The sequence below is a fragment of the Perca flavescens genome, chromosome 5 (genome assembly GCF_004354835.1).
Source record: "Perca flavescens isolate YP-PL-M2 chromosome 5, PFLA_1.0, whole genome shotgun sequence".
Taxonomy (NCBI): Eukaryota; Metazoa; Chordata; class Actinopteri; order Perciformes; family Percidae; genus Perca; species Perca flavescens.
The window spans coordinates 24,388,187-24,628,668 of NC_041335.1; the positions used below are offsets into that span (position 1 = coordinate 24,388,187).

Consider the following 240,482-nt stretch of genomic DNA (forward strand, 5'->3'; position numbering starts at 1 on the left):
ACAAGTGTAATTGTACTGACATATGATTGTATATTACATTATTAGATTGTTCATTCTGTTGCATGAATGTGTACGCAACCGAATGCTACACTTAATGGAAATATCCATTCAAATTTGTTAGATTTTATGCATATACTTCAATTGATGTAATCCGAATGTGACTGTGAAAGTGAGAGTTTCCGCTGAAGTGAAGTCTTGATCAAACTCCAAGTTTTTCTTTCTGCTCTCTGTCTGGAAAACTGTGGCTAATGGAAGGAAGAAGCCAAGTATAACAGTTAGGCTTGCATACATTTTGGGCAATGGATACTTACAAATAAGAGGACGTAGTTTATTTTAGCTATGGCTATGACAAGAGTGTGGCTGGCATATTTTGCATCAGGGGATGAAATTAGTGGTAGTTCTTTGTCATCTCTGCCAAGTTGACTGCATTTTGTTTATGCTGTTCATCATACATTATATTATAACAATTTAATGTTCAAAATAGTGTGACTGATTGAGTGAAAATTCATGGAAAGGAGACCTTTACCCATGATAACATCAGGTAACTGTGCATGATATTCTTGTGACCTATGGTTACTCTGACAAACAGCCATTTGAACGTAGATCGATGTGGATGTGAGAATAGTTAAACTGGAATCTGGCAAAATGAGGAACCACTATTTGGTCAAACTAAAGCCACACGCAGTATGTAACAAGAATGTATTGTTGGTATGCTTATGAGGTTACAAGTCTATGGGAGTAGTTCTTTAGTCGACTTTCTAAACTTCGTGATTATAAATGTCCGCTACGGCTTTCAGCTCTTTTGCAAGTGTATCGCTGAAAAAAAAATCCTTGTCTAGCAAGTTGAGGAAGTGGATGTGAAATTTATGTCGGTGATAATTGAGGTCTAAAAGGACTTCAGACTGTAAAACCCATTCTCTGTGGATAATCCTCCAAAACACTCAGCAATGCAAAGTTTTAATACCTTCTGGTTTAGCAAGAGCAGCAAGATCAGAGTGTGAACTTATGAATTTGTATTGTTAAATATATATATATTCTGTATCTTTTAGGATATAAGAAGTGAAATTTGTGACACAGCACGTATGAAATAAGGACATTATGCATGAGTAAACAGACTAAGTGTGTTCTCCAGCATGTTTTTATTTTAGTGGAAAAAACAGCAGGAATCAGCCAAACTTTAAAGTGCAGTAAGTGACAGTAATAATGCTACACTGTCATAACAACTGTTGAAATAAATAAAAACAAAAATTCTATTACATACATAATAAAAAAAAAAAAAAACATCTTCCAGCTTGAGTTTACCAAGTGTAATGTATCTCAGGATACAGAATTCAATGACACCAACAGTGGTTAGTGCTTTTTTTTTATAAAGTAAACAATACAACTTGAGATTCATCCAGTATTGCCTTAAGTAGTTAACACAGTGTTGTCTCATAAAAAGATCTGTCATGTCACAGTGGTCGTAAATGTGAAGGAATGACTTCCAGTATGAAAATAAGACAGTCCTTCAGGCACATAAGTCAAACAAAATAAAACACACACACACACACACACACACACACACACACACACACACACACACACACACACACACACACACACACACACACACACACACACACACACACACACACCTTGAAAATAACATGTCAGGGAAATTACCTCATAGCTGCTCCAACTTGCTGGCTCAGAATCACAATTGTTCATAACAAGTTTATATTGCTAAATGCGGTTTGTCAGTTTCTCCTAAAAAGTAGGAGTTCAGATCCACTGGCCATGTGATGCCAGCAGCACAATTAGCTTTTCTCTGAATGTACAAAGCATATACTTCTGAAATATACTAGTTTCAATAGTACAAACAGTACATTTGTACATACAAGTGCTGATAACGGCTGATAAAGTCAACGCCTGCAAGAGGCAGGAGAATGAATTGAAAAGAATGCGACCTGTGGTCTTCATCCATGGCAGAGCACGTCAGTCTCAAACTGCAGCAGCTGTCCCATGAAGGCCAGGTTGGGGGAGATGACCTGACGCCGCTGCTTCACAAAGTCAAAGGCCTCATCCAGCTTGACGCGCTGCGTGTGCATGAGGTAAGCCAGACATATGGTGGCAGAGCGGGAGATACCCGCCTGGCAATGCACCAGCACCCGACCACCACTCTGCTTCACCGAGTCTGTAGACGGGAAGAGGAAGGGAGATCAGCATATTGCGCTTCATTTCACATCCGTTTTTTTTTTTTTTTTTTTTTTTTACATCATGGAGAATGTTTCACAAGCAGAAATACAAAAAAGGCTTTAAACTGACTGAAGAAACACACAACCTAGAAATAAAAATACAGTCACGATTCACCTTTACTGAAGTTATAAATCCACCTGTCTCCTACTGAACTAAACTTTACAAGGTAAAAAAAGGGGTCAAAACGGGCAAAAGAAAATAATAAGATGCTAATAAATTTCTCTTCTGCATCTCGTGTAGCGTAATCCAGTTGTTTTGTAATCAGACGATTACACTGTTGGTCCGTAAATCTAAGCTACAGAATGGATTATAGTGTACAAGCTGCTTAGAGAAATGTTTTGGATATTTCATGTTTCATCAAGAGTGTAAAAAAATGACTCACTCAACTAAGAGGAGACTAATTCACTGTGTGTGTGGTGGGTCTACTGACTTTGTTACATAACAGTGAGCAAATGATGACTGAAGTTCCATCTTAAGGTTACACTTTACACAGGTTGGGAGCTGTGGATGTTTAGGGGAGAAACTCACCGATGAAGGCGATGGCTGTGGAGAAGCAGGCTCTGATGTCAGCAGCTAGGCTGTCCTCCACAGTGAGCCGCAGGTACTGAAACTCCCCCTCATAGAAGTTAGGGCACGTGGAGGAAACGTTGAGCACAGCTGTGATGCCCGCAGCTGCGAGGGTCTCTTTGCGGGAGGAGTGGATGGCACTGCCCAAAAACAGGAAGGGCAGCAGCTCCACTGGACCACCCTGCAATTTACAAATTCAAGACAGAGTCCATGTTTAAAATCAAGAATAATAACTAAGCAGTTTGGTCTTTTTATGCTATCAAATTTTAGATTGTTTTTTTCATTCGAACTCTTTAACGTTAAGTTGTTAAGGGTTTATCTTACCTGATCATAGGCTGGTGTCCTCCGACCTGTCACTGTTGGCTCTGGTTCCACTGCAGAGAGGGGACTGCTGGCTGAGCTGTAACAGAACTCTGGATAGGCCTCTGAAAATCCCTCAAATCCACCTAAATGGAGGTCACACAGTATTAGCTAAAGTCATCTTTATATTTTTTTATATATATATATATATATATATATATATATATATATATATATATATATATATATATATATACCTATGATTTAAATTGCAAGTTCATCAGTTTGTTTACCCTTTAGGTTTGAGTATGGAGATTAAACAAGTTACACTCTTACATAAAAAAAATACTTATATTAGCTCAGCTTACATATGATCAGTGCATAGGTATTAGTAAACACATAAGTAGCTCATGTTTTTAGTTTTTGAAGTCAGAAAACTTCAAAAACTCAAATTCAACAGCCTGAAAGGCCACATTTTGGTGCATCAACGTAGAGTGAAAAAGCCTAATTACCTTGCAGAAAGCAGATCTGCGTCTGAACTTCGTTTTGCAGGGCGGTGAGCAGCATCTGGGCCACGCTCTCTGCCTTCAGCTCGGCCACGGAGCGGCTGCTCTCATCCACCACCACCACCGGGGAGAACTCCCCGCGGCGCAGCCGGGCCAGGAGCGACTTGTCCGGGATGAGCCACTCCAGAGCCACCACCGAGCTCTTGGATCTACGACGCAGCATTGAGTTCCAGTTGACGTTTCGGGACTCGCAAATGTGCGTAAAAGAAAAATCGAGGAAAGGTCTGCAGTCGAGCACCACACAGCCAGCAGAGGTGTACTGTTCCCGGGGGGTCCTGAGTATGTGAACCAGCTCATTGCCACTTATTTCCAAAGGCTCACTGCTTGAAGTCATGGCTGAAAAAAAGTCTATTTAAAACAAATTAAAACTAATAAATAATAAGCAAGGCTTATTTTTTTTTTTTAACAACTAAAATAGGCTCTCAAAGAATAAAAAGATAAATCCGGGTTAAGTGTTTTTCTGTGCGAATTTTAAGATAATGAAGAACGTTTGGAGATGATTTTAAAATCTACTGTAAATATATCTAGAGAGCACGTGCTGAATTCTCCGTCAGGTCCGTTAAAATCATCTTTACTGTAGCTTGAGTTTCACTTGTTCATTGATAACAGCTGTGAGAGGGGCGGGGTCACCGCGGCCCCTCCTTTGTTTTCCACAGAAGAAACAACGTCACAAGCGGAACGACCATATATGGACTGACCGTCACTCCTCATATGGACACTGACGTCAAGTCTGATTTTCCTACCGCGCACTTGGTCTTCTGGGGTTATCCCGTTGTTTTTGTGTTGAATGAGGACGTTAAAACCCAACCTAGATTAAACCTGAGCTTCTCTACGCCACTGCATTAAAGCTTCTGTTTTCATGCAGAACACACACTAAAGTAGTAAAGTAGTAGTAAAGTAAAGTAACACATTTCTCTCAATGATTTCCCTTTGGTTGTTGCTTTTTACCTTGAGGAAAAGTGAAATGTTGCACTGATTAAATACCAGAACAAGTTTGAATTGCTTTGTTGCTACTCTGCTGGGAAATCTACAGCACATGTATCTTTCTTCTCTATGACAGTATAGTCTATTACACAGTACAACAAATAAAATCCCTGCCTCACAATAAAACAGCTGCACGGTGCACTGAATATAATTTTTTCATTAATAATGTTAAATAGTAAAGATGACACATTACAAGGTTCTTTGTAAGAAAACGATGAATGGGAGACAGTTGGTAGGGTGTATTCCTGTTAAAAAGGTTAGACTCAGGAAGCCACGTTGGCTTTTTCTTGGTGACCTTAAAGTTCCTTTAAAGTTAGAACCTTTATTTAACATGAGTGACTTCTCTTTTTTGTAGTTCATCTTCCTGATGAAACTGATTTGTGTTTTGAGTGTTAAACTTGCTTTGAAACTTTGATTGTTGCTTATTTAGTTGTGAATATTTAGTGAAACACCTTAGAGTTGAAGTTTTAAAGGCTTAAAGTACATCTCAAGAGCAGTCTTTTTGTGCTGTTACTTGAGTAGTTTTAAATACAAGTTGTCTCAATTCTAAATGAGTAATATTTAAGTCCAGTAATTCTAAATGAGTAATATTTAAGTCCAGTAATTCTAAATGAGTAGGATATTGTAGATTTCTTTCCACCACTGGATAACTTTGTCCTGTAATCTACAGAAAAACGTCATTTATGTACAATGTGTAGTGTGGGACCGTTTATATCAAAGTTGATCTCTGATCATCTGATATCTTTGTCCTAATTTCCTCACAACCCACGTTCAAATTACTCTGCCTTCCCACGTACTTCTCCCACTCAAACCTCTGACACCACTTTCTTCATGTTCCCACTTCCCTTCTTTCCCTCACCGCTGCCTGCTGGCCCCTCAGCAGCACTCCCACTTTGTCATGCTCTCTCCCTGCTGAGGCTGCAAATTCACTCCACACACACACATACGCACAGACACACACTTTGGTGCACAGTACATCATGGCTGTCAGCAGAGCCGCTGAGCATGCATTTACTGTAGCCTCAATCTGCACTTTGGGCTTGAACACACACGTATAAACCCACAGTGAAGTGATGAGGTCTGTTGAGTTGGACGAGTGTGACGTGTCTCTGTGTGAGGGAGTCTTAAAGAATGGTTTCTTTTTTTAACATTCGCCCCCATCTCAACAGCCCGACAGGAAAAAGCACCGTACATACATCCTGTCACCATCCGTGCAGGCCTCAACATCCACACACACACACACACACACACACACCCTCATACTGTATCATCACAACCCAAGCTACATTCGTCATAGCTCATAACCCAAACTGACTAAACCTGATGTTTATCAGAAATTTCCCTAAAAAACCTGAGCGCTTATTGATTTCAGAGGTGATTTATTTACTGTTCCTGGACGTGAAGACTCATACGTGAATCGATCACTCGCTTTTACTTTCATTTGGTTCAGATGTTTCATCATCTTTCCTATGTTAGCACATCAGAGCGTCATGGTTGGCAAGGAATCAGCCAATAATACATCTGGCCTGACGCAATTGGTTCAAATTAGTTGTTGTTGATGATGACTTCCTGCTGTCCTGGAAGTTTGACTTTTACATTGAAAGCAAGCTACTTGCTGACAATAGCACAATATGAAAGATGAAAAAAGGCAAGCGTGAGCAGGAATATGACATGTGACAGAAAGAGGTGACTATCTTTTGAATCAACTTGTGTCATCAAAATCTATAGAGAGCATACTGTAGGTAGACGGAAACAGAATTAAAGTCTGGTGATCGTGTTTCAAGAAAACGGTGACATTATAAGTAATGCAAAAAATGTGCCCTTATTCAGTCTCTCTGAATGAATATATAGATACATACATAAACATTTAATGAAACCCTGATGAAAATATCTGCTGCTATCTTTTACCCCTTCACGTCTCCCCCCTCCTCCCACAGGGGGATTATCCAGGATTAATTGGATGACTGGGGCTTTTAATCTCTGGAAAAAAAAACACTTTAATCCGGGAGATTTAACTCATCCCTTATTCCTCTCATAAACTCCCACCATCACTCCATTCAGGGGGGACGTGACCCTGCTGGGGTGAGATCATTCATGTGTTCTGACAAGCTGGTGCTTAATGTTATGGAAAGTTGACGGTTTCTGGGGGATTTTTTTGTGTGTGTGTGTGTGTGTGTGTGTGTGTGTGTGTGTGTGTGTGTGTAAGTGTGGGTGTTTCACGCTCTAGTTTTCTTACACCACAAACATTCTTTTTTCTGAGTGAGATCGTAGTGTTTGATTCACCATGATTCACATTGACAAGCCTAGTTCATCGTTTAGGACAAACAATATATTTATCAAAAACATTTAGACACCCTTTGTGCCTCATCTGCATGTAGCTAACAGCTTTTCTAACTTCTGTGTTATTTCTAGACATGACTTAGCACTTTGTGTTGGGGAATTTATTCAGACACTGAGAGAAATATCCAACATGAAGCGAGTAAAACCTCCCTGGCATTTACTGTATGTGTGTATGTACTGTATACAGTATTTGCATCACACTGTGTTATGTGTGTTTTTTCCCTCCTTCCTCCTGCTCGGCTCCTCAGCGGCTCTCCTCTGACTCATCATCATTCTACAAAGATCATAAACACAGTAATGCAAATGTTCCTGTCCCAACTTAACACAAACAAATAACAGAAAAACTTGTCCATCTATTCTGAATTTTGTGCTTAAGTAACTGACATCACTTCCTGGAAAAGGTGACCTATACTTTCAGAGCAAACAGCTTCATGGTGTAATCGGTTCAATTGTAAACAATAAACTTATTTATGAATCTATTGTAGCTTCATATGATATGACATCTACCTAAGCTTCATATGTCATTATTCACTCCTCAAACTATATGACTACATGACCACTTCCTTAACCTCGCATCTTTTAGTTTGTCATGCTCTCTGACTGTTCTGTGTCACCTCTTTCACATCCACCCCTTCCTGCTAACCTCCACTCCTCTCTTTCTCTCCTCCACCCACTTATATTACTTTCTCTTACCCCAGGACAACTAGGAGGCCTACGCTCGCTGCCAGACTCAAAACAGTAACCATGACGATGGCTGGCACCAGCAGGCCCGCAGTAGGTTGAAAAGGTGAGTAGTTGTCTCCGTGGGGGAGTGAGGGCAGAGTGATCATGGGTCGGTGTGTTTGGTCAGGTAAATGGGAGACTGTGAAGGAGTATGAAAAAAAACAGAGAGATGAGCTTTTAGAGTTGTAGAACAATATTTGTGTATAGGAAAATATAGAGGCAGGACATTACACCTTTCAGTTTAGAAGTAGTTTTTATGCATCCTCTGATTGGGATTATTTTGTAAGGCAATTTCATTTGCGGTATTCTGTATAGCACATTTCAATAGAGTTAAACCTAATATGCTTTGAATTAAAATCCATACAGCAATAAGGAACATGTATAGAAGAAAAGACTACATAAAATACAAGAAAGCTCACACAGCAATACAAGGAGAAAAACCACCAACACACAAATCTATTGACACACCCTGCCCTCCACCCCACAAATACACACATAGGCAGTAACTAATTATAAACCTTTAGTTTACCTTTTGAACATGTAGTAAGTTAAATTTCTTTGAAATTAACAGTTGTGCTTCTAATTTTGCTTGATATCTCATGGATATCCTTTAACATGGGCTGGAAGACTAACATTTAAAGGTCCAATGTGTAGGAATTTCTCCCATCTAGCGTTGAGATCATATATCCCAATCAATTCTCTCGCACCACGCAGTTCAAAGTACCTATTACAGCTACGGTAGCCTTCACGCTTCAAAAAGCCGGTCTCTTGCTCTTTTCAATATCCTTTTTCTTATTCTGGGCGAAGAAGAAGACTCCTGTTCCTGAAATTTGGATTTTGAATACGTGTGGTCCTCCATGTTTCCTTCTTCAAACTTGCCGGGGCTGGGAAGCTACGATACCCATTAGCAGCATTAGCAGCACCTGTGAGTTTATCATGTGAGAGCGAAAACGCAAAAGGCGGAGCAGTATGTCCTGTATGTCCCTTACCGGCTAACGTATTTCAAGATGGCGCATGAATATACCCCAGTTCACGTGAATGCAAATGTACAATTTCAAGCCAAAAGGAATATTTGGAATTGATGGTGGATGTAAATATTCATGAAAAAGGACAAGTTTGTGAACAGGCAACACAGATTTTGATAATGAACAACTAAACACGTTACACACTGGACCTTTAAGGAGCACTCGTACACCAAGACAGACATTTGACTAATCTTACAGTTTTATAGCACACACTGTTTTACAGATCTTAAAGTGTTTTATTTATTGCCGGTTATTTAGAGTTGACAACTGTTTATTGGAGTATTTGTTCTGTTATGTGGCAACTATTAAAAAGTGCTAAATTAACTTGGATGTGTCTCCTTTTGCCCTTTCAGCATTAAATTGTCTGATCATCTTTCTGTGATGTCATGTCTAAAAGCTGTACTCTACCAGCGAGTAGGAAAGTGACTTGGTAGAAGACGGTTCCACTTTGATCCAGCAGAGAGCAGCGATATGTTCCTTGTTCATCCACATGCAGCTGATTTAAGACAACAGATGAGTCATCTGTCACTACCAAGGCTTTGAAGTCACGCTCGATCAGCTACACACACACACACACACACACACACACACACACACACACACACACACACACACATTAGGAAGTGACAGTTGTAAGTTAGTGGGTATGAGACAGTAAAGTTGTCTATTCATGATGATACTGTACAGCTAAATAAGGAACAGAATATAATACAAAGGAATCAGGAAGTATGAAAAGTGGTTTTAAAGTGCTAAGCTACACATTTGAGAAAGAGCTAGTAATGACAAAGAGACCTTTTCAGTTCCTGGCACGCCGGGGGCCCAGGAGTAGTGGTACTCTGGTCTTTCCAACAGAAGACGATGCCATGGAAGAAAACAGTTCAACACTGCCTGGCCTCCCTCCTCAGCCAGCACTGGGTACTCTGGAGAAAGGGTGAAAGGAGAGAAAAAGAGAGATGCTTCATTCATTTGTCAGGATAACTTGAATAATCTTTTTTGTTAGCCATGAACATGGACTGGCAGCAGCAGTGCCTTGCTTAGGGAAACATTTACACACGTGTGACAGCATGTGTCCGTGTACACTTAAATGGTGCACTCTCAGTACAGAGACTAGCCTTCACCCACTCACCAACATCATGCGCACACATACACACTAACAAATAGATAAAAAATATACCACCGCAGTCCAGCTGGCCAGAAGGAGAGGGACAGATGTATATCTTGTAGCGACAAGAGATGCAATCTATTACTCTTTGTTTCAAAAGACCTGAAAACCATAACACACACACACACACACACACACACACACACACACACACACACACACACACGTGTCCTGTAAACATGTACTGAACATATAGTAAGTACACTTTGTGCTCCTACAAGGATTTACACATTTACATTTACACAGTTATAGAGGGAAGGATCAGACAGACTTACCACACTTGTTGGGGCACAATCCTGAGGTAGAGACAAACAAATGATCTGTAACAAATGCATCTTGTACAAGACACTGACATATACAAAGTGCCCTGCCTCAAACTGTGCAGAACACCCACTTTTATTCATGCCAATTACCATCACGAATAAATGTGTCCAAGTGTTTTTCTAGGATTTTCCTCCCCTTCTCCAGGATCTGAATGGCTTCAAATGTAACAGATCCTTTAAAAAAAAGAGGCAGGCTTTATCTTAATATATGGTAGACTTTGATCTGATTACAGTGTCATATCGAAATGTATTCAGTGGTATACGAGGGAACACATTTGTTTCTTACCAGTGTGCTTAGTTTTCAAGAAGCGGTCAAATTCACTCTGGTACTCAGTTCTGGCTCTGTACAGAGTGGTGGGATCTGAGCAATAGGAAAGAGACAGTAATATTTAACTGATTTTACAGTTTAGGCATCTCACTTATACTTTAGTTCAGAACAAATAAGGGCCATAGCAGTAAAAGCTTTAATTGCCAAATCATAAAAAAAAACTATAGTTGCCTGACACTATTAAAAAAAAGAAAAGTAAAAGAAGAAACAAGATATGAAATATAAGTTGTATTAGGTCAATTATCAGCATACTCCACACTCATGCCATGTTGTTTCATGCTAAACCAGGTTTTGATCTCACCAATGACTCCCTTTCGCTCCCAGCTGGTCTCTCTGTAGGTCACATATGCATGATCACAAATCTTTTTCATTTCAATCTGGTTGTTCACAGTGGGAGCAGACAGGACAAAGTCCTCGAGTAGGAGCCTTATCCTGCGGTCACACTGCAGACAGGCCTTGGCTGCAGGGACACAGCAGAGCAGGGACACCAGCACCAGCAGCATTTGCCCTATGTATCCTGTGATTTTTCACTTAGTGCAGTTTCTGAAACAGAGTTGCCAATTATTACTGCTGCTACAAACATCACTATTACTGCTACTACAACCAAAGATTAACCATCTCTACTGCAACCCTGCTGCAATCACCAGAGATGGTTTAGTTACGGAGAATCTTTGTTATCACCACTCATACAGCTGCTCTTACAGCAGCAGGTACTTTTAATGTTTCTACTGCTACAGTACCACAAGTAATAGTCTAACTCCCATCACTTCTGTTTTGACTTTTAGCATCAGGTCCTAATTCCCATTGCCAAATAACCTATCAAAATTGCTGTTGGGTCCATGCTAGCCTTTTTTGTTTTGTTTTTCTGGGGCGAGTTTACAGTACAGTATGTATAGTAAAGCGTTTTCTGTCAATTTGGTTGTGGTAATTTCATTTAACACAAATATATTAAGGAATATGCACACGTTTAGGGGCTGAAACTAATTTACTTTTATTATTGATTAGTCTGCATTTTATTCATCAGATCAATCAATTATTTAAGGAAAGGTATTTGATCCAAGATGGACCCACATATGGCTGCCTCACTGTTTTGGTGTGCATTGTTTTATATTGTACATATTTTTCTATAGTATTTGTTTTCTATTCTATATTTATGCTTTATTTTTATTTTCTCTCACTATGTTTATTGTTATGCATTAAAACACCACAGCAAATTCCTTGTATGTAAAAACCTGCTTGACAATAAACCTGATTCTGATTTCACTTTCCCAAAGCTCAAGGTGACATTTCCCTATAACTGGTTCTGTGCGACTACAGTCAAAACCCACAAATATTCAGTTTAATAACACATTAGACAACAGAAGACTGAAAGTTGTAAATGTTTGGCATTTTTGCTAAAAGTGAATTAAACAATGACTTCATTAATTAAAAATGGTAGATTACAGTTCAGTATATCAACTAATGGATTAAAAGATTGATTGCTTTAGCTCTAACCATGTTAACCTAATATAAACAAGAACAAGCTAACTACACTTTGACTCATGACCACTCTACAAGTCCAAAATATGAGGTCATGATATTGTACTGTAGAGAAGCAAAGTTCCCAACAACACTGCAGTTAAAATTAACTAACTAAAATAAAAAATAAAAACTTGACACTCAGTGAAACAGTTGGAAATCCCGCTTCGGCTGTCTAACGTTACTACTCTTACTTCTGCTACTGATTTACAAATACTTTTTTCTACTGTTGCTAATGTGCTAATAATATGAACAACAACAAAATAGAATGTCTGCATGGCCAAAAAAGATAAGGATACAAAGGAGCTCCTGCTTTACAATGCTCTTCTGTTGTTTTATTCAGCAGCCCCCATTCATTTATAACGTCTTGCTGCCACCCAGTGGTAGAAGGAAGCATGTCACAGTCATAACATTTGCTCTGGATGATCTCACCAGTGTAGCTGGTTTGTTCCATAGACAGAAAGACAGGACAGTTGTGCAATCTCGGTCCTGATCCAGGTGATGATTTGGTACCATAGACCAGTGGTTCTCAAGCTTTTTTCAATAATATACCCCCTTTGAACAGTTTTTTTTAAGCCATGTAGGCCAGCGCGAATAATTTTTGGTAGAAAAAAAAATGTCAAGTAAAAAAGGAACAATACAGCGATGTCAACGACAGATTTACTAAACAACAGCCTTGTACCTGGAAAACATTTAAATTCTAATGAAAAAAGGCGACAAAAACTTTTAAAAAAGCGACAAAACCTTGGAAAAAGACAATAGAAAGAAGGCATAAATAGGTCGAAAATAGTAATAAAAGTAAAAGTACAAATAAAAAGGCAACACTAGGGCGACAAAAGTGACAAAAAAAATCAAATAAGCGACAAACTTCGAAAAAAGTGACAAAGACTTTGAAAAAAGCAGAAAAAAACTTTGAAAAAAGAGACAAAAACTTTGAAGAAAAAAAAGGCAGTAGGACAAAGTAAAGAAGAAAGGCAAGAATAGGTCAAAACAAGAGACAAAACCTTCAAAAAAAGTTGACAAACTTTAAAAACAGTGACAAAACCTTTGAAAAAAGCGACAAACTTGGAGAAAAAAAAGAGAGTAGAAGTAACTACAGCCTTGTAACTGAAAAACATTTTACAAAAAATGTCACGTACCCCCTGCAGTCCTCCAAAGTACCCCTAGGGGTACCTACCTACACGTACCCATTTGAGAAACACTGCCGATTGTAAAAATAAGGTTGGCACCACACATTAGTCAGATTCCACTGTTATTAGCTAGCTAGCTAACTAACCAACCTAGCGTTAGTCGCTAGGCCTACAACCGAAATAGAATGGTCTGTTCACCCTCGAAAGTAGTCAAAGACAATAAAAAATGCAGCTAGGTTCAAGTTAATAAAGGTTAATTAAAAACGATAAAAGATGAAATAACGTTACCACGAAGTGTTTGATATTTGAATTGTTTCCATGGGCAACGGTAGCACGTAATAACAGTAAAAAGCTGCAGGCAATACTTATAAATATTTTTTATACTTATAAAAAATAATGTTGATAATAGTTACATTTATCTATCTTATCTTTGCCCTGTGGATTCGAAAATGTAATTTTCTGACGGGAAACAAACTTGAAAGCTCTTGTAGCTTTGGGAGTCTCTTTTTGGAAAGACACCTTATTCTCACACTACATTTCCCACAAGCCCATGAGTGACAGATAAATGGACGAATCGCTCGTTCCAGGGCAACGGCTCTGGGCGGGACCATGGAACTTCAAACCGCTCTGCGGCTGCGCAGTGGGTTACTGCGCTCACAGCTGTACACATTGACCCCGAAGAGTCAGATGCGGAGGTAAGATAACTCTGTTTTTATGATCACAGAGCTATAAATGATAGTTTTTATGTATTTTCTAACTTATTTGTGTGTTATTGACATGGCAAACATAGCTTTTAACTGTAAACATGACCGTTTTCAAGCCCAATTCGTGACAACCGGTTACAGTGTCACTGTAATTCATGTCCCGATGCAGCGTCAATAGCTTGTGGGTTATCGACCAGCCACTGTCACATAGGGCATGTTTGGTCAGTTATTTAACCTTGACACCTTTATGAAAATTAGGCTACATAAAATATGTATCTGTTGGCGCTGTGCGTGACCATTATCTAGCAAAGCTTAAGCTAATGTGAACACAAAACAATTACCTTATGAGCTCGCTGCCCGGTAAGAAAACATTCATAACCCACAGAGTAAAGTCTCCTGTGTTGTACTGACCAAAATGGTTATTTGCTGCTGTAACGTTGTATCAAATCAGTAACCGTTAAGCATTTTGCATTGCATACATTTGGTCTCCATAACCAGCTCACAATTACAATGATTTCAGGTCACAATGAGGAGGTTAATGTACTAAACAACCTGTAACATTTCACCATCTCCTCCATAAAAGAATACTTTAAGCATGATAAAATAGTGTGTTCATTTTTTTTTTGTTTCCTTAAAAAGCAGTGAGTGCTAATATTCAACTCACGACACAATGTGTCATGGAATTGCTTGTGCCATCAAGGCAGTGTGATTTGGTGCAGTTTTGTCTGTAATTGTACACACAGAGAAGGTAAAATATATTTTTCTAACAGGCTTGAGTACACTGTCTTAAAGAAGAAGTCAAGTAGGCAGCAGTCTGTCTGTGAAGGGTTGCTTAAACAACAGGAACACAGTTTTTTACAGAGTATGCATTTGCAAGGTTTCCTTTCCTCCCTGCTGCATTGCCACAAACATTTCAGCACAACAAAATAAGAGGGTTGTTCTGGAGGATAAAGATCCCTATTGGAAGGTTAAATATGGTTCTGTTGTGGATGATTGGCCTGTACTCTTAAAAACTGTAGGCTTGCTGCAGTGCAGTTATTTGAGGGCTGCTGGTCTTAAATAATATTTACTCATGTCCAAGGTGCTCTTACCTGAGGGATAAATGTAATTGAACCATGCTGACATGGTGTCTGTCTTTTCTCTGATCATAGCCTGTTTTTATGGTGTCATTTTGGTTCTGTTACTATTAGTGCCTACGTGGCTACAAAGCCACCTACCTACCATTTACCAGATTAAAGCTTCTGCGCTCTCTCTCTGCTGGACACTGCTGCTGCTGCTGCTGCTGATCTATGCTGCAGGAGACAGAAAGTGCACACAGTACAGTAACATATAGCTTTATTTACACATTTGGTACACTAGTGTGGTTGTGGTACACATATAGCAGCACTATAAGACATTTATTTGGACATGCTTGTGTTCTAAAATATTAACTCTTCTTTTTTTCTTTTTTTTTTTATAAAAGAATCATTGTACAATACATTGTTTTAGAGAATATTAGGAAACAGAGACCATGCATTGTGGACGTCTCCAAAGCTATTTATAACTATAACTCCTGGAGAATGTCAGTGGTAATAATTAGAACAGGATTGTCAAGCAACACCCTCTGTGACGGGGGTTACATTAGACCACAACACTGTCCCATTCCGTTTAGTTGGAATTTAACTAGTATGCCTGGCAATATATTATTATTTTACATACATAGTTTGTCTGTGTATTCTCCCATTCTTACTGGACATTAAGGTTGATCAGTGTATGACATGATTAACATCTGAAGCGGCTTATTTCTTTTACTTGATATGTTTTACACGTCGGGCCATGATTCAACTGAATACTGATCTCTGTTTGCCTATGTCTATCTTGCAGGTTTGGACAAATCAGCCCTCATTCAGAAATGGAGACTTTGCTAAAAATTGGCAGGTAGACATCAGGCTTTCCTTTATCTTCACTACTACCAGTGTGCAGAAGATATCTTCCATTTTCACAGACACTGACAGCAAGTTAACTACAGCTGTTCACTCCTGCCACTCCCCTTCCAAACCTGCTTCCCTACACACCTCCCTGCCTTAAGTCTTCAGTATGTATCATATTGTCCCGGTGGCTCCTGGGGAGCAGCAGACAGCCGGGGGAACTGGTGGTTCCCCACTGAAGAAGAAACTGGCTCGTGAAGGTCGGCCCCTGGTAATGGCAGGCATGTTAGGCTGTGTGTTGGTGCTGGCTGCAGTTGTTGCCTGGTGCTACTACTCCGCGTCTCTCCGTAAAGCCCGGTTGCTGAAGGCTGAGCTACTGGACCTGAACAAGGACGGATTTATTATTCATAACCAGACAGGGGCTGTCATCTTCAGTATGTCCTTTAGGTGGGTTCATTGTCGGGATTAACTCCATTATACTGTGGATTAATCTGTTTATTATTGTCTTGATTAATCTTGAAAAACAAATTACAAATACTCATCAGAATTCTTTCAGAGACCAAGGTGACATTTTTCAAATTGCTAAATTTGCCTAACCAACAGTTCACAACCCAAAGATATTGAATTTGCAATAAAATAAAACCAATAAAAGCATTAAATGCAAAGATTTCGTAAACTGGTACCAGAGACTCTGCTTGGAAATTATCTAAATAATTGCAGATTAATTCTTTTGTCAATCAAATGACCATTTCATCTTTACTATTAAGTATGGGAGATGTGGAGACATTTCAGAGCAATCAAAATACAGAGTGACCAAAAAAAAAACGTGAACTCTCCTAATAAACACTTGTGCTTGTGAAACTAACAGCCAGTAAATCTTTGTTGTTGTTACATACATTATATGCTTTTTTGTTTGCCCTCAACACAGTTGTTCTTCTTTGTGTGCTGAGCCGTACTAAAAAGCTGCCTGTCTGCAAATGTGTGTGTGGATAATGGAAAGCCACACAAGGCAGACACATGATTACACCCTTAGGGAAAACTGATTTAGTAGGACATGCTTTATCAGCAGAGCTCACATCGATAGAAATAGCTTAGTACAATCCCTGCACTTGGAGTAAAATAGAGTAATAGTATGGAGCAAACAATAACTTTCTGTATTATGTACATTTCTTCTCTGTTGTAGTAATTTTATAGTCTAGTACTTATTATATAGGCTTATAATACTTAGTGCTGTGCTTAACAAGGTAATTTATATATTCTTCCCCTCTGCTGATGCTCCCTCCCAGGTCGGGCACTCTGGATCTGGACTCCTGCTCAAAGGAGGGAAATGTTCTGAGCTGCACTCAGTCAGATAGTGGCAAACTCAACTTCTTCATCCAGACGGTTCAAACTAAAGACACCGTGATGTGTTACCGTGTTCGCTGGGAGGAGCTGCAAAATAAGCGCTCAGTGGAGCACGCCATGGCCTATAACGACTCTCATTGGTATGGAGGGGCAGAGACGGCAACACAGCACTGGCCTATCAGGATGCAGGGCGAGAAGGAACCGCAGCCTTTCATCACCAGTGATGTCTACTTGAACCGGAATGCTTTTGGGGGAATCTTAGAACGATATTGGCTGTCTTCAAATGCGACCGCCATCAAGATTAATGACTCAGTACCTTTTCATTTGGGCTGGTCAGAGAAGGACAGGACACTGAGGTTCCAGGCCCGATACCAGGACTCTCCCTTCAGACCCCCAGAGGGTCAGCAGGCCTTACCTGAACTCAGCTATAGAGTGTGTGTGGGTTCGGATGTTACCTCTATTCACAAATACATGGTAAGTAAAGACATACTGTGGATTTTGTTTTGATGGTAAGAGCACAATCACTAATCTTATTTCCTATATGACTTTTATTATTCACATAAGTGCAGGCTAGTTAAGTGTCTTGAAGTTAAAACTTAGTTTGCGTTAAAACTAGCCTCAGTATGATAAAATGACTAAAGTCAAAGTCTGAAGCATTGCTTGTTGGGATGTTTTGGGTCAGGTAAGAATTATTTACATTTGAATACGCACCAAATAATTGCACAAGAACACTTAAAGATGTGTTCTCTTCCAGGCAAATTGTGAGTGAAGATGACAGGAAATGCCAGAGCAAAGTTGTAGTATTGGCTGGATGTTCATCTAAATCATAATGTTTTCTTAACTGCTGTAAAGACAGGAATTTTATCAATAACAGTCATTTATCTACCAAAACCACCAATAAGTCTCTGGTTCTAGTTTCTCCATTGTGAAGATTAGCTTTCTTCTGTTTTATATAACTATACAGTCCCTCCAGAAAAACGCGATTATGCGATCGCATAATTCAATGCATAATCAGCCAAAGTCCACGTATTTATGCGGGGGGGGCGCATTTTTTCAAATACACCGCACTTTCGCCACATAAATTGCCGATTTCCACGCAAAATATGCGGGGCTTGCATGATTTCATAATCCCCGCATTTTGGTTGCAAAAAAGTCCCATATATCTTAGCAGAAAGTTGAAAAATGTTTCGTTTACTTCACATAAGAGCAGCCATTTTCCCCTGTTTCCATGGGAACGTTATGAAGTGACGTGAACATCATCGAAAAGCAGGGTGTTGGGGGAATCACTTTTTTTTCTCTTTTTCATCAAACCGCAATTTTTGCAATTTCATTGCATAAAATTGCATAAATATCATATAGCATATTCCATTTCATTTTTTTAAGAAAACATGCCGCATAATCAAGGATTTTTGCCCGCAACAATCACAAAAAAAACCCAGCATTTTTCTGGAATGACTGACTATAATGTGATGTAATGTTTGTTTTGAACTGTTGGACGATAACAAGACGTTTGAAGGTATAACCGTGGACTCTGGGGAACTGGGATCTACATTGTCGTACATTTTATAGACTTAGATGATTACTTCATTAATCAAAACAAACAATAGATTAAATCAACAAAAAAAATGGTTAGTTGCTAAAGTAAGACTAGTTTTGATTCCACACCTCTGCTGACGAAAGTAGTATTTGAAGGAGTTGTATGACATTTTGGGAAATATGCTTGATTATTTTCTTGCCAAGACTTACATGAGAAGATCGATATCCCTCTCATATTTCTGCATTAAATGGCCGACTAGCTTAGCTTAGCTTAGCTTAGCTTAGCATTAAGACTGGAAGCAGTGACTACCTCCAGAGCCAGGCTAGCTGTTCCCCTCCATTTCCAGTCATAATGCTAAGCTAAGCTAACTGGCTGCTTAATATTTAATAGACATAAATGAGAGTGGTGTATATCTTCTCATCTAACTCTTGGCTTGAAAGCAAATACGTGGAACAAACTTTGTCACTGCATTCTTGGATGAAAAAAACAAAAACTGTTGCTGTGAATAGCCCAGTAAAAGTCTCTGCTCTGTATGCCTGTGGTGTCTCCAGGTGCGTCGGTATTTTCCAAAGCCTATCAAGGTCCCATCTCCTGAAGTGTTTAAGCAGCCATTGTGGTCCACATGGGCTCTCCACAAGACGGCTGTAACTCAGGAGAAGCTGCTGCGCTACGCCTCTGACATCACTAAGCATGGCTTCACATGCTCCCATCTGGAGCTGGACGACCGCTACACTGCTGACTATGGAGAGTTTGACTTTGACCCGCAAAAGTTCCCCAATGCTAGCGGTATGTTTGACAAACTCCGAGAGGACGGGTTTCAAGTGTCGCTCTGGACACATCCTTTTATCAACTATGACTCCATTAATTTTGGCGTTGCCGTGGAGAAAGGACTGTTTGTTCGGGAGCCGAGCGGTGAGCTGCCTGCTCTGGTTCGCTGGTGGAACGGCATTGGAGGAATCTTGGACTTTACCAACCCAGAAGCCCGTGAGTGGTATTCCTCACATCTGAGTATGATCAAAACCCGCTACGACGTGACGTCCTTCAAGTTTGGTGGAGGAGAGACAAGCTATCTCCCACGCCAGTTTAGCACCCTGGTCCCACTGTCTGACCCCTCCACCTTCACCCGCTACTACACAGAGATGGCCATCCCGTTCAGTGAGCGTGCAGAGCTGAGGGTGGGTTACCAGAGTCAGGACATCTCCTGCTTCTTCAGGATCATCGACAGAGACTCTGTGTGGGGTTATGAGCTCGGCCTCAAGTCCATCATCCCGACCGTTCTGACTATTAGCATTCTGGGCTACCAGTTTGTCTTACCCGATATGATAGGAGGGAATGCATACCCCAACCACACTGCAGGTACAGTATGATACCCATAACATATGACTACAGAGAGTTTTAGAGCGTCCAAAATTGGCCATCTTAAAGCCACATTTCGATCTTTGATATGGTGTTAGTTTACAGTCTTTGTCTTTGTCTGTTTGTATTTTTAGGTGGTTTAAATGGCAAAAATGTTCTGCCGGACAGAGAGCTGTACATCCGATGGTTGGAGCTGTCTGCTTTCATGCCTGCCATGCAGTTCTCTATACCACCGTGGGCCTATGACAATGAGGTGAGCAAAGTGAAATGTTGTATTAGTTGAAAGAGATATGTGTTTATTTCCCCAGGTTGTGTTATTTCCTGTGCTTGAAATTAAAACCACTATGAGTAGAATTTTCTGTGGTAATTGCATTTTTTTGAATCGCAACACTGTAGGGCTGGGCGGTATATAAATATTTTGCCTTATATCGATATATTTTCAAACGAGATATGAGATTAGACAATACCGTTCACATCGATATGTTGCATTACATGACCAATTTTCAATCAAGTTCAAGCCACGGTGATAAACCCGGAAGAACGGTATTATTGGATGCAACTAACTTCAGTCCTTTGAGTAACAGTGTGGGAGATAGCACCTGCTTGACCCAAGCGAGAGATGTGACCCATGGCCATATTATCATAGTTCATAAAAAATGCATCTCTCTCTCTCTTTACCTCATTTAATTAGTGCTTGTAATATACATGTGGCTTTAGCCCACTCAGTAAAAAATACAGATATATATATATATATATATATATATATATCCACTGTGATGCTAAAACTGTATCTTTGTGCGTTCACCTGCAGGTGGTACAGATAGCGCAGAAGTTCACAGAGCTCCATGAAACTCTGGTGGCCCCAAGAGTTCTCGAACTTGCAGGCGAGGTTCTTAAAACAGGAGACCCGATCATAAGACCCCTGTGGTGGATCGCCAACGTTGACGAGGCAGCCTACAAGATCGACTCCCAGTTCCTGATCGGGGATGATCTGATGGTGGCTCCGGTGTTGGAGCCAGGAAAGCAGGAGAGGGACATCTACCTGCCTGCAGGACGATGGAAAAGCTACAAGGGGGAACATTTTGATAAAGGCCCAATGTACCTCACGGACTACCCTGTGGACCTGGACGAGATAGCTTTCTTTACAAGGGTTTATTGAAGACATAAAGAGACATTAACTCGCACATACACATACTGTATGCACATGTACGTTCTTGTGAGCACACATGCCAGGAAATTGCAGGAGATGTTTGTTTTTCAATGGGAAATGTCAACTAGGGGATCTGCTGCCATAGCAGAGTGTGATTTTGGTGAAGGTGAACCTCATGTCTCCTCTGACCTGCTCTTTCTTCGGACATCTACCTGCAGATTATATCCGTCCGCCCAAAGAATTAGAATGAAACTTGTGTTCACTTCTGATTCTCTTGCTCCATCCTTAAGCTGATCCTCATCCTCATGTGCCTTCCACACTCAATGGTGTTTTAAGCCCCCACCCTCGACTTCAAGGCAGCGCTGTGACCGTTGACTTCAAGCCACCTAACCCTAACCCTAACCCTAGTGCCTTCCATGTAGCGCTGCCTGGAAGACGATGTCGGGGGCTTAAAACACCAAAAAAGATCTCTGATTGTATCGTCACTGTAGTCTTCCACCTAATGGACAGTACAATGAAAGTAATGAAAGTACAAATTTTCTTCAAAGCCTACAGCTAGAATGGTTTTTAGGGTGATGAAGCGTAGATGAAATATGGCTTGACAGGGTTTGGCACTGAACCGGCAATAAATCTGCACTCCGAGTTGGACAGATGCACTCTTGCTCAGAGGAATAATAGTAATAATAATGTATACTTTCATCAAGCCTGCAAGAGGAAACATGTCAGGGTGAGGGGGCTGCCTCATAGAATGGCGCCCTGAACAGTTGGGGGGGTTGGTGCCTAGTTCATGGGCACCTCGGCAATGCCCAGAAGGCAAACTTGCACCACTCCAGCTACCAGTCCGCACTCGGTACTTGTCCATGCATTTTGTCACCATAGCAACTGCTGTATTGTGGGAAACGTTCCCAACTACCTATGTTTAAGCAAACATGCATTAATTAGCATTGCACTGACAACATGTGACAATTGTCAGGTACTTTCTCTTTATATTTATGTACTTTTTTTCGTTTGATTTGGAGGATAGTATTTGAGTGTATAAACCGTAAATTCAAGTGCTTGGTTTTAAATGTAGGTTACTTGTCATGATCAACAGACATTTTATACTTTTAAGTCAACATTCCTTGACCTGTTGTGCCATTCTGTCATTTCAGTGCCAAAATCTACTACTTTATGCTTTTTCATCTGTACAAGTTCAGGGTAGATTTAAAAGAAAAACATTTCTTATGTTGTTGTAATTTTGTTGTTCCACAGCAAGAAATACATTAATGAAACTAATGCAACTGGTTTGCCTTGTACTGTAAGACAGGCATTGTTCTCAAAGATGCCATATTACAATGTGCCGTCCATGTCTTCCTTGTGACTTTATTTGCCTTATCAGCTGAACTAAGCTATGCCATCCTTAGCACAAAGAACCAGTAGAGGGATTAAACACTCCTTTCTGCACACAGTGATATGCTTGATGCTTTGCACCTTTTACGTTTTTAAGCGTTGACATTGCAAAGTTCTTGAGGCTCTAACATCTGAATACATGTTTGTCTGCTCTTATACAGTGATTTCTGCCATCAAAGTAAAGCACACCACTGGTTAAGTTATCAAAATGCCTTGCCTGCGTAATAAAAACTAAAAAATATACTAGATAGAGTCAGCACTGTTTTTGAAATGTTTAAGTCATATAGAATAGTTATGGGATTAGCGCATCGTTCAAATTATTGATATGTAAATATGTTGAAAAATGAAACAATTTCTGTAAATTGGAAGTCTTTGTGTTGCTTTTTTTTACATTCCTGATACTACCACCAGATGTGGCCAAAGTCATAAATGATAAAATCGTACACACAGTGGCCCTCATTTATCAAAAGTGCGTACACCAAATTTCCAGCGTACACCCAAAACCACGGTGACTTTGAGATTTATCAATATGGACGTTGGCGTACGGCACGCTCAAATCCTACGCCAGCTCAGGAGGTGGTGTGGGCCTACATGTACGCACGTTTTCAGTTAGTGCGGAAATGCGCAGAAAAACAATTCCTAACACCACAAAACGCATCGACAAACTAAAACAAGACCTCTATGCGCCGGTATGCAACATTGTTTTAGCCTGGGGGGGTTCTGTACAACATCTCGCAGGAAAACACGGTGCCATAAATGTAGCGATGGAGCCAGATGACCCGATGCCCGGAGAGCAGTGTCCAGAACAGCCCCAACTGGGGCTATACGAAGGAGACAGGATATTATTCCTCGCTTTTAAAAGGTAGCCAATAGTGTTATGTTTGGCTATGATATTCAATACAGGAAACATGACGATGCACAACATTTGTATTTATTCTTCAGGTTTTTGTTTCTCTTTCAAGTGAATGATTTATTTCTGCCATTGACGCAGTTATTTCGGCTTGTTTTTCCATCAGTAGGGACGAAAGTAACACACAGGTGGGTCAAAAGTAACAACAATACAAGCTAGATTTTTTTTGTTACTCTTGTTTTCATTAAATATATCTGACTATAACTTTGTTAATATGTAACTGCATAACAAAACATATTTTGTCCTTTATTTTATTTAAAAAAAAATATTAAATTACATTTTCATTTAAAATTTCAGTTTCATCAAATGTTTCAAATATAAGACAGTAAAAACTTGATTTGTTTAGAATATTTTTTTATTGGCAATGTCAATCCATTTTATAAAACATTCAACAGTATGAACAATATGAAAATTTAACTAAATTAGCATAGAATCTCAAAATAATCTATCAGTAGTCATGTTTTTATGTGTAAATTCAAAATGTGCATAAAAACATCTGGATGGAAACAAAAAATTCATAGGTGGAGGTGGAAAAGCTAAGGTATGGCTAACCTAAATGTGATGGATAAAATGTGAGGGTGACCTACCGAAATCAGCTGTTCCTCAATGTTCCTCTAGTGAAACCTAGAAACAAAAACAGCAAAGGGATGCCACCATAACTTTGATGGAAACCTGACTTATGTAAACAAACAAAAAGGAACATTAAAAAGGCATTAGTCTACTCATTGTCACAGTTGTGACAGATATAATGTTCTGCACCCTCAGTGCATGCCTCATGTGACCAGAGCTGGCAAAAGAGACACTGAACCCACACTTCCCCAGGCAAGGATGAGCTGATGTTTCGTCACACACAAGACATTCCTCATCCTTGTCCGAGGAAACTGTGGGTGCAGTGTTTTCGACCGTGAGGAACCTTTTCTTTGGAGCAGGCGGCTTCTTCTTCTGGATCCTCTTCTGTTGCTCCTCCTCCAGAGCTGCCCTCACCGGAGAGTCAGTGAGGATCGCCGTTGACCTGCAACATTCAAAGTGACAACATTTTTTTGTCAACATTTGTATAAATTTACAGGCAGTTATTGCTCATCCTCTGTCCACATGATAGCATAAATAAATTACTCAGGAAAAAGCAAAAACCAAACGCTACTCACCTCCTTTTGCCTCTCCGTTTTGTGTCCTTTTAGAGGGACATTTTTTATGACATAATTAAGATAAAATAAGACTTTACTGATCCTGCACTAGGGATTTTTACATGTTGCAGCAGCTTTGCAGACAGTGGAACAATCAAATGTAATGTCAATACAAATAAAAATTAGAATCAAAATGAAAAATCTATCTAAAGAATATACAAATCTCACATTTTGATAAGCATTTAAACTGATTATAGTAAGAGCAGTGTGTAAGTGAGCTGCATTTTGAATGTTTTTACTGTAACGTTGCTACACTAACCTCCTTAGGAGACAGGCCAAAATATAATCAGCTGCCCTCTTAATATAAGCCTCCAGCTTCCTCTCTTGGTCCACAGAGAAGACTTTGGTGTGTGTGACCTGTACCCTGGTGGTCTAGTCTTCTCCCTGCTGTTCTCTGCCCTCCTCCTGCAGTATCGGAGCAAAGTGACATGGCAAATGCCATGCGACTTTGCAGCTGCCCTAAGACTAATGTGTCTTACAGATATGTCCAGAAACGCCCTCTCATACACATCTGGCTGAATCAGACCTCTGTCTGTCTTTCTGACCCTCACTCTTGGCATAATCTGTTGGTATAATATGACATAAACATGTTTTAATAAACTCTGCAACACAGAGAAAATCACCTCATTAGCAGCGGGACGAAAGTAACACTTGTTACTTTCGTCCCGACTGGAACTCCTGACATTTAAACCCGAATTACTTGTATACTGAAAAACTCTGACAAGGCAAACTTGATCATATGCGTTACAGCACTAAATAACCTGTAGATTGATAATTATTGTGACACATGAAACGAGAAACATATCTTGTAAATAGAAAAAAAGTACCGCTTCAGTAATTTACTTACCGTACTCGAAAACAGCTTTCAGGACATAACAGCGGTAAACAATGATGAAATCGCGTGATATTTTGCGGCTCCGTCACTGGCTGCGTGCTGAAAGTGCTGTCATAGCTTGAAATGCAAATGTAGTCAGGGCTCAGAGAAAATCGCTTTGTTACTTTCGTCCATAGACAGTATATAAGCTTTTGTCCCGTGTTACTTTCGCCCCTGTTCTCCCCATAGACAGTATATAATGGACCAATAGACCCCGTTGCTCTGGACGGAGACCAGTGAAGGCTATTAGAAGCACTTTTCCAGTGATGGCAAGCTTTACTGCGCAGCATCCAACTGAGAGAATGTGACGTGAGCAACGTGTCTGAAAGTTGTAAGTCTTCTGGTAGCTGTGCCAAGAGAAATCTCAATCATTCCCAATCTTACAGATACGGAGACTGTAGGTGTATGTAAGGAGATAACATGGGCACAGGCTAATTATTGATCACTAACATGCTAGTTAACATTAATTAAACCTAAACATCTCATGTAAGTCGAAACTGCCTGCGAGCTTCTCCTGTACTATACGGTAATTCCTCTACTTTGCGACAGTAAGTCACTTGGTTATGACACAATCGTTAGCTTATTTTTACAAAAACGTCTGCTACGGAGCCATAACGTGAGGTACAAGGTAATGAAGCCTTTTATACATTGTCGTGTTTCTTTGGAACTAAACAACGGACAAATATAGTCTTTAAACGCTTCAGATGTAAAGTTATTCGCAGTCAAGTGACGTAAAAAAAAAATGGCGGTCAGCGGAATGCTAACAGGAGGTGATAGCCAGTTAGCAACAAAATGGCGCCATGATGGCTCGAGTTCTGAAGCGAAGCTTACCCCCTTGGTTCTCCCCTAATCTCGTAACCTTTTCACTTGCTATTTCGATCTACTTCTCTATCTGGAACAAACACAGTAGGCTACATACTAGCACATTTTAAACTATAATTAAAGGCGTAAGCTAAAACATTCTGTGCATCATCATGGTATAGGAGTCGTGTATCCTCTGGAACTTGTAATCTTCTCAAAATACACACGCAACTCATGCAATGAGCAACATGATAAACTTCACACTATAACTTGAATAATATGACACATGTAGGTAAAATGACACGTCTATAAAATAGAAATATCTCTACAACATCCATATGTTTAATTACCCTAAACACAACTATGTAATCCTGACAATGAGTTGAAAACATGAACATCACCAAAACTAAAGTCAAAACGTTTTCTCATAACAACAATATGCTCCATGTTACACTGGGTTTTCAGTTAATTCGTCTATATTTAAAGGTATAGTAAGTGATGTTAATCCAATACACTTTTTGTAAAATTCAGCAAATATTTCCTCACGGTCACATAGCTCTCTGTTTTCTGTGCGCTGAAAAAAAAAATCAAGTGTTGATTCTCAGTGCCACATTGCCTTATTCACTCTTCTTTTTTCCACCTCTATAAAGAAAGTATATGGCAGGTCAAACTGTATAAAGAAATAAGCTATTTGTCACACCGGTTATTTGATTGGCCAGTTTAATATCTGACACAGAGCACACCAAATATTTCCTACATTTTATTTGTGTCTGAAGTGGTGAGAAAAGTTCGTTAACGTTTGAATGCTATGCATTTCAGCACTTTGTGGTGATAAGTAGGCCTGTAAAAATTAACCACTGGCATCAAAGCAGGATATGCAAAGTCTAAAGTCTGCTGATCTGCTTCATTAATCCTCAGGATCAACAACTAACCATCATTTATTGATTTGCTTATGATTGTACATTTTATGTTCTGTTTATTAGGGCTTCATAACAAAGCTACTTTTACTGTAAATGGTGATGTGAAGTGCAATAAGTTCAATAGTCGATTATATGGTGTTTTTCATATTGTGTTTTTATTCAACAAACATTGATCTGCAGTCATTCATAGCTTTTACATCTTGAAAATGTGGTTATTCTTCTTGAGTTGTAATAACTAAGAGAAGTATTCTTAAGCTGTAGCTGCTCCAGAGCCTCAGAGAAAGAGTGTGATGATGGCTGAGGAAACCAGCAGGAGGAGGACACTGGAACCAGTGGGTACGGCGCTGTTACACAAGTCGCTCTCACAGCACTTTATGAGGCTGACACATAGTTCACTCTTCATGCAGCTTTTCACAATGACACCTGCAAGACATGATGGACAAAAATAAAAGTTTTAACAAAAATAAAATCCACCAGGCATTTAATACAGCAATAGATCAGCTCAATATTTTTGAAATCATTAATATTAGCTGTGGAAGAACAACTCACCGTTCAATTCAGTGGTGGAACAACGGTCAAAGCCAGTAGGACAAGTTAGCTTGTCTGCGCAGTTCTTGCCTTGACATTGGTAGCAAGTCAATCCACATGCTATATAGAAATAGAGAATAGTGTCACACATTGGTTTTAAGTTACTATCTTAAAACGTGTGTTGTGAAAAACACAATAGTCTGGAAGTGTAGCAAATGAGATTTTAAATAAAATGTCATCTAGGGTCCGTGTACGTTTTGATAGTTGGTTTTTTCGTTTGAACCACAAAACAAAATAACGAGAAACCAGCTGTTTTTCGTTTGTCGTTTCAAACCAAAAACAAAGAAACGGTAAAAAAAAAAGAGCCGTTCTCCGTTTTTGGTTTCTGAATCCAAAAACGAAAAACGACTAAACCAAATTCAAATAACGGTCCGATTTTAAATTATTCATTTTTTTTATTTCTCCATTTGAATATCTACATTAAAAGAAAGACAGGCTGGCCACGTGACCCGGAAGTAATAGTAAATAAAGCCTATACAAATAAAATCCAAGCTTTTAGAACGGTCATAATATGCAGCACTAACGTTATACCAGAGTAACGTTAGAAGAAAAAAAATCAATCAATAAATAGGCTTATATAAACCTGGACGAAAAAAGAAATATGTTAGCAACAGTAGTTTATTACAGTGATTTAATATCCAAAATCCTATACACGTACACATCGCCAGTCACGTTTAATGAGCGCATGCATTGGTTCAATACAGTTGGTAATAGTTAACCTAGAACGTATTGTGTGTGCAGAGTTAGCCTACTGTTAGCACTATATTATATAGGGGAGAGCCGGGACAGTTTAAATACTTTTTAATTAAACGTAATTTACAAAGCGATCATATCGCACTGAAAGGTAATATTTTGTCACTAGCAACCTACACCTGTCCTCTGTCAAATAGGCTACAGTTGGATTTTCAGCTTTGAACAAAACCGTTCAGGAATTATTAGAGCAGAAGTGGGGCGTGCGTATATAAGGTTTCATTCGTCCCTCCCAGAGCCATAGAGATGTCTTTCTCTATCACTCTGGTCCCTCCTAGTCGGGACCAGAGTGAGATGTGCAGTGACCTAACCCAAGTAAAAACCTAGTGAAACGACATTTTTCACAATAGAAACATGATATAAATGGGAAAATGTACTGTTCTAGCTATAAAAATGGCAGAATCATCCACAGTGCATGATATTTCAAAAAACGCTTCATACACGCTTCAAGGTGACGGCAATGAGTTGTTAACAGATATTCACCAAGACGAAGATTCACCAGCAACAATCTATCTAAAATAACACCTTTTGGGAGTACCATTCATGCTGTTTCAATCGTCCCGACTAGGAGGGACGAATGAAACATTACGCACGCCCCACTTCTGCTGCAATAATTCCTGAACGGTTTTGTTCAAAGCTGAAAATCCAACTGTATTTGACAGAGGACAGGTCGTGAGCGTAGAATTATAAGGTTCTATCTCCGTTTAGGGTAGTTCTGAGATATTGAGCATCAACGTTTTTACATCCCAGCTATTTTGTGAGATGGAACCTTTTTATTTTATTAATAACTAACTAAGAAAATGTTTTTTTTACAAAAATAACACCACACAAGCATTAATAAACAGCTAAGGGATCAGATTATGTCAAAAACTCAATTTCGGCCAAAAGTGGAGATAGAACCTTATAATTCTAAGCTCACGAGGTGTAGGTTGCTAGTGACAAAATATTTAGCTTTCAGTGCTTTCGGTCCAGGTTTATATAAGCCTATTTATTGATTGATTTTTTTTTTCTTCTAACGTTACTCTGGTATAACGTTAGTGCTGCATATTATGACCGTTCTAAAAGCTTGGGCTTTATTTACTATTACTTCCGGGTCATTTGGCCAGCCTGTCTTTCTTTTAATGTAGATATTCAAACGGAGAAATAAAAAAAAAGGAATTTCAAAAAAACAAAATCGGACCGTTATTTGAATTTGGTATAGTCGTTTTTCGTTTTTGGATTCAGAAACCAAAAACGGAGAACGGCTCTTTTTTTTCACCGTTTCTTTGTTTTTGGTTTGAAACGAGAAAAAAACAAACAGCTGGTTTCTCGTTAATTTTGTTTTGTGGTTCAAACGAAAAAACAAACTATCAAAACGTACACGGACAAACCATCTAGGCCTATATCTTTCAATTAATTCATGAATTAATAAAAAACGAAAAATATGAGCCCTATCACACTTTCGGACGCCAACACAATAATAACTTAAATTGAGGCCAATACATATGAATCAAGCTGTTCTTACCTGCAGACAGAGTCATAAACAGGATCAGAGCTCCATAAAACTGCATCGTGAACGGAGAGAAAATGAGACTTTTGTCTAACCCTGAGAAAAGAACTAGTGCAAGCTGTCTTCTTTCGGTGTTATCTTCACAACGGCTCCTCCCTAAGTGACCACAAGAAAGTCGATCATGTAAACATCTGACTTCATCAGTCCAACCCATTAGTTTTCCTTCAATTGCATTTCCTCACGAATCCTTCTCCCAAAGTGAGCAGATTATCCGAGAGAGAAAGTAATGTAGACATCTGACTCATCTATATTTTGGCTATTGTAACTGGATGTGAGGTGAATCATCGTTTTCACATAATATATATATATATATATATATATATATATATATATATATATATATATATTAAAATTGGGGAAAAATTCATAACATCAGCAACCAAGATAACTCATGTGACGTTAGTGTTACGCCCCTGAAAAAGGGGAGAAATAATCACAAGAGTGATGCGCAGGTGTTTCCTCACTGAGAACTTTAGTGTAATCCCATTTTACAACAGTACCACATTTTACACAACAGATCTACAGGAAATGGTTTCAATACTATAACTAAATGTATCACAAATGTCAATAAAGTGCTTGAAGCACAATGAAACATTATACAGATAACACCTCAAAATAGATATTAAATGCATACATGTTAATTCACAACTGACACAAAATGGCGTCTACTCTTAGTATGGAGCTATTCTTCTCTGTATCAGAGCGGGGCTCCGCTCGCACGCACGCACGCACATTACATTACATTCTGCAATCTTAGCTCTAACTTACTTAAAATTTCACTAACACACACCTTAAACACTATTGATATGTTAGAAAGTAGGAAGTTATTAAATGAACTCCGTTTTATCAATAACATACCTGAAAAAGGGAGAAATAATCACAAGAGTGATGCGCAGGTGTTTCCTCACTGAGAACTTTAGTGTAATGAGGAAAAGACCGCGATTCCCCCGGAACTTGGGTGGAGACCAAAGCAATCGATCTCAGGCTCATAGATTAAGAGCATTTAGTAGATCACAGATTAACACTTCTACCCTTAAATTATGCACCACAAAATAAAGTAATAGATTTACACATTCTTCTTACAATTTATATGCGTGACAGATTTTAAAACGATTATATGAACTTTATCACTCTCTGTGAACTATGTACTGAGTGCATGATCCTTTTAACATGAGCTATTTTAGAATCCTCACATGCTATAAACTTACTAATATCTTTAGTGTATAACAGGCTATGAGTATTTCCTTTACCCTGTCACACTCTCCCCGACAAAACAAATGTCGTCCCGACATTACCAACCTTGACTTAGTAAATAAGTCTCTTATGCACTGGACCTAGAAAATCCTCTTCTGTAAGATAGTACTTGAGCAGAGGTCAGAGGTCACAGTTCAAATATAACCGACAAGTTATATTCACAGTCCATATGTTGACCAGCTGCATCAACAGTCCATAAGCAGTCTCTTCTCATAATATTGAGCAACAGTCCATCGGTTTCAATGACATGTATGCATAGTCTGCAAATTGTCTCTTGCAACAGTCTGTGAAATCAGTCAGCAGTTCATAGTCAAACATGTCAACTCTGTAATCTCATGTTTACTGAAGTCCATACATGTAAGGTGGCTGAAGGTAATATTGCTGTGGTGATGGCAACCATGGAACCAGTCCTGGTGCAGGGTAAACAGGTAGCAACTGTGGTTGTGGCTGGATACTATAACAGGAAGGGATACCCAGCTGATCATAGGTGATACGTCTTGGAGGGTGTCTCTCTCTTTGTGGCAGCTGGTAGGCTAGTTCCTCAGTTTCAGCAGCAGCAGTCAGTGAAGGAAAGGCATTCGGTGGATGATCATCAGGTAGATTTTCAGCAGGCAAGTTCACCTCCTCAGCAGGCAGGTCTTTAACTGTTGTTGTCTCCTCCAGCTGCTTTTCAACAAGAGGCTGTGCCGGTAGCGTATCAGGAACTGGCACCAAAACTGCCTGTTTTACTGGTGGGGGCCTGTGTTCTGACTCTCTTGCTGGTTCAGCATACCTCTCCTCGGGTACTGTAGGAGATGTGGGTACCGGTGCGGGCTCATGATGAAGGTCGTATTCATCCTCGCTGTCTCCATCAGAATCCAGAGGCTGTGATGCAGGCTGAGGTCTCTTTTTTTTCTTACTCTTGTCATCTTTAGTCATTTCTGGTTGTGTCTCAAAAGGTAAGTGGTCACAGGACATGAGCAGGTTTCTGTGCAGGACCCTGGAACGTCCCCTACCCTTTTCTGGTCTCACTTCATAAATCGGCAGGTTTGAACCCATTTGTCTCACTACTGTGTGAATTGTATCTTCCCAATAGTTACGGAGTTTGCCTGGTCCTCCTCTTGGTGTCAGGTTTTTAATCAGAACTCGCTCGCCAGGCTGTAGCACTGAACTCCTAACTTTAGTGTCATAGTACTTCTTACTTCTTTCAGCAGCTTTTTGAGCGTTTTCATTTGCAATGGTGTATGCTTCTTCCATCCCTTGTTTCCATTTCTCCACGTAGTCTCGTTGGTTACTGGAACCTGCCTCTGTGCACAATCCAAACAGCATATCAACTGGAAGCCTGGGTGATCTCCCAAACAGGAGATAAAATGGTGAATAGCCAGTCACCAAGAACGGGTGCAGTTGTAGGCGTAAACCAGTTTGTTCAGAGACTCCTTCCAATTTGACTTTTGTGTCTCAGTTAGTGTCTTTAGCATTTGCAACAAGGTTCTGTTCATACGTTCCACTTGACCGTTCCCCATTGGGTGATAGGGTGTCGTTCTGGACCCCGCCATGCCACTGAGTTTCTTTAACTGATGGAACAACTGGTTTCGAATTCTCCCCCCTGGTCATGGTGGATGCGGAGAGGGGAACCCAAACTTCAGGGCAAAGTCATTGAAGATGAGATTTGCAGCAGTTTTCCCTGACTTTGATGTGGTGGCGTAGGTTTGAGTGAAACGCGTAAAATGGTCAACAATCACGAGGATGTACTCATATCCCCTTTGCATCTGTCGAGATGGAGGAAATCTATACATACTAGTTCAAATGGTTGTGTTGTCACAATGTTTGTCAGAGGAGCTCTTGTTTCATGGTCTGGCTTTTTCTGCTTGACACAGCTACAAGTTTTTGTCACATAATGCTCAATGTCAGATTGCATATATGGCCAAAAGAAGCGGTCACGTACTAGTGATACAGTGCGTTCAGTACCTTGGTGTCCCATGTTATTGTGCAACTCTTCCATCACTTTACTTTTGTACTGCTCTGGTAGCACTAACTGCTTACGGGCTGTAGTGGTTCTGTACAGAATGCCATCACTGTCTATTGTCAATTTGTCCCATTCTCTGAATAGGCATTTTGTCTTTGGACTGAATTCCTTTTGCTCTTTAACCGGCGGTTTGGAACCAGACAGTTTGAAATCGAACACAGGACTGATGACTGGATCGGTTTCTTGTGCTTCTCTTATCCTATCTTTTGGAATCGAGCTGATTGCTGCAGTGGCTGTCTCACCTTCAGCTGATATTGACATAGATGCAGCTGAAAGTGACCAAGGTGCAAAAGACTCTTTCTGTACCTCAACTGCTTGTATCGTGGCAGCAATGGTGTCTGGTGGAAGCTCCTCAGAACATTCTCTCATCAGTGACTCTACGTCCAGTGGCATCCTCGACAAAGCATCTGCATCACTGTTCTCTCTGCCTGGCCTATACTTTATTGTAAAATGGAAATCAGCCAATTCTGCAACCCACCTGGAAGTGGTTGCGTTCAGTTTAGCAGTAGACAGAATGTAGCTGAGCGGGTTGTTATCACTGTACACAGTGAAGGTCGGAGCATAGTACAAATAATCACGGAACTTATCAGTGATTGCCCATTTTAGAGCTAGAAATTCTAGCTTGCCAGAGTGGTAGTGATAGTTCTTCTCAGCTGCTGTTAAGGTGCGAGAGCCATAAGCAATAACCCTAAGCTTCCCATCCTGCTTTTGATAAAGAACTGCTCCCAAGCCTTGGTGTGACGCATCAGTATGTACAACAAATGGCTGAGTGAAGTCAGGGAAACCTAAGACTGGTGGGTGAAGCAAACAGTCAATCAGCTGTTCAAGTGCCTGTTGATGGTGGTCAGTCCACAGGATTGGCTTATTTGAGGGCACCACATGACTTGCTTTCTTTGTTTTTGTTTTTCGTGGGTGGTCAGGTACTTTCTCTGAATCTGCTTTCAGGAGGTCATAGAGACAGCTGGCCTTCTTAGAGAAGTCTTTGATATACTGTCTGTAGTAAGTGAGTAAACCAAGCATTTTTCTGAGCTGGCCCACAGTCTCTGGCCTGATTACTTTCAATGCTCTTACTGCTTCAAAATCGGCTGGGTCAACTCTGCTGCCCTCTGCAGACACTATTCTGCCTAAGTAACGGACCTGGGATTTAAAGAGATCACACTTGCTTGGCTTGAGTTTGATGCCATACTCTCTGAGACGCTGCAGAACTTTTCGCACATCATCCACATGGCTGTCAAAGGTTTTACTGAAAACTAGTGTGTCGTCCAGGTAAGGAATGCAGATATTATCCCGGAGTCCTTCCAAACATTCCTCCATACAACGCTGAAAAGCTGCAGGAGCATTCATGAGGCCGAATGGCATACGTATCCATTCATAGAGTCCCCACGGGGTCACAAATGCTGTCAGTGGTCTGCTTTCTTCAGAGATGAACCCCTGGTGATACGCTTTTCCCTGATCTAAGAGGGAGAACCAGGAATTACCACCTAAACTGTCCATGATGTCTTGGACCCGAGGGATGGGCTGGCGGTCCGGATGTGTCTTTCTGTTCAGGTCTCTGTAATCTATACACAACCGGAGGGTTCCGTCCTTCTTCCTAACGCACCACGACAGGTGAAGAGTATGAAGAGGTTGACTTACTAACCCAGCTCTGGGCTATGAGGTCATGAAGGTAACCTTTCATCTCCTGATACAGTGGCCTGGGCACTGACATGTATGTGCGGTTGACTGGTTCAGAGTCCTTTAGAGAAATAGTCATTTTCAATCGTTCAATGCAACCAATGTCATTGTCTGATCTAGAAAAGGAGTGGCACTCCTCCCTGAGCATTTGCTTAACTACCTCTCTCTCCTCTTCGGATAGGTGACTTAAATATACTGGTGGATCCCACTGTTCAGTAGCGCTACATGGATTTTTGAACGCTGGTGTGATTCACTGTGGCTGGAGTGACAGCTTTTTCAAAGACTTTGGCAGGTAACACAGTCATAATGGTTTGTACTGTACCGATTATTGTGCGTCCTAGCAGGGCAATGTCGTGGTCGGTGGGGTTAGAGACATCAAGCATGATAACTGGAAAAACACCTTTCCTGACTTTGACTAGTGTGTCAAAGAACTCAATTCCATCTGGCCACTGAGGGTTCAGGTCTGGCTGAAAAAGCATAGTCATGTCCTCTTTGAAAGGCTGGGAAACTACACGGCATTCAATCTGAATACTACTGTGTTTTGGTACAGCAACCTTCTCTTTCATGGTTTTCACCGCGTATTCATCTGTCTGTTCTGCACTTACAGCCTGTATAAAAGCTCTCACCTTGTTTCTTTTAAGGCTTGGGAAAGCTTTTCTCACTGTACTGTACCGTTTAGTCTTTTCAGTCATCGTCAGGATATGCTCGATAACATTGAAACCTATGATGGGATGAGATAGGTGACAGCCTTTCATTACCAGCACTGGGATGATCAGTTCCTTTGTTTGGTCAGTTTCAGAGGCTAGCCGAAAAGTTGTTTCAATCCATCCCAGGTACGGCATTTCAGTCCCATTTGCTGCAGTCAATCTTAGATCATCAGGTGAGTCCAGGATTTCTGAAACATCCCTCAGCCTTGCGTTTGGGAGGGATTCCTCTTTCCATCGTTCATCAATGACCGACACCTGAGAGCCTGTATCCCATAGAGCTTGGAGGTGGCGGCGATTCAGATGACACTCGACAAGGCACTGTCTGCCGACTAGCGAGGTGACCTTATGGGGGTGGCAAACTTGAGCTAGGGATGGTAAAGAGTGGGCATTTCCCTCTGTGCAGGAAAGCTTTTCACTGGTAGAGTCAGTTTTCAGGTGAGTGCATTTTTCCTTATGTCTAGTCCAATGTTGTTTCTGACATGCTTTTGAACAGTACAGTGTCTCCTTACATGATGAGCATTGTTTCAGGTTCTCAAATGAATCTTCTCTGGCACAATTTGCACATTTCTGGGACCTTTTGCTAGCTACGGTTAACACTCGTCCCTCAGCGGTAACCCTTTCCCGTTTAAAGGGGCCTCCCTTGATGGTCTGACTCCCCGGATTTTACATCCAGCTTGAAAATGTTCTCCGCTCCCACATCGGAAGCAGTGTGTGCAGCGTGCATCAGTGCTGGCCTGCTGGCAGACAAAACACCTCCTTGGAGCTTGAGCAGAAGGGGTTGGCATACAAGTTAGGTGCATATTGATGCTGTGGAGGGTCAGGTGCTTGGGGCTGACTGTAGTTGCTGTAATACTGCTGCTGGGAAACAGGTGGCTGGGGGTCCCTATCTGGTCTTCTAACAGGAGATGGGGCATAGGCATAAGGTGTTGACTGAAACATAGGCTGCTGTAATGTCTCCTTAATCTGAGCTATCTCTGCACTGAGACCCTTTAGAGAAGCTACACCTGTCTTGAGTTCAGCTAACTCTGTTAACAGTTCTGCAGGTATCTTAGCTTTGGCTTCCTTCACAGGACATTTTGCAGATGGCGTATCCTCTGACTGGACTACACTTACAGTTGTAGCAGGCTGTGGGGCATTAAACCTCTTTTTGTTTCGTCTTTCTACCTCATTAGCACAAGCTATGTTAAGCTTCTCTAGCAAAACCTCATCTGATGTTTCGCTATCTAGCAGGAGAGGCTGCATGTCTATCCTGATACTGTCACTCTGGAGCCCTGTAAGGACTGTGTGCAAACCCATGCGCTGGACTAGAGCAGGGTCATACTTCAGCCCTGATTCTGACTCCTGGGACGCAAACAGTACTTTCTGCCTCAAGTCTAAGACGCGCATCAGGAAGCTTTGAGGGGTCTCCTTGCTATGCTGTGCTTCTGAAGCTAGCTGTTTGTAAAGCTCTGTTGCGCTCTTTTCTTGGAAGTGGAACGCAGGATGCATCTAAGTGTGGGCAGAGTTAGCTGGGGTTTACCTTCCAAGTAGCTGCGTAGCTGTGATCCTGGAGAAATAGCCCTGATTACTGCGTCTACTATTTCTACCTCAGGATAGCCTCTGTTAAGTCCATTTTCAATCTGATGGGCAAGACTGGAAAAAGACAGTTTATCTTTCTGGCCCGGTTCACCTATCTGACCAGAAATTTTAAACTCTTTGCGCCAGTATGGGCTGGGTTGTGCACTGGTGAGAGCTGCATGCTCCTCTGAAGATGGGCATGGGGTTGGGGCTGTCGCAGAGAATCCCTGACTTTGGCTGCACTGACTGCAGGACTCTGCTCAGTTCCCAGTTCTTGTTGTGGGGTCACAGTTCTTAGTTCCTCTATTATGTGATGTGTTCCGGCTGTTTCAATATCATGGTCAGTTTGCCCTGTTTGGTAATTTATGCCACTGATCATCTCTGTCATTTTGTCTTTAAGTAGCAACAATTCCGACATGCCGCCATCTTCTAACTCTGCAACTTCTTCTCTTTCAAGGAACATCATAATGTGAGTCATCACTGATATGCGGGATTTGTCTTTAACATCTCTTCTCTGTTCGCCTGATATGTCAAGGAAATCACATATCTCTAGTAACTTGTCTTTAGTCAGGGCGTGCAATTCTCCTACTACCTCTTCCTGTAGTTCTTCCAAGGCGGTTGTCATGTTGACAGGACAGGAGGCACTTTTACTGTGCAGGAGTTGACTCTGAATTAGATGGTCTTTACTGTCTCTGATGATCTCTTAACGGCCTCAGCTGACGCGCACTTAACCACCAACTTCCAGCTCTCCTCGAACAGCAACACTCGCCTCACTGCAGCTTGCCTGGGTTGTTATGTGGGGATTTAGCTGGTTCAGAATTCAGCGACCAGGATATGGAAACCGGGCATCTGAACAGCAATCCCAGCGGTGCCTCCAAAAATGTTACGCCCCTGAAAAAGGGGAGAAATAATCACAAGAGTGATGCGCAGGTGTTTCCTCACTGAGAACTTTAGTGTAATCCCATTTTACAACAGTACCACATTTTACACAACAGATCTACAGGAAATGGTTTCAATACTATAACTAAATGTATCACAAATGTCAATAAAGTGCTTGAAGCACAATGAAACATTATACAGATAACACCTCAAAATAGATATTAAATGCATACATGTTAATTCACAACTGACACAAAATGGCGTCTACTCTTAGTATGGAGCTATTCTTCTCTGTATCAGAGCGGGGCTCCGCTCGCACGCACGCACGCACATTACATTACATTCTGCAATCTTAGCTCTAACTTACTTAAAATTTCACTAACACACACCTTAAACACTATTGATATGTTAGAAAGTAGGAAGTTATTAAATGAACTCCGTTTTATCAATAACATACCTGAAAAAGGGGAGAAATAATCACAAGAGTGATGCGCAGGTGTTTCCTCACTGAGAACTTTAGTGTAATGAGGAAAAGACCGCGATTCCCCCGGAACTTGGGTGGAGACCAAAGCAATCGATCTCAGGCTCATAGATTAAGAGCATTTAGTAGATCACAGATTAACACTTCTACCCTTAAATTATGCACCACAAAATAAAGTAATAGATTTACACATTCTTCTTACAATTTATATGCGTGACAGATTTTAAAACGATTATATGAACTTTATCACTCTCTGTGAACTATGTACTGAGTGCATGATCCTTTTAACATGAGCTATTTTAGAATCCTCACATGCTATAAACTTACTAATATCTTTAGTGTATAACAGGCTATGAGTATTTCCTTTACCCTGTCACATTAGCATCTAGCTACATGTAACATTGTACATAAAATTGAAACACTGCAGTAACGTCGTTGCTGTTGTAATCTTGGCTGCCAATGTTGTTCTTTTCTCCCCAATTTCAGATTACTTTCTTGCTGGAACATGTCCAGTTGGTTAAGAAGCCTTTATTGGTAATTTTTCACAGTAGAAAGTGCCAGTACTTCGTTACAGGAAGACTCATGGGATTGTTTTCCAGCATTTATTTGCTGCTGCAGAAGACAATATAACCCATTAATTGCCTTCTGGTCTTTTTCTGAAACTCTGCTCCCTCAGAGATACAAAATGACACCGTGTGGATTTCATTCTTTTTCTTAAAATGTTGCAGTGAATGATTACCATGTCCACATACAGTACAGTATGTTTTGTGGTATGTAAAAAGTGTGATCTTCTAAAATGATAGTTTAAGTTGAAAATGATGCGGAATGATGTTATCCAGTGAATATTGGAGGGGTTTCAAAAGAGGAGATTCATGGTCCCCAGAGGATGAATCTGAATGACTTAAAACAATCCCTTGACTTTTCCCCTAGCGCCACAAACATATTCCCTTCTCTGGTGAAATATATTGACATCTACTCGATACATTGGGATACAATTTGACACAGATATTCATGGTCCCCAGAGGATGAATCCCAATGAATTCCTTGACTTTTGATCAAGCACAATCATCAGGTCAAAATTTAAATTCATAAACTATCTTAAGCACTATTTCATCAGTGGAATGTGATAGGTTGAAAAAGATGAAGAAATTAGATGTTTGTTACAAGATAAAGTTATGAATATACCACAATGCAAGACAATAGAATACAACTTGAAATGTAAATGTCTTGAAACGACAGTTTAAAATAAATGTCAAAGCATACTGGAAGTCCTGTAAAATATGTCTCTTCTATAGCTCAACATTACCCCAAATACGCTTAAATTGCAAATTTAGACAAGTGACATTTACTTGAACTACATCAAACAGCCTTGAATAGTCAGCACTAGATATTCAGATCCATACCCAAAACATACCCAAAACAAGTCAGACTTTAGATTTTACATCTAAATGTAGGATTATCTCCTTACTGAGAAATTGAGTTTTTGCAGTGAGAAGTTCTTTATTCTTCTTCAGTTGTACAAATTGAGTCAGAAAAAAAGTGCAGCATGGAAATAACATACTCCCAGAGCCTCACAGGAAGAGTGTGATGATGGCTGAAGATACCAGCAGGAGGATGCCACAGGGACCAGTTGGTATGACACTGTTACGCAAGTTCCCTTCCCAGCAAGCCATGGCACCTATGCATGCCAAGGAGGTTTGGCAGCCCTTGGTAACCATGTTATAACCTGCAAAAGACGGTAAGAATACTAACTTCTAACCAGTTTAAAGAAACATGTCATGACATGTATAATAGCCACCAGGCATTCAGTACAGCAGCACATTGTATCAGATGCCTGATGAGTGATTTTGATGTGTGCAATAGGAACATGTTATGTGAAGGAACAACTTACCATCTATTCTGAGAGAGAAACAGCGGTTGAAGATGACAGGACAAGATTTGGTGTCAGTGCAGGATTTAGGATCAGTGGCTGTGCATGTCTAACATCTTAATCCACATGCTAGAAAATAAGACATACCAAAGTTCACACTTCACTTATCACTTTTGTTTTTACCTGTTTTCACACAGAGTTTATGTTATGCATGTTTTCAAGAATACACTGACAATTGCCTAGTAGAGAGGACAGAAAAAAATAAAGGGAGGAAGTCACTTATTTTCTTGGTATGTTTTTCACACCATGAGGTGAAGATCACAGGAAGTCAGTGGTTCAGAGCAAGAATTCAGTTTGACACATAACCACCATAGAACCACAATGTTTTACACTTTGCAAGCATTCAACAGTCGTATCAATTCCTCTCATAGCGAAGCATATTTCCCTTAATGTCAATCTATTGTTTTAACTTTTTGACTCCACTTCCCTTTTACATTTTATAATAACCTTTAAACATCAATACATTTCTTTTCTTTAAGTTACAATGTTCACTCAATGCACATAGGCCTAACTCGAAAGCTGTTCTTACCTGTAGACAGTCATAAACAGGATCAGAGCTCCATAAAGCTGCATCGTGAACGGAGAGAAAAACAGATTGTTAATCAGCCAAGTGAGAGGAGAACTGGAGAGAACCTTCTTCTTTTATACCAGCTTCTCCACAGTCTTCTTTCACAACTTGAACATTTGCATTTCCTCACAAAGCCTCCTCCCAAGTGACCTGAATAATGTCACCCCTAAAGTGACCACATTATCCCTGAGACAGCCATGCACCGCTGTCTCGACAAATACAGAATAAAGCACTTTTACTTCCTTGTGGTTCTCAAAAAACATTATTAAATCAGCAAGAAATACATCTAGTCAGGTGCTCCTTCATCAGAACAAATAAAGCTCTGAATAAAAATAATGATCAGAAATAGAGTGGACATTAGGTACTGAAATAGAGAAGTTTAAGCCATATGGAAAACTTTGACACAAAGTGACTGACTTGCTGACCCATTATTACCTCTGGCCAGTCTACCAGATGGTGTCATGAGTTTGGCATGGTGCAAAAAATCAGGTTACAATAAACCGTGAATAAATGGACTATCATCCCCCCAGATAATAGTCTGAAATCTTAATGCTGCTAATTCATTATTAATCATCAATAAAACTGACACATTTTGTAATGTGATACAGAGGCTATACCCTTCTCAATAGTTTGACAAATATCACCAGGGAAACATGTATTTGTTTCGAAACAATCAGGCATGTTAGCCTTGAAATCATCTAATTTCCTCATAATTACAGTAAATTAAAAATAATGTATTGATACTTTGGCACAATATCAGAAAGCCTTGAATATCAACAGAATGAAATTTTAACTCAACAACACCCTGAATTATCAGATGTAAAAGTGCAGGGAACTTAATATAATATTTCAGAAGCGTGTAAGTGACCCCGGAGCACCTCCTGGAATACGATATATTGCAAACCATAACATGGCTAACACAAAAGCTAATGCTAAATCGAAGGCTCTCCAAGAACACGACTATGGCGGTCCTGAAAGGATGGAAACTAACACCAGAGGTACTAAAAACATCTTAGCATCTCCTTCTAAACCACCAGCACCGCTGAAAAAGTCAAAACCAGACGACGTCGTGACTGCTGAAGCCCATGCTGACAACGCCTCTTACTCTGTGATCCTGGCTGCTGTCAGCACTCTTCAAAGCATGATGCAGGACTTCAAAGCGGAGCTAAAGCAGAACACGCTGACCCTAACCAACATCGTGAAAGCTGTGGAGTTTAACTCTGCCGAGATCAAAGATTGTAAAGAACAGTGCCAAAAGTTGCACGTTGAGGTGAAACAACTGAAAGAGGAGAACACAGTTCTGGAAAAAAGAGCTGTAGAGTTGAGCGTTATAAAAGAAGGTGGAACCTGCGGTAAAAAATGGCTTACAGGAAGGAAAAAGCGAAAACACACGACAAATCATCTCTGATATCATCGGAAAGATTGTGCCACACTGGAAGGAAAAGATGGATTTCATCCTGGATTCGGTACACCGACTGGGGCGAGTAACACCAGCCGCCCCCTCGTCAGATCATCATGCAGTTCACAGGACGCCACTTCAGGGACGAACTCTGGCGGATCACCAAACTTCACCCCGTCTGCAAAGATCTCAACATCCGTTTCGCAGGAGACCTCACCAAGGAAGACAGGGAGGCGCGGAGGGCTGTATGGCCGAAAATTGAACAAGCAAGGAAAGCAGGACTAAAGGCAGTGTTCCGGGGCCCTCATGCTTTCATTAATGGACAAAAAGTCAAACCATAACTATCCAGGGCTTTTGAATCCCGAAAACAAGTGAGTTTGAATGAAAACGTATTCTCAGGGTTTAGCTACTATTATCTACTCTTAATAGGAAACCTTTACTGCTGTCTTAAGTAAGTTCGGTAATCCGTTGTTGTTGATTGTTTATTCATATTTTTTGTTTGTTTTGTTCCATGTTCAGTCTAAAGAGTAACATTCCTCTAATTTCTGTTAATGCAAGGGGTTTAAGAGACATGACCAAAAGAAAAAGTATTTTTTTATTTTGTAAAGGGAAGAAGTCAAATATAATTTTTTTGCAGGAAACACATTCCAAGATTGATGATGTTATATTTTGGTCCAAACAATGGGGAGATGAAGCTTACTTTAGCCACGGTACTTCAAGGTCAGCAGGTGTTGCCATCCTCCTAAATAACTTCAAAGGTCATATTGTTTCCCACATGGCAGATGAATTTGGTCACTGGCTGATTCTTATTGTAAACATAGATGGTCTGAAATTCATCTTAGTCAACATTTATGGATATAATATTAGAAGAGAAAATCGAAACCTACTTGAACAAATTAGTTTACATTTAGACAATCTCAAATTAACACACTCAACTGATAACATTATCATTGGTGGCGACCTAAACCTAGTTCATGATGATTTTTTTTGATAAGTACCCTTGCAGATATGCTGCAAGTCACCCGAATACAATATTCACGAGCTTTTGCGATAAACAGAATTTGATTGATACTTGGAGACACTTAAATCCAGAAATATCTAAATACTCCTGGTTTAGCTCAAACCACAATTATAAATCCAGAATCGATCACTGGTTGATTGCAAATCATTTGCTAGCTTATGATATTAGCTCTGATATTTCTGCTGCTCCACTAACAGATCATAGTGTTATTCTACTACAGATCAAACCCAATGGCAACAACATCCACTCACACACATATTGGAAGTTTAACTCCAGCCTGCTCAAAAATAATAACTACTGCCAAAAAATCAAATTATTAATTAAAGAATATGCCAATTCTGAGGAGCTAACAACTGCTACCAAAAAGTGGGAATTCATAAAATATAAAATATGCCAATTTACCATCTCATTCAGTAAAATAATTAAAAAAGATAGTGAAAAACAAGAAGTAGACATTATTAATCAGTTAAATATGTACTGCAATAAACCAAACCCATCTGAAGACGATAGACAAATGATTTTAAACCTACAACCTAAACTAGATGAAATCTACAGTCATAAGGCCCAAGGGGCGTTCATTAGATCCAGAGCTAAGTGGATAGAGGAGGGGGAAAAAAATTCAGCGTATTTCTGTGGTCTTGAAAAAAGAAGACAGGAAAAAAATAGCATCAGTTCTCTGATAGTTGATAATAATGAAGTCACAGATGAAAAATTGATCTCTTCAGAAATCTGGAAATTCTATAGCCAGCTCTACAGCTCCAAATTCTCTAGCGTGAACTGTCAGAATTTTTTTCAGGACATAGCAAAACATATCCCAAAAATAGAGGATGGCCTCAAACAAACATGTGACAGTCAAATAACAATTACAGAACTTGATGCAGTAATTGGTCGTCTTTCTCTTAACAAAGCCCCTGGATCCGATGGTCTCACAGGTGACTTTTACAGACAGTTTTGGATGGATTTAAGAGACCTGCTGCTACAAGTCTTTACCGAAATATTTGAAACATGTGTGCTTCCACCAACAATGAGACATGGAGTTATCATCTCAATTCCAAAACCCGGGAAAGACCCCAGAATTATAGATAACAGAAGACCCATTACACTCAGAAATTCAGACTACAAACTCCTAACTTACATCTTTGCTTCTCGTCTTCAAACAGGGATTTCAAATATTATTGCAGATACACAGTCAGGGTTCTTAAAAGGTAGGTCAATCCACAACAATATAAGATTGGTAATGGACATCATTGAGTACAGAAACCAAATAGAGGATGATGGTTTCCTTCTTTTTTTAGACTTCTATAAAGCATTCGACTCCGTGGAGCATCCGTTTATTCTTCGGGCTCGAACACTTTGGATTTGGAATCAAATTTAGGTAATGGGTTGGTGGATTATATCGAGATATTAGTAGCTGTGTCCTATTACCTAGTGGTACCACCCCAAGCTTCAAGATTAATGTGGGTATTCCTCAAGGTTGCCCCATCTCACCATACCTGTTCATCTTAGCTACAGAAATGCTAGAAATCTATATCAAAAACTGTAATGATATTAAAAAACTTAATGTACTTGGCACAGACATAATAATTAGCCAACTAGCGGATGACACAACAATATTCTTAAAAGATAAATACCAAATATCAACAACTATTGCCAAAATTGAAAAAATTCTCCAAAGCCTCAGGTCTAACATTAAACTTAAAAAGTGTGAATTGCTGGCTGTACACGACACTTCACTGAAAACCATCTGTAATATCCCTATTAAATCAGAAATCAAATACCTGGGGATTTACCTCTCCAAGGACCAAAAACAAAGCCAACTTCTGAATGTAGAAAATAAAATTAAAGAATGCAAATCAAGACTAACTATATGGCTACAGAGGGACCTATCAATACTAGGTCGAATTTACCTAACTAAGATGGAGTGTTTATCAAGATGTACTTATCCAGCCTACTCCAATGCCATTCCAAACAATTTGATTAAATCTATCAACCAAATCAACCTAAACTTCATCTGGAGAAACAGACCACATTATATGAAGAAAAGCAATATGGTTAAAGACATAAAGGATGGAGGACTAAAAGTTATTGACTTTGACTGCCTTAATGGAACCTTAAAAATAAATTGGTTAAAATCTTGGATCAAACACAGCAACTCCTTTTGGTATTGTATTCCAAAGACCTTATTCAAGAAAATCGGAGGATTAGAATTTCTTCTCAGAGCGGACTTTAATGTTAATAAACTACCTATTTCATTGTCAGAGTTTCACAAACAAATACTCTTGTATTGGAAAATGTTATACGTACATAACTTCTCACCCCACACATCTGTACTCTGGAACAATAGATATATTTTGCACCGCAACAAATCTCTATTCTTTGAGGATTGGTATGGGAGAAGCATATGGTCCATGGTCGACTTAATGGATACCAACGGACAATTTTTAAATTATGAACAGTTTTGCATCAAACATAATTTCAAACCCTTAAAATCAGACTTTACTAAATTACATAAAGCACTACCCCAAGGATTTGTCCTTCTAACAAGAAATATTTTGGCATACTATCCGATACAACCACAATTGGCCCCACTATCAATTCAAGGGTTCTCTATTCTGGATAAAAAATGCACTAACCACTTTATTAGAAATTGTTTTATTGATTATCTTTACCCTAAAATGCATAATAAAAATAATATACTACAAAAATTTGATAAAGTTTCAATCACTAAACTAAGAACAATGTATCTAACACTCCCTATTTCTCCTAAAGTGAAAGAAACACATTTCAAAGTAATGAACAACATTTACCCCTGTAAAGAATTACTGAGACTTCGCTTTGGTATAGATGATAATAAATGTACATTCTGTGAAAATGATGTTGAAACTACGGACCATATGTTTTTCTCATGTAATGTGATACAGAAATTTTGGTGTGATATACATACATGGGTTAAGCAACAGATGTCTTCATTCCCAACCTCTTTCTCCTGTGACGATATAACATTTGGATTGATATTGCAAAGCAAGGGTGTTGAGCTCTGTACTAATACAATTGTATGTCTAGCTAAATTCTTTATTCACAAATGTAGAATTATGAAATCCTGTCCCAAATTTGTTGTTTTTTAAATGAATTTAAAATGTACTTGAAATCCTTAAAAACTCTGAAAAGTCCTAAAGCAAAAAACATATATGATACCCTAAAACACTTCCCAGCTGAACAATGACATTTTCTTTTTTTTTTCCTCTTTGTTTGAATGTCTCTTCTCCTTTAATAACCATCCTTACTTTTGTTACTAAGACTACATGTATATTTCCTGTTTGTATTAAGTGCTGCTCCATCTGGCTATATTTTTCTTGTATCCCACTTTGTTATATCAAGTTTTATGCAGCCATGTTTGTTTGTAAATCTTAATATTTCAATAAAAAAAAAAAAAAACTATGGAAAAGCAAGGGGGTAAAAGCTCTTATATACTGTCTATGGGTAAGCTTCGCTTGAGAACGCGAACCTCCGATGGCGCCATTTTGTTGCTACGAAGCTATCACCTCTTGTTAGCATTACACTGACCGCCATTTTTTTTACGTCACTTGACTGCGAATAACTTTACATCTGAAGCGTTTAAAGACTCTATGTGTCCATTGTTTATTTCTAAAGAAACACGACAATGTATAAAGGCTCCATTACCTTGTACCTCACGTTACAGCTCCGTAGCAGACGTTTTTGTAAAAATAAGCTAACGATTGTGTCATAACCAAGTGACTTACTGTCGCACAGTAGAGGAATTACCGTATAGTACAGGAGAAGTTTGCAGGCAGTTTCGACTTACATTAGCTGTTTAGGTTTAATTACTAATGTTAACTAGCATGTTAGTTAGCAATAATTAGCCTGTGCCCATGTTATCTCCTTACATCCACCTACACTCTCCGTATCTGTAAGATTGGGAATGATTGAGATTTCTCTTGGCACAGCTACCAGAAGACTTACAACTTTCAGACACGTTGCCACGTCACATTCTCTCAGTTGGAGGCTGCGCAGTAAAGCTGGCCATCACCGGAAAAGTGCTTCTAATAGCCTTCACTGGTCTCCGTCCAGAGCAACGGGGTCTATTGGTCCATTATATACTGTCTATGTAGCCAACTAACCAACCAGCCTGCTTCTAAATAAATAGGCCTACCTTTTTATTATCTTAACACTTTTTAACAGTCAAACTGAAACACTTGCGGTGAGCTCCAGGTCATGCAGCCGCAGACGGACCGTCATCAGTGGGGATCGGACAGCGGAGCAACGTTACTATTGCCAGAAAGCTTCGCTGCCGACCTCGACCTGCAGTCGGAGCTCCAGCGGGACACGGAGAGCCCCGCACCCGGTAGCTTTTTAATTAAACGTAATTTACAAAGCGATCATATTGCACTGAAAGCTAAATATTTTGTCACTAGCAACCTACACCTCGTGAGCTTAGAATTATAAGGTTCTATCTCCACTTTTGGCCGAAATTGAGTTTTTGACATAATCTGATCCCTTAGCTGTTTATTAATGCTTGTGTGGTGTTATTTTTGTAAAAAAAACATTTTCTAAGTTAGTTATTAATAAAATAAAAAGGTTCCATCTCACAAAATAGCTGGGATGTAAAAACGTTGATGCTCAATATCTCAGAACTACCCTAAACGGAGATAGAACCTTATAATTCTACGCTCACGACCTGTCCTCTGTCAAATACAGTTGGATTTTCAGCTTTGAACAAAACCGTTCAGGAATTATTGCAGCAGAAGTGGGGCGTGCGTAATGTTTCATTCGTCCCTCCTGGTCGGGACGATTGAAACAGCATGAATGGTACTCCCAAAAGGTGTTATTTTAGATAGATTGTTGCTGGTGAATCTTCGTCTTGGTGAATATCTGTTAACAACTCATTGCCGTCACCTTGAAGCGTGTATGAAGCGTTTTTTGAAATATCATGCACTGTGGATGATTCTGCCATTTTTATAGCTAGAACAGTACATTTTCCCATTTATATCATGTTTCTATTGTGAAAAATGTCGTTTCACTAGGTTTTTACTTGGGTTAGGTCACTGCACATCCAAATAAGTGCCCTTAACAGCCCATCAGTCTAGGATAACGGTACTAGGATAACGGGAAAACTCACCGATGTATAGCCCAGCAACAATCTTTCTAAAATAACACCTTTTGGGAGCATGATATATGTAGTAAAATATTGAAGTTGTGGGAAGTTTATATGGCTTAAATTGTATATATCCCGACTAGGAGGGACCAGAGTGATAGAGAAAGACATATCTATGGCTCTGGGAGGGACGAATGAAACCTTATATACGCACGCCCCACTTCTGCTCTAATAATTCCTGAACGGTTTTGTTCAAAGCTGAAAATCCAACTGTAGCCTATTTGACAGAGGACAGGTGTAGGTTGCTAGTGACAAAATATTACCTTTCAGTGCGATATGATCGCTTTGTAAATTACGTTTAATTAAAAAGTATTTAAACTGTCCCGGCTCTCCCCTATATAATATAGTGCTAACAGTAGGCTAACTCTGCACACACAATACGTTCTAGGTTAACTATTACCAACTGTATTGAACCAATGCATGCGCTCATTAAACGTGACTGGCGATGTGTACGTGTATAGGATTTTGGATATTAAATCACTGTAATAAACTACTGTTGCTAACATATTTCTTTCGGTCCAGGTTTATATAAGCCTATTTATTGATTGATTTTTTTTCTTCTAACGTTACTCTGGTATAACGTTAGTGCTGCATATTATGACCGTTCTAAAAGCTTGGATTTTATTTTTATAGGCTTTATTTACTATTACTTCCGGGTCACGTGGCCAGCCTGTCTTTCTTTTAATGTAGATATTCAAACGGAGAAATAAAAAAAAGGAATTTCAAAAAAACAAAATCGGACCGTTATTTGAATTTGGTATAGTCGTTTTTCGTTTTTGGATTCAGAAACCAAAAACGGAGAACGGCTCTTTTTTTTCACCGTTTCTTTGTTTTTGGTTTGAAACGACAAACGAAAAAAAGCTGGTTTCTCGTTATTTTGTTTTGTGGTTCAAACGAAAAAACAAACTATCAAAACGTACACGGACAAACCATCTAGGCCTATATCTTTCAATTAATTCATGAATTAATAAAAAACGAAAAATATGAGCCCTATCACACTTTCGGACGCCAACACAATAATAACTTAAATTGAGGCCAATACATATGAATCAAGCTGTTCTTACCTGCAGACAGAGTCATAAACAGGATCAGAGCTCCATAAAACTGCATCGTGAACGGAGAGAAAATGAGACTTTTGTCCAACCCTGAGAAAAGAACTAGTCCAAGCTGTCTTCTTTCGGTGTTATCTTCACAACGGCTCCTCCCTAAGTGACCACAAGAAAGTCGATCATGTAAACATCTGACTTCATCAGTCCAACCCATTAGTTTTCCTTCAATTGCATTTCCTCACGAATCCTTCTCCCAAAGTGAGCAGATTATCCGAGAGAGAAAGTAATGTAGACATCTGACTCATCTATATTTTGGCTATTGTAACTGGATGTGAGGTGAATCATCGTTTTCACATAATATATATATATATATATATATATATATATATATATATATATATATATATATATATATATATATATATATTAAAATTGGGGAAAAATTCATAACATCAGCAACCAAGATAACTCATGTGACGTTAGCATCTAGCTACATGTAACATTGTACATAAAATTGAAACACTGCAGTAACGTCGTTGCTGTTGTAATCTTGGCTGCCAATGTTGTTCTTTTCTCCCCAATTTCAGATTACTTTCTTGCTGGAACATGTCCAGTTGGTTAAGAAGCCTTTATTGGTAATTTTTCACAGTAGAAAGTGCCAGTACTTCGTTACAGGAAGACTCATGGCATTGTTTTCCAGCATTTATTTGCTGCTGCAGAAGACAATATAACCCATTAATTGCCTTCTGGTCTTTTTCTGAAACTCTGCTCCCTCAGAGATACAAAATGACACCGTGTGGATTTCATTCTTTTTCTTAAAATGTTGCAGTGAATGATTACCATGTCCACATACAGTACAGTATGTTTTGTGGTATGTAAAAAGTGTGATCTTCTAAAATGATAGTTTAAGTTGAAAATGATGCGGAATGATGTTATCCAGTGAATATTGGAGGGGTTTCAAAAGAGGAGATTCATGGTCCCCAGAGGATGAATCTGAATGACTTAAAACAATCCCTTGACTTTTCCCCTAGCGCCACAAACGTATTCCCTTCTCTGGTGAAATATATTGACATCTACTCGATACATTGGGATACAATTTGACACAGATATTCATGGTCCCCAGAGGATGAATCCCAATGAATTCCTTGACTTTTGATCAAGCACAATCATCAGGTCAAAATTTAAATTCATAAACTATCTTAAGCACTATTTCATCAGTGGAATGTGATAGGTTGAAAAAGATGAAGAAATTAGATGTTTGTTACAAGATAAAGTTATGAATATACCACAATGCAAGACAATAGAATACAACTTGAAATGTATATGTCTTGAAACGACAGTTTAAAATAAATGTCAAAGCATACTGGAAGTCCTGTAAAATATGTCTCTTCTATAGCTCAACATTACCCCAAATACGCTTAAATTGCAAATTTAGACAAGTGACATTTACTTGAACTACATCAAACAGCCTTGAATAGTCAGCACTAGATATTCAGATCCATACCCAAAACATACCCAAAACAAGTCAGACTTTAGATTTTACATCTAAATGTAGGATTATCTCCCTTACTGAGAAATTGAGTTTTTGCAGTGAGAAGTTCTTTATTCTTCTTCAGTTGTACAAATTGAGTCAGAAAAAAGTGCAGCATGGAAATAACATACTCCCAGAGCCTCACAGGAAGAGTGTGATGATGGCTGAAGATACCAGCAGGAGGATGCCACAGGGACCAGTTGATATGACACTGTTACGCAAGTTCCCTTCCCAGCAAGCCATGGCACCTATGCATGCCAAGGAGGTTTGGCAGCCCTTGGTAACCATGTTATAACCTGCAAAAGACGGTAAGAATACTAACTTCTAACCAGTTTAAAGAAACATGTCATGACATGTATAATAGCCACCAGGCATTCAGTACAGCAGCACATTGTATCAGATGCCTGATGAGTGATTTTGATGTGTGCAATAGGAACATGTTATGTGAAGGAACAACTTACCATCTATTCTGAGAGAGAAACAGCGGTTGAAGATGACAGGACAAGATTTGGTGTCAGTGCAGGATTTAGGATCAGTGGCTGTGCATGTCTAACATCTTAATCCACATGCTAGAAAATAAGACATACCAAAGTTCACACTTCACTTATCACTTTTGTTTTTTACCTGTTTTCACACAGAGTTTATGTTATGCATGTTTTTCAAGAATACACTGACAATTGCCTAGTAGAGAGGACAGAAAGAAATAAAGGGAGGAAGTCACTTATTTTCTTGGTATGTTTTTCACACCATGAGGTGAAGATCACAGGAAGTCAGTGGTTCAGAGCAAGAATTCAGTTTGACACATAACCACCATAGAACCACAATGTTTTACACTTTGCAAGCATTCAACAGTCGTATCAATTCCTCTCATAGCGAAGCATATTTCCCTTAATGTCAATCTATTGTTTTAACTTTATGACTCCACTTCCCTTTTACATTTTATAATAACCTTTAAACATCAATACATTTCTTTTCTTTAAGTTACAATGTTCACTCAATGCACATAGGCCTAACTCGAAAGCTGTTCTTACCTGTAGACAGTCATAAACAGGATCAGAGCTCCATAAAGCTGCATCGTGAACGGAGAGAAAAACAGATTGTTAATCAGCCAAGTGAGAGGAGAACTGGAGAGAACCTTCTTCTTTTATACCAGCTTCTCCACAGTCTTCTTTCACAACTTGAACATTTGCATTTCCTCACAAAGCCTCCTCCCAAGTGACCTGAATAATGTCACCCCTAAAGTGACCACATTATCCCTGAGACAGCCATGCACCGCTGTCTCGACAAATACAGAATAAAGCACTTTTACTTCCTTGTGGTTCTCAAAAAACATTATTAAATCAGCAAGAAATACATCTAGTCAGGTGCTCCTTCATCAGAACAAATAAAGCTCTGAATAAAAATAATGATCAGAAATAGAGTGGACATTAGAGGCCTGTACTACGAAGCAAGATCAACTTGTCCTGGATTTCTTTCAGTAATCCGGCTTCACCTAACCTAACAACCGCGGTCCAGCATAACCTGTACTACGACGCTGGTTATCAACAAGTTCAGTCAACTCAGGGTTTCCCATAAAAACATAAAAGAGGCTGTGTCTGCGCACCAAGACCAATTGCAAACATCTACCAGAGCCGCATGTTATATATAAGAAGAGCAAATTATAATTCTCCATAAATATGAAGAACACAGACTCGGTTTTACAGGGAAAACGCAATACAGTCGCTGCTTCCTAAAACGGGAAGGAAAGCTGGCAAAAAAATAAAAAAATAGCCGACGCTGTAGATGTTTAAATCACAACGCTTATTAATATCACTTCCTCATCAGTCAGGACCAAGATCTGACCATAATTACACTTGTGCTTTCCATAAACTGTCGTTGCTTTAGCCTATTATTTCAGTTCCAACCCTGGCAGTGGAAGCGATCGTTAGAGCAAATAAAACAAATAAAAACATAATTCAAACCGATGTGCGCATTGGCGACACACGGCTCAAGAAGCCGATAAGTAATTCCCTCCCATTAAAATATATAGGCTATATTTCATAAAAATACATATGTTAACGGGGTTGTTGGTCTCTAAAAAAAATAAATGTAAATGTTTTAACTTTTATGAGCGCACCCCTCTCTCCACCTCTCTCCCCCCCTCTCTCTCTCTGCACCGAGCTCCGCCTGATCTTCTTTAAGAACGGTGACGCCGTTATCAATCGACCTATTGATTGGTCAGTAGGCGGTGCTTTTTCACCGGTTGATCTCTGATCTCCAACTTAACCTGCTCCCGACCAGGTTAGGTGTTCAGCATGAGTTACCACGGTGATTGAACCTGATAACAACTGATCCACCTTCGTAGTACAGAAAATCCTCTGTTGAGCCTTAAGTTAGCTCGTTAACGCCAAATCCTGCTTCGTAGTACAGGCCTCTGGTACTGAAATAGAGAAGTTTAAGCCATATGGAAAACTTTGACACAAAGTGACCGACTTGCTGACCCATTAGTCAACCTCTGGCCAGTCTACCAGATGGTGTCATGAGTTTGGCATGGTGCAAAAAATCAGGTTACAATAAACCGTGAATAAATGGACTATCATCCCCCCAGATAATAGTCTGAAATCTTAATGCTGCTAATTCATTATTAATCATCAATAAAACTGACACATTTTGTAATGTGATACAGAGGCTATACCCTTCTCAATAGTTTGACAAATATCACCAGGGAAACATGTATTTGTTTCGAAACAATCAGGCATGTTAGCCTTGAAATCATCTAATTTCCTCATAATTACAGTAAATTAAAAATAATCTATTGATACTTTGGCACAATATCAGAAATTGAACAAGGGATACTTATAAATAATAATAATAATTATTATTATTATAATAATAATACTAATAATACTACTACTACTAATAATATTATTATTATTATTATTATTATTGCAGATGTGATAATGAGACCGGAAGTAATGTAGAGTTTCAAAATAAAAGCGGAACAAGATAACATTAGACAATTATTATTCTACTACATCTAATATCCATGAAATCCATGCCGTAGACGGTACCATGATGGCATGCAAAGAGTTAGAAGAAAAGTGTTTAAACCCTGCACTCGACTTCGACTAGTTCAGATCGAATTTACATAATATTAGTTAATCTATGACAGTGCATCCATTTCATGAGCTCACGTAATGTTTTCATTCGCAGTAGATCAGCTAGATAAATGCAGTCTAAAAAAGAACAACACCTTTTCTTATCTTTCTAACCACATAAACCAAATGGTTTAATTTTGAAAAACCAGTATCCTTCTCGCGTTAGCTGCGTCATTTACGCGCCTGTGTGATCTCAGCACATGCGCCGCTATGTTTTGAAAAGCCGGGGCAGGCTAAGCTGCTTGCTATGGTTAGCTTCCCGTTTGCACAGATTTCTATACATGTGTTCATGATTCATCCAATATAAGAGCAAATGAAAACATGCCAAAGTCTCTGAAGAAGTCCTGCACCACTCAGACCTCCATTAGCAAGTACTTCGGAGGTCCGAGCAGCAGCAGTCCCTCAAACACTCAGTCTGGGATTAACCAAAACCCTGCTAAGCTTTCGAGAGGCAAGGTGAGGTATGACACACACACACACACACACACACACACACACACACACACACACACACACACACACACACACACACACACACACACACACACACACACACGCTTAGATCAGGTGTAGGCCTACTTAACTTAATGCTAATTACTGAACTTTAACTGATTTTGTACTGCAGAAGAAACTTTCCTCTGATAATGCTTTTGGATTGCCAACAAAACGAGCCAAGCTTTCTGGACAAGACCAGCAGGTGGAGGATTTAGACTGTGATCCTCCATCCTGTCAGAGCACTAAAGGTGAGTGTGTGCACCTCAAAAACAGAAACTCCATATTTCTTCTCAACCCTCCCTCATCCATCTCACTCACAACCTCACACATTCTTCCTGAAATGTCACATTTCTCCAAACAGCATGTGCAGTAATGTTTAAACCCTCCTGTTATTGCGAGTTGTTTAGGAGAGATATGAGACGGAGCTGCATATGATGTATTTTGGTTGTTTAAAACATGAAAATTTGGAATTTTGGCTGATGTGACCATGGACTGTGACACAATGTTAGTCTGTCTCAAACTGTTGAATAAAGGCACCAAATCTTCCTTAGTTCATTCACGTAATAATTGTGTATGAAAAACAGAGTAAAATTATTTATATACCTTATAATCATACTTGATGCAAACTTTATTTCTTCTCACTCCAGAGACAACGCTAAGATCGAGCCGAGGAGCAGCCGGCCTCTGCTCCTCCACCTTGGAGAAGCTGAAAGGCTTCACCTGCTCGGCTGAACCCAGCGATACTGCTAGCAGTAAAATCTGTGATAAAGGAAGCATCGAAGGAAGCCATGAACACCGTCTTCAGCAGACAGTGGAGGAGCATGAGGATGAAGATGATGAGGTCAAAGAAAAGGAGAGTTCAAGGCTGGCCGCTACAAAACAGGTGCCCAGTTTAAATGTTGACTCCATCACATCACTGTCATCAGTTTTCTGGCAGCAGTTTGGCCCAAGAATGAAGATTTAAGCTCTCATGACAATATCAAGCATCTGCCCTGCCGAAGTGTCCATGAGTAAAGCAGCTCCATAGGAACTGACTCTGACCTTTTGAGAGAAGCGCAAGCAAAAAGTGAATTTCCCCATGTAGGGTCAATGTAAGATCTTGTAACAATCATTAATCATGGCAAAAACATATGGACTTTTATGTCAAGTAGCATTCACTGCATTTTTAAGAACCAAATATTATATTAAAGACAACGATAGAGCAAGGCAGATAAATCAGCCAAATATGAAAATGTATTTGAGGTAATTAAGAAACAGTATCTGTGAATCTCTGTTACAAGTGTTTGCAGTATTTGTTGGGATATAAGCCGCTTTCCGACCAAGTAGTTACAGGAACGTAGTTATAGGAAAAGTCCACTTCTAAGCAGTTCTACTAACTACTCTCCCCCAAAACCGTTTTTTCCATTTGCATTCGCACTGGCCAAGTGGCCATAGGGACTATAGGAGGGGTAAGGGAGTGATGAAAGCACGGCAACGGTCTTTATAGCGTTAAAATCAGAAAACAAATACACCAAAAAAAGTATGAACTAAATCTAATGTATACAGCATATTTGTCATAATTTAAACAAGTCTCCTGAAGAGAAACGGGTATCTCTCTCTCCCCGTGTGTGTGTGTGTGTGTGTGTGTGTGTGTGTCCGTGTGTCTGTGTGTGTCTGTGTGTGTGTGTCGGCCGGACAGCAAGGTTGTCAAGCCCGCAGGGCACACTTGTGGAGTTTAACTCCGAACAGAGAGTTAACCACAGGTTCCCATTAATCTTATGATGGACATGTGTTGTGATATTTAAACAAACGAACTGTCAACGGCGAAATAAAAGCCTCTTATTTACAAAAGCGGTCTGAGAAACCTCCGGGTTACAGCGGGGTCTCCGAGCAGGACTGGCCGAGCGACGAGCTAGCGGCCGGGGCAGGCGCCTGCCGACTGTCGCCTCACTTCATGGAGCTTCTTACCTCCGAAAACTTTGACGCAAATTGTAAATTTTGGCATCAAGTTTCGCAAGAATGCCTATATTCGAAATCTAAACTTTTCATTTCTCGCCTAAAACGTCAGACGTGAATTTAGTGATGAATAAGTTAATAATTGTTAAAATTGTCCCGTTGTTGTTCTGTCTGTACCGGAAACCTGACCCTCGTTGACCTAGGTCCCTATGCTGAAAAGGGAACAGCGAAAAGACCCTGCCCTGAAGTAGGAGCTGAAAGAGTTAGAGGAATTTAAAGGTCCCCAAATTGGTCCAGTCGGAACACTAGAAAAAAAAGAGTTCTAGGAATTTTATGTTCTAGGAACTGCAAAAATCCCTCCGGTCAGAAAGCGGCTATAGAGAACAACAAATAAAAGCTGAAGTGATGATCTCGTACAGGGAAGTCAATTGTTTTTCTCACGTATAAATGGGAAATAGAGAACTTCAAGCTTTTATTTGAGAACTGTTGCTACTGAAAAGACAAAGAGTGCTTTTATACTTTTTGTTTTCTGTTGCAGGCGTTCCGCTTGTCTCAATTTGCCAAGTCAGGCGGAGGAGCAGGAAGAGGAAGTGGAAAAAGGAGTGCAGAACGTAGTCCCCCGTTAGACTCAAGTGCACCGTCCGGGCACTCAAAGAGCATATACACTCCCCTGGAACAGCAGGTCATCCAGCTGAAACAGCAGCATAAGGATGCGTTGTTGGCTGTGGAGTGTGGTTACAAGTACAGGTTCTTTGGAGAGGATGCAGAGGTGAGATCTGAAAAAGCATCTGTTAATGATGCAGGAAAGAAATTAACAGTATTAATCTAAAATATATCACTGTATCGGTGTCATAGTGGATAGGAAATAGGGGTGCATGCTATATCGACTCAATATCGTTATCGCAATATCATGTTGCACAATATTATATCGAAAGTGTCGCATAGGTATGCAATATTTTGTTTATTTTGTGGAGCGCTGCGTCCCATCGGCTTAGTTGTGTTTGATTAAGAGCCCGTTTTATAATGATCATGTTTCATTGGCCAGTTACCGTGCCACTTGCACATGTTAGTACACGTCAGCGCACGGGGTCCACTACGTGACAAACACTATGGAGCATGCCACGCGTGTGCATATTTCGACAGTGACAGTGTAAGTGAAGAAATGAATAGAGACAACAAAACGGAACGAATCAGAGAAGTGAAAGAAAAGTTGTGTCCTGTTCTCTTTATTTATTTTATACTGTACCACCAGTAAAACATGTCCTGTTCTGTAGACATGGTCCTTATTTATTTATTCATGTTGGACCAGTCCAATATGACTGTCAGTTGAAATAAACCTTGTGTTGTAAGAAAACTTGTTTAATTTGTTATGAATCTATTTTGATGCGTTTTCCCATAACTTTTGTAATTTTGCATAGGTTTAAAAATATCTAAATGAATATTGATATCGCAATATCACATTTTGTCAATATTGTGCACACCTAATAGGAAACAACAATATTTTATATGTATAGACTTTATTCTTAATTCAAGTTTTATGTGCACTTCTTTCAGACCAAAATCTAATTTGCCTGAACACTCACTGTGACCTCAATTATCCTTAAAGGCAGCACAGATGTCATCTCTTTGTGTGTGTGAACAGGTTGCTGCGAAGGAGCTGAATATCGTCTGTCACCTGGATCATAACTTCATGACGTGCAGCATCCCCACACACCGTCTGTTTGTTCACGTCAGGCGGTTGGTGTCCCACGGACACAAGGTATGAAATAAATCTTGCATATTTTTCGTATTTAAAACTAAAAGTGGTTGAGTCATAATGCTTATCTCAACATTATTGTCTTTAATTTCCAGGTTGGCGTGGTTAAGCAGACAGAGACATCTGCGATCAAGGCCTCAGGGGCCAATAAGAACGCTCTGTTCACTCGTCAGCTGTGTGCTCTGTACACCAAGTCCACTCTGGTGGGAGAAGGTATCCTTATATGCCGTGTGTGGTGTGTGGTGTGTGGTGTGTAGTATGTGGTGTGTGTCTTTAAAACAGCTCTGTAAAGCAGTGTCCTTGACAGATTTTCTGAGATGTGAACCCGGTCTGCAGACTGGGGGATGTGGAGGAGGGGGGCTGTGGTGACGTGGTGTTGGACCCTCCGGACAGCTTCCTGCTGTGTATCAGTGAGAGTTGGGATAAACTGAAGAAGCAGCTCACTGTGGGGCTGGTCGTGAGTCTGATATTATAAACTGGTTATTAATTACCAGTTCTTTTGAATGCCATCTAAGTTCTCTCAGTTGATCCTTGATTTGTCAAGCATTTAGTTCCCCGGATTAGCCAAAAAACATATGTGTCCCATGCTGGAGGTGTTCTCCTCGACCCGACCCTGGATAAGTGGATGACGATGGATGGATATATTCCCATCTGGTTATTTTTTTCATAAAAAAATTCTCAATTGAATACCAGATGATATATAACACTATCACAAAATTATATATGCCGAATTAGAAGATCATATCCATATCACCCAGTCCTGATAAGGAGAATAAAGTGATGCTAGAGTAATTAAATACAAGTTAATGTTGCTGGTTGTTAAGAAGTAAGAAGAGCATCTTAACGTGAAGTAAAACTTTTATAAAAAAAAAACACACACTTTAGTCATTATTATATGAGTAATATGAAGGTATGGACATTTCTCACAGCAGACATTTTGACTTGTCATAGCAGGAAAAGCACAGCTGGAATTGATAACCTTAACGATGGCTCAATTCCATCAAGTGTCCCAGTAAGCTGTTTCAGAGAGTCAGCATGCACAATACCAGGGCCTCTCCTAAGTGGAATGCAGCCATCATTAATTAATTTGAATACACGTGTGATTTTCCTACTATGACATGTCAACATGTCTGCCGTGAAAAAGGTCTATTATTTCATAGAAACAAAATATTGCCCCTGAAAAACAACCCAAACACATTGTTGTCTTCGCTGTGTGCATTTATTTTCAAGCGTGTGTTTGTGTATGCAGGCGGTTCAGCCCAGCACAGGAGACGTGTTACTGGACTGTTTCCCCGATGGTCAGTCTCGCTCTGAGCTGGAGGGTCGTGTCCTACAGATTAACCCTGTGGAGATCCTTGTGCCCTCTGACCTCTCTGAAGAAACCCACAGACTCCTGCAGAGCATCGCCAGTGCCAGGTAATCTGCTGTCGGGACACTAGGGGGCAGTCTGTACCCGTTTACTACATGCCAGGATGTTACTGAAGGGTTGAAGTGTGTTGCTTATCTGTGTAAGTACAAAAGAATGTGTGTTTGTAAATGTTAGATGCCCCCCAGCAGGTAGACCGTTGTTTTGTCTAGAGCTCTCTGGGCTCAGTCTGCATGAGGACATCAGTGTGTGATAATGGCCCTTAGCACCCTGGGTTTCACCGCAGGGTTCATCCAGGGCTTATTTATTTAAAAAGTTCATAGACTGACTTTTGCCCTAAAGAGTTTTTTGTACTTGTTTTAGAATAAGAATAAGGATATTTGTAAGATGATGTATCAAGTTTGTTTCATTGATCAAAATTGTAAAGTAGTTATAAATAAAAATAAAAAGTTAAAGCTATAGTGCGCAACTATTTTAAATTAATGAACGTTCCTTACATTCAAGCCATTGCCAAACGAATTGATACAAAGTTAATTAAGCCTATCAGCTCCACAAAACTCTCTCTGTATTTCTCAGCATGGCTATTTTTACAAAATGGTGTAGTCCCGCGAGTCATGTGTTTTACGTCACCACTGAGAAAGGACGACAGCACCGTTCAGCTTTGGAGATGAAGAGGACATAGAAATTACAAGATATTTACCTCTTCTGAAGAGTCACTCATATTTTTTAATCCTCCGTGTCCTCCTTGGTTTGGGTGAAATGCTACTAGCAACTGCGTGGGGGTGGTGCGCGATTGATCACTGAAGTCTTGCGTCATGTGGATGCGCCCATAGTGTTGTTGAAATTGCTTAGAATTCCTCATGGAGGTGACAGAAACTCGGCACTATAGGTTTAAAGTTATTAAAAGTTAATAAATGTTGTCTGGTGGCCCTGGAGGTTCCAGTAGGTAGTAGTAGTTTGGGTAGTAGTAATAAGTGAACATGGTGCATAATTCTTCTTCTGAGTCTTTGGAGATTAGACTCTATTGCAATATTAAATTATAAGGGGTATAGAGGCTGTGGATTTATAGGACTATCCCCCTGATGGAGTCTAAACTCTGGTGGAGGTGTTGAAGGGGAAAAAGGAAGCCTGAAGATCTGGAAGGATGTGATGTGAAGTGAGGCTTCTGATGGAGGAACCCTGGGTGCTGGGAATGATCAGAACTGGAAGTGAATGGGGTGAAGGAGGGTTGCATCGATTTTGCCTGAAATGACAACTGACAGCAGCAAAGAGTAGAAGAGATTTAAAGTTTGAATGCAACAACGCGATAGCTCATAGAGATTGTGGCAAAATCTGGTTGGTTTAACTGAAAGAGTAAACGCCCGCATTCAGCTGATGACAATGCAGTTGATCAGGTTGGGAGAGAGAGAAATCTGAAGCATAGAAGTCTTCCTGAATGAACTTGTGCTGAGCTTTAAAGTGTTCATATTATGCTTCTTGGCTTTTTCTCCTTCCTTTATCGTGTTAGATATCTTTTTTTGTGCACGTTATAGGTTTACAAAGTGAAAAAGCCCAAAGTCCACCCCAAAGGGACCTACCATCTCCAACAGAAAACACTGTTCACCAACGGCTCCAAACAGCTCTATTGTAGTCCAGCCTTTACTTCCGTGGCGAGCGCTCATCACTTTGTAACATTATAATGCTCGCCTAGCTGCTAGCATGGCACGCCCTCATACTCTGCAACTGACTAGCTAGTAGTGCTTGCCTTAATACTGCGCATGTGCGACTCCCAACAAAGATGGAACAGAAGTGAGATGCCTCACTCTGGAGCTAAAACAGAGAGCTCCACACACTGGGTGAAAAGAGGAGCTGCAGCAATGTGCAGTACAACAAAAATATGGATCTGAAATTGAAACTACATAAATCTATTCTGGTACAACCTCTAAACACAGTTATGAACCATATGAGCACTTTAAAACATTTTACTCGGGGCCAAAGAAATAAAGTCCATCTCTATTTTCCCAACTGCAGCTGCTGGGAAGTCCGGATGCATCCTAGTTTCACAATGTACATAACATTTACAATTTAGTTAGTGGATGCTCTAAACAGAGAGAAGTGGTGGAAAATTATTCAGAGTAATATTATCAACACCTTCATGGAAAATACTGCCATACAAGAAATATGTTTGGATAAAGTAAACATTTTAGGTGTTAAAATGCGAGCAATTAAAGGATAGGTTGAACAGTTTTCATGTCTTAAAAACAATGGTCATTAAAACACTAAAACAGGACTGCTTGCTGTAATAGTTCCCCCTGTTCATACTGACCTTTTTAAGACATATTTTTAATGTGCTTTCACAGTCACAAATCCACAGTCCTTGTTCTGTGCAACAAAAGTTTATCTGAAGGTAATATGAGGCTTTAGCAGTCGTAATTACTCAAATCAAGTGGATATCTTTCCAAGTTGCTGCCTTTTTAATCCAAAATGTAATCATTTTTCCATTTGTCCATGGCAACTCAATAGGGAACCGGTGTCCAGGTAAACACAAGGAGGTAATTTTATGCTAAAAACACTGCAACTTGAGAAGATATCCACTTGACAGCTGAAGCCTCATATTAGGGTATTAGGACTTTTGATTTTGCCCCCAATCAATTACATTGAAAGTGCATGAGGAAGGAATCTTAATGGCCAGTATGAACACTAAGAATTACTTAGCCAGCAAAACGTCTTTTAATGTTCATATGGGGCTGTTGTTTTAATGAAAAAATGTGAACCTATCCTTTATGCACGTTGCTGAGTATTTACAGTCAACGTAACGTCTGCTCAAATGATTATAGACGTTTGGCAGGAGTCAAATCTTTCCAGTGATTAGCTCAGAATACACACACGAGGTACTACAGCTTGTATGTTGGACTAACAAGCTTCAACCAAGTCTCTGATACACAGGCAGACTTTCATTTAATGCACGCAGGATGCTGTGTGAACCAGGAGATCAAAAAGAGCTAAACAGTTTGTCCTTTTGTTCATCGGCTGACTAACACGGTCAGCGACAGTGACTGTTGAACTGATGTATTCCAGAAACCTGTTGCCTCCAATTGTGCTACCATTCGTCTCATCTTTCTCGACAGTCTGCACCCAGCATGTTCACACCAGTGGGGACTGGTTCCTCTGGAGGCTGCCTCTGATTGCATTATGTCATGAAAATGAAACGAGGGAGTGGGAGGGAGTGGAGGGGATTAGATTAGAAGGGGATGGTTGGATAAATGGGAGCGATGTCTGCTACTTTCTGCCTCTTTTTGTCTTTGACTCTTTGATGGTGCACATTTCTCATTATTCACCTTTCTTTTTATTTCAGTGGCTACTTTCTTTACTTATTTATTCCCCCCCCCTCTGTTTGAATGTAATTCTGGAAAATTGGGACCATTTGTATTCATTTCTCTTTTCAGCCGTCCGTGTTGAGTGATGATAGTGGAGCTGGGCCTGTAAAGGCCAGTCCAATTATTTTGTTTAAACAGCACTGCTCTCTAGCGTTGTGCTCATCAGAGACAAGGCTCTTCTCAATTTGCAGCTTGTATTATACAAATACATGGCAGCTTTGTCTGTTCAGCTCAGACAGAAAATTCAAAATTTAATATTCACACAGGCCTGTTACAGATCACTACTTCTGGCGACCTCCCAAGATATTTTTCTAGGTGATTTATTTTATTTATTTCCCTTCTCAATCATGATTCATCAGACTGAAAAGAATGACACTTGGAAGGATGTCAGCATCTGTTAACATTACAGTGATATCACTCCAACACATCAAAAATAGTAAAGCAAGACCCACCCAAGTGAGCATTTAAAACAGAGGATTTTTGTGACTACTGGTAATTCGTCAGCCTCCGTGTCTCTGGGGTGGGCTGACAAGACGGGCCCCCTGGCAACGGGATGTATGTGTGTCCATGGAGCGCCAGGTAATGAGTCCCTGGGAGGTTGGTAGTAGCTAGGTGCAGTATTAGTTGCTTTACTCATCCACAGCCTGGAGTCAGGATCAGAGCAGTGACAGGGATTAGAGCAACTGAAAAGCTCACTGGCTGATGCTTTTCTCACTTATTGAAAGATTAAGTCAATAACTGACACTGTTGAAAGCAACCAAGGCAAACACGTGGCTCTCGACGCAGTGCTGGAACATTGTCTTTCTTCCGTCTCTCTCACACACACACACACACACACACACACACACACACACACACACACACACACACACACACACACACACACACACACACACACTTGATTTAAGCGGTCACTCAGAGCTTTATATCACCCTACAGCAATAGATAATAGTAATAGTAATCGAGCGCCTTAATCTGTTGTGCACATTAACCTCTGCTCTCTCTCTGGCTTAACCTTTTAACAATCAATATGGGTGTGAGTTATATGTCCCACCCCCCCCTTCATCCTGCGCCATCATCATTTGCACAACTCTTTTATGTATTGTGCCCAAATAACTGATATTCCCACCAGACTGTTATTTGTGTTTAGTACTAATTAGCAAATGTTTGCATGCTAACAAGCTCAACTGAAAAAGGGAACATGGTAAACATTATGCCTGCTAAATATCAGCATGTGAGCATCATCATTATAAGCATGTTCGCTTGCTGACATCAGCATTTACCTCAAAACACTGTTGTAAATAAGTTCATAAGTACCATCCCACACTGATCACTTGTTTGCATAAACCTGAACCAGTGTCCAGCTTTGTAGTTTCCTGTGAACCTCAAAACCGACTGAGACTGTCTAAACCCAGGTTCACAATGCTAGGTCCGGTTAGAGTTTTGCAGAAATGCTATTGTTCCTGGATCAATACCAGCAATTGTCGCTGTTCTTGTAAATCTCATAATATGGTTGAATTGATTAATGGCCGTATTTGCACCGCTGGCACAATATGCGGTCTATTGATCACATGTATACAATCTTTTGCTCCCAGTCTGACCAATGACCAAAACAGAAGGGGTGTGTGTGTGTGTGTGTGTGTGTGTGTGTGTGTGTGTGTGTGTGTGTGTGTGTGTGTGTGTGTGTGTGTGTGTGTGTGTGTGTGTGTGTGTGTGTGTGTGTGTGTGTGTGTGTGTGTGTGTGTGTGTGTGTGTGTGTGTGTGTGTGAGACGGAAGAAAGACAATGTTCCAGCACTGCGTCGAGAGCCACGTGTTTGCCTTGGTTGCTCTGGCAACAACAGAGTGGACAAAGCAACTGAGTCCTTGAAAGCCGCAACGCCGAGCGAGTGAATGGAGCAACAGGGAGATGCAGGGAAAGTGTGTGTGTGTGTGTGTGACTGAGCTTTGCATGTGCCTTTGTGTGCATCCATTGAGTCTAGTTGAACAAAAGGACGGCTGGAACATGCGGGGCTGCTGTGTCTAATTTTTCTCACAGACAGGAAAATGATCAGATATCGGATGTTGTGTTCTCTTCATTTGTCTGTCCGTACAAGCACCACTGACATCTTGAACCTGTCATGTTGTTCCCCTCCAGCGTTCAGGCTGATGACCGAGTGAGAATTGAGAAGAGGGAAAGCGTTCAGTTTGAGTTTGCCTCTGCAATGAACACAGCCACCGAGTTCTACTGCCACACCCAGGAGAAAGGTGTGTTTGTTTGTGCCGCTGTGTGCCTCCTTTTCTTTTTAATGTTTTACTCTTTAGTCCCTTCAGTGGCTCATATACTCTTGAGACCAAGACAGCCATTCAGCTGTAACACAGTGGATGTGTCTGAGGAGTGGGCCCGTGACTCATGGCTGTGTTTTATCTGTGAACATGTTTGTGTGTCTCTGTCCTCCAGGCTCTCGCTCTCTGTCGAGTGTAGCTTCCCTGGAGAGCCAAGTGATCTGCTGTCTGGGGCCGCTCATCCAGTACCTCCAAGAATTCAACTTAGAAAGAGTTCTTAGGAGTGAAAGGTACACATGCTGAATACTTAGCAACACAGGCTGCAATCGTCCTGCAATCCTGCATCCTGAATCTGAGCTGAAACGATAAGACAATTAATTGATTGATCGAAAAGTAATCGTCTTTTCGACTTTGCTGCTTTTCTTTATTATACTATATATCTTTGTAAACTGAGTCACTTTGGGTTTTAGACTTTTGGTTGAACAAAACAAGACATTTGAAGTTGTCACCTCTGAAGTTGTGATGAGTATTTTTTATGCAATTGTTTCATAGACTAGACAATAATTTGAAAAAGATAATCGTCATTATTATTATTAATAGATTGTGAAAATAATCACGTTGCAGCCCTAATCTTGGAATAATGTGGGTTTTTACACCTTATACATACACAACAATGCCATTTACAATTTATTTCAGACTTGTGTTGCTTTAAAATGCTTTAGCTCCTTCTCTTCCTAATCGATACATTGATCGTTTGATTGTGCAGCTGTATTTTGATATTATTTTGTGATCCCTGCAGCTCATTCCAGCGTCTGTCCTGTGAGTCTGAGTTTATGATCGTCAGTGCTGCCACCCTCAGGAATCTGGACATCCTCAACAATCAGGTAAAAATCACATCTCAGGGGTGGGGTCTGACGGGATGATAAATGGTTTACACTGCACCATACGGTATAACCTTCTAGTGCATACTAATTGACAAAAAGAAACCTCTGCACAGTCAAGTTCCAGACAACTATTGGATGGATTGCCATGAATTATCACTTTGTCCAATACTTAAGTTTATGACTAAATACCTTCAAAATGCTATTGACATTCCCATCCGCCTCATCATGTTTTGACATTGTCCTTTGATGCATTGTTATTTTAAAAATATTGATATAGCCACTTTAACTTAAGTCTCAAGTCCTCATTTTTGTGAATTAAGTCTCTCAATTCTACTGCTCTGGCTAGAACAAGGCGGAGGGAGACTGCTGACTGCATGCTTGAACATGATGTTTGTTACATTCACCTTAGTAAAAGAGTCCGGGGAGTTTTCCATTTTGGCAAGCTTTCAGCAGATAAGTATAGACAGCCGGCCAGCTAGAAATGTCACGCAGCTTACCAGGTAGATGGACACCTTCCAGTGCAAACACTTTTTATGTCAAGTCGGTCCAGATTATACTACCGGTTTGATAGTGTAATAAGGTTTGGGGTCACTTAGGAATTTCCATTCCACTCCATTATAGACAGAATACCAGCTGATCTGAGTGGGTGGCTGATCTTTAATTTAATATCTACATTGCCCATTATCAGCAACCATTCATCCAATGTTCCAAAGGCACATCCTGTTTACTAATCTGATATCATTTTAAAAGGCTAACTGAGAAAACATTGGTGAACCCTTTTGCAATTATGTAAGCGCATAATGTAATCTGAAAACTGCTGCCCTGGTTAAAAAAAAACAATGCAACTGATCCCAGCTGGTATTCTGTCTATAATGGAGTGGAATGGAAATTTCTAATTGACCCCGAACTTTTGACTGGTAGTGTATGTCTATACAACTTAGTAGAAATCAGTTTCCAGTAATGGTTGCACAGCGGACTGTAACAATCTAATGGGTGAGTTAAACGTCGATCTGATCACAGGAAAATGTTCAGTGACTAGTCACGCTTGCGTGGGCGACGGCTCAAAAGTTCAGCACGACTCTGCTGCTGTGGCATGTGTGTCACACATGGAGTTCAAGCTCAGTTCAAACCTCCTCACCTGCTGCTTGTGGCTCCCATCACCTGTTCACCTCTTATAGTTATTACATCATAATAGTTTTCTTTTTCAACATTCAAATAATGTACGTGTAAGCTGTGTTTTGTGTTTGTGTGTGTGTGTTCTTTCGATGACAGACAGATGGTGGTGTGAAGGGCAGTCTGTTGTGGGTGTTGGACCACACTCGCACTCCGTTTGGGAGGAGACTGATGAGGAAGTGGGTGAGCCAGCCCCTCACTGACCCGCAGTAAGTACAGGATACCCTCTGACCTCTGATGACACAGCTCAACTGTCAGTGCTGAACTGAACTGATTCAACTTCTTTCTCTAGTCCTGTCACTCAGTTTCACAAATGCCACACAATAAATCTGAACGCCACAAGTTTGTCTACTCTGTGAGGCTGTCTGGATCACGGAACCATGGTGAGGGCACTTTCTTGCCCGGCTCTGTAGGAGGGAGGAGACAGAGAGAAACGCAGCGTTTGTTGAAGAAAACCTGCCAGCGATACAGTTCAGGTTTATAGAGTCAGTTACTACGGTAACTGGCCCAGGGTTTAAATTACCGTTCTTTCTAGAAGTGAAAATCCAGAGTTTCCCTCATCTCTGGGTTAACAATCTCAGGATTTTCACTAATCCTGCTTTCTGAAACAGGGCCATGGTTTGTCAGTCCTAGCACAGTTATGCAGGATTTACACAAAGCTTGAGAGAAAGCACTACCTCTGAGGCCTATCTCAAAATAAGCCACACTTCCAGGAACATGCAGCTTTGCATTCTCTTTATTGTCTCAGTGGAACAGAAAGCAGGCGTGTACAATGACTGCTATGTTATTTGATATTAATTATGAATTACCGTGTCAGGACCAGAAATGATACAACAAGTAGAAGAAGGCACTATTATTTTTCTCATGTTTGAAAATATATTTTGACTGAAATTCTCCAGTGTCCCATTTAAATAAGTCGGTGTTCGAGAGGGTGTAAGACAGTTCTCATAATGTTAAGACTTACTTATTTTTCACCCAGCAGAGCAATTCTTCCTCTTTTCAGAAACACTGCAGGTTGAAAACGCACATAAAACGTCGTCTGGAGGCGACCTCACGTCACTTTTGCTACAAACAACCTCTCAGTTATATTATTGTAGTACTGTTCCAGTTCTCTTCTCTGCAGTGTGATTTAATTATCCACATATATGTGCGAGTATGTGTGGCCCTCTCTCTCCCCCACGGTGCAGGGATTAAAGCTGTGGATTGAGCACTGCTCTCAGATTATACAGATAGCTCCTCTACAGAATTTCAACATGATGGATAAAACCCAGATTACATTCAGGCACATTAATTCCAAGACACACAGAGCAGCACATGACACACACACTCACACTCATGCGCGCATACACACACCCACACACACACACCAGTTTATGTTCACAGACTAAATTTGTATTTTTAATGGAATGCATTTTGTGCAATCTAAATCATACTGTAAACTGCTGGAAAAAATGTCACAAACTAAAAGAATTCAACACATAGATAACACTGATATCACTTACTTCATAGATTGATAGGTTGGCTTTAAGTTGTTGAGGCTACTGGCAAACCTCAGCACATCACCGAATTTATGAAGACGCTAATTAGTGGCAATTAAGCAGTTATTTGCTCTAAGTTCAAAACGTACAGTGCCTTTCATTTAAGTCCCATTCAGCTCTCCAAATAAAAAAATATTAGTATTTTGCTGATGACTGGGATTGAACATTTTGATTTGTTTTTCTTTGTCTTATATATCTACTTTCCGAATGTCTTTCTTTCCCCTCTTACTTCCTTTTTTTCCTTTTCTTTCATCAACCCACAGGTCTATCTCAGAGAGGCAGGATGCTGTGCAGGAGATCCTAGAGTCGCACTCTCTCACTTTAAATTCTATCAAATCCCTGCTGTCGCATTTGCCCGACCTGGAGAGAGGCATCTGCAGCATATACCACAAAAAGGTAAAAAGCCCCATCAAAATCCAAATCTCTTTCCCCAAGGATGATGATCTTTTTTTTTCACAACATTGACCTTATTTTTGTAGAACTGAACTGGTAGTCAGTTCTGTCAGTCATGATAACATTTTACTCACAATCTTAGCTGAGATCTTTGGATGTAGTGACACAGTTAAAAACTGCTAGAAAAAATGGTCAAAACTACAAAAATCTGACAAAGGCAGTAAAAAAAAACAGACCTCCTTTTTCTTGCTGTTTTGCATAAAAATGAAAACCAAGACAATTTCCTCTCGCTGTTTCTCTCATCCACTTCCTCTCTCTTTTTTATGGCCTGCTTCTTGATTAACAACAGGGAGCAATCACCTCAGTGGCACTTACCTGATTGTCTGACACAATCTCATTTCCCATCGGTCCCATTTTTTAAATGTCAGAAAGTGTGTGTGTGCGTGTGCGTGCGTGCGTGTGTGTGAAGCACTCTGGTCTGAGCTCATGTTCAACTTTCTGACTCCTTTTATATATTGTTAAAAGAAAACGATCAAATTTCACTGAAGTCACACACAAGACATATATATATATATATAATACACACACACACACACACACACACACACACACACACACACACACACAGGGGCCTTAATTGTCATTTTGCCCATCAGTAGTTAAATGTGCCTGTGTGTAATGGCCTGTGTCTCTATGGCTCCATTGACATAATGGGAGGGAGGGCACGTTTATGCTCTGCAGTCACTGTCTGGGTTCATAAAAGAGCATCACAGGGGCTGCTGACATGGGGGACCATTAAAACTGCAGCATGTGATTAATGCCATAAACCATTGTCAGTGTGACTCACATTAACCTTTCATGGCATGGTACTATACTGTGACATCACTAATGGCAATTTGAAGTCATTCAAGTCAATATACAATCCTCAATATTGGCTCTCTTCTGAGCTATTTCCATGCAGAGCATTGATTAATCATTATCTTGATTTCATCTGAAATTGAGCACCGTTTTTATGTCTAAAGATGCAATTGCATTGATGTTGAGGAAACATAAAACAAAAGAAGCTTAGATTATAGACATCTTGTGTATTGTCAGCAATTACCCAAATATACACTTATTAAAATAGATCAATGGCAGCCTTTGGTCATCACCTAATTTCTCTAATCTTGCTGGTTTACATAATCCCCCAGTAAAACCGAACACACACTCAAACACGTACACAAAGGAACACAGAAAAAGATTATTTGCATTTTGTTCATATTTCTGTTTTATAAATAGGGTTGGGTACCGAAAACTGGTTCCACATGCCCGCTCGCAGTGTGAAGCACATGTCTGCGCTATTCTGCAACATGCACTCTACAATCACTGCTGATTGTGACGGCTTTTTGTATACGCTCCGAAACGGACGTAAAAATATCACACTTTCTATTTAGTCTACCGTTAAAATGTAAAAATGTAAATGTTTTTCTGCAAAAGAACTGCTTTTGAAGCTGTTTGGCATACCAACTCAACAACATTTATTTAGTTGTTAATAGTGTAACTGTTATTTGTTAAATTATTGTAGTTATGTGTTAAGTGACTTAGGTTTACTTATTATATATTTAAGTACTTTAAAACGTTAATATATTGTTAAATTTAAATAATTTTTAATTTAAAAAAAAAACCCTCCATAAAAGAGCCTTTCTTTGATGTCATTTTTCAGTTTTACAAGAATTGTTCTAGGAATCGGAATCGTTTTAAAAGTACCAGTTCGGAATTGTAAAAATCCAAACGGTACCCAACCCTATTTATAAATGACCATTACGTTCTGATCAATTGCAACTTGCCTTACCCCCTAACCACCGATTGCTCAACCATTTACGCTTCATCAATTATGCATTTCTTAATGTGTGTGTGTGTTCGTGTGTTTGTGTGTCCCAGTCTTCCACGCAGGAGTTTTACCTGATTAACAGCAGTCTGTCTCGCCTGGGAAATGAACTGCAGGCCTTGCTCCCAGCTATCCAGTCACAGATCAGCTCTGCGCTGCTCCGAGGCCTCTTGTTTGACACTCCTGATCTGCTGGCTCCAGCCCACAGCCACCTCAAGGTGCTCAATGAGAAGGCAGCCAAGTGAGTATCCAGCAGCATGAGAAATAGGTATAGGTAAACAGGAGGGACTGGGGGACTATTTTGCATGAGCAGCGATGCAAAAAAAAGTACGTAAAAATAAGAGCACAGAGATATCTCCAGAAAAACACAAAATGGCGGCCATTAAGATTAACACTTTTATTCAGTGATTTATTGTTAAAGCAGACTTCTTACTGCTATTGAACAAAGCTTATGGGTTATGATAGTCTACTACTCAGAATGTGACAGTCCTACGATTTTTATCTGAATTGTCATTATTGTTCATTACAAAAGAATGTGGTTAATGAGGCAATATTTTATCATTTAAATTGCTTTGTTGTATACTCACTGTTGTACACTGTCTGGCAGATATGGGGATAAGGACTTTAATTATAGATCAATCTATTGACTTTTTTTTTTCTTAAATTAACTGATTTATTGTTTAGTCTAGAAAATGTCAGAAAATAATAAAAAATGCCCACCGCAATTTCTTATCAAATCCAAACCCCAAATATTTTCTATTTGCAATGATGTAAAACAGACAAAAGCAGCAAATCGTCACATTTTAACACAAGCCAATATTTGGCATTTTTGCTTAAAATGTGACTTGATTATAGGGCTGAGCAATATATTGATATTATGTTGATATCGTGATATGAGACTAGATATCGTCTTCGATTTTGGATATCGTCATATCGTGATATGACATAAGTGTTGTCTTTTCCTGGTTTTAAAGGCTGCATTACAGTAAGTGATGTACTTTTCTGAACTTACCAGACTGTTCTAGCTGTTCTATTATTTGCCTTTTCCCCACTTATGTCCACATTACTGATGATTATTTATCTAAAATCTAAGTGTGAAGATATTTTGTTAAAGCACCAATTGTCAACTCTAGAATATTACCGCAATATTGATATTTTTATTTATTTTTATTTTATTTATACTGTTTATTGATCCCCAGTGGGGAAATTACAATTTACACTCTGCTTTTTGAAATTACTACACACAGGCCTGAAATACACACACACATGCTCAGGACCTATTCATGCACAAATGGAGAGATGTCAGAGTGAGTGGGCTGCCAGTGCTGGACCAGCGCCCTGAGCGGTTGATATTGAGTTATTTGATCAAGAATATCATGATATTTGATTTTCTCCATATCGCCCAGCCCTACTTGATTATCAAAACTTAATTAAGGTTCTTTATTGACTTATTTATTCAGCACCAGTGGAAGGCTTGGAAAATACAGTTAGTTTTTTGGGAAAAATTGTCTTGCTAATTAACTTGCTGTCTGATAATACTGTATTATCATTATCTTATAATCAGAGCTGTATAGTAACAAAGTAGAACTACTTCACTACTCTACTTAAGTACTAAAAGGCTGTATCTGTGCTCTACTGGAGTATTATTTTTTTCTCCTACTTTCGATTTCGATGAGTTTAATACTTTTACTCCGATAGATTTTTTTATGTGCTGCATCTTTACGCGTTACTGTTGAGAATTCCTCCAGCTACAGAGACTGTGTAGGTAACTGTGTGTACGTTAGTTACGTAAATTATTACTTTACGTAAGAAATCCCCCGAGATTGCGTCATGTTTCTTTTCATTACGGTTGCCAGAGACGATGTAAGTTTGTACTCTTTCTATTTAGCTATTGTTGCAGCAGATGAAGCTAGTCCTGAGTTGTTTCAGTCTGCAGTGAGTCCTGAATGTTAACTGTTTGACCCTGTGATGTGAAGCTTCTAGTTTATCTGTATGTTGCTAGCTTGCTAACTTTCCTGTTCATCACACATGTTACTAGCTAGTGTGTGATAACTTTTTGGGGGCTTTAATCGTTACTGTGCTGGAGAGGATGTTTATTTTACTTGCACAGTGTGATAATTGTACATTTTATTCCAGTATTTGTTAATATTTGTTATTTTTAATATAATTAATATTTGTTAATTCCTTTGGCTACAGCCTTGGCTAAACATTTGACATAATATAAACAATATATTAAAACTTTTGACTGCTTTCTTGAATAACTAAATAACACAATACTTGTACTTTTACTTTCAGTACTTGAGTAGTACATTTTAAATTTTTTTAACATTTTAAAACCCTAACTACTTGCAATACTTAAGTACAAAAAATGTTGAATACTTTAGTACTTCTACTTAAGTGTTGTGCTTAAAGAGCACTTCTACTTCTACTCAAGTCACTTTTTTGATAGAGCACTTGTACTTTTACTCAAGTATGGGTCTCTAGTACTTTATACACCTCTGCTTATAATTAAGAAAAGGAGAACTTTACTTTATTTTGCATGTTTTTTACATAGATCCCAGAGCTACCAGAGACCTCATTTGAATATAAACATTTAGTGAGTTAGAGTACCTTCGTTTGTTAAAGATATTTCATACTTAAAATGTATAAGCCTCTTTAACGCTTCTACAATAGATTTCATTCGATTTAATTGCTCTTTCCATTCAGTTTGATTGCGAAACACTGGTGCATAGTAGCCTAGAAATCTGGAAGCACCCTAGCGGCAGCAAATTTAATTTGCAGCCAGGGGGGTCTAGGCACTCTCCGTTGACTTGCGAGCTGGAAAAACCAAAATCTGGTCAGGCCAATCACATTGTGTATAGAGTCGGTGGGCGGGCTTATGGCTGCTGCTGCTGGGAACAGCAGTCTCCTGGAAGAATTGGAATTAAGCTTTGCTTTGAGAAAAGAACAAAGAACGGCACAGAAATCATTCTTAAAAAAGGAAGATGTGTTCGGAGTTTTGCCGACCGGATATGGCAAAATTTTTATCTATCAACTAGCTTCGCTACCTTCTTCGTTGCTCTGCTTGGTTGTAGCGCTATCCTATTGCGTGCAGAGGGAATTTGAAAGAGAACCATTTATCCCGCCCCTCGGATTGAGCTCCGTCAATGGTGAGTTCCCAGACCCAACATCTTGATGTGGGTCTGGCTTGTCAGGCTAGGTGCATAGTGGTAAACCTGAAATAAGTCTTAACAAGTTGACATCAAACAGCTAATGTATGTGAATGTCCATGTTTATGTGAAAATCTTAAAAAACACACTACAGTAGTGCAAAATTAAGCATTAAAATGTAAGATACGATGTTCTGTAGTAGGTGATTCTACATGCCTGCTGTCACTCCACTGAACAGGTAGACTGACTAACAACTTTATGGCTCAGAAACGGTCCTGTATAGTGTGTCTCTCCCCCTGAACAGGATGCATGGATGTGTACTATGATTTGTTACCAGCTTCTGTCACATTTATTACTCTTGTCTGTGTGTTTGTGGAGGTCAGGGAACAAGACTGAGCTATTCTCAGATCTATCCGGCTTCCCGGTGCTGCAGGAAAGGAGGGAGCAGATCCAGACTGTCATCGATGAGATTCAAGACCACCGCAAAGAAATCCGACAGACACTGAAGACCCCAGCACTCGACTACACAACTGTCTCTGGACAGGAGGTGTGTGTGTGTGTGTGTGTGTGTGTGTGTGTGTGTGTGTGTGTGTGTGTGTGTGTGTGTGTGTGTGTGTGTGTGTGTGTGTGTGTGTGTGTGTGTGTGTGTGTGTGTGTGTGTGTGTGTCTGTGTGTGTCTGTGTCTGTGTGTCTGAGAGTGAAAGACAGGTGGGAGGAGATTGATGGCCTGATTCAGGTGGAAGACTGAGGTGGAAGATTGATGGCCTGATTCAGGTGTGTGTGTGTGTGTGTGTGTGTGTGTGTGTGTGTGTGTGTGTGTGTGTGTGTGTGTGTGTGTGTGTGTGTGTGTGTGTGTGTGTGTGTGTGTGTGTGTGTGTGTGTGTGTGTGTGTGTGTGTGTGTGTGTGTGTGTGTCAGTTTTAATCAGGAGTGACACATTGTTTTTGTCCGTCTGCTCCCGTCTTATTTATCAAAGTTTTCCTCCTCCTCTTCCTCCGCTGCCCCCAGTTTCTGATTGAGGTGAAGAACTCGCTGACATCCGCCGTTCCACCTGACTGGGTCAAAATCAGCAGGTGAGCTCACAGTTTTAACACACACACACACACACACACACACACACACACACACACACACGGCCATTGAAAATGCATGTATTTGACTGCAGGTAACCATAGTAACAATTTCTTACTTTCTTTTTTGAGATTATTTTGTTGGCATTTTCACCTTTATGTGACAGGACCGTGTTTAAATGGGGGATGAGTGTTATGACATGGAACAAAGGTCCCAAGGCCAGAATCGAATCGACATTGCTGTTAAATGGCATGCTCTGTAACCTCTCGGCTACCAAGCGCTCCAGGAACAATTTCTTTTAAAGGGGTGATAGAATGCAAAACCGAGTTTACCTTGTCATAGTTGAATAACGACAGTTAGGCGGGTAAAATGGACATACAGAGAACCTCAAAGTCTCATTGACACCTCTTTCCTATGCAAATCTCACAAATTGAAACTGCCTCTGAAAACGGGTGAATCCCAACGAAGCTAAAAGTTGAAGTCAACTTGGTGGCTGTACCTTATTTGGCTCTGGTCTGTACCTTTGTCACGCCCCAAAATTTACATAGAGACCAGCATAGATCTCAGACACTAGTTTAGCTGCATGCTGCCATGAGAATTACAAAGAAGAAAGTTGGAAGTTGGAAGTTTTTCAAGGATATTGAAAATGAACCACAGTCGTAAATGCAGTGTTCCAAGCTGTAGAGGGAATGCTGACACTTTTCACATTTCATCGTGAGCTGCCGGTCGTGGTGCTCCAGGTAAGCAGTAGTTGGTCGTTCAGTTACTCCAACATAGGTGACTGTGCGCTGGGTACAGAGCACCGCGAGCTGCCGTTCGTGGTGCAGTAAATGCTACTGTAAATGACAAAACTTACCAATCTATGGGCGACTGGTTGCTCCTCTACATCAGATTCTTCCTCTGATTCAGGCTCAAACATATACGGTTCAACACCTAATGTCTCCAGCTTCGCTCATTGTAAACCAACCAATCAGTGTGCACCTCATTTAAATATTCATGAGCATACCATAAAAGGGAGAAAACCTCTTGTTTCATTCTAGGGCTATTTCACAGGGTTGCGTTAGGGCGCATAGAACAGCACCTGGGCCATTTTCAGCCCAACCAATGTTACATACCCTATGCTGAGACCTTAAGGAACAGTGTGAAATACCCTATATAACCATTCTATCACCCCTTTAAACTATACTATTAGGTCACTGGGTGATAGAACTAGTTTCATAATAGTTTGAAGCTGCACACATCAATATCTTTTGTAATAACAGTGGATCAACAGACTATGTGTAATGTGAAAGGAGTCACTCACGGACTAAAGTTCCCCTCAGCTCTGTGGAGTGTTCAGCGTCTTTTAATTCATTGTTTGGGTTTTAGGGTTAACAACTATACTCTTTTGGTTCACTCTCACTGTTCTTCTTAACCTCCATGCATGCAGCTGCTTTCAGCCAAAACACTCAGCAGTACCAATCGGGAGTTTGACAAAGCTCCTAGCTGATTAACATCGTGGAGCATTTAGCAGCTAAAGAGCCATATATTTCCCTCAGGAGTTGATGGAGAGCACAACAGAGCTAAATGGAAAGTGAATATTGGACCTTCATTCGTCAGGTGGCCAGAAACCCAATATTGCTCCGTGTCTGCTGGATGTGTAAATAGGCATCTGTTTGCTAATAGGTTTTCAGCAACAACTTTATAAGTTGATAATATATCAGTGTTGTTCAGCTGCGCCCAAGTGTCAAAAAATCAATTAATGCTGACGATGAAAAGACAGAATCCATTTTTTTAGAAACCAACGAGCTGGTTGGATCTGCTGGCTCCCGTTCTGTTTCGATGAGAAGCTGTGAGCTACTTGCAAATCCTTCATGAAGATCACAAAACCACTGGATAATTTTGCATCCTCAGGCAATAATCAAATAGAAAATACAGCAAAAGAATAAGTCTATTGTTGATTTGGTCATAACCCATGGACAAGGCAGCTGTGGTGTCTGACAGTCCCAGCACTCACTGATGTGACATGTCATATGTATTTACTGAACACTTTCGTTCTTTGCTTTGCTCCTCCACCTCACCTCTTATCCCCTCTCCTCTGTAGCACCAAGGCAGTCAGCAGGTATCACTCTCCTTTCCTGGTGGAGCGCTACAAGAAGCTGCTGCAGCTCCGAGAGCAGCTTCTGTTGGACTGCCAGAGGGAGTGGACCAATTTTCTCGAGTATGACTGACACACACACACACACACACACACACACACACACACACACACACACACACACACACACACACACACACACACACACACACACACACACACACACGCGCGCACGCGCATACACACAGTTGATCATAAACTCAATGAAGATCTGCTTAAACATGTCAGTCTCTGGTTCAGAGAGATGCCTGCACAGCTCTCAGCCTGCCAGAATTGTCTGTCTGTTTAGTTCAAGTACGCCGTCAGTGCCGTCTGCTCAGAACACAGTATGTACTTACCTTAATTTACACTTGAAATTCTCTTTCCTCTCTCTCTCTGCAGTCAGTTTGGGGAGCACTATCACACCATAAAAAGGGCTATTAGTCACCTAGCAACCATGGACTGTCTCTTTTCATTGGCTGAGGTGGCTAAACAAGGGGACTATTGCAGGTGATGTCCTCTCATGATGACTGTAAATATTGCTGTCTGTGTGAGTGTGCGCATGCTTGTGTGTGTTTGTATTTGTGTGTGGTATATTGTGTGTGTGTGTGTGTGTGTGTGTGTGTGTGTGTGTGTGTGTGTGTGTGTGTGTGTGTGTGTGTGTGTGTGTGTGTGTGTGTGTGTGTGTGTGTGTGTGTGTGTGTGTGTGTGTGTGTGTGTGTGTGTGTGGGTGTCCTGTGTCGTGTCCTATAGTCTCAGACAGGCTGTGTGTGGGAGTGTGCACCGGGCTCAGCAGCGTGCTCAGCCAAAACGCCAACATCTCTTCCACTCTCTCTCATGCACATGCACACACACAAACACATGCACACATGCACAAAGATGGGAAACTGGGGGAAACAGCTAGCCTGGCTCTGTCCAAAGCTGTAAAAAGTAAAAACAATATGTTGTAGGTTGTAGAGTGGTTCCAGTATGTGCCGGGCTGTTTCTTGGCCGGGAGCAGAAACTTCCTGGAGTCTCAGCTGATTGCCTGGCAGTTTATTTGCCAGGAAGTTACTTCGCCAGTCTTTTCCTATAACTCCACAAGAAATTCAATATGCATATTTCCCAAAATGTTGAACTATTCCTTTAAGAAAGCAGGAATCCACAGCGTGTGTGTGTGTGTGTGTGTGTGTGTGTGTGTGTGTGTGTGTGTGTGTGTGTGTGTGTGTGTGTTTCTATTTAATTCGGTGTGTACTGTATGTGCCTGACTTACTGAGTGTGTTCTCTGGTTTCAGGCCAGAGGTGTGTGTAAGTCAGCGTCAGATTATGATCAGGGATGGCAGACACCCCGCCATCGACGTACTGATGGGAGAGCACAACCAGTATGTGCCCAACCTCACTGAACTACAGGTACACACACACACACACACACACACACACACACACACACACACACACACACACACACACACACACACACACACACACACACACACACACACACACACACACAAAGATGTTTGTTTGCTCACTAACTCATTGAGGCAGTTCTGAAACAAGACACAGACTCACTTGATGCACACTCATACAGACTTGCATGGCACCACACACACTTCCTTGCTCAGTGCTGGAGTGGGTGTAGGTTAATTTTGCAACAGAAGCACAAGCCAATAGGAAGAGCAGCCAAGCTTTCAATCCACCCACCTCCTCAGCTGTGCAGGACAGCATGCAAATGTCTTATTCTGTCTCTCTCTTCGCCTTCTGTCTATGTCACTGTTACTCTCCTCTCCTCCCCTCCTACAGGGTGATGGCAGGAGAACTATGATAATCACTGGTCCTAATATGGGGGGTAAGAGCTCCTACATCCGCCAGGTGGCTCTGATCTGTGTTATGGCTCAGATGGGCTCCTACGTCCCGGCCTCTGAGGCCCGCCTGGGCGTGCTGGATGGCATTTATACCAGGTATCATTTCTTTACATCACACTTTACAGATAGAGTAGGTCTAGACCACACTCTATAATTTACAAAGGCCCAGCAATCACAGTAATTCCCTCAAGAGCAAGCATTAGCAGTGGCTATTGCGACAGTGGCAAGGAAAAACTCCCTTTTAGGAAGAAACCTCGGCAGACCCAGACTCTTGGTAGGCGGTGTCTGACGGGGCCGGTTGGGGGTGTGATGGCGATAATAGTCGCATTAAAGATAGTGGAACAGTGACTTTGAAGGTAGTCGTTGTAGTTCATGTCACAGCAGGACGTTACGGGATGAAACGTGGCGCTGCAGAGCACGAGTGGGTGCAGCAGACGCAGCAGGACGCGGCCGGGCGTAGCATAGCTCTCCGAAGAAGAAACATAAGGACTCCGGGGAGTAAACTCCCCAGAGCTAGGTTAGTAACAAGCAGTTCTGGGACAGGATGCATACAAAAGGAAACAAATGAAAACATTGATGAGAGGCTGTACTGGCCCGCCCCCCTCTACTCACACTATATTATTGATTATATGATCAATAAATCTGATGACTACGAAGAGAAGCAGGTGGGCCGGGTTAGGCGGACGCTGCAACTCCTCACTTAACTATAAGCTTTATCAAAGAGGAGAGTTTTCAGTTTATTCTGAAAACTATGAATCCTCTAACTTGTGCTTTGGCTTAATGAAGCAGTGTGGATTATACAGAAACACATGATGGATAAAAACAATCATTTGATGCAGCTGCACAGAAAAATGAACACCGCTCGCTAGTACAGTAGTCTCTTGATGACACAAACATGAAGATGCTTATTTTCCTGGCAAGCATATTAAAGGTCCTATGACATGCTGCTTTTTGGATGCTCTTATATAGGCCTTAGTGGTCCCCTAATACTGTATCTGAAGTCTCTTTCCCGAAATTCAGCCTTGGTGCAGAATTACAGCCACTAGAGCCAGTCCCACAATGAGCTTTCCTTAGTATGTGCCATTTCTGTGTCTGTAGCTTTAAATGCTATTGAGGAGGAGAGAGGGGGGGGCAAGGTGGGGGTGGGGGTGTGGCCTTGACCAACTGCCACTTTGCTTGTTTGCAAGCCACAATGTCTCTCTCTCTCATGGGTGGGCTAAATTCTCTGGGTGGGTAAAGCAGAGAAAGGGGAGGTAACCTTGCTCCTTATGACCTCATAAGGAGAAGATTCCAGATCGGCCCATCTGAGCTTTTATTTTCTCAAAGGCAGAACAGGATACCCATGGCTCGGTTTACACCTATCACCATTTCTAGCCACTGGGGGACCATAGGCAGACTGGGGGAACGCATATTAATGTTAAAAAACCTCATAAAGTGAAATTTTCATGCCGTGTGACCTTTAAAGATTAGACTCCCATAAACAATGACACATTCACACTTTAAAACAGGTACACAAATTAAATCAATGCATACAACGAATACATACAAATACTTATCTATACCTAGCCCGTAATGTAAAAGTGATGCAACAAGCTACAGTGTTTCTCTCTTTTTAGTGATGGATAGACACACAAACACACTCAAGAGGTGATATCTGAGTGACTTTTTCTAGCTTTGTCTCAGGAAGATGAGGATAGTGACCATGACAACACTGAAGGAGCACAACACACTTTCACCTCTCCAAATTACACTTTATTAGTGCAATTAAACAAAAGAACACAGATAGAGACAACCTTAGGACAAAAAAAATCTCCCCTTGTGTCACCTTCATCGTCTGTAACATGGTCGAGTTATTTCTAGGGCTGACACTCACACTAATCCTATTGTGTTCCTTTTGCACACGGGAGGAGGTTTGTAAGAAAAAAAAAAAGGGATGAACAAGAGTTGTTTGACAAGGCCGGCTCTATTGTTCTGTCATGGTTCTGTGTGATGCAACTCTCTGTATCGTAGGAACCTTCAGACAATAAGACGTTGTTGTAGAAGATCTTTTTGTTCCCCGCTGATGATTATCTCATTATGATGAGTGGAGCAGTAAGCTCTGCATGTAGTTTCCAGGCCAATATACTCTATGGTTTCTGCTATTCTGCCTCTGCTGCACTGTGTGATTAGACCTAATGGCTTGCAGATGTGTGTAATTGTCTTTTTTTGTGGGTTTAAGCATGTTCTTATGTATTAACCCAGTGGGAGGAAGAGAGAGAGAGAGAATTCTATCCTTGAGAGAAACCGTTGGCAGTTTTAGACTTCATATTAGTGTAATGAGGTGATTTTGGCTTAAGTTTAGGGTTATTAGAATGTTGGGTTGGGTGGACAGAAGTCATGGACTGATCATAAAACTTTGAGATTTATAATTGCAGATAGTACAGATCATATATTTTGTCATCCTGTAAACTGAAAACTAAAGAATTAAAATAAACCAAAATAATAAAAAAAGATTTCATTTTGCAAATTATTTGGATTTATGAATACAATTAACAATATAACTGTATTTTGAAGAAATTATTTCACTGTTTACTTTGAATAAAAAGACTGTACATCTGATTTAAAAAAAGTAAATACTACCAAAATCTTTTGAAATACAGTCAGCAACACCGTAGTTAAACTTTTTTTTTTTACTAAATCTGAAGGACATAATCAGACAATGAGAAGCATGTTTTTCTTCACTTTCTATTATCTCAAACAATTTCTAAGTTGTCCTCATCACAAACATGATGTATTTTCTTTGTAAATTAAGATAATTGATGTCTTCTTCCACCAGGAAATTGCATCTTTTATGAGCATGGGGACATCAATTCTGAGTGGAAATCATTTGATCTGCGTTGTTAGGGCGTTTTATGCCTTTTTATATTACTGAGTTGATCGAGATTACAGGAAATGAGGGGACAGAGAGCTGTGGAGTGACATGCAGGACGCATCCCCAGCTGGATTCGAACTGAGGACGTTGCAGTTCTACGTCCCCAGGGAGCCCCAACTGAACCTTAAAAAAATCTAGATATTTCTTTGGGAAAATTGGCAAAAAACAAAGAAAATACTTTGAATTAGAAAGTAATAAGTGTCAGGTTTAGGTCAGGGTCGTAGTGCAGCGTCCGCTCAGAGAATGAGTGTACTTAAGTCAGTGAAGGTCTACAAAAGTAAAGCAATACTGTGTGTGTGTGTGTGGGTGTGTGTGTGTGTGTGTGTGTGTGTGTGTGTGTGTGTGCGCGCCTTTGTTGTTGAGTCGGGTCTCTGAGCACGGTTAGAGGTTAATATTCTCTTTCTCTCTGAAAAAATACAACCAAAAGAGCTAATTAATGTCCACAGAGAAAACGCACCACACAGTATCCGCTGTCCTCCCCTCACCTCCTCTTTTACCTCTGTCATTCCATCTGTTTCTAATTGGACTGCTTGGCCTCTCTCTATCACTGAGATCCTGAGAAGCATCTGTTTTGATAATAAGCGTTCAATCAATTCACACTGCTGTGTCAAGCGTAACAGACGCAGCGGTGGGAATTGCTTGATCTTGTGAGTGTGAGAAGTGTGTTTATGAGCGAGAGGGGAGAGAGACATGGAGTGAGAGCTTGCAAGTGGAATAAGCAGACTCTGCGGGTTGGGGGTAATGAGACGGTGCATAGCTGTCTAATGGGATATTCTGTCTGAACTGATCCAGATGATTGATTATCAATGAGGATAAAGTGAATAATCTGGGGGATTGGTTTAAAGCAGCAAACCACCTCACAGTCCTTGTTTTATTTATTTTCCTGCCCACGCCACTGTGCTACAGCACTTTTTACAAATGTCTGTCTGTCTGTCTGTCTGTCTGTCTGTCTGTCTGTAGCAGAGTAAGCCAGCAGTCTGGTGTGTGTTTCCTGGCAGATGGTGTGTGTGTGTGTGTGTGTGTGTGTGTGTGTGTGTGTGTGTGTGTGTGTGTGTGTGTGTGTGTGTGTGTGTGTGTGTGTGTGTGTGTGTGTGTGTGTGTGTGTGTGTGTGTGTGTGTGTGTGTGTGTGTGTGTGTGTGTGTGTGTGTGTGTGTGTGTGTGTGTTATTGTTGGTATTGAGTCCTGAAGGTTATAGATGGTTATAGAGCACATTCTTCCATCACTTCATGGTTGTTATGGAAACAGCAAAAGGAAGCAGAATGTAAAACCCTGTTTTGAAAAGGACCTTTAATCGACCATGGAGTCCTTGCAGGGATTATAGCGTGTTACTTACTTTAAGTCTTTCACAAGCTCCCCTCAGAAAATGCAGTGACATTTTTTCTTTTCTTTTCCCCAGAAATGTTGTTAATATCCAGGCACACCTCACAAACGATGGTGAGTGATTTGGTGCCAACGTGTCTCTGTGTAACAGTGTAGCCATCACCTTGGTGGGTGTTGTACAGCGATGTGAAACATGTTGAGCATGTGGAAAAATGTTGCATCCTAAATCGACTCATCCGTTCCTCAGGGTTTTATAGTGATGCAGTATCAGAGTGCCTATGCCATTCTTGTAGGCGTCAAGCCGGGCAGGTTAGGTCTTTAGTGTTGTGTAGGACTGTGTGGAGTTAACGCTGCAGAAATAAACTGGAAGGACAAATCTAAATGATTGACAAATGCCTTGTGTTATGTGCTTACTTTGATCTTCCTGCTGTCCTGATCTAAATAAGAAGATGGGTTCTTGTGTAGCTTTATTCTTTATTTGGATTTCCATTTAACAAAGTGGTCATTAGTCCTCTGGTGTCCACATGAAACAATAATAAAAAATAAAAGTTAAGGTTACTAATTTTGCAAATCAAATGAAAGCCTCAGTAAACAAAAACAAAAAAACTGCCAATAAAACAGAAAAAATAATGATCGTAAGTCCAGATTTGAAGGTGGAACAACGTAAAGAGGGATGAGAAGCCTTCATTTTTTGTCTTTAAGCTTTTTACGACATCGGTTTTAATCATAAAGCCAAGACTAAACTCCATTCCTGTCTCCTCAAAGTGAAAATAGATTTTTGCAGATTTTGTCATGTTTGTAATAGCGTTTGGCATTGAGGTAGGGTTTTGGATTTTGTTTTTCTGCCATAAAAAACAAGAAGTTTTGATTGATTAGAGTAGAGTGATTTCATAATGTATTAATACAAGAAAACCACTGGGCATTCTGAGAGCAACAAGGGAACCACGAGTGTCAGAAAAACACTTGAAATGTTAGGTGATGATAAATTACTTTTCAGAATCAGTTTATTTGGCGGGAAAGGAGGGACTCAATGCAAAGCAGCAGGCACCCAGCTGGTGGATTGTGTCTGTGTTTTTCCGTTCATCAGTGAACAGACAGTGTGTCTTCATCTGATTCTGTATGTCCTTCCTGCCACGCAGTATAGATCTAATAATGTCGTAATTTACCCTGAGTCTTGGCATACATGCACACACACTATAAATTGGCTAATGAAATGCAGCAGCATGTCTGCCACACCCCTCTCCTATGTGGCGTATGATGTAACCATGGTAACTTATGTGCTGGAGGCTCCTGTTGGTGGTTCATTGATACTGCTGTACTGTGTTGAAGGACAATCAGGACCGGAAAAGACAGATTTAGAGGTGAGAAAAGCTCACCACCAGATAGTCTCTGCTCTGTCTGTCAGTCTGTATTGGTGCATCAGAGGAGCTCTCAAACTGGCTTTGAGACGTGTGACGAAATAAACATGTTGTTATTGTATCTCTGTAACAAGTAAATATCTATTTCCATGGACTCGACAGGTGGCAACATCAGTAGTGTTCAAGGTAGTCTCGTTCCACTGTTGGAATCCTTTTTATTTTCTGTCACTAGCCTCAGTTTTGACCTCCTCAGGTGACTGTGTAACATCAACCGTAACATCAACCATAATTATACTTACATGTGTTTGCTAATGCATTCATGACATCTATTCTAGGCTAGTGAATGTTATTTAATGGTTTCTGATTACACATTGGGCCTCACGCAAGAACATTTTTGTATTCTTGTGTAGGAAGTTATAGCAGCAGATTATTGTCCATGGTTTTGGAATGAGATGTTCAACAATCTCATTTGGGTGTAGTGTTCAGATGTCCACATACTTTTGGTCACAATAGTGTAGCTACCTCTTCTGTGGCATCCTCTCAGTTCAAAAATAAAACAAACCCGGCCACACATCAAGATTTTGTTTTCAAAGTATGCATTGTCAACATTGCTGAGGTTCATACACATAAAATAACATTTGGAAGTCTGCATCTATTTTCTGTTTGTAAGACCTGATTGCCATCGATTGGAAATAAATACATAGTGATTCAACAATTGATAGTTCAAGTTTGTTTTTAATTTGTTGGGCTGAATATTTTTTTTTTAGAGGAATTTTGGAAATGACTGAATGTTAAATTCAATTAACCTGAGATGGCATCAGAAGGGAAGAGAAGGAGAAACCAGAGTTTCACAAGTCGTTTCAATGTTAATAACGAGTGAACATGGTTCACTTCGTGGAACAGTTCAGACTGTGACACGTATGACACATGACGAGGGGTGAGAATGAGACTCGGGCCATTTTAACTTCTCCACACCATCTCCCACACCCTGCAGCTGCATGTTGACTTCCTTCTTTTTCTTCTGTTCAGTTTAAAAAAAAAAAAAAAACTCCAGGTGTTCTAGTTATTCTCTCTCACTTTATTCACACACCTCCTTTTCCATCTCACATTTTCTTTTCTTGGTACTTCTGTAAGAAGACAAGGAGCAGGTTCACTGATTGAAAAGTTATCCATGTGTCTCTCCGTAGGTGTTTTTTGTTTTTTTCGAACAACATAATTATCCCAGTAGCTTCAACTTTGATATCAAATAATTTAAAGACTGGAAGTGTCCAAACTTGATGCAGATGACATTTTATAATCAAAGCATGAACATGACTTCTAAAAAAAACAAATCAAAATGATTAGATGATTCTGGCCTTCTAGTACTAAAGTATTGTAATACTGATACTGGTATTGTCCTCTGCCCTATGTTAGTAGTAGTTAGTAGTCATGTTGAGATAATTATAGTACAAAGGATAATTTGTCATAGTAATGTTGCCTTGCTATCGGAGCTAAGTAGGTGTCAGTATAGTTCTAGTTCCGTATTTTGTACATGTCGTTGTGATTTAGGGTTGGGTGATGTCCCCTAAATTGGGTGATGTCCCCTAAATTGGATGTTTACAGTAAAACATCGTGATGGACGATGATATCGTCGCGCCGGGGGGGGGTAGCTTTACATAAATATTTTTAAAAGTATTAGGCAATCCGATCTCAGCATAACTTTCTCTCACTCTTTTACTTTTGACCTCTCACCTCATTTTTTCTTTGTCTGATTGGTCATCAGGATGGGGGCTACAGACAACATCTACAAAGGGCGTAGTACGTTCATGGAAGAGCTGACTGAAGCCTCTGAGATCATTTTCCGCGCAACTGAACGTTCATTGGTCATCCTTGATGAACTGGGACGGGGCACGAGCACCCATGATGGGATTGCCATTGCCCATGCCACCCTGGAGTACTTCATCAGAGATGTAAGTGTGTGTTTGTCTGTGTCTGTGTGAATGGACAGATTTGAATATTAAAAGAGAGGAAATAAAAAGAGGTGAGAAATGAGAGGCAAAGCACTGATGGGACATTTTGGTAACCGTGTGACTGCTGACATACCAAATCATGTGAAATGCACCCTGTTGTCAACCCCACACATATTCATCTTGTTGCTAAATCCACCAGCATTGTCTGATATTAAGGCCAGCCCAATTAACCATCAAGCTAATGACCTAAAGAGGTATGTGTATGTGTATATGCAAAAGTTTGATTGTATGTGCTTGTTGTTGCTCTGCATACTGCAGTGATTGTTTGTTTTGAAGAGAGAGATGAGGCTCCAGAGAGGCCACAGAAGCTTGATCTATAATGTTGATATTCTGATAGAGAGCAAGCTGCAATGGAAAAGGAGAGAGAGAGAGAGAGAGAGAGAGAGAGATGGAGTGATCCCTGGGTACCTAGTTGTTCAAGGGATGTGTGTTGTACTGCAGCATGCCTCATTTACTTCTCATGAAACACCCACATAACCAAGGCTGATGACAGCTTGTCCAATGTTCACTTTTGCACTAGGGCTGGCACGGTATGGATTTTTTCTTAACGCGGTTGAAAAGCAAGAAATTCCCGTGGTATACCACAACCCACTTACGAGAGTAGCGTAAGTTAGAGTGAGAATGGCAGGGTGCCTTAAGTGAGTGAAGTCAGTGCCCGTGCAAGGAGAGTGAGCGGTAACAGAGAGTAGCGTATGAGTGGCGCTGTGAGGAAAAGAGAGGAAAAAGATTTAGCAAAGATGATGTAAAGTGAGTTAAAAGTGAACAATAAAACAACAAGGTAGAACTTCTCATGACATGGTAGCTCAAAGTACTTGGAATCTGTGTGTGTGTGTGTGTGTGTGTGTGTGTGTGTGTGTGTGTGTGTGTGTGTGTTCTGTTGGAATTATGTGAACTGGCACAGTCAGGTGCCCTTTGGGTGTTGCACAATGTTTCGTATGTCTGTCATTGCAGAACAGATGAGGGAACGAGGAGGGGGGTGTTTGTGTTAGTAAGGGTGGTGTGGGGGGTTATCAATACGGACATTGGCAAGTCATTCGTTATTCCCTTGTGGAAAACCCACAGTACTTGTTTGTACCAATTTGTGTTGAACAAACATTCAATACTATAAGCGCAGAAGACCCATTACTACAGTTTGACATGGACTGCGTCCTTGAATTTGTGGCATCACACAGCTGTTCCATTTTCTCCGGGGCTGTAGTCTCTCTCATCCCGCCAGTCTTTTAGCAGGGAATAAGGCAGACGAACCGGGGTGCGCTAGCTAACTATCTTAGTTTGTTGACTACCCATACAGCTAATGTTGCATGGCGATTCACATCATCATCATCGTCATACTAAAAATAACTTTATAATTGGGTTAAACATAGTTGTAATCTTCATAACGGTACTGTACGGTTTAGCCACCAAGCATTAGCATGAGTTACTTGTCAACATAGTGAGCTGGATTGATATTGAAATATCATATCAATAAATAAGGTTTCTATTTTACACACACACACACACACACACACACACACACACACACACACACACACACACACACACACACAGACAGACAGACAGACAGACAGACAGACAGACAGACAGACAGACAGACAGACAGACAGACAGACAGACAGACAGACAGACAGACAGACAGAGAGAGACAGACAGACAGACAGACAGACAGACAGACAGACAGACAGACAGACAGACAGACAGACAGACACAAAAACTACAAGAAACAAAACACAATTTAGCTCAGGCTGTAGCTTCTCTGGGGATAATTTGAGGAACTTTGTTTCTAGCTTTCATGGATAACACACCACCAGCTGTTTGACACTCTATGAACTACACAAACCACTGATTCTGGGTGCAGCTCCCACTTCAGTCCACAGTGACCGATACCATTGATGTGTTACATGAGTTTTACCATGAAAGCATACTGCTGCCATCTGGATAATCAGTAAGTTATTTATTTTCTGTTTTCCACTGCCTTAGTCAAAAAGCTCCAAATTGCCCCGAGTTACCCCTGCTCAAATATAGATGAATAAACATTTATCTTTGCAAAACTCCTTCCAGTTTTTATGTTTTGCCAGTTCCACATTAATCTTTGGAGAGAATCCTGGGGTTATGTAACCTTGCTGGAAAACAGAGAATGAAAATGTGTAAGTATCAACTAATGCAGCTGGCAGCTGCTGTTCGCAGAAGGAAGGAGCCCTCTAACTACCTTTTATATGGAAAGGCCTCCTCAGTACAGGCAGACCTGCAGAGTCTTTCATGCTCACTCCTCTTCCTCCTACTCATCCTCCTCTTCCTCTGCCCTGTCCTCCTCTTCCTCCTCCTCACCAGACTCAACTGTTCACGTCAAAAGTCAGACTACTCCTCCTTGACTCGGTTGTTATAGTAACACCCCTTTCCCTGTACCCTAGCACTCACCTGAGAGGTCTTTAAGAATGTAGATGGGTTTCATAACACCACTCAATAAAAGAGACAGCCTTGACGCAGAAAGAGAAAAAGAAATGGAAAAGCAGAGGAGAGTATCACTAAAACGAGGAGTCACATATGATGGAAGTTTCTGGCTTTTTTTTTTTGGGGTGAAATCACGACCAGCACATGGTTGGTTCCTTCAATGTTTGTCCAATTTAATTATTTTCTAGTTGTGATGTGTACCTCATACTGTCCACTTCTTTAGCCATTACTCTTAGACTCACTTGGACTCTCGCTTTTATTCACGCCAACAGCAGGTCCTGCCATTAGATTCACATTAAGCTCATCACTACACATCAGTCTCCACTCAAGTGACTGCACTAACTGTGTAAACCAGGCAGAATCAGGCCCAGCTTTACACTTGGACTCACAGGGGAACTAGAACTCACTAAAACTTACTTTTGGATGCCTAATGAGTACATTTTCAGTAGAATGTATCACTCCATGTGGGCGTAAATGGTCTGATGTGCTCAAGCTTATGCACAAAGCTCCTACGAAGACCCACTGCTCCTCTGCACTGCTCAGTCTCTGCATTGCACTCATATTCAACACATGGGGAAGATGCTTGTCAGTTTTTCTCTTAACTCATTGGGATTGCATACCTTTGTCCTTTTTTCGCTATGCAAATTTGGTTGTAAGAATTTTGTTGGACGCTTCATTGCATGCCATACATTATTTATAGCAGTGGTTCCTAATGTGGGTGGGGACCCCAGAAAGGGATCTCAGGATACATATCGGAAGGGTTGATGCACGAAATACGTTTTCTGTCATTTTCTGTTCATTATCCAATTGTTCATTTATCTGCATTATGTGGCAAAATTATTACAGTGGTCATTCTCTTATACATTTTATTCTGGATGGTTTTTCAGACTGATCTTAAGAAGTGGCGTATGTATGACACGCCAGTTCGTATGCCATTTTGGCGTGTTATCAAGACGCATAATCGCTTTTTAGCATGTTTATCAAAAATGCTGTTTGGCTGCCATTGACTTACATTACCTTGCGATTGCGTGTCATTTTACGCCGTAACGAGTAGTATGAAAGGCCCAAAATCTGCGTGGGGTGGTGGATGGGTCAAACACAGTAATTTTCACCCAGGAGACCGAGGATCGTGTCCAGCATGTACGTTTCCTTTGTGTCCCGGGTGTCACGTTTCCTAATCCCAACCGTTGCTTTCTTCTTTTCCTAAACCCAACCCGTTTGCTGTATACGGTGTAGACATACACACTGATAGCTCCAAATGCAACGTCCCGTTGTGCCGTAGACACACATACGTCCCGTTCTTTGGCGTAGACATAAATGCGTATAGCTCAAGATGCGTACAGATAACACGCCGCTTGGCTTAGAAAAGAGGCGTTTATGTTTACACAAAGTCATGATATCACATTGTTTTTTGACTGCAATTATTGGTAAATTAAACTATTCTAATGTGATATGTGCACAAATCGAAGTCAACTTTAAGGTATTGCGAACTCCAATTTATAGTGATTTGCTTAGGACTAAAACTAATAATTATTTTCATTACCAATTAATCAGTTTATTATTTTTAAGATTGATTGTTTGATTCTTTTGTCTAAAACAGTGTCAAATAGTGAAAAATGGCCATCATAACCTCCCAGTCCAACATGATGTTTTCAAATTGCTTATTCTGTCCAACCAACAGTTAACAACCCAGATATGTAACATTTAAAATCATGAAACCTTAAAAGCAGAAAATCTTCACACTTTGAAAAGCTAAAAGTCACTAATAATTTAAACAAATAATAGATAATCTGAATTAATGAAAATAATTTTTTTGTCAATCAACTAATGGATTAATCAACCAGTGTTTCCTCTAGGATTTCTTTTAGCAGTGGGGGCAGATCTGGTTCCCCGCGCCCCGCTGCAAAATGTTTTACGTATTAAACGGAACTGACACTTTGCTGCAAAACAAACAAATAGATTTATTTACCTCTGTTCACACACAGTGAGGCATATTTTCATTTCGTTTTGATTGAACTGTATTTTTGAGGAACTGTAGGTCTACAAAATGAATTTTCCAAGAAATTCTTCATAGGGAAACCAAAACCCAAAGTAGGCTATAGTATGAAACCATTCATAATGAAACTAATTGCATATTTGCCTCAGTGGCAAAGTTAGCAGCCTTGCTGTGTGCATTTGATTTTTCTTGGGTTTTGGAAAAATAACTCCAAGGCTCGGTTATAGGGGAATTCAGAAAGAGGTGGCCCATTAATGCTGAGTAGCATACATGCTGCTGGTTGGTCCCCTTGTGGCCTGTTCCTTAACACTAGAATGGCCAGGACTGTAATTTGACCGTTTTGAAATTTATATGTGTAATAACTTTGCTAAATAAAAAATTACAATCCTGCTGGTATCTGACTTTTCCTAAAAGAGTCTGTATTCTCATTTCAAATTGTTTTTAGGCTATATACATTACACAAAAGGCAAAGAAAATATAATCACTTTTACCTATTTTGGCCATACACGGGCTCGGATTTTTGCGGTTTTGTTTTTAATCTTTTGCGTGGTTGAAGATGCATCTTGGTTGCTTAGTAATAATCATAGTCTCTGTCAGAGAAAAGTAACTAGCGATCTCGAGTAACAAATGTGGGCCAAAGGCAAAGCCGGAGTCGGTAACGTAGGCTACGGCATGGATGGACTCTGTTCTGAATCAGAAAGCACCGGGCGCTCGCTCTGTGAAAGGTGCGGTACACGTAGATGGCCGGTAGCTGTCTACGTGTTCATATAACTTTATACATGCTACAACTGGCTGGAATCATTGCACACATCCTCTCCAAGGAGTGCATCAGCTGTAAAATGTCCTGGAGGAAGTTCATGCAGCAACTGGCAGAGGAGCTGAGAGCGGAGTTTATGGAGGAAAAAAAGGGCAGCGCCGCACGGTCCGAGCGGCGCTGCGCACCGCAGCAGACACCAAAACGGAGGCAGTGCCAGGTTAGGTTAGGTTAGGTTATAAATGTTCAAATAACATACTTTTAATTGTTATTTGGCTGTGAATTATGTTGAATGAATTTCCCCCAATATGTTTCGGGACATAATCACGGTTTAGCCTACTATGCCATGATATGATATCAAGGGTGTTGTATTGAATCAACAGCCACGTGCAATTTAGCTAGCAGGTGAAGGTGAAACAAATTTTTTTCAAGAACTATAGACTAATACAGGCTTAAATGAACTGACAATATAAGTTATAAAACTTACAGTTCTCAAGGATGCACACATGCCATCTCAACCGGAGGACAGCCTGTCTCTTTTTTCTTTCTCCCTTTTCTCAGTGTCACGCGTGCCCACTCGCGGTGTGAAGCGCGTGTCCGCGCTATTCTTCGACTCTCTAACAATCGCTGCTGATAGACGGCTTTTTTTTTTTTTACATTTTTGATACCGTGGCGGGAGAAATCTAACCGTGGTGGACCGCCACTTGCCAATCAACATAGAGGAAACACTGTCAACTAAATGTTTCAGCCCTTGATTTGTGATTCTGGTATGGATTTTAGTAACACTGTAATTCTTTGTAGTGTTTGAATTGTAATTTCAGTCATCAGTTTACAGTAAATGTGTCAGATTTAAATAAATCACACTACATAGTTGTCCAAATATCTTTTGCTTTTGTTTAGTGTGCTAACACTTTCTCTTTAAAGCTAACTTGAAAATTCACACTTTCTTGTGCTAATTGTTGTGTGGCAGGTTGCTTAAAAAGTTATCTGAATCAGATTAAATCTGTTCCATATCCTTTTGCCCACTTGTTTAATGAAAAAACAGAAGAGCGTTCTGTTCTCACTAATAGGATGAAATCAGTTTCCCACATGAATTTCAGCTTTTTTTTTTGTTTCCACTTGAAGAGCTTTATACACCCACAGTATACACATTTTTTAAGTTAATGGATGCAAAATAAATTTTCCCCATCACCATTTCATCAGAAAAAAAGCACAAATATTGCACCAAGACCAACAGCTTTTTTTTGGGTGGGAGGGGGGGCGACATCAATGGACAAGTGATATTTGTCTCTAAAAAGCCTGTGTATCATTTTTTCCTTTGGTCCACACCAAATGAACCGAACTACAGATGTGAAAGCACTCTAAAGCACAGGTCCATGTCACCATGGTGAACATTCTGTCCATACTATTGCACCCTGGATGTTGCAAAAAAGACAAACACCGTTGTACCAAATATTACCATTGAAACAAAAGAGCCAATGTGGTCTAAAGGAACTGAAACCTGTCACTGATACTGAATTAGTGTTAATTTTGTCACCTATTTTTAATTTAGTATTAGTCTTGTCCAAATGTCCTTAGTCCTATTTAGTCATTCACATATCTTTTGTTAGTCAAGTTTTAGTCGACTAAAAGTCTCGTCATTGTAGTCTAGTTTTAGTCAAAAGAGAACTCACTATATCTTAGTCAAGTTTTAGTCAAAACATTTTAGTCTTTTTTTAAATAACAAATTATTTCTGAGATTATTTCTGATAACCATTTCAGTCAAATAGTTATATAAAAATAAATTATATTAAGTTATATAAATATCAAGCCTCTTCCTTATTTCACCCGTAAATTCCTGTTAAACGACAAAAACAACCACTGAATGGGAAAATTGTATTTTACAATAACATTGAACGCAGCACGAGGCTGGTGAGGCGAGTTTGAATTGAACGCAACATATGTGTTGTTTTTCAGACAACGGCAGGTGCAGACTGTCGTAGGCTAGCTACTACGTCCCCCTGTTGGAATCCTCTCCAGTGAAATACAGACAAACTTTTACAGGTTTAGCTGTCAGCATTTTAACCGTGTTTAATCCAGCTGCTAGCTAACGGTAGGCTGACGTTACCTGCTGCCAAGTGTAGTATTTGTCGGTACACGATCCGTTCTGCACATGCGCAAAATGTTCGCATGCGCTGTTGTACGAGGATTTACGACACTGCACGATCTGTTCCACGCTTCCGGTCGACAGCCAAGCTAACGTTAGTTTTACCCTAACAGCTAATTGGGCTAACCGCTAGCTGAGACAGCATGTAATAACTTTAAAAGACCCTCAAAATAAAACTTGAAAATAAACATTAACATATATAACAGCTGTTACGTCAGTTCTGCTTTACTTGTGCTCATTTAAAATACAATCACTCAATATTTGTCTTTATTGTTATTACTGTAAAGTCTTAATTTAGCTATAGCCTGCTTCTCCCATTAAGTTTGACATAACGTTATTTTAGACTGAATCTAGCTGTCAGCTAGTTAGCCAAATTAGCTGTTAGCTAAACTAACGTTAGCTTCCCGGTGGAGGCTAAATAGGCTAGCGTGGAACAAATCGTGCAGGTCGTATCCTCGGTGAAACATTATTATCTTGCGCATGTGCAGAACGGTAGAGACGATTTTAGTTTTTATTTTATGCAAAACATTTTGGTCTTGTCTTTCTTCGTCAACAATAATGCATGTTAATTTAGTCTTAGTCAGTGTTTTGGGACATTGGCGCAGTCTCGTCATCGTCTCGTCTTAGTCATGGAAAAAAACGTAGTTGACGAACATATTTAGTCTCGTCTCGTCTGACGAAATTAACACTATACTGACTCGAATACAATAGACCAATGTGAGAACAAGATTGACTCGCAGCCAAAGTCAAAGAGGTTAGTGACACACAGGTGCGCATCATTTACACCAGATCTCTTCATCTCATGTATGCACACCTCAGCGAGAGCTTATTTGTGAGGTGAGGACACAAATGGTGTTGATTTGAGTCACCTCAAACCTGCTCCTCGGGATCAGATTACAGAGTGGAAGCATTCTTGCACGCGAACACCCATTCACATCTTTGACAACATATCTCGACAGATGTGCAGTGAAACAAACACCAATTTGGAGCTCAAAACCTGTTGGATATGTATTATATGAGAAGAGGTGGACAAGTTGATGTAATGCAGAGAAAGTGTTACCTGTGGGTATGTGGCCGATCAGCAGTCTGTCAGAGATTTTATTTGAACCTATGTGACAAGTGAGCCGAACGAACACATCTGGACCCTGCCTTCTTAATGTTTGACCACTCCAAGCATTCCTTTATCTGTTTATAAACCTACAGCAAATTAGTTTATATTTATTAGCTTACATTAAGAGTGGATATTTATAGGTGTTCCTCTTTTTCAAGTCCCAGATTCCACTATTTATAATCAGAGACGCCGAGAAATGTTACCTGCACCCTCCTTTTTCTATCTTCAAATTATATATTTTTGTTTGTTTTTTAGTCATCTTGGAAGATTGGGACATTTAAGGTTCAACACACCAATAAACCTGGATAATATTTCAATAGAAATCCACTTGATCTTCAGTAAGTCTTCTAGGGCTGCAACTAGTTTTTATTTTCCTAATGAAATAACTTAAGAGCTGCACTAATCTGCATTTTTAAATTAGCATTGGATCAATAGGATAGGTCAGTTTCACAGGCATTCATTCCAGTTCCCTCATACAAAAATAACTATGATCAGAAATCCTTTTTTTATACATACACCAAAATCTGGAATGACATTCCCCATCATATCAGAACACTACCATCCATCACATATTTCAAAAAGGCATACAAACTGTTCCTTCTCAACAGTACTTGCACACATTGATTGTTCATGTATTGACCAAGTCTTTGGTTTGCACTGACTATATTGTTGTTTTTAGTTGTCTGCATCTGTCTAGCCCATGCTAATGTCCTGTACCAATGTTTTTGTCCTCATGTGCTGTAACTGTATTGTTGTTTTAGCTGTATATATTTGTCTAGCCCATGCAGATGTCCTGTACAAATGTTTCTGTCCTTAAGGAACCTGCTGGAAACCAGTTTTTAAACTGAGTCAGGCCCGTTTTATATTGTAACTTAATGTTACTTTTAACTTTCCTGTATAATAAATGAAATGAAATAATGAAATGTAGCTTATAGAGGAAAGATAATTAACAAATTACTCTGCATTTTCCCACCGGTCTACAGAGCGTTTTTAGTGTCTTTCCGCTCATTGTTTTGTTTTTCTAGCCTGCAACTTTGTTTTGGTTCATTCTCACAGCACTCCTCAGCGTTGTTTCTTGCAGAAGCAAGGTGGTCCGTGCGTGCGTGCGTGCGTGCGTGCGTGCGTGCGTGCGTGCGTGCGTGCGTGCGTGCGTGCGTGCGTGCGTGCGTGCGTGCGTGCGTGCGCGGCCATATGAGTGTGCAGGTCTGTCTGTCTTTGTTTGAGGCATGTGGGAGTCACCATGCACGTCTCTTTCAAAGGGAGGTATTACTAGTGACGTGACCTTTCTAAGTAGATCCTGGAGCCAGCCGAGTCCTGCAGCCGCCGGTCTGCTGCAATGATGTAAGACTCTGGCCTGCTTTACCATGAGAGCTCATACACTGTTATTACTTTCATTAATCATGATTATTATTACTAAAATGTTTGGGATATTTATTCCGGAATTAGTTATTGTGTTTCAACAGTTTGCCACATTGTCAAGACTCAGTGTTTTGTGTTGTGTCCTCCCTACTCCCATTCACACGTGATTGGGCTATTAAAGTAAGCAGGAAATTGTTGCATTTGTTTTAGTGAAGAGCTCTGAGCAGCTGTCCTGAGAATGCTGTGCTGAGAGAAATAATGTTTGTGCATGCATTTGAGAGTGAGTGCCCCACCCGCTTTTTGTGATTTTCACGTATTCACCCTAATGTAGCCTTTGGGTGGCTCCCAGGCCTAAAGACTAGCGGGATGAGGAGAGTGCCTTCACTTTGCTCAATCTCTCTCCAGAGCCTGAAAGGCCAGGTGTGGTGTTTACACTGAAAGGCAGAAAAACCGAGTGATTGATTGCAGACAAAAAACAAGGGAAAAAGTGACACAATACTGTATGTGTTTATACTGGTGGTTATGTTCACATTAGCTCAGTACACTGCAGGGTACAGAGGCAGTGTAATTGCACACTAGGCCAAAGTATAGTAGCTGTAGATACTGTGCTCTTTGTGTTTCAGCTACAACTTTTGCTTACTTGTGGTAACACGGACAGTGTTGCATAATGCAACATTTGTTATACCTACCATTTGGTACCTACCATTCATTACTTTATCTCTCTTCTTTATCGTTTGTCTTTCTGTTCTTTTTTCCACCTACGTCTCCCTTTTGTACAACGAGAAATAGTAAAATTAATAATATGATTAATATTCACTGAGGTCAAAGGACAAAATAAAACATTTAGTAGAATAGAATCAAGATCTCAATGTTAACTGCATATTAATCATATAGTTGTAGTAAATGTAAAGATGCATATTGTACTGTATATAAAGGCTTAAAAAACCCTTTTTATGTTCAAAGGGATGGTAAAGTGAGTTTGGCGCGCTATGGGGAAGAGCTTGCTTTGAAGATTAGTTAGATTTCCTTTTGTTCTCTTGGGAGGGCAGCGTCTGTTGGCTCACCACTGAAATATCTCAACTATCGGAGGGAGTGCCATGAAGTTTTGTATAGACATTCAGGGTCCCCAGGGGAAGTATCCCAATGACTTTGGTGACTTTTCCTCCACTGACACCAGCATGTCAAAGTTTTCACCTGTCCACTAAAATGTCACAATGGTTGCCAAACTTAATATGAATCAAAGTCTACGTCCATGACATCATGATCCTAATTTTAGGCAGCAGAATTTATCTCCTGCCCAGGTAGTTATCTGCCGACCGTTAAGATTCATCTCACATTGGGATCCCGACCCCCAGGTTGGAAACCATTGAATACATGGATTGCCATGAATTTAGTATGGACATTCGTGGTTCCTACTGACTTTGATGATCCCCTGACTTTTAACTTTTATTTTAAGTAAGTAGGGAAGGGGCCATTGCAATATCTTAACATTTACTTCCGTTTTTATATGATTTTTCTGCATTCTTTGCACACTCTAATCAGATCTTGTTTTTCACAGGCACTCTACAAAGCTGTTGAGTAGGTGGGAAGGTGGTAGTTCTGTTGTCAGTAAAACCAAACCTAGCAGGTGGAGGGTCACCACAAGTGACTTACTTTTACCTACGTATAGAGACGTCTTCGACTGTCGGAGACAGCAGTGAGCGACTGCAGTTGGAACATTCCTTCCTGCAGCTGTGCTTCTTTCTACCTCTCGACTGGATATTTTCTCTTCCAATGTAAACATAACGTACGGATTGCATTTACACCTGGCTGAAACTGTTTATGCCATTTTTCTGATCCTTAACATCCAGAGAAGTCTAGGCAACAGGTTCTCTGGCAGCTATTCACCCTTTTAGACCTGGCATAAAATGTAAAAAACAAATTCTCTCTCCTTCCTTTTCTTAGGTGAAAGCCCTCACCCTGTTCGTGACCCATTATCCTCCTCTGTGTGAGTTGGAGCGTGTGTATCCTGAACATGTGTCTAACTACCACATGGCTTTCCTACTCAATGAACCTGACGTCGCCACTGACACTGACGGTATGTGTGTGTGCATTGTTGTGTGCGTATGCAAATGCTTTTAATGTTTTTTGGCGGAGATTCTGGGTTTGACTATTGCCTTGCAGGTACATTTAGAACAATCTTACTTTGGCATTTTCTAAATCATTATCACATGATATTTTAGTGAGATTTTTAACGTGTGTGTATGTGTGTTGTGTGTGTGTGCGTGCGATGACAGATGGAGAGGTTCAGCCAGAGTCCATCACTTTCCTCTACCAGTTAACTGAAGGCGCTGCAGGGCGGAGCTACGGCCTGAATGTGGCCCGATTGGCTGACATTCCAGACAATATAATACACACTGCTGCACGCAAAGCCCGAGAGCTGGAGAGCATGGTCAACGCCAGGAGGTACAGCAGACACATATTCACCCTGACCATTTTTTAAAGGGGGATTCCACTCATTTTACCCCATAAAGATCAGTTTTCTAGTCATGGGGAGTACAACTCAGCCTGTGGAAACATTTGTATAATATATTTTGTATCTCTGGAGACTAAACAAATAATTTCAAAAAAAAAAAAACTGCTAGGGTTACAAACTGGAGTTGTGAAAGTAGTGGGTGTTTACCTGGCAGGGTTAGGGTCTAAGTGGGCATTCAGACTGAAAACAGCTTTGCTTCTTGGTTGGTTTTATTTCAGGTACCGATGAGACCGTGAAATCCAAGTCTAGTTTGAGTAACAGATCTGTAAATTTGAATTCTGTAATTGTTATACTGACACAGGATTTTACAATTCTGGAAAGTTATTATTATCCTTCGTCACATGATTGCAAGGTTAACCGTAGAAAAATATGCTGGGCAACCCTGTGTTTTTCTGCTGGAGCCCCTTGCATTGGTGCCCCTGCTGCTTTGATGGTTTGAAAGCCGCTTAAGACAAAAACACTATCAAATTGAATTGTGGGAAATGTAGGATCCAGTATTTTTGGAACTTGACCCATATTAAGGACTTAATTAAGTTAGGATATTTCAGCTTCTGCTGCTTTGATTTTTTTTTTTTTTTTTTTTTTACTTTGATTTTACTTTTCTCTCACAAGTCCCTCACTTTTGGAAGATTACTACTAAAATGCTAGAGTATCCCTTAAAGGTATTGTAAGTGATGTTAATCCAATACACGTTTTTATAAATATATATGAATGTCAACAGTCTTTGCGCAGAATCACTTACTTCACCTTTTAAACCCTCTAATAATCAAAAAATATCATGTTTGTGTGCTTTTGGAGAGTTTTTTGAATACTGTTAAATACAAATGGAGCTTGACAGCTGAAAAGAGTCAAACGTGTGTCATGAAGAACTAAAACTCAAAGCAGCTCCACGGACACTAAATTGAATGTTTATTTAAACTTAAACACTCAAATGAAAGTGATTAAATTATTGTGCTAACATGTCCAAACCAGAAAATGTACCAAAATTCTTGGAAAATAAGACTGGGTACAGATTACTGGGCCAGCTCAGACAAACCTACACTCAGGTTTATGATGGGTGTTTTCCAGTTTATAATTCCTCAACCGCTGCAAAACTTTGGCCTCTTTGATTCTGAGACATACAAAACCAGTTTTAGTTGAGTTTTTTTTTCAAAAATGTTTTGGTGTCAACTTCATTTTAAATGTTTTTAGAGATTCCTTATGATGTCTTAAATGGATGCAGCCATTACCAGAGATGTAGTGTGGGTTGCCAATATTTACTTTTATTTAGCTGTTTGCAGTGCAGGTTTTTCAGTAGTTCCTTATTTGAAGTTCTGATTTTAAATTAATGTTCCTTATCTGTTCTAATCCAATTTTAATTAATATAATTGTGCTGGAATTGGTTAAATTAAAACCAAATTGAGTCAATTCTGTCAGATCTTTGTCATAGCATATTTTATCCCAAAGTGTCCAAATCTTATTTTCCATGACTAATTTATCTTTTCAAGTATTAAGAGGAATGCACAAGTGCACACTAATATGGAAAGGAGAAAATCTATGTTTTTTTTAATCCTGATGTAGGCAATTTTTTCTATTAGGATGAACCACACACTGCCAGGCCCAGATTGAGTTAGGATACAGAAATACAGAAAATTCTTAGTCCTTTGCTGTCAAAGCATCAGCAAATTGCACTTTCTCCAAATACAGTCTTCTGTCTCTGCAAATGTGTACACGGCATCTCCTCGCTCTGTAAGGAACAGCCTGCTGGGAGTTGAGTGCTGCTTAACCTCTTCCTAAGTAATCCTCCCCATATGAAATATCTGTCAGCACGCGTGCAGGCGCGCACACACACACACACACACACACACACACACACACACACACACACACACACACACACACACACACACACACACACTCTGTCAATGTAATCCTCCCTATATGAAATGTTTGTCCTTTGTTGGAGTGAAGCCATGCTGAGTGCACAATAATCGTACACAGAGGAGTTGAGCTACTGGTCCGAGGTTATGAACAGGGATTTTATTGTACTCTCACACAGCTGTGTGAGAGTACCTTGTATTTAGGCACAAAACATACAGGAATAGGACGATATACAACCGTTTTGTATACAATATTTTGTTTAAAGCAACATTTCCATGTCTTTATCTCCGTCTCTCTAGGAAGAATAAAAAACTTCTCTCAGATCTTTGGAGCATCTCAGACAGATCATCTCTCATGGAGTGGCTGCGGTCAATCTCTTGACATTGCTGCAACAGTTGTCAACACCATCAGAACACACACATGAAGAAGAGAGGATCCAGCTATCAGTAAATGAGCATGTTCAAAGAACAATATACTGTACAAGGAAGTACAGAAGTAAATCTTGTTTCAGAAAGAACTCAGTACTGATGGAGTGAAGTGGTTGTTGCTGCTCTCTTTGCTTGCTTGCTTGCTTGCGTGTGTGTGTGTGTGTGTGTGTGTGTGTGTGTGTGTGTGTGTGTGTGTGTGTGTGTGTGTGTGTGTGTGTGGGCTTTAACCATCTCAGGATCTGGTTATCATCCTCAACTGTTGTAAACCTAATTGTTGTAACATCAATTGATACCAACTGATCAAGATTTGACCTAACCAACTATGTGTAACATTAGTGTTATGACAAACTTGTCATACTTGCTGGTCTTTGACCTTAAAAAAAACTCCACAATTATAACTGACAGTCACGATGGACTGTTAAAAAAAGATCAAAATTGATGCAGTATTTTTTTATTCAATGCATTCTTTTTCCTTTTCAATATGTGACACCTATATTACCCATAATGCATCTTGAATGCTGACAGTTTGGTTTGAGATTTGGGTGTGTTTTGCTATTTGCGGTTAAAATAGCCTTGAGCCTCTAGCCTCAAGCAGAGATGAGGAGCCGGCTACGGATGTCTGTTAAGATAATTTCTTCCTAACTCCACAACTCCAGTTTTTCTGTTTCCATTTTCGAACTTGTAGTCTTCAGCCCCAACTGAGGTTGCCTGAAGTGACATCACATGAGGTAATTTTTAAGACTTTGTGCAGCTCCCTCTGGCATCTCAAAAGGCTTTATACAACTCCCCAAGACCCCTAGACATACTTTACAGTTTAAAGTCTGTGGCGTTTCCCTTTATAAGAACTAGGCTACAACATTTCTGACAGAAAGCCTGAAAGAAACAGATTTTGACCTGAGGAGGATTTAAATTGTTACACAAGGTTTTGTCAAGCTTAAATATTGAGTTTTACTTTATCAATTAATGTATTGATGCAACGCTATTAATAATGCAGAAACAAATCACATTTGCCACTGAGAAAATCTAAATTGCAACACACACACACACACACACACACACACACACACACACACACACACACACAACCAACTCACGCTCCGCCTTTAATTCCGCCAACTCCAAGATCAGCGCGCATCACCAGAGAGAGAGAGAGAGAGAGAGAGAGAGAGAGAGAGAGAGAGAGAGAGAGAGAGAGAGAGAGAGAGAGAGAGAGAGAGAGAGAGAGAGAGAGAGAGAGAGAGAGAGAGAGAGAGAGACACCAGGGGGAGTGTTTGTGTGTGTGTGTGTGTCAGGGAGAGAGACACACGCTAGTGAGAGTGAGTGTGTGTCAGGGAGAGAGAATGAGCGAGAGAGAATGAGATAACCACTGTCAAAGCCGATTACAGTTTATCGCGTCTGTGATTCTGTCACTGTCTGTCCACTTGAGGGTTCTCCCTTTATGAACGACACGCCTTTCGCTTTCCCCTGCTTGTTTGTTGTTTGCCGAAACAGCATGGATTTATTCTAGTGTTTGTGGGAGTCGGACATATTTACTATGAGTTGCTCTGCAGAAGCGCTCCCGTCAGCGCGGCAACTTTTTGGTGCGCCACGGTGCCACTGAGCCGCGCGTCTCTCGGTGGGAAAAGTTCACACGCAACCCCCGGCGAACATGGGCTCGCGGTGAAAGCTTCGGTTGTCTTCTCTCTTCCAACCCGTACGACAAAATGCAGAAGAGCGTCCGCTACAACGAAGGGCACGCGCTGTTTTTGTCAGCGGTCGCGCGTAAAGAAGGGACTAAGCGCGGCTACCTGAGCAAGAAAACGGCGGAGAACAGCCGATGGCACGATAAATTCTTTGCCCTCTACCAGAATATACTGTTCTACTCCGAGAACGAGCAGAGCGCGAGACCTGCCGGGATATACCTGTTGGAAGGATGCACCTGCGAGCGCTCACCGGCTCCCAAAATGTCCACTGCTGGAAAGGAAGCGCTGGAGAAACAGGTGAGAGTTTTAAAAGAACAGAGGGTGTCAATCCACTAAATCCTGCTGTGAATGAAAGTTCCCACATCTTTTCTTATTTTATGCTACCACTTCCCAAAATCTGCTCAAAGCCCACTGACATCATTATGGTGCAGTCACTGATTGTAATATGTAAAGTAATTAACACACTCCAAAGTGATAAATATATGGACGCTAATATGTTGTATCCCGTATAACCCATGGTTTCTACAGATGGTTATATTGATTATTGCTTGTTTGTTTAACTTAAAAAAAAAATCAATAATGAAAACTGCAAGTTAAAATTTCATCACACTCAAACTGATGCCCATGTAAAAAAGAGCAAGTGGCTCATGCAGTATCAGACTGAAGTGGCTGCGGCAGCTCAGCCTCTTCAGTGTCAGGAGGCCCTGCAGTGTCAAGTGCTCCAAGTGCATCATCCCCGAGCGGGTGATTATCCTCCAAACATTTGGATGTGCAAATGGGAGCAGGCTGATAGGAGAGTTAGGTTTCCCACAGCATGTCTTTTTCCAATTAACAAAGAAAAAACTTGTTGATTTTCTCTCTGAGGTCATGAAATTGGCTGGCCGCATCCACAGAAGGTTCTGGATTTGTAACCTGTTGAGTGTGAACCCAGTAGTCTGTCACATTTACATCACCAAAAATGATCCCCAGTATGCCATGTTTTTATGGCTGTAACATTGCATTAAATAGTAATGTCTTGTGCTTCATTCAGTTGCATATACTGTAGCGTGGCATATATAGTATCTTTAGAAATCTTGTGAGCTGAACTACAATTTAAAATAAAGTTTAAGTAGTAAATGCTTGTGCAACTTGGACTTGTAATGATAGAGCCACTACTGAATCCTGCAGTGCTGAAAAAGTTTGACTTTAAAGCAGATAGGGAAATATTTTGGGTAAATCTGTTCCTGGAAGTTGTCTCGGCATTATTGTTGATAGATATTGTTGCTAGGAAACATTGGAATTACCATTTGCACAAGCATTTCATTGAGGAAAAAAAATGAAACACACGTGAATTGGTCACAAGTATATCATCAATCCTATGGTTATTTCAATCAAAGAATCAATTTCAAAGAATCAAGAAAGGATTTGTTACAGCAAAAACAACAAAAACATTTACCTCTACTCCATGAAAGTAATCGCAGAGAAAATTTATAAACTGATCCCAGTTTTCAGTTGACCTCAGGGACTGCATCATGCCCATTACAATGTAGACACACTGGAGAACATTGACAGTTTGAGCAAGAATTAAGGAGACCGTAAGTAAAAGCACAATTAATCATATGAGAGCCACCAATCATCATCACTCAGAAAATACCCATCCTCGCCGTATCCCTCCCACTCATACAGTAGACGTGTGTTTCTTTAAATGTGCAGTATGTGTAAAGGCAATTCATTCCCGATGTATGCAAATGGAGAAAATGCTTAGGGAGAGCCAGGTGATGGTAGAGTGTGGTTTTAGTTAAGCCATACATAAAGTGAGAAGACTATTTCTTTATTTCTGTAATTGAGTTGTTATTAATGATGATGAAAGGAGGATAACTCTCTTTTTGAGGGTAAAATTACATGTGGTTCCAACCGCTTATATCAGTACTGATGTAGGCCATTAAACCTGTCTCTTCTGATGTTTCCGAGCTTGGCAATTATGATGTCTTATTTTATCCTCACTTACACTGACTGTCTCACTCTCTCACCATCTGTCTCACTCTCATAATACAGCTGTGATGTTTAATTAGGGTTATTTTCAATCTGCCCTCAGCTTAAACGACGTGCTGCAATGTAACTTAAACAACATAGCGATGCACACAAGAGGCATAAACCAAATAACGCTGACATTTTATGTAGCTTATGAAACTCTGTGTGTTTTAGATGATCAAGTCTCAATCAAGGAGAATTTCAGAGTTCAGTCTGATCCTGGGTTTTATTCCTTGTGTTTGGTAGGATAAAGTGAAAGAAGCCCTTCTAGCTTTCCATCAGTCGCTCTTGCTCTTCACTGTTTTTCTGTGCAGTAGAGAGTCTGCCAGCAACCTGCAGTATCACACCCCCACAGTGAGCCACAATGTAACCACAAAATACACATCTCTCTCTCTCTCTCTCTCTCTCTCTCTCTCTCTCTCTCTCTCTCTCTCTGTGTGTGCTGTACTCTCAGATAGATGCAAACCCTTCAAATAATTTGGAGAGCATTCACACTGGTCAGAATGGTTTTCACAGCGACTGGACGTGCATTGCCTATGTGAACGTGTGTATGTGTGTGTAAAAGGCCAGTAGATTTAGCTGTGTATAGTTGTCAAACTATCCCTCCCCCCATCATCAAGGATAGGTTATTGATCCCAGAGGGAAGCACAGTTCATCAGAGGCCATGAACCAGGGGAGAGATGACTATACCATACAGTGAAGGCTGTTTCCAGATCGCCACCCATTTGTCAAATTTTTGATGTTCGATTCAAAGGCCTGATGTTGCTTTCTTGAATGACAGTTTGCCATGTAGAAAAGGTAAAAAAAAAGCCAATCGTTCTTCATTAAATCTTCGGTGAATTATGTAGGTCTTAGGGCTGGGCAATATATCGATATTATATATATATATCGATGTATGAGGCTGGATATCGTAATATCCTGATATGACACTAATTGTCAGTCCTATAATATCGTCACAATATCAATATTGACGTATGTGGTCAAAAATATGGGGATATTTGATTTTCTCCATATTGCCCAGCTCTAGTAGGTCTGTAGGTTGGGAACATCATCTAGTTGTGCCAAAGCCAGGATCCAAACAAATATAGAGACAAATCATGGAGGAAATAAATGCTGTTTTAAATTGACCAACAAAGAATACAGTTCTAAAATCCTAAAGCTTTTCATTAAAGGTTTTTTTTTACCGATAGATGGATAGGAAGTTCATATGTCTCAGCAGCAGTACAGAAAGAAAAACAAACTACAAAAAGGTTATTATAGAGTAAATGCAAAAAAAAAAAATGTGTGTATATATATATATATATATTGCACTTTGTCAAAGTTGTAGAGAATATAAATGTTAGTCCAGTTACAGTTAGTGAGTTAGTCCAGAGGGACCTCCGCAGCCTCCCAGTCCACTGATGTAGAGTCTGCGACATAGTGGGGATGTATTAAAAGGTTTGATGGCCACCGGCAGGAATTACCTCCTGTGCCGCTCGGTGAAACCCCTTGTTGGTTTAGTATTTGGCTGAAGATGCTCCTCTTCTCAACTAGCATGTCGTTGAGGGAGTGGGGAGTGAGGAGTGGGAGACGTGGTTCAGAATGCTAACCAACTTGGACAGCATCCTCTTCTCCGTCACCGCCTCCAGAGAGTCCAGCTCAACTCCTCCTCCAATCATTCAGCCTGGCTTCCTAACTAGCTTGTTGAGCTTTGGTCTTACGCTCCGTCCCCAGCACATGGCAGCATAGAATTCTGTATGGCTCTGGCCACTACAAACTGGTAGAACATCCGCAGCATCCTGTTGCAGACGTTGAAACCTCTGAGCTTCCACAGGAAGTTGAGTCGGCTCATAGCCCACAGGTTTAGGAAAAAGTTTTATCAGTTTTTATTATCAGAATTTACCAATTGGTCCCTCTGGTAAGTAAAGGGGTCACATTGTTGTTTTCCCTTGATTTGCTAAATTGAGTTTTAAATACAAAAACTGAAAAGGCTTGGTTCGTGCAGCAGAAATGTAATAGTAAATAGGCATTCCTTGACCCGTTAGGGGAGACTGTGGTTTGGAAAGTAGAGCATGGGTAGGTAGAGGTCAAATTGCAGGGTTTGCGGTTAGTGGTTGCCTACATGTTGAAGTGTCTCGCAAAGCAAACTGCTCCTGCCGCTTCCACAGCCTCTGTGTGAAGTGAAAATACTGTATGAGAAAGATACATGAATAATGTACTGGTAATGAACAGAAAGTATAGCCTGGGTAACAGGTTTGGTATGGTGGCCCTGAGGGGCAAATGAACAAAACACAACATTAACACCAACTTATTTCTGAAAACAAAACTGCTTTTTTTTTTATAAAACTAGAAGAAGTAAAGTAACTGCTATTTTATGTGTGTTCACCTTGCACAGGTGTTCGCGCTACATTTACAGTCACATGGTGCCATCTGCCCTCTTGGCATCTTTTACAACATTTTGTAGCCCTTTTTGTGGTTTTGAAAAAAGAGAAGACATACAAGTGTTTGTTTTTGACAGTGAGTCTCACAGCCTTGTTCAAAAGAAACTGTAAAAACAAAAGATCGGCATGCAATTTTAGTAGCTTCAATGTTTCTGTCCAAAACCTAAATGTAGCCAGGTTGTTGTGTAATACTGCAGCAAAAGGTTTTATTCACTGCCAAACCTATGATTTGTGTATAAAGGCATTACATGTGTAAAATAATTAAAACCAGGCTTACTTATTTATTGAAAAGGAATCCTACAATATGTTGTGTTGTGGCCTTGTTTTCTGAAATGCCATTGTTTCCTAAAATACAGTATTTTCATTTTTTGTTGTTGTTTTCTGAAATGTTGCGTTTTTTCTACTTCGGGTCCACCGTACATAGACACTTCATTGTCAGCGTAAATATTAATTAGGAAATGAGGAATATTTTTCATATTTTTCTGTTCCTCTAAGACATGGATGCCTATTATGTCCAAGTTTCATTCTTGCAGAATTTAAGGCTCAGTATTGTTGTCAAGGATGCTTCGAAAGGGATGAAAATGAGCTGTTAAGGGGGTAGAATCAGTGACCTTTACTCCATCCATGCATAATGCACATGGCTGTAGTAAAATGAAATTGGATTAGAAACAGTACGGGAGAGATATCATAGGTTAATTCAATCCTGTGTGATCTGGCTGCATTGGTTTTAATAAAGTGTGTTTTTCTCCAGTTATAGGCACATAGGGGTTCTTTTCAAAAGTCTCCTTCCTCATTAGACTTGATGCAAGAAAAGGTGGGGTAACACTTTAGAGTTGAAGTGTCAGTGCTGACTTCCTGCTTTATATGTGTATGTGTGTGTGTAATTATTTCTTACAAGAAAGCTTGTCTAGCTCTAAAAGGCCCTCTCAGAGCGTTGTGTTTTCGCTGTTGCCCACACTAGTCGTCTATATCAAGGAACAAATTCTTCCCATATTACTGGAGTTTGATCTGCTTTCCTGTGCAGGCTGCTTTACATTTTCCTCTTAAGTCTTCTACCAAGAGTTTGAGACATTATGGACCTTATTAGTGTCAGAATAGAATTTACAGCTGGCATTAAAGCCTGTGTTTGAAATAATCAACGTATATATGACAACCAGGGTGGATTTTTCTTTCAAGAAAACACTCCTGGTACAACATGTTCTTGTATCTAATACTTAGCATATACTCTCTGTTCTATGAAAACCATCGTCTCCAAATTGTCAGATGTTCATAAACTAAGAAAAACAGCTTCTTTTTTAAAGAAGTAGTAAAACATTTTGGGAAATATGCTTTTTTGCATTCTTTCAGAAAGTTAGATGAGAAGGTCAATGCCACTCTCATGTTTGTGTGTCAACTGTGGAGGTACAGCAAGGAAACGATTAGCTTTGCTTAGCTTGTCGTTGAGGTTGTCCACAGACACGGTATCCATCCTCTCAATTAACCCTCAAGAAAGCGAATAGGTGTATTCCCCATAATATTAAACTAATACTTTAATGCTGTTCAATCAATCAATCAATCAATCAATCAATCAATCAATCAATAATTTCATGTTAACAATCATCATCATATGATTATGTGTAATGTGAAAGGGCTTGCTAGTAACACACAGAGAATTACCATCAGACTCTGCAGTTCCCCGGAGCTTTTTAGTGTTTTATTAGCAAATGGTTTGGTTTTGGTTTTTCAGCTCACGACTTCACTCTTTTGGTACACTCACGCTGCTCTCTTTAGTGTCATTTTTGGGCGCAGCAGGCAGCTCTTTCCAGCAAAAAGCTCTAAAAATGCTTTGTACACCTCCTGCTCTGCTCCAAAGAAGGCTTAATTTGCCTTAAAACAAATTTTCTCAAGCCATAAGGGAGTATTTAATCATTGTTGAAGGTGCTATACAAATAAACAAGGTTAAATGTTAATTTATTGTCATTGCGCAACACAGGGTTGCACGATGAAATGCAGTTTTAGTTGTACTTTTATGCTATAGTGCATAAGAAAATCAAAAAAGGAATACAGTTGTTATGGTGGACTTGAGGAGTCTCACAGCCTGAAGCTGCTCTGTAGTCTGGTGGTCAAACAGCATTGCCTTGCCTTCAGTTTACCTAAAAAGTAAAAATCATCACATTTGGTGATAGGTTTTATTGGACACCTTATCGAATGACCAATACACCCATTAGTCGAAAGATATGGCCATTATATACCTTACAATGACAGGATTCCTACAGCAAATTTGCAGATGGGTTTTCTGTATATAATATGAATATGTTGCACATTGATCAGCCTGTTGGGAAAGCTGAATTTGGTCGAGTTGCTTCAAGTTAGGCAGATGACAGGTGAGAATATTACCTAAACCAACATCCCAGCATTATAAGAGCCAGCAGGTATAAGTTCGTATTTCATCACATCTCCTCCTCAACCGATGCTGGGCTGTTCATGTGGACACCCTGGGTGATAAATGCTCTTGGGGCATTGGGCCTCTGTACTCTTCAGTGGTGTTATTGTTATTGCTGGAGCTGCTCCCATCTATTATACATGCTCCTCCTGACACACACACACACACACACACACACACACACACACACACACACACACACACACACACAAATCTGGTCTCCTCTCTGTTGTATTTCTCTGTAATGGTAATCATCACCCTGCGGGAGTCAGGATCACTGAGCACTCCCTGCTTCACCAGCAGTGCAAAGGTGGAGACGCATTATACATCATCATCCAGTGGAGCCCATTGTGTTAAAACGTCTTGTTAATGATTTTTTTTCCCCTTTCTATGTTGTAATGAGCACATATGGATCTAAGGAATAGGATGAGACAAAAACCTGTTCTACTGTGAAACTTGTCAGATGTTAAACTGCAAACACACACAACAAAAGACCCAACCTGTAGTTGGTTTTCCCTGCAGCACTGGATTCAATTTGATAAACTGTGATATTTCACTTAATTATTGATGCTATGGAGTAACTTTAAATTTACTGTGTCTTCATGCAAATAACAGTTTGTATTGTACTGTTGCAGTATTTTTTGCTCAATAGTGTCTTTTCCAGTACTTGCTTTTATGCACATCAAGTTCAAACAAAGTTAGGCAAACCTTAGTGGTTTGGCATTGATATTCTTGTTACCATTTGCAACCTGCTGTGTTTTAGAAATGTGACAATTTTTTTCTCTGTTGACTGAGAAAAGCAGACATTTGAAACTAGCTTTAGTTGTACAAACTATTACATTGAACATTGAGTCTGCAGATTTTTTATGTTAAAGTTATTATGAGGTTATTATGAGTGCTGACAACAAAACATTGACAACAATTCATTCAAACTACTGTATGTTCACAGTGATAAATTAAGCTGTGGTTTATTTTAGTTGTCGTTGGGAAATAAATCTATAATAATTTTTCAGCAATATTGTAATTCAAGTGGTGTGAAAGAAAACTAAACTTCTGCACCTCCTCACCACCGTTTTCAGGCTTTAGAAAATCTAACCCATGACGGAAGACTTTGGCCGATCACAGGTTATTTCAGAGATAAAGAGCGTTTTTATTGGCTGTTCTGCAAATGCAGATGCGTATGCACATCCCTTCAGTGAAAGTTCTGCTGCTAAAGATACCCAAAGTATTAGGGCCGCAGCTAATTCAAGGCTAAGCTATTTGATAAGACTTTATTAAGATAAGTCATCTATCTATACACATTATATGGAGGAACGAAATTGTGTAAAAATGTTGTCTAGTTTAGTGCCCAGGAAGTGGACATTTGCTGTGAAAACAGTCAGGAGAGCTGGTCTGCTGGGGTATAACAAATACTGGTTCATTTGCTGTGTTTATCCGAGGCTCTAGCCAGGTAGTTTAGACTTCTGCTAATCGTAGCTCACGGCTGTGGCAAGTTCAGTAGCTAGCTAGAGCCTTGAATCACAGTATGTCATCTCAAAGGGCTTTACAAAAAAACAGGACGGTAATTCTCATAGAATTGCTGCAGCTATATAACGGCATCGGGATGAAATGAATGACTAGTACTCCGCCGATGCATATGTCTGTGCTCGTCGGATGGGAACAGCATGTAAAATATGAAAATAATAATAATAATACATTTGATTTAAAGGCGCCTTTCTCGGCACTCAAGGGCACCGTACAGGGATACATAAGACATTAAAAGCAGCAAAAATATAAAGAATACAACAACAATAAAAACAAGCTCCATAAATGTACAGTATAGCATGCAGTCAAAAGTAGAGATGATTTGTAGTTAAGAAGATGACGCTTATGTACATACTGGTATGGTCTTTTAAAAACCAGCAGGGAAAAAAATTTTAATCTAGCAAAGGAACTATCATGGCACAAAAACTACTTCCTAGTTGTTCTATGCCGTTTTAGCCTATACTTAAACTATATATACCATGGATGCTTTATGTGACTGTGCAGTTTTTTTTTTATATTATTTTTCAGCCAGCCTTTCAGTACTTTCAGTGTATACACATTTAGTCCCAGTGGCAATAACACCTTTAACACTTTCAGCATTCATGCCTTTTTTCTACCCACTGAAGTAAACAACATCAAAGCAGTAAAGTGACGTCGCTCTGAAATGCTGAGAGTTAAATTCAAGGAAAAAAAAAAAAAAAACGAGGTCCGTCTGTGGTACTGTGCAACAAAGTTTGGCCTCTCATCAGTGCAGATACCAAAGCAGACAGCAGTGTTGCATCATTAGTTGCTATTCCAGTCCCCTAATCATTAGTGGATCCTAACATTCTGTCATCTCTGCTTTTAAATATTTATAACACATGAGTATTTCTGGATCCCCCAGCCATCTTTTGCCTAATGAATCTATTACCAACAAGTCCAGTTTCATCTTTGACTCTTTAATCTTTAATTTCATTACAGCGCTACCATGAACCTGAGGGTGTGTGTGTGGTAGGTTTTCATTTCCTAATGTTCAGTCTCTGTTGGACAGTGAAAAGTATTCTCACTTCTTACCTTTGTTCTCGCAGCAAGCAGTTTGGAATGACTGTCCCGAAATTACTTTTTAATAATAAAATTTCTCTTCATTGTGCTTGTGTCACTCCTTTGTGTCACGCTGTCAGTTTCACAGATTCATTTTCTATGATAGCTGTTCCACAGATTAGGCAAAAAACGGGAATTGTACTTTTACTCTTTACTGTACGTCGGTGACATACAATAAAGAGTGAAAGAGTCTCTTTGTTTCTTTTGCTTTTCCTCTATTTCTTTATTTGTTTAAATTAAATCTCTTACAGTACAGTGAAGGCCCTGAAGGATGGAGGGTACATTTGAGCTGATTTGAAGGGAGAGCGTGCTGATAGTCCTGAATGGTACTGTAGAGCTGGTAAGCTGCGTGTTCACAGCTCATAGAAAAATTGGACCTCTTGCTGCTTTTACATGTTCCTCTTCGGCTAATGAGGACACAGTACAGTGTTACAGTGTAATTCATTGCACTGCATTGTTAATGTTTTCAACGACATGAGGTCCAGCGTGATCCAAAATCTTCTGTAAAGGATGCAATACATTAAAGTTAAATGATTGCCTGAGGGCAATTGGGTCACTGCTGCAGCAAATAGTGGAAGTATACATTCCAAGAGGAATTCAGTGCATAACATTTACATTATGTAAAGTATTCTGAAATGGGAGATTATATGAAAACTTTTAATATCAGTATATACTGTATAAACAGTGGTGGATTGTAACTAAGTACATTTACTTGAGTACTGCACTTAGAGGTGTTCTGTGGAGTTTTCTTTTAAACAAGCAAAGTTCACATTTAGTGCCTCTCAACAAAACAGTGGGAATCCTTGGGGCCTAACAAACACTTTGCAAATGTTTTATGAGGAAGGAAATGCATTCAAACTCTTTTGAATATTTGAAATTGTGCATTGTTTAAATCCATGTTTGCTAGATTGCGTCTTCCTCTTCACTGCCTTTGTGGGCACACTGCTACGCTCTTTTGCATCCTTGTGCATATGAATGATACAAACAAAACGGGAACCCACTCGCAAAAAAGGAAAATACTCAATAGCAATAGTAGTGCTCCACAGGATTTAAGTACCATTTTGAGATACTTTGACTTTACTGGAATGTTTCCATGTTAAGCTACTTGTATTTCTACGTCTCAGATGGAAATATTATATATATATTTTTTACTTTATTAGGCCTGCATTTATTTTACATGACAAGATACTTTACAGTTTAAAATCAGATTATGAATGTATTCAATTACTATAATCTCTCATTTGCAAATTGTAACATTAAAATGCTGCTTGCATGTTAATCTTTCAGAAATATTAATTGAATATTTTGCTGTCTAAGGTCAATCTATATCTATAATGAGTTCTTTTACTTTAGTTCTTTTTAATAAGTATAGTTTGGCAGATAATACTTCTACATGTATACTCCTACTTTCATTTACATTTATTGCAGCAGAGTGGTATTGCTCCTATGACTTTTCTTTCCACCATTGAGCATCAAATAGAAAATACCACTACAGTCGCTGATCATCACTGTATATGTGATAATTATGACTGGGACATATGTGTGATCAAAGCAACCATGTGAATCAATACCAACATGGTATGAAAATGTTTGTGCGTATTCCCTTTAATAAGGCTATAAAAGGCAGACATATTGTAAACCCTGACATATACTGTGCACTGTAAAAGTCAGTAACCATTAACTCCATCAATATACTGTTATCTTAATATGCAGGTAACATATGCTCAGAATATCCATCTAGATCTCTATATAAGTAAATGTTTTGTTTTCTACTTAATGTTGCTTCCTCCATGTCGAAAATTACAAGATGGATCAATAAAAGCATTAAATGAATAGAGGCAGCGCTAAAAAGCAGAAAATGGAAATGCAAAACATGACAGAAACGTCAGATATTGTGTTGCCATGGAAATGTTATCTTGTTAGGTGGTGACACAATTTAGAAATATGTACTTGGTTAAGAAATATTATGTAACCACTTCGTCTCTCTACCATTCTATGTCGCTCTTTCTCCCTGTCAAAGACTGTTAGAGCATAGATTATTGTTGATGTAATAAATCCAGCCAGCCAGTGAATCGAAATGACAGATACATAAAAAGCAGGGATAGGAGGATAGAGATGGAGATGGAGGAGGGTCTATGAATGTGTGTGTGTGTGTGTGTGTGTGTGTGTGTGTGTGTGTGTGTGTGTGTGTGTGTGTGTGTGTGTGTGTGTGTGTGTGTGTGTGTGTGTGTGTGTGTTCCAATAACCTTGGTGTCCCAAGCCCATCCCAACTGCAGGGGCTGAAGCCCGTCGATTCTCCTGCAGGGTAAACGTCTCTCCTCTGGACTCAGTTTGGTTCACTGAATCCTTACTGAGAGAGACACAAAGAGAGTATGAAGGGGATGGAGGATGAGGAGGAGGAGGAGTGGGTTTTCAACAACAAGAGAAGTGAGAATGCTGGTGGAACGGGACAGAGGAGGTGGAGTGGGATGATGGGTGAAGTGCAAAGAGAGAGAGAGAGAGAGAGAGGTGGTGGAAAGTGGTGGTTGGATGATGAGAAGAGAAGAACATGAGGAGGAGGAGAGAGAAAGTCCATGCAGAGCTCAGTCTTCTCTGTTTTCCCTGACTAAGAATAGCAGCTCTTCTGGTAACCCAGTGCCCCAGGACACGACCATTTGAATAAAAGCCTCTATCACTTCACATAATGCCTGGTGTGTGTGTGTACGTGTGGGGAAGTATTTTGAAGGCAGATACACAGGGAAATTCAGCAGATTAATAAGAGAGACAGACAGGAAACGAGAGCGAGACGGGGAGCGGGCTAATTGATGGGGATGATAATAGGCTAGTGGAGAAAGGGTGCACAGACGATACATCATTTCAGCGGGCAACTAACTCTGTAACCCTCCCCCGTCCAGTCTCACTCTCTGTCTGTGTGCTCTGCCTGCATCATGTAAGGTCTGTGGAACTTTAAATGGGATGAATATGGGCAAGAAAAGAGCGTGAAAAGCAAATGTAGTTGAAAGCCATGTTTCCATATGTGTGTGCCAAATGTCTGCTTAGCTGTGGCTTACATCTCAAAGGTGCAACCAAAACATCTTGTCCTGTAAAGTGAGACTGTTGGCACGACTGAGTAGCGATGTTGTGGATGTGTAAGGTGCCAGGGTCACACATATAAATTGCTTTTCTCTCTTTATCGCTCTCTCTTTAGCACTACTTCCTCATCGTGTTTGGTCACGATGGACAGAAGCCTCTGGAGCTGCGCACAGAGGAGGAGAGTGAGTGCGATGAATGGGTGGAGGCCATCCAGCAGGCAAGGTACACACGTATTATTGCATAAAGAATATTTGTGTGCTTTCCCCACTCTGTTTTGTACAGCAGGGAATATGACATCATACTGCATGACCACAATTTGATGTGATAGAACATTAGAGAGCATTCATACAGCCATACTGGTGGTTTTTCATTTATAGCCTATTAAATATAAATCATGTGTACTTACTGCATACCTAATTGTGCTCCAAAGAAAGTTTTTTTTGTGCCTAGTTTACTACCTTCCACTGATCCATTAGTTTCAGTTTATTTAGTGCGGTATGAAACTTGCAGATATTGGAAGATTTGAAATGCAGTAATCCATCTTATTGTGGCTGCAGCAACTTTTGATAGCTCTGTTGATGTGTTGAAAGAGGCTCAGACATCTCTGGTCTGAGATGAGGAGTTTGGACACAGCTGTCCTGAAAAAGATAATGTGCATTTGATAGTTTCAAAAGAAGCATGTATCGCTTGCATTTTGTAGGTGCCGTACAATATCAGCCTAATTAGTTGTTCCTGTGGTCATCTGTGGTTCCTGCAGATTCACACTGACTGGCATATTTTGAACTTCTTCTGAAATTAGGAAGTGAACTACAATCACTACAATGTAACCACTTCCGTTAAAAAGCCCTACACACCTTTGTCTGTGCACACCAGTGCATGTATAGACAGTGTATGATTGACATTTCCATCTCACTTTTTTTGTTTGTTTGTTAGGTTTAATAAACGTTTAGGCTAATATATTTAAAAATAGCTAAATAACAATTTAAAATTGGTTCTTTAAATAACCAGTTGGGCCCACAAAGAACTTTCTTGAAATTGGTATCTTAGTTCTTTAAGGCACCATTGGTGTGCAGGGCTATCAAAGTGAAGAGGTTTATTTATTTTTTTTGTACTAAGGGCACTTTGACATGTCACAGTAGGAACAGCTGTAAAAATGAAATATGTGTCACCACCTTCTCCAACTGAGCACAGCCCACTTGAAACCAGTGAGAACAGAAATAGCCTGTGAAATAACCAAACTGTTCTGACCTCGGCAGAAAATGTGTTCAATAAGGACCCCATTGCATGCAGTGAGAAATTTGTTGAGAAAATAGGTTGTAGGGCTTTTAAGATTTTAAAGCTTCACACAGGGTGGTCAATTTGAATCATTACCTAGTGTTAATAATCAATACACTTTCAAAAGCATTAAGTGTGTTTGTTATTCCTTCCTTTCTGCCATTAACACACAATGGAGGAAAGAAACAATAATTTGTTTTGTATATGCTGCTATTCAGTCATGTGTATGATATAAGTGCTTCATATAACTGATAATCTCTATATATTTGTGGACTTCTCTTTATTTTCAGTTACTCTGACATCATCATTGAACGAGAGGTGCTGATGCAGAAATACATCCACCTTGTACAGATAGTGGAGACTGAAAAGGTGGCTGCTAATCAGCTGCGCACCCAGCTGGAAGATCAGGACACAGAAATCGAGAGGCTCAAAGCAGAGGTACAGCATGGACACACACAAACACAACACCTACAATTGCTTCTTCTATGTGGGATTTAATTTACGTGCCCAGAGGAAACAATGCGTGTGTAAAGGCCTACTAAACAGAATGCAAGAGCCAGTGCATGTGGGCATTTGATGTAACACAGAAGACGTAAAACAACAAGTACTGAGCACTGGAAGAGAAAGTGTAGTTCTTTTTTATTTATACAATCCTCTCAGGGCACAGTTTGTTTGGCTGTACTGTTGATACATCATCCTCTGTTTTGTTCTGAAACAAGTATTTATTTATTTTTAAACAGTGAAATATGTAATAATCTTGGTTATGACTACCATAACAAGCATTAGGGTCTTCATTTAATGCCAATGAAGGTTCACACTTAAAAAATGCTGGGTCAATTTTAACCCAATTTGGGTCAATCGTGGTACCCAGTACTGGGTCTATCCAGTACCCATGAGCATAAAAACCACTGGGTCACCAATCACACCCAATATTTTCTTATCCAGTTTTAGTGTTATTTATGTATTTTTTATTGGTTTATTCCCCCATATCAATATGTGGTTATTTTGACCCAGTAACATTTTCATATGTAGGCTACATTTCTCTTGGGTAATAAATTAAACCAAAAAGGGTGGCTACTTTTACCCAGTGTAATGTTATTTTTAATCTTTATATCAGTTAAACCCAAAACATTTTGACCCAGGTTTAGTGTTATTTTGTATTTCTGTTGGGTTATTGACCCATATTCAATTCAAAGTTAAAAGCGCCAGGTGGAGTTTTCTTGTGAACAAACACATTTACGTTACGATTCACTGATACTCAAACCCATTGTGTGTATCCTTGGGGTCTAACAAATGCATTTCTTTCCTCGTAAAACATTTGCTGATTTATTAAATGTCTTAAATCGTACATTGCTTATATCAATATTTACCTGCTTGCAGTCTTCTTCTTCCCTGCCTTTTTTGGTGAATTACTTTGGGCATTACCGCTGACCATTGTTGATCAGCGGAATAACATGAAACCGGTGGCAGGAATGTATTGCATTTGCATGTGTGTCCTTCTGTGCATGAACAATACAAACTGGAACCCATTAATAAAAACATTGCTCTAGCACTATGGATGGTCGTTTTCAGTAAACATGTTTCTTCCTCATTTTTTTAAGGCATTGAACTAGGGTATGCATACATAAAGTTGCCATCACTCACTCACTCACTCACTCACTCACTCACCCACTCACTCACTCATTCATTCACTCACTCACTCACTCACTCACTCACTCACTCGGTGATCCAAGGAAATCTAATATATATCTGAATACCCATATCCCTATGGGTAATGGGTTTGCAGCAGTGTGTGTGTGTTTTCACAGCTGTGCTTATGGCAGCAGAGGAGTGGGTGTGAACAGTGCTCATTCACCTCTGAGCGTAGGAGGAGAAGGAGAAAAATTGCATGTATGTATATACAGGGCATGTGGGCATAAACCTGACTCCAGAAGAAGTCATTGGTAGCACTGGTTTATGGATCTGCCAACTCTGAACATGTTTAGTATTTTTGTGAAAGTGGAATGTGTAAAGTAGCTCTAGCTTTAAAGTCATTCATTTATTCACTGACAAAAAGACTGTTTAGTTACTCTACCAATTAATTGGAGCTAATTAGTTGGAAGTGTATCAACTGAACCAAATGACATAGTTCTTTATAGGAAAATAGAAAACTAGGAGGTTATTGGGAAATTATTCAGAAATTATGGATTTTAAATAAAGTAAAGCTATACCATTGCTTTACCAGATTTACCAGATCATTTAGTGTTAGTCTTTGCTGGATCAGATGAGAAGTGATTCTATATGTTAGATGTTCTCTTATGTGCCACATAGATGGCCAGAAGGCACTGCAGAGTTAATCTCAATGTACAGGTGCTTTATTGAAATTTAATTCTGGTCTGAGCAGCAGTCGGCCCCAAGGGAAGCTATTTGCTCATTTGCTCAATCACAGCTCCACTATTATTTCCAATTCTGTTTCAGCTCATCTGTGTCAACAATTGTAGCATAAATATTTTGTTTGTTTTGGCTATTTCTGTCTTCAGGAAGAAATAACACTATGTTTAATGGGTTAGCCTGTTATGCTGATTTTAGCTTTATTCCCCCTTTTAGAGCAACAAGTGTGGCAGATTCATCTCATACACACTGTGATTATATGTCATTGGCAGGGATACAGTGAGCCCCGTTGATAATGAAAATGCTAACGAAAGACATTTTATGAACATCTGCCTGTGTAATTGGACTGCTCATGATAAAAGGATTAGACTTTGAGAGCCAGTGTGCAGTTGGCGATCCATCTCATTAAAACATACTCTTGTTTGTTTGTTTATGTGTGTGTTGCTCCGTGTTTATGAATAATTAAACCAACTAGCCACTGTAACTGTCAACAGTTGGCAGACTGGCTCCTCTCTACTGCCATTGGCATGATAGCTCTAGTGAATAAGAAAATGAAGATGAAAGTGTGTGGCTAGAAATGGCTTTGGTTTCATATTTCATGCTTTTCTCCATCTGTGATTAACTGATGTTGTCAAGAGGCCTGAAGGTAAAAAACAAATAGGTGAAATTATTATAAGACTGCTCAGGGGCGATTCTTGGATCAGACCTTCAGGGGGGCTCAGCCCCTACTGAAAATGTGACACGGATACAGTGCCTTGCAAAAGTGTTAACCCCCCTTGCTAAATCAGTATTTTCACTGGATAACAATGAACATAATTGGCCAAAACTCTGTTTCTGTTAACCCTTTCCTTGACTGGGTTTGCATTGGCGACAGCGACGCAGGATTTTAAAACTGTTTAAAGCCCGTTGAACGTGTAATTGTTTGTCCTCTCTCACTAACCGACAAGTTCACAAACTCTGAGGTTGAAGCACTAAAATTGATTTCAGAATTTAAAAGATAAAATAAAATAAATTAAGTCTCAACCTCTGCTGGGTTCATTTCTTCTTCATGGAAGATTGCGTTGTCACGAAAACCTTTCACCAGCTATGTTTAAAGTTAGTCATCACTGTTATTTAAAGAGAAGTAGAGACATTTAATATTAGGTTTACTATGTAAAATGAGATTTCTTTCCCCCACAGCTTAATAAGTTTGGCATCTGCCTGGCTTATTCTCTTTGTGATGTGTCACATGTAGGTCTTGGCTCAAAACCTGAAAAAACTGAAACTGAAAAAACTTTATTGTTAGGCAGCTGGCTAAATGTCACATGTCTAAAGGCCAATCTGACTGAAGATATTTATTATAGTATTTCATTTAGAACTGTCATGATTAGATAGATTAGGTCTTTAAAATGCCTTGATATTATGGTTTCCATATATTGGTTTGTGCTAGAAATATATTTATGTATATATATTACAATAAAATATATATACTGTGTGTGTATATATATATATATATATATATGTCTCTGCAGAGGATGATACTTTGTTGTCAGTCCCTGCTGTGCCCGACTACAGGTAATCAAGCACATCAAAGCCTTAATTTGCTTACTGTCACCAGCTGATAGCAGCCCTCCCCTTCTCTGCCATTCTCTCTTTCTGAATGAAGGCACCAGATTGTCAAAGATGAGGAAGTCTGATGTCTATCTGGTGCACCAACAGTTCACTAAGCATACACTGCATGACAATCACATATACAATATTCAACCAAATTACTCCTAATTAGTTTAGGAATAAAATATCCTCATGAATTAAATTGTATCACTTCCTACTATACCTCAGAAGACCATTGTTTCTATTTAATGTGATTTTACTGTAATTTAATGTGTCTTTTGTTCAGACATTTAGTCAACCACATTATGCTCAAATTGTTTGTGACTGAATTTTTCTTAAAAGATTATAGCTCTGAACAAAACTAAGGAGCGAATGCGGCCTTACCATGTCAACCATGAAAATGAAGACCCGGATATCAAAAAGATCAAAAAGGTAAATAAATATTTTACTACCTAGATTTCTTGTGTTTTTCTCTTCTGTAACCTGTCTTTTGTGTCTTACCTGGCATTTCTTGCAAGTGTTGCATGCACAGTATGCACGCTCCATGTGTATGACTGCGTCTAAGCTACCTTGTTTGTATTTCCTCAGGTGCAGAGTTTCATGCGGGGCTGGCTCTGTCGGAGGAAGTGGAAGATTATTGTTCAAGACTACATCTGCTCTCCTCACGCTGAGAGCATGAGGAAGAGGAACCAGATCGTCTTTAACATGGTGGAGGCAGAGACAGAGTATGTAAATACTTTATAGCGGCACACACTGTAGAAATTTTGTCACTATAGTCAAGCTTTGCAGTACATGCCATAACAGACATTCCCGTATTTCACTTTGAAATAGTTTCTCAATAGAATTTTCAGAAAATGTACTATATATATATATATATATATATATATATATAGATAGATAGTTAATTTAAAATTACATACACTGAAATAGAAGATTTTGTACATAACTGCCATCCATAATGTACTAATGTATTGGATTAATTCAAACAAACTAAATCACATTCAGATTATCAGAACCTGACAAAACATGGGTTACTAGTATAGCAAATCGTAACTTGATAAGTTCATAAGATATTTTCGAGAAAATGTTGAGAAAAGATTAGAAATGTGTTTGTACAGTTATGGGCAAACAGGGAGAGACATTCATTATGCATTATAGCTTCAGCTAGAACAAATAAAAACATTCAGGAAATGTTATTATCTAACTGTTAGTCAACATTAAGGTATATTACAATATTACAAAATCCAACTATTAAATATGAACAATGTCTTCATTGAATATATTTGCTCCTATACTGTATGCTTTTTGAAGATGAACCTGAATTTCTATGACATTGCCGGGGAGTCTGCTATATCTCACTGTTTAAGACAGTATTAGGTAATACATATAAGTATTTTGACTGTGTGTGTGTGTGTGTGTGTGATGACAGGTACGTCCACCAGCTCTACATCCTGGTCAACTTTTTCCTCAGACCTCTGAGGATGGCTGCCAGCTCTAAGAAACCCCCCATCAGCCACGACGATGTCAGCAGCATCTTCCTCAACAGGTGTGTAGAGATTCCGTCCATCTTTGCTTTTAACTGAATCACTGACATGTTAACTACACTGGGGGCACAAGCAGAGAAAGATTCTGAGGATTAAAAAACAACAAATCCTCTTTTGTCATTTTGTTTTGACACTGTGTCTTCAGTGAGACCATCATGTTCCTTCATGAGATTTTCCATCAAGGCTTGAAGGCAAGAATAGCCAACTGGCCAACTCTGGTGCTGGGTAAGCTGTTTCTTTGCCTCACACAACACACATATACACGCTGTATGCATACACTCTGCAGCCACTCAGTGACATCAATGTCAGGTTTTCAGTGGTCCAGTTTGTCTCATTCAAACGTCAGTCCTGATGTCTTACTGCCCCATACACACACACACATTCATTTCCCTATCTTAGTCTGCAACAAGCACACTCATTGTCTTGACAGACAATGACCACCCGGACCAGAAGGCATGCCACAAATTCACCTCCTAAAACAGAAGCCCTTCGACAGATAAGCATCACCTAGGAGACAGACTGCTGAAAGACATGACAGCAAATGACTTGTGACATATTCAAAAAGAAAAGGGTCAACTGACTAAACACCCTTATCTGACACTCTGCTTCAGGCTCACACTGAATTTAGATATTTGATCAACAATGTGTATTACATCAAATCCATTTATGTAATGTTTTTCTTTGTTTTCTTGCACAGTTTTGATTACTTTATCCTTGTCAGGGCATGGCCATTGAAAAGCCTGATGATCCAGTCATTTGTTTCTGTGCAATTAATCAGGACATATCCTCTACTTCAGCCAGTGCTGTTATAGAATATCCCATAAATGGGTTTATATTCATTCTTTGAATAGAGTTTGTCATGCATCTACACAGTGATGATGCTTTTTAAAACAATTGCTTATTGTCCAAGAAAGTGGAAACAAGGATCAATAAAGAAACTCATAAAATCACCAATCAGTGTTTACTGAATTTGGTTTTAAGGAGTCAGTTTCACTGCTATACATTTGAAATATCTTTTCCCATTTCCCTTTATCCTTACCTTGGCCAAATCCGCTCCACCACCTTCTGTCTTGTAGTTTGCCCTCACCATTTTGGGATTGACTTAAATGAATTCATACTAGCAAATTAAATTGTATTAGCCCTCTGCCCTGACTATAGGTGCGCCCTATACAAGTTGAAGACAGTTGGCCTTTGAAGTTGTTATTGGATGGAAGTAAAAACTGTGAAAATAGTATCGGACAATGAGAAACGAGATACCATAATCAAAGTTAGTATAAAAGTGAAGACTACGATAAAAGCTAGCTGTCAAATTGTTATGCTGTCCCTTATGCCAGGAAGAGTATCTCCAGTGAAATATTATCATTAGGCCACCGCATAGGAAGTACAAGACAGTAATTCATCTAGTAAACATACACAAAGAGTCCACACGAGTAAAAGTAAGAAGAGCAGTTTGTATTAGCAACACGTTAAACTCAGACAGTTTGGTAAGCAAAAAAACAAAATTCTACTAAATCACAAATCACAAATCACAAAACAGCTATAATAAAATCTGTGCTAAAACATAATGCTCCAACAAGGGCATTTGGGGAGTAGCTAAAAGACCATTGTCAATATTTGCCAGTTTTGTGCCAGTTGCTATAGCAACAGAATGTTAAACTAAAACCATCTGCTGGTGGCAAATACTTGGGAACTGCATTCCGTTATTCAACTTACTATATATACTGTATATGTGTGTGTTTTTGTTTCTAGCTGACCTATTTGACATCCTGCTGCCCATGCTGAACATCTATCAGGAATTTGTGCGTAACCATCAGTACAGCCTGCAGGTTTTGGCCAACTGTAAGCAGAACAGAGACTTTGACAAGCTGCTGAAACAGTACGAGTCTAACGCCGCCTGTGAGGGACGGATGCTCGAGACCTTCCTCACGTACCCCATGTTCCAGGTAGATCATGGGCACCAGCACACTCACGTTTTCACAAACATATTGTAACACAAATATAAATGTCTGTGTTTTGATCTCAATTCATTCATGTGTTTAATAATCTTTATTTTCCCTATTGCTGTTCTCTCCTACAAGATTCCTCGCTACATCATTACTTTGCATGAGTTATTGGCACACACGCCTCATGAGCATGTGGAGCGCAAGAGTCTTGAATTCGCCAAGTCCAAATTAGAGAATCTGTCCAGGTATGTGTCTGGACAGTTGCCAGAATTATCAACTTTCCTGATACATTTTGACATTAAACTAACTGGCGTGTTTGTGTATGGCCAGAGTAATGCATGACGAGGTGAGCGACACAGAGAACATCCGGAAGAACCTGGCTATAGAGAGGATGATAGTGGAGGGCTGTGACATCCTACTGGACACCAGCCAGACCTTTGTCAGGCAGGGTAAGTCTTTGTCAGGTCACAGCACTGCTTACCATACAGCAAAGCTCTGAAAGGTTTCCTGACAGTAAGACCCTCCTGCCTGTCAACCTGTGATCTGAGAGCACAGACGCTGAGACATGATATTAGATACTGTAATACCTTCTACTGGGGGAGATTTGTCTCTTTGTTAGCTTGCCCAGTAAAAGAAAATGTGGTTCTAAAAATTGGTTGTAGTTCTCCATGTTAACCTCTCAAATATATTATTCTGAGGGATAGTAACTAACATAATTCAAAGAATAGCATCCTAATGAATTATTCCCAAGCAGGTCAAAACAGATTAAGGTACCTATTTTGTTTAATCCCATTTTTGCAGCTGCAGTTTCCTATGAAGCTGTCAGATTAAACCAATTTCTCTTTACTAAATGGAAAACCTCTGTGATGTCTTATCTTTCAATGCACTTATTGTAAACTACTTTGGGCAAAAGGGTATGTCAAATTAATGTAAAATTGTATATTTAAAGCCACTACAAGTTCATATTCTCTTACTGTGAAGATAAATGAATTGCCTGTGAACACTGGTGTGTGTTAAAGTGTTAGTGTGGAGTCATGGTGCCAGATCCAACAGTCTGCCTTGTCTAACAAAAAAAGTAATTCTTGGTCAGCTTTATCTCAAATGTACTGCATAATTTGTACTGTATTAATCAGCACTTACTTCATGCATCAAGTGATTGGAGAGGCAGTTCAATAAAAGGCACTGGTCCAAGACCTGCACAATCTTGTTGATGTGCTCTTGAGACAGGCACTGAACCCATATCTCTCCCACTGTTCATTTAGAAGTGTGCTAATTGCTACAGTGTGCAAACCCTAATGAGCTGCTGTATCTGATCTCCTGATTTGTCGAGGTCACTTTCGCATGAAGTGCTCACACCAGTTTTGACAGTCCACGTCTTCTCTTGATCCAAGGTTCCTGTCAGGTTGAAGCAGAGATACAGTTTATGCCACTGCATTTTCAATTGAGAAATGTTGCTTTTTTACACAGCCCACAGCTTAGTGTCAGCTTAATGAAACGTAATGTAATCCTGTGCCCGACCTGTTCCTCAGGTTCACTAATCCAGCTGCCGTCAGTGGAGCGAGGGAAGCTAAGTAAGGTCCGTCTGGGCTCTCTCTCTCTGAAGAAGGAAGGGGAACGTCAGTGCTTTCTCTTCACCAAACACTTCCTCGTCTGCACACGCAGTTCTGGAGGAAAATTGCACCTTCTCAAGGTGAGAACACCTTAACCTCAGTAGTTTAAGTAGATTTCAGAGTGGGAATTAACATTTTAATTGATCAAACTTTAACCAAAATAAACTGTTTTTAATTTAATTTAATTTGCTATTAAAATCTTGCAGCAAGGTGGAGTTTTGTCCCTGATTGACTGCACACTCATAGAGGAACCAGATGCCAGTGACGAGGAGTGTAAGTTAACCACATCTATGAAGCACTGCATCTACGTTGGTCGACATACTGGCAGCTTTTATTGGCTCATTTAGACCCTTCACCACTTACAGAGGTTAATTAGGTGTCAAATGATAAGTGTCCAGAAATTACTTTCCTTTAAATATCAGATGCTCACCCCTTTAAATGTCAGGTTTTAATCTTTTGACATTGATGATCATTGTCCATTATTTTCTTCTTCTTCTAAGGATTCATTTTGCAAATAGGGAGATTGATGAAACACCTACACACAAACACACAAGTGCTGAGACAATCGCATGCATGTGCTTCAACACACACCTTTTCACTTAAACCTCAGGGGTGCGCAGAATGGAGATAGCAGGTCCACTTAATTAACCCTCTGTGTGTGTTTTTGTGTGTGTGTGTGTGTGTGTGTGTGTGTGTGTGTGTGTGTGTGTAGGTACAAGCACAAGCATTTCTTTTTTACATTGACGGCAGCCGTAACATTATTGTTAAGAAGATTGCTGTACTGTAAAAAGCTCTTTCTTTTTCCTCTATCACACAGCTAAAGCTAGCGGTCAGGTATTTGGTCAGCTGGACTTTAAGCTCATAGTAGAGCCATCAGACACACCTTCATTCACTGTGGTGTTACTGGCACCATCTCGGCAGGAGAAGGCGGCATGGACCAGTGATATTAGCCAGGTAATACACAAAGTCACACAAACACACTAGCCAGACAAACACAGAATAACAAGAACCTCCAAATAGCAAGAGCATGTCTCCGCTGGGCATTGGGAAGGCTTGGTGATAAGTAAACACCAACACGGGTGCAGTTCCCCAGTGGGGAGTTCAGCTAACTGCCTCAGTACTTCACAAACAGAGTAGCACCATACAAGCATGTCAGACTCAATTAATTCTTATAAAACAAAAATAAAAACATTGACAGTTTCAAATGGCTAGACCTTTGAAATATTTCCACAACAATTTCAGCATTTGTTTTAATTTAATGGGAGGGCACCAATAAAGAAATGAGTACTAGAAATATTATTTCAAAGTAAATCCAGAGTATTTGTGTTGTATGGTGTTACAGACTCCACCGACCATTTTCTTTAAATTCTATAGGTCAAAACAAACCCTCTCATACTGTCATTCTTTCACTTCATTCTCTCATTCCTTATCTTCCTTTTCTCTCTGCCTCCGCAGTGTATAGATAATATCCGCTGTAATGGCTTGATGACAAGTGTATTTGAGGAGAACTCTAAAGTCACTGTGCCTCATATGATCAAGTAAGTATATTTGTGTGTGTGAAGAGGATCACCCATCTCTTCATGCCAGTGTTGCAAAACATATGATGTAGCATACCTGGGTGAAAATGTTACAGTCATGTTGATGTACAGTACTGTATAATTGTTAGGCTGTATGTTATGTATTATGCTTTTTATATTTATTTATCCTCAAAAGTATTCTTTGGTATACTCCTTTTTTGGAATACATGGATTTTCTTTATTCATTTATCTTTTTATACTTGGCTGTTTTTGCTCAGCTACTTTCATAACCTTTTCCTTGCTTATCAGCCCAGCAGTCACCCATGCGTGGTTGTGTGTGTGTGTATGTGTGTGTGTTTGTGTGTGTATGTGTGTATCCATCAGATCCGATGTGCGTCTCCATAAAGATGATGTTGACATTTGCTTCAGCAAAACGCTCAACTCCTGCAAGGTCCCCCAGATCCGCTATGCCAGCGTGGAGCGGCTGCTGGAGAGGCTGACCGACCTGCGCTTCCTCTCCATAGACTTTCTCAACACCTTCCTGCACACATACAGGATTTTCACCACGGCAACGGTGGTCATGGACAAACTGGCCGACATCTACAAGAAGCCCTTCTCCTCCATACCCATCAGGTCATACAACGCAAACACAAATATGCTTTCACAAACACAAACTTGTCGTTTTTGTGTATCTGTCTATATTTGTGTTTGTATGAGTGTATAAAATATGCAAGGATGTGTATTTGCGTGTTATGAGTGTTCTGAGAGTGTTTTATTAGCTTCTCCCTCTTTTTTTTAATTCTGTGAATGATGTAGTCAGATGTGGGTCAGTGTTTTGGACTCTGTCCACAAGGTTGAATACATACTGGCTGAAATACATACCTGCCTGTGTGTGGAGGCCAACAGAACAGATGTTTCAACAAAGTTTTGGCACAGCCATAGGAATATACTGTGTGTCAGATGGGGAGTTTCTCTCTCTCTCTCTCTCTCTTTACTTTATTCATGCTCTCTCTCTTATTACGTCTCTGGATCCATAAGAATTGTGTGTCTATATTTCTTCCTCGGCATTAGTTTTTCGACTGGAAAACCTCTGTCTTTTCCTCTGCCCAAGGGCAGGTTTGTATGTAAAGCCTAACTCACCGTGGCCTGTAGCTGCCATCAGTGGAAGAGAACAGGGAGGATTCATCCAGAGACCAGAGGTGTGCAGGAAAGATAGTGGGCATATGTAGGGCAATCCCCCTTTCCTAAACCTTTACTTAAACAGGATATGCTTCATTTTCCCCCTAATGTCATTGAAGATGGGCACATGAGCAGCCCAAGTGTCCTTTAAGTCAAACCTTTCATTTTTTTTCTCTCCCTTATCCACCAGAGAGCCATTAAAAGAAGAGGTTTATAAGGAGAACATCATTTACTTTATTGTTTTTATTTTGGTGATTTTTAGCCATGCTGGCTCTACATTGGCCATTAGTCTAGACTGAAATGTTTAAAAAACTATTGGATGGATTGCCATGAAAGTATATTCTTACATTCATGGTCCTCAGAGGACTAATTCTCATGACTTTGGTGATCCTCACAGCCTCAACTGTACTTTGTGTTCAGTGCTAATTAGTGAATTCTAGCATACATTATACCTGTTAAACATCAACATGTTAGCATATTGACATGAGCATGTACAGTACTGTAGCTTAAAGCACTGTTGTCCCTAAGCATAGCATCACAGAGCCCCTAGCATGGCTGTAGACTCTTAGTCTTGTTTTAACCTCATGTATTGATATTTCATAGCTCTTTTACAATTTTGTGTACTATATCCTTCACATTTTGTCTTGCAGTTATTAGTTTTTCATGTCTTTTATTGAGCATTTGTTGACGAAGATTAGAGCACTACAACGATTAGAATTACATTTTGTGGGGTCGATTTCAAAGTCAAAATCCCTCTTTGTTTTTGTTTTGTTTTTTATCAAAGAGGTGCCCTCATTTCATTTTTGTCCCTTGATTTTAATTCAATTTTATTTATAGAGTAACATCATATCAGAAGATATCTCAGGACACTTTACAGATAGAGTAGGTCTAGACCACTCTCCATAGTTTACAGAGACCCAACAATTCCCCACAAGAGCAAGCATTTGGTGCGACAGTGGTGAGGAAAAACTTCCTTTTAACACGCAGAAACCTCAGGCAGACCCTGGCTCGTGGTGGGCGGCCATCTGCCTGTTAGAGACTCTCTGCATGGCACTGAGACAGAATACACAGAGGTACACAGACTTTAACACAGCTCTCTTTTCTCTTATCTCTCTTTTCTCCCATGTGGTCATGTGATTACTTGGAAGATTAAACATATGCTGCTATTCTCTCACTCACACGCTGGCTCCCCTCCTCCCCAAACGCACCTTTCATCTTCTAAGAGATCCATCCATCATCCTTACATCATCTTCCCTCAAACCATCTTATATCTTCATCACATCTCCTGGTTTTGTATTTTCATGTCTCAGTCCAACCATCACCCCATCCATTTAATCATTTTTCTGTGTCATCCATCCCCCTGTCTCTTCATGTCCCCTCTAACTACAGGGTGCAGTACCACTCATTTGACCGTCTGTCAATCTTATCCATCTCTCCCGACTACAGTCTGAAGATCAAGAAGATAGCCATGGATCAGTCCAAGTAACTGACTCTTCTCTCTGTCCTTCTTCTTGCTGTCCCTTTTTCAACTTTTCCTGCCTGTTCTTCCTCTCCTCTGGTCATGGTCTGACACTTCACTGATGCATGACTTTCTCCCTTACTTTTGAATATACCTGCTATTGATCTCTTTAAATGAATGGAGCAACTCACAGGGGATGTAATTTCACCAGTTTGTTCAATCTGCGGGCGGTCTGTAGCATGTTCTCTCACTGTAGCATCACTTCCTCAAGGCAGTTTTTTCTCTCTCTATTCATATTGACCCCTTTTCGTCATTCCTCTCAGTCTGCTTTATATATCTTTCTCTTAAGCATCTACTGCTGTTTCAAAGTTCTTCAACATTCCTCCTCTTTACTATTCATGTATCTTTCCTTCCTCTGTCTGCCTTTCCTTTCTTTTATTTCAGTTGGGGATGCAATTTGTTCCTCTATTTCCTGCTGAATAAGTGGCTTGTGTGAATAAATGATGGATGTGTTTGTGTTTATCTATGCATGATTACTCCTCTCTTAATGTAGCTCTGAACACACAACTTTCTGAGCAATGTTAATGGCATTACAAAATGCTTGTCGATTAAAGCTTTTGAACTTTCATTGCCTGGTAAATAAGGCGTTTAAATGTTGCAAATGTAGTCTGCAATAAAAGATTTATGATTTTTTCCCCTACTTGCATACTTGTTTGTTGACTATGATGTTCCTGTTTAAGGCAAATAATCAGGTACCAAAATCATAGTCAGCTGAGGGGAATTTGAGTTTGTCTCTTTGAGCGACCTCTTTCACATTTCATGTAGTCATTTCATCCTTTGAATGGATAAAGATAACGGTTAGAGCAGATTTAAGTTCATGTTAACTTGTCCAATACCTCCTGTTCATAAAATCTGAGGAACCATGTATACAAAGTTCTAAAATTCCTACACTGTTCATCTGATGTTGATGTAAACACCCTAAAGTTAAAGCTTAAAGTCATGGTAAGCACGGTAACCTCAAAAACATTGTTTTATTTCCATCCCAGTCTGCTGGAGTACAGACACAACAAAAATAAAATTGTGTCACTGTTCATATATTTTCTGACAGCACTGTATGTGCCCACACACTCATTATAAGTCACTCTGGATAACTGCATTAGCTAAATGCCCCAAATGTAACACTGAATGCCTTGAGCTCCCCAGTTTTCCGTGACATCTGATTTTTTTTATGTTTATGAATTCTGAAAACAGTATTTTGACCATATATACTGTATGTCTAATACAGGAAAACTATCTGACACAATGACTTTGCTATTGAAACTTTTAGGCACATAGACAAACAACTTTTCTATTGAGATGCTGCAATTACACACTTTCTTTTCATTCTCTTTTTTTGCCAACAAATTGCTTTTTACCCCCTTCCAGGTCCTTGGAGCTGTTCTTTGCCACCAATCAGAACAACAGAGGTGGCGAGCACATAAACGACAAATCACCTCGTCTTTGCCGCAAATTCTCCTCTCCACCTCCTCTGTCCATCCAGTCCCGCACCTCTTCCCCTGTCCAAACAAGAAAGCTTTCCCTCCACTCCCCCATCACCGCCAGGGTCGGAGGCCTCGACCTAACCAGTCCTTTTTCAAACTCCAGCGTCAACCATAACACTTCCCAGTCTGCTGCCAGTAGCCCCACATCGGCCCACACCCCCCAAACCCCCCAAACCCCAACACCTCAGACCCCAACTCCAACCACCTCCTCTTCTCCTCCTCCCTCTTCCACCTCTCCCCCACCCAACAACTCCAAGCCACCGCAGGACCAAGTTCCACCCATTCCCTTGTCCCCGGACCAGAGTCCCTGCTCGACTGCAGAAGGGGAGGATGTGCCCAAGATCGACCCCTTCTGTGGCAAAGTGAGACGGAGCATCCGCAGAGGTATTTAATACTATAGTTTCCACATAAATAAAGTGCAAAAAAACATTTATACAGCACAGAGCATTAGGGCTGTTTTTTTTTTTTTCTTCCATGAAGAGCTAAGGGTCACTCCTCAGATGGCACAGTGTGAAGTGTTCCATGTAAGAGCAGAAAAAGGCACCTGGTGGGACATCAGCTAAGACAACTTCCCACCAAACGTGCTCAGATCTTCTAATGGTGGTGTTAAACAGCCTTCTGAGACTGGAGAGGGATTGTGTCAGGGCATCTGCAGCAGCAAAGCAAGGACAAGCTGCAGTTAGACCATAATTAGCATGTGCACACACATACAATAACAGTGTGTACATGACTGTGTGCATGTGTGGCAGCTGCTAACAGCTCACTAGGAGACAAAGAGCCATTAGCACTTGTACCATTATGCCACTCTCACCTCCTCTGCATACTGTCTCACCGTTTCTTTAGCTTTTAATCAAAAATGTATATGATATAATGTATCTATATACATGCAGCTATTTGCACATCTTCCTTTTTGCCTGTTGATCTTACCCTTTCTCTTGGTCTTTGTCACTCACAAATTGGCAGTGTTTTGGCAATATTCTAAGCATATTAGTAGATATGAGTCATCAGGTGAAAATAGGCAATATCTCTGCATCTATCAAGTTACATCCAAATGAAATTCATTTAAATAAAACAACATATTGATCTCCAAAGCAAAACACAAGGATGCATATGTAGTAGCAAGAGCATCTACAGTAGAGCTCCCGGTAATCATGTACTGTGCTGTGTTTACTGTATTAGGGCAGAATACAAATGCATACAATTATGTGAAACAAGCTGTTATGTTATAACCTTTACAATCACCAAATCTCAACCCAATTGTACACCTATGATACAAGTAAAGAAGTCTTGATGTTATCCACTGGTTATACTGAGTGATCTCTGCATGGCTGTGAACTTAAGTATAATAAAGTTCTCCTCTCCAGTAGAGCAGCAACAGTAATGGCCACCATCATGACCATAACCATCATCCTCATCATCATCATCATCATTATTCTTGTCCCTCTCCTCTCTCTGTCTAGCTGTCCTGGAGTCGGTGGCAGTGGAGAAAATCATCCCAGAGTCTCCTCAGAGCAGTGAAGCAGGAGACATGTCTCCAAGTCGATCCCCTTCTACACCTCGACACCTCCGCTACAGACAGCCTGGAGGTAACACTGTGTGTGTGGTTTTATGACTCATAGACTAACTAAACCACAAAGATATAGCTGGAAGCCCTCACAGTGGGCAATGCTGTGCCCACTGCACTGCCACTCTGCAAAGCCAGGCAAAGATCTCTGACCCCGGAGGCTGATCTTTAGTACAGCAGCATAATATAAAGCTCAAATACAACCAGACAATGGCATAAATAGTCCTGTGTGACTGAGTTATGATGCTGATAATATTTCCAATGTTTAAAAAAAAATGAAAGGTGATGACTGATATGATCACAGTGAGAATTCCTGTATGGATGGATGGAACAATGAGGTGTATATTTATGGTCTGCAATGTGCCTGTAACAAGAATGACAATGTTAATTATTGGGAGTTTCGTTAGTGATGATAAATACAGTTAATGATGTATAGGTGAATTTACATTTACATTTGTAGTTTGCATCTAAAATTTCTCTGACGTATATTACAAACACTAGTACAAATGATGCCTGATGTAATGAGTATATCAGCTAAATAAACTTTTCTACATGCAACATATTCTCTTCACGCAAATTACTGGTTTGAAATATAGTCATAGCCGCCAATTTTAGCATAGCTTTTAAACACAGCCTCTAATGTACATATTGTTTTTACAATGTATATGTATATTCTTATAGGTTATTTACACGAATAGTAAGGCAAACTTTGAAATATTTCCCATGTACGTACTCATGTGAATATTTTATCAGAAGGTTACCAAGTAACCAACTATTTGGTTATTCATTAATTTGTCACAGGATAATGGTGGTTGCTATTAAAAGTATTTTAATTGATAAAATAGGCAATTTGGCATTTAGTTTAAAAAAAGTCATCATACAAAAAATGTATTTTAACTTGTGACCAATCATGTTTTTATTGTGTTCATATGAAATGAAAGTTTACTTGTGTTGACTCCTCTTAATAATTACAGCGCTAAAACATTATAACACTATTGTTGTCGTTGATGATAATTACAGTATGTGTTTGTGTGTTTGCAGTCCAGTCAGGGGAGAACTCACGTTGCTCAGTCTCTCCTGCTTCAGCCTTTGCTATCGCCACAGCAGCAGCAGGACATGGTTCACCACCAGGCATGCACGCATGCACGCATGCACACATGCACGCACGCAAGCACGCCCACACGCAAATACTTTACAACTACTTTACGTTTGAAATACTTTTAATGAAGCATTTTTCATTTGCAATATTTTTACTTTTAATACATTTCAATTTCAATACTTCTTAACCACCAACAAATTTTGCTTTTGTTAGTAAATACAGTTAAGCCCAAGATCATCATTGAAAGTTTTATATTATGACAGAGTAATAACATTTTGTCTTTTTCCTTTTTATGTTTTAAATTTTCTCTCCAGTGTTTACTAACTCTGAAAGAACTTGTGATAAAGAGTTCATCATCCGCCGAGCTGCAACTAACAGAGTTCTCAACGTACTGCGGCACTGGGTTTCCAAACACTCACAGGTCTGTCTGGGCCCACGTGTGTGTGTGTGTGTGTGTGTGTGTGTGTGTGTGTGTGTGTGTGTGTGTGTGTGTGTGTGTGTGTGTGTGTGTGTGTGTGTGTGTGTGTGTGTGTGTGTGTGTGTGTGTGTGCGCGCGTGTGTGTGCGCGCGCGTGTGTGTGTGGTCCCTTGTTTTTGCTGGGGTGATCAAATCTGTGGTCTCATTAAAGCAGGTGTCTGATGCGTTCTCTCTTTGCTCCACTGCCCTCACTTCAGCATGTAAACAGCCTTATGCACACAAACACACTGAATATTGTTGCCTTGTCACTTAGACCAAACCAACTCAACACGCCTCAGTCTACCTACTCTTCTGCTAAACAGCCAGAGTTGCCTCTAATGAAGTGAATATCATGGTAATTGACTGACTCCCCGCATAGAGGTCTAATCGATCTGTATCTGCATCGATCTGTTTCACGTATTTTTCTTCAATAACATAAAATGCTGTGATGACAGGCACACTTTTGTGTGCTTATTAACGCAGAGGCAAAGCACAAACACACACACAGTATACACCCACTCACATTTTTCTTTGGGAGGCCAAAGAACAAAGAGCTTGTTAAAATTGACCTTTTTAAACAAGAGTTGAATTGGTGTGGGAATGAAAGGGAAAAAGAGAAGGAAAAGAAGGTGTAAAGGCTGGAAGAAATCAGGGGGTTCAGGAGAAGGAATCAGTCGAAAGACATGAAAGATTGTACAGCAGTGACTGATGATTGGTCAGACTAATGTCTGGAGACTAGAGAATGTCATATGACCATATATACAATCAGACTAAATACATTTTTAACACAGATATTTTGCCATACCGTATCCTGTAGCTGTCTCTTTAATATCTCCAAATGTTGCAAATCAAAGATTAGAAGAAGATTTATAGTAGTTTAGTAGTTAACTTTTTTAATGATTTTTGCATCAATGTGTTACCTTACCTTTATATTTTTAGGCGTTAAATTTGCTGGATTAGCTCAAAACAGACCATCTGGTTATTTTATCCATAAACACGTTCTCAATTGATTTTTTCAGAATGTAGCGCTGGTTAGGTTTACTCTTAACTACATAGTCACCATATTACAACTACTTTTGCGATGTGGGTAAGGTTAAAGCACGAGGGCTGGTTTTGCAATGTGGTCTACTTAAATAAACAACAGTTGGACAACACAACTTTGACAGTATTCCTAATATATCCACATCTAATGGTGTATCAGTCCCTCAACCTCAACAATTATGAAAATGATGTCAATTTGCACAAAGTTACACAAAAAGAAAGTTTAAACTATTAAATATGTATAATTATTATCAATTATATCATGTCAAATATCCCAAATGAAATCAGTAAAATAAGGTAAGTTATCTACAAAATTAAATCTGCTCTTACTTTACTAATTATCACAAGAAATATCAATATTATTGTCTAAAATGAAATATACCATGAAAGAAGATTTTGTTCACCCCTAACTTCTATCTTATCTTTGTGAGAACCAATTTGAGGTTTAGACTTAGACAGTGAGAAAAATGAATATATTCTTGTTAGCTTTTACTTCTGGTCTGTTTAGATTAATGTTAAAGGTCCCATGGCATGAAAATGTCCCTTTATGAGGTTTTTTAACATTAATATGCATTCCCCCAGCCTGTCTATGGTCCCCCAGTGGCTAGAAATGGTGATAGGTGTAAACCGAGCCCTGGGTATCTTGCTCTGCCTTTGAGAAAAGGAAAGCTCAGATGAGCCGTTTTGGAATCTGCTTGTTATGAGGTCATAAGGAGCAAGGTTACCTCCCCTTTCTCTGCTTTGCCCGCCCAGAAAATTTGGCCAACCCATGAGAGAAAGACATCATGGCTTTCAAACGAGAAAAGTGGCAGTTGGTCAAGGCCACACCCCCACTCTCCACCTTGCCCCTCCCTCTCTCCTCCTCAATAGCTTCAGACAAAGAAATGGCACATACTAAGGAAAGCTCATTGTGGGACTGGCTTTAGTGGCTGTAGTTCTGCACCAAAGCTGAATTTCGGGAAAGAGACTTCAGATACAGTATTAGGGGACCACTAAGGTCTATATAAAAGCATCCAAAGAGCACCATGTCATGGGACCTTTAAGGTACGAGTTGAAAATAGGCATGTACTTAGGTGCTGGAGAACTAATTACATATGTCTATGAGGTCTGTGGAAGTTAATTTGTGTTTGTGTTTAGGACTTTGAGATGAACGGGGAGCTAAAGATGTCCGTGATCTGTCTTCTGGAGGAGGTCCTCAGAGATCCAGACCTCCTGCCTCAGGAGAGAAAAGCTACTGCAAACATACTAAGGTACCACACACACACACACACACACACACACACACACACACAATTATACACGTATATATGCACACACAAACATGCAGCATGGATATGAAGCACTCAAATGTAACATTTAAAAGTTGAATAATTTCTGCCATAAATTTGTCTTGTATGAAAGCTTCTCATTATTCTATTGTGTTAAGTTCTACTGTATTCTATTATGTTCTTTTCTATCATATTCTGTTGTATTCTGTTCTGTTCTATTCTTTTCTATTTTATTACATGTATGTGTTCTGTCCTATTATATTCTGTTTTATTCTATTTTACTCTATTCCGATATATTCTGTTCTAATCTGTATTATTCGGTTGGAGCATGTTCTGTTTTTATTTTATTCTGTTTTATTTTATTCTATTCTATTCTTTCTCCTAGTGCCCTTTCTCAGGATGAGCAGGACGATGCCCAGCTGAGGATAGAGGACATCTTACAGATGGTGAGAAAAATGCAGTTCATTAAATCCTCTGATGAGTCATTGCAAACATACAGTATTGTTATAATTTTAAAATACACTAGTTCTTATTCTTTTGGGTCAATGAAGCAACAGTTAACTGCAGAGAAAAGAAATTCTACCTTTTGCTGCATAACGTACACCTCTTGTTATGCAGACTGGCTAAGTGATACAGCTTTAGTTTAATTAATGAATGTGGTTCTCTATGGGATGACCTGTTGTATGAAGCCAGCATCCTTGAAATACTTGCACATTAATACACACCTCCCCCAAGTACTTTACCAGTTCCCAAAGATAAAAAAAGAATCAGGACGAGTCATTAATGTTATTTTGGCTTAATAATGACTGGGAATCAAAAACACACACACATACACTCGCTCCTCAGGCCGGAGGGGTAAAAAAAAAACTCTCTTGACCGTGACTGTCTCCAGGGAACTGTCAACTGTCATAAAACATATTCATCATAGGCAGTCTCTTCATAAGTTTAAATATCCTTGTTATCTGTGTTATGGTGTGAATATCTGTCTATTAATGACTGTCTCTGTATGTGTGTGTCCATGTGTGTGTGTGTGTTTGTGTGTTTAGGCGGATTGTTCGAAGGCAGAGTGTTTTGAGTCTCTCCCAGCGATGGAGCTGGCCGAGCAGTTCACACTTCTGGATCACATCGTCTTCAGAAGCATTCCTTATGAGTCAGTCCTTTCATAACGCTCTCACACTGTGATCTGCATTAGGCCACATAAAACTAAATCACCTTTATGTATACTGCTTGTTATGAGACCAGTTTATCATCACAGGTTTCCTAGGCAGCTCCTTAGAAAAGTATGCTTTTAAAGGCAGTGAGGAAAAGTGTTGGCTTATTGAATTTACACATTAACCTGTAAGATATTGACATCACTATGTGGTAAGCTGCTGCTATGATGAAGTCTTCTCTCTCACATCAGCAACATCTGCAACACCTGCAATTAAATTTTAGATTTTTTTGCACCGTTTACTTATTAATTTAAACATTTGATAATGGGGGTCAGGGGCCTCGACTGACCAGACCCGGGCGGCAGAGGCTGGCTCTGGGGACGCCAGAACTTGTGTGAAAGTTGGAGCGCTACCATTTAGATCTGGTGGGGCTTACCTCTACGCACAGTCTCGGTTCTGGAACCGTACTCCTGGATAGGGGTTGGACTCTCTTCTTCTCTGGTGTGGGTGTGGGGGATACTCATAAGCGTCCGGCTAAAGCGCCACTACGTTGGAGATTACCCCGGGAGATGAGAGGGACGCCTCCCTACGCCTACGGGTTGTTGGGGGGGAAAACAGACTGTTTGTTTGTGCATATGCACCGAACAGCAGCTCTGAGTATGTGGCCTTCTTGAATGGAGGTGTAAATGTGGTTGTATTTCTTCTATATAATGACATATATTTATCCATGCCATTACATATCATATAGCAAAGTAAAACAGGTTAAAAGCCTCATCGTATCCCCATCTAGTTTATTTTTACTGTGTGGCCCTCTTTCAAAAAAGTTTCCAACTCTTTGGTTTGTGTTTTTAAAAAACAGTTGAAGGAAACATCGCTACCTTTTAAATAATTAAAACTAGAAGAAATGTGTTTTGTAGTTTGTCAAAACTTTATATTCGGCTACATGGCAATACAGGATTTTCATCCAACAATAACGTGATGCACATCTAGTCCAGTTCATGATAGTTCAGCCTTCATGAGACATGTTTCTTTACTTGTGGTGTTTAATTAGTTTAAGAAATTCTTATCAACCCCTGCTGGGGATGTGATAATATCTTTAAGTCACAGGCTTTAGCTAATGTAACTTATATCTTGTGAAAGGACTGTGCTGTATTTTAGTGTGTGTGATCCCATTTGGACTTATCACGTGTCTGTCCCACGTCTCTAAGAGAGTTCCTGGGGCAGGGCTGGATGAAGGTTGATAAGACAGAGAGGACGCCATACATCATGAAAACTACTCAACACTTTAATGATGTAAGCTCTTTCAATATCTTAAGAACCTTTTTCTAACCCTTCTGTAAATATCCAACACGTCCTTTAATATTTAATTTTCTTTTTCTTTTGAAGATGAGTAACCTGGTGGCATCACAGATTATGACCCACACCGATGTGGGCTCGAGAGCCAACTCCATAGAGAAGTGGGTTGCTGTGGCTGACATCTGCCGCTGTCTCAACAACTACAACGGAGTCCTGGAGATCACATCCGCGCTCAATCGCAGTGCCATCTACCGTTTAAAGAAGACGTGGGCTAAAGTCAGCAAACAGGTAGAATAATTCTCTATCAATCCTCTATACCTAAAAAATGAGTGTATATAAGGCTTACCTAAGCATAGATGATTAGAAGAAAGTTATTTGGTCTCTGTAATGTCTTCAAATGTATATAGAATTTATTTAATTAGAGAGTTCCCGGGAAAGACAATGCACATTGGCATTTACCTGTATCTGCTGTTTGCTCAATTCTGATGAGCACTACGTAAATTGATTAAAGCCATAATCATCCAATTACCAGACAATCTGTCTCTCCACCAAGCCATGCTGCCTATTCAGGGCCAAAGAAAATTTGATTTTGTCATTTTATTATTATCAAGAGTAAGTGGATTTTGGCTTAATGCAACTACTGTATGTGTATGTCCTGTGTTTGTCTGATGATGTAAACAAATGTGTATTTCTGGTCTTGTCCAGACTAAAGCCCTGATGGACAAACTACAGAAGACTGTGTCCTCTGAGGGAAGGTTTAAAAATCTGAGGGAGACCCTGAAAAAGTGAGAACTTTGCTAATCATGTTATACATATCACACTTAAGAAAATAAAATGTGCTTTGATTGACTTTGAGGCAATTTGTTACAGCTGCAACCCTCCATGTGTGCCATACCTGGGAATGTATCTAACAGATCTGGCCTTTATTGAGGAGGGAACACCCAATTTTACTGAGGAAGGTCTTGTTAACTTCTCCAAAATGAGGATGGTAGGCACATACATGCATAAAGAAATTATGCAAATCATCTGTACACTGTATACTTTACTTAACTTAAATTTAAAATTTTCTTTAGATATCCCACATCATCAGAGAGATCCGACAGTTCCAGCAGACTCCGTACAGAATAGAGCACCAAGCCAAGGTACTTTTCTGTAAACACATTGAATATTTCTTCCTAATAGGAGTGCCTTTTATTTCTAAAGAACATCACCGAAGCAGCACTGAACATCATTGAATGTACAGTACATTTTAATAATAATAATTAATTATAAACTTTATTTATATAGCACTGTAAAAAAACATGGCTATAATAGCAAAACACATAACAATTGCTTTTATTAATTATGATATAAATTGTCAAACATTATCTTAACTTAGCTTAACTTAACTTAACTTAGCAGTATGTAGAAGTGGGTTTAAAAAAGATTTAGAAATTAGTTATACAAGGTTTGACAACATAGAACCTTTATGGAAGTGCTGGCTTCGGCTGCTGGTGTGAAAGGATTATTAAAAATTCCTTTGATATATGGTAGTTTGGAAATGTATACATTTCTGAGAGCTAAAAACACAGCCCTGCAGAAGCCATCTTAAATCACCAGCCCTCTTTTTCTGCTTATTAGCTGGGCCAATCAGTGAACTGTGGAGCAGGGCCGTAATCACCTACTTAAATTACTACTTATGACATTTTAATGACATATACTATGACGTTTTTATGATATTTTAATGACACACTATACTATGACTTTTTATAATATTTTTACGACATAGGCCTACTATACTATGACATTTTAATGACATTTTTATGACATGCTATACTATGATTTTTTATATTTTTATGACATGCTATATATACTATGACTTTTTTTATGACATACTAGTAGTAGTTTAGCTCAAGACAACTATGAGAACTAAAATGATTTTTAAACATCTCAGCCTTTAATTGAAAATAACAAAATGAAGCCGTAGCTTTTGCTGGTCTGTAATTTACAATATCTCTCCCCCCTTTTTATGTTTTCTTTCCAGGTGACCCAGTACCTTCTGGATAAGACTCTCATCATGGATGAAGAGACACTCTATGATCTCTCACTGAAGATCGAGCCCAGGCTTCCAGCATGAGTTACAGCTGTTTGAGGCCAGTGGGAGCCTGCCGAACCTGGACCCCAAGGGCAACACGCCCACGTAATTTCATCAATAAAGAGGAAATCCGAAAGTTGCGAGAGTGACATGGAAATAAATATAAGAGAGATACTGACTGAAGTGAGAGATACCTTTAGAGTCAAATATGAGGCCAGTTGAACAAGCTTTTACAAGAGAGGGAGCATGAAAAGAGGACAGGCTGAGAATTTCTAAGGTGGATAGGTGGTAGATTGATTGTCTTCAAGGAGAACAAGAGAAAAAGGTTCTGGTTGCATTGCGTGAGGGTTTTTAGGAAATGACATGTCGCTGTGTGCGCTCATCATTCCTCAGTCTAGAGTGTGGTGCACATGACATCACACTTCCTCAGACAGCCTGAGAGTGCAGGGAAGGCTGAGAGCATGAAGAGAATGGATGAAATACAGTGGATGTAACAGAGATGTAGCATATACAGATAGTGTAAGAGAGAGATGTCTGAGCTTGGTGTCTCTGTGCTGTTGTCTGTGTTCTGTTACCTGTGCATTTCCGTGCCATGTCTTGGAGCAAGATCCCCAAAATATGCTTTCTGTCATGATGGTCACTGCACAAAACTTGCATGATTTCAGCTTGGGATGTAACTGTCTAAATGGCCTTCAACCTGACCCATGACCCTCTGCTTAGCATGCTTCACTCTTACCGGGGTGACTCTTTAAATCACTATGCATCCTCAGTGGGCTGGATATGGCAAAACGCCTTTAAGCCTTCAATATAATGTAGAAAGATACTAAAATGAACATAATTTAAACTGGAAAAATGTGATATATTTTGATAAAGTAGCTGTTTTTTCCATTGATAAAACAAAGAATTCTGTATTTGTCTTTAGTCGGTCTTTGCCTAAAGATGTCCAATAAAAATGGAAAGCTCTTTCTAAAATAAATTCCACATGGATGATACAAAATTAAAAACTTTAGCAGTGCCTTCCATTAGTGTAGGTCAACTTCCCCACACTTGCCAATTTACAAGCGTAAAGTTTTATAGAAATCCTGCTTAGAATTCCTAAGATTTCTTTTAGAAATTGGACTGTAGTTTCACTTATTCAACTTCTTTTTTTCAGAAAATAGGTCATGTGGATTAAACAGTAGCATGTTAGTGTAAACACAGTGAAGTCATTGCAGCAAATATCTCCCTCTAGTGTTTAAACATTGTTATAACCTTTACTGTCCCAAAGCTTTTGCAGCGTTTGTGTGCAGTTTGATTTCTTTAGCTTTTAGATACTGATGTGTGTAGTCAGGTCCCAGTGTGTAACGCTTGGATGTAGGCTGGGACAGTTTTTGCACTCTCTGACATGTAGCTTTGCTTGAGTGACAGTATGATCGTTATTTACCATGCTATTTATTTCATCAGATACTGTATTTATATTAGTTTTGTATATAGTGACATATCCACACATATCATATGATTGATGAAGAAATACTTTGAATTGTTATGCTGTGAATATTAATTTTATTGTCGTTTTTTGTCTCTCCTCCTTTTATGTTGAATTCTAGTTTTGCATCCAAGGCTCGTGTATCGCAAGAAAATCTGTTTAACTGTCTCATAAAAATAACAATGTCTTTTGAAAAAAAATGTAGCATTTGAATAATCAGAATTTATTTTCCGTATTGCTGATATGATGAACATAGTTGTCCTGCATGCACACAACATGCAACAGCTGCATGTTGTACAGTCTGACTGGATGCTCCCTGTGCGTTCTCCCTCTGCTTCTCTATATTGTCTCTGTAGCTGCCAGGAGGCTCTCTTAAAAGGCATAGACACAATATTTTGGCCCATTTGTCTCTTTGTGTATCTCATGAAGTTGATTATAGTCTTTAGGCTATGTCATCTGCAAAACAGTCTGTTGTTATGTAAGAAGTTATGCAGATCTCAGTGAAAACAGAGAACTTTACTCATAATCATCTCCTTGTTCCAGATTGATTAGAGGAAATGTTTTCAGGCTTTGCTTTTTGAAAAAAACATGTCCTTTGTACTGCGTCTGTTGTGTGTATGGTAGTGTATGTTTTACATACAGGTTTGGGAATACGAGAAGCTATGTTTGTATTTGAATATCATTTTTGTGTATTGTTTGCATTTTTCACTGGTGGGTGCAGGGGGAATAAATTCAACATGCCTTATGTGTTTGTGCATTTCCTTGAACTGTACAATAACTTCGATGATATTACGTTGCTTCTGCTTCCTCTGGCAACAACTGCCCTTAATTTTAACTTCCATGTCAATTTTTCAACATAATGACAGGCTTCAGGGTGCATCAACAAATAAAAAAACTACAATATGGGACCAAACAAACTATGTACCTTTGTATGATCAGAGCACAGTTTGATTTAACCAAGAAATCCTTCTTAACATTTGGGGGTTTTATTCGGTGCTGAGGTCTAAGAGTAGACTGCCGTGAGACTGCGAGTAGAATTCCCTACGCGTTATTATTTCGTTATTATTACAGAAAAAACAAAACTGTAACTGGTTCAGTTTGTGCTTGTATTATTATCATTGTTATTCTTCCCTTTGTACACTCAAAACAAACAACCGGAACTACTGTAGATAAATATTTATACATTCTAAACATGTCAATTCTAACACTGCTCTTGAGATGATGAACAACTTATGAGTTTTAGATTTTGTAGCTTAATGACATTCTTTTGGCTGCTGTTGTTGAAGTGTATTCCATCTTTAGGTCAGTACTTTAAAAGGCCAACCAAAGTTCATGTATATTTCAAGAAAACTACAGTATATAAAAGGTACACCACTTATACTTTGGCCTATAAGACAGTTGTTACTAGTGATGGTCAAATGAAGCTTTGCGAACCACTGTCTTTATTTTCTGAGCTCACTAGATGGCGCTCTCTGTTCAAAGAAAAAGGTTAAAGGAATGGCATTTCAGTGTCTTTTCAACCCTTTGTTGAACAGCGAGCGCCATCTAGTGAGCTCAGAAAATAAACACAGTGGTTTGCGAAGCTTCATTTGACCATCACTAGTTGTTACTGGATCCTTCATGAAACAGTTCCTCAACCAGAGACAGGATTTCCCATTCACGTGCACAGGGGAATAATTTGTAATTGTTTCTAAGAGCATTAGTGCGATAAACCATGTGTCAATGGTTAGTCAAAGACAAGAATATGAAAATGTTCATTTTATTAATATACTGCACAGGCCACACACAAAGCAAACATATATGATACATTGACAGAGGACAGTTTGAACTGTAAGACCATAAACCTTTGTTTAGGACTAGAGTCTCTACATCCTCCACCACTGTTTTTTCAGCCATTATCTTGTTGCTTTTGTCACTGAAACATTTCGAAAGGTTTTGACAACCTCTGTCTTAAAATCCTGACATTTGGGCCTCCACACTTATTGTCATGTACAGTAGTGTGACCTGTGACCATCCTGCCACCCTGTGGTCATGAATAGCATCACATCTTAAAGGCATGACCTGTATAAATATATATTATATAATTATACATGACCTGATCTAATCTCCTCCTTGTCTTACTAACTATCTCAGTATTACAAGTTAAACAGTAACTTGTAAATAGAAAGTAAAAAGGGCAAAAAGAAAAAAAAAAGCTAAAATTTCTCTTTTTTAATCTCAGCTACTGCTGATATGATAATGGATGAGTTGTTAACTGAAGGTTGCAATTTCATGGCAAAGTATTCCATTCTGCCTGATGAATATTAAATAATATTAATACAAATTAACAATGTTAAACTGCAGGGCTCTGATGGGCTGTTGGACAACAAACGTGTAAAATGTATTACCTTTAGATATCAATAATTATAAAGAGAGAATGATAAGATATTTAATTTACCAGCTGTGACATCAAAGTGAGGTTTAAGTATGAAGAGGAAACGCTGTTGAATGCCGTTTCCGTATCTAAAGATAGAACAACAGACATTGCTATTTGTGTTTGAGGGAAAGAGCGAGAAGGAGAGTGAGACAGACCAGACAGAGGAAGTGAAAGAGAAAAGTGGTGCGGTGTGAATCACAGACAAGTTGAGCAAGTGTTTGCAAAGTGATAAAGTCATCGTTCCAAATGTTGTCGAGGAGATGTGACAAGTTGGCAGAAGGCTGAAGGGTGGCAGTTGTAGGTTGTAAGTATTTGTCTCTCAGTGGGAGTTGTATAGCAGATCAACCAACACGACTCCTGTTTCTGAGGGCAGATGGATAACAGTTATGTGAAGTTTACCACAACACTGCTGGTGTGACATCTCAGACTCCTTTCCAGTTAAAGACAGCAGCTCATTGGCTTAGTGAAAATTAGGTATACTGGATTTGAAATACTGGGGAAAAACAAGGAGAGGACATTTAAATTTAGAGACACAATGCATAGGTAATGATGAATAAGTAATCACAAAAGAAGGAAGGAACCAGCCCAAGGAGAGATTTATATATAAAAGCCTGCAATGCCACTAAGTGTGTGGACATACAGGGATGCCCATTTAGCAGCAGCATACAGAGCACAGTGGTGTACAAGATTTCCGCAGTAATTAGCGGGCTTGATATTCCTCTCTGACCCACTTTTTGATTAGTCTAAATAGTCCTATAAGTGTGTGTCACATCAAATATACTCACATTTTGTCTTACAGCTAATAAAGGAACAGTTAAACAGAGTTATGCATGCTTTGGGTACCTTTCTTCTTGAGCTATAATACTGAATATTAGGGTTAAATCTCCAGTGGAAGTGTCACCCGAACACATAAACCCTCATCTGCTTGCTAGATTTAAGTATTAAGTATTATAACGATAATCTAATTAAATAAAATGCCTAAAAAGAATGTGTGTGTGTGTGTGTGTTCGAGTGCATGTGTGAAGAGGCAGGCAGACATGCTGACTGACAGTAGAAAGAGGATTTTCTGTCTGTCACTCAGTGAGAGGCTAATCCCGAGCCAGTGTCCCCACCTCTCTGATCCCAGCTCTGTTCTTCAGTCTGCTCTCACTCTGCAGATCGAGCCTCTCCGGACTGAGCTGCAGGAAACACACAGGTCCTTTGCTGCCTCCACTCTTCAGACAAAACTCAGGTGAGTGATGGACTGTCCCTCCTCATCTCTTAGCTCTTTTTCTCGCAGATCTGTGCTGTTTTATATGCACACATGCTTCCCTTGGAGAAGTAAAGACATTGTCAACAGCAGTTGTTTATGGCAGCCTTTCAAACATTATTCACTTGTGTTTTTAATTTAGGGCCGCTTTATTCTGAAGAAAGTGGAATATTCTGAAAGAAGACAATGCATTTAAATTGTTGTGACAATATGCATAAAGAGCTGATTAGGATTTAATGTATTTTGTGTTTTTTATCATCAATAATAGAAGTTTCACAGCACACGCAAAGAGACTCCAATCTTTTCATCAGCTGTCTGCCTTTTGCTTTTTACTTGCTCCAAGGGTGGACATTTACAGCAAACTGAATATCCTACACAGCAGCCTCTTGTATTAGGGCCTCTTAATCTGCCTGATACTAACAGTCTCCTTTAATTTGTCCGTTTCTTAAATCTCCAGCAGTGTCTCTCCTACGTCCAAGACTGACTTACATTTAACATGTCTTTCCCCATTTCAGAATTCATTTAAAAATTTAATTTTGTCCTCTGACCTTTCAGCAGGTAATAACCAAGACCACTGAATCATGGCAAACTCTTTCACCCGTATAATGTCTGGCCGTAACACGGCTGTGATTTTGGCCAGCATCGGCGCTGGCACACTGGTGTCTGGATACGTCCTCAGTGACAACACTGCTGCTGCTGCTGCCGCTGAGAGGACAAGGCTCTATCCACCCAGGTAGGTATTTTGAAAATGGTATACATTTATGTTTAAATTCCCATATTACAGAGGCACCACTGAAGCAAACTAAATGTTTAAATAAAAAAAAAGTATTTGTCTTGTAAAGGTAAGGGATTATAAAAAGGGATCTACTAGTAGTGAAGCTTCTTTATCCAAACACTAAGTTAGTTGTTGATAACATTCTACAGCGCTGATTTCCCTGACCTGAGGAAGCACAACAACTGCATGGCAGCAGCCCTGACCCCAACCATTTATGGACGCCTGAGGGACAAGACAACCCCCAGCAACTGGACCCTGGACCAGTGCATCCAGACTGGGGTGGACAACCCTGGACACCCCTTCATCAAGACTGTGGGCATGGTAGCTGGAGATGAGGAGAGCTACGAGGTTGGAGCTCATGTTTGCAGGGAGTTGTTGTGTCTTCAGTCTTGAAACGAGGGGAAAACTGAACTTGATTTTCCCCATCAGGTGTTTGCTGAGCTCTTTGACCCTGTTATCAAGGATAGACACAATGGATACGACCCTCGCACAATGAAGCATCCCACTGACCTGGATGCTTCCAAGGTAACACCCACATACCTCTTCACTAATTTGTTCGCTGCATCCATTACTTCCTGCATCCACTCAGTGACCTTATACTTTTGTTTTTTTCAGATCACCTCAGGAATGTTTGATGAGCGCTACGTGCTATCAACTCGTGTCCGTACTGGTCGTAGCATCCGTGGGCTGAGTCTTCCCCCTGCATGCTCGCGCTCTGAGCGCCGTGAGGTGGAGCGCGTGGTTGTGACAGCTCTGGCTGGCCTGAAGGGAGACCTGACTGGTCGCTACTACAGCCTGGGAGAGATGTCTGACAGAGAGCAGAAACAGCTTATTGATGTAAGTGCACAATCAATCACACTCAGAGACAAGGTTCTGTTCACTTTTTTTGATGACCAATGCCATCTAATGTCCCCCCTGATTCCTCTATCACTTCACTGGCCAATCAGGAGCACTTCCTGTTTGATAAACCTGTGTCACCTCTGCTCACGGCAGCTGGGATGGCCAGAGATTGGCCTGATGCTCGTGGTATCTGGTAAGACTAGGAGAAACTCATTGTAGAAGAAACAATGCTGTTTTTTTTAGTTTAGCTGTAGTCACTGTAGTTTGCCTAGAGTGCCGAGAAACATATTTTTGAAGAGATATGCCTCAGAGGTATGATCCTGGTTTCATTCACAGCCATCACTAGTGGTTGGTTTGTGGGGACAACTGGAGAGACAGTAATAGAAACACTAATATGACAACTGCTATTTGTGACCATCTTCATCCCATAACTTCTTTTTTGGCAATGTAGCAGTGTCTGATTTGATGACTACCAATTTGTAAGACAGGGGGTTATTTAGGGAAGATTTGTGAACATTGTCTGACATCTGACACCATTGAGCACCACCATTATAGTACAGGATCAATGTGACTGGAGAGAAGTGGATTATTCAGCATAATTAGATTACACTTTTCTTTCTGTAAAATTATGTAAGAACAAATAATGTATAAATCACTGTGCCCTCATTGCTGCAAGGCTTAAAATCACCAGAAAACAACAAGCAGATTCAGACTCACTCACTGCTGGAATTCAATGTGCTTTTTCTTTAGTTTTATATACATGGACATGTTATTTTTTCTATCCATGTAGTGCTTAGTACATCACTGCTAGTATCCTGAAACTTGTACTCGCAGCTCCTCCAGACTATAAGTAATAGGTTACTTTATCTATTGTCTACTCTTATCTAATTATACCTTCACACTTTTAAAACAGCTATTTCACTCTCCTCTAACTCAAACTTCAGCATTATTTCCTTTTTGATAAAGTAGTGTTGCCCCGACCCCCACCTCCACACCTGTGTCTAGCCCATGACTGGCCTGACGCTGTAGGCATTTTCTCTGCTGAATGATTCAATTGTATCAGCAGCTGTATTAACATGGATATCATTGGAGTTTAATTATTCCTGATTGTCTCAGGCACAACAACGAGAAGAACTTCTTAATCTGGATCAATGAGGAGGACCACACAAGGATCATATCCATGGAAAAAGGAGGAAACATGAAGAGAGTATTTGAAAGGTTCTGCAGAGGTCTTAAACAGGTATGCATGTCTCTATGTCCAGTGTGGATTTTGTAAAACGTATTGCTCCATAATTGAAATAGTTTATCAATGCATTTTATCTCAGTGATATGTATAGTATTGTAAAGACTTTAAAAAAAACATTGCCTACAGATTGTATTAAAAGTAGGCTATGAAAAACTAAATATACAGAAAAACAAGAAACTAGGCCTTTCTGTACCTGCTATCTCCAGCTTGTTGCAATTATCTTTTACATGTGTTCCAAAAAGTAAACATATAAATCTAGTCTTTTCTTGCAACTTTTAGGTGGAGCATCTAATTCAGGAGAGAGGCTGGGAGTTCATGTGGAATGACCGTCTGGGCTACATCCTCACTTGCCCCTCTAACCTCGGCACTGGGCTCAGGGCTGGTGTGCATATCCGCCTGCCCATCCTCAGCAGGGTAACGCAGGAAAAGAAGTTCAAGTTAAACAATATATTTCCTCCCGTAATCTATTCTTTCATGACTGAAAAATGATTTACTGTGTGTTGTTTATGATCTAGGACCCTCGCTTTAAAAAGATCCTGGATAACCTGAGGCTACAGAAGAGAGGCACAGGAGGCGTCGACACGGCCGCTACTGGAGACACCGTGGACATTTCTAACCTCGACCGTCTGGGCAAGTCAGAGGTAAACACTTTTAGAGGAAAGCAGCAGCTGAATTAAGAGTAGAAAAGAGCAGCAGGCAAAGAGAGTTAGAGTTAGACAGAGGACAGCAGACATCCCAACAGGTGTGGGCTGTGAATAAGCGTAGCCACTGCTGTTCTTTAATCTGTAATCCAGGCGGGGAGGTGCCAGTTGAGGTTAAAGACCGCTGTCTACTTAGCTGAGTCTTTCCTGCTGCACTTCTTTGCAGGCTGTGATCAAGGCCTCTAACAGGCACTACCAATCGAAGGCTGTTAAGATCATAGATAGTTAAGATCAAGGTAGTCTCGCTTTACCTGACCTATTTCCACAGCGCTGTGGAGTAAGGTCAGGGTTATTATTATCACCTCTTTGGTTACGGTTGACGTTAGAGTCTGCAAATCACATTCAATCAGAGCAAGTCAGAAACTTATAAAAGTCCCCTGGTGTGAATTGAACTTGCCAGACGTCAGCAGGTTAGGCAGGGGTGGGGGGATAATATGGGCATCATGTATTCTAGTTACACACAGCTAAGAATAGCAGAGAACCTAAACTTAAAGACAGTTTATAAACAGACAATTGTTACAGATTACTTTCATTTTTCTTTTCTGACTGCACAATGTGAATGGTTTAAAAACCCCCCTTTGATGTCCAAAAGACATAAAAGTATGTACATTCCTATCTTGTTCCCAATTCTTCTTCTTTTCTACGTGGAAATGAAAAGCTTTCTGCAGTAAAGTTGTAAGTAAAAGGGTACTTAAGAAAGAGTAACCCACAAAACCTGGGTTTAAACTATGCTAATTTTATTCCGACTAAATCAGCTGAATTCACTTATTTGCTTATATAGTTCTTTTTATTAAATGAAATGAAATCCTGCAGACTCTTGAGCCTCAATGACACATCATCGAGAACCACTGAGTTTGCTAATTATTAGGATCATAGTAGATAGAATAGCATGGATATTAATTCAAATGTAACCTGAACCTGTGTAACAACTATATACATATTGATCTTTGACACTAGTTACTATGCATCCGCAGGTCGATCTGGTACAATTAGTGATTGACGGCGTAAATTACCTGATTGAATGTGAGAAGAGACTGGAGAGGGGGCAGGACATCAAGATCCCCTCCCCCATCTCTCCATTCAGGAAGTGAACGTCACCTCTGCTGGGAATCCTGGAATAGAGCAGGCGCTCCAATTGTTGGTCTTGCAAGATATTCATGGCATGTATACTGTAGCACTGTACTGACTAAACATGCACAATAAATTCATAACATGTACACAAATTCTAGACACAATAAACACTCTTGTATTATTTCATAGTTTAGTGATTTTACAGCCTCTAAAAGTAAAAGATTACCTGAAACCTAAACGATAACAAACTAAGATTATCGACAGTGGTGGAAAGTAACTAAGTAAATTTACTCAAGTGCAGTACTTTGGTACAATTTTTAGCTACTTGATTTGCTACTTGACATCATTTTTTAAGTGAAACATTTTAGTGTCTACTCTTTTATCTGACAGCTATCGTTACTATTGTCAGATTAGGATTTTACATAAAAAACAATTCATAATTTTATAGAATACAATGCATTGCACATCAAAGCAGTGGTTCTCAACTGGCTTGTGGACCCTTACAAAAAAGCAGTACTGTATCTAGTTGGGGCTCCTTATCACATTTCAGATGTAGCAGTTCCACCAAAGAGACATTTCCCCTCTAAACTTCTCAAATGGTTTAATCAAAATAACAGTTTGAGGTCAAATTATCCAATATTTCATAAAAAAAGAGATTAGAGGAAAGTCCAAAAAGAATGAATACAATTTATTTTTTTCCTACCCCATTAATTATCTCAGGTCCCCCAAGATTAATATTTTGATCCAGAATAGCACTAATATACTACTAGTATATTATACTTTAAGTACATTTAATATTTCTGCAATTCTTTTAAGGTTTTGAATAAAGAATGGAGTACTTTTACATTCTTGTATTGGTACTTTGACATAAGTAGAATATCTAAATACTTCTTCCACAGCACTGGTTGTTTATCAAATTCAACTAAGTCATATTTGTTTACCTCAAAAGCACATGAAAGTGTGGCAAACAAAATATTATATTAAAATGTCTCAGCTATCATAACACTATAATTCCTGTAAACTAATGCAAAACAAGATAATAGGCTCGTTCGAGATGAGCCAGATCTGCGCAGAATCGATCACCGGCGATTGCCGCCCAATGCATGCTGGTTAGATTCTTGTCCGACTTGATCCCATAGCTCGATCCCGACTTGCTCTGACGTCATGCACACGTGGGCAACGATAATCTCACGAGACCAAGGCGGCCGCAGTTCTGAGCCGCAGGTAGCGCAGCTGCTTTTCACCAACTGCAAGAGCCAGGCGGACGCAGGCGGACCCAGGGCATGCTGGGAAACGCCGGCCTCTCAGCTGATCGAACAGCTGATTGGTTTAGAGTCGACTCAACATGACGACGTTTTATATAAACCTTTTATTGATTTTGAATCGGAGGGATTTTAACTGCTATTTGTCTCATTTAAAGGCTTATTCTGTACAGAACACCTGTTGTGAGGCTGATAGTTATGTTTAGAACACAGAGAGACTAAATCTCTTCAGATTAGGGATCATCTACAGTCTGTTGTTAATTAAAATCAGCAACAGATCACATGTAGAGCATTCTGACAGCTACTCTGTCATAATAAAATCAACTGGAGACTGTGTACAAGCTGATATATGGGTCTGATAACATTTTATTAAATCGGAATCGGACCACAGTGTTTATGTCACTTCCTGTTCAGCCTGAAGGCTGCTGGAATCAGCTGGAAAACTGTCCGACTGCTGCCGCCTGCTCTCGTCCGCTTTACAGGCGAGGCGCAGTTCATCTCGAACGAGCCTAATAAAACAGAGCTACATCGAAGTCAAACAGAAAAGAAAGCACAACTCAAGTGCACACAAAATACAGTGAATACTCACACCTCCCACTGCTTTGATAGGTCCTTCTCTCCCTCAGACAGAGATGTTGGCATTATGCATTGGCTGACAGCCAGACTTAATAAGATGGAGCTATATTGGACAATAAGGTTAAACCTTTCAAACTCTATAATTAAGTGTTCAACCCCTGCTTGTCCTGTCTCACAAAAGAGACTATAGCTGCTGTTACTGCAGCAAGTAGCGTCATATTCTTCTATGAAAAAGAAATAAACAGCAATGAATAAAAAAAAAGTACCCCAAGGATGTACTGTATTACACCTCAGTAGCTGGTGGTTAACCTGGCAGTAGGACCTCACCTGCCTCCTATACAAGGCCTTTAATCCAGGGGCAAAAGGCCAAGCTCATTACCAACAGACACCAGACAGGTCGAAAAAGAGGTGTATGGTTGACACTACATAGCCAATTTCATCTTATTTACATGCTTAGGCAAGAAGAAGTGTGGATTACACTTTATAAATAAAGGCATCCTGCCATGAGAAATTAGTGTTAATTAGAATTTAATTATTTGGGTGTAAGGGCCTTTTAAATCCTGCTGCTCAGAGAGTCTTTCTAAGTTGCTCTTCCTTTTCTGGCAGCAGATTAATGACGTAGATCTATTAATGCTATTGGAGATCTACACTAAAGAGCTCAGAAACTCTGTGTGTATGAGTGTGTGTTGGAGGATAGGATCTTTCTGATGGGATTTTATCAGCAGGGATTGTGAACACTCGTACTTCACACAAAACCAATAGTGTTTTTCAACCTATCATCAGCATATATGCAGTACTTCAAGGAAGCCTAGAGGGATTTTTTTTGTAGCTATGATATTAATATTCTTCCAAGGTCATTTTGGCTATTCAATCATTGATTAGTTACACATTGACAGCTCAAGGTGTGGCAGTCTCAACTTCACCACAGACAGTGGAAGTGTTTTGGGTGGAATGCCTTACACACATTCAGGACAAATATGCAGTTTTAACTCAAGTTGAGCAAACTCTTAGTGACACAACATGTCTTTAAAATTAAATAATAATAAATTAATTGATGATAATTTGGTGGGATTGTATAGAGAGCACATATTTCCACATTTAACAGACACTGTATATTTGGAAATATTTGTATATATAGAATGAAATGTACCAAATTTAAACTAGTATTACACAATTAATCTTATTTCTTATAAAATACAGATGCCAATATGCCAACTTTTGCTAATATTTAAACAACAGCATACTGCAAACCTAAAATCCTACAAAAGCAACCAACAAGCTTATTTATACAAGCTGTGTTTTAGAGGAAAGAACAATTTGTTTGGGAAATTCTTCAGTTGGTAAGTATTGTATACCATGCATCATCATTTGTGTAGTTAATGAAACCAGGCAGTAGAGGGCAGTATAGGAGAAATCTCAAAAGTGGTGCACAAACTTTAAAATGGTGAGATTATCTAGATATGAACCAAATGCATATCTGCCATCTATCTATCATAACTGATTTACATTAACTGCTTATTTTTGGCAATTTGTTACATGAAATATGTTATTAAAGAATATATTAAAATACTTTTTTTTAAATACTATTCTGAAGAATATTGCTCTTGAGGATCTCCCATTATTGATATGGTATTATGGAAGCAGTGTTTTCATTTTTCTTTTGAGTTGTGTGATGTTATGTGATGCTAGAGTTAGGTACTTCAAACTTTTGGAATCCATATTTAAATCAGGTAAATGTAATGTAATCATAATCTAGTTGAGTACAAAATAACAGCTATGACTAATGCAATAATAAAATGCTACATTAAAAGTAGACCTTTCTTTATTTTTTTAATTTACAACCCAGAAGCAGCCAGCGGTGACTGATTTACTGGTGTAATTATATTAAAATAATATAATGAATGGGCATTTTTGTAAGTGAAGTCGTACCCGGGAAATCACCAGCTGACCTGGTGTGCACTTCTGAAAAAGCAGATCAAGACCACACCCAGCTGATTATGAGCTCTAAACCTTTCAAGCGGTTTATTAAACAGTAACTGCAAAAAAATAAACGTACAGTCCTTTGTTTAGTCACTCTTGAGGTAACATGCTCAAGGTGAAACAAAATATGGGGTTATGCAATTATTATGGAATTACTCAAGTTTCAGAAAATATTTCCTCTATGGCTGTGTGTAAACTGTATTCACAGTTCACAGGGCTCTAAGTGATTATATGGTGGTTGTGGTTAACACTTAAAGGGGCAAGCATAAATAAATTTGATGCAAATTATTCATTTATTTTTTAATGTATCCAGACACAAAAAATGACAAGTTCATGTTTTTTTTTAAATATGATCTTTATTTTCTAAGTTACACTCTGTATCTCCCGAGATACATTGCCCATTTAAGGTAACATTTTGCATTGTATTCTTTTTATTATAGTTTATAAGCCAACTTTTAAAACATTTCATAAACAATTAATTAGCTACATTATTTTATGTTATCCATACAACAACAATTGGAAAAAAACAGGACTTTATCTCCCAAGATGCATTGCCCATGTAGGATATAAATTTAACATTTCATAACTTTTTAAACAGTTCATGTGCCGATTTTTTATAACACCTTTTCCCTAATTCTACCATGTTCCCTGTGTTGCCCCACACCAGATATATTATATGGCAATAGAAAGTTTTTCTTGTACTGTAGAAAGGGCTGACAGAAATTCCCTGAAGTAAAACTACCCTTAAAAAATATTTTTGAAAACAAAACCACTCTAAAATATCATAATCGTGAAAAATATAACATGCCAATGTCTTTGTCAACATATGCTGCCATTTTGGATTTTGATACAAATGTTTGGAATGTTGGCATAAAGTCACATGACCTGATTACATGACCCATCACCCCATCAGTGTTTCTCATCAACTGCAACCACATAATGCCCGTCCCCCCATAGCCCCTCCCCTACAGCCTGTTAAATGACTGTATCCCCCAAGATACAGAAACTCTTTTTAATATTGCTTCATGTCATCAATAACAGGAAGGAAAATATGTATGACAACATATTTAACATTAACTCCCACATACCTCTAATTATTCTATACTGCTAATTAAGAATTAAATCACTGGCAAAACACAGAAGTCTTTCTTTTCTATGAGTCACATCAATGCAAAAAAGGCTATTGCACATTAGGATTTCCACACTCCATTACTGTAAATTTAGCTTCATGACTCATGTTGTCATTTCACTAAGCAGTATTAAATTGATGAATGTGACAAATTGTTTATCGTTTATATATAACAGCTGATAATACCCCAAATGACTCTGGACAGATGCAGAACAGTATGATGTTTTCTAAGATTGTTACATAACAGACTATGATACATTGAAGTAAATCACATACAAGAAGTGTTTGAGTATGTCATTTGTTGTAATATGTTGGCTGCATCCTCCTGCATCCTACCAAGATGACATTTTAGGTTGATTTCCAAAGACTCCCAAAATGACACATATGACCATTCTATTTCATTGTATTTCCTGCTGCACGCTGGCGGTTTAAACACATGACCATAAACATGTGACCGTTCTAGCGTAATGGGCGCAGTTTTAAACAGTTTAGACAGTTTAGAGGATCTTTGGTAAAAGCTGTGAAACAGAACTTGTTAAATTCAGGCAGCATAAATACTTAATTTGGGTAAGTAAAACATCAGGGATTGGCTTTAAATGAGTCACGTAAAACTACTAAAATAACGACTTACAGTAATGTGATGTCACCGCGCAGAAACTCGAGTGAAGATAATTACATCTTCTGAATCATCATGTTTTTTTAATCCTCCGTGTCCTCCTTGGCTACTAGAAACTGCGTGGAGGAGGAGGGGGGTGGTGCACAGTCACGCAAGGCTTGTATCATGTGGACGCGCCGACAATTTTGTTGTCATTACTTAGAATTCCTCATGGGGCCGGCAGAAACTACGCACTATAGCTTTAATTCATCCTCCGCTTTTTTAGGTAAGGGGTCCCTGGCCTAAAAAAACACTGAAGACCCCTGATCTAATGTATAGCAAGGATCCAAAACAGTCAAAAACATCAGCAGACTGAATTGAATTAAACTGAAATAATGCTACCAATCGCTTCACAGAAGTGAATACACATGGAAGTGTAAAGAGTATTAGTGGAAAAACACTTGCACTAATTTCATAGCAGTTTAGTAACCTCCACAGTATCCCTAATATTGTAATGAGCATTCATTACAGACCCACACGTCCACCAATTAAGTTGTAGTGCAAAATTATGGCCAAAACAATGAATATATTATCCACGTTGTAAAAAGACAGAATTTTTTAACAACAACAATATCTGGAGTTGTATTGTTCATGCCACTGAAAACATACTAGAAGAGCACATACATAGTTGTACATAGTTGGAAAGTACTAGAATGTGAGCAAAATTACTGTCAGTTTAAGGATTTTTTTACTCAAGTACAAGAGCAAAACATTACCTTGGTTAAAGCATACTTCGATAAAAGTAAAAAAGTAGTCAGTTAAAATGTACTCGGAGTAAACGTTACTGTACTAAAGAAATATTGTATATGATGATGACCATGTTGGTTGATAGACCTATTAAATTAAAGAACACATTTAGGCTACAAAATGTATTGCATTAACATGCCAACGTATACATATCACGTATACGTGTACAAACAAATACAATTTCTATAGAGGGCCCTTTGCAGCCTGTTCATACAACTGATTATCAATTATACTTATACAACAGCCTTCAGCATAAACTCACTAGAATGAACCAGAAAGCAGGCAAAACTCAGACAATCAAACTAAAATGGCCTAAAAATAAATAATAACTGGACACTGCGCCAGGTGTAACAAACATTCATAGGCTACATAAATGAAATAACTTGACACTTCTTATAGAATCAACAGTAGAATAAAACATTACCGAGGCAGACAACACAGACATGTTCAAACTAAATAAACTCCACAGCAGCTGCACACATATTTCAGCAAAGAGCTGCACAGTTTTTGCATGTGTAGCGCATACGCACACAATGCTGCGTTGTCAGCAACATTGACATCCTCTGAAAAGAAAGTTAATAAAGTCACAGTAAGTTTGTTGTTGTACTCACCTGTCTGCAGTCATTCTGTGAGTCTTGTGCACCGAGAAGTCCTCCCCAGTCTATTCCTGGTTTAACTCTGCTCGTTCATTCTCAAAGCATAAGCATAATATAACCAGACCACTCAGCGTCTTTGTGCCACTATAATCCATCTACTCAAAAATTGCTCTGCCATCACAAGTTGTAACTTTAAAATGCTGCTTACTTGTAAATGCATCAGTAATAATAATCCAGTGATAAAATATATTATAATAAAACACTGTCAGGGTTTATTCTGCTTGCTTGATTATAACTTTTACCTTTAAATAACATTAAAATCATTAAAAACATTTTGCTGATATACCTTAGTACATTAACATTTACTTTCAAAAAAAGGCAGCATCAATGTTTCCTTCTTCAAACTTGCATGGGCCGGGAAGCTACGATACCAAGTAGCAGCATTAGCAGCACATGTGAGTTTATCATGTGAGAGCGAAAACGAAAAAGGCGGAGCAATATGTCCTGTATGTCCCTTACCGGCTAACGTATTTAAAGATGGCGCATGAATATGGAGCGTCTACCCCAGTTCATGCAATGGAAATGTAAAATTTCAAGCCAAAAGGAATACTTGGAATTGATGGTGGTGGTAAATATTCATGAAAAAGGACAAGTTTGTGAACAGGCAACACAGATTTTGATAATGAACAACTAAACACGTTACACACTGGACCTTTAAGTAAAACATTTCAATGCAAAATATTTACTTATAGTATTTTTACACTGTGGTAATTGTACTTAAGAAGTGCCTGAATATGTCTTCCACCGCTGATGCAGAGCAAGTTATGCAGAGAAGCTATTCAGAATATGTGACTATTCAGAACCAAATTTGTGATTATTATGCAAATGCTGTGGAGCAAGTCAGTTCAGATACTGGATCCTCTGTGCAGTAGATGGTATTATTTGATGACCTTATGGGGGAGTGAGTCAGTTCTAATGTTCTCAAAACAACAATAAAATAAAAATAATAACAATAAACATAATTTCATCTTTCTGTTACTTCAATGTTATTAATAATGCAAGCATGTCCTTTTCTGTACAGGGTCACATATCATCCAAAAGAATGGAGGACCCCTTTTGGCCCAACAAGTGACAAACAAATTTCCAGTCCACCATCACTGGCCACTATAAATACATTGCGTATTTAAGACTGCTGTGTCTAGTGCTACAAAAACAGATAATCAGACTTTATCTCTTTTGATGGCATCCAAAGTGCATTTCATTCTCTAATGTACTGAAAACAGCAACACATTGAGCAAAAAAAAAGACATCCGCTGGTTAATTGAATTATCACGGTTGAGCAGGTTTGAGATTAATTCCACGTAAGGAGAAGATCAAAAGCGAGCCAGTTAGAAAGAAGTCAAGGGGAATAAGAGCACTGAAGCTTGTGGGATAATCCCATTAAGAGCTGCACATTCATTCAGTCTGAGGCTCCACAGCTGTACAGTATGTAAGAGATTAGGCTGTGATGGAGAGAGTCACAATCAAACCTGTATTCTTACAGTTTTAGAACATTGTGGTGTATTATTCTGTGCTCTCAGTATTAAGTCTTTTTAATTATGATTTTGAGCAATGACCAACCACTATGAAAGCTATTTCAGAGTTTGTCTCTGGAACGGATTGGATTACAAAAACGAAGAAAATTGCATGCGTCATTGCTTAATACTAATTGCCAAGGACATATTTTAATACATTGTAATACACATACACATTTACGTTGTAGGATATATATACACACTTGCAGGGGTGGATTTACTCTTGATACTGTATTGAAGTCGTTTATTTGTGTACTTGTACTTTTTTGAGTATTTAAAAAAAAAGGTCATTTTACTTTTACTAAAGTACATTTTATTGTACTTTGCTACATTTCAAGTGGTATCCATTACAGAGTTACAGAAAGACAGGCGCACCCGGGCCAAGTGTAGGATTAAGTGAACAGTACAAATGCACAACAATGCAATCAAATTAAGGAGAACGTCCTCATGGGTAATATTTAGGATTATTGTACCTCAGCAAAGTCAACATAAGGAGTCATGTTGCTGATAATGTTCCACTAGTGTGTGTACATGTACCCCACTCTCTTTTAAAAATGTAATGCAGTAACGTTTATTCAAAATAAATTTTAACTGACTGTGAAAGAAGTAAATTACTAATACCACACTGTAAAAATACTCCGTCACAAGTAAAAGTCCTGCATTGAAAATGTTGCTTACTGTTAGTAAAGTAAAAAGTAAAAAGTACTCAATGCAGAAAAATCCTCACATTTTAGAAACTGGAAACGATCAAAACTGTGCTGTCAATCAACTAAGTGTTTATTCATCAAATCATTTCAGCTGTACTTGTAGGCCTTCAGATTGTTGGGTAGTTTAATTCATATTAAAACATCATGATTAAAAACTCAAGTGTTTTGTGTGCAAAAATCTTAATTTGTAAAGTAACGAGTAACTAAAGCTGTCAGATTAATGTGGCGGAGTAAAAAGTGCAATATTTCCCACTGAAATGTACTGGAGTAGAAGTAGAAAGTACCAAGAGTACAAGTGCCTCAAATTCGTGTACATAAGTGAATGTAATTAATGCCTAATCTTTACTTTAAGTAAATTTGTACACAAGTACTTTTACTAGAGTAAAAAGTAACATTACTTTTACTTGAGTACAATTTTCAAGTACTCTTTTCACAAATTACACATTATCAATGCAGGTATAGCAGTGACATCTTTTATGACTACACTGCAAGCATTTGATCTAAGATTAGACTTTTTTCATCTGGAGTCTTGCTTTAAGGTGTTTGTGTCTGTGCGTGAATATTATGTGAAAGCAGCTCACTTTAACATCTACCACAGAAACACACTATTCATTGGCAAGGTCCAAATAGCAGTATGACATTCGTGATTTTACCACATAGTATTCATCAAAACCATACACCATTGATGAAGGGCAGCAAAAGTCCACAGCCATGTGTTAGGCTGTACTTAGTGCAGTTTAAGATATTTTTTTAGGCATTTCCGCCTTTAATGGATAGGACAGCTATGAAAGGGGGGAGAGTGAGGGGGAAGACATGCAGGAAATCATCACAGGTAGGACTCGAACCCTGGACCGTCTGCGTCGAGGCATAAACATCTATGTATTTGCGCCTGCTCTACCAACTGAGCTGATGTTCAGCAGGTATAATGTTGGCAATGTTCATCATCATAGTTTTGCATGTTAATTAGCACTAAACACCATAGATATATGTCAGTATATATATCTATGACTAAACACAAAGTACAGTTGAGGCTAATGGGAATGTCATTAGTTTTGCACGTATTGCACATCACATATCTTATTTGGTGCTGGACTATCTGTACAACGTTCCCACATTTTCAGATCTGTGATTGGTAAAATGGATGGATCCTGTAGAAGCATAATGGTAAAACAAACACCAAATGAACACTCAGTTCTATAATAAAATGGAAAGTAGGCCCATAAAAACAGATTGATTCACAAAAGCAGAACATAAAAAATGTGCTTTATCATGCAAGTCATGTTTATTTTTAAATTGTCAAGGCAATATAAACAGAAAAGACAGCAGAGATGTAAAACCTCCCAAAGCATATTAGCACATGATATAAACTGAGAACAACAAAGGGAAGGTTTTAAAAATGCTCTTGCCAAGAAATATAATGTATCACAGATTTTTTTGAAAGAAAAAAAAGAAAGCACTAAATCCACCATGAATTTGAGATGAATAAAATAATTCTTCAAATAAATATTCTACATAATTAGGACACTAATAAAATATTTGGCAAAAACAACAAAAAATATGTATTGACAGCATTAGTCAAACAAGTATATTTACAGAGAGATGGATGACGTTGTGACTGTGTGTGTGATCTCATTCCACAGAGCAGAAGTTATCGAGAGCGTTCTCTCGGGTCTTGGGGAGCTCGCGTTGTTCCAGTAATCGGTACTGGAAGGAAACACGATTGATATAGTTCCCACTGGACACCAGCCTCACCACCGAGTTATCACAACCAATCTTCATCTGGGCTGAAGGGCCAGAGAGAAAAACAGATACTTCACAATGGTGCACATACAGAGCATTCTTTTTTCATTCATTCATTTTTATTTTATTATTTTAAGGACTAATCTGCTGCATCATATATCAGAATTGTAATATTCTGAGCTGTCCTTACCATTAGAGGTCACTGTTGTAACACTGTGTTGAACTGTGTTTTGATGTGTGTGGCATAATGTGAAGCTGGAATTTAGTTTAGATGTTTTTGTCGATACATGTGGTGAAATGTGCCAAACTGTGTTTAAAAAAGTCAATACATTTTCAGTGGAAATCAGTAACTGAAAATTGTGAGCCTAGGCATAGCATAGCATAGCATAGCATAGCATAGCATAGCATAGCACAGCACAATATACTGTAGCTTAGTAAAGTCAATGTCCAGTACAAGAAGTCAGATTTCTGTTGGAAACCTGCGGTTACAAGGAACATCACAGATACAGTCTGGAGGGGCTCAGACTCACCAAGCCCACTGAGGGAGAAACAAAGGTCAGCTATGGGGAACATCATAGAGGTGTCCACCCCATTCCCCCCTAGCATCTCCACATAGTCACCTGACCCCGAACAGTCTGTCCACACCTGCTTCTGTAAAAAAAATTTGGGGTGTTATTTTGTGTCTCTGGTACTTCCACACACATACAAACATGGAAAAAAAACAACATCCATGCTGTTTTGAGTGAGATACGGGTTTCTGAATGTATCCTGCCTTCAGTCTCCGGGTGAGCTGTTCAAAATCGGCAGGGTTTTCTACGTCACTAGCCTGAAACAATGTGGCTAACCCTAGCATGCTAGCTCATTCTAAATGGCAAAACACTGCTACAACACAAACCTTACCTAGCTACTGCGCATTTGCGCCTCCCAACAAAGATGGGATAAAAGTGTGATGCTTCACTCTGTAGCTAAACCAGAGACCTGAACACACAGGGTGAAAAGAGGATCTGCAGCGATGTGCAGTACAACAAAAATATGGTGTTTTTTGAAAATTAAACCATGTAAACCTATTCTGGTACAACCTCAAAATACAATTATGAACCAGAAATGAGCATAATATGGCCACTTAAAAAGGGACACCGAAGTTGCCTGCTTTCTTCTTGACAGGTAATTCTGCCTATTTGCTTGGCTAACTATAGCATGGTTGTGCATAACGTTGTGATTTCCCTAGCAGACAACTCACATCAGCAGTTGTAACACAGACAGCTAGAACAGCTGCGTGTAAACCATGGAGATACTAAGAGGTAATTTCGTGTTCAGCCACCGTAGGAGTTATAATGCGCTCGGAATGGGGGGGGCTAGAAAGTCATGTTCAGTTGGTTGTCATATACAATTTCACCGCTAAGTGGGAGAAATTCTTACACAACGTAGCTTTAAAGGTACCCTATGGCACAATAGCAGTAGGAGTTAGATTTTTAAGTGGCCTGTGGCAGCCGGAAGTGGCAATTTATAACGTTAAAATATAACTTAGTTCTTCACCGTAACACGTAAAATATAACTTATAATGTTAACATATAACTTACAAAGTAACATTTCGTTAAAATATACATGGCACTTTCTAAAGCCACGTGGCGTGTTATCGCGAGCCTATGTCTTATTGCGAGGCTACGTGACACGCGGGTTGCATTCGGGAAAAGACGAAACGGTTGGGATTAGGAGAAGAAGAACAGGGTTGGGTTGGGTTGGGTTTACCAAAACAAACGGTTGGGATTAGGAAAAGAAGAACGGGGTTAGGTTAGGGTTTAGGAAAAGAACAACTGATTGGGTTTAGGAAAAGAATAACGGGGTTAGGGTTAGAAAAACTACACGTGAAAATGAAATATCAATCACAGGACACAAAGTCACACACGGAACTTGATCCCCGCTCTCGTGGGTGAAAGTCCTGTGTTTTACCCATCCTCCACCCTGACCAATGTACCTAAACGGATTTTTGCCCTTTCATACTACTCGCTATGGCGTCAATTCATACTCAATCGCAATTGGCATACGGAAGTACCAGAAGTACATGCCACTGGCACGTGCCACATGCCACTTAAAAATCTAACTCCCTCTCCGCAATGGAGCAATGTGTTGATGAGCAAGGCCCGGTTTTGTTTGTATCTTGTATTTACTAGCACATGCTAGTAATTAAAGTAGTTATAAGCAATAAGGAAGAAAATGCATTAATCACATTTGTCAGGTCTCAATGTGTTGGTGAGAAATACTGATTGTGTTTACTTACAAGAAGAATCCACAGGGTACCTTTAAATTCCAGCTTGGCCTGCACACTGTCGGTTCATGTGAAGTATTGATTAGAGCAACAATTAGAAACACTGCTATAATAGAGAGTTCTATCTAACTATCACATAGGCAGTAGTCTGGTATCTGTTTAGAATAATGATATACAGCTAAAGGGTACCTCAAGTTGGTCCATCAAATTTTCTATCCATGCTCCTCTTTTATTGCATGTTTTACATAAAATACATGCAGCTGTGTTTGCCTGTAAAACTGTTCATACAAATCATCTTTGAAATTGTAACACTTAGAACCTTAGTAGAAATGTCAGGTTGTTGTATTTGGCCCAGTAAATGCAGTACTTGCAGTTTATCATAATATCAATAGTCTGGCAGCCAGTGTAAGCCCAGCTGCCATTATCTTCAGGAGTCATTTTGTTTTGTTCTGTCTTTTATTAAACATGATTTATGTCGTTCTATGAGATTTTATTTCACGTGTCATTTATAACGGCTTTAAATCTTTAAGTGAATATTTACAGCTTAACAGTGAGCTGCAATAAAGCTCTATGAAGCAGAGGGGAGCTGCAGATTCAACACGGCACAAGCGACCCCTTTCACATTGTCACATTGTTTTCATTTTGACATTTGATACATTGTTATTTAAAAAGATTGATTGTATTACATTATACATTAGAAACTGTCAAATATCTCTATCAAACATTCAATATAAAGGGTTAACAATTTACAAACTGTAAGATGCGATGCTTGGTTTTGCTCATGAGAGCAGCTGATTGACGTCCCAACATAGCCATTGTGTGCTCACACAGGTGTTTTCACTTTGCCTAATTAGACCTTTTGCCACGGAAGTCTAATTAGACTTTGTTGCACCTGTTAGAGTACAGCAGCAGCTGACAACAGAATCACTCAAACACCAGTGTGGGTCTGCAAACTATTTGCCAACCAGAACATTGATTTTGGATGACTTCCCAAAACCCTGGCAATTTTTCAATGACAATATTTTTAGAAGTTCACTGCCGATGTTTTTCATTTACGATACATATGCATGTCAAAGGTCTGAATAGGGCAAATAAAATCAATTGGTTAAAGGGATAAGTTGACATTTTGGAATATATGCATAGTTGCTTTCTTGCCAAGAGATAAATAGGAAGTGTGATACATTCTCATGTGTGTACGGTAACATTAAATATATAGCTGGAGCCAGATGGCAGATTTTTTTACGTTTGGACAGATCCAGGGTAGCTGTTTTACCTCTTTTCCGGTCTTTGTACTAAACTACGCTAACTGTCTCCTGGCTATAGCTTCCTATTTAACGGACAGACAGGAGAGTGGTGTTGATCTCTAACTCTAGCAAGAAAGCAAATAAGTGTATTTCCAAAAATGTGGACCTGTTCCTTAAAGATTAGGAAAATAAAGACCCATCTTACAGCAAGAAATAAAATAGAAATATATAAAATCTTACTATAAAGGAATGAAATTCTAGCCTCGTGAGACCGTCCTGATCTTGCGAGCTCCAGTTTTCCACTCGCAGATCAGTCTGGCATCTTGAGATAGAGACAATTTGGAGCCGTTAGCCAAACGACCGGGCCAATCAGCGTTGGTTTTGAGGTGGGTTAGGTGGTGATAGACAGATGGTTTATCCAATCAGCTAACCAGTATTTTCAGACAGCGGTAGCCCCAATTCTGTTAGCCACTCGCTAATGCTTTTTTTTCTCTTGGATCCTTCTTTTGGAATATGGTCCAGGAACCTGAAATGGTGTCTTTTATTCCTAAATTCTCGTTACACAAACGGCAAATATCCTTTACCGATATCCTTTGCTTGCTGAGCTAACGAGCTATGCTATGCAGCAGCAGGGGCAGGCTTGTGGTTGTATTTTCATACGCTTCGTGGATCTGATTGGTTGATTTGGCCCGTCTATCACCAACATAGGTGATAGACAGATGGTTCATCCAATCAGCTAACCAGTATTTTCGCCCCTTCCCAAAAGTTCTCCAACGGAAAGTTCCCAGATGGATATGCCGAGCAAATGCGAAGCAATCCATGTGGCGGAGTCAGGTTAATGAAATCCTACTTTGAGTTTTTATGAAATTATTAAAAATTATAAATTAAGTGAAGACAGTAATCCAGAAACATGTTTTTAAATACCACAATACTTAACCTAATAAATAACCTAATAAGGTTTCCTAACCGCATAATGCTCACCTCACATAAAGTGAATCCGTTTTTTGTTAAATGTAGCTACTTTTGTATGTCATTCAAAAATAAGAACTCTACATGAACAATGTTTGTTTCACTTCAGCTGACTTACAAAAACCATCAATCTTTTCTCTGTTGTGAATTTCATGACTATAGTTAGGTAGTTAAATATGTTTGAAGATTACATCCTGGAACCAGGCTACTTATGCTAGTATTTCCCCTCTGATTAGGGTTAGGCAAATGGAATAAGATTTGAACAGAAGCTGATGGATCTTAAAGGTGATCTTTACTTTATGGAAATAGTATTATGTCAAGCAGTAATAACATAAAAATTCATATGATTAGAATGGCTGATACCTTATCTCCTTAACCTAACGTGAGTGTACTTTAACAGAAAAAGGGGGGTGTTTGTCTATTTGTCTGTGTGCGTGTGTGTGTGTGTGTGTGTGTCTCACCTGTGGGCTGAGCTCATTGCTTATGGCCTGCCCCAGGCTGAGATCCGTCAGCCGGATCTCCACAGGGTAGATGATGGAGAAGCTGCAGTTCCTGCGCTGGTGTGGTATCACCATGGTGAAGCTGCCCTCTGGACTCTGAGACATAATGTTACAGGCTTTACACACACACACACACACACACACACACACACACACACACACACACACACACACACACACACACACACACACAAAGACAAAGGAGGAGCACACACACACACACACACACACACACACACACACACACACACACACACACACAAAGACAAAGGAGGAGAGGTTTCAAATTAACAGTTCCCTGTCACCAGAAAAACTCATTACTGACACCTCATGTCACAAATTGGACATGATCAAGGCTGAGTCGCGGGGAGGGGACACAATTAGGGCTGAGCATGAAAATCCAATTCCAGTTCTGATGACAAAGATAAGAAAATAATGAAATTTGAATTGATAACAGTATAGTAGACTAGACAGGCACCAACAGGAGTCGGAATAATTTACTCCTACAGGCATGTAGAAACATTTTTCTTGGGGAATGAGCCATGCCAATCAAAGCTAAGGAGAGAATGTTAGAATGTTATTTTTTCTGCAAGATTTGAAAACGAGATTAATGACTTTTAACTGTTATGCTATGTGTGTTATTTTCCCACTTTAGTGGGTAAGAAGGGTCTACACATGTTGAGGGACATTACGTGTTTCCAGTTGCTTATTTGGGTAATATGTACAGAGATATGATTGCTGTTTTATAGCCAGTTTAACCCAACTGAGGCCACCTTGTGACACAGAAGAAGCAGGATTGTGGACAGCTGAAGTTAATAGTCATTTATGAATGAAACCTCCCACATTGGCCTGCGATTTATGTCATTCCCTATAGATCATCCATTTAAACTCCCTTCTTTGTGTCAGTGCTCTTTCTTTGTCCGTCTTTGTCTTACAGCCAGACTGTGATTGTTATGCTGCTTGACACAGTGTTAACACCGTGTTTGACAAGCAGCTGGAAAACAGGTGCATGCCTCTCATTCAATCTCTTCCTGTCGCTCTCGGCCTTGATTTATGCTCGGCCAGGCGCAAATGTCCAGCAGGAACACACATGCATGCACACAAGTCAACAGTCTAGCCATCAATTTAAAACACACATAGGCCTACTGTATAAAAATAAACAACACAAATCTGATTTAGCTGCAAGGCCTTGGAGCTTGTTTACGGTTATGATTTAGTTTTTATGGATGTTGTTTCTGTTCATTTTGCTTTCAGACTTTCTTCCAAGGATGTGAAGCAGGTCTTACGGAAGGGGTTGTGTAGCTTTTTTACAGTAAGGGTGAAGCCACTGTCAGGGCTGTGGATGCGGAAGAAGATCATGGCGACGTTCTGAGAGGAGCGGCTGGTGGCTCCTGGTGCTGCGGAGGAGCAGTAGTCCGTGTAGCGCTGGTTCAGCGGGAGCTGGTGGTCCTGCCTGCTGGGGAACTTCTCTCCCTTCAGAACCCAGCCGTCAAACATCTGTAAGAGGAAAATCAGAGTTTCTTTATTTGATTAATTCATGATTACACTCACAATATTTTCACTTAGCAATATATTCTTTATATTATGTGAGGTTAAGCATCAGTAAAAGTTTTGGAAGAAAAAATCATCCATTTAGATTATCTATTCCAGTGCCACTCCACTGCCCCTTTGTATACACAATATGGAGTAATCTTTGAAAATAAAATTTATCTTAAAAGTTAAAATAGGAACTTGTTGCAGATTTAAAGCAAAATGACATAAGGGCATTTTTTCATTTTTGTGTAGGAGGTAAAGGAGACACAAAAATACCATTAGTTAATATACAGTAAGATGGGAACAGCTAGAGAATGTGTTCAGCTACAATTTTCTACATAGGATGAATATGTTGTTGGTAACATGAAATATAAAAACAGAGTACATAAGTTTTTACTTTATTTAATGAAGAAGTTGGTCAATATGCTAGTGTCCCAAAAAATCGTTTTCTATTAAATTTATTTTGGAATAGCGAAAAAAAAAGTGTTACATTACTTTGCTTTAGGGGTCTTTCCTAAGGCTAGTCCAATACAGTTTACAACACCATCTACACCGATGTGTTGTAATTCATTTTACAACCACAATCCAACATGAATTATTTGAATTAAATTCAATCTCATTTATGCAGATAGTGTGCTTTGAAAATATAAATGTGTGCTGTGTGGATGTTGAGCATCTTTCTCCTGCCAAAAAGGATTGATCTATGCAGGTCAGATAAGACTCAGGCTCGACACAGCCTGTAACCCCAGTTGGTGTCATGCCTTTCACCCCTTTGGCCACATTAAGTGAAACTGCAATGTATCTGGCAGGCTTGGCTGCACAACTAAAGCCTTCTCTTCCCACAATTGCTTTGAGTAATGTGACCAATGCATAGAGGATCCAGTGGGGTGTTTGGCCCTTAAATGTTGCCTTAACCCCGTTTGGCACCATTTTAATCAAAGAGAAGAAGATGAAATAGAATTCAGAGTTCAAATTTCAAAGCCCTGAACTTCCTCTCACCAACGGTGGGGGATGTGTGGGTGTTATTTCTGGTGAGTGGAGCCAACCTTGATGAAGTCTCCAGCGCTGCAGTCGATATTGACGTCAGACAGCTCCAGGCTGATGACCTCACTGGGCTCAGCGATGATGAAAGCAGCACAGGCTAGCTGTGGTTGAGACGCCACAAAGGTGAAGTAACCATCCGTGGCAAGCATGTCCAAACATCCTACAAACCACACACACACACACACACACAAACACACACACATTTGTAATGACACAGCTGGGATTCACAAAACACTTTCTCTCTGCTTTTGAGCAGGAAAATCAAGGATTAATCAGCTTTATGGTCAAACACAACAAGTCCTTAACTGTTCATAAGTGTTGACCGGAGAGTTGTTTTTTTCTGCTCATTCAATAGAGCTGATATGGCTCTGGGGAGGTTGTGCTAAAAGTATTAAGTGTTCAACAATTCTGCTAGAAGTGGGCTTACATAAAACATTGACACTGTGTTCATTTATAACATTTAGCTGTGTGCACTTACTACATCCAAATATTAAACGTCCTATACTGCAGGTGCAGTATTATGTACAATAAAGATGTAGGCATGGATTGATTAAGTGATTAATTGACGGATTGGTTGTTGGATTATTAAAATGTGTTCTGTACCTGACTGGACTCTAGAACTGCAATGAACATCTTGTTTTAAATTCATCAACGTACTTTTAAATTATGTAAAGGGTTTACTTGTTGTTTGCCAAGTCGGTAAGCATAATCAGCTATACTGAATAAAGCCATTGTTTACTGCAGCACTTACTGAGAGGTCGGCGAACAATAAAATCGTCTGATTCTCTTTTCTGGTCCAAACTGAGCAGAGAATATAGTCCATCTGCAGCTTCGTTATCCTGGAAAAAAAACACAATAGAAATAGACGTCACATTTGAGGTTCCACTGGTTCTCGCAGAAACTTTATAGACATTAGTTGAACCTGCCTGACTTGAACTGAAGCAATGTGGAATTATTGATCAACAATTAAAAGTCTTACCTCAATGTAGCGACTTATCCCCATCCTTGATGAGAGGGAGATGAGAAAGAGGAACAGCTGTGCGCGCAGAGCCACCGACATACTGAAGTGCGTCTCTCGGTAGTGTTTCCTGAATCAGAGGGGGGAAATAACGGCGCTGTGCGAGAGGGGGCTGCTTTTATAAGAGCTCACACAGGCAGGCAGGCCTACATCACAGGGTCACTGACAAACACTGAGCCGTGCGGACTTGGTCATTTTATTCATGTGTGAAATCTCTCATTCATACCGATATTAGGACACTTATGCATGGCTGTGTAGGAACTAATAATAACTGCGTATAATTTGGTTAAAAGTCAGAATGTAAACCTGCCATAATATTGCTTAGTTGGTTATTGCATTATGGTCGACCGTTATTCATTTATATTCATAAACACATGAAGCTAACACAACAGATATTAAAATGTAAATCCAGCAAACTAAACACCACAGGTGTGCAAGCTATTTCACATCTGATAACTCATGTTTTAATGTTAAATATTCATAAAGAGCCTTTGAACATTTGGCCAGATGAAAATGAACCTTATTGGCTCATTTATACATTAGGCTATATGTAGACGAATGAAGGTATTGTCCCTGATAAATAAACACAATGTAATTAAATAATAATAAATTCACATACAGGCACGTGTTTTTATTTTGGAAATTTCACAAGTGAAATGTATCTAATATCGCAACAAGTTAAAACATGAATTGTGCTTATTTTGTGATGAATTACAATTTTTTTGTTACATTAAACAAGTACACATGCAAACATGGGCTTATACCCCGCAATGACTCATTCCCCAACAGTAGGAGCTTCTGGTTAGGGAAACATGCTTGTGAGTAGAAGGTTGTCACTTCAATACCCTGTGAGGTACAGGTCTAATGTCTGTAGACCTTTGCTTCAGAGCAAATGTTGACTGGGGAGGAAAAGTCATTGTTAATTCCCAATGTGCTGTAACCCCTTTGTTATAAACGTCACTTCTAGGAGACAGAGATTGCCTGGAAAGGGTACCATCTGTCTCCACTGATACACATGGACTTGGACCTCATCTTGCCTTTATCTCCTCCTCCTTTCTATCTTTGCTCTGCTCTGGAATCAGTGACTTACATCTCTACATAGACTTGACCAGTTTAATTGCAAACTTCTGCTTTACCCCATGGAAATTGGGTACACATAATTTTTAAGAACCTTCTCCATCTCACTGTCATTAATAGAGAAATCATAGAACAGTTTTTACTTTGTACAGTATTTCTATCTTTATATTCTGTATGGAAATACATTCTGTAGTTTTGTTTAACTCAAGTAGTCTACCCAAAGACAACCACATAATCAGACCAAATGGCACTTCTTTTACATTTGACGATATACTTTTGGTGTTTCCATTATTTTGGCAGGCACATGTTTCATTCTGACCAGAGACTGGTTGTTACATGTAAGTGTGTGGTTGTGTCATTCCTTGCATGTCTGTGTGGAGAGATATTCACAATATGGCCACTTGTTTAGTTAATACTTGACCAGTGATGCTCCACCTGGGTGTTTTTCTGCTAGTGAGACTCCACATCCAAAGCATTAAAACGTACAGCTGTATTCAAGCGCAGTATTTACACTACCGGTCAAAAGTTTGGGGTCACTTAGAAATTTCCATTCCACTCCATTATAGACAGAATACCTGCTCAGATCAGTTGCATTGTTTTTTTAACCAGGGCAGCATTTTTCAGATTACATTATGTGCTTTCATAATTGCAAAAGGGTTCTCCAATGTTTTCTCAGTTAGCCTTTTAAAATGATATCAGATTAGTTAACAGAATGTGCCTTTGGAACATTGGATGAATGGTTGCTGATAATGGGCAATGTAGATATTGTATTAAAGATCTGCCACCCACTCAGATCAGTTGGTATTCTGTCTATAATGGAGTGGAATGGAAATTTCTAAGTGACCCCAAACTTTTGACCGGTAGTGTATATCTTTAAGCAAAACAAGAACAAACTATGGAGAACACAAAGCACAAAAAGGACCAGAATGTAGATGTAGCAAAACGATAGAGAGTCAAAGAGAAGCTGTGATGTAATCTGGTTTGTAGTGAAATAGCAAATTAATTTAGATGAGACTAATTGTTTGTGTCCATGCTGCCTTTGTAAAAGGTCAAACCGAGACGTAGCTGAGTGTAAGAGATGACGATCATCCTGTCAGCATTCATACACACTTCAGCCCACACTTTCTCTCATTCATCTGAAATAAAGGCCAGAGACTGTGTGAAACTCTAGCCTGCAATTATACTTAGCTAATGAAAGTTGACATTTTCTCATAGTGATGAAGGTCTGCGATGCCACACATAGGAGTACAAACCAAAAAAAACTACACAATAATGAACATAATGAATAGCATTAGGTCTAACAGCCCCTCTGCCTGTTATCTTACAATGCTGATGACCTATTCAAGGTGTATTACTTTCTTTAAAAAGCCAGTGGTCAGCGATAATAATTAGTTGTCTCACAAAGTCCTTGTATGAGAAGATGTCTGACCCTATTAGCCAGGGTCTCACTGCTAAAGCGTGCATTGTTGATGTGAATGACAGCAGAGGAAAAGGAAAATGTTTTCAAAATGATGGTGTGTATGTTTGTGTTTTATGTGCTACAAGTGCTTGTCCCTTGGCGATTTCACACAAATGCTGTGATGTGTGTGATGCTGAGCTATGAAACATACTCTAATTGTTTAAATCCAATTTATTAAATGAATCAATAGATTTTTAATGAACAAGTAACCCCCACAGTCTCATTATTTTGCTCTAAATGATGAACAGATATATCAATTTGCATTATGGTGATCTATTCACAGAGTTCATCTTCTAATCTAAATTAATACAATCATATCTAACCCTTCTTCCCATATACCTCCCCACAACCGCCCACCCTTTCACTGAAAATCCTCAATGAATGAATGAATTAACATACTGTGCTGCTCAAAGATGAACTCTCTGTGCACTTTCCTGATTTCTGTTCACATTGCAGAAATGATGATAAATAAATGCAACAGTGGCAAACAAAATCAGCAAACAGTTACATGAAGAAAACATGACAGCATACAAAGCACCCCTGTGACGAGGGAGCGGGAATTCGGACCCAAATGCAGAGAGGAGGCAGGCAGGCAGGAGGCGGTCAAACTGAGGTATTTATTACAACAAAGGGCGGCAGTACAACGACTGGAAACATACAAAATAAAACACTGAAGGCAGGAGCGAACAGAACACACTAAGGAACAAACAACAGACATGGGCGAGCACACAAGACGATCTGACAAGAGACAAGGGGAACACAGAGGCTAAATACATGAGGTGACAGGCAAATCATAAACAGGTGAGACAACAGGTGAAGCACATCAGGGCAGGGCAAGACAATCAACAAAGGTGGGAACAGAAAGCAAAGCTAGACATGACAAGACAGAAGACCAGACTATCAAAATAAAACAGGAAGCAGAACATAAACCGGGAAACATGAAATCAACTATACACAGAAACTTGACAACACTAAACACAAGGGAGAACAACAAGAACAGGAAACATACAGAAAACTACGAAGCAACAGAAACGGCACAAAACACAAGGCAAAATACAGAAACCACAACAGAACAAAACACAAGGCAAAATACAGAAACCACAACAGAACAAAACACAAGGCAAAATACAGAAACCACAACAGAACAAAACACAAGGCAAAATACAGAAACCACAACAACCCCACTAATATGTCACATAAAAACACAGACAAATTCATGAATATTAAATTAAATGTGAGAGTCAATGAATTTTTGTTTGGTATGCAAAAATGTTCTTGCTCCTAATGTTGGTGAAAATGTAACATGAAATTCAGATTCAAATTTTAATGATAATTAATCAAGAAAGCTGCATGTCCTCACTATTAAACTAAATCCAAGTGCCAACTGCCTCTGTCTCAACAACACAAAAGACTACAACACCATCTTGTGGCAAATGTAGGAACAGAAACACATGGGGGGGGTCTATGAGGTTTATCAAAATGCAAGATAACTTTGTTAAAGACTTACAGTTCACTTTTCAAAGCAGTTGCAAAAGAGAATCAAGAACCATACTTAAAATGTTTCTTAAAAATGCAACTTATTCTGCTCATCAGGATTTTCCTAAAGGCAAGGCAAGGCAGCTTTATTTGTATAGCACATTTCAGCAACAGGGCAATTCAAAGTGCTTTACATAAAACATTAAAGAGCAGTTAAAAACGATTAAAAAATGTAAACATTAAAGAGCAGTTAAAAACGATTTAAAAAAAAGACAGAAGCAGCTCAGAAAATTTTAATAAGTGTGATTTTGGAGTGCCCTCTGTTTGGTGGTGATTGCCTCAGCTGGTCCATGTGGTCAAAGTTAAATCACAATGATTGTTGATTTCAGACATTAGCGTCTTAACCCTGCCTCAAATCCCAGCATGCAACCTCCTTCTGCACACCTGCTCCCTGGAAAAGATAGCACATATAGCTAAGTATTTTTGCTTTGTTGTTCACACACACACACACACACACACACACACACACACACACACACACACACACTTCTTGTGTGGATCTCTCTGTCAACACAGCGGTCCGGCCCGGCTCTCCTTACTGCCTGACTGACCCATTCATCTCCTGTGGGGGCCGTAATGAGCCGACCCTCCCCGTTTGGACCGACCTGACAGAGAGAGATTACTTTAACGCCTGCATGGATTTTCTCCCTTGTCCCCTCCTCCCCATTCCTTTCCTCTGAAAGTGGTTAATTCAAAATGCATTAATGAGGAGCGATGGATAACACACTCTTCTTTTAATTACCTTCCAACGGAGTTCTTCAGGGAAGGCCTGATGACTCCTATCTGATGCTGGCCTGTTTGTTTGTTTGTTTTGTTTGTTTGGTTTGCTTTTGAAGTCTTTTATCTAATACATTTTGTAGCCAGGATACATAAAAACAAAGCATTATTAGGTCAGTCAGATATACAGTATATAAAGGTAACAAATAACGTAACAACAACCTTCATAAAAATGGTCTTGGTTTGGCGTGTAAGCTTGTTCAATCTCATACACTTTCCAGTATAAACTAATTATTGGCAAGGTTATTAGACAAACCTTGATTAAGTTAATTGTTAAGAATATATTGATTGTCAAAGTGTATACTGATTATGCTTAGGTATTGTACTTATTGGAACATCTTTTTGTTGTCTTGGTAAAGCAATAAACACACTTATACATTGTGCAGTGATAACTGATGGTGCATGCAGATGAGGAGAATAATTCTACATAATAGTATAATTACAGAGTGAACTGTGGAATAATTGTTCTGGAGCAGCAAGATACCTCTTTTCTCGCTCAAGGAATCACATTCAGACAGACTGACGTAATCAGACTGTAGTGGCCTAAAATTTAATTAAAAAATCATTGGTTACAAAAGTGAACTCCAGTCTTGTTTGGTTGATTGGTGAGGAAAGAATTGGTCAAAATCATCACATTACATTTATATTTGTATATCCAACTAGAGTCTATCATAATGTGTTTTATCCTCATAGCTGACTCATTACTAACTCACTCAAGCCTGAACCTAAAAGTTAAAAGTAATTGAAACTATGAAGGGATATTAAACATCCTCTCTTGTAAGATTACTTGTTCTGTCAAACAAACAATTCATGTTGCATTTTGTTTTTGTTTTTTGGTCATGCATGGGTTAGTCAAATGAGTAAACAAAAACAAATGAGAGATGATTTCAATGACAACAACAAACCTGCTTTAGTATGAAGCACATGTTGTTCAGCATGGACTACGGTACCCAGTGCAAGGAAGGATGGGTGCACCTCTTCTAAAAGAAAGCGAAACACTTTAAGGAGTCCAATGGCAGAAGCACCACATAATAGTTTACTCCCTAACACTTCCAGCAAATCTGCTTCCTTTTACTAAATCTTGATTCTGTCTTGTCCATCCAATTTGGATATATAAACTGGATGTTGTCCCCTAAACATACAGTTTCAGGTTTCCTCGAACTCTAAAACATGTCTGCTCAGGGCAGGTGGGTGGGCCTTTGACACTCAGCAAATGTGTTCCTTCATCGTTCAGCCTCCACTGTGGTCTGGCCAGTCTTATCTAGCCTAATAAACATTGATTAGTCTACATAATCAATGCACTCAATGACAATGATTCAGTGCACTGCATAAATGTATCGACTGCAATCAGCTATAAACAGCAGCCCTCTTTTTCATGCATTTTCGGCATTTAATAGCCATATTTTGATGGAACTATAATTGTATGATTCTCTGCAGAGTTAACATAGACATATTTCATTAAGTGATACCAAGATGAGATAAAAATCTATTGACCATGTGTCTAGATTTAAAAAAAAAAAATGTATGAATGAATTAAAAAAAAAAAAAAAAAAAAAACATTTTTGTACAGCAGTGTGATGCTCTTGACAGCCACCAGAAGGTGGCAATGTTTAGCTACTGTGGGCATCAAAGGACCGACAGTTCTTTGTTTCTTTCCTATTCTGAAGTGTTGCACACTGAATTATATTTTCCAAATCAAGCAGAGGTGATTGAACTGAAAAAAACAAGAAATATGTACAGAAATGTGACTTTTAAAGGCTTAAAATTCAATTATACAGGGGGTTCAAATCAGGAAATGAAGTAGAACAACGGTTGGATATTGTAACCACCTGCGTTCAGGTTCATGTAAAAATACATTTAGGCTGTCAGTCTAGGTGAGAAAAGTTTTTGGGGAATACCACAGCACACCTATCTGCTTATATCAAACAATCTATGATCTAAAAGAGAGCCTTGTGCTGTATCATCTTTCACTGAACAGTTGAATTCAAGGAAGAAGTGCAGTAGGTAAACCCCAATGTGAAGCATGTAACTTTGCTACTCCCGCTGTCCATAGTAGCCATGCATGACCTGGTCATGAAATGAATGTTGATAAAGTAGAAAAGCCTGTTTAATCAGGATGGATCACTGTGCAGAGGTGGAGAATGTCAGAGAGAGCAGGCACAGCTGCTTGGTGAAAAATCCAATATTGACTGTCGGGATAAATGTCCTGCATATTCTCTCATCTGTCCCAGGGGCCGTGGTATTATGCCTCTCACGTTAGCACTCCTAATTGGATTAAAAATGGCTTGTTATTGGGAGAAAAATGACTGAGAAAACTATCATGATTATTGCCTCTCAACAATGTTGGCTCACAGAGCTGAAAAGGACAGTAAAGAAAGTAATTGTCATGGCTTTGGAAAATGTCAAAATTGTCTGTTTGGAAACAATCTGTTGCTTTGATTGATTACATTATAAGATCAAACCAATGGGAGACAATGCAGTCACAATTGAGTGCCTCTTTCATTGTTTTATTCTGGTACAATAAAGCAAAAAATGTCACATCAAAGTGTAGCATTCATGGCCTTTACTTGCAACATTCTATACTTTTAGAATTGTTATATAATCAACTAGACTTGTGTGTGTGTTTGTGGACAGACATGTACTGTATGCATATATACACATGGTTGTGAATGCCTGCATGAACAGAAATTTAACAGACAAATCCATCAGACGTCCACTGGGTTTTGGTTTGTATACCACCAGGAGCACCCATTAACAGAAAATAAATGCTCAATGCCATAAAGCTGACAGTGTCTCATTCATACTGACACTCTGGCTAAATTACACATAAAAGCAATGATAACATCATCATTAAATATTGATTTTAAGGATGGTTGAAACAAAAACCCATCCACACTTATTCTGCAGATGAGGGTATTTGGATGAGAGTTAAAGCAGTTTGAGCAGAGTGGTTACAAAAGGGAGCAGCTACGAGGCTTCTTGAAAAGATGGACAGAAGAGAAACGGAAGAAGAAAAGGAGAGAGTAAGAAAGAGGGAGAGGAGGTGAAGAGTAGAGAGAGTTAAGGGGTGGGGTGGGAGGTGGGGGGTAGAAAGAGATTTAAGGCTGAGGCTCAGAGCAGATGTTAGTGTTGATGATGATGGATGCAGGTTGTTGAGATGCAGAGTTGCTATCATGAGAGGCACTCGCAGCCTCCTCACAGTACACTTTCCCCCCAGATGCCACTGTGTGTGTGTGTGTGTGTGTGTGTGTGTGTGTGTGTGTGTGTGTGTGTGCGTGCGTGCGTGTGTGTGTGTGTGTGTGTGTGTGTGTGTGTGTGTGTGTGTGTGTGAGTAACACAGCAGTGGAGAGGGAGATGCTAAAATGAGCAAGCCACATGCTCAAATTAGATTCACACAAAATCTACTTTATGTTGGTTTTCATGAATTTGTTGATTAAACAAATTACTTTTATGCAAAAATGTCCTCCTTAGTCTAGACTTAGATCAACTACAAGTAATCACAATAATGAACAGAAGCAATGAGATACAACAAAGGACTGTCACAGATGAGCCTGATGAACAACTATCTCTTATACTCTTAGGCACAGACACAGTGAAAAGCAACTTCCTCTAAAGGCCTTAATTGGATAAATTTGAAGATTTTTCACCTTTATCTTGCAGAGGAGAGCCATTGTCTTGCATTAAATCACGTATCACTGGGCTACCACATACATCCTTGCAATAATCCAAATTCACCAAAAACTACACACATTTGCTGCCTAAGCACATAGGCAGCAGGTGGTGTGTGTGTGTGTGTGTGTGTGTGTGTGTGTGTGTGTGTGTGTGTGTGTGTGTGTGTGTGTGTGTGTGTGTGTGTGTGTGTGTGTGTGAGTGAGTGAATGGGACATGTTGAGTGGTAACCTGCTCTACAGTCTAACCAGATAAAAGGTGCAGGACAGAAACATGTCGGTAATTGATTGCTAATTAGTTCTTTTGTTGTTGTCCATTGTGTCCTGACAGAGCTTTGCCCTGGGCTGTCTATTCACCCACAGAGTCAGTGGCCTCGCAGCAAGGAAATAAGCATAGCTAGTCCATAATGAGACAGACTGATGTAACCCCAGCAGACGATAGAATCTGCTTAAAGCCTCTGTTATTGAACCCCCTAAAACTGTCCAGCTGCAAGGACCCCATCAGCTGCATTCTGCTTTACAGTATGTGGTGCAGCAGGCTATGTGCCATTTACACTGAGTTGCTTTACCCACATCTCTCTCCCTCTCTCATCAGTGCATGAGAAATTACCTAATGAGGAATGGGTCGCACATTTCCACAAACTCATTAACCCGCGAGCGAGTGAGACTAATTGCAGCGTTTGGGTAATGTGATTTCACATCTGTTACTGCAGCCCAGGACACAGTAGTCAGCACGGGGCTGGATCTGGTGGGCTGAGCCACACATAGAGCTAGATTTACCAGAACACACCGCTGCAGCTCCAGCCTGGATGGGTGGAGCAGCAGTCAGTTTGGCTGTGGTTATAACGTTTGATCAACTGTTGTCATACAATATCGTGTAATTACATGCCTCGGCAGGGTAGGTGAGCCAGCTGCAATTATTCTGAAAAAATGATAGACTACTGGCCGGGGCTGAGGTGAGTAGTGTAGAGGTAAATATACAGCATAAGACGAATGAGCAGTGACTTTGAGTCAGTGACCATCAAGAAACAAACACCCAAAAGATGTCCATTTATTTTGAAATTCAATGTCAATTATTAATATCAATTCAATTGATAACCTGAGTTTTTTTTTTTCTCATACATTCACTGTGACTTGACTATAAATTCAACCTAAAAAAGGATTATTTCGTAATTTAGGTTTTCCTTTCTTGGTTTTCTGTAATTTGTCTTTCAATGTGGATTATTGTGTCTGTAAATGTAATCAGAGTGTGATCCTGTGTTGTGCTGCTGCACAGCACACTTGAAAATAGCTTGGAAAATAATGTACAAATTGTTTTTTATTGTAAGTTGGAAAACTTCAGGCTATTTAATTTAAGCTAATTGCGTAGAACAAAAATGTAGTGCTTGACACACACACACACACACACACACACACACACACACACACACACAGAGGAATACATTATTTTTTCAGGGTCTTGACTTGGGTTGGTATTTTCAATAATTCAGTAAATTACTGCAAACAAATTTATGTTAATAGAAAAGGTGGGAACCAACTGTTTAATATGGGAAAAGTAATATACTTTTGTTAATTATGATTAATCCTTTGTTTAACCCTCCTGCATTGTTACAGAAACTCCAATTATAAGTTTACAGGCAGTGGGACTGCTTATGGTAATGCCATATCTCATCAATTACCATCCCGTGACCATAAATTGGCCTCAGAGCTGACAACGAGATGAGGTTAACACGCTGATTAATTTGAGCTACTGTGATTTCAGGCAGAAGTTGACACTTATAATCTTTGACACAGACAGTGAGGTCCGCTCACTTTCATAATGGAATTTTTTTTTTACTTCTTTCGGGGATGCGTCTGAGTTTATAGGCTACATCTCACATCAGGATAATTTGAAATTAAAGTCACGCAAACAAGGTGAGAGTTTCTCTTATTACACAACTGATGGGCAAGTAATGAGGAACTTTAAATAAATGTCAATTGATCAAAAGGTGTAAAAAGCTCAATACAGCTTACCTGTATTTTTGTTATGACATTTATGTAATGTAGTAAACGCTATAGAAGTAGATAAATCAGAAATAATTAAAACATGTCAGTTTACCAACTTCAGGATAACAGTTTGTCAGTTTACATTTAGAAATGTTTCAGATGATGTGTTTGTCCATTGCTTTAAAATCATAATTGATGTTCTTACTATATTCAATGTTATGGAAGCTGTAATTTAGTTTCCAACACAGTAATCGTAGGCCTACTGTGCTGCTAAAGGGTACAATTGTGTGAAACTGCTAAATATTTTTCTGCATTTTGTTTCACTTGTTCCCTATAATTAGCCTTGGAAACACCCAGATCAACATGTTCATTATTTGTTTATCTAGTTGATATTTTGCTTGTTGAGTTTGTGCTCATCACTTTGTTAGGGTATTGATTGACAGGTGCGAGACAGCTCCCTCCAGCTTTTTATTCTGCATTAGAAGTCTGAAGTAGGCGAATGAACACGTTATTGACAATGTGTTGTAGGATAAACAGTGGTGCACAATTTTGAGCACTAGATATAACTCTTTATTATAGATTATCAGTTTATTGCTGTAAATATATTTTTAAAACTTTATACAGTATGAAGTCAGTCTGTGTGTGGGTCCATGTAACAGTCTGTCAATGTTTTCTGCAGGCCTATCTGCACTTAGAGTTGTGTAAATGTGAAAGCAGTGATTCTGTGCTGGTCCATCTGTGACTAAAAATTGAAGAAAGTTTAGCTATTGGCCCTATATACTGTATGTACAAATAGCTATTTAACAACTACCTAACAGCATATGGTACTGTTGCTTCACTGTGGCTGCTAATGCAATGTATAGGAGCAACCGGCAGATAGCAGAATAAAGTGTGACCCAGATACAGGCTGATATAGTTTATTAATAGAGTTATTGATAGGCTTAAGTTGTAGTATTTATATTAACATTTCCATTAGAACTGGGCAGCCTTGTATGTTCATCTACTCTGGCATTTAATAGTTGGATATTATGATTAGTTTTGCTGCAACTAATCGATTATGTAATTTCTACTTTGCAAGGTAGGATCATAGCAGCCAACTTTAGTCTTCAAATAAAAGCAAGAAACTATATAGGCTAGACAGTATAGACAGACACACACAGGCCTGTGATTCCAACTGTTTGGTTACAGTCCATCCAGGCTGCTCAGTGGGATGACCGTCATGGTTAAAAGCAATGACCGTCACATCACAGCACTGACATCTTTACCGCTCCTGTCTTCCACACTGGGACCAGTCATCCTTCATAAACCCTTTAACCCTGTCACCTCAAAAACTGGTCACTGAGCAACGACCACTTAAAATATAACTTTGTGCAACAAAATTACATCTTAGAATATCTTAACAGTTAAGGCTACAGTAGCCCTGCATACACTATTAACGTGGCAAAAATGTAGTTAAAATCCCATTGTAATTTTTGATGAATAGAATCCAAATAAACTACAAGTACCATCAACAAAAAGGGTAGGTCAGAACTGAGGGTCACACATAGGCCATTTATATATAAGTGCCTATAGGAATTTGTACAAAATGGTCATTATGATATCTCGTTAAACTTAATGGAGACATGAATCATTCTTGTTTTTTGACATTCTTGAAAATTACTTTTATTTGTTTGTTCATTTTAAATTGGTACAAACCCGTCAATGTGGTGCATTTCGATGTAAGATCAAACATTTAAGAAATGTGTCAAGTAATAGCACATACAATAAGTTAAAACATGTCACAAAAAAGACCAGCGGGTACATAGCAAGAATGTTTTATCTACACAAAACATCCTAAAACAGCTTAGGCCTACTGAAAGATCATTGTTTTTTCTCCTCTTTAGATTAATGCTCTCATCTCATACATACGAGACTGATGTCGACTCTTCAGTCTGAGTGGGCACCATTTTCTCCTTAAATTATCCAAGCGTTTAAATCCACATGCACAGTGCATGCCCGATAGCCAGTTCAATAGGCCCACCTACAGTATGGTGCGTGTTGGTGGTAGGCTGTTACCAAAAATGTATACCCCATAATATAAATAACCGTTTGACATAACAACTTCACCTGAACACAATAACATGTGTGCGTGAAGACACACTTAATGAAAACGTAAATACGACGATTGTTTGGCTCTTAATAATTAGGGCCTATAGTCTAGAGATCATTACAATAGTATTTATCATCAATAGTTGATAAAATCCTTTAGAAGTAACAAGATAAATAACCCCAAACCCAAGATATTTTTTTCTTCCGTTTGTCCATCAGTGTTGTCCTTTTCTTTTTGTTATTAGGCTATGTCTAGATGAAGTCACATACAGTCTCCATTTCCTCACATTTCTGGCCTGATTAGCTCGCTCGTTCTCTCGTTTTGATCTAATAGCGGGAATAAAAACAGAAAAAGAGCCGAAGGGTGGGGCTGGGAGAGGGAGTTAGGGGCAGAGTAGTGCGGTGGGGGTGTTTTTGAAAAGTCACTAAGTGAAACTCATGGACACTGTGTGCTCCAGCGCTTTGCGCCGCAGTGACGCGATGCTTGTCCCTCTCCACATGTCACTGTCCGGGGAACTACACAGCTGCGGGGAGCCCGATACGTTCGTGGGGCCGGATAGAGAGGCCGACATTCCGGGGAAATGCGACTGGTAGAGGTGGGACTGCAGACCGGAGCCGTTGGAGGAAAGGCCGTTGGAGAGACCCATGGAGTTTGGTGGTGGGCCGGGGCCCAGACTGCACTGTGACAGGGACTGTGGCATGCCCGGCTGGCGACCCAGGGCCGACGGGAGCTGCAGCTGGGAGACCCCCGGCATCCCTGTGGCCCAGCGAGAGTCGTTGGCGTGGAAGGAGCACAGGCTGTTCTCCATGGCGGCCGCGGCAGAGAACTGTGGCAGGCCCGGTGTTGGGAGCAGCGTCCCCGGGGAGCGGAAAACATTGGTGGTCTTCTTCCTTTTCTTCCACTTAGCGCGTCTGTTCTGAAACCAAACCTGCAAGCAGAGAGACCAGACCGTGAGCCGTCAGAAGGACAGACTGAGAAGCATATGGCTGGAGCAGGGTCTGTTTATATTACGCTGTAATGAGGGCAGTAAGGTGGATGTTGGGAACATGTCCCTATATACAGTAGGCTACGTGTTTGTGCAACCATGGAAGAAAAATACTATTTACGCACGATATCTCACCACATTCGGACTAACTTTAGAGCTAATTAGGGTCTTTAGAATAATACAACAAAACTAATTATATATAAATATAATGTGTTTATAATAATAAAGAAGAATGTGTTTGTCTTTGTCGCCAAAGTAGTGTCTCCGTGTGTGCTTACGTACTTGGTGCTTATTCATTTAACCTTTTATTTATCCAGGTAAGTCGATTGAGAACAAATTCTCATTTGCAATGACGACCTGCCACATTCACACGGTTACACAGTCATACCTGGAAGCTGCCCAGTACGTAACCAAAGTCAGATCTGCTGGCCAATGAGCAGCTCCACTGGAGCGGTTGGGGTTAAGGGCCTTGCTCAAGGGCACCTCAGTGGTGGTAATGAGGGAGGGACAAGCTTTGCTCTTTCACTTTCCCCGCCCAGATTTTTATCCTGTCGGTCTGGGGATTGAACCGGCGACCTCCCGGTCACAAGCTCTCTTCTTTAATGTTCTTATGTGTTGTTGATTTGTCTTAATGTGTGTCTATGCACTTTTACCTGTGTCTACTGCATGTGCTACTTGTGTTATGTTTTTCTCATGCCATCAACCTGCCAGCTGTCATGATCTGGAATAGTAGTTGTGTCATTTTACGTGCCTATGCTTATGTGTTCCTGTTTTATGCTTATGTGTTGTGTGTATTGTTGTAGCTTAATGTTTTAAGCTATCAACCTGCATGGCTACATCTGGCACATTTACATGTTGGATTTTGTGTTGATTAATGTGCGTTGTCCATAAAGACATCTAAAAAAATAAAAATAAAAAATAATATAGGCTATGTAATTGTATTCCAGAAACATAGCAAGCAAGGTGGCTGGTGAAATCCATCCTGCAGTGTCCTTGAGCAACACAAATTCTCTACCAGCTGTAGGACCTGGTCTGAACCTGACCCTATAGGCTACTGTCTGTGCCAAACGAAATTAACAAGACGTAAATGTAGACCTTCTGCAATTGCCCTAAGGACCTCTTACATTCATTGTCACTATATCCTAATTGGTAGGACTTTGATGGAGTACTGTATAATATCAGGTGTAATTTATGAATCGTTCGAAATTGCATTAGTACAGCCTATATATAATACTCTTCAAGGAGGCTATTGTAAATTCCAACCATTTGGCTACTGTCAACATATCATGTGTTTTAAAGACCAGAGTGGAACTGAAATAGTTAAAATGGGTTATGAATTTCATTGCAGCGTAAATAAAATACAATATACAGAAAGCTTTTGTGTAAAACTCAGCCGTCACTGGGTTTTTTATTACTGGTGTTCCGCAGCAGTGGGCTGAACAATTTATCTTTATAACATCTTATTTACAAGCAGATTAACTGAAAATTGCACTAAATATTGTGTAGACTTAAATACAAATGGCCCGCATTACTTTACACAATTCACGTAAACATAAAACCCATCCAAACGCACGCGCGAGAACCACAGACACACCGACCCGCGCACGCAGCTAAAAACGTACGCGCGTCCCCGTTGGGCTTTATAAAGATTTCATCATCTTCGGGCGTGATTAATGCGCGCGCGAGGCCGTGAGTCGATGCCTCTGTATTAAAAGTGAAATCTCGCTCTCATTCCGCTCAGCCATCCGTGAAACGTCGCCCAAACCCATTACACTCGGGGGAAAGAAAATGCAATTTCTCATTCCATTAAAAAAGTGCAATACATTCTTGAGTCCTATTAAGACGTCGCTGATAGAGCATTTTAAAGGAGAGGCTGTGGAGGCACGCACGCGGCCAACACGCCCACTGAAGGCCGCACCTGCACGACCTGCACTAATGTTTACCAACAGCGAGCGAAGCCGACCTGAGCGGTTAGGATCCTGCACTAGAATCAAGAACTGATAGTTAAGGTAACTAATGATTATACTGGTTTTATTGCTTTCAGCGGGATAATTTGCATGAATCTCACATCACTGGTTAATAACCCGTTCACATGTTATAAATAGGACTGACATTGGTAATGTGTTTATCAGAGCTTGGTATGTTCCTGCATGCTTGTTCAAATAAGCACTGTATGACCAGTTAAAAATATTTGGTTGGTTTTATATGTTCAATTTCCCAAAGATAAATTAAATTATAATTGTAATCACTGTAAGTAAAACAAATATGTATATTTTGTGAAGGAAATTCTGTTCTATATATCTTAGCCATTATTTTGGCCAGGGTAACACCCCATATTTGTTATGGTAAAAACTATATTATACATTATAGTAAAAATAATAATAAAATCCTAATATTACCATGTAATTTCATGCAATTGTTGCAGGTCCACAGAAACAAAATAAATGAAAATGAAATTAGACACTCAACAATTTCCATATTTCCGGGGACAATCGCCACAGGTTGCGTTATAAAATATTTTAGCCACCAGAATATTTTTGACTTTATGAGCACTGCTTGTTATCTTATATCATTGTACAAATGACACATGTTTTAGCACCTTGGACAGAGCAATTTTTTATATTAGATGGGGCAGGCTTCTTAAAATTAAATACTGCCTTATATCAAGCTAAACTTGAACACATTATGGGATGTTTAAATAATATAATTTAATTAAAATGCGATTGAGTTGGCATATTTTCTCAAACAACTGTCTGCAGAACACAACGATAAGCTCAGGGCTTTTTCACATGAGTATACTTAGGCAAGATATAGTGCTGAATATAAAACCAAATAAGAAAATATTTTTGATTCTATTCTTTTAAATGACATCTGCACAATAGTACACTTTAAGTTATGATTTAATGTAACTTATACTTCACCAGTGGCGTCAATCCACCCTTTGGCTTCGATATTTTAAGCAGTTGCACCCAAAACTTAACACCTAATGGCCACACAATTTCAAAGTGACAAAGAATTGAAAATACATTATGGCAAAAATTATTAGAAGTGACCAAACTATATTTTACAAACGCACATTGGTCCTGAATCCTCTCCTGAGGTGAATCTAGCCTATTTTGCTCACTGCCGTGCAGGTGGAATTAAAGGATGATTTCGAACATTTATATCGTGCTGGAAAACCCTTTAAAATCCAATCTGGACCCAAAGCCCCACCCTGCCATATCACGCCAGTGTGTAAAATCCACAATAAAAGTGTTTACCTGGACTCTAGACTCGGTGAGGCCGATCCTCAGCGCCAGTTCTTCCCTCATGAAGATGTCGGGGTAGTGGGTTTTGGCGAAACTGCGCTCCAGCTCATTGAGCTGCGCCGGGGTAAAGCGCGTCCTGTGCCGCTTCTGTTTCTGTTGGCTGGCGGACTGACTGGAGCTCTGCTGCGGTTGCTGCTGCTGCTTCTCCTGCTCCTTCCCGTTCACCGGCATGCCGGCAGAGTTGGATCCCACAGTGGCGATGTCTTCTCCGGGCAGGAGAGTGGTTCCCTCTACAGAGTCAGAACCAGGGGCCATGTCTCCTGGATGCCCCTGGTCTGGCACCCCACCACCCAGCCGGCACTTGAGAGCCTCTCGGTGTCCGAGTAACTCTGCAGCATCCTTCATCCCTGAGAGGATGAGGAGGCGAGAGGCTTTGAGTAATGGCAAATATTACAGCGCAGCATCTTTAAATGAGAATTACAGTGCATGCAATAGCTGTGCTTCTTTATGGCAACAGACGTGTATTAATCCAAAGTGTAAGCTACAACAAATAAACTAAATATAGCTTCGGTCGTAATTTTAAACCGCAATTTCTGCTGACAGAACATTCCTCATTCCTGATAAATAACTGTAAAGAATTGCTTCAACCAACGATAAACCACTTAGCTGTTAACACAATTAACTACACAGTCTATCTATCACTTCACAAGGTTAAATAAGAAGTTGAAATCTTACACTGGAGTTTAGGGCCGGAGTTTAGTGATGATAACTCACCGAGCCGAGCATCCAGGAGGTCGGCGTGAGAGAGCATTGCGTACCGCTCCAGGGTGAAATGCGCTCCAAAAAATCCCACAATTTTGGGGCAATTTAAAAAGTATATATCGTCTAAATGAACGAAAATTCGGTTTGTGGTTAAAAAAGGAGGTCCCTTGCATTATAATGTCCTTTAGAGCGATGGGGAGGCGCTTATTAGTTGAAAGAACCCGTGAGCTTCCTCAAATAAGAGCCAATCAGAGCGGGAGTCTGGAAATGTCAGCAACGTGACTCCCCCCTCTTTTTCTTTTTTTTTACACACTCAAGCTCGCACGCGCACAGACCCACACGCGCACGAAACACTACAATTCAATTCAATTCTCTGATTTATTAGCTTTTCGTGCTGAAATTATTCCACGTTAAACATCTTAATATGTTTGTTTAATTTCATATAGCACGTGCCATGACAGGACTCCTAGATATACATGTAAAGTACTGGAGGTGAGCTCATGCGAAGGCTTGTTTTAGTTTTCTTCAGGAGATAGGAGCTACTACTATTTGAGCCGGAAAATGTTTGCCCATTGTCATTAAACAATTAGCCGTATCAAAATCTCAATTTTCAAATCACTGGACTGTCAATTAGACTAGTTAACAACCAGTAACCTTACGTAAGAAAAGGGAGACTTAATGTCAGAAAATAACGAAAACATCTATAGCCTATAAATTACAACAGCAAACAAAAGCCGATTACTCTTGTATATTTATAAAATATTGAGAGGAATAGCAGACTGAGTGTATTTTGTACATATCACAGTGTGGACTTAACAAGAAAAAGATGCAGCCTAGGAGATGAGAAGCCTTATAACGCAGGCCTTCATTCAGCACCTCAGAGCCCCACTTCCCTCCCGTCCTTGGATCACAAACAAAACGAATATCGCCCCCATTCCCCCATGGCAGGTGATTTGTGGAGACAAATCGAGGAAATAAATAAATAAACTAGTACAGATGGATTTAAGCTCCGTTAGTGATCGGCCGCTTTACTCCCATCGACTTTTCATCAACGCGGGCGCAATTAAAGGTATTTAGGCCTGTTTGGTTCAAACAAAATCAGACGTGGTAGACTCTAAACGATTGTGCCCCTTTAGCAGTGGTCCATAGGTCTATTATACAATTAACAGGACAGTCATTGATCTGCGATCCACTCTTACTTCTCAGACAGTGCTGGTTAGAGAGGGCTTTTGGCAGATGTCAGGGTGAGCCTGGTGAATAGACCACCGCCTGGGACTAAATAGGTTTCTTTGCAGCCGCACAAAGGAGGCGTCCGAGCGAGGACTCCCCTCTCCTCCTGCACCACATAGGCAGCTCATCTTTTATGCTCCTCAACCGCAATCTGCCGGGACGCAGGGAAGTAGCCTATATGTGGTACAGCGTGAAAACCTAAGGAAATGGACTGGTGCATGGTCCACTGAGATGAGGAAAGATGTGACCAGCTCCCGAAGGTTCAGGAGAAGCAATCAGCAGCAGCAGCAGCAGCAGCAGAAGAGGCTCGATTCGTTTGATTGTGACCATGGAGAGAGGAGAGGGACTCTGTGTGTTGGAAGTTGTAAGGCCAACCTTGCATGCGTTTGTGAAGGGCTTGAGCCAGGAGAGACGGTCTGTATGGTTTGGAAGCTGCTTGATTTTTTTATTTATTGTGTAAGCATGAAGACAACTGATGTAATATAAAATAAATAAACAAAACTTAATTTTTAACTCATTAACTCATGAAGGTCAGAGATAATTTTATATGCATTAATAAAAATATAAATGAATAATTTATGATAAAAATATCTAAATCACGAATAAAGTGAATGTAATAATAAATTACACTCATTTAATTCTAATTCAAGATAATTTTGAGGCTTTTTTGAGGATTAACCAATTTATTATCTCAGTCTAATTTGACGAATTGATGTTTTTTTAAACATGTAGTATTAGCAAAGGTAATATGCAGGTGTATTATCTTATGCTATTATTATTGCTATAACAACAACAACAACAATAATAATAATAATAATAAAATCGTGTTGCGCCTTTTTTCTATAGAAAATTAGACGCGATAAATAATTTTAGAGATATTGATTTCACAATAATAATAAGACGAATAAGAATAATAGTAATACATGCATATTAGATTATTATTGTTGAAAGTATTACCATCTATGCCTTTAAAGGTCAAAGCCTAATTCAAAATCATTAATATGGACGTCCTGTTTAAATGGCACGTGTAAAAATCAAAAGGTTGTAGTTATTGTTGACAGTATTTATCTGAAGACCTACATGATAAATATTGATATTGTGCTGTGTTGCAGTGAAAATAGCTCGGATAGCAGACATCCCCTCAACTGTCCGATGCTCAGGCTGTAACTTATTGCTGTAATAACAGGAACCCACTTGAAATGGGTCTATGTCTCACTCAGCCTCCCTAACTGGACCGCATCAATCTTCCCCAGTAAAAACACACTCACATACAATCCTCCCGGGTTAATGCGGCGCATCTGAGTGCGGAACGGCTGTTTACACGCGAGGAGACACTTTTAATGGAAGCGCAACAAAAACAAATGCAATTTTGTAGAGCAATTTCAAAGATCAAGAATTCCGTGTCCACCTTCTCCGCGGATTTTTAGAAATCAAACTGCGGTAAATCCATTGCTCATATGGGCCTTTGCAGAACAGGTTAAAATAATTCAAGTAACAGAAGGCAGATGCAGGATAAGATCCTTTACACCACAACCAAATTGTAACATGGACCAGCAGGCGAGCTGGTTGTTTCTTATGGTCAGACCTTTTGCATCTGCTTTCACTCAGTTAAAAAAATCTTAAAGGAAAATCGATTTTCCATCTGCAGAAACGGCTCTCTAACAAATTACACCGTATCGTTTTTTGCAGGTGATTTGATGACAGTCGGAGGAATAAGAAGCAGACCAATAAGTGAGTTGCATTCGAACTCGAGAGATGCAGAGAGAGGCTAGCCACAGACAGGCAAACCCATTAGAGGCGCCCCTATTCGGCCACCCAGCCTGGTTGCACCACCCCACGCATCTCATGCCCCAATTAGGCCCTGTGCCCTCCGCCTGGTCTCCCTTACTGCGTGATCTGGTGGACAGAGCGGTAATCACGGCTTCAAATAAAATAATCAGCAAAGAAGAGCGATTTCCTTAATGAGGAAGAAGAGGCGTGTGTCACGGAGAGTGTGGTGTGGTGGTGCTTGAGTGCGTGCGTGCGTGTGTGTGTGTGTGTGTGTGTGTGTGTGTGTGTGGGGGGGGGTATTAAAACCAATGAAAGTCACAAAAGGTATCATTAACACATGGTGTTCAGAGTATCAGCAGCTTTAAAAAAAAAGTCTAATTATCAGCTGTTAATAGTTGACCCCATGCTCAGCTATGTACAATTTGTAATGAAGACAAACAGCAGTGTGAACAACCTCAGGCTAAAGTCAAAGGCACAATGTGGTTAATCAACTTTAAGTTCAACACCTCATGTCGGTCAAAATTAAACATACAGGTGGAATGTTTCAACAAGTTTATTGGTTGGGGGAAAAGTGCAGATACACAGCAACACTTTCCCATGTTTTATTGGGTGGACTTCTGTAGCTCTTAGACATCTACTGTGGATTTTAGAGGCAAAATCAGGAGTTTGGAGCCCTAAGCCAACAATTCCTCCAAAAGACTCAGCTGTAAATTCACACAGCCTCATACTGTACTGTATATCAGAAATACACTTATCTACAACTCAACATAACAAGGACAATCCTGGTGAATGCAGGTGAATGTAGAAGGCCTCTATAGCGCCTAATAAAACTGTACCATATGTGTGCTGTTGTGATGATTTAATGACTAATAGCTTGTTCTCTACAAAGAGACCATAAAAATGGACTATTCAGCTAAAATTCTCTTGGATGATTAAAAGACTATAACGTCTGATTAGTCACACAATTGACTAAAAGGTGGCGGCCCTAAACATCAAACAACAATTGAAAGTCCGGACAACAAAAGGCCAGTGGGGCTGCTGATGCTGGGGATTAATATGCATGTATAATCAGGATATATACCCAAATCATAGATGCCTGTATATATAAGTTATCATATCACTGAAACTCAGAGGAGCTGGACCTGCCAATATATGGTGCCAAAATCCCAATTTTGGTCATTATAGTAATTGTAGTTTCATCTGGATTTCTATAGCAACACATTTCTGCGCCCTTTAACATGAATAAACTCCTTTAAATGTATGGTGAACTATATGAAATTTAAGTCTGTTTGTCTGATAAAAGCTTGATTCCACAAGATCATGAGCCCTGTTTTCATTATTTCTCACTAGTGGCGGCAGTGTAAAGCACATCGCTTGAATGTTTTTTTTTTTCAGTGTTAATTTAATTTGTGTGCATAAATACCTATCTTAACTTAGTCTTGCTTTGCCAGACCTTCCTCCACAGCACTGCGGAGGAGGGTCTGGCTAGTCCACACAGCATTCCGGGATAGGAGAAAAGCAGTGCTCTGGTTTATTGGCATTTCTTTAAACCAATCACAATCGTCATGAGCGACGCTAAGCACAGGGCAGAGCCAGGGTGCCGCTGCAAAATAGCCTCGGGAAGGAACTTGTTTTGGTGGAACGTGTACATTTAAAAGTTGTTAGTCGTGCAACAGAAAACTCAGATTGGACAGATAGTCTAGCTAGCTGTCTGGATTTATCCTGCAGAGATCTGAGGAGCAGTTAACCATAGTCCTCATAAATCGACCAGAGTTTTAAATTCCAACATAAAGAAAGCGGAAGGTACCGGACATCTGGCCGAAAAGAGTAGCAACAATATGTCACTAATAAAACTGCTAGAGCATTATCTGTAATCTGTTGTATTTACAGTCTGACCTCAGTCATTTAGGTTTCTCCAGCGGTCTACAGATCTAATTCCTTTTCTTCCCCGACACCTTGACTTTCCCTCCAGTTCTGCTTCAGCTATTAGAATATGTTCTTTCTTAAGTCTGGTCATTAGTTAGGTCCATTACTGTGGCTCCATCATTAGGAAGCTTTAATGCATCATTGAAGGTAATGAGTGCCTTACATTACAGGTGCCAGCAAGCCTAAGACTCACTGAACGAGACTCTTTTCCACACTACAGCCTGAAAACAACTCCAGTTTTACTAATTTTACCCCAAAAAACTGTCAGAGTGAGGTGATGGCAGCATAACAAGAGCTAACCAGTGATCTGATGTAATATTTAACGCATTGTGAAAGATTTTATTTACATAACAAAACCAGAGATTATTTGTGAGGAATGTAGATTAAGTAAAAGATCACATCAGTGATAATTTAATAGTTCTAGACGGTGAGAATAACTTATCAAACTTACTCAGACATACAGTACATACATACATTCTCCCACACACACTTGTGCTCCTAAAATACCAGATAAAGGGGAGGACTTGGGTCAGTAGTGTCTCTGAGTAGCTTGAAATTAGAAACATGTGCTGGTAATTATCAAACTGCATCAAAGCCACGTCATGCAATTTAATGCCTCAGCAAATTAAAGAATAAATGGGATCAGTCTCTTTGACCTTGCTCACTCTGACTTGCCAAACTTGATCTACCTGATACTTCAAGTGTGTGACTCGCTCACTCTGAGACATATATAGACACACACACACACACACACACACACACACACACACACACACACACACACACACAGTGGAGAGAAAAAGAGAAAGATACATGTGCACATAAACACGCATCCTAAAAATTAGCTCTATAGTTGATTGTGTGATGATAGGAACAATGTAAAAGCATTGCAGTAAAACCTATAAAATAAATGGAGAAAGCACACACATACACCCACTGTATTTCTCTGTTGTCGCCTCACAGCCTGCTCGTGTTTTCAGCTCGCCTCTCACTTCACAAATCCCACACTTTCCCATCCATCCATTCTCTTTATCATCCTCTCCTCCCTCTCTCTCTTTCCTCCTCTCCATCCACTCCACCACATTTCTGCAGCTTCTCTGCTACCCCTCCCAAGATTAATTGATCATCAATTTAGCTCTAATTTGGACCAAGTCAGCTGGTAAATGGGGCAGTTTTCCCTGATTGTTAGTGAAATGTGTGCAAGTACATTGATAAATTTTGATTATTTATCAATTACAACCAAATGAACTAAATCTATTGAATAAATTCTAGCCTGATTGCCATAATAGAGTTTGAAAATATGGCTATTGATAATGATTTCGGCTAATAGTCTCTTCCGGCCGTGGTTGCCGGCTTGTCGGAATGACAACACAAAACTCATTTTTCACAGAATCAGCTGAGTGAGTTCAAGGCCCATCTTTCATTAATCAGTCACATTACGGAGCTGATACGCCATAATATGCAACGCTTTCCTCAGAAAGACTCAAACACTTTGTCATATTTTATGTCAATTACCAGTCATTTCGTTGTGTTCCATCAAGACATCATGTAATAGTTAACATATGCTAAGGTAAAGCTCCCCTGTCCCGCCCTCCGCGAGCTCCATTGGAGGATGCCATCTCTGTGTTTGAGGGGAGACAGGGGGCTGATGATGAAATGGGCCCTGCTCTTAATTTCTTATTTTCCTGAGCTGAGGCGCTTATGGGAAGGGTGGAGCACAGGCATTTTTAAATGGACCTGCCACCATGTTTTCCTAAAGTTAATGGAAAAGCAGCTTGCTGGAAAATAGGATAGGGAAAAATTGGAATTAGGTTCAGAGGCTTCCACACACAATAACAAGGGATTACTATGAGCCAAGGGCACATTTTAGCACAGACATACAAATTAAGGCTGCCATATTCTCACAGCCTCACACTAAGAACTAAAAGTGATCTTTTTTTTTCTTTTTTTATTCATCATTTATAAGAGAGGTGTGTGACACAATTTCTCGGTCTGAAATTGTATTAAACAAACTAAAGTGCAAAAATAACATTAGCTATAAACCACGTAGAAATGGAAGCATTAAAAGTTCCGTTCTGTTAAGTGATTTGAACTTAAACAGGTTTTACCTCTGCAGCCTGGCCAGTGGGAGAAAAAGAAAGGAACTGAATTTACTGCAATATCAGCCTTCCTTTTTAATCAATGATATGAGCCCCTCTGCACCAATCATGGCTGCTGGAAGCAACTTAATGATCAGCATTTAGACTGGGCAGGTAAACCCCTGCGCTATAGAGCCAACACAGGGGCCAACTGCAGGTGAATTAACCCAGTCCAGATCTAATATGCTGTTGTCAGCTCTGGTTAGTTCATGGCTAACCGTGGCCTGTATTGGCAGTGGCATAGCATCCAATGGTGTCTCCCTCCTCCCTCATATGCCAGCAGGCAGCTATCTATAATCGATGGCCACCTTTAATTGGACAGGCTGTCTGTTAGTGGACACCGAAGGTTGTGCAAGAGGGGCAACACTGTATTTACCACATGGTTATTGAGGATAAATAGGTCGGGGACGTCGGAGGTGTTCTCTATAAAAAGCCAATCAGGGCTTCTGCTGTTGCATACATTACAGTCAATTATATTTCAAAATTTCACACAGTGACCCTCAACTATTTCATAATATATTCCAGTCATAAATGCTGGGATAGGCAAGCAATGCTATATATTTTTTTTAAAATACATTTGTTATATAACAATATATGCTACATGCTGAGCCACTCTGCCCATAACAACTTTTTTCATTGATACATTATTGCAAAGGCAATGACATTACATTAACTCTGTAAACAAGAAAGACAATCTAACAGTTTACTATCTTACACACAATTCTTTCCTGTGCTACAAAAATAAACTACCATTAACGCAAATGTAATTTAAGCCTAATAGAACTGAGTGGATTATTATATCCAAATACAAATCATTTTCACTCCTCTAAAAATATAGGTAGATTGGTGTTATTGAATCAGACAGAAATATCTTCACTAATGTCATCAATAAATGAAATCAGACGCTAGCAGCCTCGTTTTTATACTGAGGTAAGGAGGTCAGAAAAAAGGAGAAATGTGAATTAATTCTCTCTAAGCCGGAACGACCTACTGATGCTGGGTTAAAAGGCTTTTCATTCCGTATTCACATACTATTCATTATTTCCAAAATTAACTCCGTAGAATAGGCTACACTGCCTTGACTAATATGCCTAAGTGACTTCCTTTATTTCGCCCCTTGATTTGAACCTTTGAGGTGCACGGGCCTGGGCAGAGTTAAAAATATCACCCAGATATGTAGCTGCATATGTTTAAAACTGGCCTACATGTTATTTAGAGTAGCTGAGGCACCCTATAATGAACAATGCCCTCACAGTTGATGATTGCTACCCCAAATCCCAAGCCTCTACTCTGCTCTATTTTATTATCAGGCTACTAGTTTTTAAAGCTACGGATTGCCAGTGCTGTGAGGAGGCTGGAAGCAGGAGACAGAGGGCCACCGGTGGAAATGCTGCTTTTGGCGCAGCCTCTAATTGATATTGAGCGAGCTGCTGGTGAGGAGCACACGGGGCCACTGCTGGCTAATCTATGCTTTAATCAGCGTGTGTAATGAGATTGGTGGCACGCTCGGAGAGAAAAGAGACTTACAAGCAACGTCTGTCAGGGTCCGGGGGAAAATATTGGCTCTAATTGTCGTGATTAAAGAAAACTAGAAGACGTTGAGCTGTTTTAGAAGGTGTGAGGGAGTCTGCTTTCCTTCAGCACCACCTGAGCTAAGCCCCTCAGGCACTGTCCAAGGTGCTGAAGTTGTAGACGCAGGTAACTGAAACACAGGCCCTATAACTGCTTCTGCAGGCCACTAGTGAACATGTCTTTATGTCTCTTTCAAACCTGGATTCCCGTAATTGTTGTGCCTACAGCTTACAAGAACCTGATCACAATTCTTTTGAGGTAAGCTAATTAGTGAATGGGGCTGCTATTGTAACGGAACAATCCGTACCGAAGGGAGAGGCAGGAGGAGAAGCAGGAGAAAGCCAGGCCGCAGACTGAATAGCAAGCGGAACATTAGTAGAGGTGTGTGTGGGAACACTGTCTGGCAATTAACAGGGCATCAGGGCACACTCACTCACATGCATATACAAACGTATCCATGCATGCACACATGGGCATAACACATACAACCTCTCTTTCACTCAAACACACACACACACACACACACACACACACACACACACACACACACACACACACACACACACTCCCATAGGACTACAAAAATACTAGAACACATTTTAACAAAATGTATCAAATGTACCAGTGTGATATTAAATAAAAATAACTAAGCAAATTTATCAAACAAGAATAGTAGTTTCAATAATAAAACATTTTGAGTGAGTGAGTCTTTATTGCATGTTTTCATTGCATGCCATCTTATTGTCACTCAGTGTATGATTGACAGACAGAGAGAAAGAATGGAGAGGTAGAGGAAGAAAAACAGCGCAGGGCAGCCGAGCGCCATTTTACACCCAGAGCTTCAGCAAAGCTTTCTGACAGTCTGCCTGCGGCTGAGATTAGCCTCATCTATCCGGTGTCAGGGACGGTCGTGTCCAGAAAATCACAGCATAAACGGGTCTGACTGAGGTGAGAGAGGGAGCGAGACAGAGAGAGAGAGAGAGAGAGAGAGAGAGAGAGAGAGAGAGAGACAGACAGACAGAGAGAGAGAGGTCAATGGATTACTCATACAAACAGACTGAAATATACTGCAGTGATGTGGGAATGTGCAGGGAGGGGAGGGATGAATTGGGTTTCCATGTGACAGAAACAGAGCACACTAGTCTTCCCCGACCGAGTCCACTTCCTGTCCCCGGTGATAACACTTTGTCCTTTCATCAATCACACCTGCATGAACAATGCAGACACACACATTCTTAACACATTCTTGTGTATTCTAAATAACGCAGTTGATGTGTAAGCAAAGCCTGTATTTCAAATAGATAGGTTGTTTTTATTATCACGTAACTGATAATGATCTCAATGATTTGCCGGCTGTGTGCAAGGGCGTAGAGATCATCATGTACGCGGATGATGCCGTAATCTACGTACAAGGGAGGGATATGGAGCAAGTAGCTAATAAATTGTCCTCAGCCATGAACAAAATAAGTAATTGGCTTAAATCTTCTTGCTTAACACTAAACATCAAAAAAACTGTTGGAATGTATTTCGCTAAGTCCAATAAAGTTATAGATATGCCTAACATCTATTTTAATGGACACAAAATTAACATTGTCACAGAGATAAAATATCTAGGTGTCCATTTGGACCAAACTCTAAGTTTTAAAAAACATATTAAAAGAAAGTGCAACTCTATTAAATATAATATCTCTGTTTTTAGACACATTAGGAATAGTTTGACAATTGAAGCATCTTTCATGTATTTCAATGCCATGATCTCACCACACATCACCTACTGTTTGTCCTGTTGGTCTCAGGCCAACGAGACACTCAAATCCCTCAGATCGGTCTATAATCAAGCGTTAAAAGTGCTTGATAGAAAAGCCCTTCGCTATCATCATTGTAATATTCTCAGTAAATATAAAATATTAAGTTTTGATTCCCTAATTAGATATACAAACTTAAGAACTGTCTTTAAAATTGTTAATAATATTGCTCCACCCTCAATGAAAAAATTTGTAGAACTTTATTCTGAACATACAAACAGAACATCACGCTCCACTGCTCACAGAAATTGTGCTATCCTGAAAAGATCCTCTGCCTTTGCACAGACAGCCTTTTCATTTAAAACCATTAAACAATGGAATCAACTCCCAGGCAGTCTAAAGTTGTCTGTAGATTTGAATCATTTCTCTCAAAACTTAAAGAAATACATCCTTGATAACCAGCTATGTGAGCATCAGCACACTTAAAAGTTTACAAATGTAATATTGAGGTAAATGTTTTTGACTATGTTGTATATATTTTAAGCTGTGATGATTTTTTGATTAGTTTTTTATTTAAACATCTGATTAGTGTAATCTTGCATGTATTTCTTATTATTATTGACAGTTATTTGTAATATGTTTTAATATTGTGTGCACCTGCCCGGGGACTGCAGATGGAAACTAGCATTAGCTAACTCTGGTACAAAACATCTTTTCGTAAGATTAATGTATTTTGTACATTGTCCCTGACAAATAAACAAATAAAATAAATAAAGAGGGATTTCCCTCCCAACAAATGAGTTATCCACCAGCCCACAAAAGTGACAATTTCTCTGACAAAATGATTGATAGCACAAACTGGAAATAAATCATGGCACTTTTTAAAGGTTAGAAGGCACTTGCAATCATTGGCTGACAAAATTATTACACTTGCTTGATCCTATAAATTTAAGAGATATGACTATGATATGATAAGAATCTTGGTTGCTGTTGTTATAGCCTTAATTATATTGTTTTGTCTTATTTAACGACAATCTTTTAATATATATATACATATATACATATATATATATATATATATATATATATATATAAGATGAAACACTATATATATATATATATATATATATAGTGTTTGATCTTATTTAACTACAATCATTTGCAAAATGATTGTAGTTAAATAAAAGTGAAAATATGTGGGAAAATAAATGGGCTATATGTTAAACCACATACTGTAAATATAACCTAATAGAAATTTCACTAGCAGTCATTTTCTTAATCAAACCAGTACTTTTGTAGACAATTTTAAAGGTTATTTTTCAGTTGTTCAGTCATTCCAAACCTGTATGCTATTAGAAATAAATTACGTATATTTAAAAAGAGGTTGGACTGTGTTTACCTTTATTTTTGTAATATTTTTCCTAACAAATTGGAAAACCTAACACTGGAGCATTTCCTCTCTTTATCTGTGCTCCCCATTTGTAAAATGTCCGGCGGGATGGAGAAATGGAGATATCAGGAGCGATCGTATTTATGAGGCTTTCTGACAAATAGGCGCAGTTACGCTCTGTCGGCGCACTGCCTGTTTACATAGGCCAGCTCCATTTCAGCGCCAGGCATTTATGGAGCGTATATGTGCATGTGTATTGATGTGCTTGCGTGTGTGTGTGTGTGTGTGTGTGTGTGTGTGTCGTCCACAGATGGCCTGACCTTGGAGAGGGTCACCTATGAGGAGGTGATGCATCCCAGAGAGACAGAAGACAAACCAGAGCTTTGTGGACACAGACAGCTCCAGCAACCTTCCAACCTGTGAAGCTGCTGAAGTTTTGAAGGTGACTGCGTGATTTTTTCCTCATGCACCTGGAAATGCCAACATCCAGTATGAACTCTGTCTCTCCCAGGCCTCCACTGCGCTCTAACTGCTTATTATGGCTCATATTGGAACGACCCAGAGTTATTTCCTTTACAAATAAAGTGCCTTTGAAAGAGATTAGAGAAATATGTATGAATTTCAGCCTAATTTATTTGATCATCCCACATTACAAAGCAGCGTAGTGCTCAAATGTGATAACAAGTTTTCAGTTCCTTTCATTATGTAAGAGAAATTAGATCTCGATAGGATTTCACTGGGGCGCGGTGTTCCCGCGGATGAAATGTAATTTGTGGGGAGAATTTGTTGTATCTGTCACAAATATTCCCAATTAGCCGCGTAATTATTTGAGGGTTTCTGCAATTACGGCTTAAACCAGTAAATTTGAAGCTGTAGCTGTCCCTAATTGGTCTAGATTTGATATTATGCATATTTGCATAATGAGGAAATTGGGAGGAAATTGTGTTCATCCATTTGTGAAAAATTCTATGAATTTTATGAATCTGAAAGCCATCCCCTTGCGGTCGGTGACTTTGCCTCAGCTCCCAGAGGAAGCAGGGCGGGGCCGCGCAGGGCATGTTCACGTCTCCATGTGCGCTCGAGACGCACTCAGGGTGAACGGAAGAGCTTTACAGTACTCTCTGCAGGAAATGTTGCAGGAATCCATGCGTTGTGAATAATATGGTATAAAAAATATTTTGAATAATATTCAGTCCAACCCATTAAAGTGCAATATTACTGCAGTGGGACGAATAAGAATATACATTTGTGATGGAGTATATGTAATGGAATTTACTTTAGGCTCTGATCATTGATTTATTAAGCATTAGCAGAAGGGTCATAGTTATCTTTTTCATTTTCCATCAGTTAACAAACAATATGGCTGTATGGTTTTATTAAGAAGTCTTTGATTTTATCATTAGGTTTATATTAGATAATTCATTCAGATTGGTCTGTGAGACTTAATTATGCATTATCACAGTGTGCTGATGGATATTGAGAAAGCTACGTGTTCTATGTAATTGGTAATAAAGACGGTAATTTTAGAAATTTGTCCAATCAGTAATGATTATGAGCCTTTGAGTAGGTAATGATGTTAACCCTAGTTGCCTCTTACACAGTCCACTTTTCAAATATTAGACATAATAAGCTCTACAAAAGGAGGAAATACCCTCTTCACACACATTAACAATAGACATATTTGTAGTTTCTAAAGTTAATGAAAACTTAAAAAATGAGATCAAGAGGCCAAACCTCATGTGCAGTAAGACACTCCACCTCTGAGGTGTTTCTCCGATATAATATTACATGAAGGCTCCACCTGGTCATAGTGGTGGTGGAATGTGTGTCCTCATCATGTAAGGGCTTTAGCCCGCTGAGAGCCGTATATCAGAGAGCAGTAAAAGAGAGACGCTAAGAGCACTGATGAATGTCTGAGAGATAGATGTGTTAAGTGACCTTGGTACATTACACTCTCCTTCAAAGCGGGAGCAATGAAGATTAGTATAGTCTTATCTTGTCACACCAAATGTGCTTGTGTGTGTATGTGTGTGTGTTTGTAGTCTATAAGCTGCCACTTTTCTAAGAATCTCTTGCTTTTTTACAGGAATGATAGCACTTGGATATAAATGTGTTTACAGGTTGTGTGCTTGTCAACTTTTTGTTTTATTTCCCCTTTTGTGTGTATGTACTGTATGGAAATACATTTTATACATTTAGCTTTTTCATATTATTTTCATTATCAATTAATCTATGGATTATTTTTTTTCAATTGGTCTACGAAATGTAAAAAAAGAAATTGTTAAAAAATGCTCATCATAACTTATCAACAGTCCAAACCCCAAATATTGTCAATCTACAATGATACAAAACAAAAAGCAGCAAATGTTTTTAGAAAAATTTGGCAAATTGGCTTAATAAATAACTGAAAGAAACATTACCAAAATAGTTTCAGATTCATTTTCTGCCCTATCGACTGATTGTTAAAGCTCTATTTGAATTTTGAGCTTTTCTTAATCGCAGGATAATATGGAAAATTATTACAAGGTTGTAGTCTCTAAACAGACATTAAAGCTATATAAGGTTGTTACAGTTGCTATTTGAATTTGAACAACATTTGGCTCAGGGAGAGAAAAAATTTGGATTGAGTCTGACCCTAAATTATTGCGAGCGGGGTTTTATTAAGAGGGAAGAAAGCAAGCAAAAACAAACCCAATCACATTGATTTATGGGAGGGATATCACACAAAATATCCTTCTTCAATATTCACAGGCAGCTCATAAAACATGCTGCATAATAATTTCACCATTTCATGGGATATTAGACCATAATGACCACAGTCCACCCCTCTACACCCCACAGCCCTACAGGCTACACACACATACAGACATACACCTCAACCCCTGGGCAGACCAGTGTTGGGGCTAATTTATAGGTGAAAATGAAAGGCATGCTTAATGTAATGGCTCCTTACAGCCATGAGATATTTTTCACACTATCACTCCATGGCTTGAGAAAGAGGAAGAGGAAGAAAAAGGAATGTGGATTAAAGGAGAGCAGGTCAAAATGGAGAGAGAGAAGAAGGGAGAGGGAGGGAGATAGAGGCTAAACACATCAACACAGGCATTGGAGGGCTCACAGCACACATTCGGTTGTTTTTCAGGGAAAAAACAACAGCAGCCATGAATGTGTTCCCAATGAATCTACAACTACAAGCCTGAACAAATAGAATCACACACACACACACAAACACAGCAGCAACAACGGCAACAGCAGCGGCAGCAGCAGCAGCTGAAACTGGCGTATTCTACTCTTTGAGTTAATGGGAATAAAATACCTCAGTGGATGAGTGCAGATGTGTTTGATACAAATAGTCATTTTCCTATTTGCTGCCTCATTGGGCATGATGAATGATGGAAGTCATGGAGGCGGTGTGATAAATGGCAGCACCTTGGCTCTACTGCATGGCCTATTGATTCTCCTTCTTTATTACCCCTCCAACCCAGCTGGCTGCTCTGCCCCCACACACACACACACACAGAGTACAAACACACACGCCATGTGCTTGGTGAATCTGCGCACACACACACACACACACACACACACACACACACACACACATAAAGCATGCAACACATGCACATTTGGAGATACACAGAGCAATGGACGGTGATGAGGGGCAACAAGAAAAAGAGGCAAAGAAAAAGCAATAATAGAGGAAGGGTGAAGACAGCATAGCGGAACTGTGTTTTCATATGTGTGGTTTAACAAAGCCATGAGACAGTTGTCTCAGATGGAAATCTACATGAAACACAAACCCCCAAAAGATCTAAGAGGAAATTAAAACATACAGATGACTCAATTAAAGTGTTTTGTGTAGGTGATTTAATCTTCCTGAAAACGTTTAATTCATTTATGAAGCCCAATCTGTCAAAGACTGAAAAGTTTGATGAGGGATTGGCCTGTGTGTACAACGCCATCAGTCACACAGACAAAGCGGGCAGGATAAATCAGTGATATGACCATCTACTGAGCTCTTCATCATGAGGTAATGAGGGTAATATCCTCCTCTGCACAGTAACATCAAGGCAGGTTTCAAATACAGTAGACAAACAGACAAGCCTTGACTGCCTCAACTGTCTCTGCTGTGCATATTCACACACACACACACACACACACACACACACACACACACACACACACACACACACACACACACACAACTAACGAGGTAGAGTGATGTTTGAGTAGCAGTGACAGCCGTGTTCTTTGTGACAACATGTGCAGAGGTGAGCCAAGGAGGACTACTTCCTGTTGGACAGCAGGAAGTGACCCAGGTCAGAGGGAATAGCCGAGGAGAGATAAGGCCTGTCAAAGACAAATCAAGGTAATGTCTCTATCATCACTGTCATAAAAAAGAAAACACTATTTCTTTGGCTGTATCTCTCCAAAGGAGTACAAAGAAACAGAGTGATCAAACTGTGCTGACCTCTCAGATTTCAATTTACCTGCTGCATCTCCTTGACCTTGAACCACAGAGATAATAATTCAGGGTCTTGGGCGGGTGATGAATGGTTTGTGTGCATGTGTGCACGTCCATGTGGCTCTGTGTGTGTCCATATCTAATAGCGAAAACAAATGGAGATTCAGTGAGCTAGACAAACAGAGGCTAAGCACACACACATGATTAAAAACACACCTGCTACTTGAAACGGTGTTGTGTAATGTACTAGATTGTAACAGAAATTGCTGTTTTGCAATTAAGATCAACTTTGTTCCATTAGGCTGCAGAATAATTGAATCTTTTTTTGTTCTTTTGGATTATGTTGCTTTCGACTTTTCTATTATTGGGATCCAACAGTCAGCGCAGCTGTGGTTAAATATGGTGGTTTACTACATAAGATGTTTTTTGGTTGCACTTTCTTATAAGGCACCTTTTATGAATGGATATATAGAGTAAATATTAACTAATGGATTTACTAATGGTTAAAAAATAATGAATGCTTTATGGAACAGTCAGAAGCAATTATTAAGACTTGGCTGATGTTCATCTTTTCTTTGGTAATGATTTAGTTATAGATGTAATAAAAACCAATGGGTCTCGCACTTTCTAACAAACCATCAAGTCTACAGTATTTTTTGCACTTTTTTTAACTGCAATATAAAAATACTCAATTATAAGTCCTGCAAAAAAAAATAGAAGTAAAAGTACTCATAATGTATAAAAATGGCTCCTGAGTGGTGAAATATTACATATTTTTGGATTATTATTACTGATGTAGTAATGCGTGAGCAGCATTTTACTATTGTTGGTAGAGGTGGGGCTAATTTTAACAATTTTATGAGCTGTTGGTTTTTTAATCTATAACATTGCATCAAATTGTATACAATCATGTTTTGTATGTACAATTTTAATCTGTAAAGCTGTCCAATAATTGTAGCGGAGTAAAAACTACAGTATATAATTTATTACCCTCTGAGTTATAGTAGATAAAGTAGCATGAAAACGGAAATACTCAAGTAAAGAACAAGTACCTCCAGTGTACTCAGTCAAGTACATGTACTTAGTTACATCCTACTACTAATATTAATGTTTTTACAAAAATAAATGTCCTTCATATACATGATATTAATATTAAATATTATTATTATTGTTGTTGTTAATGTTCTTACTGTTATAACTGTTATTTGTATTGTCATTAATATTATGCATTTTATTTTTTAACATATTGGCAATCCTAAAGTTGTTGGCTTATTAATAGCCTATAACAAATCTACGATGCATTAGTACATATTTATTAACCACTAACCAAGCCATTCGTTACAATTTATAAACCCTCTGTAAAGGGTGAATTATTAGAAATAACCCTTTTCTGTAACATGTAACCCCCCTTCCCCCGCAGCCACCATTTTGCATTTATAGGTACTGTATAGATATCTAATATTTGGTTTATAATGCACAATAATGTAGTTGTAAGCAGATATAAGCACATGACAACACAGCTTTATGAGGTTAGTCCACCCAAAAACAATTTATGCTGACTGCATTTTTGCTTACGTGTGTGTGTGTGTGTGTGTGTGTGTGTGTGTGTGTGTGTGTGTGTGTGTGTGTGTGTGTGTGTGTGTGTGTGTCATGTGCATCTGCATGCACATGTGCAGGTTTGATGGCTTCTACCTCACGCTCCCGGCTTTTAAAAGTCCATTTGGACTCCTGCCTACAATCACCTTCTCGTCGTCGCTGTGGTAACGGAGCCAGGCCTAATTAGTATGCATTATCAATTAACAAACTTAATAGCCGGCAGATTGATTAGATCCTCAGTTATAGGGGCAGAACTCAGGCGAAATATGGAATGAAAAATAATCATGTGCACAGACTCGCACTTGCGACACACACACACACACACACACACACACACACACACACACACACACACACATACACACACCTTCTCCTCCTCCTCACTTGTGTAATTACTGTATGCATATGGCATTGAGTGGATTGGGAATGAGGCAGTGTGAGGTTTAAATAGACCTTCAGCTTATAATGAGTCAGGCTGCCATGGCTAGTTTAGCTCTGATTGTGCTCCACTCTAATGAATGACAAACCTTCTCCACTGCAGATGTATGCACACACATACACAAACAAGGAAACTGTTAAACTTTGTATCAATACGGTAAATACATGTGGAGTGTGAGGAGAAATGTATAGGGTCCACACCCACATATACATCCACACATACACAATGCACACTGGTTATACACGCACACACGGACACACAAACTCATATCCACACACTGTGAATGTAATCAGGCGTTAGGTTTACCCTCCTATCAGTCTAATGGAGGTTAATGAATGATTAGGTCTAATAATTTTAGAGTGGAGCTCTAGCTTAGCCACACGATGCATCAAAAGCTTAACAGAGTGAGAGCAGCAAGAAACAAACTCACCATCAGCATTGTGATGGTAATATGAAAGCAAAGGAGAAAACGTTTAAAAAAATGCAGGTAAAACATTATCATTAAATTTAGATCATCACTAAATTTTTTAATTTCACTTTAGCTTGAATGTCCTGATCACAAGTGTGCTGTCCGTGGTGCTGGAATGCTTGAGTTCAAAGTTGAAAATTAAAGAGAAAATATTCTGCTGGTAATAAAAATAACATATTAGTGATACTTTTCTTGAAATCATTCATTATTCAGTCTCCCAATGACACCATTGTGTGTATGAATCTGAATTCACACGTTTTAATTCAAATTCAGAGAAATAAATGTGACTAATTGAGAAATGTGTCTGACAAAATTACCATACAAGATAAACAAAATTAATTTATTTTAAATTAAAACATGTTCCTCCTAAATGATCCAGATTGGATGTGGTCAGCCTAACTGCCGGCTTCATATTGTCAGTGGGAATATAAACAATTATTACCAGCTCAATGAAAACAATAGATCTGACATCAAAACATAATCTCTACAATACAAGCCATATACTGTATGTATATATATATAAATATATATATATATATATATATATATATATATATATATATATATATATATATATATATATAAATAACCAATAACTCAATTTGTTTTGGAATATTGATGGTTTGCTGGCATGTGTATTGCTGGCACTCAGAAGAATGAAGATAGTGAGGCAACAGTCAATCACTCAGCACTAGGATATGGTTTCCTTCCTTAGCTCTCAGCTACTAAATGCAGGGCTATAGCACATATGCCCTGTATAGAACCGGTGACCTACTACATCAGTGAAAGGCCAATTCATGGGCATTAAAATGCAAACGCGCGCATATTTCACAGTGTTAAATTTTATGAAGCATTTAAAGCACCATCCCTCCAGTAGTAAATCCAAATGGTCTTATTTCCTATTCATAATATTCATACTCAACATCTCTAAGCAGTGACATTAAAAATGTTTGCATCTCCACCAACTTAGAGGTTGAAATTAAACTGAGTTTGGCAGTGATGACACATACATATTTACACATAATCACACACACAGACACACAACACATACACACAGTGACTTTATTGCAGATGTTCGCCTGGTCTCCTCTGCTGCATTGTGGTCCAGTTTGCAGCCATCTCCCTCTGATGTATAACTCGTTGTCCAAGCCTTAATGTTGATTTATTATCCATCCATAAATTAGAAAAATATGTTTGAGAATTCCGTGGCGCAGCCAGGCTCTGCGGACCGTCTGGGGATTGGCTGACGTGTCAGAGGTGAATATTGGCTCGCCAGGCAGCCTTTTGTTTCCCTGCACCAGCAGGCATTTAATGAGTGCTGATGGCTTAAGGTAAATGTGTTAGGACAGACAGCAACAACAGCCACAAAAACAGCCTGCTACATGGGAGAGATGTAGACCCACTAAACAGCAGAAACCTGCTCTTTTTCTTTCCAGACATGTTAAACAACAACATGATTTTCATTAAAAAAAACAACTCTATTGGCTCTTTTTTGTGAAGAGTCAAATAAAGTTTCACAAGCAGTTGATGACTATGAACCTAATGAGCAGTGTCTTTACACTGCCTTAAAGACTGCTTTGCTTATTTTACAAAGCGTCAGCCTTCCATTCAGCAGTCCAATAAAATGCCTCTCCAGAGCCCACTCATCATATTAGCTCCAGTTGCAGCAGTATGAAAGCCTATTTTTCTCTTATCCTGCTATTATCAAATAAGGTTCATTATTACTGGTGATGATTTTCTAGCCCGTCCTGGCTGACTTGTGTAACGACATACATACTAATTTCTAATAAAGCCTCAGACATCTCTGGAGGTAACATGTTGCAGCCCAAACCAGACTGTGCCACAGTCCTATCAGAAACGTTTTTTGTGCAGTTTGCGTTAATCATAGAAGTAATCACAGGTCAAAGTTTAATTTTGTGACATAAAAAGATGCCATGAAGTACACCGGGGCATCATTCCCTATTTATCCAGAACAGCCTCTAGTTCTATGAGACACACTGTACAGTGCATAATCAACACACTGGAGACAGAAACATCATTGTCATCTTGTCTTGAGCTGACACTGTCACTTCATTGTCATGGCTGTTAGGTCTGCTGTGCTGATGTCCTGCTCTACTGTTTATGTTACAGATGTTGCAGTAATCAGAGCAGCAGCGTGTGAAGGACTCAACCTGCAACCCCGACCAACATCACGCCTGCAAAGGTCATTGTGGAAATGCTGGGTGATGGTGATGGCTGCGATAGAATGAGACATGGTTCCACTGAGATAACCAATTTTTCTCACATCGATACTGCCACCATCAGTGGCTCTCTTAACTCTTTAGATGCTCATATTTCTCCCCGACAACCTTAAAACACAAAAAATAAAAGCTTTACAATAACTAAATAAAATTACTTCTTTTGAATTTTTGGAACTTTGCTTGCTGCTTTCATGTTAAGTATCTTGTCTTGGTGGCTCAGTGCAATATCAGCAATTAAGCTAATTCAGTTGAACAATAATAAGGACAGTAAGGCACTCATGTGTGCTGAATGTTTGTTCATAATTCATTACATTATTTTAATCATCTTGTTAGAATTTTGAACCAATTACATCGCTTGTCACAACATTAGCTGGCCAGTTTACTCTCAAAATGGCTTTATCCATTAGCTGGGATTTTGAGTGCCTTTTCTGATCTAGAAAACAATGAATCCTTCTCGTAGAAATCCATATGAGTGAATAGACAATTGCTGTTTTGATGCCAGCCTGGGTTGAGGAAACAACTGATGTAGTTTTTTGGGGAAAAAATGATGCCTGTGAGGCACACTGGGAGCATTTATCCAGAGCCATAATGGGGTGCTGAGTTGCTAGTAGCGGCCATTGTTTAATGATCTCCTTGGGCGCTGGGAGTAAACTACTGCGGTAATCAGAAGGGTAAACTCAGCTATATTTCAATTTGGAGAGCCGCTCTTCCGTTCAGAGAGGCCGCTCTGAGACGATAAATAATAGGACTATTTAGCCTATCCCACAGGCTGCCTCTCTCCAACACCTACCCAAACAGACACACACACACACACATACACACACAAACACACACACACACACACACACACACATATAAGTCAGCCTATAACAATTTATGTCCCTTCCATAAATCAGCCCCACTAAAAGCGGGTGATTAGCAACATCATTTAGCCCCTAAAACCCAAACAGCGACAATTGTTTCCTTCCCTGTTTTAGGGAGAAGATGGAGAGATGCACAGATGGTAAATTGGTTGGAGGGGAATGAACTGTAGCTGGATGACTGGACTTGAGGATGTAGAAATAAATTCAATGCAGGTTTCAGTTCTGGAGTTGAGATTATTTGGGCTATTTATTGTGGCCAGTGACGGTTTTGACCTTGTAGATTATGACATGCTCACTGGTGAGATGACAATGTCCTTCATGAAGTATTTTGTTGTTTATAAAAAAGATCACCACTTTTTTTAAGGGGAGTGTGGATGTAAATATGCAGACTAAAAATAATCAGTTTAATCAAATACTTCCTAATTTTATTTTATTGTGGTTTATTTTTAACTCTATTTCCACTTAAATAAATCCCTGTACAGTTTACATATAATGGTTATAAATCAGAAAGCAAAGACAATTGCTCTTCTGTATTTCTAGAGCAAAACAACTTGACCTAATTTATCAAAATTATGCAAATGTATTATTGTGAAAACATCTTTAGTGGGTAATTTCAGTACTTTTAACTTTTCCACATATTTTATTATCTTCGGCTCTGTTCATTGAGGCACAAATTGACGACATTCAATTGCATAGCTGAGTTTGTCTAACAGACCACAGGTGACAAACAAGCAGTTGACATAAATCATCTTTTAGTTATGCACCCAATCCCAGTTCTAGTATAATTCCTGGTACCTGTTGTGCTTTTAAATGTATGTTTATATCATTCTATGTGGACAATTGCATTGTAATATTCCTCTACTTTTTTCTTATCTAGAGCTCAGTAAGCCCATATTATGATTTTCTTTTCATCCGTACATCAGCGGTGGAAGCAATTCTCTAATTATGGCCGGCCATCACTTCAGCATGAAACTCCTGGTGTTTGTTTTATGCTGGAGAATGTCATGTTGAGAAGTGGAAGACTAAAGCTCATAGTGAAAGCACACATTGGAAACAAAATAAAAACAGTTGATGGTGCCACACTGTGCTTTATGAATGCAATATATTATGATTGGAGTAAAGACTATGAAACAGGAGATAGTTTTTTATGTAGACACTGGCCTGCTATGCAGAATAAATGAGTATTTATACACCTCTACTATTTATCTTTCTATTTGTTTCTTTTAAGGTTTTTTAAAATGCATTGGAGCAAAAATAAGAAAATACTTTTTGCTTTTTATCATTTGCATTGTAATTTATTTTCTCCGGTTAACAAAGAAAAAAGAAATTAACACAAAAGCACAGAAAACTAATGAAAACTGTAGTGAATCATTATTGACTCCTACGTTTGTGTCTAAAATCATTCAACATGCAGCTTGCATTAATAATCTTTTAAATAAAGACATTAAACTGACCCATATTTGTCCACTCAAACGAATCACAAGAAGCAGTGGGTTGAGCTAAAGCTCTAAAGAGAAATAAAAAATATTGTCCAGCCAATAATATCCTAATCCATTGTTTTTGTGACAAACCAGCGACTTAAAAGCACCAATAAAATCAAACCGATTAAGCAACCTAACCCCACAATTTTCTCATCTACCATCCTGCAATACTGTTGTACTGGTCTCAGAGGAGAAGGATCAGACGTGTGTCTGATGATGGCTTCCTAAAGAGCTTCAATTAATGGCCTGTCACTTATCATTAGAACTGCTGAAAGGCGGGACACCAGGGAGCACGATGCAAACAAAGGCACGTTTTAGAACGTCAATTCTAAAAGCACCCATCGACTCTCCATTGTTGCGGCTGGCCTCTGAGGCCCTCGTCCCTGCTGGCCCCGAGCCGTGCTGTCCCTCCTGGGGGATTAGAGGGATCTGGAGAAATTAGCCGTTTGGATGACAAGCAGAGGCCAAAGGACGAGCGGGTGTTAATGTCCCCTTTTACAGGAACAAAAGCAGTGGGGATTTTAAATAACACGTCTCCATTGCCGCCTGCGTCCACTCCAGTCACAGTGCAATTGTGGTAGGTTACTTAGCGGCGTAAATTGATTGAAGTCGTGTGCTAGCAGAAGGAATTGGTGTGTCTGATAGCCTACAACATCCTGCATCTGTGGGTCAGTAAATCCAGCTTTTTTCATAGTTTTAATTAACATTATTGGTGCCAATTTAAAAGCAACACTATGAAAATGTGTATCATTTCCCTCAACAATTTCTTTCTAAACAACTGTGAATTTGATTTAAGAAAACTGTATTAGTAGCTTAAGGTACAAGATGGCAACATTCAACTTGAAGTTGTACGGTTCCTAATGCTGCCCAACTATCTGTGGTCTGGTACTAGTAAGGATGTTTACTCTTCATTACAGTTTCAGACAGAGGCAGGGAGATCCTCAAAGAGAACATCCACAACAACATCCCCTTGAATGGGACTCTGCAGTGCTGCTTTTGTCAATTATGCTTGGCCTCCTCATTGACAGCCAATAAATCATTCATTTAGAGGCAAAGCAGGGAGAGAATCAAACAGCCATTTCAGAGCCTGAGGCCTTTCATTGTAGTGGCTGCTGCAGGCCACAGATCTAATGTAGAGTGGCTAGGCTGCAGGCGGGTGGAAGGGCTCTTAAGAGACAGGAGCGCATTGTTGGGAGAGACGGGAAACGCTGCTCTCATTAGACCTGGAGCTGAAAACCAACCTGTAAGGCCTGCTTCAATTTACCTGACCTGTGCTTGGAATAAATCATCCCCGTTTGTGTGTGTGCGTGTGCGTGTGCGTGTGCGTGTGCGTGTGTGTGTGTGTGTGTGTGTGTGTGTGTGTGTGTGTGTGTGTGTGTGGCATGCACACATAAAAACACAAACACACGTACTCACGTACACACGAACTGCTAACACATACACCCACTCATAAGCAGACACGTACAAAGAGCTTTATACATGCCTTTCAGAGCACACCTCTTCAGGTTCAGAGTTGTTTTAGCACAGTGCTTGTTAAAGGTAAAACCTTTTACCTCTCTGCCTCCGATGGCCCTTTTGTTAGGTGCTTCCTTATTCAAATCAGAGTCGCAATTAAGCCCGTCCTTTTTTTTTTCCTTCTGTGTTCTCTGTCTCTCTGTAGGTTTAAGTATTTCTTTGTACAAAGTGACTCGCTGCTGAGATGACTAGCTTATGCATGAGCAAGACTACTGTCAGTGGTGTTCAGCTGCTGCAACAAGAGCTGCCTCCAAGTTTACAAAGATACAGCGGTTATCATTTCCATGGAATATTGCCAGAAGGATTCTGGATAACTTTAACTTTAAGATTTAGCCTTTGGCCTGTTTCCATGCTGAATTTCACTAGAGCCAAAAACTCACTCAGCGCAGCCAAAGTAAAGAGAATCTAATAATTTACACCAGGTAGTCAGGCACAGCAGGTAACACTCTGTGACAAATTCCAACACACACTGAGACAAAACATAAGAAAGGGAATACATTTGACATTGACAAAGCATGAGAGTAGCCTGGTGGAAGAAGAACAAGGATAGAAGGTAAATAACGACAGATGGATTAAAAGGGCAGATAAGACAAGGTGGGAAAGTGGGAATGGAGAGCAGGAAGCCCCTGCAGAAATATGGTGGCAGAGATGCCAGACTATTTAAATACTGATGAGGCCCTCTTGTCTCTCGTGGTCTCTGCTAATGACATACTCATCAAAGCCAGACAAAAGAACCTGCAGCCTGTCACAACACACACAGTCAACACACCCAGGTTCATCTGTGTTTATATATGTGTGTGTGTGTGTGTGTGTGTGTGTGTGTGTGTGTGTGTGTCAGGGTTTTTTCCACATTTCCGTTCTGTCAGGGTGTAAGGTACCACTCAGAGGTGGTAAATCTCCTCTTCCTTGTCAGAAAGAGTGCTGGCACTGCATCCTTTAGACACTCGCACAACTTAATCTCTACTTTGGTCACTTTAGCATTTCTTTTGTTCCTCTCTTCCCTCACTACCATCATCCATTTGTTCTCTTGGCCTGCTGTGTCTCCAACAGCATTCAAAATGAAGGTGTCACACTCTAGCAGATGGATCACACACACACACACACACACACACACACACACACACAACTGAATGCCTGCTTGAAAAACAGTTTTGTCCACAAGCAATACACCTCTCCAATACACACACTCCTGTTTCAACCCATATTGATCTCTGCTTGTTATTTGTTTTGAAGTGAATAGTACGTACATGTTTGGACTAACGACAAAGTCTCTGCTGACAGGAAAAAGCAGGTGATAGAGCAACATCATGAAAGGAATGGAATTTTCATTTGGCTTTCTGCCTGTTTTATAGCAGTATAAAACAGGCAGCAAGCACAATGAAAATGGGTGCCTCACAAAAAATGTAAGTCTGTTTGATACATGAACATAGAGTCATGCCAGACAATAAAGTGTCCATGCAACAGACACTCAAACGGATTGGGGCAAATATATTTGTTTGGGTTTCACTGTGTGACTACATTTCCAATTGTTATTGCAGCTGGAAACTAAACTTTTGCTTTAAACTGGCTTTAAAAAGACATCATAAAACTGTCTCTTCATCTTTCATCGCCTCTCCTCGTTGTCTTCTTTCGTCTCCTCTTTGTGACTTTAGCTCTAAAGCAGAGGAGAGTGTCAGTGAGTGTTCTGTTTGATTCAGTGCTATCTAACCTTGCTTTATGAAAGCATTAAATTGATGGTTCCAGACCAGCCCAGAGAAAATGCACATAAAACTGAGACTAACTGAGAGATAATAGTCCTCGTAAACTGGTCTAAGAGCTCTATAACTCACAACGTCCTCAACTTGTTCTGTCTTACACAGCACAAGCTGTCGCATCCAAAATACTGATGCGCCCAAAGGCACAAAATGCAATGGAAATGCAAACAAAAGAAAAGAGAAGACTGGAACCTGCAGTCAAACCTAAATCTATTGATTGGTATTTAAATACATAAACCAACACAGGACAACAACCAAATCTAAGTCTTTACCAGTTGTGATGCTGGTAATTGTTTTACATCAGATGTAAAACTCAAATACTGACATGATTGTCAAAAAAGCATGTAAATAAAAGGCTTATTTTCTTTATTTTTCATTTTTCTAAATTTCCATTCCACTCCATTATAGACAGAATACCAGCTGAGATCAGTTGCATTGTTCTTTTTAACCAGGGCAGCAGTTTTCAGATTACATTATGTGCTTACATAATTGCAAAAGGGTTCTCCAATGTTTTCTCAGTTAGCATTTTAAAATGATATCAGATTAGTTAACAGAATGTGCCTTTGGAACATTGGATGAATGGTTGCTGATAATGGGCAATGTAGATATTGCATTAAAGATCAGCCACCCACTCAGATCAGCTGGTATTCTGTCTATAATGGAGTGGAAGTGACCCCAAACTTTTGCCCGGTAGTGTGTGTGTGTGTGTGTGTGTGTGTGTATTATATATATACATATATATATATACACACATAGATACATACATGCATGCATACATACATACATACACACACGGAGGACAACTAAATGAGAAGAGAAGATCAATACCACTCACAGAAATGAGAGCAGTATCAATCTTCTCATCTAACACTGCTAGAAGATAAATATGTTAATTTCCTGAAATGTGGAGTTGTTCCTTTAAATTATGTCCAGTGTGTAACACACAATAAATTTGGTCCAAAAACCTTTCATATGGCATCTTTTTATTTGATGTTTGATTACTTGTTTGTCACGCATTGTACAGTATGTCATCATAATGTGGAGGCATATTGTATATTTGCATAGATACAATATGATTGACTGTCTGCTCAGCTCCCATACACCAACTCTGCTTCTGGATTGTGTCTTAAACCTACCCATTCCCTTTATCATCTGCCTCTTTCTACCTACAACACAAATCCCACGCAGTGATAATGATATAATAATATTAATCTTATTTGTAGAGCACTTTTACTTTGACAAATCAATCCCAGTGCAAAAGGAAGCTGAATTTTATAGTCAATAAATGTTATTACAATAAACTCTAAAACAAAAAATAGCAGGACAATGAGTGTTGTAGTATATGCAGACGACAAGTATGGTGCGCAGCGAGTGCATGAGATCTGTGAGTCTATTGTACATCTTTGCAGGTTGTACGGGGTGGTAATGGATGGCCCGCGGGTGCCCGCTGACGTGTTATTCTTTTATAAAACATTGCCTCTGCTTACCGGAGCACAGGGGAGAGTGTGTCACGCTTGTGATGAATGACCAGAGGGTAACATCTTCACTCCTGACCCCTAACACAGGCGTGCATGCTCCCACATAGACACAGACGTATATAAAATCAAGCATGCACTCATGGACATTCAAGTTAGTAAACAGATTTTTTTTGACTGTGAAAGCACACAAACATGTGATGAAGTGAATCCACTAAGCAGAGGGAGATCCAGATGCAGGTTGGTGACCTCTCTTTGTGCCTTCCTTTTGAGTGTGTGGTGAACAAACACAGAGAGAGGCTTGATCTTGGTATGTTTTTCAAAGCTTCTGTTCGAAATGGTTTCATCGCTTTATTATTTGATCACAGGAAGTAAGGAAAAGCCTTTTTTTTATGACGGATCTCTCATTTATCACACAGCCTGACTAACAGGCCTGCAGTCATCAAAGGTATCCTCAGCTATGTCTCCCGAGTCCCGACAAAGCATGAAAGACCAACATCAAAAGCAGCTCCTACTTACACTGGCAGAGCCGGAGCTGCTGGACAATGCTTAGGAGCTAGAGAGGTGAGTAATAAGCAGTGACCTTCTGCTTTTACATGCACACTGCCAACACTTGAACGCAGCACACGGACGATCTAACAAGAAGCAAAGAATGCTTATACATCAGAGGACTTAACCCAATGCTGTTATATCTGGAGAAGTGCAGCAGCAGAAAGAGGAAAGAAAAAGAGAGACAGAGAAAGAGATAGGAAGAGAGGGAGACATGATAGGGAGGAAAGCGAGACAGAGGGGATGAGGAGGGAGACAATGAGACAGAGACAGAGTGGGTGAAGGTGGCGGCGGAGGTTTGGTGGGGTGGGTGGGAAAGGGGAGCAGGCAGCCAGTCTATTATCAGGGGTCTATAGAGAAGCATTTAGGGACAAATAGGACACCACCCCCCTGTCACCCCGAACCATTCAGCCCCTGTCAGCCCAGGCCATTCAGCCAAACCCCAGGGGGAAGTGGCAGAAGAGGGGGGGGACGACGACAGAGAGGAGGAAGCAGGATCAAGGTGGTGGGGGGGCTGAAGATGGAGTACCCCGGTACCACCCCTCCATGATGCTTCAGATGCTGTATCCTAGCAACGGCACTCTGGGTGTGACCTGTAGTCAAATGGCTCCATTCAGTTTCACACCTCTTGAACACGCACACACACGCAGACACCCCGCAGTGCTCATCAGGGCCAAAACAGGCTCTCATGTACAACAATTAGCAGAGATCATGCCCCCCACCCATCTCCCCCCAACCTGCCCATACCAGCAACCCCACAGGGAGCAAACTTAATTACCATCAACAGACAGAAGGGAGTTTATCTTTACACACTTAAGATGATCCACTTTGCACACACACACACACACACACACACACACACACACACACACACACACACACACACACACACACACACACCAAGTGATCCTATACAAAAACTCTCTATTCCAGCAAGCTGTCAATCACATGCTAATTAAAGCAGCATATTGATGGCATTCTTCTCTCTCCGATTTTCATATGGAATTAGTATTTAATGAATTGTGTGCAGATTAATTACGACATAATGATATTTAATTGTTATCAACTAATCGTTGTGGCACTCTTTGTTTTGCAGTTGCTGGGAACTTGTTTGGTTTTAGTTCAGAAAGGAACAGTTGGCTGGAGAACACTTCATTGAGCACTGTTTAAACAAAACGTTTAATTAAAAAGAGCCTTTTAATCACAACCACTTTTCATCCTTTTTTTCGTGAAAAATTAGTGAGTAATGTATCATGCAAGATATTAATATTAAAGATGGAAGGTTGGAAGGCATGTTTTGGGTGAGGGGAAATACAGTACAGGCCAAAAGTTTGGACACACCTTTTCATTCAAATGCGTTTCCTTTAATTTTCATGACTATTTACATTGTAGATTCTCACTGAAGGCATCAAAACTATGAATGAACACATGGAATTATGTACTTAACAAAAAAGTGTGAAATAACTGAAAACATGTCTTATATTTTAGATTCTTCAAAGTAGCCACCCTTTGCTTTTTTATTAATAAGGGAAAAAATTCCACTAATTAACCCTGACAAGGCACACCTGTGAAGTGAAAACCATTTCGGGTGACTACCTCATGAAGCTCATTGTGAGAACACCAGGGGTTTGCAGAGTTATCAAAAAAGCAAAGGGTGGCTACTTTGAAGAATCTAAAATATAAGACATGTTTTCAGTTATTTCACACTTTTTTGTTAAGTACATAATTCCATATGTGTTCATTCATAGTTTTGATGCCTTCAGTGAGAATCTACAATGTAAATAGTCATGAAAATAAAGAAACACATTGAATGAGAAGGTGTGTCCAAACTTTTGGCCTGTACTGTATGTTAATAAACATGCTCACATTATAGTGAAAGACACACACACACACACACACACACACACACACACACACACACACACACACACACACACACACACACACACACACACACACACACACAAAGAGGATCTTAGTTTGGTAATCCCTCTTTCAGATGCTATGCTATTATATTTATATACACCATTATTATTTAACCATGGATTATCATTTGTCTGAAGGTAGGGTTGTACAATGTTTACCATGACCGTGGGCCACACACACACACTTTGGCATGGAATTGGTGAGCAATAAACAGGCGTGCAATAATTGTCCCAAAGTCACTTTGTTCTTTTTCAACTCTGAAGATCCTGAGTTCTGAGGCCTATTGAATAAGATTGTCCACTGAGTCTTTATGACTACTCATTAAAACACACTTTTATCATTTGTTATAATAAAGCCCACTCCTCTCGTAATGACATCATTAAACATAATTCAATCCTTACCTCTTCTTCATGTGTGCCGGTTTTCCTGATTTATCCCCACTTTTATTTCATTTTCTCTCCCTGGTCCATAGTGGCTGCAAACTGCTGCACTGCCCCTCTGTGGATGGTAATGGAGCTGCAGGGTTGCCAATACAACTGAAAAAAGGTAAAGATCGCTGAAAACCAAACCGTCCAATCAAACCAAATTGATCTACAATATTACTGAAATACAAACAGACAGCATCAAGTTTGCACAAATGTTGCCAAGCACAAACATAAGGCACATGCGCACGCACACACACACACACACACACACACACACACACACACACACAGCAATTTAGTAAATGTCATCAGGTCTGCAGAAACAGAGGGAAATAGGCCTGCCTCCCATCTTTGTATTGGGAACACAGGTGAGATTGATGAGTAGCGTCTGTTTATGATATCGGTTATTCAAGATGAAAGATGAGGGTTTGTAGAGGGGTTCCTCCCATTCACTGTCATTGATTTACACACACAACACACACACACACACACACACACACACACACACACACACACACACACACACACACACACACACACAGAAGAACATACCCACAGTGAGCGTCCTTGCTTTGTAAATAGTCAAGGTTATTTCATATGCAGTAGAATATTTGACTAATATGGTTAGATCAAACACAGCAAATAAAAAATACTTTTGGCCATGATGGCAGAACAAATACTGACTTCTTAAGGGACGTAATCTCACCAGACAAGCAAGTAAGTACTGAGTGAACATCCATCAATGAAGAAAGAACATAAAACTGTGGTTTAAAAGCAATAAAAGACGGCAGGGAAATTTGTGAAGAGCAGTCAGGGTAGAAAACGAAGCACTCAAGCCAGAGCCAATTCTGTTCTGGTGAATTAAAACCTAAACCTCTTTCGCATTAACATCCTTAGAGAGACAAGTGAATGTGTTGCCTGTGTTTGTGTCAAAAGCCTGTTATTCTTCCTCAGCCAATTAGTGTGACTATGGCACAAAAGGCAGCTAATTTTGTCAAGCTCCTGTAAATGGAATGATGGATGCTGACGTTTTTTTAGTTTGTTTTTTTTTTTTTTTTTTTTTTGAGGGGGGGGGTTCCAACAAGGCCTCCTTCATTAAAGCTTCTTCTAGAGAAACACATGCAGACACAGTGAGAGGGAGATGCACAAACATTCCCTATTCAGGATGAATTAAAAACCAACAACACACTACTTTTCACAAGAGAGCATTCATTATGTAGCCCTAATGTAATGGCATAACGCACAGGAGCAACAGCCTATCAAGTGCAGCAATTTGGCTTTTTTCACTTGTGCTGTTTCGTTGCTATAGGGTAATTTGTAGCACTCAGCAGGGCAGGGCAAAGTGAATCAAGATTAATTTACATGCAGGCGAACACTTAGGCAGAGCGGTAAGCAAACGCACCGTCTCTGCGGCTGAGCGGAAAGAAGGCAGCAAGGCAGAAGGGGGGAAAGTGTTGGATAATTAAGGAGCATCAAATGTGATTGCTGAAGGCAGTTAAAAGGCCACAACATGCCGACTGTGGTTGCTCTCAGAATGCAGCCTTCGCGTTTTAGTCAAGCTGCATTGATGGAAGCATGGATTCTAATAGGAACAACAGCTGTAGAGCCAACCATCCACTCCAGATTCAGTCTTCATTAATTGTGTTTTAGTGTCTTCTCCTCTAAGCATATTATTCCAATGCATTAGTTTGTTTTCATTTAGGAAAAGGAGTGCTACGCTCAGTACTGCACCAAGCAAGACAGTGTACTGCTATTGCCCTGGGAAGAGTCAAGGAAACCGCTGTATAAACCAAAAAGCAGAGGTTATTCAATTGAAAAAACGGATTTAAATAACACATTGTTGTACATCACAGTGACACAAAGACAAAGCAAAGAGTCCCTGAAGATGCGAGGTTGAAGTGACAAGGCTAACTTGGACAAACTGCCGCAAACATTCAGATACAAATGCAACTACAAGTGCCCCAAGCAGAGGGGAATGAAAATGCTAAATGAGCTGTTTGAGGTGGACACACATCTCAGAGAAGCGATGGAAGCTGAAGTCTTGCCCCACTGAACAGACTTAACATATCAGAGAAAGAGAAAGAGATCACTGGGATGGGATAAAAAGAGAATAGCTGGTAGAGTTTCTCCCCTCTATCGCTCAGTGGTAATGGACCCTGGACCGAGCCTGTGGCAGGGGAATCTGATCAAGCATGCTATCCTGGAGACACATGCACACACTTCACATGCACGCACGCACACATGCATTCACACACAGAATGATTCTGTCAAATCTGAATAAACACAAACACACATCGGTTGGCTTGTAGGGTGCAGCTTTGGGATTTGGGACGAGCGTCTGGCATATTTGGCCATCTCAGATCTCCTGTCAGGGCCTGAATGCAGGATGACAGCAAGAGAGAGCCCGCAGCGTCTGGAGACCTGTCTCCATCTATGCATCTCTCACATAAACAAATTCTCCCATCGCTGTATTCAGACTAGCCTCTCTGCTCTATTACACACAACACACAGCTGCCACAAGCACTCAGACACCCAATCAACAACCACAGAGAGAGAGAAAGAGAGATGGAAGGGAAAAGGAAGAGAGAAGAGAGGAAACCAAAGGGGGGAGAAGGGCAGCACAGGGAGATGGAGGAGAGGAGAAAGAAAGCGAGAAAGGAGCAGCGTTGGGGGAGATGCTGAGATGAGAATGTTGAGAGAAGGGCCAGCGCTCCGAAACTGTGCTCAGTGTTCTGTCTGGCCGAGCAGGAACCTCCTAAAAGCAGACAACCAGAGTGGATGAAAGAGAAATGGGCTTTAGTGGGATGTGGAATACACAGGGGCCAGAGTGAGGGGAAAGGGCTGCAAACACATTGAACGCATGAAAAATTAGGACCACCTGCTCTTTCCATGAAATAGGATGAGCAGGAGAATGCAACGCCTGAGGCCGAATGAAAGGAAAGTGATCCCAGTGTTTTGTGTAATCTGAGGGATCGGGCACAGCAGCTCAGGCGTCAGCACTGTCACCTCTTAGCAATAATGGAGGCGGGTTTGATTACAGATCTCAGAAATTTATGCATTTTATTCGTATGTTTAGATGTATTGTTTCTGTAGGTCATTACAGGTGCTTTGGGTTTCTGTTCACAATTCTGTCACAATCCACCATCAGCTGGAATGGGCAATTCCAGGTTAGGATTTTCAGTTGTGATTTCTATAATATTATAGAGCTTTGCTTTCATTTATGAATTTAAAAAACTTTTTCTGCTAGTAAAACAGATCAACTGTAATGTATGTCACCTAGAGACCAATCCCAGGTATGCTCCATTTTTCCTTTCTATAGTGTTTCCATTGCTGGAGGTCTTAGATTTAAAATAAGGCTGTAACTAATTATTACTTTCATTCTTAAATTAATCACTTGATTATTTTTGATTAATCATTGTATTTATAAAATGTCAAAGAATACTGAAGAATGCCACATAATCATTATTTGGGGTTGGCTGTGACTCAGAGGTAAAACGGGTCTGCCCTCACCACAAGACTGGTGGTTCAATCCCAGGCTCCTCCAGCCACATGTCAAAGTGTCCTAAACACAGAACCCCAAGTTGCTGTATGTGGCAGTCCACTGCTTCTAATGCTTAGGATAGGTTAAATGCAGAGATTGAATTTCACTACATAGAGAACTGTACGATAGTGGTGACGAATAATAAAGTTTCTTTTTATGTCACAGAGATTATTCAAATAGCTTGTTTTGTTCAACAAACAGTTCACAATTATTTTAAAGTAGGAAAGTCACTCACACATTTTTTTTTTAGATATCAACTTAACTGTCCTTTTTTTAAATTGCCCTAGGCTATGAAGTTTGTGTTGGTCTATCAGTGTTCAATCTTTGGTCGATTGGTAACTTGTTGAAGGTGTCACTGTGCACACGCATTTGCCTCTTGTGAGACTAAAAAGGACAAGAAGTGTGTGCGAATTTGTAATGACTGTAAGCCCCTTCTGAATCCAGATTTGTGGCAGGCAGAGGAGCACGGCACCTGAGAATTTAGTTCAGTAGCAAAGTTAAAATGGGCAGCACAGTGAATGTGATAGGTGGACTAGAACACACCCAGAAACTGTGCTGTTCAGCCAGATTGATCTGCCACATTACAAAACATCCCTCCTCCTTCCTCTGCAACCCTTTCTTTCTGCTCCCATCTCTTCTGATCGGAGTATTGATCTCCGGATCAGTCGATCGGTTGCTACTCTGTGATCTGGGCTGGGCCAATTACTTCAGTGAGTAATAGTGATTAGTTTGTGTCTAGATCAATCCACGCTGATACAGGCAGAGAGGCTGCGGACGGGGCCAGGGGAACCACTGACTATTCACATCAGCAGCGCATTTGTGAAAACAGTGTCGTTGCAGGATCCTGTGCTTAACATCTTGGATGTAATCGTTTCATCTTGCCAAACCTCCAAAGAGTACATATCTGTGGACCAGCAGGTAAATTCAAAACCTACAGAGGGTTTGCAAAAATTTAAAATGTTGAGACTTTTCTCCACAAAGAAAAACTGCATCCATTTTTTAGACCATACCACACACGACCATACTGCGTGCGCGCGCACACACACACACACACACACACACACACACACACACACACACACACACACACACACACACACACACACACACACACACACACACACACACACACACACACACACACACACACAGTTAGTGCTTAAACCTCAGCCTGTGGCATTGGTTTGACATTGTACAGGTCATTAAAAGGAAAACTAGTTCTAATGTCAATGGCAAATCTGTTTATGTTGATAGTATTCATGGGCAATCTTTCCATAACACTGATCAACACAGTTTGTCTAATACGAAAATAATAAGCAATTACTCCTGCAGACGAGAAGGGTAATTGATTTTCTTCTGTAAATTACTACCACTATCAGCCCTGCGTACACAGAAAGGTGATCATCTGCATAAAATCAATGGGATATGATCCTATCTGTATGATAATCATGGACTGTAACCAAGGAGCCTTCATTAGCTTCAGAGAGAGAAGGGAACATGGAGGGTACAACAAAGGAGGCAAACAGAGCGAGCTGTAAGACTTCAAACTGATGTAAAGACAGATGTTGTCTTCATAAATCCAGTCTATGTCATTGCTGGTGGAGAGATCTTCAACATGTTTGTATATCAGAAGTTAGAGCGCAATCTCAGCTCTAGAATCAATACTGCATAGATTGTAACAGTAAGATGCTTTGGACCAAATCTGATCACCATAATGCTCAGTCACACTGCAGCCAAACAATATGACATTGTATAAATAATGTGAGAATTGTACAAACTTGTTAAGTAGTAGAGACTTATCTCTTTGATTTATTTCAGATGGGTGCTCACACCACCCCTGGTGTTCCCAGCCAGACACTGACTTATGGTGATTAGTAAGCCCACCACCGGACAGCTGTATGTATGACTGTGTGCAGGCCTCCAAATCAATATGGCCACCAATATTAATATCACCACATACTTCAACAGGCGAGCCTGCAACAAGGACAAAGAATGAATGTAATAGATATGACTTACTAATACTATCAGCGTGTTCAATTTATAAGGCCAGAACAAAATCAATTTGGGGGTTTTAGCAACCTAGTGTGACTTTACATTCTACAGTTGAAAACTTACAAATGATAGGTATTTTATAAGCCAATTTAAACATTTTTATTACACACTACACATGACATATTTCACATAGAGACCCAGTAAAGAACCAGTACTACCTATTTTTAATTTAAGTATAGGCTCCACGTGAAGACATTGCCCAACAAAAGCGATTACTTAGCCTCAGGATGAGGTGATGATGCAAGACTCATCATGAGGCCTTTAGCATTTCCATTGATACTATGCTGTAGATGTGCATAAGAAATTGTGATTTACTATACTACTATAAACCAAATGACACAGTGAACCTGGGCATTTGGCATCTGGCAGTTGCCGGCTTTGCCTAGTTGATAATCCAGCCTTAAAACAGTTTGCAGACAGTCCACAAGGTCTGCAACGACAATACGGTTTGTAAAGACTATAATATAATATAATGACTCAGACGGGAAGTGATGGGTTTGACTATAATGTGCAACCTGTAGCAAGACAGAGAGCTTTTAATGTGATTACTTTACTGTACCTCTATGAATAACCTTCTGTCTTTCCCATCTATTTAAAAGCAAAACACATACTGTATAATGAATCTATTTTAGGCACTGACGGCACTCAAACCCTTTTCATTCTGTGTTCACTGAGGAAAATGTGGTTCCCAATATTGTAAGACCCTAAAACCAAATAGAGGCCTTTTCAATAATAAAGGCTTTGGGCTTTTAAAGCTGAGAGAAGGAGTAGCTGGAGACAAACGGCAAGAACAGGCTTTCAGTATATTAGCTTCTCAAATCAAATCACCGTGAAGGCAACACAGAACAAGCATTTTACATTGTAAGGAGGCCAGGACACAGAAGAATAAAGTGAATGCTCTGTTTGAATCTATCTTCCCTTCGAAGATTGTAATGGCCTATGGTAAAGTGAAGTGTATTAACACTTGATAACTACATTAGCCCAGGACTATTTTATAAAGAACAGAGAGGGCTTAGCCCATTTACTATTTCCATTTGCATTACTGTTGTAAATTGCACAGAATGAAATCAAAACCTCTGGCACACTCAGTCCATAGCTTATTATCAAATTATATTCATTTATTAAAACTAGTTAATTTGAGACAGTAAGTGCAATTAAAAAAAGGCACAGACTGATGTGTAGTGGCCACTATGCATAGCCAACACATCACCTCACACCAAAGCCTAGCTTGCAGGTTTGGATATAGTGAATATACAGCTGAATTAGTTGTTGATGTAGTATTTTGTCCAGATTGATGTCTTGCTTTCGTCATGACTGGCTGAAAGGCTGGAATCACTCAATACTAATCAACAGGCTGGACACGAGCTGGTCTTTATCACTTTGTCCCCTTTATATGACTCCCAACCTTGGCTGCGCGACCAGTTGCCTGATTTCTCATTTTGTTGCACTGCGAATGACAGTGAGCGGCTCTGATTGAGGGGATCCATTAGGGATCAGCCTGAGGAAAGCCTGTTTGATGGATGAGACCAGCAGTCACCTTCAGAGCTTGCTAACAACACCTGTATCCTCTCTGTCTCTCTCACACACACACACACACACACACACACACACACACACACACACACACAAATATACACACTTTTGCTGACATAACAATTCACACAGTGTACTGTGAAAGTGAGAGACAGAGTGAGATTTAAAAAGATGAAAATCTATACCTTCTTATTTCAGCAGTGACTGCACAGTTCCCCCTGTAGCCAAAACTCATAACTGCTGAAACTACACTTATCCTAACTAAAATAAGAAGCTACTTTGGAGCAAAACCTCTTTATTGAAAGCCTGATTTCCATTTATGAGATATCCGACAGATGAAAATGGTTATTAAACCATTTAAAGTTTTACACAAGTCAGTCAACATAAATAATATTTAAGGGAGATTCAATTTCAAGGAAAAGTTTTCTGTTTTCATATTTCATCAACAAAACCATGTGGACCATCTGTTAACAAAAATCTGAGTGTGTTTGGCATACAAAGTAATTTATTCCAGAGACATGGCCGAAAAATAGACACTAGACACAAGACCAGTAGAGTCGATTGTGACCAATATTTTGGCATGGGCAGCTGAAGTAGAGTGAAGGATGCTGTACCTCCAACAAAGAAAATTATTTAATACCTCAACTCTATTATATAAATAAAAATATATATAAATTAATTAAATAACGTACAGTTAATAAACTGAGAATATTTCTTTTAAAACTGTTAAATTACAACAATAACATTTAATAACTGAACATTAAAATCTTTATCCCTCCTTGGATCAAAACTACTAAGATTACAACCATCATAAATATGTTACACTGCAACTGTTTTCCGTCATGTCTTTGGGATTAATTTGGTGTGATGGCATTCATTCCAGAGCCAGAAAGAAACACGCCAATATGTGAGGAAAATGTTTTTATTTTCCATTTTCAAAAAGGGATTTCTACACCCAGGAAAAAAGTGCAAAGGTGGTCACAGACACTAACTGTATCATGTATGGAGAAGAATGATTAATAAGAAGCCGGTTTGTTCTAGTTTCTGTGGTGGTGGAGAGAGAAATCACCACAGCCTGTGACAGCAGCATGTAACAGGTATGAGTAGGCATAAAAATATTGTGGCATCACCTGCTTAAATGCTGGTATGTAGTGTTTTGTGTTGCTTATTGGAACATTTTCAGATCTGATAGGCTTTGCTTTCAAAAATGGCCCTTGAATAAATCAAGTTATAAAAAAAAAAAAAAAAAAAATCTTTATTTCTCCTTTATGTGGCAGTTGTTTTCTCCACTCGGCAATATAGAGTATGTATACATGTGTATACTTCTGTATGTGGGTACATGTGTGAATAGTATTCTGTGTCCAGCAGGCTAATTGCTCTCGGCAGTATTATCTCATTAGGGCCCATCAGCATTTGACATTTAAATATAGAGCTGCTAAAAGCCTCTCTGCTTATTTAATATTAACATTACCATCCAGCACATCCTCCAGAGAGGCAGGTCAGGCACAGGCCTTGTTCTTGTTATCTCCTTTTCTCCTTGAAGCCTCTGGGAAATTTTCTTAAATCACCAATTGAAGCATTTAATAACAATAATGTTGTTAATAGCTACAGCGTGAGTGTGGCAAAAGGGTAGAGCACAAACATATCACATGTACAATCACTGAACATAGTATGAAATAAGGAGGGGATGCTGAGATGAGTGAAGGTACTGTAAGCAGGAAGGTGAAATGGAGGATGAGAGATAGAAGAGTGAGGAGGGATGGGAGAGGGTGAAAGAGAGGGAGGGAGGTCAGCAGAGCGGTGTTAGAGAGGGAAGGTAGAGCCTGATGGGCACCAAATGAACAAATTATGACGGGCTCCATTTTGCAGGATGGGGTCACACCCCCCCAACCCACCCTCCTTTCTCCTCCACTCCTCCTCTCTTCTCTTCTCTCTCTGACAGTTCAATTTCCCCCTCTCGCCTCCCTGCTCCTGCCTGCTAATTGTGAGTGAAGCCTTATCATTGGGCCCCCCATCCACCCTGGGTCCGAGGCATCGCTGTGTCTGAGAGAGGAGACTGGAATGCCAAAATGTTATCCGAGACAGCAAACATCCAGAGAGACGGAGGTCACACACAATAAGGCCGGACGTTCATCTGGATGCAGAACCACAGGCACGCCACCATTCACAGGATGCACAGCCAAAAAGACTAGGAAACGTTGCAATTGTGTATCTGTGTAGAAAATAAATTTTGATCTTCCGTAAATGTGTGAAACAAATGATCTCCACATGGTATTTTTAGTGTTTAGCTTCTGGTCATTGGTCTGAAAGATTGGTTGCAGCGAAAGGTAACTAGGTGCCAGGTGTCAATCAAATACGATCATTAGAAAATACCTCCGCTACACCGGGGTCAATAAAACTGTGATCCAATAGATACTGTTCCCATACATATTGGATTTTGAGACTAAGAAAATCAAACCTACGCATTTACGGCAGAAGCAAATTCTTTTATAAAACTGCCTCACACAATCACATACATACCCTCTTCTACTCAAATCTTGGCCGAGAGCCCTTGATTCTCGTGTTCAAAGTGGAGCTGAGGCATGTTATTTACAGACTAGAGGAGGCCAGGTTTAAAAGACACCTGAGGATAAAGCTCATCTCACACCAGTGCTCAGCCCTCTGTCTCTACTTTGTCATTTGAAATTGAAGCGTTGCCAAAGAGCATTTGCTCACGGTTTCCTTTTTAGTAGCACTGTTCCTTCTGTTCATACGAGACAGAGACAGATAAACAAACAAGCTGAGAGACATGAGGCAATCTCTGTGGGGAGCAGCTGGCTGTTGGATAGGTTGCGGTTTAAAGTGCTTTAGTGGTCAGCTGATGGGGCTGATCTAAGGTCAGAATAATCTGAATGCAGGAGGAACTATCAGGGGCGACACAGGACAGAATCACTGACCCTAGACGTCCTCCATCACAGAAAAGCTAGATGGAGGGTAAGAACGGGATAGAGGGGAGAAGATTCAGAGCAAGAGCGGGAGAGAGAGGGCTCATCTATATTCAAACACTGGTGTTGAGGGTTAATTCATTGGTTAAGGATTAACAAGGTGCAAGAGTATGATAGGCAAGCAGTTGCCTTCTCGAATATAGGTTTAAATCAACCCCATTATGCATGATGTAATTTCAGCTCCAGAGCCCCGCCTAGTGGGAAAGTAATTATGATATTACTTCAGGGACTCTTCTTAAAGTAAAACCACACACCTGTAGACACAAATGAGAGGTGGTCCATTCATAAGTCAGTTATTTTGATTGTGTCCTTCATAAGTCACATAACATTTCACATCGTACAATTACGTCAGTGTGAAAGCTGTGACCTATGAAGTTTTCTGAGGGATTAGATGCATTCATCTTTACACTCTCTCTGTGTGCCACATACAAGGGGTAAACATATTACCAACATCACACTTGTGATTGCATTATAAAAGATAGTTTCTGCTGTGTCTACTACATGTCAGCTTGACAAGGCACAGCAAGGTGTAGAAGATCCAGGACGACATGCAGGTTACATATTATGGTTTAGTATTGACTGCTATTTATAATCAGTGAGTTTTAAACTGCAGTGAAGTGTTTTCAGCTCTTGGTTTTATTATATAAAGATAATTGCACCCCTCCTTCTAATCATGTTTCTATCTCCACACTGTCAGTGTCAACTGTAAATTAAGGCAAAAATGCCACAAAAAAGTACATCAAGACTATCCCAGCAGATAAACGAAGAAAAAACTGTCTAAAGCAAAACTTTGATAATGAAAGCAGCTGATTTAAGCTGCAGTATTCTTTGTAAAAAAATATGCTTTTTCACAAACTGACAGCATTAACAAATGAATCTGCACATTCAGTTAATAACTTGGTTTGATCTCTGTGTGTGAGAAATAAGATAAACCTGACCTCCAAGGCAAGCCCAGACTAACTAATGATGGCCTGAGCTAAGCTAATATTTCATCATCAGCTAGCCGGTGTTGGAATGATCTTGATGCTATTAGCAGACTAATGGCTAAATACTCCGGCACTGCTAAAGAGGAGTCAGCCACTGACACACTTAGCACCCGTTGGCTCGTTTAGCATGGACATAAATGAGCATGTGAAATGGAGACATGAGAGGGATGGGCACACCAGTGACCCCTACATATATACATGGACATATACAGACACATACACCACCACACACACCAGCACGGACATGGTGACCCCTACACGGTTGATGAGATGGGAGCTGATATGCGAGTCAGACGGAGCCACATTTGTAAAAAGCGATAGCCAATTACGGCAGCCCGGGCTGGGGGATAATAGCCTGCCTGTCAGGCTCTGTGTGCAGTTTAGTGCATGTATGTGTGTGTGCCTCTGCCTGAGCACGTTGTACCCAAGAGTGAATATCAGGTTCCTATTCTCATCTATTTGCCATATTTCTCCATTCCTTAAATATTAATTTCATAGCAGTGCTGCAGTACAGGGCCCAGGTCATTACTGTGATTCATCTGGGCGTCATCCAAAATGGGCACGAAAAAGACAGAAAGAGTAAGCCATGTCTACCAAAATGGGAGGCATATTTCTCTAAGATTTCAGCACCATGGAATAATGGGGAGGTTTTGATCCATAATATTCTCTATCCCTGTTTTATATTACAAATGATGCAAGATACTGGGTGAAGCAGATCATAAAGATGGAAAATAAAAAGATTGGTGAAATATAAGAAACATATTCCAGAGCATCAGAAAGGATAACTGCACTCATGATCACAGAATGAATAACATTAGTGATTCCAGACAATGTATATGATACTTCAAAGCACTCCAACGATGCAAAATCATGTGCCAAGCCATGGAGCTCTGTCATAGGGACACTGAATGAAACAGCCGAGACAGAAGGAAAGAGGCAATAGTGGAGACATTGGTTTGAAAGCTCAAACATCAGTGTTTGTCCTGTACTTTCCACAGACACATGATCTCCTCAAGGACTCGGCCCTGTCAGCCACAGTGGCCAGCCACCTGAAACAGAGGAATGATGGACTATCAGAGGAAAGGAAACTGTTCAAGGGAATTGTGTGGATTTAGTGGTCTAGTGCTGACACATGGCTTTAAGCATGGTAGAAAAGCACTTTAACTCTTCAGTGCTTTTATCGCATGTACACACTCCATAAAACATGGGTGTATGTCATAGCATGGCTCACACAGCACAGTAACACATACACACACATAAGGCATGCATGACGCTTGCTCAGAAGCAGCAAACAAAAATTGTGTTACTTTGAGTGGCTAGTGATGTCAATCAATAAGAAGAGGTTGACAACAGAGTGGGAAAGATTTTCAAAAAAGCTTTAAGGGGAACTATTAAACAGCATTTTCAGGGTCATACTTGCATTTTGTGTTTGTACTAGGACACGTTTACATGGTTTAATGTTCAAAAAACACTTCATCTTTCTCATACTGCCCATGGCTGCTGCTCCTGTATGCACCATCTGTCTGAGAGGCTCTGTTGGAGCACCTCTCTCTTTAAGCCCCCCTCCCGAAAAAAAAAAAAAAAAAACAGTCTGCTCTGATTGGCCAGCGTGTTTTCTGGAATCTCCGTTCCGATTTTGTTTCATAGTTACAGCAACGGAGTATATAGCAGGACTTTGTACTGTGAAAAATCACAAATAAAGGCTTCTAAACCAAATACTACACAACCGGACACATCCCAGCAGTAATACGTCCCGAAATTGGGGAGAAATGACCAACATTGGCCGCCAAGATTACAGATATCTGGTGTTAGCATGCAGCTACTTAATAGTTAGCAGTAGTCTAACGTTCAATTGTAGTAGAAGGAAGCAGCACTTTCTACCTTCAAAAATCGCAGATAAAGGCTTCTGAACCAAATACTACCCAATTGGACATGTTTCAGCAATAATGCGACCCAAAATTGGGGAGAATTAAACATGTTTAATTTAATAGCATGTAGCTACATGCAACAATGTTAACACCACAGCAGCTTAAAAAAACAAAACACTCCAGTAGTTCCTGCCAGGAGCAGATGACCAATCTCATGTCCCATAGAAGGCCGGCTAAGTGTTATGTGTCACCCAGAGTAGAGAAAACTGTTGAAACTGGAGCGTTCAGAACAGTTGGAACTCTGAACGCTTTAGCTCACAGGGATTTCTCTAAAATATGTTTACCTCATTATTTATATTTTGGCCACATTTAACATGAAAAGCTGACATAAGATTGTAGATATGACAGAAAATACGGAAAAGCATAATATGTCCACTTTAAAACTATTGTAACAGTTTGAAGTTCACATAGATCAGTCACTTTGAGTGGGTTTACACTTTCTACAATGTCTGTTTTTCCCCCACTGTGAGCGGCAAATTGATTCTGCTTATTATCGGAATTTGCAGTATTTCAGCCAGAAATTCATTTCCAAAAGGTAGGACCATGAACAGACTATCTAGAACATCTATAAATGCATTCTGTCCCTGTAGTTGCCATCTTATCATTTCAATCAAATAGATTTAAAAATGAAAGTAAAGTAAAAATGAAAACTCTATAGAATTGACACACACCACAGCAAAAATGTTATGAAACTGCTTTTATAGCATTATTTGATTGAATTTAAAGTAATCTTCTATAAAATAAATAAAAAATAAAAATTGAATAACTGAAAATATATTATTTTTCAAGGGCTGGCAGGATACAAGTCCATGCATTTTAAATCTATTCTGAAGCTGTAAATGAGTTGATCTTGTTCATATCTATTGGTGTTGTGACACTGGAGGAAAATGTTAACAATATGTTAGATTATAAAAGTTTTGACGATATTTTTAATCAGCAAGGCCTCTTCTTGTATATTTATTATTCATATGTACTTAAAGAAATCCCAGATTGGAGCTTTAATGCTGAAAAACAAACAATGAGGTTAGAGCGTATCCTACAGTATGCGATATTCCCCTCTCTCCTATTCATCTCCGTAATAGAGATGCAAGCTCCATAATGCTCGCTGGGAGCCAAGCATGAGATTGAGGATTTCTCACACACCATGCATTATTCATAGTCCAGAGCAACAGAGTGTGTAAGATGAGAATTACACAGCATGAAGAGAACAGGGGAGAGGGGACTGAAAGGAAAAGAGGGGGGGAGGAAGGAGAGGGGGGCAAAGGTGAGAGACCGTGTGGACGAGAAAGAGATAAAGGAGAAGAAAAGAGAGCGAGATAGTGGACACTGTCAGACCTCCATTTCCTATCCCTCTCAGGTTAACCCCAGGATTGTTTTCAGAGTTTGTGAACAGTTGGGTGGAGGAAATGAATATGGAACCAGGAGCCCCAGATAGCTCGACCAGATTGGCACACAATTTGCATTTGTTAAATGTGCGTCTTGTGAGTTGGTTTGTATTCCGAGCACAAACTGAGTTGTGAGCAGGAAATTTCAGGGTTCTGTTATGATTCGTGTCCGGCCTTCGTTCTTCACAATGAAAAACAATGGGAAGTGAGTCAGGGTTGGAATTGATTTGTTTAACAATGGAAATGAACAAAGTAGGAGGCATGGACCAAAATAGGAGGCATGCTTTCTTAAATGAGAGCTCCGGACCAAGAAATTGCAAGATTGTGGCTGATACAATTTGACAAATGACTTGTACAGCATGATATAGAGCATTTTTTATCAGAATAATTGGTAGATGGATAAAAAAACGATTTCATGTCCATTACAGGGCAAAAATATTCCTGTGCTGACATACAGGAGGCTGGCCAATAAACTCTGTGCACTTGATTTAAAGCTCAAGAAAAAAAGCAGATACAATTGTACAATGTAAAAGTTGACTGGCTCAACGGACAAACATTGCTGGGATAAAGCCTGACATCCGGTGCATGTCCCTCACCTTCCGCTATCTCCGCTTTCTATTATGCAAGGGGACTGTTGCTGCATCCAGGGCTTAGCGCCGCCGTGAACGGTTGTGATTGGTTTTATGAAATAAAAACAAGCCAGAGCATTTTTCCCTATCCCAGAATAGAAAGGTGGTGTAGCTAGACCTTACTCTAGTGCTGACACAGCGCTGTGGAGATAGGTCTAGCAATTCGTGGCTAATGTAAAAGTAATGTATCAGCAACCATTTTAAGATTGTAATTATTAAATCAAAACATAATATGTAATATAAAATAGTAGCAATAACATTTTTGTTATTCTTCTGATGACCCCATTTGCGTGGTCTGAAAGCCTTTCTCAGCAGAAGACTAATGTTATTAGTTTGCCAAGTTAATGGAATATTACATTACATATTTTTTCCTTTCAACTTAAATCGAATGTTAGCACGTGTGTGTCTGTGTGTGTGTGCATGTACGCATCTCCTCAGACGCAGCTTTAATGACAAGAATGTGATGGTAACTGGCTTTTTAACTTCCCAATGATGAAAAGCCAGTATTAATTTAGGCTACAGATTTCATTTGTTCCGAACAGGAAAAACAATATAAATCACTTTTAGAGTGATTAGAGAGAGGGTTGGATTAATCCAGGCCTGATTAGGGCATTATGCTGGCTTGTTATGGACACACAGGGTGACTGACGGTAATTACTGTCTGTAATAGGAGAGCACACACTCAGTCAAGGCATGAGCCACGGCACAGTGTGTGTGAATTTATGTGTGTGGTTATGTACTGCATGTGTGCACATAGTTTGACTGAAACTAGGGTTGATAATGTTTGCTTTTCACCAATTACATGTTGAAATACGGTATGTAAACTGTTTGCAATCAGAGTACGAGATGAGAGCAGCCTTGTATGAGAGACAGCCGGAGATATCGAGAGAAGTATGCAGAGGAAGAGGTGAAAGAGTTATGGCTTTGTTTATGATTATTGATATCCTTAGACAAACATATTCACGCGGATAATAAATACAGATGGCAGTAGGTAAGGCAAATGTTACCCTGTTGAAAATTAGAAAGGGGCTAAATCAGCAAATTGAACCTCAATGTGCACAACATACACACATGCATAAACCTATGCACACAAACACCTGAGTCTAATCCATACACACAATATAGAGAAACATCTGAGTGGAATTTCTACCTCAACAAAAACTGAAGCACTTAAATTAAGACATATCCTGATTAGTTTTATTCTCTTATCACTTCCGCACAAAAATAAAAGTCAAATATATATAAATCTAAAGTAATCAGTTTTATTCTTTTCAAGCTGCATTAATACCATAGCTGTCTTAACAGCACTAGAAAGCATAGAGCAGATTCAGCAATGCCTCCATATGCCAATATTGTCTTTATATGGGGAATTTCCTGCAGGTGCAAAGCTAAATATCTTTTATAGTTTGGAAACAGACATAAGGCACCCAATGAGATGTGTCCCATTAAAGGCATTGAAAATAAGTATGCATATTTAGCAGAACGCTGCACATCTCTCCTCCAACTGCACTTTCCCTCCTCCTAGAGCACTCTGTCTCTCTCCTCCATGCTCCTTTTCTCCCCTCTCCTCCTTTCTTTCTTTATGGTGGCAATTGTTCCTTTTCATCACATCATTGGTTGAAAGAGAACTTTAACACACCGTTGGCTCTGCAAGAGCTCCACATGATTTGATAGGCTGAGAGCTCCCCCCTTTCGGTCCCTTTGGGCTGTAAAACAACAGTCTAGAAGCTTATTTTATGAGTGCACGCCTCTGCTCTTTGCATGTTTATGTCAAACATTTGGAACAAATGGCATCCATTGGCTGGAACAACACAGATAAATCTAGTCAATTCACAGGCAAGAAGAGCAGCACAGGCCACTGAGAAAGTGGCCCACTTGATGGCTGACAAGAGGAGTGCTTGCATTATTCAATTAATACCTGAAAGGGGTATATTTTATGCAGCATTCACTAACGCATCCACTAGTCAATGTGCGCATGGCAGGCACAAATACACAAACACACACCCACATAAACACAGGGACTTGTGTTTGCATCCTGGGAAAAGACTGGACTCCCCTTCCATTTTGCCAAATCAAATATACAGTGAGAGCAAGCTAAAAGGCACTTTCAATCAGCCGCTCTGGGTCTGTCTGTCAATCTGAGAACAACAACAATCTAGCCTACTTGGAGTGGTCTAGTCAACATCCATTCCCCAATAAATTCAATCAGTGATGCTTTGTGTGTGTGCGCGTGTGAGTCGCGTGTTGTATGTTTAAGTGCAAGTGTTTATGAGAGAGGCAGAGCGAAAGACAGAGACTCTTTTTGACAGGGTTGTTTTACAACAACAAAGGATCATTTTAAAGTGACAACTGAATGTATAGGGAATGTTGAATATTTAAGGAAAAAGATATAGCTAAAATATATATTTTACTTTGAGTCTAATCCTATTCCTCATTCAGTGACAACAGGAAACTCTAGTTCATCAAATAATCTTAGAAAACCAAGTAGCAGAGTTAACAGGCCTGAGCTAATAACATTGATGTGGAGGGCTGCACGCTGGAGTGACTGTCTGACTGTTTGAGACCAAAAAGCAGCACTAGCAGGCTCATCATGGACCGGCACTCTCATTATTTGGCCACAAATGGAAATGCAAATCGCTCGCTTTGCTGCGGACGCCTCAAATTTATTAAACTAAAAGGTTTAATTTCCATTTTTCTCTGCATCAGCTTTATTTATAAATGTCGTGCCCTATGAAGACCCTGTTATTTTCTCCCTCTCCTGCAGGCTCTTAACAAATCTGCTCATTAATATGGAAATGGAGAATCAATCGCTTTTCCGGCGACAGAGCACCGTTTCCCTCTGCGGTGTGTAATGTGCTCTGACTGGTCACCAGCACAAACAAATTCACATGCATACAGACAACATATATGAAGCTATACATTACCACATATTTATATAGAGTATCTATATATATTGGCGTTTACATAGATATAAAGGAATAATGCATTTTACTATATGGTCGTAACATTTGTTCAATACTGTATTTTCCAGCCCGTTCAGACAACTATTAGACTATTGCCAGAATGGCACCAGATGTTGCAGCATTAATAACCCATAATATCAAGTCCTGCTTAACTAACCTTTTCAGGGCCCTAAAATAACACTCATAGACCTTAATGAGATCTAATTAGCCACAAGGTTCTTATTCAGGGCAATATGATAATAATTGCATCTGCGGCTTTTAACACTTGGTCGGTGCAGGCCAGTAAATTGCTTCTCTCTCCCTCTCCGTCTGTCTGTCTGTCTGTCTGTCTGCCGCTGTGTCTTTTTTTTTTGTCTTCCTACAGTCAACAGTGGGGAGTGAACTATCACACCTATCCACTCTGGTCAGCAAACTAATGAACATTTCTAAATGGCCATGACCAGCTGGTTAAAAAACTAATGTAGCAGCTATTAGCCAAAGCAGTTGTTTCCTCACAGTCATCTGTGGAAAGCTGTTTAAGAGAGGAAAGACAGAGTGGGCTAGGACCGACAGGTCCCTGCTTTCACACTATTCTTCTTCATACACACGCACACATATATACAGTACATACGTACACACAAGTTGCCCAACATGTTTATCTTTCACATTCTGAAGCAAACAAACCATGCGACGTATTCTCAACCCACAGTGCATTAGTGCTTATTAGGGCCTCAAGGTGTGAGTGTACGTGTGTGTGTCTTATTAGGAAAATTCAGTTTCACTCAAGGTCTCAGCACTGCGGTTGCAGACCACTGGCCATTGATTATTCATAGAGTCTGTGATTGGGTCCATTAATACAAGATTAGGGAAGGAACCAATGCTCATTTTGTGTGTGTTTGTGTATGTGTGAGTGTGTTTGTGGACAGCAGTTGAATTGTAATGAATCCACAGTTTGTGTTTATCTAGAGTCTATCAATGCAAAACATTATATAGGTACAGTACATAAAGCAGAAGGAGCATATTAGCGGAGTATGAAGGTGCTTAGTTACTTATTAACACAAAGGCATTAGTATAAGTTAAAGGTATTAGGTGTTAGGCCAATATAAAACCAACACAGTGCCTTTGTTTAAAAGTGAACAATAGGATTTGAACAATAAAAGGGAATATTTTAACCTCTGTCATTTACCACATACTGTAAGATTTCCACCTAATAGCATTTGTTCGTCAATTGAAACTTAATCTGAGTAAATGGTGCTTAAATGTTTAAATCACATTTACAGGCTGTCAACTGATGTGATGTTCTTCACATGGTCACCCTTTGTTTGAATGAAAATAAATTGATGGCAAATGAGAAAGGATTCTGCTAAACGGGTGAGGAGACCTATTGGATAGTAGCTCCCCCAAGTGGCCATTTTGGGCAACTAACAGAACCTCAAAGCCGATATGGAAAAACACACACGCACCGCACACAAAGACGTGCACAGACGCGCACGCACGTCACACACACACACTCACACACACACACACACACACACACACACACACACACACACACACACACACAGGATCTGTTACTTCTTATAGGGATGAGTGAAATACAAATGATTTCCAGTAAATTGTCTGGGATTGCTGCCGAGAAAGGGGTTAGTGTTACATATCATAAAATAAGCAGTCTGGATTCGCCTCTCCAGCTCTTTTGCACAGGCAAGAGACCAACTGAGCAGCAGACACAATATTCATCATATTCATTAATTTAAGGAGATTGCTGTGGTATTTGACCTACATGACCTCAAATAATATGTTGAGTGCATACAATACAGTATGCATTACATACACAGTATAATAACTGATGTTAAAATCTGACCAGAATATTGGAATCATTTTCTTTGTTTGATTTTCTGTCAACCTCAAAGCCCATTTGGGTGCCTTTTAGTTTCAACTGTGGTTTGGGGTTGGTAAAGTTGGATTCTTTAAATTTCTTTTCAGAGGGTGTGTCTGAGAAACAAAGATTGAGATGGTAAAAGAAAGACGCGATAAATTAAAATTTTGGTTGACATCTTTGGGATATGGAAAGTATAACAAATTCCATTCACAGCACTACTGTATATTGAGTACAGGCGCGCAATGATGAAAGGAGTGTTGAGAGCATGTAAAAAATACTGCATTACAAGTAAAAGTCTTGCATTCAAAAATTTACTTAAATATAACCAGAGAAGCATTATGAGCAACATGTGCTTCCCTGTCGGAGTGTATTGTATTTTGGGATTATTATTAAATGGTATACACTCATTTATGCTATGCATATATTTCATATCCAACTATCAATCTTCAAAGTAACTGCAGTTGTCAAAACATTTTAGTAGAGTAAATGCAATATTCCATCTGAATGGTATAGTACAAGTAAACAGTAGAATAAGAATGGCAATACATAAGTTATGTACAAATACTTGAAAACCTGTACTCAAGGCTGGAACCAACAGGCAAAGTGGGCAACTGCCAGGGGGTCCAAGA

The 240,482-nt window shown here is 39.7% G+C and overlaps 9 protein-coding genes and 3 long non-coding RNA genes across 21 annotated transcripts in view; 4 read left to right on the top strand and 8 right to left on the bottom strand.

Annotated features, from left to right (window-relative positions):
- Nucleotides 1-1,120: 1,120 nt before the first annotated feature.
- dusp2 (dual specificity phosphatase 2) lies at nucleotides 1,121-4,345 on the bottom strand. The gene is made up of 4 exons (XM_028577780.1): nucleotides 3,615-4,345; nucleotides 3,127-3,248; nucleotides 2,764-2,983; nucleotides 1,121-2,173 (listed from the first exon to the last, which is right to left on the bottom strand). The coding sequence occupies exons 1-4, from the start codon at nucleotides 4,000-4,002 to the stop codon at nucleotides 1,956-1,958; spliced, it is 948 nt and encodes a 315-aa protein (XP_028433581.1). The 5' UTR covers nucleotides 4,003-4,345; the 3' UTR covers nucleotides 1,121-1,955.
- Nucleotides 4,346-7,077: 2,732 nt separating this feature from the next.
- Nucleotides 7,078-13,723, bottom strand: izumo1 (izumo sperm-oocyte fusion 1). Of its 5 annotated transcripts, none has more exons than XM_028577777.1 (10): nucleotides 13,614-13,723; nucleotides 10,854-11,095; nucleotides 10,511-10,585; nucleotides 10,315-10,398; nucleotides 10,177-10,221; nucleotides 9,914-10,003; nucleotides 9,532-9,659; nucleotides 9,148-9,298; nucleotides 7,685-7,853; nucleotides 7,078-7,265 (listed from the first exon to the last, which is right to left on the bottom strand). In XM_028577777.1, exons 2-10 carry the CDS (start codon nucleotides 11,053-11,055, stop codon nucleotides 7,187-7,189), a joined length of 1,023 nt encoding a protein of 340 aa, XP_028433578.1. In that variant the 5' UTR covers nucleotides 11,056-11,095; nucleotides 13,614-13,723; the 3' UTR covers nucleotides 7,078-7,186. The 5 variants fall into 5 exon arrangements, with proteins under 5 accessions (XP_028433578.1, XP_028433577.1, XP_028433576.1 ...); XM_028577776.1 differs by having other exon boundaries at nucleotides 13,489-13,723; XM_028577775.1 differs by having other exon boundaries at nucleotides 13,210-13,723.
- Nucleotides 13,724-13,808: 85 nt separating this feature from the next.
- On the top strand, nucleotides 13,809-21,593 carry LOC114555603 (myogenesis-regulating glycosidase). Its single transcript, XM_028578120.1, has 6 exons — nucleotides 13,809-13,895; nucleotides 15,768-16,258; nucleotides 17,098-17,629; nucleotides 19,244-20,048; nucleotides 20,183-20,301; nucleotides 20,860-21,593. Exons 2-6 carry the CDS (start codon nucleotides 15,981-15,983, stop codon nucleotides 21,205-21,207), a joined length of 2,082 nt encoding a protein of 693 aa, XP_028433921.1. The 5' UTR covers nucleotides 13,809-13,895; nucleotides 15,768-15,980; the 3' UTR covers nucleotides 21,208-21,593.
- Nucleotides 21,594-23,874: 2,281 nt separating this feature from the next.
- On the bottom strand, nucleotides 23,875-25,810 carry LOC114556095 (uncharacterized). The gene is made up of 3 exons (XR_003692628.1): nucleotides 25,529-25,810; nucleotides 24,941-25,244; nucleotides 23,875-24,509 (listed from the first exon to the last, which is right to left on the bottom strand). It is a non-coding gene; the product is annotated as an uncharacterized LOC114556095 (long non-coding RNA).
- Nucleotides 25,811-27,409: 1,599 nt separating this feature from the next.
- On the bottom strand, nucleotides 27,410-30,259 carry LOC114555071 (lymphocyte antigen 6G). The gene is made up of 3 exons (XM_028577173.1): nucleotides 30,119-30,259; nucleotides 27,826-27,924; nucleotides 27,410-27,699 (listed from the first exon to the last, which is right to left on the bottom strand). Exons 1-3 carry the CDS (start codon nucleotides 30,162-30,164, stop codon nucleotides 27,551-27,553), a joined length of 294 nt encoding a protein of 97 aa, XP_028432974.1. The 5' UTR covers nucleotides 30,165-30,259; the 3' UTR covers nucleotides 27,410-27,550.
- Nucleotides 30,260-50,549: 20,290 nt separating this feature from the next.
- LOC114555072 (uncharacterized) lies at nucleotides 50,550-52,765 on the bottom strand. Its single transcript, XR_003692529.1, has 3 exons — nucleotides 52,423-52,765; nucleotides 51,853-51,960; nucleotides 50,550-51,687 (listed from the first exon to the last, which is right to left on the bottom strand). It is a non-coding gene; the product is annotated as an uncharacterized LOC114555072 (long non-coding RNA).
- Nucleotides 52,766-54,363: 1,598 nt separating this feature from the next.
- msh3 (mutS homolog 3 (E. coli)) lies at nucleotides 54,364-102,378 on the top strand. Of its 3 annotated transcripts, XM_028579099.1 has the most exons (24): nucleotides 54,366-54,984; nucleotides 55,154-55,271; nucleotides 55,671-55,906; nucleotides 57,497-57,727; nucleotides 58,601-58,717; nucleotides 58,810-58,927; nucleotides 59,032-59,171; nucleotides 59,964-60,130; nucleotides 65,572-65,681; nucleotides 65,875-65,989; nucleotides 66,499-66,583; nucleotides 67,856-67,965; nucleotides 69,558-69,690; nucleotides 71,608-71,795; nucleotides 75,082-75,250; nucleotides 75,711-75,775; nucleotides 77,857-77,973; nucleotides 78,292-78,399; nucleotides 79,164-79,278; nucleotides 79,672-79,829; nucleotides 87,086-87,272; nucleotides 99,091-99,223; nucleotides 99,423-99,591; nucleotides 101,821-102,378. In XM_028579099.1, the coding sequence occupies exons 1-24, from the start codon at nucleotides 54,850-54,852 to the stop codon at nucleotides 101,900-101,902; spliced, it is 3,306 nt and encodes a 1,101-aa protein (XP_028434900.1). In that variant the 5' UTR covers nucleotides 54,366-54,849; the 3' UTR covers nucleotides 101,903-102,378. The 3 variants fall into 3 exon arrangements, with proteins under 3 accessions (XP_028434901.1, XP_028434902.1, XP_028434900.1); XM_028579100.1 differs by lacking the exons at nucleotides 87,086-87,272; nucleotides 99,423-99,591; nucleotides 101,821-102,378 and having other exon boundaries at nucleotides 54,364-54,984; nucleotides 99,091-99,157; XM_028579101.1 differs by lacking the exons at nucleotides 79,672-79,829; nucleotides 99,091-99,223; nucleotides 99,423-99,591; nucleotides 101,821-102,378 and having other exon boundaries at nucleotides 54,364-54,984; nucleotides 87,086-87,209.
- Nucleotides 102,379-103,252: 874 nt separating this feature from the next.
- rasgrf2b (Ras protein-specific guanine nucleotide-releasing factor 2b) lies at nucleotides 103,253-143,146 on the top strand. 2 transcript variants are annotated; one of them, XM_028578591.1, is made up of 29 exons: nucleotides 103,253-103,928; nucleotides 116,275-116,381; nucleotides 117,725-117,872; nucleotides 121,737-121,826; nucleotides 121,983-122,119; nucleotides 122,824-122,940; nucleotides 123,084-123,163; nucleotides 124,688-124,881; nucleotides 125,017-125,126; nucleotides 125,212-125,330; nucleotides 126,411-126,571; nucleotides 126,698-126,764; nucleotides 127,309-127,445; nucleotides 127,947-128,029; nucleotides 128,393-128,641; nucleotides 132,072-132,291; nucleotides 132,376-132,571; nucleotides 133,648-133,787; nucleotides 134,807-134,882; nucleotides 135,165-135,271; nucleotides 137,485-137,597; nucleotides 138,001-138,061; nucleotides 138,662-138,765; nucleotides 139,975-140,059; nucleotides 140,153-140,350; nucleotides 140,768-140,847; nucleotides 140,933-141,050; nucleotides 141,136-141,204; nucleotides 142,086-143,146. In XM_028578591.1, exons 1-29 carry the CDS (start codon nucleotides 103,653-103,655, stop codon nucleotides 142,176-142,178), a joined length of 3,735 nt encoding a protein of 1,244 aa, XP_028434392.1. In that variant the 5' UTR covers nucleotides 103,253-103,652; the 3' UTR covers nucleotides 142,179-143,146. The 2 variants fall into 2 exon arrangements, with proteins under 2 accessions (XP_028434392.1, XP_028434391.1); XM_028578590.1 differs by having other exon boundaries at nucleotides 132,072-132,571; nucleotides 133,648-133,773; nucleotides 134,793-134,882.
- Nucleotides 143,147-147,847: 4,701 nt separating this feature from the next.
- On the top strand, nucleotides 147,848-151,989 carry LOC114555302 (creatine kinase U-type, mitochondrial). Its single transcript, XM_028577605.1, has 9 exons — nucleotides 147,848-147,999; nucleotides 148,191-148,389; nucleotides 148,471-148,566; nucleotides 148,657-148,878; nucleotides 148,989-149,074; nucleotides 149,998-150,121; nucleotides 150,407-150,541; nucleotides 150,643-150,768; nucleotides 151,803-151,989. The coding sequence occupies exons 1-9, from the start codon at nucleotides 147,848-147,850 to the stop codon at nucleotides 151,917-151,919; spliced, it is 1,257 nt and encodes a 418-aa protein (XP_028433406.1). The 3' UTR covers nucleotides 151,920-151,989.
- A 10,394-nt stretch (nucleotides 151,990-162,383) lies between these two features.
- On the bottom strand, nucleotides 162,384-171,593 carry LOC114555943 (corticotropin-releasing factor-binding protein). Its single transcript, XM_028578719.1, has 7 exons — nucleotides 171,401-171,593; nucleotides 171,173-171,260; nucleotides 170,424-170,581; nucleotides 169,131-169,341; nucleotides 167,806-167,960; nucleotides 163,396-163,516; nucleotides 162,384-162,909 (listed from the first exon to the last, which is right to left on the bottom strand). The coding sequence occupies exons 1-7, from the start codon at nucleotides 171,479-171,481 to the stop codon at nucleotides 162,755-162,757; spliced, it is 969 nt and encodes a 322-aa protein (XP_028434520.1). The 5' UTR covers nucleotides 171,482-171,593; the 3' UTR covers nucleotides 162,384-162,754.
- Nucleotides 171,594-184,419: 12,826 nt separating this feature from the next.
- On the bottom strand, nucleotides 184,420-189,075 carry LOC114556145 (homeobox protein orthopedia B). 2 transcript variants are annotated; one of them, XM_028579013.1, is made up of 3 exons: nucleotides 189,039-189,075; nucleotides 188,277-188,671; nucleotides 184,420-184,959 (listed from the first exon to the last, which is right to left on the bottom strand). In XM_028579013.1, the coding sequence occupies exons 1-3, from the start codon at nucleotides 189,073-189,075 to the stop codon at nucleotides 184,456-184,458; spliced, it is 936 nt and encodes a 311-aa protein (XP_028434814.1). In that variant the 3' UTR covers nucleotides 184,420-184,455. The 2 variants fall into 2 exon arrangements, with proteins under 2 accessions (XP_028434814.1, XP_028434813.1); XM_028579012.1 differs by having other exon boundaries at nucleotides 189,000-189,075.
- A 9,368-nt stretch (nucleotides 189,076-198,443) lies between these two features.
- The window catches only part of LOC114555892 (uncharacterized), a 44,119-nt gene continuing 2,080 nt past the window's right edge, over nucleotides 198,444-240,482 (bottom strand). Inside the window, exons 3-4 of one of the 2 annotated variants that reach the window (XR_003692603.1) lie at nucleotides 219,968-220,102; nucleotides 198,444-198,605 (exon numbers count right to left, since the gene is read on the bottom strand). This is a non-coding gene — a long non-coding RNA (uncharacterized LOC114555892). Of the gene's footprint in view, nucleotides 198,606-218,079; nucleotides 218,234-219,967; nucleotides 220,103-240,482 lie in introns of those variants that run through there. The other variant, XR_003692602.1, reaches the window with a different exon arrangement.

Excerpts from the sequence above, each read along its gene's own strand:
- dusp2 (XM_028577780.1), bottom strand. The coding sequence starts at position 4,002 with ATGACTTCAAGCAGTGAGCCTTTGGAAATAAGTGGCAATGAGCTGGTT. Across the intron at positions 2,984-3,126 it reads GGACACCAGCCTATGATCAG|GGTGGTCCAGTGGAGCTGCT; the intron begins GTAAGATAAACC and ends TGTAAATTGCAG. Across the intron at positions 2,174-2,763 it reads CACAGCCATCGCCTTCATCG|ACTCGGTGAAGCAGAGTGGT; the intron begins GTGAGTTTCTCC and ends TCCCGTCTACAG.
- izumo1 (XM_028577777.1), bottom strand. The coding sequence starts at position 11,055 with ATGCTGCTGGTGCTGGTGTCCCTGCTCTGCTGTGTCCCTGCAGCCAAG. Across the intron at positions 10,399-10,510 it reads CTTGAAAACTAAGCACACTG|GATCTGTTACATTTGAAGCC; the intron begins GTAAGAAACAAA and ends TTTTTTTTAAAG. Across the intron at positions 7,266-7,684 it reads GGCCTCCTAGTTGTCCTGGG|AATGATGATGAGTCAGAGGA; the intron begins GTAAGAGAAAGT and ends TGATCTTTGTAG.
- LOC114555603 (XM_028578120.1), top strand. The coding sequence starts at position 15,981 with ATGTATCATATTGTCCCGGTGGCTCCTGGGGAGCAGCAGACAGCCGGG. Across the intron at positions 17,630-19,243 it reads CCTCTATTCACAAATACATG|GTGCGTCGGTATTTTCCAAA; the intron begins GTAAGTAAAGAC and ends TGGTGTCTCCAG. Across the intron at positions 20,049-20,182 it reads ATACCCCAACCACACTGCAG|GTGGTTTAAATGGCAAAAAT; the intron begins GTACAGTATGAT and ends TTGTATTTTTAG.
- LOC114555071 (XM_028577173.1), bottom strand. The coding sequence starts at position 30,164 with ATGCAGTTTTATGGAGCTCTGATCCTGTTTATGACTCTGTCTGCAG. Across the intron at positions 27,925-30,118 it reads GTTTATGACTCTGTCTGCAG|CATGTGGATTGACTTGCTAC; the intron begins GTAAGAACAGCT and ends ATTTCTATATAG. Across the intron at positions 27,700-27,825 it reads TTCCACCACTGAATTGAACG|GTGTCATTGTGAAAAGCTGC; the intron begins GTGAGTTGTTCT and ends CATGTCTTGCAG.
- msh3 (XM_028579099.1), top strand. The coding sequence starts at position 54,850 with ATGCCAAAGTCTCTGAAGAAGTCCTGCACCACTCAGACCTCCATTAGC. Across the intron at positions 58,928-59,031 it reads GTCCACTCTGGTGGGAGAAG|ATGTGAACCCGGTCTGCAGA; the intron begins GTATCCTTATAT and ends AGATTTTCTGAG. Across the intron at positions 60,131-65,571 it reads CAGAGCATCGCCAGTGCCAG|CGTTCAGGCTGATGACCGAG; the intron begins GTAATCTGCTGT and ends GTTCCCCTCCAG.
- rasgrf2b (XM_028578590.1), top strand. The coding sequence starts at position 103,653 with ATGCAGAAGAGCGTCCGCTACAACGAAGGGCACGCGCTGTTTTTGTCA. Across the intron at positions 140,351-140,767 it reads GGGCTAAAGTCAGCAAACAG|ACTAAAGCCCTGATGGACAA; the intron begins GTAGAATAATTC and ends GGTCTTGTCCAG. Across the intron at positions 140,848-140,932 it reads CTGAGGGAGACCCTGAAAAA|CTGCAACCCTCCATGTGTGC; the intron begins GTGAGAACTTTG and ends AATTTGTTACAG.
- LOC114555302 (XM_028577605.1), top strand. The coding sequence starts at position 147,848 with ATGGCAAACTCTTTCACCCGTATAATGTCTGGCCGTAACACGGCTGTG. Across the intron at positions 148,879-148,988 it reads AGCAGAAACAGCTTATTGAT|GAGCACTTCCTGTTTGATAA; the intron begins GTAAGTGCACAA and ends CTGGCCAATCAG. Across the intron at positions 150,542-150,642 it reads GCCTGCCCATCCTCAGCAGG|GACCCTCGCTTTAAAAAGAT; the intron begins GTAACGCAGGAA and ends TTTATGATCTAG.
- LOC114555943 (XM_028578719.1), bottom strand. The coding sequence starts at position 171,481 with ATGTCGGTGGCTCTGCGCGCACAGCTGTTCCTCTTTCTCATCTCCCTC. Across the intron at positions 170,582-171,172 it reads TATTGTTCGCCGACCTCTCA|GATGTTTGGACATGCTTGCC; the intron begins GTAAGTGCTGCA and ends TGTGGTTTGTAG. Across the intron at positions 169,342-170,423 it reads GCGCTGGAGACTTCATCAAG|ATGTTTGACGGCTGGGTTCT; the intron begins GTTGGCTCCACT and ends TTCCTCTTACAG.
- LOC114556145 (XM_028579012.1), bottom strand. The coding sequence starts at position 189,075 with ATGCTCTCTCACGCCGACCTCCTGGATGCTCGGCTCGGTGAGTTATCA. Across the intron at positions 188,672-188,999 it reads CTCCGGCCCTAAACTCCAGT|GGATGAAGGATGCTGCAGAG; the intron begins GTAAGATTTCAA and ends TCATCCTCTCAG. Across the intron at positions 184,960-188,276 it reads TCACCGAGTCTAGAGTCCAG|GTTTGGTTTCAGAACAGACG; the intron begins GTAAACACTTTT and ends CTCTGCTTGCAG.